This window comes from Perca flavescens, chromosome 13 (assembly GCF_004354835.1).
Source record: "Perca flavescens isolate YP-PL-M2 chromosome 13, PFLA_1.0, whole genome shotgun sequence".
NCBI classification, from domain to species: Eukaryota; Metazoa; Chordata; class Actinopteri; order Perciformes; family Percidae; genus Perca; species Perca flavescens.
The window spans coordinates 24,930,511-25,218,868 of NC_041343.1; the positions used below are offsets into that span (position 1 = coordinate 24,930,511).

The 288,358-nt window shown below is 40.4% G+C and overlaps 8 protein-coding genes across 15 annotated transcripts in view; 5 read left to right on the forward strand and 3 right to left on the reverse strand.

Moving 5' to 3' along the window:
• klf5l (Kruppel like factor 5 like) overlaps positions 1-3,022 on the forward strand; it is a 29,794-nt gene extending 26,772 nt beyond the window's left edge. The window contains exon 4 of the mRNA XM_028596097.1: positions 2,305-3,022. Coding sequence (XP_028451898.1) covers positions 2,305-2,483 — 179 coding nt within the window. The 3' untranslated portion in view covers positions 2,484-3,022. The remainder of the gene's footprint in view (positions 1-2,304) is intronic.
• A 22,284-nt stretch (positions 3,023-25,306) lies between these two features.
• klf8 (Kruppel like factor 8) lies at positions 25,307-87,449 on the reverse strand. 2 transcript variants are annotated; one of them, XM_028595611.1, is made up of 7 exons: positions 87,068-87,449; positions 54,110-54,457; positions 35,824-36,090; positions 35,481-35,715; positions 29,399-29,510; positions 26,089-26,228; positions 25,307-25,534 (listed from the first exon to the last, which is right to left on the reverse strand). In XM_028595611.1, exons 1-7 carry the CDS (start codon positions 87,092-87,094, stop codon positions 25,353-25,355), a joined length of 1,311 nt encoding a protein of 436 aa, XP_028451412.1. In that variant the 5' UTR covers positions 87,095-87,449; the 3' UTR covers positions 25,307-25,352. The 2 variants fall into 2 exon arrangements, with proteins under 2 accessions (XP_028451412.1, XP_028451411.1); XM_028595610.1 differs by having other exon boundaries at positions 25,309-25,534; positions 35,824-36,093.
• An 819-nt stretch (positions 87,450-88,268) lies between these two features.
• Positions 88,269-99,143, forward strand: rbm41 (RNA binding motif protein 41). The gene is made up of 7 exons (XM_028595462.1): positions 88,269-88,355; positions 90,026-90,142; positions 91,334-91,535; positions 94,383-94,587; positions 95,411-95,931; positions 98,466-98,613; positions 98,841-99,143. The coding sequence occupies exons 1-7, from the start codon at positions 88,348-88,350 to the stop codon at positions 98,972-98,974; spliced, it is 1,335 nt and encodes a 444-aa protein (XP_028451263.1). The 5' UTR covers positions 88,269-88,347; the 3' UTR covers positions 98,975-99,143.
• Positions 99,144-107,089: 7,946 nt separating this feature from the next.
• cldn2 (claudin 2) lies at positions 107,090-108,516 on the reverse strand. Its single transcript, XM_028596356.1, has 2 exons — positions 108,241-108,516; positions 107,090-107,919 (listed from the first exon to the last, which is right to left on the reverse strand). The coding sequence occupies exon 2, from the start codon at positions 107,909-107,911 to the stop codon at positions 107,090-107,092; it is 822 nt and encodes a 273-aa protein (XP_028452157.1). The 5' UTR covers positions 107,912-107,919; positions 108,241-108,516.
• A 9,079-nt stretch (positions 108,517-117,595) lies between these two features.
• Positions 117,596-159,676, forward strand: clip2 (CAP-GLY domain containing linker protein 2). Of its 4 annotated transcripts, none has more exons than XM_028595303.1 (18): positions 117,596-118,770; positions 120,862-121,086; positions 130,008-130,519; positions 136,395-136,519; positions 136,855-137,068; positions 139,405-139,602; positions 139,729-139,832; positions 140,262-140,322; positions 141,871-141,975; positions 145,764-146,147; positions 147,306-147,881; positions 147,997-148,054; positions 148,958-149,041; positions 151,314-151,470; positions 153,941-154,100; positions 155,579-155,767; positions 157,040-157,103; positions 157,203-159,676. In XM_028595303.1, exons 2-18 carry the CDS (start codon positions 120,972-120,974, stop codon positions 157,217-157,219), a joined length of 3,123 nt encoding a protein of 1,040 aa, XP_028451104.1. In that variant the 5' UTR covers positions 117,596-118,770; positions 120,862-120,971; the 3' UTR covers positions 157,220-159,676. The 4 variants fall into 4 exon arrangements, with proteins under 4 accessions (XP_028451104.1, XP_028451101.1, XP_028451102.1 ...); XM_028595300.1 differs by lacking the exon at positions 141,871-141,975 and adding an exon at positions 144,343-144,393; XM_028595301.1 differs by lacking the exon at positions 141,871-141,975 and adding an exon at positions 144,343-144,393 and having other exon boundaries at positions 157,040-157,099.
• Positions 159,677-160,927: 1,251 nt separating this feature from the next.
• On the forward strand, positions 160,928-209,775 carry gtf2ird1 (GTF2I repeat domain containing 1). Of its 3 annotated transcripts, none has more exons than XM_028595009.1 (27): positions 160,928-161,167; positions 168,472-168,601; positions 173,775-173,916; positions 175,182-175,358; positions 175,649-175,832; positions 177,903-178,225; positions 179,744-179,839; positions 185,222-185,305; positions 186,030-186,213; positions 190,287-190,312; positions 192,583-192,709; positions 193,358-193,401; positions 193,684-193,764; positions 195,197-195,349; positions 198,525-198,578; positions 199,153-199,233; positions 200,411-200,594; positions 200,835-200,896; positions 202,641-202,712; positions 202,904-203,171; positions 204,993-205,021; positions 205,137-205,184; positions 205,286-205,363; positions 206,173-206,365; positions 206,707-206,744; positions 206,846-206,955; positions 208,735-209,775. In XM_028595009.1, the coding sequence occupies exons 2-27, from the start codon at positions 168,476-168,478 to the stop codon at positions 208,801-208,803; spliced, it is 3,033 nt and encodes a 1,010-aa protein (XP_028450810.1). In that variant the 5' UTR covers positions 160,928-161,167; positions 168,472-168,475; the 3' UTR covers positions 208,804-209,775. The 3 variants fall into 3 exon arrangements, with proteins under 3 accessions (XP_028450810.1, XP_028450811.1, XP_028450812.1); XM_028595010.1 differs by having other exon boundaries at positions 206,849-206,955; XM_028595011.1 differs by having other exon boundaries at positions 175,182-175,265.
• A 6,843-nt stretch (positions 209,776-216,618) lies between these two features.
• On the reverse strand, positions 216,619-235,358 carry dtx2 (deltex 2, E3 ubiquitin ligase). 2 transcript variants are annotated; one of them, XM_028596337.1, is made up of 9 exons: positions 234,742-235,358; positions 233,446-234,034; positions 229,950-230,008; positions 226,271-226,477; positions 224,773-224,840; positions 224,484-224,651; positions 222,131-222,292; positions 218,746-218,835; positions 216,619-217,041 (listed from the first exon to the last, which is right to left on the reverse strand). In XM_028596337.1, exons 1-9 carry the CDS (start codon positions 235,058-235,060, stop codon positions 216,796-216,798), a joined length of 1,908 nt encoding a protein of 635 aa, XP_028452138.1. In that variant the 5' UTR covers positions 235,061-235,358; the 3' UTR covers positions 216,619-216,795. The 2 variants fall into 2 exon arrangements, with proteins under 2 accessions (XP_028452138.1, XP_028452139.1); XM_028596338.1 differs by lacking the exon at positions 226,271-226,477.
• A 28,913-nt stretch (positions 235,359-264,271) lies between these two features.
• The window catches only part of tmem132e (transmembrane protein 132E), a 381,952-nt gene continuing 357,865 nt past the window's right edge, over positions 264,272-288,358 (forward strand). Inside the window, exon 1 of the mRNA XM_028595737.1 lies at positions 264,272-265,635. Coding sequence (XP_028451538.1) covers positions 265,575-265,635 — 61 coding nt within the window. The 5' untranslated portion in view covers positions 264,272-265,574. The remainder of the gene's footprint in view (positions 265,636-288,358) is intronic.

Sequence of the window (288,358 nt, forward strand, 5' to 3'; positions counted from 1 at the left end):
GTTTGGCAATAGCACGTTGTGGCACAGCAGAAAAATGTCAGTGTTTGGGTGGAGTAGGATAAGTGTTGTTTTAAGATTTACGTGGCTCGTTATTCTCTAGGGCTTTGAATTTCCATTTAAAGGTTCACTCTTTTCATACCTTCTCATCCAGGACTACCTTATACTTATGAAACAATAGTATATGCTTTTATTTATGAATGCATTTCCTTCCTCATTCAACATTTGGTTGAGTATTTTAAACTGTAGCATTGTTTCTTTCTATGCTTGCAAGCGTGAGATCTAAATAAAATAGGCACACATTCATCAAACATTGCTCCATAGTTCGACTACTGGTCAAAAACTCCACAAGGCACCTCTAGCAAAGCCTGCTGCCAAAACCGGAAGCAATTACTGTTGGCGTGTCTTTGTCTTACCAGTGTGGCTGCCAGATTAAAACTCACACAGCCTGTCTTTGTAAACGACCAATGTTGTCATTTAGCTATGAGGGACAATCCAGCTCCAGGTCCTGTATTTTCCTAAGCACATCCTGATTTTTACATCCTGAAGTTTCCACTGGGCAGCATTTTCTCACATACAGGACATTTTTCAGTAGGTACAGAAGAAACCCTTCGAGCATATTGGCATTTACTCCGGTGTGAAATAAATTCAAAGAATACATTAGTTGGTCAGATATCTGCTTCTTGTGAAGAATGCAAATTGCCTCAGTCATAAATGAATAACTTTACAAACGAAAGTTGTATCAGAGAGTAAGAATGTTTTTATTCCTTCTTTTTCGGGTATAAAAAAACTCAAGGCAGTCATGACCCATGAGCTCTCTCTCCCTCTCCCTCTACACACACACACACACACACACACACTTGGTCTGACAGTGACACATGTAACTGTAAAAAAGGTGTGTCCATTACTACAGTACACTCTATTACAGAGTGGGGTGGGATGGCACACACAGCAGTTACTGCTGTCAGCTCCTCACAAACTGCACTCCTCAGGAATTTGATAATTAAGCATGATTATTATTTTCATTTCATTAAGCATAATCTCGTGGTTGCAACGGTGCATTTGTTTTTTCATTCTGCAATGGTTTTGTGAATGAAGCAACCAAGTCCTCTATTGAGTCAAGTGAAGACATGAAAATCACTTAAATTAGACTTTTTATTTTTGGAGATCCCCTATTGTCTCTCTTTCTGACTCTCTAATCTAATGAGGAATACCACATAAATATTATTGTACGTGTTAACAGAGCAAAACAACCACAACATTTTGTTACATGCTCTTATGGGTGAGCCCATTGTCTCAAATGTAGCCCATTGTGATTTTATCTCGCCGTTCAGCTTAATGGAAATAAGCAAAGTGTTTACAAGAGGGAGCTGTGAACACTACAAGCACACACTGTCTCACCCACACTGCTAACTGCCATTTTAAAAATACCTAAAAACTGATTACCCCCCTTTAGAAATACAGCTACACACATTGTGTAGGCAGACACAGACTCAGGTTTTATTATGAAAGGACATTTTTGTCACCAATGTCATTGATGTGTTGACATCACTGTATTTGTCCAATAGGGCAGGTATAGACAAGTTGAGAACAAACCACCAAACAACAGCAACTACTGGTTATTTGGTAATTTTTCTTTCATTGTTCAACAGCCAATTCTCAAATTTAAGATATCAAAATGCATTTAACACCTCAACATGTAGAGTTTATAAAAAAGCTCCTGTTCGACTGCGTTGCCATACACACTATATATGATGATATGTTTGACAAAAAGAAGAATAAAGGTCACACATTGTTAACTGGGATAATTTATCAATTTTTAGCAAGTTTCAAGTCTTAGAAATAGATTTTCATAGCAAATCGATACAAACGGAAAACCAATCCCTGCCTGGAAGGAAGGAAATACTACATAATTCATAATTTTTTGCTATTTTACTACATAATTCATATTTTTTATGTAAAGCAATACAGGCATTTTGTAGTTACTTAGCTATATCATGCAAACCCATTTCATCTTTTCAAATATGCCATGGTATTAGCTCTGTCCCTGAGAAAATGTGGGTGAACAGTTTATAAGGTAACACACACACTGCTGAGGTGTCGTTGAGCAAGGCACTTACTGCAATGTGGCTTTTCAGTGACCAGCAGCACAACTGGATGCTGTCTGAATGAATCAGGGTGTTGCTGGAAATTAACATTGTAAAACAGACTAAATATACAAAAAGACACAACATGTTTGTTTTTCAAGTCTGAGAAAATGTTCTGTAAATTTCTAATCCCTCCATTCTGTCCTCCTCTCTCTTGCAGGTGAGAAGCCGTACCGTTGTACGTGGGAAAATTGTGACTGGCGTTTCGCCCGATCGGATGAGCTCACCAGACATTACCGCAAACACACCGGAGCCAAACCATTCAAGTGCGTCGCCTGCAGCCGCTGCTTCTCGCGCTCTGACCACCTGGCTCTGCACATGAAGCGTCACCAGAACTAACTTAGACATACCTGTATGTACAAACCATTGCGTAATCCCACGCAAATATAGCACTATCCATACATTACAGCCACCTGAACTTAACAGGCACAGTACCAAAATCATCCCTGTGCACCCATGTTTATTCTGGTGCTCCATGCTACCATACATTGAGCAATAACCGGCATCTAGCAGTATCCAAAGTAGGACAACAACAAACACAGATAGTCGTGTTTGCAGGTGGTGAACCAGTGATCATCATGTCTTTGTCGCTGCACCTACCAGTTTGTCAGGGTTTCCTGTTCAGTGAAGGGGTCTGAGGGAGATAGACTGAAACTCCTCTCTGTCATGTAAAAAGAGGCAGACTCCAGGGGCATCATTAATCCACCGTGCATACGCACAGATGTGTGCGTATGTAATGCGTAATAACATTGCCACGCAAAGTGTGGAATTTACCAACTTGTACTTACACTTAGGAATGTGTGTAAATATATAAGCACAGGTCTGGCCATGCTTACCAACAGAATCTAATGGTAGAATGGCGATACTACAAATAAAAAGCATTTAAAAGTGTCACAGTATACGTACCGCAATCAACATCCACATATGTCCTGTGTTTCTTTTATTAGAAAACACCCAGTTAGTCATTTGTCTTATTTTAAACAGACAAGTTGCCTAGTTGGTGTCAAACCCTATAAAAGACAGCTGTGACAAATGTTTGAAATATAGTGCAATGGCTTATCTTGGGTTATGGAGAGACTTGGCAAACAATGCGCTCAAAGATGGCGATCTGCTTGGCAAGGGCACAGATTGGCTTCTAAGTAGGTGCCGCTTCCCCAAAAATGTACTGCTGGATTTGTGACCCTCTCCCATGCAGCATTTTTTTCTTTTCTTTGTAATTCCTCCTGCATGGAGTGAACCAAACAATATTGTTGGTGGGATCCAACCTCATCTACCAGTACCTCCTTCTCTGTGTTTGAGAAGTTCCTCTGCTTGGCTCTCTTTGCTACTATTGCAGTGAGGGGAAAAAAGATATATATATTTTTAATTAGGTCTGCATGATTCGGGGAAAAATATGAATCACAAATTTAGCTTAGAATTGATATCACGATTCTCTGCCATGATTTTTTTTTCTCTCAGGCTCGATCTGAACTCCTTGAACATGTCTTTACATAATTAAAACATGTTAATGTCAATGTCAAATGCTAAAATTAATTGAAGGAGAAAAAAAAATCGGAGTCATTTAAAAATTAAATCGCGAACTGGGGTGAATCGAGATTGCAATTTTATAACAATTTATCATGCAGGTCTATTCTGAATGCAAATGGCCTAATCGTGAACGAGCATGGTCGTTAAGAATAGGTGGGATTTATTAAGATATATTCCTTAATGATGTGCATATGATTGACATGCGCAGGTTTGATAAATGCCGATTTATTTTTTATTTTTTGACAGAATTTAGAACATTTTCTACTCACTGTTCATAAATGAGGCCCCAGGAGTATCAGAGGAGTCGCTTGGTGGTTTACACCTTCCACAGATCAACAGGGGGTTGGACGGAAAAAATTCAAGAAAAAGAAGTTGAAGACAAGTTTTTCAGGGATCTAAAGATTAAAATATCTGTTGTAGACATTTCATGCAAATTGGAATTGGCATCATTAGTTGCAGTTTCACTTTCTTATGGAAACAGGGAAAGTAGTTCCAGGCAGTTGTGAACAGAGCTGTCATGGCTAGCTCTATAGCATGCAGTATTTGTGAGATAATACTGGTCGTCTCCTATCAGTCAACACTGTGTTTGCTGAAGTCTTAACACTGCAGCTAATGATCTACCAGGGACTCAGAGATGATTTTGGTGTCTGCTCTCATCTCTGAACATATGTTGATTCAAAACATGCACTGGTCTAACTCATATAAACATACACATTCACGCATTATTACTTACGTCATCAAAACTGTGTTGTCAGGCTCCTTGAAGCATTTGGGACTCCTTCTGATTACATCCTGGAAACAGCTTCTAAACAACAACAGCAACGTGAAATTTTTTTTTGCCTACAAATCCGCCACCAACTCCATCATCATCATAATCATCATCATCACCTTGTCTTATCATTTTGAGGTATGAACTTTGAAGGAGAGCTGCAGATTTATGTCCCTCCATCCTGCCTTTGTAAATACTTGTTTATATGTGTGTGATGTGTGTCTGAGAATACAATGAATGTATTGAGATTTATACTTTTTTTATTTACATCAGATGTTAATATGAGTAATATTCCATGTTGAAACTTCCTTGCGATATAATCTTCCTTTTAAGGACCTAAAAAAAAAAAAAAAAAAACACAATCAGGGAACTCTCCATGGAAAACTTAATAATCGCCTAGTTATGCTTGTTTCAGCACAGGTAATACCTGTCGAGCTCAGAGAGCAGAGCGATTTGCCAATGTTTGTATCCATGACATTACCCGTTGCCACGGCAACCAAGCTCCTCTGACGACAATTTGCGGTTTGCTTTGCAGTCTCTATTCAGAGCTGTTTCCAACCTGTTTCCCTTTTTTTCTCCTGTAATTGTTCAACACTTCAACTCAAAAGAAGATAGAGGTGGGCGGATAGACTTGTTATGTAATCATTCCTGATTGTTTTTTATGAACAGTGAGGCTGGTGCATACACTCTGACGGATTGCAGAGTCAGTCCTGATGAACGGGAGGTTAACGTTCACTTGATTGCACAACATTAATTGTCAGTAGTGGCTCCTGCAGTCTTTAAAAAAAAAAGAGCTCTGGATGCCCACAGATTTTACAGCAGGGGCGTAGCTTGAACGCTTGCCATATAACATATCAATGTCACCATCATTCTCCATGAGAATCCTCAGCCACCTTTTCTCTTTTAGACAAAATTAAATTAAAAGTAAAAATAAGAGAAACCGTAACATCGGTACAGACAGTTTGAAGACTTGTTGCTTTGTAAACCTAAACCTTCCCGGTATGAGAGTACTCATTATACTCAGGGAGCTACTTCATTATTAACTCTTGCAGAAAAACCATGCAAACATAACAATTTTCCAGTTTGTCGGCGTAATGACATGACATAACATGCCATAACATTATTACTTCAGTATCAGTTCGCCCACACCTGATCTGTTGCCACAGTAACGCGTACAGAGATACATGTTAGGGAACAAAAATGTGTGTTAGTTATGTCATGTCTAGAAATTTCAAATAATAGACTTTAAGAGCAGAAAATATTCCATTGATTTTTAACGTCATGGAACTGTCTTGTCACTCACAGTTCTACCTGTTAACCAGCGCCTCCTATGGGAAAGGATCCTAACAGCAGCACTTAACACCTGCAGATGTTGACATTTTAATATCTCCCCCTACAGGCAAAGAAAGTAATAGCTCGTGCAATTGCACTGCCTGCAGGCAATGATTGTTAAATATCAATATTATTTAGAGTTGCTGTTTGTTTGTTTTTATCCATAAATGCCATTTAAAGTGAAGTTTTTACAGGCACTAAGACAGTTTGCACTTAGGCAATTCCAACAATAAACTGATGTAGATCATGTCAATAACACTATCCACAATCACAGTTCAAGACAGAACTTGTTCATTTTCTTATTAGCAAAGGTTTCAAATGTAAAATCAAAAAACCTCCAAAACTAGTTATTAAAAAAGAAAAGTTGTAACACTCTTTGCCTGCAGGTGGCCATGTCTACATTTGTAGTTTTAAACTGCTGCTGCTGTTAGTTGTATTGCCTGTAGGTGACCCAGGATGATACTGGCTGGATTGTTCAAATCCCAGACTTTACAAGCAAATACTTTGACTTGCTTTAACTGTAACAAATTGGTAATGACAGAACATGAAGACAGTCACAGGAACTTTTTGTAAGTCATTATTGTGGATTATGTTGACATTGCAACCTGTTTATATTGTGCTGAGGCTGTCGGCTCCACCTGGTAATCCATGAAAACAAGCATTGATGAAGCATTGATTGACCCAGGTCTGTCCAACGTGTTCATTTGCGGGAAACATCCTGTTATTTCAACACTATGATTGTTTTAAAGTTCTCCTGTCTCTCTCATGGAGGGAGCGCTGACCACCCACTGTGTACATAACTGTAGTTTTAGTTTCAACAGAAGACTTTGTAAATATTTGTTTGGTTTTATTTCCTATTATAATATTAATATTTTTTTTTGCCTTTTTTAACTAATGGGATTTTAGAATGGTTGTATATGAATGTTTGTTTAATTTAGTTTTGATACTTGTGTGTAAGAGAATGTATCAGTTTGTGTACAAATTGATAAGAACAACAATGTAGTATTTTTGTTTTCTGTTTGTGCAGATTCTGCGATGAAATAATAAAAGGAGTCAAAAAATGATAGATTGTTTTGTTGTTTCTTTGGTTTTCGAGCACATTTTGTTCACCTCGGCTTTGAATACTTTATGTAAAGAAATGTGAGTTTTTCGTGAAAAGTAAAGCCTGAGAGAAAGTCATTGACAAAGTAATTAACTGAGAACAATTTTAAACAAACAAACCAAAACGTTTGCCACTCATGAAATACTTAAATACTGTAAAAACTATTAGCTAATGTCAATCACCCGTTAAAACAAAAGAAAACTGATGATATTTTTTGTTGAATGAAAGGGTTTGGAAGTTATCAAAGCTCTCCTTAGTTAATGTCCTCAGAGTTCACTACCCACAAGCCTTTGCTAAATATTGTTTGGTTAACGTGAGCGGGAAGGTAAACGTGTATTTGGTGGGGCGTGTATTTGGCGGGACGTGTATACACAAATATTCAGAAAACATACAAATGTCCGCAGCTGGTTGACATTGGCTTTAACCAAAAAGGCCAATATGAACAAAATATCACTACAAAAATAATTCCATTACATAAGTCCTTTACGTCCACCCACGTTGATGCCCACGTAGTCGGCAGGGATACAAAGCTTTAGCAGCATAACAGTAACTTCCTTTTGGCCCGCCAAGTTCATCTATTTTTTTGGCTCTACCATCACATTTTTGACTATCACAACACAATGCCTGAAAATACTTTAAAAGATTGAACAGTGAAAATTAGTGCTGTCAGTTAAACGCGTTATTAACGGCGTTAACACAAACCCATTTTAACGGCGTAAATTTTTTTATTGTGAGATTAACGTTCTTTTTGGCCTAGCAAACTTAGTTTTTTTCACATGCTGTTGCAACAACTAGTAACGTTAGAAAAACTACAACACCACACCTGATCTAGCTAGACCGGAAACAAAACAACAGGCACGCCGCACACACTTGTTTGGGCTTGCGAGCCGGCCAAAGAGTAGTAGGCTAACGTTACGTTTTGGGTGGATGGCGATCGCGAGATGCCAAAATGGATGCCAATAAAATTCTGAATAGAAAGTTTACTTTTAAAAAGTTGCCACATGGTTCCATTGACAAGACCAAAGTGATCTGTGTGTTTTGTCGTTGTGAACTGAGCTATCATTGCAGCACGTCCAGTCTGAAATACCACTTGATGGCCAAGCACACAGCTGATGCCAATTCTCCGCCCCCTCGTCAAAGCCAGGCGACAAAAGCACAAAACAACCGATCCACTTTTCCATGTTGATAAGAGCATTAAAATGAGAAAAAATAATGGGACAAAAAGAAATCAAGGGACATTTAGAATAGATAAAAATGTGCGATTAATTGCAAATTAACTATGACATTAATGTGATTAATCGCGATTAAATATTTTAATCGTTTGACAGCACTAGTGAAAATGCAACATTAAAGCTAACAGAATACGGAATCCGTCTCAGCTTAATAGAATGACTTTGAAAATCCCAAATGACTTACGCTAATGAATTTCGTTTGTTTTTTTACACATTAAAAAAATTGTTTAGAAACTCTTCCATGAGGCTGTTCTCAGCAGCCAGATCACAGGCAATGAACTTTGCATTTCATATTCCTTGCAGCCAGCCAGGTTCAAGCTAAGTTCATGCAAAGTTTATATTACGTGCATTCTAATGTTGATTAACATAAATGAGGTTCTTTTGTCTTAATAATTATTAATACCACCAAATAATATGCATATTTCTCCTTGTTGCATTTAGTGCTTGAAATATGACCAATGCATTTTGACTGAAGTTATACCTTAAAAACAAGTCAGTTTCAGACAGAAAAATAATAATCCCTATGGTTTGGAGGCTATGAGTTTGGTTTGGCTTGTATTTGGGCGGTGTGCATTAAAATGAACCCAATACAACAATACATGTAAAATGATTGTTATGGTTCAGACTAGAGAAAACATACTGTCAGTGTCAGTTGTACATTACACTTTTTGGCATTGCTTTTCTTTAGTTGAGAATTGTGTGATATGAGTCACACATTTGCTCTTCTCTTTCAAAGATTTGATTTCTTTGCATGACCGTGATAGCTTCCTATCTGTGAGGACATTGGGTCAAACATTAAAAAGAGGATACTGACAGCTTCTTGACAAAAACATAGAGGAAGCAGAGTTAATCATTCCCCTGCATCGACTCCTCTGATCCGTTACGGCTCAGCAGGTTGGAGATAGGTATAGGTGAGGCAGGTGAAAGGTAACCCCGCTGGCAGGCAGCTCTGCTGGGGCTGCATGACACAAAATAACATGCTGGTTTGACAGGGCAAGAAAGTCAACAACTTAGCAAGTAAGAAAATAAAGGTATAAAGGCAGAGAGGGTGGAGTCCATCGCTGTATGTTTCTGGCAGGGAAAGTAGCCTAATCATTAGGTTTGTGCCAAGATGCTTTCAGCAGGGAGCCTCAGAGATTTGCCTCATCATCTGAGACAACGCCCTTAATGTTAACACGTAATGCACTCTGCACATGTGTGCAAGGGTGTTAGTCTAACGTGTTTGATGTAAATCCCTGTAAATCTAAAGTTTGCTTATTTTCTGCTGTGAACTTTGTTAGATTTAACTTGTGACTTATCATAGCCATTGGTACTTAAATGTTACCTCTGTCTATTCTCCATACTATTTAACATCCTTAACCCTGCTAAACCCTGCAATCGGTCCATCATTGCAATTTACTTAAGATCCCAGAGTTATCAAAGATACAGAATACTTATGTAAAGGCATGATGTAAAGGAAATGTGTATAAAATCATGCATAAGACATCCAGCATCTTTTCTTTTGATGTTATGGTGCAGCCATCACAACATGGTGTTCAGTCAACAAGCAGATACAGAATCTATATTTTATAATATTTCACATATTTAAATAAATAAATACAATAAGAACATTTTGTAATATTAGCATTTTGTAGTCGGCCAGTCCACCACTTTGGTCCAGATTTAAATATATCAACAACTGTTGGATGGATTCCTTTAAACTTTTGGTTCAAACATTCACCATCACTTATCCCGTGAAATATCACTTAACATGATCGCTGAATATCTAGATGGATTGGCAAAGAATGTAGTACAGACATCCATGGTTCCCAGGCAATAAATACTAATGACTTTGATTCCTTGAAGAAAAACTTAACAGATCAGAGATTTGCATATTGGCAACCTGTTTTGTTTATAGATGTCAAAAGGCACTGAAGTTGGCACCAGCAGTGCTACATGCTGTTTCCTGCGGGCACCCAGGTGACTCACTTGTCTATCTACAATCAGTTGCTTTGCCATTTGCTTTTGGGTTAATTTCTTTGGCCTTATACGTTCACCTGAGGGCCAGCTCATTCCACAGTCGCAGCACTAAAACTCCTGTTAAAACTTGTCTGACTGATTCTGCAGAACTACCCTCTCTGAGGAGTCAAATATCTCTCTGGGAAACAGGCACTGCAAAATACTGGTGTAAATGAGTAATTCATACAAAGGTTGTAATAAACAAAACAAAAACTGTTGAAGTTGTCCAGAGTTGTTTAAATCATGACACTACAGTGTAAAATATGGTCCTCTATCTGTGTTTTCTTCTCAAGAGTTGTTGATGCATGTACCTGCTCTGACAACATTTCATTAAAAGAGAAACAGTACATCAGTAGCTACGTACATACAGTGTGTGTTTCACTATGGGGCCATTGTTGTAGCAAACCTATTTGCAAATGTTTGTGGAGAGTTGTGCAACTGTATCTCAATCCATGTGTGTGTAATCCGATTTGTAAATGTGTAAAAGAATCTCTAAATGTCTACTGAGATTTGTGAATTAAATTGTTATTCTGCAAATTGTGTATTCAGATTTGCAAGTGTATTGAGATTTGAAAATGTGTAGACAAATCTGTAAATGTGTACATAAATCTGTAAATGTGTACATAGATATCAAAGGCTGAATAGAAAGTAAGAACTTCCATAAACTGGGAATACAGACAATTCTTCAGTTACAGCTCAGCAGGCCTCTCAATTGGCTCTCTTTTTACATGTGACTTTCGCTACACACTTCTGCCGTGATATCTGCAAATGTGTGTGGAGATTTGTCTGCTTGCACTGTGCCTTCTTAATGAGTTATATTGGGGATATTGGGCTGGGGTACATGGGACCCCTGGGAACATACGCTCAAGCAAGTACATCTCCAACCTCCTTTTATTTCTTTTTTTTTTTAGCTTTCCGGTGGACTGGCGTCCTGTGACTGTGAGTGGCGGGGTGGCAGGAATGCTTTGGTTACAACAGAATAAACAGGCAACATCGAGATGTATTCAAATCTGTTTTCTGAGCCTTTATTGCATCTTTTATTTTTCACAGCCCAAGAGTAAAAACACTCATGGTCCATACAGGTGTTTTCACTTATTTTGCCTTCTTAATTAACATCACTGTCCTGTTCATTTTGTTGCACTGGTTGGGACGAATCAACCTCCTCTTTTACTGTCCTTCAGTGATCTCATGTAATTCCCACCATAATTCTATGCAACTTTAACTTGAGCAGAGGTCTAATCAGCTGGAATAAGTGAAAACACCTGCATGGGTGTGCACAGGTTCATGAGCTTATGAACCAATCAAATGATGTGAAATGATTGATGACTTGAACAAGCCTCCCCGAAAGAGCCTGGAAACAGAGTCAAGGGCTGTTAGAGAGAATTCAGATCAACTGAGACACTAACAGTGTCCTTTTTTCTCCCCTCCACACGTTTGGTTAAAAGTTGTTTGGTACTCGTGTGTGCTCGCCCCTGTTTGTCATTCTTTGAGAAAAAAAAAACATTGGCAACATTTTAAAATAAGTTCAGTCATTTCACAACCCTGCTCAAACGGTTTAAACGTCTGAAAAATGCCATTTTTATTTTCACGTTCTGGTCTATTGGACCTATCTATGTGACGTCTTTACGGGTCTGTAATTCCAGAATTATCATTTGAAGAAGTTTCCTAAAAAAAAGTGCAGTTTTTTTAATGACAACTTCAACCAATAGATTGACTTGACATGACAAAATATTCAGGAAGTACTGTAATGAATGACAAGTTTCAACAGCCAAAGAACATTGTTTTGAATTAAATTCCATGTTATTTCTTCATCAGTCATCTACAAGAAACCTGTTATCATTTTTGTTTTCTTAGGACATTTGCCCAGAGACAACAACAAAAGTAGCAGTAGAAATAGAGCTGGCTCAGTCAAAGTGCGTTTAAGGTCGGGATCCTTTTGTCAACTTCGCTAGACCGGTATTGCAGTGTTTAGGCGTTGTTTTAACCGTTACATTTATGGCATAGTGCTGCAGACAAAAGCTGCCTGCACATCATACCATGCCCAGATGACATGAGAAAATGGAAAAAGAAAAGCAGCCAACATAGCTGTCAAAACAACTCACCCGCACACTGTGCCTTGTCACTCAGACATGCAGGGATCAACTGTATTGTTTCTCCTGGCTCCTTGGCAAAGAGCTGCTCGGACAAGACCCACTAAACCCACAAGGTATATATTGTATTATGATGTCAAAACAACCGGTCTATAGCGGTTATATTGCACAGGCAGCCCAAAAAAGTCATGTCAGTCCTGTCCGTCTACACTGGCTGTGTCAAACACGTTCATGATCAAGTGTGCACAGAACCCAAGAAACCCTACTCTACGATTTATGAGGACGATGGTTAACTGCTCCTCAGATCTCTGCAGGGTAAATCCAGACAGCTAGCTAGACTATCTGTCCAATCTGAGTTTTCTGTTGAACGTACACATGTTCCATCAAAACAAGTTCCTTCCCCAGGCTATTTCGCAGCAGCACCGGGGCTCCGTGTACGTGTGCGTGATTGGTTAAAAGAAATGCCAATAAACCACAGCATGTTTTTCTCCCATCTCGGAATGCTGTGTGGACTAGCCAGACCCTCCTCCGCAGCGCTGTGGAGGAAGGTCTGGCAAAAGCGAGTCTACTCCTTCTCTATACCAGTTGAGTAGCAGAAGCAAAATATCAGCAGCAGTTGCAGTCCTCAGTCTGCATCCACATTGGATCTGTCCAAGTAGTGTACTGCTGTGTGCTAGGAGCGAGCGGATACTGATGCTCTGACGTAGATACACCCTGACCATCCGGTGAAATTAACATCTCCATGTCATGCCATGTTTAATTCACCTTACTGATTTGCCTGTGGGTGGTTTGACACTGGTCTGAAGCACTGTGGGGCACAAATTACAAAGTTCACTGAGTAACGGTGAGCGGGTTGTAAAGTTAGAGAGAGTTGTCGTTAGCGATTGCACAAGCACAGTTGTCGCAATAAACCTAGGTTTGGTAACTCATAGCCAATACAATACGTTAACTAAACCTGGCCAGTTATTCAGTCTGACCGTAAGCATTTTAATGTACCGTGAAATCATGTGAAACCTGCTCTTTAACTCTGCACAAACATCTAAAGTTCAAATTCAGATTTAGCTTTATCGTCTGTGTGAGAGGCAAAAGCTTTCTCCACTAATCTCTCCGGACAGGTTTTGTGGCCAGGCTTGTTAGGAAGGCAGCAAACTGGTATGATTCATTACAGTGATCTGACAGTGTTGTGCAGGCCGGCAAATCACAAAGCAGCAAAGTTTTGTTCTTTATTGCATTTATATGGTGTGTGTCTGTCTCCATCTCCATCTGTTTGAATGCAACGACTGACGCTGTTTGCGTTAATGATTGGCCTGATCATGACTGCAGGAGGCTAATAAACCCATGAAGAGCAAACGGCATAGAGAGTTTCATTCAAAGCCAATACACACACACACACACACACAAACACACACACACAAAAGGTTTATTTATGACATTTATTTCATGAACTTTATTCTGTAATTTTTTCATTCATGATCTTAGATTGATCACAGTGTTCTCCTTCAGTTTGAATTGCAAACGAGTTATGCTTTTTGCTTACATGAAAGAGAATTTGAATTTTAAATCAGCCAGTTATTATAATAACTCTGACTCAAGCTGATAAGCTGTTTACCTCTGCTGACACTTCCTCTTCTACCTGAGTTGGACGTTTTTGGCTCGTATAGTCCCCACTGGTGGGGATTCCTACAGTTGTTGCCCCATTCTCTGTTCCAGTGCTCCCTCTTGTGGAGGACATCGCAACTTGCAAGTGTGTCTACACTACGCTGACTTTACTCTCCCGTGTGGTCCACTGGAACAAACCTTCAGCCCAGAACCACAATGTGGTATTAATATCATTGTCATAAAAAGTAAAATATTAATGTGATATCCTAGGACAGTCGCCATCATACAATGAATACATTTGACTTTCTAGTGCTTTTTAACTTTCCTGTTAAAAATTTCTCCTCTAGTTTCAAAGTTAAAACGTTTTTGTTGAATATTTGTTTTTGTTTTTATACCATATTCTATCTGCTTCATTAAAGCATTAGTGCGTAACTTTTTGATATTAATGAACGTCCGTTACATTGAAGCCATTGTCAAATGCTACAGAGCTAACTAAGACTTATTAATTTATTTATTTTTTAAGATTATTTGTTGGGGCTTTTCCCTTTATTTGAGAGTGACAGAGGATAGACAGGAAAGGGGGAAAGAAAGAGAGGGGATGACACGTGGCAAAGGGCCACAGGTTGGATTTGAAGGACTCAACCTACAGGGGGAGCACACTCTTACTGGGTGAGCTAGAGGCCACCCCGCTAACTAAACTTTCAGCTCCACAAAACTCTCTCTGTATTTCTCAGTATGGCTATGTTCAGAAGATTGTCAATTGTCAAACTGTCAATCTTCACTCAAGTGGAGATAATTACCTTTTCTGAAGGGTCCATCATGTTTTTTTAATCCTCCGTGTCCTCCTTGGCTACTAGCAACTGCGTGGAGGAGGGGTGGGGGAGAAAATTCACAAATTGTGTGTTTAAATTTTGCTTGACCCATTTTCATTTATATACAGTATTTGAATACAGTGTTACAATGTTACACAGCTCTGTTTACATTTTATTCTTGTAGATCTTTAAATTTATGACTTTTTTGACTTTTGACCTGATTTACTGATTTTTTTCAACATACTATACTATGACTTTTTTTATCATATTTTTTGTACTTTTCCTTTTTTCAACTGGCTATACTAAGACATAACATCCTATAACTTTTTTCTTCATACTATACTATGACTTTTTTGAATATACTATACTGACTCTTTTCTCATACTATACTATGACTTTTTTATCACTTTTTTCAACATATACTATACTATGACTTTTTTATAAATTTTTTTGACATTCCATACTATGACCTTTTTTCGACATGTTATACTATGAATTTTTTTTAAACTTTTTGACATACTTTACTATCACTTTTTATCACTTTTTTCGACATGCTTTACTAGGACTTTTTTATCACTTTTTTACATGCTATACTTTGATTTTTTTATCACTTTTTTTGACACCCTATACTATGGCTTTTTGACATACTATACTATGACTTTTTTATCATTTTTTTTGACGTGCTATACTATGGCTTTTTGACATACTATACTATGACTTTTTTATCATTTTTTTTGACGTGCTATACTATGACTTTTATTACTTTTTTCCACATACAATAATTACTTTTTATCAGTTGTTTCTGCGTACTACACTATGACTATTTTCAAGATACTATACTATGACTTTATGACTTTTTTTTCGACATACTATACTATGACTTAGTTTTCACTTTGACTTTTTTCAACATACATACTGTACTTTGACTTTTTTCGACTGGCTATACTATGACTTTTTTCAACATGCTATACTTTGACTTTTTATCACTTTTTTTACATGCTATACTATGACTATTTTATCACTTTTTCGACATACGATACTATGACTTTTTTCAAGATACTGTACTTTGATTTTTTAAACACTTTTTTTGACACCCTATACTATGACTTTTTTGACATACTATACTATGACTTTTTATCACTTTTTTCAACATACTATACTATGACTTTTTTATAATTGTTTTTGACGTGCTATACTATGACTTTTATTACTTTTTTCCACATACTATAATTACTTTTTATCACTTGTTTCTGTGTACTACACTATGACTATTTTGAAGATATTATAATAATAATATAATAATGACTTTATTCAGGACACAAAAAGGAAGGTCCATAGTACAAGTAAAAAAAAAACAATAATTACAACACAGCCATAAATATACAGTGCATACAAATAAATTAATAAAAAGTCAATAACTTTCACTTGAAATATACAAACAGGAGCGCCAATGTCTCCACAGTCTAGACGTATACCTGACAGAGCTAAAACCATTGTGGGCAAAAGCTTGTATAATTCTATTTTCAGAGACAGACATTCTACACATGTATCAAAAAATAAGATTCCTTATTACAGTTTTTCTCAATTGCTTAAACACTATAACCAGGCTTTTGAACTAAAAGTTCAAAACCATAACGCCATTTTTCAAAAAGCCCACCCATTTCACTAAACTATAAACACTATTCCCTGGTTTTGACACATGAGTCAGATTTGTTGAACTGTTACTGCAAAACTCTACACACAAATCCCTTAATTTGTCATTGCCTACACCGTGTTGAAATTTAGAAAGCACAGCATTCAATTTTGCTCACTCAAGTCAGCACAGCTGAAGCTCAATTAGCACACAATTAGGAGGGAGAGGAGGAAGACATGGTGAAGGAGAAGGAGGAGGACGAGGACGTGGTGAAGGAGGAAGGCGAGGAGGGAGAGGAGGAAGACGTGGTGAAGGACGAGGTAGAAGAGGAGGACGTGGTGAAAGACGAGGTGGAGGAGTAAGGGCAAGGAGACAAGCAGTCTCGGATGAAATTCGAGCCACTTTAGTGGACCATGTTCTTGTCCATGGCATGACCATGAGGGAGGCTGGGCAACGAGTCCAGCCTAATTTGAGTCGCTTCACTGTCTCCTCCATCATCAGAACCTTCAGGGATGAAAACAGGTAGGTTTACTTAGAGTACGACTGCTCTGTACAGTAACTTTTGAGTGCTGTACTCTGTGCTTTGACATCACATGCACTGTTGTACTATGCTTCTGTAATACTAAATAAATCCATAAAATTTAAGTAATGTGTGCTTCTCTTTTTGTAGGATACAGAGACGACCATCTGGTGGTGGGAGGCTAAGGCTTTTGTCAAAGGAGCAAGAGAGGGATCTTGTAAACATGGTCATTGCCAATAATGTAATCCGCCTGCAAGAGATTCAAAGGAGAGTGATTGAGGATAATAATCATTTTCAAGGAATAAATTCCATCAGCCTTTCCACAATTGATCGCATCCTCCGAAAGCATCGGTTCCGGATGAAACGGGTGTACCGCGTCCCTTTTGAACGAAACTCTGACAGGGTAAAAGACCAACGAGTGGAATATGTTCAGGTATGACTTTTGATATTGTATGAAGTATTGTGCACCATCACAGTATAGCAGTCTATGCTGCCATTTGTGCCCTCTTGAACTGTGCTTCAGGGTAGTGATATACTCTATTGTGTTTTTGATGTGTTTTGCAGAGAATCTTTGAGATTGAAGACTGGCCTGTTCCACCTGAAATTATCTTTGTGGATGAGGCTGGTTTCAACCTCACCAAAAGAAGGAGAAGGGGGAGGAATATAATCGGCCATCGGGCTATTGTAAATGTCCCTGGTCAGCGTGGAGAGAATGTCACGATGTGCACAGAAATCAGCCAACGAGGGGTACTCCACCGAGATGCCAGTCTAGGACCCTATAATACTATGCTCCAGCACAACCAGAGCACCCTCACTATGTTGTTGTTTGGGATAACGTCAGCTTCCATCCCGCTGCTCTGGTTCGTGACTGGTTTACCAATAACCCAATATTTTCCAACCTCTTTCTGCCTGCATACTTTCCATTTCTTAACCCAATAGAGGAGTTTTTTTCGGCATGGCGGTGGAAAGTGTATGACCGAGAACCTTATATGCGTGTTCACCTCCTTCAGGCCATGGAAGAAGCCTGCCTAGACATATCCGTAGATGCGTGCCAGGGGTGGATCAGGCATGCAAGAGGATTTTACCCCCGCTGCCTGGCTAGGGCCAATATAGCCTGTGATGTGGACGAGATTCTCTGGCCTGACCCAGAGCAAAGACTGGATGCTGATGCAGAATAATGCAGAATTTGTTGTTTTTTTTTACTGTGTAGTACTGTAATACAGTAATGAATAAAATGTGCCAATGTAACCATTGGTTGTGTCTTGTTTTCACCTGAAAAGGTTTGTGGCAACATAACTTAACAGTTTTGGAAATGTTGTTTTGAATTTATTACACCAGTGTGTAAAACTAAGTTTTAGTGTGTATGTTGTGACGGCTTGTGTGTCCCGTCTGAGGTCAAAGTTTGGTTTTTCAGTAAGAGTTAATGGTTTTGATATAGTGCTTCATTTTGACCTGAAAATAGGATGTTTGGTGAATTGGGTGAGACGTTATGGATTTGTGTTTACTGTTTTGAGAATACGAGGCATAGTTTCAAGAAATGTGTTTAAGCAATCGAGAAAAACTGTAATGCCGAACAGGTAGGCACACAAACATTAACAAACATTTGACTAGCACTACACCATCTTGGTTGTTTTAAAAGCAGTCTCATGCCATCATTATACGCTACATTCAGTCTCTACATATTCTTTTTGCTATAAAACCGCCACAAGTAGGCAGTATAAAGTGGTGTACAGAATGCTCTGAATAAGGCTACCTTGACCTTAACACACATGGCAAATTTACGTACAAGCACATTAGCCTGAGCATATATCTTGCGGCACTGTCTATTGATATCCTTATCATCCGATAAATCATTTACAATATGATGGCCAAGATATTTAATCTCATCACACACTTTAAGGGCGGTACTAGATAAAAAGAAATCAGGGAATACTAATTTCCTGTCTTCTTTACTTCTGACAATCATGATATTGCTCTTACTTGCATTATATTTGATATCAAAATCTGCACCGTACTGAGAGCAAACCTTCAACAGTTGTTGCACCCCAGCACTATATGGGCAAATGATTACCAAATCATCTGCATACATAAGGTGGTTAGTGAGAGTATTGCCTATCATACATCCTGTATTGCAGTTATTTAATTGTTGTGACAAATCATCCATATAGACATTAAAAAGGAATACTATGACTTTATGACTTTTTTTCGACATACTATACTATGACTTAGTTTTCACTTTTTTTTTTACATGATTTATTGACTTTTTTCAACATACATACTGTACTTTGACTTTTTTCGACTGGCTATACTGACTTTTTTAGACATAACATCCTATAACTTTTTTATCACTTTTTTCGACATACTATACTATGACTTTTTTTGTCATACTATAATATGACTTTTAATTACTTTTTTTCTCGACATACTATACTATGACTTAGTTATCATTTCATTCAAGATACTATACTATGAATTTTTTGGACTGGCTATACTGACTTTTTTAAGACATACCATTCTACGACTTTTTAGATGAACTATACTATGACTTCTTGGATTTTTTCAACATTCTACACTGTGACTTTAATCAACATACTATACTATGTCTTTTTCATTAATTAAAAAAGCAAATTATGTCAGCATTCCTGTTTAGCTTTAGCAATTCAGCTTTTCAGCATTCACAGGAAATGCATCTTCTAGTTAAATAATCATTTTACTTTTGACTTCTTCCATAACACTGCTGAACCACTGGATTCTGGATAACAGCATCACCAAAATATAATAAACAACACAGAGACATCAGGCATTAAATTGCACCAAAAACATTTTTTATTCTATAAAAGAAGAAGTTGGGAAGGGGAAATAATCACAACTGTACAGGGAGAAACTGACTTTTAAACACTATGAGTCACAGTATCAAAAAGCTCACGTTTTCCTCACTGATCTTTACACATTTGTTCTGTACAAATACAAAAAAAGAAAACAATATTATTAATAATTGAATTATTATAAGGATAACTGCATTGCACTGAGTAAATATAGTACTGGCCCATAAGTTACTGCATTCAATAGAAAATACTTAAAATGTCTGATTTGCAGAAGAAGTGAGTCGAGGCACTCGCACACAGACGGACACAGTCATTGACGTCACCTTCAGACGTGAACTCTATCCCGTCTAGGTCTCAATGGGGATACAATTCTTTAAATGTTTCACTGCCTGTTGACAGATGAACATTCCTGCTTTATACATAAACAGAATATTTAGAACAATACCGAAGGAAAACAAGTTTGCACAAACCGCAAAAAAAACGAACAGGAAGCAGGAAAAACACGAACACATGCATCAGTCTCCCTGCAACAACTCCAACATCAGCGAAAAGACTTTGTCTGGGTCATCGTCAACAGGCTCTGAGGTGTAATAACTGACTATCCTCAGTGTGACAGTGGAGGTTTCAGTGTGTGTTTGTCTCTGTATATCAAATATCAATGTTCCTGCTATAATGGTCACCAGAGCTGATCAGTGTGCTTGTAAAGCGATGGGTCATTATCATTTTCATGTACATAATGACACATACATGTGCTAAGTGGGGAAAATGTTCCTAGAAATAAAGGAGTGAGGGATCCATCTGATGAAATACATTTTGTGTCAAAACTTGCTTTCTTCAATGTCTGAATGTCAAATGGGAGAAAATTCATTAGCATATTTTGACTGTGGAAACTGGTTGTTTCCTCTTTCTTGTAACACAACAAGTTGTATACCAGGTTGGATATGTTACTACTTGTGTTACTTGTCAACATAATTGAGCTGCTATGAGTCTGGAGAGTGTAAAACTGAAAATCTAATCCAAAATGACCAAAAACATTGATATTTTTTAGCCCCGTCTGACCTTAACTTTTTCTTAAGTTTGAGACACAAAACAACTAAATCTCACACTTCACTGACTGTTTTTAGTGATATTTTATATGAGTTCCAGTGCAGAAATATCAAGCTGTGTTATAATAATAAATGGATCCTTAATTAATAATTGTCAATGTGGGGTTTTTGTTTTCCTCAGGTGATCAATGTTAAGGGAACCCCACAGTCTCACACACACTGACATGCTTACCAACGTCACTATAAGAAAACAAGAAGGCTACTCTCCATGCAACAAGTGTGCACAACACAAGTGGGACCAATTCTTTTTTTTTAAAGAAACTACGAAATAAATGTCTTATTAGATTTGAAAAGAAACAACATGTCATCAAACCAACAGAAGAAGAAAGAAAAAGATTTTTTTCACATTATCTAGTCAGTGTTAAAAATAGATATTCACCCGTTACATTTACTCTGCACTTTTTGATTATATACATTTATGTACATGGATTTATCTTTATTATTTGTCATTGTCCTTAATGTCTTTATCAACAGTTTACAAAAGAAAGAAATTTGCAATCAAATGCATATACTCTTCTAGAAAGATGTGCTTAGTAACTATGTTGGATTCTTTTAGTTGAAGCAGAGGAGGATGTTAAGAGAAATTGGAACTTTGTATTGCTCTGAACTGCAAAAAAAAGCACAATATCCCTCTAAACAAGTGACTGAATTAAGTTTAGATTCTTAATAATAGAGAAAAAAAAGTGAAATTATTTTTTTCTTTTCAAAATCAAAACCAGATTCAGTGACTTTGCAAGACAATTTTTTTTTTGCAGTGTACAGACCAAACAACAATTGTCCCTGTTTATGGCATGCACTCAGCTCACAGGCAGCCTGCACGTCCATCTCAGTTATCAGTTATACTGTGAAAGATCAGGTGAATAACCTTTTGCTCTTGCTTACTAGCTTTTGAAATGACAACAACAACAACAGTAACTCCGAATGGCTGACAAGAACAACGTCAAATGTGTTTTTGCCTTTTTGTTTGTAAAGGGACACATTGGGATTGTGAACAGCGTGTTCCATTGATCACGTTCACACTCAGCCCCTTGATGGCTACACGAGTTTGAGTTCCTGTATGTGTTTATCAGTCCACTGTCACAACTCTTGCCGTATATTCTAAAAGTGATTTCAGAGGCGGCTTTGTTCAGTGATCAACGGCACAGGCTTCTACGCATCCGGACCTTCTTTTTAAGGTTCTTGTTACAACCCATGTGAGCTGCATATCAGCAGTACAACAACCAGCTAGTGCTGTACAGGGGCATATCTATGTTCCCAGGGTGCTATGCTCTCAGAAATGCTTTTTTCCGTAGGTCAAATGTTCAATGTATGTTTCCCTGGGTCAGTTATGGTGAAATCGCTTACAGCTTATAGCCTACTGACTCCTTGAAACCTACGCCCTTAAATGAGCATTTTCTTGACTTTGGACAATGATATCTCCACAGTGGCTGAATACATTTTTATCATTCAAACTGCATTTCAAACATCGCCCTATATTCTTTTGCAATTTGAGTTGTGGAGATATCCCTTACCAACTTCTTACAATGAGGACACTGGGAACATAGGGATTACCCCATGCTCTACTACTGAGTTCAGAAGAGTGCTTGGAGCGAGGTCTTCGTTATGTTGCATAATCAAGTTCAGCCCAGAATAGGAGCTGGAAAACAGCCCACTTAAGACATGGACACCGTGGGTTATAGGGAAGGGTAAGGGGTTCAATTCTGTTCCAACTGTCTGAATCTGTTAAAGAATAAACACTTTGAAAATGTGCTGATTGGATATGGAGAGGACTCCCGGCAAGCTAGATATTAGGGGAGTTATGTCAGGGAAATTTTAGGAAAAAGGCATAAAAAAACAAATGATCTGTTATTTATAGTGGGTTTGTATTTTGAGGCATTAAATTAAGTTCTTTCAAAATGCAATACAAACTCAGTTGAAAGAGAATTGACCCCCCTGGTAGAAATGCTAGTGAGCAGAGCGCTTAATTTCCCCGTGGTTTAAATCGCAGGCACTACAGACCCTGACAGCCCGACACAGTGCCTGGTTTCTCACAGAACCACTGACAGACGGCCGGGCCACTGTGACTTTCAGTGTGTTGTAAGGTCATAAAACCAGTGCAAAGGGGTTTTACATTGTTGAGTGTTTGTGGTGCTTTCTGCTGTTGCAAAGCCAGAAAAGTATAGTTTTTGTGGTGTACACAAATGAGCCTGTCACTGTGACAATTTCTGAATAATAAGAGCAGATTTTCAATTGTCAGCTAAATGTCAATCCTTAATTATCCCTTAACTTTATTTTTCTCCTCTGCTATCATCAAACATTCAAAAAGATTTAAATCTGCTTGCTCTGGAGCACCCGCTTCATGTTGTGCCAAAGTAATCCAGCAGATTTCCTGCCTAACTGTTGTACACAATGTAAAATAGTGAGTAGAAGCCTGCAAACCTTGACAGGCTTCCCAGCAACAGTCTGTTTACAAGGCAATTTGTCTCCAAATTAAAAATGTGAATTTCATATGTCTCACATGTAGCACTCTTAACTTCTTGGTTTCAAAACACAAAAAAAGCAAGCTAAGGAAGGGAAAGTCCTTTCTAAGATCAGGTACTCATGAACAGAGTCTTCATGAATAGAGACACACAGTTTATCTTTGGCCAAACGTCCTCTGTCAGTGGTTCTGGTTTTGCCCTTACAGATTGACTTCAGTTATTAAGGCTCAACGGGCAAGAGGTAAAAGAAAAGTGCCCGGAACACACACTCGTAAAAATCTTAAATTCTGATTACGTGTTTGTCTCAAAACATGCACGCACAGGCGCACACACACACACACACACGAACAATACACGCAAAACATACACACACACACACAGAGAAAAGCTCCCCTATTCCCTGCACTAGTTTTACTTGTAATCTCAAACTATTTGTGTCTCCTCTGTCTTTTTCACAGCCTCAGAAAACAATAAAAGAATCAGATTTCTTTTTTTTTTTTTTTTAAAGGATGCCATTCTGTTAAGAGTGCCATTCCTGGCAAAGAAGAAAAAGACAGAACTGAAGGCATATTTCATAAGACAACTGCAACAACAACACATAAAAAGCAAATACTGTTATCGAAGAACAATCAGGAAGGTGTGTGCGGGGGGAGAACACGCAAGTAACAATAACGTGATTGATACAATGAAAACAAATTAATCTTTATAAAGTTCACAGTCTTGTAGCTCCCTGTACCAGGGGATGTGGGTGGGGTAGAGGGTGCGGGGTAATGGGGGTGGGGAGTCTGGACAAGATAGAGAATCTACTTTTATGTCCTAGCCTCAGATAGATTGTTTGCCAAAGAGGAAATGTCTGTTTGACGTCACTTCAGCTGCTGTCAAAAAGCTCACTACATGCACATACGCTAACTCATACACTGATATGCACATGGATGGGAAGCCTTTACTTTCAAGATCCATTCAATTATAGTAAATCATTTATCCAAAAGTTGTGATGACAAATTTATATAATCAAATCAAAAAAGGTTGTTTTAGACCCCTTTTTTTAAAAAACAGTACCAGGAACTAAGAGTATCTTTTGTACATTTCCAATGCATCTGCAAATAAGTCCAATTATGTATTTGTTCGAGACACGTTTGCATGTGAGGAAACAAACCCAGAATCATTGTGTTTGTTGCGGGTCTGTGATGTTATTTATTACTGTTACACCCAGATAGTTTTGGCCCAAGAGCAGGACCGAGGATTAGAGCTGGGAATATCATATTTTATTACACTTTTTTGGTACCAACCGAAATTTGTCCACAGCACCGACCAAGTGTCACACTTTTGTAGTCTTATTTACCTATTCTTTGATTCGATAGCTCCTTATTTAGATCAATAATTGTGTTAGTTCCTCAACTCAAAATGGTTAGAAAGACAGGTAAAGTTTTTGACATCCTAAAAGGTTCCTGCGGTGAGAAGGGGCTATTTGAGGCATTTTTTTGGGAGTTACCTTTACATCCAAAAAATGTTTGCTTGGAGTCACATAACTTCCCAACTCTGGATATGTACAGAATGAATATTGACAAGGCAGCTGAAGTGACATCCCGCTTAAAATGTCCCCTTCTGGTTTTAGATCAAAACACAACACAGGCATGTCACTGCTCCTCTTGCCCCCTCCTCTTCCTCCTCTCTTTTGGATGGATGCGTGTGATGGATGGATGGATGAATGGATGGCTGGATGAACGCCCCTACTGTTAGATGACTTTCAGTCCATCCTTCTCTGTCTGAGGAGGTGACAACTTGTGTGAACTTCGAGTGAAGTTGAGTTGGAGGATGGTAGAGAGGGGACCGTTATGGGATGCGAGGGCTGTTGGGTGGACGGTGATGATGATGATGATGATGATGATGATGATGATGATGTGTTGAAACACACAGCAAAAATCCCCTAACCTCCACTTTGCACACACACAAATGCACAGACACATTCCTGATGTTCCTGTGTTTTCAAAATAACGAGGAGGAGGAGAAATGAGGTACAGTGTCTTTTTTAATCTGCTGATTAAAATCCTGATGTGGGGGGCGAGGGGGTAGCAGAGGTGAGGTTTATGTGGGGTGGGCGGGGGGCTCTGGTACAAGATGTGCTGTGAGGGACTTTGTCAAGGGGTAAGAGGTTGGTATGTAGGGGAGTTTGATGGGGAGCTGTGGGTGGGGGGGGTCAGAGTTCACATCATGACGTGGCGGCGGCGGTGAAGGGACAGGTGGTCGGACCGGGAAAAGGAGCGGTCGCACTCGGTGCAGCGGAATGGTTTGATTCCGGTGTGCTTGCGGAAATGTCGAGTCAGCTCGTCGGAGCGGGCGAAGCGCCAGGTGCAGCCCTCCCAGGTACAGTGGTAGGGCTTCTCTCCTGGAGGAAGCAGGACACAAGTAGAAGAGTTAGGAGAGAGGAAAGGAAGGGAGGAAGCAACATAGGGATGGGAGGGAAGAGGGAAGCTGGGATGAACCACTCACATCTGCTTATGTCCTCCTGAGACCCAACTTTTTGTTTGGTATGTATTTTTAATTTCTCCTAGCTATTTGGGATTAGTAGGACCTGCTAAGTATAAAAATGAAGCATTGTCTTTAAAAAAAAATGATGTACAGGTTTGGAAAAAAACGTATATGTATGGTACAGCTAGAACAGTCTGGTAAGTTCAGAAAATGACATAACTTTACTGTAATGCAGGCTGTAAAATCAGGAAAAGACAACACTTATGCCATATTACAATATCCAAAATCTAAGACGATATCTAGTCTCATATCACAATATCGATATAAGATCGATATATTGCCCAGCCCTAACTATACACACTCTGTGATTGGTGGTCAGTAGATAATAATGTTTTCATTTTGGGGTGAACTGCTCCTTAAACCTGGATAGACGTTGTCGTGTTATTGGTGCTTGTTTTGCTCAGGTCTCACCTGTGTGTATCCTCCTGTGGGCTTTGAGGTGGGAACTCTTGGTGTAAACTTTTTTACAGCCTTCATAGTCACACATGTGGATCCGCCTCCTCTTGATGTCTGGCGAATCTGGATCGACAGGCTCTAAGTCCATAACCGACCTGAGAAAGGAAAATTAAGAAAATAAGAAAGGAATTGTCTGATTTGATTTGCCTGAAGTCCTGAAATGTTTAAATCCTGGTTCAACCATGTAAAGCACTTTGTAACTTTGTTTTGAAAAGTGGTTTATAAATACAGTTTTTATTAGCATAATTATTATGGTATGTGTTTATCGGCCAAGATTTTGTTGTCAGATTTCAAATTGTGATACTGTTATTGGTCTTACAAATCTCTAACCAGTCTGGCTCTAGTAAGAAAATAACATATGTGCAAATTACTATCCAAACTCTTTATCTATGTTCAAGTAAATTTTTTTTTTTTTTTACCTTTGTTTAATTAATTTACAGTGCACTTCTTACCTGCCATGGCCATCATTGTGTCATTGTAGTTCATACTATGTTGATATGGCCTTGACATAATACAACTTTTACACTGTATGACCTGACAACATTCATACATACATCAAAATTCAACAATCATGAAAGACATTCCAGGTTTATTGTATGTAACAACTTCACATGACTATACTGTGCAATGATGTGTTTCTTCATTACACACCAGAAAAGCCTGTGTCATCCGGTTCAGGTTCATTTATAAAGAGACATTAAGGCCACTGGGGGCATCAGAGGGTCATACTGCGTTTAACACAGCTGCAGAACAGCTTCCACTTCAGCATTTCTCTCTCTCTCTCTCTCTCTCTCTCTCTCTCTCTCTCTCTCTCTCTCTCTCTCTCTCTCTCTCTCTCTCTCTCTCTCTCTCTCTCTCTCTCTCTCTCTCTCTCTCTCTCTCTCTCTCTCTCTCTCTCTCTCGTTTATTTCTTTCAAATCTTCTAAACTTTTCATTTTTTATTCAGTTCTTTTCTCATATCTACAAAAAAACTAAATCCATCCACTTTTTTCTCTTTATTTCATTCTCCTTCTGCCTCTCTCCCTCGTACATTTATATTCTGATGTCAATGATGGAGTTGTTTGTATTGTGATATTCTGAGTTAACTATGTTTTTGATGTTCATTTGATAATCATGATGTCAATAAAGTTGGTTTGAAAAAATACAAAGCCTCTCTGTCTCTCTCCCTAGGAGGTTTGACGGCTAACAGCATTACGAAACCTTGTTTACACCCCAGCTCTGGGACAGCCCTGCCCAGCAACAAGCAAACACACACACACACACACACAAACGCACGCACACACACACACACACACACACACAAACAAACGCACGCACATACGTAAACACAGACACACTTCATCACAAAAACAAAAACACAAATACCAACAAACGCCCTTGTTCACTTTGACAGACTGACATATAGACAGAGACACACACACACACACACACAAACAGCAGATTACAGCACTAAGCTAACCGTTGACATCCACACCCTTAATTTCAGTTACAGTGAGATGGCCTCGCCTTTGGGTGTGGAAGTAGCTCTATCCTGACTTACTAATAAACACACACACACACACACACACACACACACACACACACACACACACACACACACACACACACACACACACAGTTTTACTGTACTTGTAAGAACCTTCGCTGGCACACTAACATTCACTCTGCAGCCTTGATCATTAGATTACAAGTAACCTACAAGTAACAAGTCACAGTCTCCCTGTGATACAGCCAGGCCGTCTGCAGTGTGTTCTCCTGTATAGAGGGTTATATAAGGTTATACAAGTGTCCAGTCATGGCAGCGCTGCAGTAATGTAATTAGTCAGGAGACTGCATGGGAGGGAGGTGATCCACACAAAGACCGCATTTCCCATAAACCCTGCTGCGCATTAGTGCCTCTCTCGCTGACCCTGTCGACTCCTATCATGGACTTTACTCTGAGATGACATCACGCATGGTTAATGGTATTAATGTCCTGTCAACAGTTTTACAGACGTCTGATTTATTATGGACCATAGCTGTACCACTGACAGTACACGCCGTATCCAGCTCCAACTGTAGTGTTTTCTTCCAAGCAAGCAACATTTTTGGAATAGTTCAAATTTTTGGGAAATTTGCTTATCTGCTTGAGAAGAGAAATGTGATACCACTCTCATGTCTTTGCCTTGCTTACACAGCTGGAGTCGGGAAGTGTTGGCTTAGCTTAGCATGAAGACTGGAAACAGGTGGAAGTAGCTGACTTGGCTCCAAATTACATCTACTAGAAGCTTACTACTTAACATTAAATCCGTGCAGAAACAGAAATGTAACATTATGCACTGGAACTATCTCTTGGCAAACAACAGCCGGGCTGTGAGCAGCATCCTGAAGTAAGAAGAAGGCAACCGCTGCTAGAGATGCTGCACAAAAGTGCTGGGCGAATAGATAAACTGTGTTGCTTAATGAAATCAATCCAACACATTACTTCTTCTAAAAACCACAAACTGTCATTTTGAAATTTCTGTTTTTGCACGCGTTAAACAAAGAAAATTTGTTGTGTTAATTAGTCAACTTTAGAGGTGTTGTTAGATGATTTAAAACAAATCTTATTTCCTTCTTGGAATGAAGGCAATTAAGCATATTTCCCAAAATGCTGAATGTTTAATGCGTACCCTGCAAGGCTGCTTTTTTTTGTCAAACCCTGTTTCGGTTACAACAACTGGCAGTCTTCTTTTTCTGTTCTTTTAAGGATCTACTGCTACTGTATACATCATGTTACTGCCACTTTCTGCCCATGTGTGGAACTGCATTAAAGTGATGGATACAGCTGTAAATTCACAAATCTGTGTAACTCTACTAAGATCAATGTAGGTCTACAACCAGCTACACATTTGCATTTCCATCCTTTGCATTTGCAGCAATCTGGATTGCATATTGCCTACATGTTCATGCACATGCTGGTAGAGAACAAGAGCTAACAAAACAGAGACCTGCTCATCAAAACAGTGCTCCACAGCACCGCTAGTGGTCAATAACACAGTGTGCCTTTATCTCATCACTGCTCTACCCCCACCATCACTCTGAGCAGAACAGTCACACAGATGCCCAGGTCTGAGACACATTTTTACCACAAATATGTGCATATGTGATTCCATTCCATTTTTTTCCAGAATGTACCTCTTTCTGTCTTGATATTTAATTATTGTGCATGAAATGACACAGGTGTGGGGAAATTTGAAAGTGTGCCGGAATGTAGTCTGCTGTGTCCATCTGTGGCTGGACTCACCCGGCGTCGAGGCTCTGGGCACTGAGGGAGGCCGATCCAGACTCTGTACCGCTCTCCGCATCGCTGTCACTCTGATACTCCACTGGTGATGTCGAACCTGGCTTAATACGAACTGCAGGAAGGACACGATGGGATAATAAAGACAGAAGGATGAACCGAAAGAGGGAAACAATGGTTTGAATCGCATGAGAGGCCCAGAGAAAGAGATAAATCAGTGAATGATATTAGGAAATGGAAGAAGCAGAAGTAGAGAATAGAGAAAGAAGAGGAGGGAGGGAAACAGAGAGAAAAGAACAGCAAGGAGTTAATCACTTCTTAACAGAAATGCTTGGATTCCAGCAATTTAGCAAGACGAAGCTGTGTGTGTGTGTGTGTGTGTGTGTGTGTGTGTGTGTGTGTGTGTGTGTGTGTGTGTGTGTGTGTGTGTGTGTGTGTGTGTGTGTGTGTGTGTGTGTGTGTGTGTGTAGGTGTGTGTAGGTGTGGTCTGCAAGGCTGCAGAATTGATGGCTCACAATTGTGGCCCCATGCTGTAATTCTCTGCATGTCTTTCTCAGAAATTCTTAACATGATTTTTTGTTCACTTTCGGTTAACAGAAAAAGTATTGCGAGTCCGACTAGTCTTTCTTTCTTTCTCTCCCATTATTTCAACAACCTTTTTACAATATCAAAGCAGGAGGAAGACAAGGCGAACAGATGTTAATGAAAATATTCTGCAGAATTTATAGACAAATGCTAATTAGCAATTAAGTGAAAGACAAATCTCTCGAGGCTATCAGAAGCCTGGTTTTCCTCTAGTTTTGTTAGAAATACTAACACATTCTGGGTTGCACCGAGGAAGATTTTAGGTTGTGGTCTTTCTGTTGAATGCTGTCCACTTCAGCTATTATGGCCTGTTGTTTCTGGAAAGTCAGCTCTCTTAGTGTGAGATTACCCTATTTAGAAGACCAATCTCTGCCGTAGTGTTTTTAAGTGCTTTAATTGTTGTACTGTAATATTACTTATGAGGTGAAACTTCCTGCTCTGGGTGTACAACCCATTTTTGTTCTACATCATGCTGTGTCACTATGTACTGTATAATATCGAACTTATATTGTGTTGTTTTTCATTTACATTCCTGACATAGCGTCTGTTTCTGGATTCTGGATGTGTATTGATCTACGTATATAATAATACGATGATTAATTATTACCGTTTTCATTTCAACTTTCCGACATGCATTGCAACCCTGAACATATCTAGACGTTACCTGGAGGAGCTGTATGTGAGAATGCAAATGTCTCAATCAGTTGGACCGGACATTAAACAGACTTTACCCTGCCAGCTCCCGTGAACAATGTCTGTGAAATGTCTGATAAAGCCTGTGTGTGAATAGAGCAGCTCATTGTCCGGAGAATTAACAGTGAGCAAGTGGGCCTGTTCATGACATTTCTATCATGTGGCTGGCGCGAAACTGGAAGAATGCAAACATCCGAGGGTGGAGAAGAAGAACAGTGATTTACACTAAGACGCAAACGAAAATGTCTAACTGGAGAGAGGACGAGATCCGGGATCTTCTGCCTGTATGGGCTAACGCAGAAATTGTCAGACAAATTAAAGGAACACCAAGAGACTCGGTTATTTATGACTAAATGTCTATCTGTTTACAATTTAATGTAGGCCTAACAACATTTCTGTTTACATATTCTGTTATGTTTTGCGCATTCAGGAAGTGCCATGTGCTCAGTGCTGTAGTTTTATGTATCCAATTTATTTAGTATTAGAGCACTGCAGAATGTTTTGTTTTTGAAGCTTGAAAAGCTGTGAATTATATGAAATATCGTACATGGCTTTAATAGAAAAATGTATTTGACACATCGTGATGCATCGAGATATCGAATCGAATTGAATCGCTGACATGATGATCATAATCGAAATCGGGAGATCAGTGAAGATTCACACCTCTACTGCACGCTCTACCCAGCACCACCCCTCTGAGAACGTGTCTGACATGGACAATATCCTGTTGTGTGCTACATGTGAGAAAGGACATGTCTGCAGAATAAAGTCAGCCTATTGGTACATTACCTCTCTCTCTCTCTCTCTCTCTCTCTCTCTCTCTCTCTCTCTCTCTCTCTCTCTGTGTGTGTGTGTGTGTCAGCCAGTGTCTCTCTCTCCTTAATCATTCCCTCTTTTCTTTTCCCTGAATTCAAAATTTGACAACTTCACAGGCTGCTGCTTATCAGAAACAACATTACCAAAGCGGAAAACTCGACATAAGCAAACAAAGAATAATTTATGCATTAAATTCGGACTGTGATGGTTAATTATTTGGTCAGAAAACATAATGAATGAAAACAAAAGTACGCCTCCTCCTCCCCTCCCATCTATCTGCAGGAATGTGGCAGAGCTATACCGTTTAAAGTCCAGCGAGCCTGGAGAGAGCTGGGGGGGGGTGACACAAGGAATTTGGGTGGAGTAACTGTGTGTGTGTGTGTGTGTGTGTGTGTGTGTGTGTGTGTGTGTGTGTGTGTGTGTGTTGGTATGGAGAGGGTCACACACCAAAAGAAGGGTTCTTTGTCTGGCAACAATTAAGCCACCCCCACCCCTTCACCATTGCAGCTTTCCTTTTTCATAGGCAAAACAGCCCATCTCCTCTCCTCTCGACCCCTGCGCCCTCTCCTCCTCATCCTTCCTCACCCCCACCTCGACCTCACCCACCCAGTCTCACTCCCTTCTACCATCGGTGTCTACCTATCCACCCCAACGTCCTCCTTTTCCTCCCACACAACACATCATGAACAGTAAATGTCAGCTGCTTCCTGCTTTTTCGCTTATCAGGTACAGGAACAAACAGAGAATATCAAAGTTCCTGTCTCCTTCTCCCCCTCACTTACTACCCTCATCATGCTCTTTGTTTCTGTTTCTCTTTTCAGTGTTGCACAACACTCCTGGGCTATGAAATGCACCAACAAAGCAGAATTGCAATATGGGCTCAAGAAAAGACGGCAACTGAACGTTTAGAATCCACTTAGCCCTAGATGATATTTGATTTTAGTATAGGGGACAATTGAATGATCCCGCTGAGGAAACGGAGTCAACAATAATTGTGCTAACTGTTAGCTACTGTATGTGTGAGATCATATTCTTGTCCCACATGCACTGCAAGCCTTATCTAGACATTACCTGGCGGAGCTGTATGTGAGAACACAAATGGCCGCATAGGTTGGATTGGACATCAAACGGAATTTACCCTGCCAGCTCCCCAGTACAGTCCAAGTAATGTCCCATTGAAAGTTCACAGCAAGTGAGTGGGCGTGTTGATGGCGTTTCTAGCGGCTTGTGCGAAGCATCCGAGGGTGATTAACACAACGACGGTCTAACTGGAGAGACAACTAGATTCGGGAACTACTTTCGTTAAGGTCAGATGCCAAAATCGTCAAACAAAAACGAAGCAACGGCTAGAGACTTGATTATTTATTACCAAATTACAAATCAGCTACATGACCGTGGTGTAATCCACCTCATGTCCTGCAAGCTCTACCCAGGCACCACCCCTCACCTAAACCAAACGGAGTATCTCCAGTAAGTAAGAACACGTCTAAAATGGACAATCTCCTGTTGTGTGCTACATGTGAGAAAGGGCAACTTTGGACGATGTCCGGACCTTATTCTGCGGACATTGTCCGGACTTTATATGTAAAAAACGGCTTCTGAGATCTGGGAGCACAACAACATGACCAAAAAGAATTCAAAAGTAAAAAGTCAAATTATTACCCAAACTGTCCATTGTAAACATCCATCAGTTTACAACCAACTTACTCACTTTTATTACCCCTAAATAAAGTGCTTTCGTTAGTCTATAAAAAGAAAGCCAAAGTTGTAAACTGGAATATCCTTTCAAAGAGCAACTCAACAGTAGTTGACAATCTTATTTTTGTTGACCTAAAACAGTGACGTGGAAGTCCAGGGTGTGTTAGCACACCGCGGCATCACTGTTAGGTGTGGTTACAGGTGTAACACGGTGAAACCATAGCCTGCTATTTAGTCACTCTTCAGTACCAGGGATTATTGTTACCACTTGCTGACATTTACAGCCACTGAAACGAGCGTGTCTCCAAACACAGCTTTAAAATAATGAAATGGTATAAATATACTCTATTAATGTGATGTAGTTGCTGGGGGGGGAGAGAAGGAGAAGGGGAGAGCACTTTATTTTGTCAAATAAAGAAATTGCTCTTTTACTGTCTCTATAGTCGCGCATTGCCAGATCTTCCTCCAAAGCGCTGTGGAGGAGGGTCTGGCTAGTCCACACACTAGTTTATTGGCATTTCTTTAAACCAATCACAATCATCTTGGGCGGTACTAATGGTAATTGAAAGCAATTCCATACAATAAACCTGTAACATACAGGATCTTTGGTAAGATTTTATAGATTCTTGTGCCACTCTACAGTATATATATATATATATTTTATCCTCCCACAGACCTAGTGGGGAACATGCTGATGAAGTAAAACGGTGTGAGAGCATCTTCAGGCCAGCGTGTGTGCGTTGGAGATTCTTCTAGACATTTCTGAGTCACTGTCTCCCTCGTTTACATTCCTGAGTTGAGGCCGAGGCACTCGTTTGGATTAGAAATCCAAGGAGAACTAAAGTGACCTTACAGACTGCAGTTTGTCAAAGGGGTGGCGGCCAGTTTTGCCAGCTTGCCTGAGTAAATGTCGAGCTTGCCCTCGTGTTTACTCAGGGATGGATTACACCGCCTTAACCTCTCCGTTGGTCGTTGCTTAACGCAAATCGCCTGCATTGGAGTGTTTAAGACGCTCCTGATTGAGCGGCTGACATGATGACAGCATGACACCCCTTCTTTATCACTGGTTCTTCAGTATTGATCACCTTTTCACACACTGGTTTATGTGTCAGAGAAAGGTCAGGACATTTGAGAAGCAGAACTTGTCAGAGTAAAAACTTGGGTACAAGTTAGAAAATGACAATGATGATTATTAGATAGTCAGGAAAATTTTTCTACAACATATGTAAGATGTCCACTTGTTACCTCATTTAAGTGGGAATAGGAATAATCTGGCACATATGTGGAGCTTCCAGAATGACAAAGAGAGACAGATGGCAAGTCTAACATATCGCAAACCACAAATACACACCATCTCCCTTGAGAGACGCACTGTACTCCTCTGAGAGCGAGAGCTCCCAGTTAATGACACAACCATAGATAGACGAAAAAATGAAATGAAAGAGAGGGGAGGTGTAGTAATCTAACAACTATCTCAAATTGCCTCCTTTTCCTTGCTGATATTGCTTTGCAGAATGCTAAACGACTCCCTGTGCAATGTTCCTTCACAACATCCTGTTTCAATACACTGTAAATACGAGTGACATTAAAGGAAAAAATCTTTCATTAGGACTTTAAACACTTTCCTACCCAGTGTCTGATGCTATGGTTTTCAGTGGTCATATTTGCCTAAATGGTAAACTGAGGCAGCAACACAGAAGTACTTAAGGAATCATCAGTTTTTAATTAGTAGCACTGGCAGTAATTGTAGTAGTAGTAGCATCAATAGTAGCAGTGGAAGTAGTACTGGAAGCCAATCACTTGATGTAATAATGGAGGCACCAACATGCAGCACATCAAGGACACAACATATATAACCTATAAAGGAAGGCTGAAGGTATGTCCTGGATGCACAACTCGTTTACATTGTTTCTGATGATTGTTTACCTGAAGAGTTAACCTCTCCAGCTCTGCCTCACTGAAAGATGTATTTTCTATTAACCATCTTTAAATAGCTGGAACTGCGGGTCGCAGAGGAAGATGTGTCATCACTCGACAAGAAAAGATGTTAAGGTAAAGTGGCCAGTCGTGGGAGAAAGTTTGAAGACAGTGGCCTTTTTCGTCACAGTACATGACTCTCTGCTTGTGTTATTTATATAGAAAATAATGGAGGAGGCTGTTTTGACGGACCGCACACTGTCAGCATTGTTTGGATTAGGTAATATAAGTAAAATCCTCTGTCACAGTGCGGTAGTATAAGTAATACCACTGTCCAGTATGGTATCTTACTAGATGTTTTCATTGTACCACTCACCAGATCCTTCTGAGCGCCCATCGCTGCCTATGAGCGGCACTGTAATGGCTGCTGTGGCGACGCCGTCAGTAGACATGGTGGTGTAGACAACAGGCAGCGACTGCACCACCACAGGGATGGTCTGGAGCTGGCCCACTTTGCTGGGCATGGTGACCGAGGGGATTGTATGGATGACGTGGAGGATCTGCTGGCCCCCGGCGCCCTGAGTGGCCAAGATGGAGCCTGGAGAGAGGACCTAGAAGGGCAAGAGGAGCGGGGAATATGATCGGTCACTCTAACAGTCCTGTGTACACTGTTCAAGAGCTTCAATGTAGCAGTGGATGAGGTGGGAAGTTGTAGTTACCATGGAGCCTATCGACTGTACTGAAGTGGAGACGGGTGTAGCTGAGAGGTGGGTTTGGGTCATGGCACCGCTGGGTGCAGGGTTGACTGTGATGCTTGTCGTAGAAGCAGGGAGCGTAGAGGAGCGGGGCTTGTTGAGCGACAGGTCAACGGGTTCGGTCTGGTCCTCGGCGCGGCACGGCTGAGGCGAAGAGGGCTCTGTCTTGCAAACTGGCTCCATCTTCACCTTCAGGTCTGTTGGCTGGGAGCAGTCGTCACCTACATCTGCCTGCTAGAGTAAGTAGAGGAGAATTAGAGACGTTTAGAAAGCTGATTGTACTTGGGATGGCATTTGAATGTTTGTCATTTTCTTTCCGGTCAAGAAAATGGTCATTGAAATACACAAAATATCAGTTTCATCAACCTAAGAAATATATATTTCAGGATAGAAAATTTACATCATTATAATAACCCCTGCTGATCAATCAACTGGTTGGTAACTCCTTATTCCAACGTTTTACATACTGACTCCTAAACTTCGCTGAGTCAACACACATCCTCACCAACTCAATCAGACTTTCTCTTTCTAAATGAAAACATAGGACTAATTTCATTGGTAAACTGATATATTAATTGGACCGATTTAGGCCTATTAATTAGACTGATGTAATCACAGCTAAGTGAAGCATGCCAAAAAATGCTGACACATGCTGCTTTATTGTTTGAAAAGCCAGCAGCCCACACAATTCAACAAAACAGAATTTTTTTTTATTACTTTTATCTAATTTAGATGGAGACACACCGACAAGGGAAACACGGCAGCGAAGGTTTTTGAAAACACCTGCCTCTGCCTGATACCCAGTCACAATGGACGTAATGCTAACACATTCATATAAATGATATAATAGGAGAACGTTATTTCAGATGCCCAGGGTTCCAGAAGTAAAGTCACATTCATTTTCTACACAGACAGTGTTGACCCCTGGATTGACTAGAAACCATCAGTACCATCAGCTTTAGGAAATATCTGGTTCTTTAGATAGAAAGTCAAAAGGTACAATTAAAACGTTCAGAGAGCATCCACCTCTGCGTCATGTGCTGCTAACGGCCAGGGAAAGGATATCATTAAAAGAAAACTTTGAGAATGTCCTGTGAGGAAAAATACTTTTGAGACCAGCTAAACCACACGCTGTATATCTTTGAACTGAAGATCTCTGAACTCATTTCTCAATCTGTTAACACTGACTAGGTTTGCTCGCAGAGTTTGCTTTGAGGAACTGCTCTATCCTCGATCAGGGTGGTGGGTGGTGATGGCGCAGTGGATATGACACATGCCTTTGGTGTGGGAGATCCAGGTTCAATTCCCACTGCAATACATCAACCAATGTGTCCCTGAGCAAGACACTTAACCCCTAGTTGCTCCAGAGGCGTGCAACCTCTGACATATATAGCAATTGTAAGTCGCTTTGGATAAAAGCGTCAGCTAAATGACATGTAACGTAATGATCGATACATTTATGTAACTTGCATCGGGCTTTCTCATATCACGCCCTAGTTTTTCTCGGCCTCCTGGGAGGAAGGGAGCACCCCACTCGCCTCTACAGCCACCCAGGGCCCTGCTGCCATTTAGCTCGAGAGCGCAGGAAACAATGGCTGCTGTGTGGGACTGTGGGGGGGAGGTGGAGGAGAAAGTGAGAGTTACAGAGAGAGAAGGGCTGGACGGGTATAGAGAGAGACTGGTACTGATTAAGAGAGAGAGTAAAAAAAGGGGACAAGTGAAAAGTGAGACAGGCGAAATGGAGTGAGTGAGGGAGCAGCATCGAGCCTCCAGTCCAGGAGTTGGCCTCCTTCCAGTTCAGCTGAGCATAGCTCGGCTCTGGGTGAGGACGAGAGGGTGGGGTCTCCGCTACGCCCTTTATCGGGTCACACAGTTCGGCTGGAGGCAGGGCTGTGTGACGGTGGACCAAGGCGCAAATACTATTAGGTTGGTAAACACCATCCTGCAGTCAACTATCTCAACTAACGTCAACTAACAGAACACGTTACATATGCAAATAACCACCATTAAAGGAGCATAACGGAGGTTTGGCTTCTCTTTTTTTTTTTGCATAACAGGTCGCTACAGGTCAAATGCATTATGTTTATTGGCATTCCAGACAACCATTTGGTGTCTTTTCAAATTTTCTAGGAGTGAAGGAAAAAAGAGACTTGCGTATATATGTCGGTGAACAACTGACCCCTCTTTTTTTAGTCAAGGTTTCATTATTCTGACATACAGTATAATGCGCACAAGGAGGAACCACTTACGAAATTCTCCTTGATCGTGTTTCCAAGAACACTCGGAATTGTGCTTCTAACCGCTGTTTTAAACTTATCTTTGACAACACCTAACAAAATACAAGGAGAGATGCAACCTGCACCAAACTTGGCTGAGGTAAGGAAGAATTTCAGGAGCTCGATAATCGGCAAATCGGAAAGAAAAGGAAAGTTCGTGAGAGGAGATGAGGGAGGACAGAAAAAAGGAGGATTAGCAAGCCAAAGGAAGCGGGGCCGTAACGTGATTATAGAGACAGTCACACACACAAAAAGAAAATGAAGTGTGAAAGAAGTGAGGGAATGGATGAGGCAGAGAAAAGAGAAGGAGACGAGAGTGAGAGAGAGAGTGGGTGGGAAAGGCCTAGCGTTGTCATGGAAACTGGGAGCTATCAGCTGACTCCATGTTTTCCACTCGTTCCCCACCCACCACCAACTCCCTTCCCTTTCCCTCCCAGTCGGTTCATCTTTCCATCACTTCACCCCCACCTCCTTCTTCTCCTCTCTATATATTTTTTTCTCTCACTCTCTCTCGCACTCTCACGACCACACCCCCTTCACCTTTCTCTCCCACACCCCCGCCTCCCCCTCCATCATCTCTCCAGTCGTTGCAGCAACCACACCCTATGTTCTTCCCACCTCAGCCTCTCATCCCTCGTTGGCTTCATTTCCACCCACTCCCTCTCGTATTTCTCCATTCTCTTCTGGTTTTTTTTTTTCCCCCTCTCCTCGTTTCCTCTTTTCACGGTTGCTCAGATTAAACCCACAACTCTTTGCAAAATCCCCAAAAGAAGAGGCTGAGAGGAGAAAAAAAAAGAAAAACCTCACTGGACTCTGGAGCTCTGTGATCTGAGAGAAAGAATAAGGAAGAAAAAAATTATGGAAAGGGAGACACTTTCTGATACAAGTATACTGTGCCCTTTCTCTATAAAAAAAAGACCCACCAATCCTCACCAATCTCAACACAAAGACCCTCTGTCTCTGTGTTGTCTCCGTTTCCACACAAAGGCAAGAAACTGAACTTCACTTGAAAGCATATCCTTACCTTTCACTTGCCCTAGTAAAGTCAAATTTGCATTGTTTGTGGTTCAGACAAAAGGGCCATAAAATAACTGTCTCTGAAACAATCACAACAATCTGCCAGGGCACCCTAAAACAATAAACTCAACGTGTCTGAATGCAACATGGAGAAAAAGAACTCCCTGAGCTAGACGTGTTGCAGTGGAGCTCCGTTCTCCCGCCTGCACTTCTCAGTCTTCGCCTTGCAATTAATTCATGTGATCTCTAACATGAATGGAAGCGGGTAGCAGCTGTGACTGCAGTGGTGAGAAAGCCGGGCAGAGAAAAAGATGGATATGTAATATGTCCAGAGGACTTTTATCGTGTTGTACTCACACTCCGATAGGTCCGGCAATGCAAGTCTACGAATAGATTATTGAGTGATTTATGGAAGCAAAGCAGCTCTGTTATCAGTAACCTTATGTGGCCCCCAGAGGGCTATTTACATTGTACAGTGTGTATTATTATGGCACAATATCCAGAGCATGTGAGTGCCAGTGGAGCTGGAGCATTCATAATGTCATAAAAGAGAAGAGCAGCTTTTATTTTATCCGTTTTCTCCAAATTTAGTCGTATCAGAATAACAGCAGACACAAACTGACTGAATGAGTCACTGCGTCACCGAGCGTTTGGGTTCTTTGTTGTGTGCCTGTGCCAGTTTAACACAGGGTTAACAGGTAATGCTAAATATGGCAGCTTTGAAGGACCAATCAACACACCTTTGACAGACAGGTTACACGTGGGGTCAACAGCAACAGCTTCTGTAAATAAATTGCCATTAAGAAATGACATTTTAAAGATACAAATTTCCCATATAGCATTGCAGTCTGTTTCCTATGAGACTGCCCTCTTTTCCATCCCAGAAACGTTTCCACAAACAGTTGATACAATAGATTACTCATTCCTTTATCTGTACAAACCACAACAACCAAATTCAGTTTCAGTGCATGGGCTGTAGTCCCTCCTCCTGAGGTTGGACTTTCTAATGGCCCAGCAACTATTAGGTGGAGTCTGCAGTGCTGCACTTCAATTGCAGCTTTGATCACTGCTACATACACAGCATCAGTCAGAATGCAAAGAATGTATCACAAGTATCAAGATCACAAAACTCACTCAGCGGATTCTCTCTACAACTCGTAGCCTTTCTACCTTTGCATGTCTCCTTCCCATTCATTCAAACATCACACAGTCAAAGAAAGAATTCCCCTTTTAATCCATCCATCAGTCAAATACTCCTAACCTTCACAGTTCTTCAGATACCATGGAAATGCAAACAGGTACATGCAAAACAACTTTTAGTTCCTAATTATTTGGTTGAAAAGGGCCAAAGGTTACTGCCCAGATGGTGCCAGTAACAGATTTGGTAACACTGCCCTTGCTGCACCTACACTGACCTTTGGTGGAGAATACCATCTTCACACAGAAACACTGCATTCCACTGAAGCCTAATAGGCAGTTTTTTTCTACAAAAAGGAATCAATAGGTCAACAGGTGACACAAACAATACTGTGACTGAATCGGTTATATGGGGAAGGGTGGATGGGAAAAGAGAGGGATACAGTGGGAGGTAAAGAGAAGAAAAGGATCAGGAGATTTTAGAGAGCTGAAGAGAGAGGCACCTTGGGTATTATTTGAGTGTTAAATGTGTCAATGTCATCTGTGATCAACACTACTTGTGTGTCCATGTGTGTCTGTGCCTGATCTTGTGTGTGTGTGTGTGTGTGTGTGTGTGTGTGTGTGTGTGTGTGTGTGTGTGTGTGTGTATATATGTTTGTTTGTGTGTGTGTGTGTGTGTGTGTGTGTGTGTGTGTGTGTGTGTGTGTGTGTGTGTGTGTGTGTGCCTGAGGAGCAGGAGTGTGAAGGCAGATAATGGACGATATAATAAAGACCGAGAGCAAAAACAACAGCTGGGGGAGATATTAACCAAGAAGCATGCAGCCCCGCCCCACGCACACAGCTCCACCCCTTACAGCCTGACCCCCCAATGCAACCCCACCTGCCCCCATCCTGCAGTCTTTCCTCTCTATCTCTCTCTCTCTCTCTCTGATTAACCCACCTGTTAGCAGGCTGATCCCAGCACAGCTCGCTGACTCTCGTAGGCAGTGAGTTGCCAGTGTTGATTTCCTGGGTGCTTAGTAACTTTGTAACCTTAAAACAAACTCTACTTGAGTTTTAATTACAGCTGCGTAGCTCATGGCACATACATTAGTTCACTGCAACTTCAGTTTCCCCCAGACATGTCAGCGTTGTGGTTAAGAGTTTATGCACCTTGTTTTATGCTACCGTAATAAGTAGGCCTTTATTAAACCGTTGTTTTTAATAAAGATAAAAATCAATTAGGAGTGCCATTAGTATTACATGAGCTTGTCTAGGTGCTTTATGCAGTCATATTGCAAAAGAATGTACAAAAGAATGCCAAATATCCTTCCTGTTGACACTGTTAAGAACCCTGATCTATAGTCTGACCTGGGTGTAAGACAAACACATTGTCAGTTACAAAGGCCTAAGAAGAAAGACCAGGATGTAGACCCTTTCTAGTTAGAGCTGGAGCTAAGTAAGAAAAGAAAAAGAAAGTCACAAATATTCCATATATCACTTGTCCCTCTTACATTTTCTGATTTTAAAATGCTGTAAAATGACCACTTTGCTTCAGGACAAACTAAAAAGTCTGTCAACAACCTGGGCGAGACAACTCTGCAACAATCAAATGTGGATGTTATTACTGTTCACCTTTGTTTTCACTTCTAAATAAGTAGTTTAGTAACTTGGCTAAACCTGTCTGTGGTGCAACGCCCCATAAACTCATACACTTGTCAAAGCCTGTGTAGCAGCATCTCCACTCATTGTGTCTCTTCAATGAAGATATTTAATAAAATGTCACCGTAACTGACGTGGTGGAAGACTATAACCTCAATTCAGCGCACAGGTCAATCAGGTTGACAAAGCTCACGACCCGTCATTCCTGATATCAGTTGACGCCTCAGAATCCCTCATCAACAATGTAGCAATTCCTGAAGAACCTCTCTTCAAAGTCTCCAGTAATTGAAGCGTGCGCTCCTTTCAGGACGCTAACAAAGTGCTACAAACCGTTTCCTTTCCTCCCTTTTCAGATTTAATGTCACACACTAAAGGCAGGCTCTCAGTGCTCTGTGGATAAAACATTATCACTGACAAGAGGCACATTCAACGTCCAAAAAAAACAAGCTTTTCAGCGAGCAAAGCCTTGGGTTGATAACCAAGCAATTCACTGGTGTTCTAATAAAGATTAGAAGGCAAAACATCTAATTACAGCTGTTGTGCTTCTGAAAGGAAACTCCCTCCTGGTGGATAGCGTTGAGGGTGAAGAAACAAAACCCACCGTTGAGAAGAGTCTGTTGACCCATCCATTATCTCAAAATCATCACTTTTATAACACCTTGGCTCAGTCATCCTGGCGGTGAAACTTTCAACACCAGCAATGGTTGTTCCAGACAACGTCGGCACCCGTGGCACCTCAGCCTAACTCAGGAAACAGTCTGTTTGTGTTGGAGCCAGGTGAACTGATCTCACCACACTGGCCGATTTTTCACTTGGTTTATTAACATCCTAATATTAGAGCTGAATAGGCTAATTGACTTGTTAACAGGAAGCCGTTCACAAAAACAGACAATGCTCCCATCTTGCATGCATTTAACAATTGTTTTCATACAATCATAATAATTGGGATTCATGTGGATAAATATGAGTGGATGCAAGTGTGAGCAACCATTCTTAATGCGACTAGTTCCTTTCACTTCTGTGACTGGTAGCCTACCGTATATTCCTTTTTTTTTTTATTATTTCAATTTCAACCTCGGTAATGAAGTAATATTGTATATAGCCTGAATGAAACAACACGCTGAGAATGCACAAGGCAAAGTATCTAAAATGCTTTTAGTAAAGCATCTTTAGAACATTTTAGCGTCACCACAGCAGACCCGCGTCAATATCCGCCGCCATGATACGTACATAATTACATAGCCGAGTGTAAAGGCCATTTTACAGTTGTGCGGAGGCTCCACGCAGAGCTCTCGCCGTAGCCTATGTAAGTGGCCTGATGTTTATACTTGTGCGCTGGTGTGTGCGTCGAGCCGCATGTATGTGTGTGGGGGGAGTGTGTGGTAGAGCGAGGGAGAAGTTAGAGAGTGCCGGCGATTAGCTTTGGAGCGAGTACCAACTCTAGTCATAGTGAGAGGAACAAAGTGTCTCCCCTGTTCTTTCTGACCACGGTGGGAAATCTGCAACAGGAAAAGTGAACCCTCTCCTTGATTTCATGTTGTTTATGGAGAAGGAGAACCAGGAAATGAGTCGGGGGAAATGCCAACGCTACCAAGCCACGGCCGAGCGGCGTGCGTCGCTGCGACGTGTAGTTACATTTTTCGAGAGGTGCACGTCAGGCTACGGCGTAGGGTCCGGCGTAGACGCAGAGGGGTCTGCTTTAACGCCGGACCCTGCGCTGTCGATTCGACACACAACTATAAAAAGGCCTTAAGAGCAGTTGGATTCTCTGAGCACTGCGGTGGTCTTTTCCTAAGTCCTTATGAATTCTCCTTCACATCTTTCCTTGACGTTGTGGCATTTTCCATGGAGGTCAAGGAAATAGTGCTTAGGACGCCAATGCCTCTTTTTCTGCCATGATGTCATCGCCTCATTGAGTGTCGCGCCAATGGTTATGTTGTGCACAGGGAAGAAGTTTAAACCTTCGCTTGCCTGGCCAATCACAGCGTGAAGGGAGTGTGAATGATGGATTGTCGTGGATGGGTGTCGGAAGCTATGCGACCAGCCGACGAACACTTCTGATGAAGCATGCTCGCGGCTTTAAGCTACAGCACTCTCTCAACAAGCAGGAGAAGCTTCTGCATTCACTGTATCAATAAACAGACCTGTCCTAATCAGAGCAGCTGTTTTTACTTCCTGGAAGCGCAACTCTTTTTTAATTTATTTTTTTTACTTTATTTGCATACTTTTATGGAAGCTCAACTCTGGGTGGAAGTGGGCTGCCAACAATGACATCATTATCCTGCACCAGCAGAGGGAGCTGCATCAGTCCAATATCTGCACTGCCCCCCCACCACCACACACACAATCTCTCTCTCTCTCTCTCTCTCTCTCTCTCTCTCCATCCCAAAATTGTGAATGTGTGTCTTTAGAATGGATTTAATGCTCAACCATAAACACACAATTCCACGCACAAGTAAAGGCATGCACGCACGCATGCACGCACACACACACACACACACACACACACACACACACACACACACACACACACACACACACACACACACACACACACACACGCTAGCAAAGCCCTCCTGGCAAAAGCACAGCATATAGGCCTCTAACCTCTCATGTCTCATGCTCTCTCACTCGCACACACAAACACACGGAGAGTAATAGAGTGTGTGTACATATATGTGACTGTGTATGTGTGTGTATGTGTTGTGGCCTGTCTTTGTGCATGAGTGCTCCTGTTTGCTGGAGGACAACTGACTTGTTTACGTGCATTCATCAGTGTGACACACACACACACACACACACAAACACACACATGCACAGAGGGCCTCATTGTGTGTTTGTTTGTGTGTATTTGTGTGTATATAAGAGAGAGAGAGAGAGAGTGTGAGTGAGTGAGTGAGTGTGTGTGTGTGTGTGTGTGTGTGTGTGTGTGTGAGAGAGAGAGAGAGAGAGAGAGAAAAAGAGAGAAAAAGAGAGAGAGAGAGATTACAGGGCTATTCACTGTGGTATAGGTATTCAGTGTTTGTGTGTGTGTGTGTGTGTGTGTGTGTGTGTGTGTGTGTGTGTGTGTGTTTGCCTTTGGCTGAAGCAGCGTGTTAGAAAGAGAGAGACAGAGAAGGGGGCAGGGAGAGAGTAGAGAAAGAGAGAGAGAGAGAGAGAGGGAGAGAGGGAGAGAGGCAGGCTGGTTTGGAAAGGTGGAGGAGGAAGAGGAGGAGTGAAGAGGGAGAGGGGAGGGGTCAGGCTACACAGCTTTTTCGGCAACTCCCGCCAGAGCCGCGGTTGCCATGGTGACGGGGCGAGCGGAAGCAGAGACTCCCCTGACATATCCTATTAGGGTGAGAGAGAGAGAGAGAGGCAGAGAGAGAGAGAGAGAGAGAGAGAGAGAGAGAGAGAGGAGAGTTGGAAAAAGAAAATAGAAGAAGAACAATGATGGGAGAAAGAGACAAGGTGTGTGTGTGTGTGTGTGTGTGTGTGTGTGTGTGTGTGTGTGTGTGTAAATCAAGACTAAACTAAACTCACTATCTATGCGTCCAGAGGGAAACCACCCTGCTTAATGCTACACTGTGATCAACAAATCTATGTTGAAATCATAGAAATAGACAAAAGAAACTTCAAAACCGCAAATGAAACATTCCTCCTCGACAACACACACACACACAAACACACACACACACACACACACAAACATCCACGAGAAGTAACAAAAACTTGCACATACACACACCAACACACATGAATGCTAGACCCGACACGCTCTCTGTCTCCCGCCTACAGCTTCTGTCCAACCAGAGCACCGTGTTGGTGAGCAGCACCAGTCTGAGTGTCCAGTCTGAAATCCTCACACAGCCTGCGATCTACAGAAGGTAAATGCACGTGTGTGCATTTTTAACACTGTATCATTTTTTTTATGAAGTTTCTAGAAGTCGTGATGCTAATCGCGTTAGCGTGTTAACGTCCAGAGTTGCTGCGTTCATCTATTTCAGGATGTCTCTGAAATTCTTTTTAAGACCATTGCACAATCAAAAATGATGATTCAATATTATATATCAAGGTTGCAGGGAAATATTAATTATTGCTCCAGCCATGCAGTTCCTCCAGCCTTTAGAGGTTGAGGGAATAAGGGATAAACTGTGTATTAACGTGTTTTAGTGTTGTCAAATTAGCTAAGAAAGTTAAAGCGTCTTCATGATGGTGAAACAGCAAATGAGATTTGGGTTTATGTAAGTGACTAAGTGAGGGACAGTTGTGTTCTTCATCTTCATTTCCTTTTGTCATTGTGTGTTAACAGTGGCGATACAAACGAATCAGAAAATAAAAGTCATAATAATGAATTGCAGTTAAAACAAAAGACGTCACATTAAGTAGGATGTGAGTGTTTTTTTGGCTCCCAATGGAGGACCCGCTTCCTGGAGACTTTTATCTTTGAACAGGAAACTCCACTCCCCTCTGTACGAGGCAGACACAGAGGTGTGGTCAACACACACACGCACACACACACCCACCCACCCTCTGCTTAATGATTCCTTACGCAATAGTACTCCACCCAGCCTCCACCCTTTTAACCCAAACCACACCACACCATGCCACTACACAACACACACACATATATGGGGCTCTACCAGACCCTCCCCCATCTCCCCAACCCCTCACAGCCTCATGAGCACACATTGACATAAATCTGCTTTTTCTCTGAAATAGTTTTAAATTCAGCCAATGAGGAGTTCAGCAGCCGGTGTTGGGCTCCTGTGTGGTTCGAGTTATAGGTCAGTCTCTTGCACCCACCACTTCCTTCACACTCTGCAGTTCTTCTACTGAGCAGAATAAATGATCAACTGAGATGATGTAACATGAAAAATAACCTTCAAAGCAGCATATGAATCTGTTTCTTTGTGCAATGTTTCTTTCAACTCAAATTGTTGGAATTCAAAGGGCTTTTTAGATACAGTATTTTAATGAAATGACCAACTAAATAAGTATATTCAGAACAGTTTAGAGACACAAAATGGTGCATATCAAGTGTGTAAATGTGTAGCCTTCTTGGGTCTGAGGGTATTTTCAGACACATAGATGAGTTTGGCATGCTCTGATATTGTTGTCAATTTGAACAAATGTAGTTTTAGCAGTATTTTCAAATTATTTTTTTTGTATTTAGAACAGGTTCAGCTACAATAATATCTAAGTTTATTACATGGCTTGCTTGAATTCTAATGTAGAATGCGGTCTGTTATTTCTTGATAACAGACCGCTGCTAAGGATAACACACCGTTGTCATGCAAAAGCAGAGCGTTGCCATGGACTCAGTTCTCTTCACTCTGGAGGACAGCTATCAATCAATCCACTGAAAGAAGTCCGGATAATTTAGCCTATCAGCTGTGGCAAAAAGTGGGGAAACGTGGAGCAACTTCTGTCCTCCAAGCAATGACAGCAGATCTGATGAGCGTCTATCGCTAGTATATTTCTATACCGTCTACGATCGCTAGCTACGCAGTAACAGCCGTAGGGACAACAACGCTAATTAGTTAGCTTACATTGCAACTTGTTTAACGTTAACTTACAGGTGTGTCAACATGCAGCGGTTCTGCAAAAAGGAAACGAGATGAATGAGGACATAAACGTCCACATAAATATTCCCAAAGAAGCCATTCACCGTGTCTCACTTCACCGTCAACAGAAATGTTTAGTTTAATGTAAATTAGAGCAGCCGTTAGCCCGCTAGCTCACTACAACGCGTCAGCTAATGTTGTATCAATTCCTGCAGTGATTAAAACAGCAGCTGGGTCATTTGTCCACCACGGCAGCACCCCATAAAATATACGGCTACTACCACAGCCCGTAAGGTGGTGTTGAGTAGCTAATAGACGGATTGCATTACAGAGTTTTTACGTTGCTATGGACGTAGGATTCCAACCGTAGAGACGGAACGGACTATTTTCTCTAGTGGAAGCAATACAATTGTATTTAAATCAATAAACTCCGATTTAAATCACTATTTTGTCAAGTTATTAGTCAAATTATTGATTTATTTAGTAAGTAGCCATGTAATAAGTGGGATAATGTAGAGCGAGGCGGTTGTTCAACAGGCTGATTCAAGACTCCTGATCACCCTGTCGGGGTTGTATTCGCTATAACACAACCGCCTCGCTCTACATTATCCCTTACAGAATGTATTTCACGATTGTACTTTTTTTTTTTTTTTTAAATAACTGGTAAATAAATAACTTGTAAAAAGAAGTTTTAGAAGTGTGCTGGAATTTGTGGGAAAAAAAAACATTTTTGTATCTAGCCGTTTTGGTCACTTGGGGTGATTGTGTGAAGTCTTATGTATGTAACTATCAGACACACTTCCATCTGCTCTATTGTTTTATACAACTAATTTGCAATCCAAAAAAAAAAAATGCCTGTTGTTATGTGACCAAGAGTTGGCGGTGGAGGAGTTATGGCTCTTTACACTGAATATGCAAAAAGGGCTTGTTCACAGCTAAGCCCAGGTAAATATGACTGCACAAAACATACAGCAGGGCTATACAACTATATTGTTCAGTTGGACACGGAAAGAATGAAGAACGCAGACATCATCAAGGTCCGATGACATCATTGACGTCCATTAATAATTAGCCAGGGGGATTTACTGCTTGTATGGAGAAGAGGCTTTGTTTCTGTCAGCGGAAGAGGATGTAAAGAAATGTTCTGCTCAGGTGAATAAATATACCTAAAGTATTCACCTAAAATAGTTCCAGACTTGGTTGAATATTTGGGATGAATTACTGTATATATTATGAATCCACACTTGCAATGAATCACTTGCAATTTAAATATACAAATAAAAAAAAACTATTTCAAATATGTCCCTCTAAGCGTAAGCATGGAGCAGAGGAGGAATTAATCTAATGCTTCGGATGTGTGTGTTCTCAATGCCAAGCCAAAACTCCCAAAAAAAAACTTTTCAATTGATCGTGTGGCCACAGACAAAAACACTCCACTTGCCTTTCAGTTTCACTGAGAAGACCTGTTTGCACAGTTAGCTTTCCTAATGAAAACCAATGGTAGTCTCAGTTTGGTATCTGCTCACAGCTGGCTGTACAGAGCCAACTAGGACAACATTATGATGAAAAAACAACATTGAAAGCAAAATGAATAGCAGTCATAATCCTGCGGCGCAGCCTTTTTCTTATCTGACTGTCCACGCCCTCTCCACCTCTTTCTCCACCTTCCCTCTAAACTCTCCTCTCTCCATCTGCGCTCTTTCCTCATCTATCTCCTCACCGCCAAATTGTTTATTTTTCTCTTTATCCTCTCTTTCCTCTCTTTTTCTCTCTATCCTCTCTGCTTTTATGCTTCCTCTCTTTATACCTCTCTCATCCTCCACCCATTCCAGCTGACAACACCCTTCCCTCCTTCCTCAGTATGTAGGCTGGGTTAATGGCTGCTATAGCGTGCCTGTAACTCTTACAGAAATCACCTTATGATTACAGCTCACGCCCTTTACTCTATACCCGATGAAAACACGGTGCAGCTAGAGTTAGACATAGGTGCACCAGCATGTCTGCGCTGCCAGCTCATCCAGGGCCCCCAAAAGTTTTTATTACTCATGATTATATTTAATCAGCATTCAGAAAGTCTAGCCACCATTAATCATTATATCCCTAATCACACTTAAAACCAGCAACCAGCCAGCAGACAAACACTACAAATAATCCAGTACAAGTAAGTTTGTCTTTTCTAACAGCCATGAGGCTGGCCAGGTAACCATGCATCACTACATATATTTTGAAGAACATAATGTGGCTCTTTGGAAGACAAGAGGGGGACCAAATAATGGTTACACCTAATGATAAATAATTTAAATTCCAAAAGGTATAGTTAAAATGTAGACAAAAGACTTATAAGGTTGAGAACAAAACTCAACAGACTGGAACTACCTATCATTATCAAAATGATTGGCAGGGCTATTAATTTAGGACAAACCCAAACAACAACTACATTGTGACGAATGCTGTCTGCTGCTGTTTAATGTTTGTTTACATCAGTCATTATTGTAAACCCTAGAGGATAAAGGTCTAGATTTTCAACTATGATCAGTTAACAACAACAACAACAACAACATGCAGATCTTTTAATAATTAAGACAAAATCTTCAATTATGTATTTATGTGGTAAAGTGCACTTTATGTAAGTCGCTGTGGAAAAAAGTGTCTGCCAAATAAATGTAATGTAATTTAATGAAAGAGATCTGGGAATTGTTGGGCACTCTGAGATTTTAGTTATCAAAGTAACATGAGACAACTAAAACAGCGTCCAAAATGCAGCTGCAAATGCAGAAAAATGTCTATGTCAAATCACAACAACATCTGCAAAACACAGACTGAAACTAACCAACAAAGATATGACAAACATATACAGCAGAGGCAATAGGTAGATGTAGCACTGGGGACTTAATAACTTCTTTTGCTATGAAGTGGTTATGTTATTTTGCCTCCTCTAAATCAGATTGTCTGCCTATGATTTAAAAACGTGGACTGCTCAATTTGTCATGTTTATATACACCATTCGAACCTTCTGAAGAAAAATAAAGAGGAGTCGATTTATACTCCCCCGCTTTAGCGTAAATCATGAGGTAAAAGATGCAGCTCTGCGCTCCAAATTAGCTGAATTTATTAGCGGACAGTCGGGCTGAAAAAGTTTGATCCTGAGGAATGAAACCGCTGGGGCATTAAGGGGACATGACCCTCGCAGGGGTTTCTTTTTGGGTTTTCTCCTTAGAAATGATTCACACAGTCTGTTGTCAGGGCACTCTGCGGCTGCTGTGACCGCTGACCTCTGACCTCCTCACTATTCCTTTAATGGAGCTCGTTCTACTGATGCTCTCCCTGAAAGTCACTCAGGATTAAAACAAACAAGAGGTCAACTTTGCTGCTCGAAATGCAGAACCGCAAATGTCAACATGCCGCGAGAGCAATTAAGTGTCTGTTTGTTCTGTGTGTTTCACGACTTTCTACGTCTTTTTTCAACCATCCATCAATTGTTCCCGGCCACCATCGGGACAACCTGCCCTTCCCACTCCCTCACTTTCCAGACGTCACGTCGACAGAGCAGGAACGCTCATCATGATCTTTATTTTTAAGCTTTTTTCTCAGAGCTGCCTGTCTTCACGTTTACACAGTTCCGTTCATATAGTCACTGCTACTGGAGGTCCTGAGTTATACGGGGTTTGATGCTTTGCTCAAAGGCTCTCCAGCAGCAGCAGTTACTGGAGGACAATGCAGGTGTTTCTCATTCACTTTCCCTTTCCAGAGATTTCCTCCTGCTCTGGGAACTACTGAACCTACTGTCAAAGGCCTGCTGCATGATCCCTTATGCTACAATTGTGCAATCATGAAAATCATTTATCAAGCAGAGATTCCAAACATTGTCTTGCTTTAGCTTCTCAAATGGGTTACATTTGCGCTTTTCCTCTAACATACTAACAAAGCTATTTGAAGACATCATCCTGGGCTTTGGAAAAGGCTTTTTTTAAATTATTTTCTGACATTTATATAATTATATAAACCATTGATTAGTTAATGAGAAAAAAGAATTGACCAATTAAATGAAAGCTTTTCTTTCCGATATGAAATCTCGACGCAAAGTCATCCTTTCCTGGGGAAAAAATCTCAGCACAGGAAGTGATGCGTTTTATGATTCTGGTTTGTTAGGAACAGGTAGCCGCAGCAGAAGGAGAAGAAAAGTTGCGTAATTGGCATGTGTCGTGATATCACTGCTTTGTCAATGGGAGGAATTATTACAAATCGCCCGGCTTTGAGGGCATCTTTTCTTTTTAGAATATGACAGTATGACAGAAAGACTCAAGTAATGTTCATGAAGAACAGTTAAGAAACTGTTTAGAGTTGATATCACTCATATGTAGTGTCCAATTTCACAAAATGACAGGTAGAGGCATCTTTACAATTTCCAGTAGCGCTGCAAAAATTCAATGTTTGCAATATTTTGGAGCAGGCTGTCAAATCAACATCTATTCAAAGTCAAAATGCCGACGCTCCTTGGCTGATTTTAATGCAGTTTTGAAGAGCGCCTTTGCGCTATTTGTCACTCTGTCAGCAGGATTTGCAAAAATCAATTTCCATTAAATTTGGAGAACAGAAAAGGTGTAAAACAACTGATTACATTTCAGTTTGTTTGATCATCTGAATCTGGGGTTCTGCCAAAAAAAACATGAACCCCAGTGCAACTTTTGCCACAATGCAAAGCAACATCACCCAGCATAATTTCAAATAAATACACATTGCTTGTAGATTATTTTGTAACGTGAACGCTGTTTTTTTACCATTTACCTGAAACAACACATGACCACCGAGACTGCTCCATGCATATTATTTAACAAAGGGCTGTCTTTGGTCTAAATTCCAACTTAAACCCTGGTCAGATAAAAACATCTTGATTAGTGCTGTCAGTTAAACACGTTATTAACGACGTTAACGCAAAACCCATTTTAACGGCGTACATTTTTTTACCGCAAGATTAACGTTCTTTTTGGCCTAGCAAACTTTGTAGTTTTTTCACATGCTGTTGCAACAACTAGTAACATTAGAAAAACTACAACACCACACCGGATGTAGCTAGATCAGAGACAAAACAACAGGCACGGCGCACACACTTGTTTGGGCTTGCGAGCCGGCCAAAGAGTAGTAGGTTAACGTTATGAGTGAATGGCGAGCGCGAGACGCCGAAATGGTTGCCAATAAGATTCTGAATGGAAAGTTTACTTTTAAAAAGTTGCCAAATGGTTCCATTGACAAGACCAAAGTGATCTGTGTGTTTTGTCGTTGTGAACTGAGCTATCATCGCAGCACGTCCAGTCTGAAATACCACTTGATGGCCAAGCACACAGCTGATGCCAATTCTCCGCCCCCTCGTCAAAGCCAGGCGACAATGGATGACTTCAGACGGAAGCACATGGATACTACAACTAAGAACAAACTTACTGCTGCCATAGCTGAATGGGTGGCTACTGCATGAAAATTAGATTAAAAAAAATAAAATGAGAAAAAAAAAGAAATCAAGGGACATTTAGAATAGATAAAAATGTGCGATTAATTGCGAGTTAACTATGACATTAATGCGATTAATCGCAATTAAATATTTTAATCGTTTGACAGCACTAATCTTGATCTATTCACACCAACCTCTAAAATGAGTATATCTCAGCTCAGTGCATTTGATTTTAAATTAGAATCCAGTGCTTAGTGATCAAAAAATTGATACACCTTGTTGTTGTAGTTTTGTCCATCGTATCAGTTATGATAACACAAGAAACAAGCAATCAGATGATCAGACAGGTTGTAAACAAGCCAATAGCCACAATATCTAAACCACTTAATTTGGAGTTAAAACTGAAATTGAGGTGTTGGTAATAATCCCTCCGTGCACATCAAACCTGTGCGTGCACATCTACAACGAGTACAGTGGGTCAACGCTGAGCAGGAAGTCAGGATGTCAACTGTGACGGAAGATTTTGGACAGTTAGACAATTTTACTTCCCGCATTTGTTTTCTCTTGCAAATACGTTGAGCCTGGAGGTTTGTTTACAGTCTGTCTGATCGTCTGACCAGTCGGTGTGAAAAGGAGGCCATTGCTCTGATTTACAATCAAGATCAAATCTGGACTCCCTTAAAGGGGAACTATGCAGGGGTTTTTTTAGCTTAATTTACCTTAACTGAACAGCTTCTGAGTCATTGGAATGGTTATATGGACTTTTTACGGGTTGAATGGTGGTCGTCTTGCTTCCCCCTAGCGCCTTGCAACTGACTCAGCGTCAGGAAGTATCGCGTGATATCAGGTCTCGCGATGTAACGAATTGCTTTACGGCACTGCACACATCCATCCAGGAACCAGCTGGTAGCGATGGAGTTTTTCACACTATCGTCATGGCTGAGCCGGCAAAAAAGACGCAGAAAGCTAGGAAAGCATTGTCGGGTATAAACATAATGAAATCCTGCTCTTATAATCCGGAGTGTTAACTCTGCGTCATCAAACACGCCTGAACCTGAGCGACACGGGGCGGCGGCCACACCTACCCATGCCCACCAGACTCTCATCTCATCTATCCGTTCATCCACAGACCCTCCACCCTCTTCTAACCAATCAACCAATCACCTCCATCCACCCTGTCTCCCCCTCCTCACCGTGCACTCCATCTCCTCCGGCTCTGGTTTGATCTGTACAGAGGGCATGACTGTCTCGCCCTCCTCTTCCTCCTCCTCCTCCTCCTTCTCCTTCACAGACTGTGTCGCCACTTCCTCTCGCTCCTCTTTGCCTGCTTCCTCCTCGTCCTCCTCCTGAGGCGGCCGAGGCCTGGTCACCGGCTCCTCCTCCTCCTCCTTCTCTTCCTCTTCCCGGTCTGCCGGCTGCGGTGGCGATGATGACGATGGCGGCGGTTGATGCTGTTGGGTCAGGGCGCTCTGCTTGGCCGGGCTCCTCTGCTTCTTCAGGGCGCCGACAGCACTCTTCTTCTGCTTAGGAGTCGACTGGCACTGAGGAGGAGGAGAAGAAGAGACAGAAGGTGAGAGGGATCTGTGACAAATGGAGGAAGAAGGGTAGAAGGTAGGGGAAGACAGGAAGGGGCTGAGGAAGGGGAAGAGAGGAGGTGATAAGGGGGTGGGGAGAATGGCAGAGAAAACAGGGGAAGGAAGGGTGAGAACAATGTAAAAAAAAATTTAATAAAAAAGCCCAAACTTTCAGGCCAGTAGGAGAGGGTGAAAAGAGGGGATTTGCTAAAGGATTTGAGGAAGGAATGAGGAGTAAAGTAGGCAGGGGGAGAAAAAGAAGGAAGCAAGAAATTTGAAAAAGGAGGAGACCAGATAAGAGGCCAGGAGGGGAGGAAGAGGGGGAGGAAGACAGGTAGGAGAGGAAGTAAGACAGGAAATGGCATGCTCGAGTTTGGAGGGGGAAAAAAAAGCATGATTACAAGCATTACCTCTGCTCTAAAAGCTGGCTAAAGAAAACCCCTTCTCAAAAATCTGCCAGAAGAGGGGGGTAAAAACACACACACACAGAGAACCACATTCTGTTTAAAAAAGATAGAAAATGAAAGGCAAAGAGAGAGACAGAGGAGGCAGAGAGACAAAGACCTAATCCTGAGGCTGCCAGTGAGGGAATGAGAACGAAAGAGAAATAACAGAGACACAGACTGAGCAGGGAGGAGTAGCAGTGAACTGACCCCTCCCTCCCTTTCAGCTCAGGCAGGCGGACACACCCTTTTCTGGAAGCCGAGCGAGAGACACACACACACACACACACACACACACAGAAAAGGAGAGAGAGAGGTGTGGGGAGTGCTGAGGCAGAGGGACTCAACACACACACAGACACTAGTAATGCACACACCTCTTCTCTTCTTTTCTGTCTCCATTTTCTCTCTATGTCCACTTCCTTTCTCTGACATCTAAATATACTATGATTCTATCTGAGAATTACTAGCACCAAACAAATGTTGGAATTTTTCTAAAGATGTAAATCATCTACTTGAAGGTTTCCAAAGAATGGCAGCATAATATGACTTAAAAATAAAGTGAGGTGTAGCATCAGTTATCATTTGAAATATGTTGTTATCCTCAACTGTCTATCAACGTGAATAAAGCTGCAGAATTACTTTCATTGTGTTGTAATTTTAGTCTACAAACCATATCCTCTTCAAAAGCAGTAAGTAAGCAAGTGTGCAATATGAAATATAATCTACATTTCGATATCCTCTATATTTCTCTGTCGATGCTGATTGATTCTGCTGACCCACCACTTTGAACACTGCAGATCTACACAAGTAGTAAAAGAGATGACTTCCCTTCTGATTTTTTTCTGTCTCTTTAAACTCGGCTGTTGCTGATGCGACTGCGGTTACAGACAACATTTCAGGGGAATTTCTTAGAGTTGTGGTTATGAAAAGAAATCTGACTTTGTGAGATCTGCACGTCCACATTTGAGCTGAAATGACATGTAAAGAGCTGTATTTCTTTACGTCTATTTGCCTGGAATGTGAGCCTAACACGATTAAGCAAAAGCGGAAACATATTGTTGGGTCGCCCGATGAACGTAGTTGTGTGATTAAACCTGTACACGCTAAAGGAATGTCACACAGGCCGATCCAGCACGGCTTGGGCTACATCTACTACGTTTTCATTTTCAAGCGGCGTTTTGAGACAAAAATAATTATGAACAACAATGGCGAAAAAGTAAGATCAGGGATTTATTAGCTTGGACAGACGAGGTGGAAATGTTACTGAAAGGTAAAAGTGATAAGACCGACTGACTCGTGAATCGTCGTTTCCAAAGGGACCGTCCATCCAGACTTCAAAGCAACTCCAGAGTTTTCAAACCAAAACGGGAACAGCAGTGTTTCCTAATGTGTCCGTTTTAGGGGCTCGGGAACGCCAGAGTAGCGCAGACGTGAGGCATAAACATAGCAAAAGATACCCGTTTTTGAACCAAAACTTAATAGTGAAAATTAAGCCTTAGTACTGATCATGTCATCCTTTGCGAGCAAGCTTCACACAGGAAGTCATGGTGAAATGACTTCACGGCATCTTTCTCACAGTGCAAGAGGCGCTCAAATACACACCCTTGTTCTATACTTCCTCTCTGCAGTAGCGACCCTGCTGTACAACCCACTGCTTATCAGGGGAAATAGTGTTATGTACAGTATCTCCCATATACTGTAAGGATGAGGGTTAGGGTGTTAGCTAAGCACATGCTTATAACATTAAATGTTATATTAAGGAACAGTAACTTGTAAAAATAGCAATACAATCATTTGAAAATAAATGTTCAGCATTCAGTAATAACTTTTGTAAAAGATAACATTTTAACAGTAAAAGAATAGACATGTCAATGTTTGATAGTTTTTTAGACATTGAAGATTTAGTTAATGTATTCAGTGGAGTTCTAGAGTAAATGTACTTACTGTGCTGTATACTTCAAAAAATTGGAAATAAACATTGCTACAGAGCCGATTTTCTTTCTTTCTTCATCCTGAATCCAGTGCCGAGAGAAGCCATAATAAACAGTCCATGCCAGCCTAAAAACAACAGAATCCCTGGACTTTCCTACAGTAATACTAACAAGTGTTTTTAATCCATTTATTTTGTGTACTGTGTTGTGCCTGGTACTGCAGACAGAGACTGTTGCAATGCAAGCTGGCATGTCACCCAGCTCCAGGGGATTCCACAGCGAGGTGTGGCCTCAGCCAATCAGTCTGGGTGTGGCCACAAGCACCACCCCTCTCACACACACACACACACACACACACACACACACACACACACACACACACACACACACACACACACACACACACACACACACACACACACACACACACACAGGACACACACTGGTCTCTCAGTCCCAATCACCATTGTGATGGGACAGAGCCCCCTCTGTGTCTCTAGACAAAGGTAAACGCAGCTCGATGCCACACCTTCCCCCCAACCAACAACCCACACACAGCCAGGCTCTGAAATTACACCAAACAACCTCCCTAAAACATATGAAGTATCATGTACTTTCTATCTCTTGGTCTTTAAATCTCTTTATTACGGCGGTAAGGCCAAACAGACCATGTAACACCGCTACCATTGAGTTTGAGCATTTTTTTTCAGCCAGCTAAAAACTGAGGGCAAGTGAGTTTGATGGGGGGGTTTGATGTTTTCAAACTGTTCCCCTCTGCTGGCCTCGTTAACATCTGTTCTCTTCTGTGATTGGCCACTTCTTCTCTGCCTTTCATGTTGGACCTGCCCATTCAGTTCTGTGGAGGTATCATAAATACAAATGTCTCTCCTTCAACAATCAAACAGATCCTGAATGATATCAGACACCCTCATCACCTTCTTCTAATCGTCTCGTCAAGTTGTACATTTACCCAACGGAAAAACAAACAATGTAAATGTAATGTAATGTAAATGTTATCAATGATTGGCTGTCACAGGATGGAACCTCAGGAGGTGCTTTATCTCACAGCCAAATCGCATTCTGGATCCTATGTTTTCTCATCCCAAAGCTGTTGGGGGAATTTTTGCTAATTAATAATAGAATTAAAACACATTTGATGCTCGACAGTTAGATGATACGAATCACCCTTTTTAGTTGTGAAAGCTTCATTGTTGACATTTTTAGGTCTTGAGGAGGGAGGATTTGTTTCTGTCTGCAAACGGCACAGCTGAAGAGCAAAACACCTTTAAGGAAACTACCAACTTTTTAAAGCCACCTTTCAAATCTACAGAGGTTTGAGCATCTGATATGTGGAAAAAAAGATTTTTGAACAATTAAAAAAAACATTTCATAGACTTTTTCATGTTTTAAGTCATATACAAATTATCTTATCTCACACTATTCTTAGCTTTCATATGCAGCAATGATTTCAAAGTTGAAAACAGATGTGTGTGATATTTAGCTACAGCGAAAGGCCTTACATTCTGCATACTTGTCTTAGCACTATTATGACTTGTGAATTCTTGTTTACAGAGTCCAAAATAAATCTGCTCAAAAGGTTTCGGATTGGAGGAGTAAAGTGCTGTAGCCAGACCTGGATTGAATAGGATTTGCAAATAATTCCTTAGTGCTTGTTTAAACCTAATCTGGAGCTCCAGCTAGGTGGAGTTCAGACGGAGCCACATAAGCAGTAAATTACAGAAAAAAAAAAAAAAAACACACTGAATTAAAATGTTAAGTCGTTTGAACTTTCTGTAGCTGTGCTTCAGCATACAAACCACACCCATTCTACCGCCCCGAACAGAATTAAGGAAACACTGAGAATCTTTTGCAAATCCGACTTGAAGGGGAAGGAGCACAGTGAGGGGGCCAGGAGTGTGTGTGTGTGTGTGTGTGTGTGTGTGTGTGTGTGTGTGTGTGTGTGTGTGTGTGTGTGTGTGTGTGTGTGTGTGTGATAGACCGAGTGAACATATATGCGCATGTTGCATGTGTGTGTGGAGGAGGGGTCCCACTGTGGAGTTCCAGGAATAAGAAGGGTGGGGTGGGGTGGGTGTGACCCTGTCAGCCTCTGATCCTACCACAGGAAGTCATGATGGGGGAAGAGAGGGACAAGTACGACTGACTGACAGACAGACAGACAGACAGACAGACAGACAGACAGACAGAGATGGGACCTTTTCACTGTCACTGCAGAGTGGAGGAAAGAGCAAACCTTTCTATAATCTGATTCGAGAGTCAAACGACAGACAGCGCTGCGGAGGAGGGTCTGGCGAGTCCACACAGCATTCTGGGATGGGAGAAAAACATGCCCTGGTTTATTGGTATTTCTTTAAACCAATCACAATTGTCTTGGGCGGCGGCGCCATACGGAGCAACAGCACCTCTGCAAAATAGCCTCGGGAAGGAACTTGTTTCGGTGGAACATGTGTCCGTTCAAAAGTTGTTTTAGTCGTGCAACAGAAAATTCAGATTGGACAGATAGTCTAGCTAGCTGTCTGGATTTACCCTGCAGAGTTCTGAGCAAAGATTAACCATAGTCATCATAAATCAACCAGAGAGACTGCAAAGCATGTTTTAGAACTGGCTTGAATGCATAAAGTCAATGCAAAGACCCGAGTGGATACAAGCAAACTCAAATCTGCTCAGCAGTGTGCAGATTGAAGCAAGTTAACAAGTTTCTAGCCTCTTTTCTGTGAGCAGCTGCGCCTTCTCTCTCTTTTATGCCATTGTTATTTGAATATCTTTGGGTTTTAGACTGTTGTGATGATACATTTTCACAATGATTGACATTTTATAGACTAAAGGATTTACTTATGATAAATCAGTGACAAAAATAATTATTTGTTGGAGACCCTAAAAATCACCATAAGGGAACACCAGCTAATTAGGCCAAAACTCACTGACTAATAGTTGTTCTGCAGCCGTCCACTAGATCTGTCTCTGGGCTTCAAACAGGCCAATCTCAACATTTTTTACATCTATTTTTAATCGGTAAAGGCAGATTGAGGGTGAACTGAAAATTCTGCTTCATCCTCATACGGTCCCACACATTCACACCCGCTCTGAACAAACAGTCTGTCACTGCTGAGCTGTAGGGAGCTGAGGAGAGGAGTCTTGTCAGGTTTCTGAGGACGGTTTGGACATTGAAAGTAGATGGCAGTAAGAAGGCACATATGATGGAGAGCTGACTGGTGGGGTGCTGGATGGACTTGTCATGAATGCTTCCCAAACATTTCTACTTCGGATTCAGACATAAAGGAATACCCTTATAAAAAAAAAAAGGTTAACAGAAACCTCAGGATTTGAGTAATTGTCTCTTCCTCTCACCCATAGCTCAGTCTGTCTGTAAAGGCCTGCTTTGTGTTTTATAGTTCTTACACTCATGCAGTCATCTGACAACAGAGACAGAATGGCAGCATGTGTATTGTGCGATTAGATATATTAAAACACAGTGTAACCCAGATTTTCCACTGGGCGCATCTGTGCTGCGTTCTGGCTGAGCCACGGTTTTGTCTTCAGTCAGGTGATGAAGAACATGAGAGTACATGAGACACAGCCATCTTCTAACCGTAAACAAACCGGGAACTATATTCTCAGACAGGCTTGCTGCAAAGAAAATCACTCCGCCCAAGTAGCAGAACTTCGCCTTCTGAGAATATAGTTCCCGGTTTGTTTACGGTTAGAAGATGGCTGTGTCTCATGTTACGTTGTTTTTTGTACACGCTGTGATTCTACAAATCACAACTTGTAAATAGGAAAATGTTGGCGTTATTTTGTTTATTATTATTATTCGGAGCAGTAGGATTGCTGGAACCTTTCACCTGCATGTTATGTGCTGGCCTGCTGCCACTGGAGCCGTCAGACAGCCTGATGAGAAGGGTATGTATGTATGGACTTGTCTAACTCTGGGAGTTACAGTGAATAAGCAAAATTCCCAATAAGTCGCCGTGTTCCTTTAACTACAAGCGGAGCTAACTGGGAAATTAAACTGTGGTCATCTGTTTAACTCGCCTATATCAGATACACCGATGTGATTGGTGCAGCACGGCTACAAGGGCATAGTTAATGAGCATCATTACTCAATGCCAGAGTGACTCGCTGAGCAAATTCAAATTGTGCTCTCATGAGAACTCTGGATTTCCAGGGTACTGCACCTCCGGAAAGCAGCGGAGATGCGCCCGGTGGAAAATAGGGGTTGGTGCAGACAATTGTTGCTTCACTGCAATGTGTTTTCAAAGCTCTGTTCTCAGTGGGTGAAGGTCAAAACAGAAAAAAAAAGTCCACGTAAGTTTATCTGGACCAAAGCAAGAACATTAAATTACAAAGAATGGCATGCTGTTCCCTCCTGCTCTCTGTGATCACCTATACTATGTGTTAATATAGACAATTTCTATATTGTGTTGTTCTCATTTACATATTCTTCTGTTTCTGTTGTCAGACAACGAAGCCGGTATGAAATAGTAATTTAATAGCAGCTCATAAGTGACTGCTGTGCTGTGTGATCGCCTATACTGACAATTACAATGAGACATTAAAATAAGTTACAGGTGACTTTTGTGTTTTGTAAAATCTCCATTTTCCTAAAATACCAAGCCGGCAATCTAAGATCTATCTACTCTGAATGTTGCAGGATTGAAACTGAAAGAAAAATAAATATATTTTTTTAATTAAACAGGTTTGCTGCAGACATACTGCAGACATACTCTTAGACTCTGGGATGTTGTTAATAATATGTTTTACTATTTTCTGACAGACATATCTAAAATAATCAAAACATAACCAGCGGGTTTAAATCTATTATTACAGAATCTCTGGAAAATAAAAACTCTTGCTGAGCTTATTTTTTTTACAGTGCGCGTGAGAGAGAGAGGGTGGGACAGAGACACTATCTGGGTCAGTGCTCTCCTCTCTGTCACTGCTGCCTCTCTCCAACACCCCCGGCCCTCTGCGCGTGTTTTGTGTGTGTGTGTGTGTGTGTGTGTGTGTGTGTGTGTGTGTGTGTGTTGAGCGGGGGGAGGGGTTTTGCCCCAGTCAGCCGCACTCTGTTCATGCCCATATGTACACGTACACGCTTTACGTATGCCCACACCCATGAACGCACACGCAGCACTTTTCCAAAGCATTTCCAAAAAAAAACCTATTAAAGGAACACACACACATATACACACACATGGACACACACACGGACACACACACACACACACACCAATCAGTCCTTTTCATCAGAAGTGCAAATAAAGATAACTTGGCTCCATTTGGCTAAAATTTTTAGTTTCGGTCCATATTCTGTTAGACTCAGTTTCCTTCAATTGTATTGTTATTAAACTATACAGCAGCAGCTTCGCTGTGAGTACAATCAGCATGAGAAGAGGAAGAGAAATAATTGAAAATAAAAGACAGGCGGAAAGTTTTTTCTCTTCCCATAACGGCTGCCTGCTCATGCCGCTGTGGGTTCATTCTCAGTTCATAGTGGCGTCTAACATCCTCCCAACACGCTGTCTATAGCAATCAGATATAAAATTATCATTTATCAGTGAAGCGAACGCAAAAGCAGTCAAAGTTCAGGTTCCGTCCTAGTGGGAGGTTATGCATCTTTATAGATTTAATGGCACTTTGAGGGTTATTTGGACACGTTTCAGTAGAGAAGGAAGTAAAGGGACAAAGACAAGGTGCTACAGGAGGTCCAGACTGGTTACAGATTGACCAATAATGGCAGTGTTAGCATTAAAAAGGTTTCCCAGTCACTCCTTCACCAAACCAAGTCTGTCACGTGGCTTTAGAAAATGTAATTATTCGCTGTTCCTGAGGATGTTGAGACCTTGGTGGTGATGTCCATTTACAGACAAGACTAGTTCAAGTGCAGGTCAGAAGCTCGGTGCCCTGATATTTCCGAAGAGCCGCAACTACGATTTACGTAAGTGAGACATGCCTGCATCAAATATGGTTGATATTTGTGATTCTTTGCTGATTGGTCAAACAAACTAATTCAGTGTAATCAGTGTCTATCATCTGTACTCTACCTGAGAGTTCCTGATAGTTTGACCTTTAACTAATCTGAATTGTATAAGAACATGCAATGACATGGACCAAATTAAATTGCAGAGAGAAGAGAAGAGAAGAGAAGAGAAGAGAAGAGAAGAGAAGAGAAGAGAAGAGAAGAGAAGAGAAGAGAAGAGAAGAGAAAAGAAGAGAAATTGGGAGAGGGCAGGGAGGTCAGTTCCCATTGGTTTCCAGTTGAGGGTCCAAACATTGCACAACTCCTGTAACTAGAGTCCCTAACACACACACACACACACACACACACACACACACACACACACACACACACACACACACACACACACACACACCTCCCCTTACAGCCTCAACCCTGAGAAGCAAGAAGACCCCCTCATAGGGAAGGAGGCTTCGAAGCAAAATGAAGGAAAAGTCTATGTGTGTGTGTGTGTGTGTGTGTGTGTGTGTGTGTGTGTGTGTGTGTGTGTGTGTGTGTGTGTGTGTGTGTGTGTGTGTGTGTGTGTGTGCGTGCTCATACATATGGTGTTTCAGCGATTAGGGTCAGAAGCTTTTGGCCTGCATTTCCTTTATATAGATAACGAACACACACGAACACACACACCCCTCCCTCTTTCATTTTTCTTCCCCCTTTTGACCTCCCTCACTTTATGTTTCTGTGTGAGTGCGTGCGTGTGGAAGGGTGGGGCCTGGTTAATAAGTTGCTGAGATGAGACGAGCAGTTGGGTGTTTGGTGGAGGCTGGTTAGGTTCTAAAGGGCTAGGCCCCCAAAAAATCTGTTGTGTAACAGGACATTCTGTGCTTACTATCCTGGCAGTTTTTTTTTTAGCACTTGAGATAACTCAGCGGGCAATCAGACGGAAAACATTAAAACTACTAGAGGGGCTGTGTTGGTTGGGGGGTGAGGCTTCAGGTACCGGAGAGACAATTATGGTTTGATTTTTCAAATTTCATGAAAATATCAGAGGCTGAGTTATTTTGCTCAACAGATGTACAGTGTAGATACAGTCAGATGATAAATCATTCCTCCCATAACACTGGGATTTCCATTAATTATTCTCAGCCTCTCATGCTTCTCCATTTATATGGGTATGTTGCATGCAACTGCCCGCCATGTTGCTGTGGCCTGAGGCTCGCTGTATCAAGCAGTGCCATCTCTATATTGTCCTCCAAGGACGGAGCAAAACACCGACTGGGAGAGAGAGGAGGAGGAAGAACCAGTACGAGGGCACTGAGTCAGAAAAGAGAGTTAAAAGGAGCCTAGGAGTGGAGATTAAAGAGGGGTGGACGAGGACGAGGTGAAGATGCGGGGTAGAGAAAACTAAAAATCGTAGTCAAGTCAGTGTAAAATGAAAAACAACACTGCGAGGGAAGAGGAGTAAAAGGAGGGAAACCTTTGTCACCCTCTCTTGCACAGCTGTGACCTTACAAGCATATGTCTTCCTCCTCCTTTAACTCATTCCACTTTCTCTCCTCTTCACAACCCTCTCACAATCCTGCACTGTCCTCTCAGTTAACACACACACACACACACACAGACAGCACCGAAGCTCCACGTCTACTTCTTCTTCGCAGTGCTGACAGAGCAGACAAACTTATCTCCAGTCCCCAACCACTCCCTGACAGTTTCGCTCACTCCACCCCTCCTTCAGCTGGTGGGGCGACCACCGCCTCTTAAAGGGCCAGGGTCCTCCTTAGAGCGGCCTCCCCTGCAGCTGTACGCAGGGTTCAGGACAGGAGGTTGCTGCAGGAAGTTCAGAGCTGGAGCTGCTCTGACGCTCATGGAGAAACGCCGAAAGATAAGATGTGCTGAGTGTCCGTGAGCCCTGGTCACCATGGATACTCGGTGATCTTGAAAAGCCTGTCATCGTGCCAAGATCAGGAGTACAGAGTGCAGAAGAGCTGAGTGACTCGGATGTTTTCACTCGCACTAAATAGGTTAAATATTAAATAAATGTTAAATGTAATTAAAATCATTTTCAAAACAATGAACTGTATTCCACCATTATGAATGGCATGATCCCAAAAATGTCACATAAGTAAAACAAAAATTCTAATTTTGTTTGTTTTTTAAATGAAGCTTTCTCTGAATCCCTACTTTGGATGTCAGAAGCGTAGCCTGTACTGTAACTGTTTCAGCATGAATACCAACCAGACCCTCTGAAAAGACATTATTTGCATGACCATTATTTGTTTGTCAGACTGCCTCATTTGTTTGTCAGACGAAGGAAGAGAGTCTTAAATACATAAATTAGGGATGCGCCGAGATATCGGCCGATCATTGGTTCCAGCCGATATTCCCCTTGTTGACTGCCATCGGCCTGCCTACAAATAAGATGGAATTCACGGATTAAAGTGGCCTATGTTGATATGCTGTGTGGCATCAATTTTGTGCTTGCTAAACAATAAATAAATAAAGCAACAGTAGCTGACATATGCTGCTCCTGCTGCAGCTGCTGACGACTACTAAGGCTGCAGAAAGGCCAATGGCTGGACACGACTGTGGTGTGACAGACGAGGGCAACGTGTGGGTTGTTTACAAATGAAAGTGAAAGAAAATGTCTCCTGTGTGGGAGTATTACACTGACTACGTTTACATGTACATAATATTCCGTTTTTGGCCATTATTTTCCGAAAAAGGCAGTACTCCGACAAAGCTGTTAACATGGCTAATGAAGGTGAATATTCCACTAAGATTCCCGTTTACATGCAGCTGTGCAAAATATGATAAACATTTTTTTTTTAAGTTTTCCAACGTTGGCGGACACAGCCTCCCTCTTTCATTCCTTCAACCAGCTACTTGAAAAGGTCGGTGTTGCGATGTTTGCGCATATTCAAAAACCTGTTGATAGCCAAGTCTTCATAAGGTTTAAAAGTGAATGTATCTTCTTTTCGTATAAGCATGCATTTTTAGTGCACTGTTGGCTAGTTGGTTTGTGTACAGCAACCATAGCAACGCATACAGCTGATCGTAAGACGTAAACAGGCAAGAGGCCATGAACTGTGGTAATAACCCCGATGGGTCGCATATTCCGAATACGCTGTATACATGTCCAAAGAATGTCCAACGGTTTAGTCTCCCAGAATTAAGAAAAGCATGGTTTTCTGCTTTTTATTTCTAAATGTGTTTCCACTTAACTGAAATATTAAAAATCACCATAACTGCAGTAACTCATGTTTTTACATGACAACAGCATAGGAAACACAAAGCACGGTTGGGGTTTGGGGTCCAATTTGAACGTGCACCATACCATCGATGTCACAAGTGTTTCACAAATTTCCTGAAATTCAAGGATTACGATAAAACGGTTCTCTCTGTCTCTGTAACACACACACAAACACACACACACACCTTAGCTAACCTCAGAGTTGAATCGAAGTGCAAAGAAAGTCAAGACAACAGCTCTGACGACTTCCTGACAACAACAGGAGAGACGAGTCAACAATTCATTGGTCACGGGCTCAAAAGTCACTGCTGTTGCAGAATATTCTCGCAGAGAACATGAAAACATGACATGCAAAGAGAGATAGAGAGAAAGAGAGAGGGGGGGGAAGCAGAAGAAAAGTTGGAGCAGTTGGAGTAGTGAGATGGAGAGAAAGATGAGAGATGGAGGAATTGGAAGGAAGTTTGTCTCTGTGAGTAGATAATAAATTTGATTCACTCATGTTGCCAAAAACAAACACAGACTGCTTCAACCCACAAAAAACATTTTGTGTTAGTGTAATTTGGATTTTCTTTTTCTTCCTTTTTCATTTTGTATGGAAATGCTTTAAGCACTTTCCTGTTTTTTGTTTTCTTTGCCATCATTACAACAATAGATTGGCTGCTTTCATTGCCTGGTTGAGTGTTTTTTCGCACTTTCAAATTCTGCATTTTGGTGCGGTCGTGCCAGATGCAAAATCGACACAATAAATTATTTTATGAATTAATTAAAAATGCACTAAAATGCCGGCAATGGTATCTTTTCATTTAACAAAATTCTCCAATCAACATTGGATGTCGTCCTACCAGCCAACTTTGGGTTAGTAGTAAAAAAGTATTGAGGTCCTAAAATTAAATGTACAACTCTGCATTTACAAACACAATGAATATATCACTGTCTTTTATCAAAGTATACCGAATTGCCTTAAGAACCTGTATTTGTACGAAAACTACAGTATATTGATCATCATTGTATGACATTATATTACCACTGACTTTATTAATCCACCGCCTTCCATTATGATAACATCAATAAACTGCTCCTTTGCTGCAGCCACCCAAACAAACCATTAGATGCCTATCTGAGAACAGCTGCGTAACTAACCAATCACCCGGCAACATCCACCAAGCCGACTGCCAACTTTCCTGCACCAAACCTCTATATCTATAGATAGATAGATAGATTTTTATTATGGCATTTCTCTGACGTCCACAAGAAAAAACACTGCAGGGAGTCAAGCACTGCAAGCTATATTTTATGTGTAAACTATATAAATAATAAAAAATAAATTAATCACATTAATGACACACCAGGAACACATTATTTATTATCACGATATTTGAAGCTTTGTAAAGTTGTGTTGGCGAACATGATACCACAGCATTGCCTCTTTGCACATCCAGCAGACACAGAGCTAAATTAGCATTCAGATGGAGTCGTGTTTCCGTCCACCTGATGAGTCCAAGTCAAATATTCATGAGGGAAAATATCCGGTTCTTTAGCTGCTAGACGTTCCATTGTGTTCACCAGCGAGTCGCTAACTAAGTCTGTCTGCTGTTAGGTTCTGGGCAGTGGAAAGTGAGGCTGTCAGAGCCTTTGCTCTTAAAACAACTGGAAACAAGGCTGATGAGAGCACGAGACAAAACCAAAACAATGAGCCAAAAGTGGGCGAAGAGTCTGTAATTCAATTCAATTAAATTCTATTTATAGTATCAAATCATAACAAGAGTTATCTCAAGACACTTTACAGATAGAGTAGGTCTAGACCACACTCTATAATTTACAAACTAAATATTCAGATACAGTAATTCCCCCAAAAGCAAGCATTTAGGCCGGTTACTGCGTGGCGTGGCGTGGCGTGAGCGTGGATTTTTCTGTCTTTACACACCAGAAACGTGTCTGACGCGGTGCTGCTGCTGCTAGCCTGGTCTGGATACATGTATGTTTCCCATTGATAAAATGAAATACCATGTTAGACATAAATATATACGGATTTGATTACAGCAAAGACAGGTGCAATATTAGAAAATCGATTTTTTTTTTTTAAATTACATTTATATCTGCATTTATATCAAAAACTAGAGACTTTCAAACATCAACATGTCATTTATTAATATGTATTTGTGTCTAAACGACTTATAAACATCTTTTTCCTATTCTATTTAGCCTGGAAATGCTTCCAACACGCTTGCGTGTTGCGTGAAAAATAGGCGTCGGTTCTATTTCTAGGAGGCACGCGTTTTCGGCGTGTCACGCAGTCAGCGTGTAAGCTCTAACCTGTTAACATGGAAGCCGAAATAAAAACGGATAGGCCACGCAGCTGACACGCTCGCGCGACGCATCCAGTGTGTAACCGGCCTTAGCGCGACAGTAGCGAGAAAAAACTTCCTTTCAGGCAGAAACCTCGAGTGGTGAGGAAAACTTCCTTTGGTGGGCGGTTGTTTGACAGTGCCGGTTGGGGGTGCGATCAACAGTGGGAATTAAAGTAACAATAAAGATAACGGAACTATGACTAGAGATAGTAGTTGTAGAAGTTGATGGCGTAGCAGGGCACTGCAGGGCATAGCAGGACATAGTAGGGCGTAGCAGGACATAGTAGGACATAGTAGGGCGTAGCAGGACATAGTAGGGCGTAGCAGGGTGGAGCAGGGCGTAGCAGGACATAGTAGGGCGTAGCAGGGCACCGCAGGGCACCGCAGGGCGTAGCAGAGCGTAAAGCTGCAGACTGGTGATTATTCTTTGTACACATCTCACTATAAGTGACCCTTTTAATATTACACATGGCCACTTAGGCCTTTAATTAAAGTGTATTAATGCATTTTTCTTTTTTGCCCCTGTTGTTTAGTTGCAGCTTGTAACCACTGCTGCTCTTTGTTGATGCAGTTTGTCTGTGTTTGCCAGATGTTACCGTGATTTTCCAGGTTGTCTCCATGTTGACACCTTGGATTTTTTGCTTTTGTTGCTCAGGCTCGGATTATTTGGCCTCTTCTGGGGCTCTGTTAGTTGACTCATGTTGCTGCTGATTGGCTCTTTTATGGCCAACAGATGCTGCTTGTTGGCAACCAGCCAAATGTGACCCATCTCTGTAGTTGGTCTCTGGAGTGTTTGTAACAGAAATTTAGTTACTTCAGACCTTTTCTAGGATATGTTTATAAGTTAAAAAGCACTGACATACTACTGTCTTTAGATTCCTTAAAATGTTAGTCCAAAAACAAAAACACAAAGACTGTATACTATATGCAGAGAAGTGCAGAGAAGAACTGGGTGTGTCTCCATTTGGCCGACAGAGAGCTAGAAAGCTAGTGAGAGAGCTAGAAAGAGAGAAGGAGAAGCTGCCTGGCTGTTATCAAACCACACCCTATTGACGCAAAGCACTACTTCCCTATACACCCTCTAATCCACACAAACACACACACACTAGAACTTGTTAGTGTACGCTGCACTAAGTTAAATACATATTACCCTTACATACACGTAAATTCACAAACACACATGCCCAAACCACAAAGTTGTGGTCAGAGCACTTCTCTAAAGCTCAGACTGAATTCAAAGCGCTTGTAGACCAGAATTAACCTCAATCATGAGTGAGTCTGACACACACACTTTACAGGATTTACTTTATTGTCTGTCAGGCCTGTCACTACCAAAAAGGAAACCGAAACAGGAACAACATTCAACAAACATCATGGTTCACGTCCCAGAACAACCAGGGGTCACAGTAAAGGTCTTCGCGGTTCCCCTGGGTTCTGGATTATCTGAGACGCAATCTGGAATTGGAGTCAAGCTGGGTCTAAATTACACCGGGTCTATTCTGTCTAATATAATTGGGTAAAGCCTCAGTATGCTTCAGCTGTACAATATGTTGTCCAACGTCTAAAGACTAGTGTTCATATTCAAAGAAGTGTTCATACCTGTTCCTTATGGCGGGGCAAAGAAGAACTTAGCAAAAACCTATCTTTATAGTCTCGACTCTATGAATCATGGGAATAACAGCGCACACTTTTGGACAATAGATAGGCTCTGTAGATCACTCATATCACGTTCAACTTATGAAAACACAAGAAAGCATTTTATTGGACACAAATGTCACACAAATACACATCCAGGAATTCAACAACACTCAGGCGGAGGTCACTGCCTGCCTTGCAGATACAGTACCTAAGAGTAGATGTAAATGCACCACCTTAAGATCAACTTGGATAAGACCGAGCTTGTGAGGATTCCCACGCCAAAGCTGCCTGCACATGATCCACGGCAAAGCCGGCCAGCAAGGAAACCTGAGTGTGACCCAGGAGCTCCTATAGATTCCTCATGTACAAAATGAGGAGGACTCACCTCTTCCTTGCTAGGAGGAGGCCCGTCTGCACTACTGCAACTCCCCCTGCCACCCTCTGCAGCTAGCTGCTCCGTTTGTGCTCGCATCCAGTTCAAGACTATGGTGGTAGACTACTGAGCAGTGAAGAGAATTAATCCTACAGTAAGACGGTCTCTCGTGCAATTCAGGTCCAAGATGGAAGAAGTTACTTGATTGTCTTAGAAAAGCAGTGAATAGGGAAGTACTTGTGTGTTCTCCTGCAGATATAGAAATTCTGATTATTGGCTTGAAAACAAACAAAAAAATTTAACTTTCACTTTTCTCATTCTTAACAGCTGTTGTCATGAGTGAGTCACAGAATAAAACGTACCACCCAGAGTTCTTGTTTGCCTTTCTGTCTTGGGAATCTTTTGTTGACAGTAAAGTTGGAGAGGAAGATTCCTGGAGTTTTGCTCGGTCAAAAATACTACATCACCACATTAACACGGTAAAAAGACTGACTGCCATTGACGTGATCCAACATACAAAATTGCCCAAATAGTTCCCAATGAAGTAACATGTATTTAGTAGAATAACAGTACTACGCATTTTTAAAGTCGCTCTGTTTTTGCCTGTGCCATTCTCCCTCCATTTTCTATGACCTCCATCACCTTTGACCCCGTTTACACTTCCAGTTCAAAAATCCAAATTGGCTTCACTAAGAAATGCTGCCTGTGTGTGTGTGTGTGTGTGTGTGTGTGTGTGTGTGTGTGTGTGTGTGTGTGTGTGTGTGTGTGTGTGCGTGCGTGTGTGTCTGACCTGCTTATCTGATCATCTCCCTCTCTCACTTTCATCATCACTATTCTCTATGTCTGTCTCTCTAAACATTCCAATAACCTATATCTGTCACAATACACACATCATTTCAGAAACACCCTCCCCACGTCAGCCACCACCCAACCCCCTTCCCCACCTTCCTCCTCCTCCTCCTCTTCCTCCTCCCCCCCCCCCTCTCTTTCCCCCTCCCACATCCCCTTTTCTTTTCACTGTGGCCGGTTTTGGCAGCGCAGCCGCGGTTGCCATGGTGACAGGATTCTTTCTCCCCGTTAATGACTGTGGCGTGGTTGTTAGGGGGTCACCCTCTACCGGCACCACGACTGCATCAGGGCCTAATCTGAGGTGACACGGCCAATATCCTCACACAAGCACACACACACACACACACACACACACACACACACAAGCATTAACACGGGCATGCACACTGGCATGCAGCAAACATTCACAGGAGCCCACTGAGAAGAATGTCTGTGTATAATTGCATGCACACACACACACACACACACGCTCGACAGACCCCACCCCTCACCACCCTTCCACAACACTCATTCATATAATTCACAGTCACACATTCTCACCAGAAGCACACATTCAGCTACACTCAACCCTCCAATAATGAATGCTCACACACACACACACACACACACACACACACACACACACTTTTCCTTCATTTTGCTTCGAAGCCTCCTTCCCTATGAGGGGGTCTTGCTTCTCAGGGTTGAGGTTGTAAGGGGAAGTGTGTGTGTGTGTGTGTGTGTGTGTGTGTGTGTGTGTGTGTGTGTGTGTGTGTGTGTGTGTGTGTGTGTTAGGGACTCTAGTTACAGGAGTTGTGCAATGTTTGGACCCACACACACTTCCTCTCCATTGAACATCCAGTACCAAAGCTTCTCCTTTCCTTTTCCCTTTGCTACCAAGAGTAAAGACCTCTAAATTCTGGCTGTTGAGTTATTACTTCTTACATAAACATAAATCTCCTATTTCTTTTTTTTATTCCAGACTTACAATTCTGATCCCTAAATCTATTCTACATTCAACTTTTCAAGAGCGTGGTCCAAAAACTCAAAGCACCACAAACATAGACAAGACGCTTAGAATTAAAAGTCGGTCAGCAGGTGTCTGAACATGATTAAATATCTGTGTTATTGGTTGATGTAGCAGCAGCTATGTGTGATAATGATTGTACATGTGGGTTGCATGGGAACGTGCGTTGTTCTTTACAGCATGTCGTAACAGCTGGAGCAATAAGCTTCAGGTAATTAAAGTAATCTTACGAGGTGCTCAGACTGAAAACCACCCTAAGTACAAAGAAGAAAAAAAAAGAACAACAGCATGAGTCTTTTCTGCACGTGCCCCAAAATGACATATAGCCCCTTTCACACACGCACTGCAACCCTAAAATTATAGACAATACCCGGAGCTGTATGAGAGAACACAAATGACCAAATCAGTTGGACCAGACATTAAACAGACTTAACACTCCCGGCTCCATAGTACAAAGGAGGTGTAATGTCTGATTGCCCATTTATGAATAGAGCAGCTCATTGTCGTTGGGTGCTTTCAAACTACCACAGTGGAATTCACGCTCAATGATACAGATATTATCTACGCATTTTTTAGCTATCGCGTGTCATTACACGCATTAAGTCGTATGTGATTTCACGCCATTTAGTCTCTACTGACTTATTTTATGACAAAGTAAAAAAATTCCCATGTGAGCGGTTGCTGGTTAGCTCACCTGGTTGAGCGTGTGCCCCTTGTACAGAGGCTCAGTCCTTGTCGCAGCGGCTGCAGGTTTGGTTCCGACCTGCAGCCCTTTGCTGCTTGTCATTCCTCCTCTCCCTCCCATTTTCCTGTCTTAATCTGTCCTATAAATAAAGGCAATAAAAGCCAAAAATTGTGCTTAATTTTTTATAAGATATCATATAAACCGTTGTATGAGGATATGTTGATGCTATGAGGTTTTGACATTGACTCCTAAACTTACACACGTCACAAACATACTTATTTTAACCCCAACCTTGATCTTAGTCCTTTCCTAAAGGGTTTTTGGTCGAATGTACAACTTTAACCACGTGTTTATAACTGACGAGTTGGATATGAAAATGGGCGACATTATATGACACGTGAAAAGCTTAAAATGTGTACACATGACACGCAAAATGTCCTTAAAAGTAGCAAGTTTATACACTTTGAGATCACGTTGAGGTTTCTTTCCTTCGTGTGTTTCAATTGGCAGAATTACCACTGTTGCTAAAACTGCAAGCCTCCAACAGAACCTGTTGGAATAATACTTAACAGCAACATTTGGGCACAGTGGCCATCATCATGTTGTGGAGGTTCTGTGGATGAAACGCCTCCAAAAGAAAAATTAACTCACAGACGTAGGTCTGGGTATCGAATTCAATACTTTTTAGGCACCGACCAAATTGCCTCTAAAGTATCAAGTATCGAAAAATGCCTCGTCATTCAATAACCAATTTCAATACATCAGGAGTTAATATCATCAGCATCAGGGAGCCAATAAGCATGCAGCATGCTTCTGCCAAGATCTGATAATGTTTGTGATTGGCTGTCTAACGTTACACGTCGTAGAGCCACGCAGCAACATGGCATCATGACTTTGCGTAAACATACACGCCACTTTCCTAAAGCCAAGTGGCGTGTTATCTGTAGCATTTTCAGCTATCCACGTGTATGTCTACGCTGTATACAGCTGATGTAAACATACCTACCACGTGGCGTTGCCACGTTGCGTGTTATCGCGAGAACGTGACGTACTATCGCGAGATCAACGTCACACGTGAAAAAAAAAAAAAAAAAAGATTGGGTTTAGGAAAAGAACACATGGGAAAGGCTTTAGTAACACAAAAAAAACACAAAAATATGAAAAATAACAACAAAAACACGCTTAGGAAAAATAAACGGTTGGGTTTAGGAAAGAAACATTGGGGAAGGCTTAAAAAAAAATTTAAAAACGGCTGATAATCGGCACACACGGAACACGATCCCAGGTCTCCTGGTTGAAAGTCCTGTGTTTTACCCATCCGCCACTCCGACCAACCGCGTACCTACGTCCCTTCATACTACTCGCTACGGTGAAAATTCACTCGTAATGTAGGTCAATGGCGGGCGAAGTGCGTTGCTAAACACGCTAAAAAGCGATTATGCGTCTTGATAACACGCCAAAAGGGCATACGAATTGGCGTGCCATACATACGCCACTTCATGAGATCAGTCTGCACGCAGGGAAAACTCTACGTTACACAGAGACGGGCTCACGTAGTAGGAGCTGAAAAATCAATAAAAAGATTGGTGCCGTAATGTTGTAATTTATTTTTGTTTTATAAAATTGGTGTCAAAAAAGTATTGTTTAGGAACCGGTATCAAAGTCACAGTATTGGTATCGGTACCTAGACATACTTAGCTCGGAGCTCATGAACAGGGCTGGATGCATATGGCTGTGTGGCTTTCACATTCTGTATTTGGTGTAGCAGAGAAACCATTGTCATGACTGAAATCTATATTTATCTCATACTGTGAATGGACATCAAGCAGGGGACTGATGAAGGGGAAGCCAGGAGAAGAAGAAATGCCAGAGAACATGGACGGGACAGAAAGGGAAGAGACATGAGCTATTATAAACCACAGTCGTAACAAAGCTGTGCTTTCTGAAGCAGCAGCAGCTCACATGACAAACTGCCCGCAGCTTTATGACCTTCAGATAAACTTTGTTCCTAGTTTTAGAGCTGCTATTGTTTCATCCACAAGACTCAGGGCGTCAGCTCCACAAACCGCAGCCATACCGCCGGGCTCCATTAAGGCCACCACCCTGCAAACCAGCTCGCGAACATAATGATAAACACTTACAGGGTGTCTCAATCTAGATACTTCAAGGAGTACACTTACATAGCAGTGCACTGTGTACACTATGTACTCATTTGTGTAGTGCCTAGATTTCGACAGGGTAGTGTTGTCTCAAATCTCACAGCTGTTATGCACTAACCCAAAATGACTCTTCTTTTTCTTCTACTGTTTAAATCATAAATTGCAGCCGGGCTTGTTTTCTCACTAACAGACAGCAGTATTGTGGTACATTTGTATAGTCGTGTTTCACCATTTCAATAGTTAACGCTGCAGCTTCCTCGCCCGCCACATTCACAAGTTTGAAAATACGTTGGTGGCCCCGTGGATTCCACTCCGTAGCAAAGATGACAACCGTTGAGAGCGATTAGTGTCCAGTGTTCCACATTCAACATTTTGACAGCTTTGAGCGCAGCATCCGGGTAGTCGTAGTGCACTGCAGTGTGAACGCACTGTGTACTCAAAATAGCAAGCGTAATGCCGCGTTCTATTTACCTCGGAACTCAGAAGCCAGAACTGGTAATGACATCATACCCGAGTTGAATGCGTTCTATTTAAAAGTTGGATTTTCATTGTTTTCATTAGCTGTAGCCCGGTTAGCTATTGTTAGCAATACCAGTTGATAACAACGCATTACGCTGCTTTTTGTGCATGCAAACAGCATAACAACATGTCCACAGATAGAAGTTGGACATGCCTGTGTGAACGACTGATTTAGTGACACAAATAAGACAGAAGTGCTTATAACTTTATGTTACTGCAGCTTTCACAACTGTTGATACAGGGGGCAGCCATGTTGGATTTTGAACTCGGGCTACTGCGAGGTTGTCCGAGTTCCGAGCTCGGAAATCCGAGGTCAGGGGGCGTGTTTCCGACTTTGACCTCGGAAAATCAGAGTTCCGAGGTAAATAGAGAGCGGCATAAGTACAGAAGTGCGCGATTTGAGACACAGCATTAAGCCTGTCAGCTAGCTGTGGAGCAGTCAGTAAGCTAGCAAACAGGCTCACCATCAATCAACTTATAAAACTTTCATAAACAAGCATACCAGTTTGACACTGTAAAAATAATCCTTATGAAAAGAGTTGACTGTGTCCACAGAAAGAAAAACTAACATTTTTCATTATTTTGAGCAGCATGGACATCACCTCCCTTCAGGTCAAAAATCTCAATCTCAAAGCCCGTAGCAAATAAAAATAGAAAGAAATCCACTTCGATGAATCTTCAGTGTAAAGACACAACCACAGTTGTGGGCCGTGGGTCTTGTGTAAGCTCACTGTCAGTCACAGGTTGGTCTATATCGACGACGTTCCACTTCCGGGAAACGGATTAAAGAAATGCCAATAAGCCAGAGCATGTTTTTCTCCCAACCCGGAATGCTGTGTGGACAATGCGAGACTAGTCACAGGTAAATACTGTGCAGTGTTTCCCACACATAGACTAATGTGTGGTGGTGCGCCGCACTATCAACACCGGCCGCCGCACATTGCGTTTCATTATTCTTTTTTTTATTTCTTTTTTTAAACGCTATTTAAAACACGTTCAGCTGCATTTCCTTTCCCTGCTCTCCTCCGTCTCTCTGTCACTTACGTCTTGCTCACACACAAACACACACACACACACACACACACAAACACACAGTCCCTCCCACCGTGCACACAGTGTCTGTGAGAGAAGACGGCTGGCGAAATCCACAAGTTCACAAAAGGTTGGTATCTATCTCGTGAACACCTTTACACAATCACACATTAAAAAGTGCTATACAAATATTTTATATTCTGAATACAATGTTGTCAGTGTATTAATGTTGGAGTCCCGACCCGACTCTTAGCAAAGAAGCGATTGCGGCTGCTTTAGAAAGTTAATGCGTCGCACATTTGCGGTAAAATGCAGTTGGGTTGTCGAGGTCAAAACACTATATGTAGCAGCTGTCAATCAAATAAACTTATTATAAATAATGTTATGTCATTTTTTACTCTTACACTGAATGTTTGCTGCTTCAATCCAGATGAGTATTGAAAAGTATTTTCCGCGACTGAAAAAGGCCCGTGTTGAGGATAAGGACCATCCTGAACCGGAGGTATCAGTCTGAACAGTCCGACCAGTGTAATTGGTTATGTTATTCATTTTTTTACAATATTTTCAGGCTTCAACCAGTGAAAGACAGGGTCAGGGAGAGAGAGAGAGAGAGAGATAGATTTGTTAGGCATTAAAGTAGGAGAGGACAGCATCCAACAGCGTGTTGTTACGAAAAATACGTCGTTGTCGTCGTTGTCCCCCGCCCCGCGTCACAAATTGCTTTCTAATCTGTGGGAAACACTGCTGTGACCAACAGTCTGGTATGAAGGATCAAACACATGCTGAATATGTGCTCCTTATCCCTCGTCATGCATGGAATGCATGGAAAAAGTGCACTTTCACGCAGTCGGCCAGTAAACTAGGAACTCAGTCACTCACTGTACTAGTAAACAGGCCAAAGAGCTAACTGATAGTCATTTAATAAGTCTGCTAATCAAACGGCTGAACAAGGCAGTCAGTCGATGACAGCCAACAAGTCAATAAAATTGCCAGAAAACTGGTCAATGATTGAACGAGCAGGTCAATTTAATCTATTCTCTCCCTCCATGAAGAGCCAGTTAACAGTAATGATGCTGACGCTGGGATGGAGCAACGAGGACCCGACAATGAGAAATCATGACCCAAACTTACATACAGTCTATGGACCCAACAGAGAGGAGGAGGAGGATGGGGAACAAGAACAAGAGTAAAGAAACGGACAAGACTTTCCACAACAAAAATTAAGCCTTTAAAGTTGTATTAGACAGTCAGAAAAACACTAGTCTATATCCACGACGTTCCACTTCCGGATAGAAATTGTTCCAAATGACATCGTTCATCCCTTTTTGTTTTGCTGAATTTTTTGTTACCCCCGCCAATCAGGTAATGTTTTGGCTCCGTTTGTTTGTTTTTCTGTCCGTCAGCACGATTACAACAATGACAATAAATTCTACCTTGAAAAACTTGTTGTCTGGTAGCTCCCTCATATGAAAACTGTAGGAAATGATGTGTTCCAGGTTTCCAGTTTGTTTGGAATAAACAGGACAACCGGACAGCTAAGATGTTGCCAGAATCACCAGGAAACATACAAGTATGACAGATTAGCACATTAAGACAGACAGAGTTAAACTGTCACTTCGATCTATAGTCAACACAGATGGCTACTGGGCCGGCCAAGCTGTTCCAAGGAACTCTGTGTGTTTGGACCGGTGTGTGTGTATCTGTGTGTAGCCTTTTTCTCCATCTCTACAACTACCTTCTTCAGTCTCTCTTCTCGATCTTGATAATTCAACCGACCTTCTGCTTTTCTTGTCAGGTTGGTGATTGACGGACCAGTTAAAGAGACAGATAGTCTGGGTGTGTATTATTCACAATCAGCTGCCACTTACATCAACACATTTAGGGTTTCCATGGGCAAAATGGCAAAACCACAACCAAAACACACACTGCATTTGGATTTTCCTGCTACAGTGTCACAAGCTGGCAGCTTGAGTTTTGCCACACCTTCAGTTTCCCAACAGTCTCATGTGTCAGTACCTTTCCAGACTTTCCCCATCTCAGACCTTTTCAACAATTAAAATAGTCATTAACCCTATCAACAACAAAACGCTAACCATTCTGTTATTTGTCAAGCTCAAATTCCAAACATTTGCTGGTTCCAGATTTTCAAATATGAAGATATGCTGCTTGTCTCTTTTTCTCTTTGTAAATTGAATGTCTTTGTGTTATGGATATTTAATCTGACGAAAATTTCAATTTGCAATTTAAAGACAACACCTTGAAATCATAATGCGCTATTTTTACAATTTGTTGACCGTTTATAGTCTAAACGATTAATCAATAAATAGTAAAACAAAGTGACAGATTCATCGATATGTCCAGTACGTATTTATTATATGCATATCATTGGACTTTGTACATCCATTCATTGTTTTTTTATCTTTGTGATTGTGGCACAGGAATTATCTATGTGGGATTATCTATCTTATTTTATTGAAATGGATAAAAACATGAAGTCGGTTTTGTGTGGAGTTCATATCTGTCAGTTAGTAAGACTATAAATGATTTTTACATAATATTACAAACACAGTATTTTCATGAGGCAGACATTTTATTATTTTCAATGTCACCTCCAGATGGTGTCAATGGTAGACTGTAGTAGTGAAAAATAAGTAGGAGGAGGCCTGTAATAGACAGCGCTGCAGCAGTCTGCCTCTTATTCATGTACCGCAGCAGTGCATCTTGTAACAGATAGTCCATCACGACTTGAACTGGATCCCAGTTCCACCTAAACTGGTTGATAAAACCTGTGCCAGGAGTCAAACAGGGAATTATTTTGTGTACAGATATGACAAATACTGAACCACTCCGCTCCTGTTTATCTCATATAACTTCAAAAATAAGGCAAACAAGTCCAGCAGACTAATTGTACTAATAGAATCCAACCCACATTTCCGTGAGGCTAGCTGTGATTTGTTTCTCCATCACCTTCATTGCATTCACTGTACACACTGGTGACAAGATGACACGTTTTAGTTTTTTCTTTTTTTTCTTTTTTTTTGCATACAGTCCAGGTCTGAATCCTTTATAAAAAGGTGGTGAAGAAGATGGGACTCTTTATAGGGAAATCAAGGTCAGATCAACAGCTTGTGACGACATATCCTCATTCTCAACACTCTTTCTTAGGCTGGCTCTACACACATTGCTTGATGCTTACTCTTGTTCACTGCGATATGATATTTGTAGTAGGCAATTTTAAAATGTTAGTAGTAATGGTGTCCAGGGTCAAATTTTGGTATTGTAAAAAAAGAGAATCAGCCAGCTCTGCTCTGCTCTGCCTTCACCATGTAAATGGTGCTGCGTCTCTATAAATAGCGCTAAAGCCCGGGGGCAGGCCAGCCTGAGCAAGGCCGCCCAGCAAACAGAGAAGAAGAAAAAAAAAGACACCGTGACACCACCAACAACTCCACCCCCTCCACCCTGCTCTGCTGAATCCAGGGCAACAAAGTCTCTTAACCCTCCTCCAGACCCTGCAAGCAACAGTGCAGAGCATTGGCAACAAGTTAAAATGTTGTCTTACCTGAATAATGCAGATACTGTGGGCACCAATCTGTATCAAGATGTATCATGCCCCAGATTTGAGCAAAATCAGAACCAATTCTTAATGCAACACATTTCTAGTTGAAACAGGAAGTTCGGCCCCCTTACACTAAATGTAAAAAAAAGTACATGAACACCCAAACATTACACCCATATGTGACCAAACCATGGGTATTAATCTGTTGCTATAGCAGCCTCCACTCCTCTGGTTTCAGGTTCTGCCCAAGTCGTTTAAACCTAGCTGCAGGGATTTTCCCATTCAGCCACACTGATTGTGGCAATAAGGTCTGCATGGCTCCCAGTCGGTTCCACTTCATCCCAAAGGTGTTGGATGGGGTTGAGCTCATGGCTCTGTGCATGCCAGTCAAAGTTCTTCCACACCAAACAGGGACTATTTAACTATTTCTTTATGGAGCTGGCATTGGGTACGGGGACATTGTCACGTTGAAAGAGTTTCCTTTCCAGGTTGTATCTTCCTTAGATTCTTTTTAAATATATTGCTAGATAATTGTATATTATGACATGACATATTATTTAACAATGTAATATTTTTATTACATTGTGTCTTTAACATACATTGAGTCCCTAAGAAGATATGAAAAATTGCATTTCTATGCAGCTCTGTACAGCTCTATAGCGGTATTCAGACTAATGAAAAGCACAGATCTGACATTTACCTCCCCTCTGCTCTCCAGACTTCCTGCTTCCCATTAATTCTCAGTGATTCAGCTGACTGAATGACCCGACCAAAGCGCCACCCGTCAGCAATGACCCTTGCGATGGCCCTAACGCACCCAGTCCATTCCTCACACAATGTCTACCTCGCTCTCATTTATCTCTTCCATGGTACATGCGCTCAGAGACACACACACCCCCCTCTTCCCCCACACACACACACACACACACACACACACACACACAGTCAAGAAACCAGCTGGCCAACTAACCAGTCACCCACTCAGCTGGGTTGGTTCCCCACTTGATACACAAACAAATATACTCAGTTGTGGTTAATACAAGCGTCTGCGTGGCAACATGTCAATGTCTTTGCATGAGGATGCAGAGAAGTGACAAAAACTCTCCATCTCATCTGGTGGCCACAGAAACATTTCTGTCAGCACACCTGTCATCTGTCATTCTGGCATCCAACCCTTTGCACTAGTCCCTGCCACTAGCCTTTAATGTTGGCGATCAAGGAACTGAAACTTATTGTACTGCTGCACACGTTGTAAATTGCTCTGAATAAGAGCATCACATTAAATGGAAAATGGAAAAGGGCAGTGAGCCAGTTAGCTCCTCGCCACCTGGAAAACACTTACAGTTCACTTATTAGAGCGCCCTTAGCTCAGCCAGTGAAGCATGAGACTCCTGATCTCCAGGTCACAAGTGCCTCGAAATTACAAATGCACCCCTGGATACTTCTAAATCATTAAAAGAATCAATTTTTGACACATGCCAAGTTCTTCTTCGTGATCAGGTGTTGTAATGTGGTTTTCAGTGCACCTACTTTCCCTCAAACTACCTCACCTACTTCTACAGTACTTCATTTAGGGTCTTCCTACATTTCCCTAAATCCTGTCACACACTTATGGAAACTTATTCAACCAGAGAGACGTTGTAAACCAGTGCCAAACCATATATATATGGGGTTGGACTTTTTCCAGTGAAGAAACATGCATGCTGCAAAACTCACTGTTTTGCATCATGCATCTGTTTGTGTCTCTTCTGACAGATTTCTTGCTTTATTTTTATAAAGAAAGACATTTGAGAAAGATGCCCCTGATTCTACTGTACTGACACTAAAACATTACATATACTGTACATTGATATTTTAGATCCCTAAAAATAAAATGTCTGGTATGAAACTCCATGTACTCCCACAAATTCAATTCATTTAAAAGGAATAATTTAATCATGAAGGCGAAGTAAGCCTGCAAAACTTTCACAACACGATTCAAATGCAGGGAGCTAGCATTGTAGCTAAATCATTATTCAATTTGAAAACTTTCCTTGGAGGCACATTCAAGGATGCTCCAACATTTGAGAACTGTAACTTGTTCTCTAAAAAGCACTAATTTGATGAGTTGCGTAGTTAAAAAATAAAACCCGGAGGCCAGGACAAATAAGCAAATATGAATGTTGAGGCTAATTGGAGTTGAGTTAATTCTTGCACTTAGAATGTTTCAATTTTAACTTCCCTGCATTGCCATGCAAAAATAACAACAATAGACAAATGGTGACTAATGGTTCATGATAATGGATTGTCTATGCATAGCAGTTTCTACAAGTCTCATCAAGTTGGTTTTTGATGTGCTGAAATGTATTGAAACCAACGGCTGTATTGAAGCTACAAAATCACTCAGCAAACATACGGTACTAAATGAGAAAGACATGCTGCAGTCAGCAGCGCTGTAAAGTATGCAAAACAAAGTGTACATAATGAGCTGAAATATGCAAAATCAACGGCACAGCTGTGTCATTAATCATACAATTTGAAAATAAAGTTCACAGCTGTTAAATAAATGTTCCAGATGTTGATGGCAAATTATTATTTTCCCACCATTTCATGCAACTGAGATAACCAGGAGAGTAAATCTGGGTCAATCAGGGAACTGCTGCCCGGTTAACTGATTGGGGTGACAATGCTGGCAACAAGTTTGTGTGTGTGTGTGTGTGTGTGTGTTTGATACACTTATACACAATATCCACTATTTCAGTAGTTTGATCAAACTTTGTTCAGCATAGTTAATCATTGGCATCATCTCTCTCTCTCCCTCTCTCTCTGGCACACACTCTCACGCACACACGTACGCATTAACACACACACACACACACACACACACACACACACACTTTGTATTCAAGGGCCCTTTCCTGCTGATGCCCTGCTCCGGAATGTACAGCTGACCCTGCTCTCACTCTACAGCCCAGCTGATCCTGGACACACACACACACACACACACACACACACACACACACACACACACACACACACACACACACACACACACACACACACACACACAGAAACTATGGAGCATGCTCAGTTGTGCCTCTGTTATGCAGAAGCAGAGCACTGCAATCAGTTAACTACACTTCCAATAATGCACAGCCTTAACTGTGACGGGAGGAAATGGATTTCCACTCTCACAGTGTCAAAATCAGTTATCTGGGTCAAAGGTTAAAGTCAAAACAGAAAGCACAGAAATAAATTAAGAGCTTCATGAGTGTTTCTGCACAGTCAACTAGAGCAAGCAATAAGAAAACAAATAAACACTTATCTTATGACACTAATGTCTACAGTTACTGTGTGGTCTATTATATTCATCTTACTTGCTATCATTTGTACAATATTACACAGATTTATTGTGTCTAAACAAGTGATGGTGCGCCACATCATTTAAAGTAATAACCCAAAATATTTAGAGTGTGTAAATAAATGTCTGGTTTGCCACTATCGACTGACTGATCACTGGTCTCATTATAGTGCATTAAAGCTCTTAGAGTCATTGTTGTACCTGTTGAGTCATTTTTTATGAGGGAAACATTCTCCAGCCTACAGGAAGTGATGTATTTTATGTTTCTTGTTTGTTTGGAGGATACAATTATAGAAACTCAAACTCTTTCAACTTAAAAAAAAGACAATGCAGCAGTTTAAGTCTGGGGACAGACCTGAGGATAATTATACCCAATAAGACCCAAATAAAGAAAGAACACCAACAAAAACAAACACCACATGATCACAGCTAATAAGGAGTCAGCTCGGATCCACTCGGGTTTTATGACACATATCCAAAAACCCAAACAATAAAAGGAGACACCAGCTGCCTTGATTAGACAGAAAATAGCAATTTTGGTCCAGTATTGGATCTCTGATAACAGGAATCCACAGTACCAGTGAAGACCTCTATCTTACAATCCCACCTGATGAAGATGCAGTCAGTGCAGAAAAACGATAGCAATGACCTCATAGCATCAACGTATCCTCATACAAAGTTTTACATATCTTACAAAAGGCTATGCACAATTTTTCGTGCTTTTGATTTCACACAAGACATGAACAACGGTCTCCTGGGTGAAAAGTCCTGTTCGTTTGACCCATCTAACTGACGTCTATTTAAAAGACTTATGTACAACTTTCACCCGCGAGGCTCAGCCTCTTCAAGTTTAAATCTTTTTTCCCAATGCTGTTGCTTTGACTTTTGGTCTGAAATGGGTTTCAGCTTTAAATGTCTGCACATAGCATTATAAGCAAAGACAGCCATCAAAAAAGCGCCATCATGTAAATACAAGTATGCCAGTGCTCTGCTTGCACCCTTTTCACCTTATTTGAAACCGGAGGATACATGTTGCCCTTCTAGTGCAATGCTGGCTTCAAATTCCTGCAGATCTACTGTATTTGGCAAATAAAGTGCTTGTGACTCCTATGCTGTTGTTCATGCGCATTTCCTGGGTTGCTGACATGCTGCAGTGGATTTATTAGGCCTAATGATAAATGCACAGGGGGAGTCGTGACAACACCTTACTAAGTTTATTGCAGAGTGAAAGCTACTTACTGTGGTTACTACTACTAAAATGGAAGTGGTAAAACCAGTCTTCAGTCACAAGGCCACAGACAATCTATTAATTTCCACTTTCACTTAAAAGCCCTTCATTGAGTTAAGCAGTCACATATTTGCCCTGGAGCCCAAAGTGTTTTGACCTTTCATACAGATTTTACACAAGACACACTCAAACACGGTACTGCTAACTAGCTAGCTTTGCTAATCTACCTTTACCTGGAGGCGGAGCGGCTCTACTGAAGCTCAGTGAAAAAAGGTGATGGCTAGAGAGGAGAAAATGCAATGCTATGAAGACTAGCATTCTTGTTATTAACTGAAGAAATGCTTCTTATCAATGTATATGTTAGGATAGAGGAGCTAACTAAGTTCAAAACCAGCACTAATAGCCTGTAATATTAGCTATCAAGATGCCGGTGTGGTTTTCGCACCAATTAGATTATTTCAACTAGTGTGTGGTAGAGCGAGGGAGAAGTGAGAGAGTGACGGTGATTAGCTTCGGAGCGAGTACCGACTCTAGAGTCATAGTGAGAGTTACAAAGTGTCTCCCCTGTTCTTTCTGACCACGGTGGGAAATCTGTAACAGGAAAAGTTAACCCTCTCCTTGATTTCATGTTGTTTATGGAGAAGGAGAACCAGGAAATGAGTCGGGGGAAATGCAACGCTACCAAGCCACGGCCGAGCAACGTGCGTCTCTGCGACGTGTAGTTACATTTTTCGAGAGGTGCACGTCAGGCTACGGCGTAGGGTCTGGCGTAGACGCAGAGGGGTCTGCGGGGGTACGCTGTTGATTTGACGCAGAAGCATAAAACAGCCTTTAGCTGTACAATTGACGAAGTGAAGACGTTCCTCTAAGTTTGGTTGCTGATGAAAGGATTCAGCAAGTGTCACGTTGAACATTATGTCCCGGCAGTTTTCATGCGCAGTTGCTAAGGCGATCAGCTGAGAATCAGGCCTACACTGAGGGGGTACTATGCACAGTGGTAACAAAGTAGAGAAAAGTGCTGCTACCAAAAAATGTAGTCGAGTTCAGCAGAGCCAAACCATACAATACTTTTCTAACAGTCTACATAACACTCATCAACTTTACGTGTGTACATTTCAACATTGGCTACTCTAAAAAGGATAGAGATTGGCTAGTGAAAAGTGTTGCTCATAGGGGTGAAATACAGCACTGGCAGTGCTTCATCAAAAAATAAATCAACCGACTATGACTATAATTAATTAAAAAATAAATAATCGATAGAGAAAATAATTGTTAGTTGTATCCCTAGTAGAGTTAAGATGTGTCATCAGTCAAGTCTCCAATGCTGGTAATTATAAAATATTGAACAGAGCAAAAATGAAGTCAAAATTAAAATAAAATAAAAACAACAGAGCAAGAGTGATAGTGCCACAGTCCATAAAACAAGCCATGTTCAAACACAACACACATCAATTGGTCAGCCATGCAAATTTTCAAGGTCGAAGTTCACTTCTTTATTGAAGAACTTGAAAGTTGGGTCCCAAACTGTAACTTGTCTTCTGCATCTTTCTCACAAACCATCAACATCCAATAACCATCGTAAACATCTGGAGCTGCAGTGAAGAAACTGGTGTTTTGCTCTCAGCTCTGTGTCCCATAACAGTGTAAGATTTAATTTGCTTTTGAGTATTACCGCCAGCCCAACTGACACATATACAGTACATACTATGCTAAAGCAAGACTCATTTAAAGACACAAGGGCCCATGCAGTGCAGCTGGAGGCAGTGCACCTGGCTGCTTCCCCGGGTTTCGCGTTTCTGTCGAGGCTGCTGGCCCTTTAAAAGCTAAGATGGTGTCCTACAAGCTGCAGTTTCTGCCTTCCGTTTCCTTCCTGCCTCTCAGAGATCACAGAGCATTTAAAATTGAACCTGAACTAACCTCGCGCAGACAGAGACGGAGAGGTTTTCGTATTAACCGTGCAAATGACAGTGCATTGAACATGCTCTAAACATAATGTTCTACAATGCAAAGAGGTCGCTGGCAAGAAAAAAACTCCTCCACTAATTGCAAAATAAACTGCCCTGCCTGCAAGGATGTACTTGTAATTAACTGTTATAAGACATGAGCCTAGTCACTGACGTTCCTATTTGGCACATGTACAGCTGACAATGTCAACTCTGCTTGTGTACAGGCAGATCATCTAGACAGATAGATGTTCCTTTCTTCTTTTCTTATTGACCAGGGCAAAGTCAATAACGTACACTTACTTTCTTGTTACGGGTCTCCGTGTGCATCTCGGTTGCCGGAGCGGTGCAGCGGCGGAGGGGTGGAGCAGCAGGAGCAGGAGGGGGTTCGGTCGGGGCTTTGGGTAGCTCTATCTGAATAAGAACGGGTAGAGAGATAGGGGGGTTTGGGGGGGGGGGGCTAGTTTTTCACCTTTACAGTGAATATTCGGGATATAGGAGCACGAACCCTGCCTCTTCCAGTGTTTGTTTTTTTCAGTTCATATCCGCAGCGTCGAAGGCTCCCTTTGCTCCCCCAAAATACAGCGAGTCTCTCTGTGTGTCTCTCCCTCTCTCTGTGACGGCGTGTTGTTGCCGTGTATTCAAGGGCTGGGCTCTCTCTCTGCCTTTTCCTCCTCCGCCTCTCCCTGCTTGTGACCCCACCCTGCGTCCCCACCCCTCATCTCTCTGTCAGTCAGGAGCTGCGCAGCCCTGCAGCCCTGCAGAGGAGCGGAGCGGAGCGAAGCTGAGCTGCCGGCGACCCGACACCGGCAGCAGGCAGGCGGGCAGGAGGAGAGGAGCTGCAGCAGAACCGCGCAGTAATGCATTGGGAAATTTGAATTAGCATGCAACCAGCTGCGGTGTACAAGTATCTATTAATGCCATCTATGTTGCAGCAGCCAGCTGCTATATTGCTCAGAGATGGTGAAGTTAAACACCCATGTCCCCTTACTGACGTCAGCCAGCAGGCTAATTGAGGACACTTCTACTAGGTAGGGAGGGTATGAGTGGTTTAGACTAGAGTATATATCTAGCAAGGCTTTGCAGCATTACATTGATAAATGTAATGCTGATAAATAATATAAATTTGATAAATATGACACCATGCACTGTAGAGAAATTAAGGGAAGGCAGTCAAGTCGGATGATTGGCATGGGGTAAATAACCACACCCTTTCTGATGAAGTAGGGTGTGGTAGCCCACATGCAAATATTTGCATGTGCTTTTTTCTTTATAAGATATTTCACAACATTAAAAATGCATGGGAAATGTTGGGTCTGTTGCGGATATCCAAACCGTCAGCCAAACAGCTGAAAAAAACACATCATACGTCATATAGACTTTTTCTTTCGTTTGTTATATTTTTCTACTAAATGCACGTGGCTCTCTTTTCAACCCAAAACGCCATAAAATATATGTTGTGATATTAGTTTCATCAAAGTTTAACCATGAAACATATCTTATAGTTCATTATTGTTCATGTGGGGATTTTACTACATTTCCCATGATTCCAAAGGCCGGAACAGGAAGCACAAGCCGGAAGCATGCGAAGGTAAACACAACTTTCGGTTATCAGTGTCATTATTACAATCATTTTAAAAGAATTGTGGCATTTTAATCAGAAGTATTTGGTTCGACACATAGTTGACAGAAAATACCAGTTTAAAGCTCTTACGTAGCTCTTACTTGTAGCTTTTACGTCGACCATTCGCCATACTTTAGGCTGGAGGTCTCAAATTATCACATAACGTTACAAGCTTGTACTTATTAAAATAAGGAAATTACAGATACTTTAAACGGAAACGTTTGATATAATAGAAGTAGGTTACGTTAGCAATCTTTCTTCTTTCTCAAAAGCCAGTTAAGGCGGTTTGTAAACCTCCACGAGGGGAAGGCACAGTCAATATCAGAGTGCCTGGAAAAACACATGTAACGTTAGCTAATAGCCTAAAGTTAGCTTTAACGTTAACTATGTATTTTCGCTGCCCGCTTTTTATTTGACACCATAAAGTTCAACGTTAGGGCCGGGATAAATCGATACCGTTTTCCATTACGTAGCATGTAATTTGATGATATCTATACATGTTTTGTTATTAAGTGAATTATCTGAAAATTCAATGGAGAAAATGTTTATAAATGAAACAAAAGATGGAAATGTATGCCTTTGACAGAATATTGATGAACACATTAAAAAATCCTGTGAATCCAATGTTTTTATCAACCAATCCTGCTTGATCATTTGATAACGGTATATATATATATATATATATATATATATATATATATATATATATATATATATATATATATTATACCTTTTTAGAATATTACTTGAGTAAAAGTCTTAAAGTATCTGATATTTGCTGTACTTAATTTTAATTTTATACTTTTTATTGATCCCCAGTGGAGAAAGTATCAAAAGTAATTTTCTGATATTAAATGTACTTCATTAATACAAGTAAAAGTAAAACTAAACTTGGATTCTGAACTTTATTGTGGCTTCCTCGTAGTAAAGCTTAATATTCTGGGTTTCCACATGCTTCTTTAACATCAAATTCAAACAACAGAATTTTTAAAAGAATCTTTCACTCCAAGGTGCGAGAACATTTCTTGCAAGTAACGAGTAACGAAGATGCTTAGGGAAATGTAGTGGAGTAAAATTATGCACTTTATTTAGGAAATGTAGTGGAGTAAAGTACAGATACGTGAAAGTACAGTAACAAAGTATTTGTACTTTCCAATTTCAACACTGAATGTGACAATTAGCTGTTTTTCTTTGTTCTATGTTAGTCGGACAAGACAAGCTATCTGAAGACAACACAGAGGGCTTTATGAAATTGGGATGGCCATTTTTCACAATTTCTCTATTTTATAAACCAAACAATTTGATTTATCGAGAAAATTATCAGCAGATTAATCAATAATGAAAATAATTGTTAGTTGCAGCCCTGATTCTATGGTCCATCCTTAAACAAAACGTATTCATTCAAAAGTCCTTTCTCTCATGTGTTATATTTTTGTGAGTTAAGACGCATGAACAGTTTAGTTGTGGTACTGTAAGCCTGTACTGTGAGTGTCCTTTAAGTGTCCACCAAATGGCAGAATACTGTCATACTGTTACCTGAAAGTAAGACTTAGTGGTGACGGTGGATGTGTCCTTTATCTACTGCTGTATAAGCATCCACTGAGTTTTTGAACTCATGTGTCTGTTGTGTTGTTCAGAGTGAGCCGGCAATCCTGTGAGGACGGCCCGCTGCTTGAGGAGCAGGAGACGGAGGGCCAGCGGCAGCTGCACAGCCTCCTGCTGCAGCAGCTCCACACTGAAGTTGACATTGACCGGTCAGAAACTCTCTGTTTGTATCATTAAAAATATGGCATTGTACTGTGTAAAGAAAGTTCAATCCAAACATCCACGGACATTACTTGATAATAAACTTTGGAAACATTTTGTTTCCATATGGATTTACAGTCCATTTAATGGTTTCTTACAGTGCTGCAGACACCTACCCTGGAAATCCAGAGTTCTCGCAAGAGCACAATTTGAATTTGCTCAGCGAGTCACTCTGGCATTGAGTAATGATGCTCATTAACTATGCCCTTGTAGCCGAGCTGCACCAATCACATCGGTGTATTTGATACAGGCGGCCAGAGGCGAGGTAAACAGATGACAACAGTTTAATCTACCTGTTAGCTCCGCTGGTATCTAAGCATACGGGGCTCTGGATACGTCACCCCATGTATTGTTGTGATTGGTCGTAGTGTTATCCAATTGCATGCAGTGAGATTTTCAAATGTATGCTTGGTGCTGCCCCTCGAGTTGGGCCATTTTCATTACTCAGTGCCAGACCCTTAATCTTACGGCTTTGGGTCTGGATTTCCAGGCTAGCAGACACCCACTGGGCTTGGGACAAATTTGAGATACAAAAATATACCACAATTCAATCCCTTGCCTAATGTTATCAGTACAATGGCACCAATGTAGCAAAACATTCTGCAACACATCCCCTACTACTAACAAGCAAAATATCCTGTAGTGATATATGCAGGAATCTGCCTCTTGATAGGAGATCTTGACAGTGCAAATTACGGTTAACCTCTCTCTAGATGAATTTACTGTCACACAGTGACCGTAAAAAAAAAAAGACAATGAATTGTGTCAATAAAGCCTTTCTGTGTAGAATTGGGTTAATAAAACTTGCCTGTGTAGCTCAGTGGGAAAAATAAGCAGTGTCTGCAGTTTTATTCTCACCGGAGCTCTCTGTGCTCCCACGCTCTTGTTACTGTGACATGCTTTGGATAAAAGCATTCATCAAATGCTCTGTTATGTTTCCTCCACAGTGGCCCACGGAGCATCCTGGAGGATGTTCTTTTATACAACCCCCGGGGCTACATATTCTTACTCACTCAGCCATGTTTTTATCAGTAAATACGTTTAGGATATGTGACTTTGTATGATATGTGTCTGCAGCTGCTTCTGCTGGAGCACAAGAAGTCTTTGTGAAACTTTTTGAAATAACTTCTGTCCTACAGATGTGTAGCCAAGAGGCAGTGCTTCGCCCCAGCGGCGCTCTATCTGCCGTTTGGGGAACAGGCAGCTGGAGTGAGAAGCCTCCCCCAGTTCCAGGCCCTACAGGATGGGGAGAAGGAGCTGGCCAGCTTGCGGGAGCTGGGCCTAACCGACACGGAGATCCAGCAGTGGCAGAGCAGAGACGTACCGGAGGCAGCAGAGAAGGTGAAACCTGCCAGAGGGACAGAAGGAGCTGGGTTTGATTCCCGGCCCTACATATGTGGACTTTGCATGTTCTCCTCATATTTTCTCTGGTTTTCTTAATACAAACACATTCAGGTCGCACAGGTTAGAAACTCTAAATCTGCCTGTAGGTTTAAATTATGAGTTTCCTTTTTTCCCATCTTCTACTAGATTGCATGCTTGGAAGTATAAGGCCCCAAAAAAGGTTTAATACCTTTTTGTTTTAGAAAAATGTACACCACACACATACATATATAAATATTCCAAATTGCTTTCCATTTGGGGAAAAGTGTCAGCTGATTTTTATGCTTAAAGGACAATTCCGGCGCAAAATGAACCTAGGGGTTAATAACATATGTGTACCGAGTCGACATGTTTTCCGGCTAATCGAATGTGTCTCTAGCTTGAAACAAGCTAGTGCAAACCGGTGATTAGCTTCTAACACTAGCCTTCAGGGAAGAGGGTAAATCACTATTTCTACACCACTAACAAGGCTCAAAATAGCACCACACTTCCACAGTAGCATAATGAGGCTCCCTACATGTAAAGCGAAGCATTGAGAACTTTGTAAGTGTATAGACAGTTTATTAAAAAGAGACTGTACCGTTCACTATACAGCCAGGCGCCATCTTGGGAAAACAGTCACGATCAGTTGAACCACGAACGCCGTGCGTGAGCTACGTTAGTGGTTACTGGTTGCACGGCGTTTGTGGTTCGACTGGTCATGACTGTTTTCCCAAGATGGCGCCTGGCTGTATAGTGAACGGTACAGTCTTTATAATCTATATTTTTAATAAACTGTCTGTACACTTACACAGTTCTCAGTGCTTCGCTTTACATGTAGGGAGCCTCATTATGCTACTGTGGAAGTGTGGTGCTATTTTGAGCCTTGTTAGTGGTGTAGAAATAGCGATTTACCCTCTGCCCCGAAGGCTAGCATTAGAAGCTAATCACCGGTTTGCGCTAGCTTCTTTCAAGCTAGAGACACATTTGATTAGCCGGAAAACAGATCCCGGCAAACGGTTGACTCGGTACACATATGTTATTAACCCCTAGGTTCATTTTGCGTCGGAATTGTCCTTTTAATATTTAAACAACAAATAAAACATCCAAATGTATAACTATTTATGTAAATCAGATTAAGCATTAAATATAATTGTATAATTGGGTAATATATATATATATACAGTGGGGGAAATAAGTATTTGACCCCTTGCTGATTTTGCAGGTTTGCCCACTTACAAAGAATGCAAAAATCTACAATTTTAATCATATGTACATTCTAACAGTGAAAGACAGAATCCCAAAGAAAATTCCAGAAAATCACATCATATGAATTTATTAAAATTGATAACCATCTGATGAGGAAAAACAAGTATTTGACCCCCTGGACAAACAGCATGTTAATATTTTGTACAAAAGCCATTATTGGCCAGCACAGATGTCAAACGGTTTTTATAGTTGGTGACAAGGTTTGTGCACATTTCGGCAGGGATGTTGGCCCACTCCTCCCTGCAGACAGCCTCCAAATCATTCAGGTTCCGAGGTTGTCTCCTGGCAACTCGCATTTTAAGCTCCCTCCAAAGATTTTCAATCGGATTCAGGTCTGGAGACTGGCTAGGCCACTCCAGAACCTTGATGTGCTTCTTCTTCAGCCACTCTTTTGTTGCTTTGGCGGTGTGCTTAGGGTCGTTGTCGTGCTGAAACACCCATCCTCAACCCATCTTCAGCTCTCTCACTGAGGGAAGGAGATGTCGGTCCAGAATTCCACGATACATGGCCCCGTCCATCCTCCCCTCAATACGATGGAGTTGTCCCGTCCCCTTGGCTGAAAAGCACCCCCAAAGCATGATGTTGCCACCACCATGCTTGACGGTGGGGATGGTGTTCTTTGGGTTGTACTCGGTGTTCTTTGCCCTCCAAACACGACGAGTTGAGTTGAGGCCAAAAATTTCTATTTTGGTCTCATCTGACCACATCACCTTCTTCCAGGCCTCTTCTGAGTCGTCCAGGTGGTGAATGGCAAACTTCATGCGGGCCTGTACATGTTTCTTCTTGAGCAGGGGGACCTTGCGTGCGCTGCAGGATTTCAATCCATGACGGGCGTAGTGTGTTACCAACCGTTTCTTTTGTAACTGTGGTCCCAGCTGCCTTCAGTTGATTCATCAGTTCCCCCCTTGTGGTTTTGGGATGATTCCTCACCGTTCGCATGATCAGGGATGCCCCACGAGGCAAGATCTTGTGTGGAGGCCCAGACCGAGGGAGGTTGGCGGTGGTGTGGTGCTTCTTCCATTTCCTGATAACTGCACCGACAGTTGATCTTTTCTCTCAAGTTGCTTTCCGATTCTCTTGTAGCCCATCCCAGCCTTGTGCAGATCAACAATCTTGTCTCTGATGTCCGTAGAAAGCTCTTTGGTCTTGCCCATGGTGATGATGTTGGATGCTGGTTGTTTGGGTGTTGACAGGTGTCTTTTATACAGGTAACGAGGTGAGGCAGGTGTATTTAATGTAGATAATTGGTTCGGATTGGGGCTGTGTCTTAAAGAAAGACTAACTGGCTTGTAGGAGCCAGAATACTTGCTGTTTGTCCAGGGGGTCAAATACTTGTTTTTCCTCATCAGATGGTTATCAATTTTAATAAATTCATATGATGTGATTTTCTGGAATTTTCTTTGGGATTCTGTCTTTCACTGTTAGAATGTACATATGATTAAAATTGTAGATTTTTGCATTCTTTGTAAGTGGGCAAACCTGCAAAATCAGCAAGGGGTCAAATACTTATTTCCCCCACTGTATATATATATATATTTATATTTTGTGCCCACACAGTCCCATGGTGTGTGCGCAGCTCCAGGTGCGAAGCAGCAGCGCCTGCAGGTGATCAGAGACAAGATTGAAGCCAGGGCAGAGCTCCTGTCCCGCCCACAGCGCTTTGCCGCCAGCCGGCCGCTGTCACGCCGGGAGATGGAGATCGAACGAGCGCTTTTCCAGGGAACTGACCGCCTGGGTTTCCTCACTGCACTCTACCATAGAGGTACGGAGTGCCAGAGCGCCGTCAACTAAACAGTGTTATAAGTCTTCCGAACAGTATGAGGGACACGCTGAACTTGTTTTTGAAATGACAAAACCGAAAGGTGAAAATGAAATGATAAGATTGGGTAATCCCAAGAATTGTTCAAAAACATCTCACCTCCAAACAGGAGACACATTGACAGAGACTAAATTACTGTACTAACACATTTTTGTGGCTTAATAGATTGTCTAACCCAGAGCATCTTAGAAACTCTTAAAGGGATAGTTCACACCAAAATCAAAAATACATATTTTTCCTCTTACCTGTAGTGCTATTTATCAATCAAGATTGTTTTGGTGTGAGTTGTACAGTGTGTGTGTGTGTGTGTGTGTGTGTGTGTGTGTGTGTGTGTGTGTGTGTGTGTGTGTGTGTGTGTGTGTGTGTGTGTGTGTGTGTGTGTGTGTGTGTGTGTGTGTGTGTGTGTGTGTGTGTGTGTGTGTGTGTGTGTGTAAAATCTATAATGTCAACAAGTTTTCTATTGGCCTATATTTTGATTGGCAACAGTGCTTTCATTTTCCAACTTCTGCAATGATGTTATTGATCAAAGTTTTCAGCAGAAATCCATCCTGCGATCTAGGAATTTTTTTTTTTTTTTTTTTTTTTCAAAAGAAATTAGAATGAGTAAAGTAGGAAAATGTAAAAACAGGACGATAAATAAAACTGTTCAGAACAACAGAGCAGAGAGATGGTAGTTAAACAGTCACTGTCACGTCCCATAAGTCCATGTCATAAGATCTCACCTGTGTTGTTGTTGTTTGGGTTGTTGTGGTATTTTCCCTCACAGATGAAGATAACCCAAAGGGCCAGGAAAGGGCGTCGTCCTCTGACCCAATGGATTCTCTCTACAGAGACGTTCTCAGCAAGGAGAGGAAACCGGTTTCACTACAGGAGAGAGAAACAACCGAAGCGTCGCACCTGTCTACACACAGAAACATACCTGACCAATTACAGGACTCACAGAGAGACAACAGACAATCAGAAGAAGCCTCTGACCATCAGTCAGAACTGCAGGGTGAAAAAAGTAGCTCGTCAGTACAGTCGGAGTCAAGTTCAGACCCTGCAGAGCAGCAGCCCGTTCCGGACAGACCGGGGCCCCCACCAACGACTGCTCCACCACAGATAAATATAAGCCAGCCAATCGGCAGTCTCTGTGGAGCGGCGAAGTCCAGGTCAGGGGGACCACTGACTGTCAGAGGGCAGATTGAGACAATCTCAGATGAAGAAATCCTGAAAAACCGTGAATCTGAAGAAGGGATCCAGAGCATCCCGAGGTTCCGAAGCTACCAGCCGGGAATACCCTCCAAGGTATCAACAGCTGCATCTACAAGCCACAAAGTGTTTATTGTTACTGCGTAAACCAGATGATCCCGATGGATAGCTCAGACATTTGTTTTAGGCTAGCTACAATGCTAATGGTTTCCAACACATCTAAAAAATGTATCATCGGAGAAATCATTTTTACCGGTGAAAACCAGTCCAGAGATTTAAAAAAAAAAATCTGATTAGTTAGTTTACAAAGTATGTCTTAAATATATGTAGTATGTCTGGTGCCCATATGAACATTGAAACAAGCTTTGATTGCTGTAGTCATTACTTTTATTCATACTGGCCATTAAAGTATTATTTTCTAAATCTGCTTCCAATGTAAGTGATGGGGGACAAAATCCACCATCGTGGAAGTTTACCTGAGGCTAGTCTCGCTTTGCCGGACCTTCCTCCACACGCTGCGGAGCGTGGGAGGGTCTGGCTACTCCACACAGCATTCTGGGATGGGAGAAAAGCATGCTCTGGTTTAAAGGCATTTCTTTAAAGGAACACGCCGACTTATTGGGACTTTAGCTTATTCACCGTATCCCCCAGAGTTAGATAAGTCCATACATACCCTTCTCATTTCCGTGCGTGTCGTAACTCTGTCTGACGTGCACTCCGCTAGCATAGCTTAGCACAGATCCTGGAGGTAACTGGCTCCAACTAGCCTACTGCTCCCAACAAGTGGCAAAATAACGCCAACATTTTCCTATTTACATGTTGTGATTTGTATAGTCACAGCGTGTACAAATAACAAGGTCACATGAGACAAAGCCGTCTTCTAACCGTATACTAGGAACTATATTCTCAGAAAGGCGAAGCAATGCTGCTCTCTGTTCCTCACCACGGGGTTTATCAGGTGCTGCAAGCAAATCACTCCGCCCAAGTAGCAGAGCTTTGCCTTTCTGAGAATATAGTTCCCAGTTTGTATATGGAGCCACTGTAAAATAGTCGTGCGAAAGAAAACTCAGATTGGACAGATAGTCTAACTAGCTGTCTCAATTTACCCTGCAGAGATCTGAGGAGTGGTCAACAATAGTCCTCATAAATCCACCGGAGTTTAACATTTCAACACAAAGAAAGTGGAAGGAAACGGACATGCATGCATCCAGTGGAATTTCCTGCGACACCGGAGCAATCCCGGAAGTGGAACATCAAGGATATACTATAGACTAACCTGAGGCTAATATGACACTTTAGCAGTCTAACCTAAAAATAAGTGAATAACCTCTGAAGTCTTTTTAGTACAAAATTCACTCATTGTGTTGGTGTCCCTCCTATGCAGCACAACAAGGAAACACTGTCATAGGATACACAAAGAGAGAATGTTGTGCTAAAAACACTAACTTTGTAATATATATATATATATATATATATATATATATATATATATATATATATATATATATATATATATATATATATATATATATATATATGAAGCCTCATGTTATTCCTACTATGACAAGTCAAAATGTCTGCTGTGAAAAAGTGATTGTCCCCCATCACTTGAAATTGCTTTTGGGAATAGATCTCTTGGTGGCCAGTATGAGCAGGAGAAGTGATCACAGCAAGCAAAAACTGTTTCAATGTTTATAGGGACACTTAAAGCAACACTATGTAACTGCGCAACTCGTGTGTGAGATCCAGACAGAGCTCCAGCTCAGCGGGTCTGTGAAGGGGGAGAGGCCGACCGGGAAGGCAGCAAACCCGGCCGGCAGCCACCACCTGTCCCGGCAGATTGTGGAGCTCCTAAAGTCCGACACTGTCTTACCAAATTTGCAATTAGCCATCAATTTTCATAAAATGGCCCATATTTGAGTTTTACATAGTTGATTTCTCGCATAAAAAAGTCTCCGAAGTGAATTTTGTAATGGAATAGCAGAGATCAGCACAACCTAGATTTAGAAGACTAACTGACCTCAGATCAGTTAGTGGCCTATGTAAATTTTGGGGCGTTACAAAGATAGAAGCTAGTGCCAAATGAGAAGGAATTGAGAAGTTGACGTCAACTTTTAGCTTTGTTGAGATTTGCCCGTTTTCAGCAGCAGTTTCAAATTGTGAGATTTGCAGGGGAAAGGGGTGTCAATGGGATTTTGAGGTTCTATGCATGTCCTATTTACCCTCCAAACTGTCATTTTTCAACAATGACAGGGTAAAATCGGTTTTGCATTATATCACCCCTTTAACACTCCTAAAATGAATCATTAAAGTGAAATAAATCATCTCACAGTCATTTAAAACCTCCGCGATCCGCAGGTTGAGGAAGTTCGACTTGTTTCCGACTGTCAAAAGAAAAAGATGATTGTTGTCAACTTGAATTGTATTTCCCTACGCCACATCAAAAAGCTGCAGTTTTAAACAGAACGCTACACCACGTGCACACTGAACACAGTAGGACAGTGGTATGACAGGTATAAGTGCCGTGGATCTGATATGCATACAGCTGTCAAAATGCAGCAACTATATATAGATGCATAACCAATTCCACTAATGAGGATATTTTTTTTTTTTTTTGCGTCTCAATGTAGGTGTTGTGTGTAAAGAACCTGAGTGTGCAGGCCTCAGTGGCCCAGCTGGTGGCGCTGTTCTCCAGGTTCGAACAGGAGAACGGGCCGCCAGTACTTTACCGCCTGCTGACTGGAAGGATGAAGGGTCAGGCCTTCATCACTCTGCCAGGTGACAAAGTGTTTCTCTCCTAAAGGTGGTGGATGTGGTGCAGTGTGCAGCCTCTGTCACCAGGGAATTGTTGGTCATGATGGTTTTTTCAACCAGAATTGACAACAATCCATTTCACTCTGGACCAAAGTGGCAGACACACTGACCAACCATAAATACACTGTGTACTTTCCATTATACATTACACATTAGATCTGTTAGTAGCTGTATTTGTTTTCTTTTGGCAGATGCTGAAACAGCCAAGAAAGCCTTGCAGTTGGTCCATGGATACCGGTTGCTAGGGAAACCTTTGGTGGTTGAGTTTGGCCGTGAGCGACAGGAAGAAGAGAAACAGAAGGAGAAGCAGAAGGAGACAAAATAACAAAAAAAAAAAAAAAAATGTATTCCTGACATCAACATGGATGCTCCAGAGTTCTGAATAACAGGCTGAGATGGAGGGGATTGTAAATATTGTGTATATGTATATTATTTTTTCTAGATAAATTAAGTGGTCATCTTTGCATTTTAATAAATGTCTGTTTTGCATCAAACTGCAGTTTGTCATGAGAGTTTCAGAAACTGTTGTTAACCTTTTCATCATTATCTTGATGATAAAGTATTTATGACAAGGTCAGCAAGCAGGCTTAAAAATTACATTATATTAGGGGCATTATATTAAGAAAACTAACAAATGGAGACAAAACTAAAGAGGATGAACAAGACTGCAAAAGTGCATTAATACAAATCACTTCATGGGACATGCTATACTGTTCCTACCTATTAAACAAGTTCACAACAATGCCTTCTCTGGTTGAATTTTGCCTATAATCCCATTTTGATTGAATGAATGGCATTTCTGTAACCATTATGCAGTTATAAGCCTCAGGCCTTAGAGCCATATCATTTCCAGTAAATAGTTTTCATTTTAAAAGGAGATTTTTACCAACTAATAATAGTCATATATCAAAATAAAAAGGTATAACGTTTTTTTTTTTTTTTCTTTGATTATTAAATTTCTTCATAATTATGTCTACAATTAGGCCAGATTTTTACCACTTTGTCTCCAAGACACTGACAAAGATTTTCACTCTAAAATTGACTGACCAGGCAGTTCAGACAAACACTAAACCCTCTGACATTAATAAATCCAGACATCTAATTGTTCAGTCAGAGGGAAGTACTTACAGCATGTGGTTTCATGAACGAATGCGGTAATATGTTATTTATTTGATTCTATAAAGATATATACACACTACAAACAAGACACAATGTTCAGTTTTCATTTGGGTTGATACACAATGACTTACAGGACCAACTGCTGCTCATGAGTATAGGTACCCATGCTAAAGTTGAATAAAAAGGAATAAAAAAATCATCTTTTGGAAATTGATCATAATGCCTTAATTGAAAAAAAAGGAAAGATTTAACCTTTGAGAACACCAATTTTCTTTGTGAATGAATAATGTATTGTAAATAAATGAATGTTCTTCCTTAAAATACAGGGGGCATAAGTATAGACACCCCTATGTTAAATTCCCATAGAAGCAGGCAGATTTTTATTTTTAAATGCCAGTTATTTCATGGATCCCGGATACTATGCATCCTGATAAAGTTCCCTTGGCCTTTGGAATTAAAATAGCCCCACATCATCACATACCCATCACCATACCAAGAGATTGGCATGGGGTACTTTCAGTTAGCCTAATAGCTGGTTTGATTTGCATTGAGAGATGATTTTATGGAAAGTACCCCATGCCAATCTCTTGGTATGGTGATGGGTATGTGATGATGTGGGGCTATTTTAATTCCAAAGGCCAAGGGAACTTTATCAGGATGCATAGTATCCTGGATCCATGAAATAACTGGCATTTAAAAGTAACGATATGCCTGCTTCTATGGGAATTTAACATAGGGGTGTAGTTACTTATGCCCCCTGTATTTTAAGGAAGAACATTTATTTATTTACGATACATTATTCACAAAAAAAGTTGGTGTCCTTAAAGGTTGGATTTTTCCTCATTTTTTTAATAAAGGCATTAAGATCAATTTCCAAAAGATGATTTTTTTATTCCTCTTTTTAGTCAACTTTAGCATGGGTTCCTATACTCATGAGCAGCACTGTACAATCAGTCTACATGTTAACCAATCCAACTGCAGTGAAACATGAATGTCAATTGAAATGCTATTTATGTATTTAGGTGACTCCTGTTTAAACTCAATGTTATTCTTCTTTTGGACACTAGGTGGAGCCATTCAGCCATTACAGGTTATTCTGCTTTGAGTAATGGCCAAAAAACTTCATCCATAGAGGTTAGTTTGTTTAAAAGACATAACACACATAATCCCTGCAGTGTCTCTTCTTATCTCCTTTCCTATCCTCACACTGATATCATTGATGTACTGCAGCACTGACCACTGTGTTGTAAGCTTGAATGCACTTTGTGTCTCTCATGCATTGAAACGTTGATGTCAAAAGTTGAACTCTTAAAGACCAAGCTGGTCTTGTTTTTGAGGAAACTAAAATCTTCACTGAAATAAAAACTCTTGGTTGTATTAGTTTTGACATATACATGTACAATGAGATTTTATTTAGGTCATGTTGACTTTTTCTAACAGCCTAATATAATTTGTCATGCAATGTTATGTTTCATATTTCTTTAAAACCTCAGATATCAAAGAGCCATTGTTTATTTACAGACGACAAATGCTGAAAAGTGGTATACAACCTAACATCATGATTGTAACAAATGACTGCAGAGTTGTCATTTGGTGTTTACCTTATTTGTCTAACCCCTGTATGTTGGTTTCACAGACTGTATCTGTGATAAAAGGTGCTCAGGATCATCTACTGTATGTTTAGGGGATTGTGTGTCTTTCCCACATGCTCTGTGTGTGTGTGTGTGTGTGTGTGTGTGTGTGTGTGTGTGTGTGTGTGTGTGTGTCCAGTCCACTTATCTCTAACGTTCTCTCGGTCAAATGTGTGTGTGTGTGTGTGTTGGTTGAACCAGTTCAGTTCCTGGCAGGATTCCAGTTGCCCTTTGGGTTTGACCACCAGGGATCGTGGTTTGCAGGATTTTATGTTTGAATTGAGGTCTTCACTGGTCTAAAGAACTGCACCCTTACCTATCACCCCACAGTAGGCTTGTTCACTGAGAAGAACACTGTATATACGCAGACTTCAAGAGGCCCAACAGTTATTAAATAGATGCGGTGCCTCTAATTTATCATAAGCTCACACAGACTGCATTGCATTTTTGCAATGCAATTGCAGTTGGGAAAATCACACAATGAAATTAAACTTGGAGTTAACTGGTACCCTACATTCAAAACCTCCATTTCTGTATGAAAGAAAAGTAACCACACTCTCATTTGTTGTGGTTTTTCTGTGACAGCAATGCACATACAAACTTCAATGCTGAACTCTGATATGATGGAGCCTTAAGACAATGCATAATCTACTGCTCATTTAATAGACTGTTGGCAAGTCCTCTCAGAACCAATAAAAGGTTAGCACAGACCCAAGACCTGCACTATTTCAAGTGGAACCTGTGCCACAGATAGCTAGTTGAAATAGAAATCATCAACAGCCTTTCAAGCCACAAATCTCAAACGTGTTACACAGTTTTGTGACTGTACTGTAAGCTGAACCAGTAAACATGAGGATTTGGTCTCACGGTCCACCGGTTAGTCAAACAGGAGCTGCGTATCGATCGGACTAAACTAGTGGCTATGTTTGTTTTGGTTTGTTTGTGTCGATATTCTGTTTGCCTTCAGTTCAGGGCTGTGACCTTTTCCCCATTCTAGATTGTAAAAACACTAGCAGAATCTCACCTCTAACAACAACAACACTCTTTAATTATTACCAGCTGCTCTATAAAAAATCCTTCATGTGCCAGTTATTGTATGTACATACTTTAAAGTTGTGTTTTCAAGATACTAAGAGCAGTACTTTTATATAATACAAACCGACATGTCTGATGTTCCTGTAGCTATCTCACCAACATCTGCAATTTATGTAACTGTTTGTGAGCAGCTTTTCTGTTGCCTTTCTATATTGCATTTTGAGACAATTAGTGCCTATCGATATCACACTAAAAACACATCTTGTCACTTTTTTTTGTGTGAATGCACAACAAACTCAAAACCTGCAAATGGTGCAGAAACACACCTAGATTTTTCTGTTCTATTCTTAATTATGGGGCTCTCTTTTTAATGCAGCTGTCTATATTATACCGTATTGGTCCGAATATAAGAAAGGGTTTTTTTTCCTAGAAAAAAATCTAAAAGAAAGTGGGGTCGTCTTAAATAATCGGGGTCTAGACTTTCAGCTGTTCAAGTCGCAGAACGTAAGGGACGTCACCTGTTTCAACAGCCAATAGATGTTGTGGATCAGTGTCTGTTTCCCTGTCCCTGCCTGTTTTCCTGTTCCCCTTTCCCTTGTGTGTGTGTTGTCTGTGTCTGTCTCCACCGGCTTCCATGTCACTCAAGAGGATCTAGGTCAAGGGGCGTGGCCACTCTCACCTGCTCGGCTCCAGCCAGCTGCAGCTCATTCCAGTACTCAACCAACAGTTATCAACCCGGGCTGTTCACCTCTTCAGCGCCAGTTCGTTGCAACCATTCTCGTGGTAACGTGGCTCTACTCTGTGCTTGAGAGACTTATCCCTGTTTTCTCTGTTTCCATTTTGGTTGTTGCCTCATTTATGCTCTGGCTCACGCATTCCTTCTCTGCCTCTGGACCCGCTGCTCACCAGCTTTCATCTGCCCCCTCGCTGCCTACTCACCTCGCCACTCCGCTCTCAACCAGCCATTCCACCCAGCCGTCATCTTCGCTGCCTGGCCTTCTGATCTCCGGCTTCGACCCTGCCTGGAGCAGCTATCCTGGCCATCTCCCTCCTCCACTATCAAACATTGTTTCTAATAAACACTGTAAACTGCTCATCTGTGTTTGTGTGCCTGTTTCTCAGTTCCGGGTCTGACCGGAGCCTAACAATAGAGAAGTCAGCTATAAACTATAGAAATACAATTATCCATTTTATTTTAATGTTACAAACAGCTAGTCGAAAAAGCAGCGTTTTAGACGGAGCCTCAACGAGTGCCCCAAAGCACGGTAACGTTATATGATGGAGAGAGACAGAGAGCCCAGCGGCGTTAGAACAAAGCCGTGACTGGGCGATTCTAGGATCAGACCTTTAGGTGGGCTCAGCCCCTAATGAGAATGTGACACGGATACAGTGCCTTGCCAAAGTGTTAACCCCCTGCTAAATCAGAAATTTCCCCGGATAACAATGAATATATTTGTTTATTATAACAGATGATAAACGCAAAATATTGAGCATATGAAAAAACTACAAAAGTCCCTTAATGGACTACCAGAATCAAATGAAATAATGAGGTGTAAACAAATAAATAAAACTTTCCTTGACTGGGTTACAGGTGCATAACATCGGCAACAGACACACAGGATATTAAACCTGTTTCTTTGAGCCTGTAATTGCCCTCTGTTACTAACAGACAAGTTCACAAACTCTAACTTGAAGCACTAAAATGTATTAAATAATTTGTTTTTTATAGTGCTGTCAAACGATTAAAATATTTAATCGCATTAATGTCATAGTTAACTCGCAATTAATCGCACATTTTTATCTATTCTAAATGTCCCTTGATTTCTTTTTGTCCCATTATTTTTTTCTCATTGTAATGCTCTTATCAACATGGAAAAGTGGATTGGTTTCTTTGTGTTTTTGTCGCCTGGCTTTGACGAGGGGGCGGAGAATTGGCATCAGCTGTGTGCTTGGCCATCAAATGGTATTTCAGACTGGACGTGCTGCAATGATAGCTCAGTTCACAACGACAAAACACACAGATCTCTTTGGTCTTGTCAATGGAACCATGTGGCAACTTTTTAAAAGTAAACTTTCCATTCAGAATCTTATTGGCAACCATTTCGGCGTCTTGCACTCGCCATCCACTCAAAACGTAACGTTAGCCTACTACTCTTTGGCCGGCTCGCGAGCCCAAACAAGTGTATGCAGCGTGCCTGTTGTTTTGTTTCCGTTCTAGCTAGATCTGGTGTGGTGTTGTAGTTTTTCTAACGTTACTAGTTGTTGCAACAGCATGTGAAAAAACTACAAAGTTTGCTAGGCCAAAAAGAACATTAATTGACGCCGTTAAAATGGGTTTGCGTTAATAATAATAACGCATTTAACTGACAGCACTAGTTTTTTTATTATTATAATTTTTAGGGGGGGCTGAGATGAAATTTAGGGGGGTTTGAGCCCCCGTAAAAAGGGTCTAAAATTGCCACCGGCCGTGACTCAGAGAAATAAAATGTGTTTTTGCCGATTCATCACTACAAGTGTAACTGTAGCTAGTATCTCACTATCACTAATGTTTTCCACATTCATATTTAGACGCAACAAATTATATATCCAGCTACAGAAAGCCTGGAAGTCAGAAGAAGAACGGAAGTACGACGGGGCATTGTCATGGAGATGTTACACCTTCTAAAAATGCAAACAGCCAGAACAAATCTTACCGTGGTCCTCAAAGCAACCACTTCTAAGAGATTGACAGGAGAAAACGTAATGACGTAATGATGGGATGTCCATTACCAGAGCAGTCATTCAGCTGAAGGCCTTGGAAATATTGAATAATATTTTATTTAAAAGATGTTAAAAACAACAGCCAACCTTGTTTTATTCAATGTGTTTTTATTATAAACTACTTTTCCAAAAAAATTTCTTGAAAAAAGGGAGGTGGGTGTCATATAGGGTCGTCTTTTCGGACCAATACGGTATATAAAATAGTGTTTGGGCTGGCAAAAATTCAACAAATTACTAAGTTTTTTGGTGCTTTGTTTGAATCAGTTGAAAAAAAGTTGTTTTATGTTCTGTAAACATCAGCTATCATGAACTATCAACCATCCATCCCATCCATCGCGGGGGCAGCAGCTCCAGCAGGGGACCCCAAACTTCCCTTTCCCAAGCCACATTAACCAGCTCCGACTGGTTGAACAATCAACTGAGGGAAAATGAAACTAAGAGACCATAACAGGCTTCATCTTGTTTGTCCCTCAAACATATATGAAGACAAGGATATAAAGAATTATCCAACATATCCATGTCGTGAAACATTGTGCATCACTCAGGAAGCAAAACAAGTGATCTTCGCACAACTGACAATATGTATAAATATACCTCCAAGATGTGCCAAGTGCAGGCCTGCCCCCACCCGCTGAGGAAATCCTGCCAACACCCAGCAAACATTTTTCGGTTACACTTTACTTGAAGGTATCTACATAAGAGTGACATGACACTGTCATGAATATGTCATAAACATTATAAACAAGTCATAAACGTTTATGACATAACGCTTCTTTTAGTAAGTGTCATTCGGTTTTTGTAATGACAAGTTACGGTTAGGGTTAGGGTTCATGTGTCATGACTATGTCATGACAGTGTCATGTGTTCATGACAGTGTCATGTCACTCTTATGTAGATACCTTCAAGTAAATTGTTACCCATTTTTCTTATTTCAGCCTGAAAATACGAAACTGAATTTCAGACCAAATACACATGACATTTTTACACTATAATAGTGATAATAAGGCACAATATTTATTAATATGGAAACAGCATTATAAAAATTTCTTTCTGAATTGTACTTAACAAGACAATTACATTTTGATTTAATAACACTTCCAGTGTCCTGTAACTAATTAACAATGAATGGACTGTAATGTGTCAATAACATGTTTGAGCTTTAGATGATACAGTACTGTTAGAAGTGTATATAAATATCAGGGTTGGGTTCAGGTGTTACATTGAAAACAGGGGTGAATATTTAAACACATGCAGCAAATAGTTCTCAACACTGAACTGTCCAAATAATAAAGTCACCAAAAATCAAGTGAAACTCAAAATGTTCCCTGGATATCACTTACATGTTCAAACAGTCCAAGATACTAAATCAATGTATGTATGTTTCCATAACCCATTCAATTTTACAAAGTACATTTGCCTTTTTATTTCACACAAACAATCAATGCATTTGTTGGCTCTATATATAGAAAGAACAGGTTTATGTATATGGCAAATTTCTGCAATGTAACAGTGACCTTTGGAAATGTATTTGTGATATGTAAAAGTGTAGACCTGTGTCCCTCCGATACAATTCGTCAATGGGCACCAAACCATTAGGCACCGATGTTTTCATAAAAAGCATTTTAAAATGGGAATAATATGAGCGGAAGGACTCTCACCTGTGTTTACTGTTGTGGCAGTTGAGGCAGTGAAGACTCTCAAATGTGTTGCCAACTAACTTTTGAACAAGCAAGATTCTTGTGATACAGTTGACTCGTTTGTATTTCAATTGTCCTCTTGCTCCGTCAAGCATATATAGTGAAAACATTTGATTAAATACATTACATAAATACATGTAATTGAAAGTTAAGTTGTCAGGGGACCGGATTTAACGGTGTGATGGAGTTACAGTAACCTCAGACGTATCCTGTGATGTCATATCCTGCCGCAGTGGGCTTCTTGGCTCCCTGGATTCCATGTGCACTCGACTCGGAGCTGTGACTGTTACCGCGGAGCAGCGTCTGCCCCCTGCTGGCTGCATTGATGCCACCCACCTGCAGGGTGGGGTTGTGGTAGGTCTGTGAGGTTGTCCGTACCCCTGTGCCATGCATGCCGCCTCCCACTGGATATGGATACCCTCCGCCGTGCCGTCTCCCACGGCCGCCATCCTGCTCCTCAAAGCATGACACAGACAGCATCCCCCCTCCCAGCATGGAGATAAGCGCAGAGGCCAGACCAATAAACAGACACTCCCCCAGCTCAAACTTCATACTGGAATGCAAGTTGGGTTGGTAGAAGGTCTGGACCACTTCGTGTGTGGTCCATGCCACCGGAATGAGTGAAAGGAAGCCGGAAGCAAGGAATAAGCCCCCGCTGGCGCCTGCCACACGACCCTTAACTGCACCTGCGCCCTCCAAACAGAGAGTGCACTGCATCCCCAGGGCCGCCATGGCAATGGCGAGTATAGATAGCACGATGGAGATGACCATGAGGGCGCGAGAGGCCTGCAGGTTGGAGGGCAGGGACAGCATGGAGTTGTAGGTCTCGCACTGAAAGGCCCCTGTGCTCTGGTAGACGCACTCCATCCACAGGCCCCTCATGTTGGCCACGGCCGTGACAATGTTGGAGCCGATGTGGGCGGAAATCTGCCAGTACGGTAGCACTGTGGCGACCATGGTGCCCAGCATCCCCAGCAGGCCCAGGAAGAATCCCATCAGCTCCAGAGCTGCTGACGCCATGGCAACAGCTGTGATGGAGGAGACCGAAAAGCAAACACGGAGAAGAGATGAATAAACGGACCCAGAAACTACAGTAGTTAGCTTGCTGACAAACATTTTCTTCTTTTATATTCTCAATGATTTCAGCCATTCCATTCATGAGATCATTGATTCATTCCATTTTGATAATATGGTATGGTCCTCCATACTGGAGTTCATGCTGCATTCACCCACTGCAGAACAGAAAACCTTCCTTCACACACCTTCTCCCACTCCAGACATGTTTTTAAGTATGTAAAATACTCTTTCCACTGGAAGCACATCTACTCTTTCTCCCTTATTGCCCTTACTGATAAATGATGTATCTGGCCTCGTTCTCCTCGCTCTCCATCTACTCGGGTGAAAGGGCGGTGTGCATTAAGATGGCTAGAAACATCGGAGAGATTCGGCCATACAAGTTTGAGCCACAGTCAGAATCAGACTCAAATGAGGAGGTCTGTTGTGCACCAAAAGTTGACGTATCAAAATGGTAAGTGTAATTAGCATCGTATCTTTGTTAATGTTGTTTGTTAGCTTGTTAGCTTGTAAGTGGCGGTGGATGACAGCTACAATGACGAGTGTGTTTCCACTCTCTGGTCGCTCTGTGCTCGAGGTTTCACGTTTCTTTTCCGGCTTTTGCCTATAAGACAGCGATTGGCTTTTGAATCTGTGACGTACCAAATCTAGCTGCCGCAATTTGAATCTCAGATTCAGAAGTCAGTATTGTAAGGGTCGGACATTTTATGGGGCATAAACATTACAGAAACACATTTTGAGTGGAGGGGATCTTTAGGTCATTTATCTTTATTGGTTAAACAAACCAATACCGTTATTAGCACTCAGTGACATTACTTTTAGTACATTTTACTTATAACTAGCAGTTTGTCAACATGTGAAATCACATACACACAGTAGAACAGGTACTGTAGCTCCTTTTTAAGACTGTATTAGTGTTGATATACAATTGTATTGAGGTCTAACTGCCAGCAAAGGTGTTCTTCAGCCATTTTGCCACTGCTTTGTTAATATTTCTGTTAAGTATTTTCACCAAGAGAGTGATATTGCAGCTGTCCGAATTTTGTATTATCTCTCACTCAAAATTACTATTTACAACTGGGAGGCTGACGTAAGAGGTCTTTACTTGACTGCTCCTAATTACAGTCTGTAAGATAACAACATTAAGGTGGCATTACCTGTGTCTGGGAAACTGTCTCGTTCTATGTGGCAAAGTCCAGCCAGCTGGCACAGCCCGAGTTGACATTAAGCTAAAACACCCCCGACAAACAGTGATACAACTAACACGTTTCAAGTCAAACCACATACTACTTATAAAGAAGATAGGGTGGACACACTAATGAAACAAAAAAACATAACATCAACACCTTATGACAAATGTTAGTTAACAGCATTTATGTACTGTCTAGATACTGTATTATGTTTGTCATGTCACTTATTGGTTACCTTAAATTAGTTCTTATTTGGTGCAGGTTGTGTTTTTTTCAGATAGTTCTCCAAATTATGCATTGTTTTTGACCAGTTTAGCTGCAGCCGATGATTTGGCTCTTTTGAAACTCCGCTGGTAGTCTCGTGTTGATTTGCAAACTCAAGTGCTGATTGCTAGACATCATTTAAATGCTGACTAATACATCCATATTTTAATGGTGTAACTGTATTCATTCAAATGTAAAACCCTTGTGTCCACTTGCTTGTACCTTTATACAGTCAAAACATCTTGCCACCTTAAAATACAGTAATATGTACCACACACACAAACACGCAGTCCACTTCCATGCATTACCTGAGACTGCTGCAGATTGTGGAAGAGCCAGACGCTGGACTAGTTGAGGATTTGATTATGTTGGTTTGCTGCAGGAGCAGCTGGAGCAGAAGATGAGGAGGTAGAAGATGAAGAAACAGTAGAGCCCGCAGCCTGGTACAGATTGTATTCACCTCTGGTATTTTCTGTTGAACCTACTCCTGCTTCTACTTGCTGTATCAGACTCTGACTGCTTCCTCAGACCTTGACATAGTCACAGCTATTGTGCCTCTGCTGTACTTTTAATAAGCACTTACTCCGCTGGCTGCATTGGACCAAGGGAGCCAAAAAACACTTGTTGGGCTCTTGAAGATGAAATACAATCCTTTGAGTTCAATATACTGCCTGTTGCGAAAAACTTTTCACTTAAAACACCAATAATGCAGGACAATTAGGCACAGTTACTGTCTGCACTCCTGCACATTGTCTCTCTGTCACTGTCTCTCGTCTCGGTCAGATGCTCTGCTGTCTTTGTTAAAGTCTGTGATCTCTGTCCCTCATCCAGACCTTCACCTACTGTCATGTATACACACCCTGACAGTGACACACACACACACACACACATGCATCATCATTGCCAGCCAGGTTAATCATTCTCTCATCGGTCAAAACCGGTGGTACACTATCGGCAGCAGCTCGCTCCAAACATTAAATGTTCAGCAGACTCCTGTAAGAATATGAATATTTCAGGATATTAGTTCTCTGTGTAGTTGGGTGAAAATGTTTAATTCAGCAAAAGATTTAAGTGTCATATTACTTTAATGAAAAGAGCTAAAAAAAAGAAATAAAAAAAAAGTTATCCTTTCATGTTACAGGGAAAGAACTTTATGAAGAGCTTGTGAATTCTTTTTTGTATTTTTAATTAAAATCAGCTATGGAATAAACTAGCCTAAAGCAAGAAAAATGAGGAGTGATCATAACTGAATAACTTGAAATAATTCATTTGTTTTTTTTTGTTTTATTTTGCATCTTTTGGGGGGTTCTCAAAAGAGACGTTTCCCTCTGTGTGACACGTAATGGTGAAGAAAGGCTAAACGTAAACAATGTGTTAGTCTGGGCCTTACTTTTATTTTCATTTGATGTTCCCTTTATTGCTTCTTCCTTCCTTCCTATATTGCTTCCTTCTCTCTTATTCCTTTGTTCGCTCAGTCAGTGAATTCATGACTTTGTTCATTGATCAGTCCACATTCATCTGTCCATTCACTCATTGTTGTTCTATTTCAAATGATAGAGTGAACCCTAACCATTGGAGTTTTTTTATCCATTTCCAATGACTCAACAATACATTTTTGGCATTTCTGGCAATATTCAGCAGGAATTACAAACTGATTTCTTTTGATATAATCAGTGTATTTTAAATTAATCCGTTTTTTTTTTTTTTTTTACCGTAATTGATTCTAATTAAACACCATACATGTCTACAATTATTTTTGATGGCACTTTCCAGACTCCATACAAAAACCTGCCGTAACATATTGTGAATTTACTGCTCATTTAAGCTGACACCAAACTTGGCTGCCTGCTTTACGTCATCATCCATCAACTGTTTGCTGGGTTGTCCATTTGACTGCTGATACTGAGAGCTACAAAAACAGCAATGCAGAACAATAAATAATACATACCATGCCAGTGTATCTTCATGAATATGCCCTTTACTTGTTCGGTCAGTGGCAGTGTCATCTAAACTGTTTACATGTGCCATTAGTGTCTTTATCAATGTTAGTAGCTACAGTCACCCAGTTTGCTGCTGATCCCGTCCTGAAGCTCGAGCCTTTAGTTTCTAATCCCTCCAACCGGCCCTCACATTGCGGCAGCATCATAATGGGATTAACGCATAATCCGGTCACTTCCCCTACGAAGCAGAATGAGAGGGCAACGTCCACACACTCAGAAACACTGAGCCATTATTATAAATCACAGAGGGGCATTATCTGGACACACTGAATACTAATGAGGCAGCTCAGGTCGGCCTGTGACCATTTGTCATATTGTTGTGACTGGCTGGTGGTCAGTTACTGTGGATGGACGAGAGGAACATAGAATATAATGGTGCGTAATGCTAATTTAACATCACAACCATTCAATTAGACACACTTTTGGTGGGGTAACTTTGCAAAGTAGTATAAAACATGCACGATATGGCCGGAAATATGTAAACATCTGAACATTACACCCCTATTTCATTGTTAAAAATGTCATTCCAATGCCATGGGCATTCATCTGCTGCTTTAACAGCCCCAACTCTTCTGGGAAGGCTTACTACAAGATTTTGGAACCTGGCTGCAGGGATTTTCGGGAACATTTTTTACTAATGGTACATGAATTATTATGAATTCATGCATGAAAAAACATAAATTCATTCATGTAGTACTTCGTGAACTATCAGTAATATACAAGAATGAATAGTTTCTCATGCAGGATCAATTTGTTAATGAATGCATCAATTAAGGTGTTTGAATCATCATGATTTCTGATTTATTAATGATGTTCATGTCTTCTTAAAAAAAACTGACCAGTCACAGCAGTGTACATATATTCTGAAGAATTGTAGTGTTGTAATCATAGTGTTGTAATCATTGTTAACAAAACATTTCTTCTTCATTACTTGAAGAAGTGACGAACGCCTCTCAAAATCTGACGAAAATCTTTCAAACTGACCTTTGTAGATAAAAAAAAACAGACAGATTCAGCAACTGTATGGCCTATTTCTCGCTTAAAATGTTTTCAGAAATACGTTTCGGTGAACTATTTTCGTAAAATACGAGATTGTATTCCAAACGAGCCTCCATTATGGTCTGGCTTTGAAATTCGGGAGAAGCCAGACCCATTTGAAAACGTTCTTCATTTCCGGTTTTCATTTTTTGGGCGACAATACAGATTAGTGCCGCCTGCTTTTATGGAGACGTATTACATCTCACGCACGTGCAGAATGTACGCTCAAGTCGGCGTTGCTTCGGTGTGTTCTGAGGCACTTTATTGACCTCGGGGAGCCGACTGATCAGTCCGACTGCCTTTTCTGCCGACGGTCGGTCATCGGGTTGGTGTGTCAGAGCCTTAAGATCTACTGTATACCTTCCTAAACATTGGTTTCTGTTCTGTCCTGAGTGTCCAGTATTTTGTTTTTTATGTGCTACAATCTATTTATTTGTACTGAGACACTTTTATACTTATAATAGGATTCCCCTTCATTAGAACCATAGACTGTTAATATTAATGGACAAAGCATCCAATTCGGTGAAGTGCTGCAAATACAGTACATAGTGCCTTAAACCGGCATTCTATCTGAATTCCAGCAGGGGGCGACATGTGCGGTTGCAAAAGGAGGTTGGTTTCTGTAGAAGTCTATGAGAAAGTGACCCACTTCTCACTTCATTTTTGTCTTCTGCAATACAGAATGATGTTAATTTTTTGAATTATGGTCTCGTTGATTTTAAAATTGGCGATAAAGCAGGGGGGGTTTTAGGGCGTGGCTATGATGTGATTGCCAGTGAAAGTGTATAGCTTAACGTAGAGTGTAAGCAGCAGTCTATGGCTCATCCCTCACTCCTCCCTCTCATCTAAAATTGTCACATCCGCAAGTAAGATGACTGCGCTCGCAACGGCAAACTCGACAACTCATATCAGATCTCCACAAACCAATGGGTGACGTCACACATGCTCTGTCCATTAATATTAACAGTCTATGATTAGAACTAAAGGTACTAGCCCATGACTAAACCATGAAAAACCACCGTCAGACCAAAGCTCCACCAACGTATGTGGGCAGGAGCCTCCACGTACTTTTGGTTATTGTACTAACTACTAACAGGCCACCAGAGGGCCCTAAACTTACACATTAGTCATCAATGTTTTCACTTTTTGGGAAGTAAAAAAAAATCCTTTATTACTATAGTAAGCATTTGAGAGGGGTTAAAGACCATTAAAAACCTCAAACCAAAGAAAAGCATGTAATACTTTAAATTAACTGAAAACATTCAAATGATCAACACCAGGAAAACAATCATGTAAAAACTGTGTTTTATTATGTTTAAGCAAAGGAGTAAGCTAGTTTAAGAGGGATGAATATGAAAGAAAAACAACAACAATGAACAATTTGAACAGCTCTGAGGCTTTCTGAGGAGGATGTAGTTTATGAGTTTATGGCTCCTGTCACTAGACGGTGATAATGAGCCAGTTTTATGCTTTATGTACAGTTTGATTTGAATGTGATGATGTTAAAGTGCTCATATTATGCTCATTTTCAGGTTCATAATTGTTTTTAGAGGTTATATCAGAAAAGGTTTACATGGTTTAATTTTCAAAAAACACCATATTTTTGTTTTACTGCACATTGCTGCAGCTCCTCTTTTCACCCTGTGTTGAGCTCTCTGTTTTAGCTACAGAGTGAGACATCTCACTTCTATTCCATCTTTGTGTGGAGTCGCATATGCGCAGTAGCTAGGTAAGGACTACTACCCAAGGGGGTAAGCCAGCCTCCACAAAGCGTACCTCCTATGGAGCCATTTTGTTGCTAACAAGCCATCACCCGCTGTTAGCATCCCATTGACTGCCATTCATTTTGGCGCCACTTTGACAGCGAATAACTTTACATCTGATGCGTTTAAAGACTCTATTTGTCTATTGTTTATTTCTAAAGAAACATGACAATGTATAAAAGGCTCCATTACCTTGCACCTCACGTTATGGTTCCGTAGCAGGCATTTTTGTAAAATTAGGCTAACGATTGTGTCATAACCATGCAACTTAGTATAGTAGAGGAATAACCGTACAGTACAGGAAAAGCTCGCATGCAGTTTTTACTTAAATTAGCTATTTAAGTTTAATTACTAATGTTAACTAGCATTTTAGTTAGCAATAATTAGCCTGTGCCTATGTTATCTCCTTACATATACCTACGCTCTCCGTCTCTGCAAGATTGGGAATGATTGAGATTTCTCTTGGCACAGCTACCAGAAGACTTGCTCACGTCACATCTACGTCGTCAAGCTCAGTTGGAGGCTGCACAGTAACGCTCAGCCCTTACCGGAAAAGTGCTTCTAATATCCTTCACTGGTCTCTGTAGAAATCTACGGTGTCACGTTGTCCATTTATTTAACTGTCTATGCTACTACCTAGTCAGAAGCAAAGTATGAGGGCGTGCCATGTTCGTCACGGAAGTAAAGTCTGGACTACAATAGAGCTGTTTGGAGCAGTTTTTGATCAGTGTTTTCTGTTGGAGATGGTATGGATGCCTTTGGGGTGGACTTTGGGCTTTTTCACTTCGTAAACCTATAACGTGCACGTAAAAAGAGATACATAACACAATAAAGGAAAGGGAAAAAGCCAAAAAGCATAATATGAGCACTTTAAGAGAGCGAAGCAGAGTGCTGGGTGGTGGGTTAAGGCACTTTCTGGACTTAAATGATGATGATATCTGTTGATAAAGAACAGGACAAAACTAAAAGGGCCCAGAAATATACAATTGATCAACAACACTGTGTTTTATTCTGAGATATTTACTACTTTATTTTGTTTTCTTGTAATATTACAGTGTAAATCTCCTCCACTTAGAAAAACAGCTTGCTGAAAAATATTTTGACACACAAACAACAAATTTCACTTTATAGCCGGTGACTTTACAGGACTCCTCTGATGTTGGAGTCACACATCCCAACACACACACACACACACACACACACACACACACACACACTGGATACAATTATTTGAATAGAAAGAATTGCAGCCAGGTAAGTTCACATTTCTTTTATATGGGCTATTTGTTAGTCTTAATCCTGTGACATTGTTTTGGATGATGATGTCATTTGAAAAGTTAGAAAATAATTAACAATTAGGCTAGTGACATCTTGTTGTTTTCATGCTATCAGCGAAAACATTCAACACTCAGCAAATACGCCCAGCAAAATGGAAATATATTAAAGCTTTAGTGCGAAACTGTTTAATAATGAACGTCCGTTACATTCAAGCCATTGCCAAAGGAGTTGTAACAAAGCTAATTAAGACTATCAGCTCCACACAACTCTCTCTGTATTTCTCAGTGTGGCTATGTTCAGAAGATTGTGTCGTCCAGTTTTGTTGTCATTCCTTAGAATTCCTCATGGGGGAGACAGAAACTACGCACTATAACTTTAATATGAAAATATCTGAGATTTGTTGAATCAATTTACTAAAATGTTTAAACATGTAACACATACTGTAGACTTAATGTGTAGCATTAAAGCCTGCTGTGTTGTGTAACAGTAGCATAGCAATGAGGAAACAATGTTTTCTGGAAGTATAAGGCTTAGTTGGTTTGTATTGTAAATGGGTTCATTTTTTCCCATGTTTAATCATCCACATTAGCATCAGATGTGCACTGCGGACTCCAAGCTACAACCATTTCATCTAACTACTCACATTAACTTCAGGTGTGCCAAAACACACATTCTGCTGTAGTTTAGTGCAGAAATCCTGTCCATAGATAAGGCTCACACAGTAGACTTAATATAGAACTGGAGAGACCTCTAGTGGCCAATAGAGAAAACTGCAACATTTCAACAATTAACAGCTGCTTGAGAGTTATTTTGTAACAACCTACATACACATTTATATACATTTGGTTAACAAGTTCCTTCACTCTCATTGACCTTCCTACAAATCTGTTCTTTTATTTGTCCAGAAGTGTATTGTTTCCAAGTACCAAGATTGCAACTGTAGTCATCCCTGCTACATTTGAGAGTGGGGTATAATATAGGCTATATTGTCGCCACCTGAGAGGATGTATGAGATTGTGGTGGGACATTGTTAGAAGGCCTCTGTGTTCCCTCCTCCGGCAGCCAAATGGACTTTATGGATATGACCAGCAATAAGTGCCAAGTTGTACCAGCTGTACTGTAATGTACTTCACTGTACACTATTAAATATGTTTAGTACTGGATACCATATCTAGGAGACATGAAGCAACATTAACATTCATGTTATTGTGTCTCTGAATGTAGGCATACAGTTATAGTTGCTAAGTTTTTTTTGCTGAAAATAGCAACATCCTGTGGCTGGAAATAGGGTTTATAAGAGAAGTGAGACTTAACCAAATGAGCTGAAAAATGCTTAATTCCTCTGTAGAGCTGAGGGGAACTGCATAGTTAGATTATCTGTGGGTTCACCTTTAACACATCATAGACCTACACTTTGGTTTTCGTAGGAGTTAAATAAACAACATAGACAATGTATTTTAATAAGCTTAAGATGTGCTGGTAGGTGGATTTTGTCCCTTTTGGAGAGATCCATTCTAGCTGTTTCAAGTTTGTACCATATGCTCAATCATAGCTAAGCTAAGCTAAGCTAACTGGCTGCTGGCTAAAACTTCATTTTCAACTGCCAGTGAGAGAGTAGTAGGCTAGCTATCTTTTATCTAACTCTCAGCAAGAAACCAAATCCATATTTCTCAAACATTTGGAAATGTTCCTTTACTTAAAATAAGTAGATGAATATCAACATAGGCTACAAAGCTAGAACAAATGTGCAAAGCATATTGTAAGGCAAATAACCCAAGAATAAAATTTTTACGTTTTTACATCAAAACAGTGAAGAATATGGACTAGATCACTGTGTGTGCAGTGAAGCAGTAGAGGTCTCTATTTCGCGGTACAGCTGTCAAACTGGGGCAGTGGCACTCCCAGTAGAAGACAAGCTGACCAATCGCAGTGTTTCTCAGTGTGGACGTTTTCATTCCACTGACCAATCCGAACGTTTTAAAATGAGCCGGAAAAGGCGATATGATCCATACATCCATTTTAAGGTTTTGACCCCACCCACCACAGACACATCAGAGAAATATGAGAATGAATCGCCCACGCGTTTAAATGGATTCACGTGTTGACAGTGGACATTGAGTTTAAACCGCTAAATTAGCTCTATCATTCTTCCATGCATTCATTATGTTTCAGATATCTTCTCAAATCTGCCTGTTATAGCTGTCAGTTTGCCTGTGCTCGAGCTCAAAGAGAACCCTACACCAAACTTGAATTAGAAGTTTCGCTATTTAATGTTTCATTACTTATTAACGAATGTACGAGCACTTTTTGTGAATCAAGACCTTGTAAGGAAACATTAGTAACCAGTTTTCAGTTCGGCATACGCAAGGTGTTTCAAACAGCACTGCATTCGTGTAAAATGTTGACTTTAATTACTGGCACGACAGATGTTTTCCATTTGAAGATGCATTGTCAAAGGCGGATAAAGAACACTGGGAGCCGTGTCATAAATGTGGTATATTATGTCGAAAACCGTTATTTTGTAGATTGTATTGATGCCGAACAACAACCGTAGTACCAATGTTTGGAAATGGCATTGAGTCATGCGTTTTGAGTCATGTATATGGAACCGATAAAGACGGGCCAGTTTAAATCCCCTTCCTTTTAAACGGAGAACGTCACGGAGATGAGCTAGACTTTAGTTTACTCTCATCTTTCCCCCAGGAGGCTCTGCTTCCCAGCCCCTTTGTTCAGTCTAGCCGGTGGGTTGAGTCAGAGGGAGGCTGTGCTAACCCAACATATCCATACCACTGTGGGAACACCGACAAGAGTGAGAACGGGCCGGAAAAAAATAGCCGATTATCAGGGAGACCAGACTGAGACTGTTAGCTTGTTTAATCAGAGCCAGACAAGAGAAAAGTTGATTTTGAGTGTTGCTGATGCTGCGTTTCTTTTCGGGAACCGTAAGGACCTGTGTGCCAGTGTTCGGCTACACTTAAACAGCGGTATACATGTCGATTATCTTTGCTCTTTGGTAGCCGCTTCAGCTATCTTCCTGAAAAAAAAATGAACCGGCAGGCTAACTGCTAAGCCATCACCGGGTCTATTGCTGACACCGTGCAGTTGTTGCCATCATCCACTGATCCACGCTGACTCTCCCTTTCAGTTTCTGCTCAGCATCCATATTTGCATCCCAGGGAGTGGCAACCACTAGTCCCTCTCTTCTGGCAAGAAAATTGAAAGTTGGCCGGTTGTCGGACACCCCTTCGGACGCTCCAATTTCGCATAGAAATGTGAGTATTTTCCTGTATTGATGTGCTTTAATGTCATTTTTGCTGCTATGAACTCGGGGTTTAATAAGTGAAGGGCAGTCTGGACCACGTTGCCGCAGTAGCTACAACAATGGATCAAACTGGCGTTGTGTTACATTTTGTTGAGGTGCGCATTATCATCCCAAAGCTTTCATCCTGTTTCCCTTCAAATCAGGTGTCGATTGGAAAATTAATTCAGGCCCATATGAAGAAAAGCCTCGGATAAGATATGAAAATCCCAGCAGTCGACACTCAAGGGCCTTATTTTTGACTTCACTTACAGGAAAACCATCATTCTCGACAGGTTTATTGGATTGATTGCTCTACAATGAAAATGCCTTTTTTTATCATCTGGATGAGCCGAGTGTAAATATTAGGCCTATGTAGGATTTAACTATAGCTATGCCTGGAGTCTGCTTGTTTTTCCCCTGTGTAGTTTAAAACCTCAACCAGATGTGTGTTGTTTATTGTAGCTATAACAGCATTATATCTTCTTAATGGCCCTTGGATTTGTAGGCTATGCTGCACCTGGGCACCGGCCTACATTAACTATCAGGCATATTATTAAATTGATAAGTTGACCATGAACGAATGTATGAAGCAATGGGGTGTTATTATTAATGCTGAGTTTACTGTGACATAGGTAACGATTATCACAATACTAATAGGCTTATTGTAAATACTACAATGCTACTTTTAAATGTTACTGTTAGATTGCCAGGTGTTAAATAGATAACCGGCGGTTCAGTGGTTAGCACTTTTTCCTCACAGCAAGAAGGTTCTGGGTTCGAGTCCAGGTCGTTCCGGGCCTTTCTGTGTGGAGTTTGTATGTTCTCGTGTTTGCGTGGGTTTCCTCCGGGTGCTCCGGTTTCTTCCCACCATAAAGACATGCATACTAGGACTACAGGTCGTTGTTGCAAATGAGAATTTGTTCTCAATCAATTTACCTGGATAAATAAAGGTTTATTATTAACCTGGATAAAACCTATGTTAAAAATTGTCAAAAACAGACATTGACAGAGGTAAATATAACTGGAACAAAGAACAACTGAACTTAAAACATGTCAGCTTTCAACTGTCAGCTTCTTGAGCTGTAAGTGTTTCGCTGTGCCACTACAGTGTTTGGTTGTTCATTAAGGAAGTTGGCTCCTTGCCTTGCTCAGGGGCACTACAGCAGCAGTGTAGTAGTGGGATTACAATTTGGGATTAGTGCCTACTTCTCATTTATTTCTACATATACATAGGTTTGTCATAATGAGCAGCCGACAACACAAATGTGAACATACTTGTAGCCAGAAATAAGGCCAAAGTGCTTGGATATTTTTCTGTCACCGTTACCAGTGAAGCTTCTGACATTATCGGTGCCACTTAAGCATGGTATATTGGAACATTTCAGACTCCTGAATGTAAACAAATCCCAATATGATTATTTCTTACTTTTTGTCAGTATATTTGAGTGTAAAGTAGGATGAAGACCAGAAATATAAATGAAAGCTGCATACTGTAAACAAAACAAAAAAATCACAATCGTTTCTTCTGTCTGCGGCTCCCAATATTTTCCTATGACTGGCAACCCCTTGTCACGGTTTATGGCCTATATTATGACATGAGAAGCCTGAAAAGGAAGAAGTACCAAGAATTCCACAAGAAAAAAATTAGAATACAAGTCAGAAGAAATGCACTTTTTCTTTCTTTTTTATCGATAATGACCCCTCAGATTTATCTAGTGACTCCTCAGTGGGTCCTGACCCCCATGTTGCTGCACTAAACTATGAATCCCTGCACAGATCTAAAGTATGCATAACATATTCAAGTCATGGTAAGATAAGACATTTCAACAAATGTTTGACCACCTTTGGAAAAATAACTTGTTCTGCTGTACAAACAGCTACACATTTCCTGCTCCCTGTCATCTCGTAAACTCCTGTTCCTGTGAAAACCAGTTGTGAGTTGTTCTACTTCAACAGTCTGGTCCATTCATACAGATTTGGAGGCTGGGCGAGACACATAAGCATGCCCTTGTGCTTATTTACCTATTATTTCTCTTAACTGTTCCTATATTTATCCCAACAGCTAAACATGGAGAGCGACAGCCACCACTGCCACATCTAGTGACTGATCCACAAGCCTTCATCACCCAGGGAGGAGCTCTCAGGTCCTGGCCGTCTCCTTGTTTCCTTAGAATGAATATGCTCAAGTCCAGTGGACTGAAAATCCCTGGCCGGGGACCCAAGCATTCCAGCCCAGTGGGAAGGACCTCAGCGGGAGGAACCTCCAGCCCTCTTGTCCCTAGAGACAGTAAGTAACTTCCTCCTTCTGACCCCTTGAAAAAATATAGGCAATTTTTTTTCTTCCAGCTATTTCTTCTCATCACCGGAAGTGGCTTAGACCATTTATTTGTGTTAATGACTCAGTAGAGCACATCTGCATTAGATTACACGCACACACAAGCTGGGAAGTGTTGTCTTAAGCTTAATCTTCCAGCGTATTTATTGGAAGATCTCCAATGCAACTTTTTTTCTTTTTAGCTTTTGGCAGTTTGAATGGGTGCCACACTCTCTCCATTTAAAATAATGTATATTTATATAGATGTATATGCATTTATATATTGAGCCAGAGAGACTTTAGACTCAAACTTCATCCAACTTGGCCAGTGTTTCAAATATGCCCCTATTGCTCCCCACTGGGTGGGTGAATATAACACCTTACTTGAGGTGGCCAGAAACACTACTCCAAATAAATGCTAATGTTGCTCTGTCTATTGGATGTGTAAATAAGCATGTTTCCTAACATGTTGCGTGGCATATTAACTTAAGATGATAATATATCAGAGTTGTGTCTAAAGCTTGTTGCAGCTTTAAAGGGGACATATTAAAAACTCACTTTTTCAGTGCTAGTGCACATACATTTGAGTAGCTGGAGTGCTCACTAACCCACAAACTGAAATAAGACAACCCAGTCAGTTTTTTTTGTGGGCTGCCTGGATCAGAAAACATGGGATTCAACAAGCAATTCAAATTTGGCTTCCTATGTCACATGCAGGCTCATTAGAATATACCCCCCCCCCCCCCCCCCAATCTCCCCCCACAGCTTGAGAACAACCTTTGCAAAGGTGCGTCATATTTTTCTCGCAAGCCAATCGGAGCATAATGGGCTTTTTCAGGAGGGGAGCTTAAAGAGACAGGCGCTAAAACGGAACGTTTCAGACCGAGGGTGAATACAGGTATATTCAGACAGACAGTATGGGGGAAAATAACGTGTACAAACGTGTAAACATGTTCTAGTAGAAACCCAAAATACAGGTATGAACCTGAAAATGATCATGATACGTCTCCTTTAACAAATTTAGAATGTATTTGCTAAAAAGCTGATTAATTATATTCAGATAGCACTTTTGGGGGGAAATGGAAGAAGACATACCGAAAAATACCTTTACAATAAGGATTTTTCATAACATTTAGGGAAATATGTTTTCATGAACCACAGCACCAAAACACAGCATTTGATTTTATGTGGAGCCAGGTTTTGATATATCTTGTTATATACTGTATGTGAGAGCTCCATCATTGTCCAAACACTATTAAAAACACATCAATGAGCCCCACTGTTACACTGGCTGACATCTTCCTTTATTAGGAAAGCCGTAAAGTATTGGGAGACGAACTAACGCCCAGGCATTTGTCTCTTAATAGTATTTATTGCCAATAACAAAAATATAGAATATCGCTAGCCTTATCCTTGATCAGAAATCTAAAAATGAAAAGGTGAAATGTGGACATGTGACTTTTACAACTTTGACATTGCAGCTACTGAAAACTGACTACTCACGAAGTCTGAAAAACACTCATCCAAATGACAACCCCTGCCTGCAAAAAGTAATCACAGCTGTTCTCACTCTTAAATGCAGCCACACTGTTTATCCTCCCCGGCTTTAGCTCACACGACAGCCCGATCCCACCAGCTTCACATGCATACAGTATGTTAAAGCTGGGAGTGAAGCTGTAATTTAGCAGAAACCAAACTAAGTGAACACAACAGAAGATTAGCCAGCCCTCTTTGGCTGATAGTACGCTTGTTTCTCATTAGCATCAGAGTGTACGGGAGGCAGCTACAAGTGTGTCATGGTTCATGGTAACTGTGGAATGTTATGGGAGCGAGGGAAGAAGTTGCTATGTAAGTTGTTCCAACACAGGAAGGGTTTCATTTACTGAAACGTACACTGTTTATAATTACTCCAGTGCACTGTCAGCATTTTATTTAATATTATGTTAATATAGTTCTCTTAGTTTTTACTATCAAAGTGGCCAACCTAAGCTAGATAGAATAGCATTAAACTCATTGACTTCTATCCTACTCCAGTTCATAATTGTTCATGCATAGATAGAAAGTTCTTAAATAAGAAGGAGCTTTAACTTCTTAAAAAAAAAAAAAAAAAATACTATTTATTACAAGCTATATTATTACTTTGACAATTGAATAGGTTTGGATCTAGTAAAATAATAAGATACAAATACCAGTCCAAAATAGTATTTTACGCTGAAAAGCAGTTAGAATGTTCAAAATGCACCCCTGTCTCCTACAAATTATGTTCACGTACAATTAAACTGAATTCTCAATTACGTTTTGAGGGAAACGTATTTTCTCCCAGAGTACGTTTGTTTCGACACATCTTCAGACCAGCAACAGGCGCACGTTGTGAAACGGTCGCAGTTTTAAACACGTGGTTAAGAACAGAATGTTGTGAACTGAAATAAAACGACTTGGTTAGGTTTAGGCAAAGACTGTGGTTTGGGTTAAAATAAGTTTGTTACAAGTTAAGTATGTTTCATATGTGATGTAAGTTTAGTTTATTTAAGGATACCCATTAGAAGCACACGTGTGACTCTACTCTTCCTGGGGTCCTTGTTAAGTATGTATGTTAAATAAATAGTCAACGTTTTGGTATCACATAGGACAGCATAGGAAAGCCTTCTCCTCGACAAAAGTCCTGTTTGTTTGACCCATTTATCCAAACCGACATTCCTCACTTTAATCAGAAAAGTAAAAAACAAACGTAACCCAAGAGAAAATATGTTTCCCTCGAAACGTAATTAAAAAAATACATTCTGTTGTGTAGGAACGTAATTTGTAGGTGACAGGGACATCTAAAACACATCTCTATAGCATAATAAGCAAATTCTTTTCCCTGGTTTGTTAAAGCCATTTATTAGCATTGTGAAAGAGAGTAACAAAAATGGCATTTATTTATCTATCCAAGTTTGTGTTTGGCCTGGAGGTCATTTTTGTTTCTCTCTCTGTGAAAGGCAGAACAACTCAAACTGTATCTTAAATTATCCTGAACTCAGCCATTACCAGCTAATCCCTTAATGCTGTCTGTCAGCTGTTAGGTACCTGTCCTAATTTGAAGTGCTCGTCTAAATTCCTGCCTCTGGTTTAAACAGTTTGTTTCTACCACACACAAACTCATTAGTTTGCTCACATCCTGTTTATCCCAAACACAAAAAATGCATACAATCATGATGCATGTAGCATTTTTTCCTTTTCTAATGTTGTGCTTTCTGCATGTCATTTCAATTTTTGAGAAATCTACAATGATATCATATACATCATCACACTGTTGTATCATTTACTGCATTAGACTAATGAGATTGACCTTTCAGATATTCACAATTCACTTATTACTAATGGCAATGTATTTGTAGATGGCCAAAATATATATATATTTTTTTTTAAATCATATCCAAATATCTTTCTAGATATTTTAAAAGAAATTAGGACTGTTATTAACGTCAAGATCAAAATTAAATTCAAGATAAGTCCAACGCCATTTTCAGATATCTTTTCAGAGTAGACTTTTAGATGTCCAAAAATATAATTAAGATATCTTCTATCTAAATGTGCTGAATGAAAGTTATCTAATATAAATTTTGTCTAGTCAGAACTACATTGAACATATCTTGACTCTTTAAAGAATTGAGTCAAGTCTGAATTACAGGTTCATTGTTACTAGTCAAAATATAATTAGAAACAGTGTAAAATCTGCTTATTCGCTTTCTTGCGAATTAGATAAGAAGATTGATATCACTCTCATGTATGCACTTTAAATATAACGCTGGAGCCAGCAGCCAGTTAGCATAGCATAAAGACCAGGTTGAAAACATCCTCCTACCAGTACCTCTAAAGCTTAATTAACATGTCAATCTTTTTAAATTAAAGGTTTTACTATTCATGGACGCATTGCAGATATATTTATTGTAAATTATGTTAATCTTTAATATGTTCACTTGCCATACATTTAAATCAAACCTTACAATTTGTGGCAGTCCATCAATCTGCACTTCAGAAATCATGTAGGGTAGCTGAGAACAGGTCTGTCCAATACTCAAAGAGCACCTAGATCACACAGGAGCCTTTTTTGAACACTAGTTAATTTCATAGGTGACAATTCTGGTGTCTCTGTCAGCTGGTCAGTTAGTCAACCTTCCTGTTTTTAATAGGAGGATGCCTTGTACCCCTCATTATCATGCTTGGTGTATTCTGTTCAGTTATATCCCTCTTGTTAACTCAAGGTGGCTATTAACACTAATAAGATGTCTGTGGGACAATACTGAGGCCTCAGATAGTAGATGGAGGGATTAGTTTCCTGCCCCAGATAGTCTAAACACTGACCTGGCTTCGTACTCCACATCTCAACCCCCTGTTTGTTGGTTTTATCTGGGAAGATTGTGAGAAGGGGCCACTGTGTCGCAATTTGGCAGAGTTTACTTTGCTGAATTTAAAGAACTGTTTCACCCTTTGGAAGAAGCCGTTGTCAATGAGCGAATAGAGGAACGTATCTGAGCCTTCCTTCTAACTGCTTTTCATGTGAAAATAACAGAGCTGTGCCACCGCTCCTGATGCCACGTCTCCTATGACCACGGAAGCAGGTTTCACCCAGTACCCAGTCCTCAGACAGTATACACTTACTGCACCTCAAATGCCATCAGTCTGTAATTCCACTAGTTTTTGTGTGTGTTTGTCATTTGTGCTTTAAACCTGCATTAATTAAAAAAAATAAAATAAAAATGTAATGGCAGCGCAACAAGCATCATTAGGACATGAACACCCTATATAGATGTAATGTGTTAGCAAAGAGTTGCCCATTTACACATCCAGTAGACATTGAGCAATATTAGCATGTATTTTGGGTCGTGTTTCCAGCCACAGGATGAATGTCCAACATTCACCCTCTTTTCAGCTCTGTTTTGTTTTCCACTAACTCCTGAGAAAAACATCTGGCTCTTTAGCGGCTAAATGCTAAACTATGCTTAATAGCTAGCTTAACTTTTTCAGTGAAAACAGCTGCCTGCTTGTAGCAGGGGCGATGAGGGCGGTGAGATCGAACTAAGACAGTAAAGTTGCAGCTGTAAAACCAAAACAATGAAAGATGTTAAAACTCTCCGTAGTGATGACGGGAACAGTAGCGTTGGCTTTTATTTCTCTGTATAAGAATATTGATTAGTGAAGCTTTACTATGAACTTTAACAACATAAAAAAGATCAACACGTTTGCCGTACTGTACTTAAAGGGATACTTATATTTCAATCCAGCTCTGTGTCATCTTTGTGTGGGCATTTCCCGGCATCTGGCGGATTTCAGCAGACCTCGGCTGTTTCAAGCTCCGTGCATTGGCACCATGGAGGAAAGGCGCACACCGTTAATCTAAACACACTGGCAACACTGCCATGACACAGAGCTGGATTAAAATCAGCAAATTATCTCTTTGATGAGGGGTTATATGTATTGATTAGAGCAGCTTTAGATGAACGCTTGCAGGGAAATAACAGAAAGAGCCTGGAAAGATGGCAGAGAGGTAGATGCATATAGTCATGGATAAAACCTATCATGTTATTTTGAATTGTATTTCAAGATTTAAATTTGAATATTCTGAATTTTCGGGCATAAAAAAATCAAAATAAGGAAATATCTATATATTAAATACCTACTAAATCATGGGACTCTATCACAGTGATGCAACAGTCCTGTAAATGCGATATGGACATTGCATTATTCAGTTCTGCTCCTTTATTTGCAGCATCGCTCACAATGGTCTGACACACCCAGTGATATTAAAGGGAGAGCAAGCACATAAGACACACCCAAATACACAATTGATTTTCACATCTGATGTTTTCAGTCCTTTGGGTGGATCCCAAAATAGTTATTTTTTCAGTTGTTAAACAGTGGATTACCAGGTACAGTACAGTCCTTCTAAATAATGTTACTAATGGCAAATTCACTCACGGAATAGTGGAGCTATTTATCTGAAGCACCAAACTACTGAAAACACTGGTTTCTGTCCTCTTTAAAGACAGCGATGGCATGCTTTGTTAGAAAACACCATGAGCAAGGTTAAATGGTTATAGAGTAACTAACCCCTTAACTGAATGTCAAAGAAGGTAAATAATGACACAGAGCTCATGCCTATAAAGTGACAAATCTCCTCCTGTAACTTGGCAGCATTAAGCTAAATCAACCAAATACTGAAGGTTTGCCCTCAATATGATAAATTGGTCATTTAAAGAGATAATAACACCACATATAAAACATTTTAAAGGTTTGTATTTTTCTCTTAAATGTAGGACATGGCACTTTGGTCAAAAACAGTGACCAACAGTCAAAATCCTTCAAGCTCAACCCCCTCCATCTGTTAGTGTCTGTGCTGCTTGGCCTCGCACAGCTGCCACGAGCACTGCTGCAGACAGCAACACAATATCAGTCTTGATAAGTCCAATTTAAAACAAAAAGAACAAGATGATAGCCACTGTGTGAAATGATCATAAATATGCAGAGTTAAAGAGGCCAGAGAAAGAGGTGTGTGTATGTGTGTAACCAAAGTAGGGAGAGATGGGGGGATAATTGGGGGGTGGAGGAGGAGGGCCGAGAGGAAGCTGTGGAGGTTTCATTGTGCAGAGCTGATGAATAGTTGGATTCAGATGGTGGTGGGAGGTGGCCAAGCACAATGGTGAAAGTAAGGGCTGTGTTTCCAGTCTTCCTTCTGCCGAGGATCCTTTTGCCCTCACTCTGCTGTTGCCTCAGCAACCCAAAATCATGGGTTAGCTCAGGTTTGAAACGTTGGCCAGGATAACATGTGTTTTAAAAAAGAACAAAAAAAGAAAAAGTATTGTTGTATATCACTGTGCATGTAGACCTGTGTACAGCTGTGCAGTAAGAGAAAACACACTTCACACAAATGTTGAAGATGACAGATTTCCTTTGCGCAGCAGGCCCATATACAGAGGCTTAGTCCTTGCCGCAGCGGCTGCGGGTTCGGTTCCAACCTGCGGCCCTTTACTGTATGTCCTTCCCCCTCTCTCTCCCCTTTCATGTCTAACTTGTCCTATCAAATAAAAGGCCTGAACATGCCAAAAATTTTAAATGAAAACCGAATTGGACAAGAAATGAAATTTATATTTAGTAAAAACAAGAAAGCAATGAGATTCTATGAACAAGAGTTAGACCAACAATTATTGTAAAACATTAACTAGTACAGTAACAAGAAAACTGGATTCCAAAAAGTTATAGGCTAACTGTCAAATTGGTTACATTGTGCGTCATGTCGGAGAGAAACAAGGTATTGTCAGTAAGAGATCTACATAAAGTCCTCATAGAAGTACAGCATTGAAATAATCTGGTAAACATTCACGTAGTCCATGAGAATAAAGGTAAAAAGAGGAAATACAGTCAGTACTCCTCCCTGCTTCTCCAAACTGGGGGGTGCCCACCGCCATCTACTGTAGGTGATACACTGACTATGGAGAAGTACCTCATATAACCCCACTTCAAAAGATCAGAACTCTACCTTTTTAATTTCAAATGTGTTTGATATTTGTGTGGATCTGAACCTAGGAGGAGGAAAGACGGCGATCTAAAGACTGATTTACAGTATTCCAATATATTCTCCATATTTGCTGTTTAACGGTATTTTTTAATAAAATCCCCCCCCAAAAAAATCAAACTGAATCTTGGCCAAAAATGTTTTTGACCATTACCTTGTTTGCAGAAAAGGTTTTGTATGTACATTTCCAAACCATCTCTGGTGCTTTAGATGGAGTGCATAATCCAGCTGTCAATCCAGCTGCAGATATGGGTCAAACACAAAGTGACTTATGGCTGATATTAATGCTGTATGTCAGTCTGCTCTGTGCGATATTCACTTTGACACATTACAGATCAATGAGGGACCTGAGTACTCTTATGCTCTGATTGTCAATATCTTTTGGTCAGTTGGTATGTATGATGTTCAACAGTACAAGAACAGCAGCAAAGAACAAACATTTCACCTGATTCAGACAAAAGCAATTGGACTACCTTTTCAAATGTCTCTCCTAAAAGCCTGCAGCATACTGTAGTTGTCTTTAAGATAATCGCTTGGGACCAAGCAAAATTGTCAGCAACAGTTTTCCCCTACTCTTTCTACTGGACGCAGCACATTCCTAAAAACTTTCAAACTGTATCATCAAGTCAAAACCCCTTTGAAGTTGTTCCCATTTGCATTTGTGCCGAATGTGTCTCACATCACAACATATGGCAGCAATTGAGGCATAAAGCACAAACCACTGGGGCCCACAAAGCCCCAGGCCCTCTCTCAGGGTGTCGGGGAGACAGCCCTGGCACCAACTATTCCTGCACACACACACAGATAAACACAGACTTTTACTGGCAGTGCGGTGCAGTAGACCGCGTGCTAATAGTGCCGTGCTCAGTTTACAGGCTGCTGTGGAAAGAAACAGAGAACCAGCTCATCTATGTGTCAAACAGGCGATATCACAGTTTCTCTGACCCACTTTTCAGGAGGAATTAGAGAAACGCCTAATCTTGCAAAAATTGCACCGTTGTGCTGGATGCTGCCACACAAGCAGTTTTCTTTTTGCCGGCATGTCGCGATCATACGGGATGAATGCTGTAAAGGCAATTCTGCTGGACTTTAAATGAGGAGGATCTCACAATGTTTGTAGTGTTTACTACTTGACCTTCCAATAAGAAAGGTTTTAGTGAAGAGAATGTGATTACAATAAGACATACTGCTCATTTCCATGCACGTTTTACTACATTAGTTTGATTTCAGTAATGTACATGTTTTTTGCTACACTTACCTGCTTTTGTTGCTTTTGTTATATGAAACCTTTTCCTGCTCTACAACATTTAATATAATATGTCATGTTTTTCCTTTTCTCTAGATGCTCCACTCAAGCCCACCACACCAACTAAAATCTCTGAAGAGGGCGACGAGGTTTTGGGGGATTACACAGTGGGTGAACAGGTCTGGGTCAACGGTGTCAAACTAGGAGTTATTGCCTACCTAGGGGAGACCCAGTTTGCCCCGGGACAGTGGGCAGGCGTGATACTGAATGACCTAGTTGGCAAAAATGACGGCTCAGTGGGCGGCGTGCGCTACTTTGAGTGCCAGCCCCTCCAGGGCATCTTCACGCGACCCTCGAAGCTCACCCCACAGCCGGTCGGAGAGGGAAGTGACAGCCACTCCACTGACTCGCTCTCTGCCCAGAATCTGACTCAGCAGGGCGGCAATGGCGCCCCCCATGGCCAGCGGGTGGTGGTGCCACTGAGAGAGGGCCTGGCCCTGCTCAACAGCGCAGTGAAAACGGGCAACGAGTCGGGGTCCAACATGTCTGACAGCGGTTCGGTTAAGAAAGGTGGGGATAAGGATCTTCGAGTTGGAGATCGAGTTTTGGTGAGTAATTTTGTTGGTTTGTTAGACAGTGTTTCCTCTACTGATCCAATATCATTGTTGAATTAAAAAAAAATGTAATTCCCAACACAAAAATCTGACAAGTTAAAATAAAACATTTCTCACAACTGACGTTTGTGGGAAAGTCATGGAAATGTACGCATGTGCCATGATGGAAACCTTGAGTATCATCAGTCTGTCATTGTCTATATGTGCTGATCCTGTGCAGGTATGCTGTTTCCCGCTGTTTCCTAGTCTTTATGCTAAGCTAAGCTAACCGGCCACTGGCTTTACCTTCATATTTCACAAACATTGGAGTGGTATTGATCTTCTCAACAAGTCTGCGACAGAAAGTGAATGATTAAATATCAATAATTTCACTATTCGTGCCAATCTGACAAATACAATTTAATATGTTGAAAGTGGCCCTATTATGCTCATTTTCAGGTTTATTTTCGTATTTTGTGTTTCTACTAGAACATGTTTACATGCTTTAATGTTGAAAAAAAATATTATTATTATTATTATTATTATTATTATATTTTTCTCATACTACACATGGCTGCGGCACCTGTATTCACCCTCTGTCTGAGACACTCTGTCAGAGTCTTTAAACCCGCCTCCCGAAAAAGCTCAGAAATCGGGCATGGGTTGACATCAGCTTGAGCTGAGAGTAGAAAAGTTGAAAGCGGAGTGTTCAGAATGGTCTGAAATCTGAGGTTTTGCTGACAGGGATTTCTTTAACATGTGTTTACCTCATTATTTTAAGCTTTGGCCAGGTTTAATATGAACATCTGACATTGTAACATTATATACAGATATGACAGAAAATAAGGAATGGCATAATAGGTCCTCTTTAACTTGATTTTCTGTAAATATTTGAGACTAACAAAATCCATAGGAACTAAAAGTAATTAGGTGAGAGTCCCAGTGGATGGCTAATTACAGTGTTATGAAGCCCTCAGTAAAGATGGATTAATGCAGTGTAATGTGAAACGTTGTTGATCCCCACAGGAACGTTCTGCTTTTCCTTATTCTGTTTATGACTAGAATGCAGCCTTCATTCATTGTACCTTTTTATGCTTTAGTCTACCCTTACCCAACAAAAGAAATAAATGTCTATAATGATTATATAAAATGTCAAAGTAAACCTCTGCAGGAAAAACATTTCTATATGCATTTTGCTTATTTTCTTATTGACCCCTATTAGTGTACAGTGTTCACTTCATGGAATTATTGGCCCTGGGTCACATTGCTTTCCATTTACTGATGGGCACAGGGGATAGTTACATCAGAGGCCGTGCAGTTTGAAACTGGGAGCTCAAGATGCCTTCCTCCTGGTCAATATCGTAAATCACTCCAGATTACTTTCAGCACTTAAGAGAGGAGAGACCACTGCTGACACATTGATCAGTGAATCCATCTATTTCCTAAGCCTCTCCCGTGTAATCTATCTCACTGCGATGGCTTGCATGCGCTGCCATCCAGTCGTGTCACGCCCCTCCTCTGCTGTTGGAAATAGAACTGATCCTCCCAAAATTTTGTGAAACGAGCACAAAATGTGAAACTCAAATTACGCATTGTGGACATAAAGCAAAGACTATTTTCCTTCACTTGGTATTAAATTATGTGATAGTAGCAAGCGTAGGATACACAGTTTTCACACACATTTAGTTGAACTGGAGGCATCTTTGGCCCCACAGTCCTGCTTTCTTGCAGAGGAGTTATGTTGAACTAAGGTCAAACTTTGGCAATGATTGTGTGTCGGTGACTAAATAGCAGCCATCTAGAGATTGCCTAAAGAGGTACTCAGAATATTTTTAACTGCAGAAATGTTTTCCCACAGAGGGACAACCTCAGAGGCTAAACACATGATGACTGACTCTATTTGCCTTGGCACCTTTGATGTCAGAGTACCCACAGGAAGCACAGAAATGCCTCTCCTATGCTGGCTTTAGTATTTCACCAGAGGCCGTCTCTCTCTCTGCTACTATAGAGTTTGGTAAAGGTTAAATGAGAGTTTCCTTTCAGAGTGGCTGCACGCAATGTGACTGGTGTTTATTTGGATAGTTTGAAAGCCACTCCAATGGCCGCTAGTCGATGAAATTGTCACATAACATTTGGGTGTACTTGGAGTCTAAATGACTTTTTAAACAGAATAAAAGAATAAATGTTCCCTTCCCAAATCTGATATCATGTGGTATGAGCCGTGTAAACAACCATGTTAACAACCAACCAGGATTTTACAGGCTTATCCTGTTTCATTATATGCTCATTCACTTACAATAACATGCTTTTTTATACTGATATAACAAGACCAAGAGTCTACATTGATGCTACTGGCTCTGTGAGGATGTATTGAGACACAGCGGTGCTTTGAGCTACATGCTAACATGCTCACAAAGACAGTGCTAACATGCTAATGTTAAGCACGTATAATGTTCTTAGGATAGCAGGAGCCAAGATGGGGCTTGTGCTGACTGGCTGTCTTAGCACTGCTGGCACTTTGACACTGAGTCACTGAGACATCACACAGTCATGCTGATGGCCAACCATCTCAGTTTAATGTCTTTTGACACCACACTGCTTCTTGGCCTCAGTGGTTTAGGAGATGGACAAAGTCATAGGAGTGGAATATTAATTTGACAATAGAAAGATGAAGAGTGACTCACCATGCCCTTTTTTGTCCTTGTGGTCAGTTCCATCTGCTACTAAATCCAGTAGTGAGGAGTATGTATTTATATATGGGGCCTTTTTTATGCCTCTGTTCTGGCGACAGCCGTGGCCAGAGGCATTATGTTTTCAGATTGCCCGTCTCTCTGTTCGTCCTAGTTCATGAACGCAATATCTCAAGAATGCCTTGAGGGAATTTCTTTACATCTGGCAACAACGTCCACTTGGACTTAAAGCTTTAGTGCATAACTTTTTGATATTAATGAACGTCCGTTACATTCAAGCCATTGCCAAAGGAGTTGCTACAAAGCTAATTAAGACTATCCGCTCCACACAACTCTTTCTGTATTTCTCAGTATGGCTACGTTCAGAAAATTGTGGCATCCGGTGACTTAGAGATAATTTGATAGTTAAAGATAACTAACTCTTCTGAAGAGTCCATCATGTTTTTTTAAATTTTCCGTGTCCTCCTTGGCTACTAGCAACTGCAACGGTCTAGTAGGATAAGATGTTGAATTTACATTTTATACCCACAAGGTCAAAGGTCAACTTCATTGTGATCATAATGTCCTGCAAAAACACTTTTCTGGCTATTATACAACGCCATAACTCAGGAACAGAATGGGAGACATTTGACATATATATATATATATATATATATATATATATATATATATATATATATACATACATACATATATATATATATATATATATATATATATATATATATATATATATATATATATATATATATATACATACATACATACATACATACATACATACATACATACATACATACATACATACATACATACATACATACAGTACAGGCCAAAAGTTTGGACACACCTTCTCATTCAATGCGTTTCCTTTTTATTTCCATGACTATTTACATTGTAGATTCTCACTGAAGGCATCAAAACTATGAATGAACACATATGGAATTATGTACTTAAAAAAAAAGTGTGAAATAACTGAAAACATGTCTTATATTTTACATTCTTCAAAGTAGCCACCCTTTGCTTTTTTATTAATAAGGGAAAAAATTCCACTAATTAACCCTGACAAAGCACACCTGTGAGGTGAAAACCATTTCAGGTGACTACGTCATGAAGCTCATTGAGAGAACACCAAAGGTTTGCAGGGCTATCAAAAAAGCAATATGTTAAATGGATGTTTAGAATGATTAAATTTATTATTTATAGAATTATTTATTTAATGAAAAAAATGCTCTATGGACTTTCCACATTGTGTACATTCTGTGCGTATTAATTTGAGTGCTACCAGGGAATGGGATTACAGTCATGTAATTAAAGAATACCATGTTAAAGGTAGAGATGCTGGTGATAAAAGTAGAGCTTTAATGATAAGTCAGCAAATATTTTGAAGAAATAAAATAAAGTGGCCCCGGATTTTCAAGTGTGAAGTTTTGCGGCTTTTCTTATTGTTATGTCATTGTAAATTTAATATTTGTGTTGGTTTTGGAATATTGATTGGATGAAACAAGACAAACAAAATGAATCAAAAAGGACACAATGTTCTTTGGAGTAAAACACAATTTTAATAAATGATCAGTAGTCAAATGTAATTAAAGCTTATGTGTTCTGGCTATAGTGTGTTGTCCTTGGATTGGTATTGTGTTTCTGTTATACTAGATTTTTCTCTTAGACATTTAAGAATATTGTGACCAGTGGGATGTTTGTACATGTTGATGAGCTTTTGTGTCTCATACATGTGGTCACCATGTGTGAAAGACATTCATACTAGTCAGTTTTGCATGTTGGCTGACCCCAGGGGCAGTGGGCGTGGATTTCAGACCATCTTCCTAGGAAACCAGTGTTCCTGACTGGGAAGCACAATGCTGTAAGATATGGCACCCTAGATATGTCGCCAAGGGTTAATGATTTCCCCTTCCGTCATAGTTCACATTTCTTAAAGGTCCCATGACATGGTGCTCTTTGGATGCTTTTATATAGACCTTAGTGGTCCCCTAATACTGTATTTAAACCCTAAAAAGTTAAGGCATTACAACTTAAACTTTTTATCTGTAGTTACTGCTCTCTGCCTTTGTAGGGCAGTACAGTCTGAAATGTCATTTATTGCGTCTGTATACTGAGTATGTATTATACTGGGAGAAATGAACGAGGTAGTGATTTCATACACAGCCCTGGAGAAATAGTATGCTATGCTATGACATTTTGGGGGGAGAGTTAGATGAGAGGATCATTATCATTCTCATATCTCTCTGTTAAATATAAGGCTACAGGCACTAGCTGGTCAGGCGTTTCTAACTATCTTAGCTTAGCACAAATACTGAAAACAGGGAGACGACAAGCTTGCCTTTGTCGAACGTTAACAAATACCAACGCAAAAACTAATGTGCAAAAATGAGTTTTTATGGGGGGTTGTGTGCTGGACTATATCTTAGATGGGAGCACTAACAGGCTAGCTGTTACCCCCTGTTTCCAATATTTGTGCTAAGCTAAGACAAGCTAAGCTAACCAGCTGCTAGCAGTAGTTTCATGTTTACTCTACAGATAGTCTCGCATTGCCACACCTTCCTCCACAGCCCTGCGGAGGAGGGTCTGGCTAGTCCACACAGCATTCCGGGATGGGAGAAAAGCGTGCTCTGGTTTATTGGCATGGCTTTAAACCAATCACAATCGTCATGGGCAGCGCTCTATGCTGCACGGAGCCCCGGTGCCGCTGCAAAATAGCCTCGGGAAAGAACTTGTTTTGGTGGAACATGTGTCAAAGTTGTTTTAGTCGTGCGAGAGAAAACTCAGATTGGACAGATAGTCTAGCTAGCTGTCTGGATTTACCCTGCAGAGATCAAAATCGAAATTCCAGCACAAACCAAAGGGAAGGTAACAGATATCGGGCCGAAAAGAAGGACATACGGTGGAATTTCCGGCGGCAACGGAGCAATCCCAAAAGTGGAACGTCGTGGATATAGACTACCATACAGATATTAAAGTGGTGTTGATGTTCTCCTCTCTTCTCCAGAAAGCGAAGAAGCGCATTTAACAAAATGACGAACTATTTGTTTAACCATGTTTATTCCAACGAAATAAACTATATAAAGGTTTATTAAGACAAGTAATAACCAGCAATGGTTATTCTTCCACAACTACTTCCTGAACTGTCTTTCTTTCTGCATGTTGTTTTTATAATTGAAAGACCTTTTACTCTGTTGTAGGTGGGAGGCTCTAAGATGGGAGTCATACGCTATATGGGAGAGACCGACTTCGCCAAGGGTGAATGGTGTGGGGTGGAGCTGGATGAGCCCCTGGGGAAGAATGATGGTGCAGTGGCTGGTACAAGGTAGACACACACACGCACGCACGCACGCACGCACGCACACACACTTTATGTCTGTTAAGGGAAAGACTCAATTTCAAGACTGTTCTTTGTTCTATCATCTGTTTGTCCATGAAATTACATTGTCTGACCATTAGCCCAGAGCTGGTCTGCACTGTTGGTCTGGCATCTTTTATGCTTCATATTTATCACATTTATTAAATTTAGGGTTTGGATTTGCTCACCTCCAATAATGGAACATGTTTTAAATAGGTGGAATTTGGGTACAGACATTTTGGAGTATTGCTTGAAAACAACTTGTAAACAAAATCCCTAACCTCATGCCTCTCTCCCTGCAGATACTTTCAGTGTCTTCACAAGTTTGGCCTGTTTGCGCCAATCCACAAGGTGATCCGCATCGGCTTCCCTTCCACCAGCCCGGCCAAGGCTAAGAAGAGCAAGCGGATGGCCATGGGGGTTTCCTCTCTGGCCCACAGCCCCAGCAGCTCCTCCATCAGTTCAGTCAGCTCGGTGGCCTCCTCCGTGGGTGGACGACCGAGCCGAACTGGGCTGGTAAGATGACGGCAGTGTGCCTCAAATACATACTGAGAGAAAAGGGGCTGTTCATACAGTGTAACGTTGCTGCTTAAAGGAATTGTTCGACAGTTTGGGAATTACACTTAACTCGCTTTCTTGCAGAGAGTTAGATGAGGAGACTGATACCACTGTCAGACATTAGAGTGGTGTCAGTCTTCTCATCTAACTCCCTCCAATAAAGCAGATGAGCATTTATCCCTAAAGTATTCTTTTAAAGTAAATAGGTGAGTAAGTAAACTATAGTTTACAATATTTCAATACAGAGTTACAAGGCACAATACCACAGAATTTCAGGGAAATTGAGGTAGATGTCAGGTATGGTAAGGAGAGAGACACCTTTCCGCAGTTTCCACTAATTTCTGCAGTGACCTGCAATTGGAGACTTTCTGTACCAGACAGAGATGGTTTCTTTTTGTCTTATTTGTGCAGGTTTAGTGGCCGCAAAAGCCACGCAATCCTTTTGTAAAATCACCTGTCAGTGTCTTTTAAGACTAATAACCTCAGGAATGGTTGGCAACAAACTAAAATGAATGGGACATCAGGGTATCTCACATTGATTTTAGCTTCTGGTTGCAAGCCAGGTCTTGGATGGAGAACCCTTGCTTTTACTTACTTAATTGTTGGCACCAGTGTCAGACGGCGCTGCAAGCAGCCATTCTGAATTGTCAAGCTGATCACCCTGCACAAACTATTCACTGTTATTTATAAAGATCTTTGGTGTACCACGTTCAATTATACGTTGTTAAATGTTAGGAAAGTATGCTCTGTCCCTGCAGAAACGTCTTATACCACACATGAACGCAGTGTTAAAACATCAGTCAGTCGCTGCATTATTGGCAGTGAAATATTCATGACATCCATAAAAGTATAAATCATTGGGGCGGCCTCTAGCTCACCCAGTGGATGCGTTCGCGTTGGTTGAAGCCCTTTGCTGTGTGTCATCCCCCGTCTCTCTCCCCCTTTCCTGTCTATACACTGTCACTTTAATAAAGAGAAAAAAGCCCAAAAAAATTCTCTTTATAAAAAAATGTTTTTTAAAAAGTATAAATTATTTTTTCTGCAGTCCTTGCTGTAGTACATAATAGATGTGTCCACACAAAAGCAAGAATTATTGACCTTTGCAACATCCATTAAGCGTGTATTTGACATTATGTTGAAGCTGACTGAGCTTCTGAGCATTTCAGCTGTTCAATGTTTCTGTATCAGAAATGCTGCAGGCAAAGGAATTCAGGGTTATTTGTGACATGTTAATGATTTTATGTACAATATAGTATCACCAACAACTAGAATGTCCTTGTTGAAGACAACTCCATTATCAGTATTATTCTGTTCTATACAAAAGGCTACTGAATTGAACTGATCTCAGGCAGGAATCCTTTCAAAGAGCACACTCTAGTGGTCAAAGGAAATGTTGCATCTTTCAGGACTTAATAGTTTAGAAAATAGCTTAAAAAGTTTAAAATGGTGGGGCGCCCGGATAGCTCAGTTGGTAGAGTGGGCGCCCATATGTAGAGGTTTACTCCTCGACGCAGCGGGCTCAGGTTCAACTCCGACCTGCGGCATTTACTGCATGTCATTCCCCCTCTCTCTCCCCTTTCATGTCTTCAGCCGTTCTGTTAAATAAAGGCCTAAAAATGCCCAAAAACTAATCTTAAAAAAATCAACTTTACAGTGTTTATGTCTAAGTTCATTTCAGTTTTACACAAGATCTTACCCTTGTCAGGATGAGAAGGCTACATATACAGAAGGCTGGCTATTTGTAATTTTTGTTTTCCTTAGGGATAACAAGCTTTGCCTTTTCATATTTGTGAAATAATTAACCTGTGATTACATGAAAGCAGACGTTATGTCAGATTTACTAAGTCATTTTATTCCATGATCATGTTGTAAATCATGAAACTGGTTTCGACTAGCTGTTTTCACGTAATAATGAAATATTACATAGAGATCCCAAGAAAGCAGAGCATATTACGTCGAGATCACAGAGTAGCTGCTTTGCCGTGATCATTAAATAACTACATTATATTATCTCAGTGAAAAAAAGAGAGGTTGATGTACTTTAAGAGAAATAGATATTTCGATCTCAACCAGATATGTTCTGAGGGAATCCGTTCTCATTCCTACCTCATTGTTTTCTCTCCTAGCACTTTGATTGCCCCTGTCTCTCCACACTTCCCTACATGTTTAAACCTTTCGTCCAACCTCTCTTCCCACTTCCTCCCTGTTCCCTCGCATTCTTTTCTTTCCCTCGCACCCTTCATCCTTTCTTCTGCTCAACTTTCTTAATGTTTTATGTCCTTGTTGTTTTTCAGCTGACCGAGACATCTTCGCGCTACGCCCGTAAGATCTCGGGCACCACCGCGCTCCAGGAAGCCCTGAAGGAGAAGCAGCAGCACATCGAGCAGCTGCTGGCCGAGAGGGACCAGGAGCGAGCCGACATGGCCAAGGCCACCAGCCACATCTGTGAGGTGGAGAAGGAGCTGAGCGTCCTCAAGGTGCAGCACGTGCAGGTACCAAATATTATGCATTTCTGCATTTCTGTTGTTGTGTTCGGCATACGCCAGTCCACCCAATAACTCATGTAACAATAAATCTGTTGTAGGTCTCATAAATGCCTTCCTTCTTACTATCCACAGTATGTAACAGAGAATGACAACACCCTCCAGCAAATCAAAGCCATGTTGGCTAGCACACAGAAAGATAAACTGGAACTGTCCAATCAGCTTGAAGAAGAGAAAAGGTAATGACTACTTTCATTCTCTCATGCAACAGTGCTGGTACATAGATAGATAGATTTATTTATTTGATTAGGACAATGCACATTAATCAACATTTCTGTAAATGCACCAGTGTTAGCCAGTCGGCTAATTTTCAACTGTAGTCCTAGTTGCATGCATGTCTTCATCTAAATCTAAATGCGAGTCATTGTTCTGTGTTATATAACGCCGATAGTTAAGTTTTCTCTCATGACTGTTGGGACAAAAGTTGTGATTTCTACAAAACCAGACGGATCACGAGACCGTGTGAAATGTGGGGTTTAGAAATATATGTATGTGACCGTGTTTACACACAGTCTTATTATTCTTAGTGATTTAACAGCTGCATGTCCATGATGCTTTGATGTTTTCATCCTCTGTGCCACATCTCGCACAACTTTTGTGTTTAACAGGAAAGTGGAGGACCTCCAGTTCAGAGTAGAGGAGGAATCCATCACCAAGGGAGACCTGGAGGTATTCATCAGCTTTATTTATACCTATAAACTGTATCAATAATGGAATACTTTGTGCTTCCACATGCTAAAATACAGTGTATCCTTTAATATCGTGGACTCTGAGAAGGAAAAAGAAAGACGTATAAGGGGTTCAAACATCCAGTAAAGATGATAATGTCTTTGGGAGAATGGCTTGAATGCACAAAAGCAAATGTGTGTACCTCAACGTTTTTCTGTAGACCACATAAAAAAAAAAAAAAATTTTGAAAGGATGATCTGGACTTGAACTCCTCTCGACTGTTGATTGACAGCTTCCCCAGTCACTACGCTGCCTGCTAACCCCAGCAATACAGAGATTTTCATGAAAGGAGAGCAGCGGCTTTCAGTGGCAGCATGTTTTGAGGGCAAAAGTCAAGCCAAAAAATGCGAGGATTTAAAAACCATGAATAAATGGCTGACTTCACCGAAGGTGTTACTTGCACTTCAATTTAAGCAATGAAGTCTGAAGTTTGAAATCCATTAGATAAGGTACAGCTATCTGTCCTCTCTCCTGTATGTCCCTTGAGAAAGAACCTGAATGTCAGGTAAATGGAATTTGTTTACTTCAAATATGCTCTTGGCTTTCCCTGCATTTAGCCTCCAGATATATAATATAAACACCAAGAAACACATTTTTCATTATTATAGAAAAAAAGGCTAAAGACTACTATTTGAGAATACAGATTATTTTTATTTTTTTAACTTTACTACATCTACAGTGTTTTTCCTTCTTTATAATAGAGCATAATGTTCCAACATGGCATGGAAGTCCTCTTTAAACAAGGATGTGGATAAAACACAGTAGGATGGACTGATAACGGATTAGGCTGGGGATGTTTTTATAATTTTATTTTTGTAAACAAGTAGCATGAAAAGACTATGCTTTCTGACTTCCCTACCTTGTCTGTAGCACTCAGCCTCAAGCTAGCAAGGTTCCTATCAAAGACTAAAATCTTTTAAAAAATTGTTACAAATATATACTTTAAATTAAAAAAGCATATATTATATTATAGAGAAGCAGAGCACTGTAGTTTTTTTTAGTAAACGTGACTCAAACAGGAGTAAATCGGGCATTTATTGGGGACTATATTTTCAGCCGTGGATTAATACACATTTTGTGCTGTAATGAGTATTTACACCAGCAGGATGGTGTATGTGGTTTTGGATCAATATAAACTACACTGCCCATGGTCATGCAATTGATAGAACAACAGTGTGGCTCATTGATGTGTTTTTTTGTTATTTGAGTTTTTATTGAGTTTTATTTTGTTTTTAAGGAACATTAACACAAATGACCAAGTAAAAAAAAATAAAAAATAACCTTATCTGCAAAATGAACTTCACCTCAGAGCCTAAAGTTTAACTGACCTCAATCCAGCCTCTCCTCGTCGACTCTCCTCATCATACAATCAACTCTTTTCAGAGTATCTATCATTCCCTTTGGATCTGTATGGGTCTCTTTCCCTTTGGAGTCTTTTCTTCTTTTTCTTCTTTTCCTCCCTGTCTTTCTCTTTGTTTCTTTCTGTAGACTCAGAGGAAAATGGAACGCGCCCATATCCGTCAGCTTGAGCAGAGCCTGCTCCTCGAAAAGTCGAGAGCAGAGGTGCTTCAGAAAGACTTAGAGAAGAGGAGGGTAAAAAAAAGCACGAGCCCTCTGCCTGTAGCCTGCGTGCTTCTGCACCTGTTTGTTTCTTTGTTGATAGTAACATAACTCATAAACTGCACAGGTCATACAAGTCATACTCCACCTGTCTTTGGTGTCCGAATTTACATCAAATCAAGCTACAGATGTATGAATAATAATTTAAAATCGATACACATACACATATATTGCAATCTCAGTTTGCACTTTTTAAAAAGATCACTACTGTTATTTTTTAACAACACTTGTTAGTATGATTTACTGAAATAATATAAAAATATAGATTATTTCCAGCCTTTTCTTTTAAAGTATGTCTGATATACTCATCGGCCACTTTATTATGTACACCGGTTGAACTTCTCCTTAACGCAACTATTTAATTAGCCAATCACGTGGCAGCAAGTCAATTAAGATTAAGATATACTTTAATGATCCCGCAAGGGGAAATTTATTTTTATTTTTTGGAATGCATTTAGGCATGTAGACTTAGTCATGACAAAGTTTAAAGCAAGCATCAGAAACTGCTGATCGACTGGGATTTACGCGCAACAATCTCTAGGGGTTTACAGAGAATGGTCCGAAAACGAGAAGATATCTAGGGAGCGGCAGGTCTCGGTTCAATATGCCTAGTTGATGGCAGAAGTCAGAGGAGAATGGCCAGACTGGTTCGAGCTGATAGAAAGGCAACGGTAATCAGTTGTTACAACCGCGGTATGCAGAAGAGAATCTCTGAACGCTGATCTTTTGAAGCCAATGGGTTACAGCCGCCGAAGACCACACCGGGTGAAACTCCTGTCAACAAAGAACAGGGAAACAGAGGCTACAATTGGCCCAGGCTCTCCAAAATTGGACAAGAAAAGATTGGAAAAACGTTGCCTGGTCAGATGAGTCTCGATTTCTGCTGCCACATTCAGATTTTGAAGTCAGAATTTGGTGTAAACATTTGGCGTAACAACATGAAAGCATGGACCCATCCTGCCTTTTATAAAAAATTCAGGGTGGTGGTGTTGTAATGGTGTTGGGGATAATTGGCACACTTTGGGCCCCTTAGTACCAATTGAGCATTGTTTTATCGCCACAACCTACCTGAGTTTTGCTGCTGACCATGCCCATCCCTTTATGACCACGGTGTACCCATCTTCTAATGGCTACTTCCAGCAGTATAAAGCAATGTGTCACAATGCTTGAATCCTCTCAAACTGGTTTCTTAAATATGGCGATGAGTTCACTGCACTCAAATGGCCTTCAGAGTCACCAGATATCAATCTAATAGAGCACCTTTGGGATGCGGTGGAACGGGAGATTCACATTGTGAATGGGCAGCCGACAAATCTGCAGCAACTGCGTGATGCTATCATGTCAACGTGGACCAAAATCTCTAAGGAATGTTTCCAGCATCTGGTTGAATCTATGACACCAAGAATAAAGGCAGCTCTGAAGGACAAAGGGGGGTCCGACCCGGTACTAGCAAAGTGTACCTGACAAAGTGGCCGGTGATTGTATGTTGGCATGTTTTTTTATATATATATATATATATATATATATATATATATATATATATATATATATATATATATATATATATATATATATATATATTCTTTTACAAAGTAATTAAACAAAGTCAGAAAAATGTCAGTAGTGAGTCCAGATATCCAACATGCCACTGATAGATTATGTTTTACCTTATATAATATTACATTATCACATAAACATATATGCAGACTGACTTCATCTGTCTTCTCCTTCATTCCTACACTATCATATCATGAATTGCATTGACCATGCTCCTCACTGTTGACCCAGAGCTTCCCCTGAGACATCCGTCAGCTGCTTCAGCTTCACACACACATCTTCTGTTGCAATAGCTGCTGTTCATTTATTTTATTTTATTTTTTTTTTAAATTGCGATTTATCTTTTTTATTTAAAGGGTGGCTTTCAGATCCGTTGCCAGCTTCATTTTTGAGATGTCGGGATGTAACATTTATGACATACTTCCATTTTAGCTCTGGGGAATTTAGTGGATGAAGCTCCATGCTAATGTTTTGAGTACTTATGTAATTAGCAACACATGAGAAATGGCTAAATTGTTAATGGGATTCTTCGCTGATTCTTGGATGAATGTTTCAAGACAAATCGTTTTGGCAATGCCCATTTACATCACTGGTTGAGTGTGTACACCACTTTCACATGCAGCGCTGAACTTCAGAGGGAAAGCCTCTTCAATAATAGACAACAACGGTATCACAAATGAAACCGTGCAAGCTTTTGCTTTCAATTTTCAGGCATCAAAAGATAACAAAACTCTTTCAAAACGCTACATCTCTATATGCAGTAAGGTCTGCTTCTGCCAACAGGGAAGATGCTCTCATGACGCAGTATCCTTGAGGTTGGGTAAGAGAACCAAGGTGAAAAAAAATAAATTTGATCTTGTTTTGGCTTTGATCCGCTGCTGAGCTCTCTCAATTCTTGACTTCAAATTGACTTCAGATGCTGACATCGACGTCAGATGCTATCAAGGACATTAACCTGGCATATTCTCTTTTTTACTCTTCTACTCCTGTGTGATGTGCCATAATCTGAATGCTATTCAGGCAACTTCTTTGATATGAATCAACTAGTAACTCTGATGTCTGGTAGACTTGTTTTTCCCAGATGGTTGAAATTAACATCCGTGCACTGTGCAGCAGGTCCTCTTTCTTAATCTCCTTTTTAGTTTTTATTTTACTTGGGTGGAAGTGTGCGGAGGATGTTTGCAGTTGTGTGTATGCGGTGTCACTGTGTGGAGGTTTGCTGCTGGCTTTATTGTATTTGCTTGGCTGCTTCTAGATGGTCAGAGAATGGCTGTGCTCTCCTCTCATCTTCCACTTCTTTGCATATACAGTGAGCTTGACAAATATTTGGACAGTGACACATTGACCCCTTGGCTCCTTGGTTTTATGTCTTTGGGTGAAAATGATACAACGAATGATCGGCTGCCAACTTTAATATGGGGACAGCAGTATCATAAAATGAGGATAATAGTTTGTTTGGACTTTTTAATCTGTTTGGGAAATGCAACCCCAACAAAAAAAACGGAACGTGGTAAGTGAACTGTCACAAAGATCATAGATAATATTGAGTGCTTCCGTTACATTCATGTTGCGAGAGTGGACAATCCCCATCATCCTGTGCATTATACAGCTGTCCGCTCCAATGCTCTCAGCGGGACAGCAACTTCTTTTTGTCTCTCACACCAGAAGCAGTCCTGTCCCAAACAATCTGTTTTCTGGGCACCTACCGGCTCCTCTAATGGTCACAAATTAACACCTACAAACCGAAAAAGTAAAAATGGACAGTTTGTAGTTTTAGGTGGGGGTTAAGTGTTTCTGATTTCTCATAAATATTTAAAACCCATTAAACACTGACGTGCACTCTGAAATCTGGGTACTACTTAGTACAGTCAGTCTTTTTATCATCTTGTATCTAAGGAATACACCAAGGAGCCAAAACGTTTGTCACTGTCCACATGCTTAATGTTATTTATTTGTACCTTTATATTCACTGGAATGCACTTGACTGTCTCTAATCCTTGCAAGGATCTTCAGGGATCTCCCTCCGATTTCTGCTCTCAAAGTCAGTGTCCCCTTTTCTTTGGAATGACATTGTTCAGTTGCAGAGTCACCTGTTACCTTCGTAATGTCATTCTTTTGAAAGGCTGACATCTTTCTGCTATGGTGATCACCAGAAAATAAATCTTTCAGTAGCAGCGATGGATGTTGTTTTATTTCTCTTTCAGCAAACCACAGTTGAAGAGCATAGTCGTATCATGCTGCTGGAGGAGGAGCTCCGCCTCAGGAGGGCTGAGATGGAGAACCTCCAGGCCAAACTCCGAGGATCTGACACAAGCTCGCAGCAAGCCACCGACAGTGACAACGCCCCGGGGTCTGACACCCAGCCGGAGGCCCTCGCCCTTCGCACGCAGCTGGTGATGGCAGGCCGCGAGCACCACAAGGAGAGCAGCGAGCTTAAAGAGAAGTACGAGGCGGCATTAGCAGCGAGCCAGCAGGAGATAGACTCACTGAAGGCAGTGGTGGAGGATAAGCGCCAGGAGGTCAGTAGGATGAAGCAGAAAGTCCAACAGGCCAACAAGGAAAACATGGAAATGATGGACACCTGGAAGGTATTCTGTTATATTTGTTTTGACCCAATGCAAAGTGTTCAAATAACCTTAGCAAGAGCAGTAGGGTATGCATGCTGAACTGGTAAGAGGCTTAAAGGCAGAGAGAATAGAATAGATCTTTATTGTCATTGTTTTCAACAACGAAACACAGTTTAGCAGCTCTCAATATGACCGTTAAATCACAGACAAATAGAAAATTGAAATGGTAAAATGGAAAATAACAACAACATGGAAAATGTAAATAGTAGAATATAACAATCAAGATAAATAAACACTAACCCTACACAAAAGGACATTATGGCTTTCACATCCTTACGAGCAAGACGCTCCTTATTGTTACATTGGAAGTCTGCTAAATATCCTTCTAGCTCCCAGTGGCTCAAAGATGTCATGTATTTTTTTTTAAACTTGAGAAAATTAAATACACATTGAGAGGATGTACAGTCAAATTTTTCCATAAATTGCAACCCTTTATTTCTTATTTCACTAATTTAGAGGTACTACCCAATTGAATGTGTGCCTGTTATTGTTGTACCTTTTGTTTTGCAAAAATAAACAGTAATATGTAATATGTATATATGTATATGTATATATGTGTATATATATATATATATATATATATATATATATATATATATATATATATATATATATATATATATATATATATATATATATATATATATATAACCAGTAATGTGTGTTGGTGAGCTGTGTGGGGGGTTGTTCATTGTTTATTACATGGTACTATTATTATTATCAGAGTGTTTTTTTATTTATTATTATTTTTGTTTTTATGTGTGTATATGTGTCCGTGTACATACTCATATGTTTAAAAAAAAAAAGAGGGTAAATTGTATCTGTGACTGGAAGTATTGTATTTTTCAAAAAAAAAAAAAAAAAAAGATAAACCCAATGAGGCGGCACTATATACGTAATGCTATTAGAGCAATACGTTTTGATGAAACTGTTCAAATTTGATCATTTCCATGCTGAAATATTCTGTGAAGCATTGTAAAGTTTCAGTGTTTCCAACAGAATTTGCGGAAAAGCATAGCAAACTTGAAAAGCAAGGACAACAATAATTAAATGAATTAATGGTTTCCCAAATACTACAACCAGTATAATCTAATAATTCTTCTCACTTCCCCTCTCCAGGTTAAATTTGACAGTTTAGTAATTGACCACCAGCGTTCCTTGGAGGAACTGAAGGCCTCATTGAGCGGTGATCGTCCTACTCCAGCAGGCACGGAGCAGGACGCCCAGGAGCTGAGAGCCGCTCTGGATAGCCTGAAGACGGAGCACCAGCTGGAGATGGAGAATCTCAAGGCCAAACATAAGATCGAAGCCGCCATTCTGACCATGGAACGCGAAGACCTCTGTGGTCGTCTTCAGGAGGCCAAAGACCAGCTGGCCGAGGGCAGCCAGACATGGAGGGCCGAGGCACACGCCAAAGGCGGCAAGCAGGCCCTGGAGGAGGCTACCGAGAAGCTACAGAAGGCAGAGCAGAGGCTGGCGGAAATGGAGAAGCTTCAGACGGAGCAGGGCCAAAGCACAGAGGAGCTGAGAGGGAGACTGGAGCTGTCAGAGAAGAAGATGACGGACTATCAGGCTCTGCAGAAGGCCCAGGCGGAGAGCCAAGAGGAGATCCAGAAGCTGGAGGAGAAGCTGAGGGTGACGGCGAACCAGCTCCAGGCCATCCAATCAGACCGCTACACATCCCATGATGCAAATGTGAGTGGCTGAGGAGAACTGATAAGTAACAAATCAGAAAGCCAGTACCAATTATTGATATGCTGTCATTGCTTTGATTTAAGTCCAACTCTTAACTTACTTTATCCTTTTTCAGGTGATAGAGGATAATGAAATTTCAGATGAGAAGATGAAGCTGAAACAGAATATCGAAGGTATCAATGTCCATCTATTTTAATACTAAGTACAATTTCATAAAAACAAACCATATAATTAAAAAAGTAAACTAATGGATACTATTTTGTGTGTTGTAGAAGAATTAAAACCACTTTACTTTTCAGTATAGATTTTACATATAGTTTCTTATGATAATGTTAATGCATGTGAAGAATGGAAAGAAATGCACTATTTGAACTGTTTGAGCCTGAACTATTTCTTGGATTTCCTTGAAGCAAAAGTTTGACATTTTAAGAAGTATTTTATTCACGTTCTTGCACATTTTGTGAAAATCTGTATCACTTTCATATCGGTCTGTTATAATATAAGGCTACAGGTTACCTTAGCTTAGAAACAAGACTGGAAGCAGGGGGGAAACCGCTAGCCTGACCCTGTTTTAATGTACCTGCACCTGTAAAGGACTACTTTTTGTCTCAGTTGTCAGGCAAACAGCTGTGATTCCAGGAAGTTACTGTGCTTGGCCAGGAAATAGTCTGGTACATAACCCCTTTTAAAACAGCAAATTTTCACAGTTTTATTTTGTATGGATTAAACAAACAAGATTCAACATGTTCATCACCAAGCTTTAGGATATAACCGCATTTGGAATAAAGACTCCACAAGCTTTAATCTCTATTTCATAAATCAAACATAATGTTGATGGACTAATGGCTGAAATCACCACAGAAATCAAAATCCCTCGGCCCAAAAGAAGTTCGGTCCACCACATATCATGTTTTCATAAGATTTTATGATATCCTGCAGTAACATTAGGAAAAAATATGTAACTTTAAACCTACAGCATGCCCCTTACCGACTTTGTTAAATTGCCCAAGAGCCTGTGGACTTGAACATTGCATTCTCCAAGCAAGACACTAACTGTTGTTTTTGTTTTTTATCAGAAACAATGGAGAAGTTGTTGAAAAGGGAAAAAGAGGTCTCGACTCTCACTTCCCAGGTTGAAGTCCTCAAGTTCCAGATGGGAGGTAAATATTACCTTCCAGAGCACGTCCAAGAGCAGTCAGCGGCATTTTCCAAAGTTTTTCATGACAAAAAATACATAAAAGAAAAAAAGAAACCTCATGTCTTTTCACGCGCAATAGCAGTGCAAATAAAAACTGTAATTTCTGTGAAGCCTGTAGAAAAATGGCATCGGTAAACAGGTCATGTTTGCTATGGGCTAAATCATTTCCTCATCAGCCAATTTGGGTTTTGGTTTTGGTACATATAAACTCGTTATCTGTGTCATATTTACATAATGGCCCTCATTAGTGTCATTCTATCATTGTTGCACGCTTCACTTCATTAGTTCACTGTGCAGTGGATTGTGTTCATCTTCACAGTTACGTTCTTTGATCATCGCTGAGAAATCTGTCAACCGGCTGTCTTTTGAAAAACATAAAGTTCCATCACATCAAAAGGGCCCAAAACACACTTCATGTAGTTCAGATAATCAAACTGACACACTTTGAAGAATAGATTGTGAATAATTTAAACAATATGAGACATAAAGTGAAGAATAGTTTTATTATTTGTGTGTGTGTGTGTGTGTGTGTGTGTGTGTGTGTGTGTGTGTGTGTGTGTGTGTGTGTGTGTGTGTGTTTTTTAAAACTAAAAATTAAAAGCACTATGTAGGCAATTACTATTTACTATGCAGTCCTGCTAAATGATATAACACATGTCCTTCTGCCCTCATGACATACGTTAGGCATGATCTTTTATAAATATTTGTTTGCCGCTATACTAATGTTCTTAATGTTGAGTACATCGTCTTTAATGAGATTCATTGTATTAGTAGTATGATGTTTGTAAATGCTACAAGTCACTAATAATATGTGCTTCTGGCTATAGCAGACTATTTTCATGTGCATTATCACTGCAGCAATTATGTTGTATGCCCATCGAGAAATTCAGTGAGACACAAAGTGAAGAATAGTTTTATTATTCTATTCTTTAAACCTCACATGCTTCCAGCGTCAGTTATGTGAAAGGTAACTCTTAATGGCCAGTATGGACAGGACAATGATTACATGCAAGCAAAACCTATTTCAATGTCCATGTAGGCACCTAAATGTTGTGATACTTTCAAGATACTAATTGGAAAAAGTGTTAGTGTATAAGTTTATTGGAGATACTGGCATGGTTACTCCTGCCCATGTCCCTACGAATTCCAGTATGTTACACCAAAATGGTTTGACCATAGAGCATTCCCAAATGAGATGCAAAAGGTGCCCATCTCTGTTTTTACATTTCCAACATGTGTTGGTACTTATTAGTCCTATTTTGAAAAGCCTATTTGGTGTCCAGTAGTACCGGTGCAATATTTTATACTGAATAAATTTCCCCACACACACTCATTTTTAACTCGAGACACTACTGGCAGAAACATCGCTTTTCGTGCAATTTTGAGATTTAAAATCTTTGGAATGTTACAATCTACAGTATATATTTTAAAGTTTTTGTTTTCATACTCTGAGCCAGAAATCTCCACTTCAGTAGCACGTACATACACCAAACGTTCCAGTATCATTCCTACCTATATTCTAAAGGTTATTACAGAGGGGTTTGTTCATAATGTATATCATTCACAGCCTGATTTATACAACATTTTATTCTGCACAGTGAAGGTCAACAATCCGGATGTTATTATTTCACGGTTTATTCAGATGTACAAATCATTCACAGGTGGGCTAAACACATAAAACGTGTTCAAAACTAATGAAGACATGATGAGCTTCAAAGTTTAATCTTGATCTCGGATAACACATTTTTAACTCTATAATATATTATAATAACTCACGGTCCTTACTAGATTCCTTCGGCACTCTAAGCCTTTAGCAGGGGATGGATTTGCTCATTTTTAATGGCAAGTGAAGTCTTGATCAATAGGTATAATTATCATCATCATTATTATCATATTATGTACAGCTTATTCTTGCATTTTTAAGTATTACATTTTTCCTTTATTGTGTTACTGTATTATTCTACATGCCTCTCCAAATTGCCCCCCAAGGACAATTGAAGTGTTTGAATTGGATAATAAGAGCTCCATTAATAATATAAGAATAAATAAAAACGAAATATTTCATATACGATTACAACTGTAGGAAGAGTTGCAGGAAGACACAAACATCTAAAAATGCGGTTACTACATTATACAGTATAATAATACACACATTATAAATGCTGAATAAAGTATTACAGACAATTCAAATCAAATTCACAGCAAAAATTTGGTTCTTATTTCTCTTCCACCAGCACTGGAGGGCAAAGTTCGCTCAGCAGAAAAGAAAGCCGAAGCCCTGGCCAAGGAGAAGATGCGTGTGGAGGTAGAGCTGGAGTCCATGACCAAGAAGTCCCACGATGCCTCGGGGCAGCTCGTCAATATCAGCCAGGAGCTGCTGAAGAAAGAGAGGTATGGAGACAAGGCTTTATTGATTTTATAATCTGTCTCAGCACTTACTGGGGAAAATGATATCTCTGCATGTGTAGGCCTGATGCACAAAAATACATCATATTTTTACAGGAAATGTATTGATTATTATTGGATTGGATTTTATTTAAATCATACTATTTCATTTTGTAATGTTTTATCTGGATAAAACCCAGTTGCCTTACTATCAACAGCATTTATCTTTTAGCATTTATCCAGGTGTGTGTGTGTGTGTGTGTTGTGTGTGTGGTGTGTGTGTGTGTGTGTGTGTGTGTGTGTGTGTGTGTGTGTGTGTGTGTGTGTGTGTGTGTGTGTGTGTGTGTGTGTGTGTGTGTGTGTGTGTGTGTGTGTGTGTGTGTGTGTGTGTGTGTGTAAATTAAAAGCACTATAAAAATGTAGGCAATTACTATTTACTATGCAGTCCTGCTAAATGATGTAACACATGTCCTTCTGCCCTCATGACATACGTTAGGCATAATCTTTTATAAATATTTGTTTGCCGCTATACTAATGTTCTTAATGTCGAGCACATAATCTTTAATGAGATTCATTGTATTAGTAGTATGATGTTTGTAAATGCTACAAGTCACTAATAATAAGTGCTTCTGGCTATAGCAGACTATTTTCATGTGCATTATCACTGCAGCAATTATGTTGTATGCAATAAAAAATATATACCATCCATCAAGAAATTCAGTGGGCAGTGGCCCCTTGAGTTAGTGTTATCGGATGATAGCATAATTCGCTTCCTTAATGTTCCTGCTGCTATTTCAGTCTGTGACATCCTTTTAGCAAAACAAACTAGCGCATTGCCTCAAGACAGTCAACTTTGAACATTGTTACACATTTTTATCTTTGGAAGTTGACAAGATTATTCAAGAAAGCCAATTACTAGTGTGGTAGAAGAAGTTGTGTGGTAGAAGAAATAATGATTTTCAGAAGCAAACAATAATACAGTCCAATGTAACTATGCATGTCACTGAAAATAATCTATTACTGAGCACACAGGCTGACTAAGTTTGGTAATGGTCAGAAGTGCGTCTTAGGCCCTGTAGGAAACAGAGACTGAAAAGGAGGAATACATGTTTAGTAAGGTGGAGGACATTTTTTTAAAATGAAAAAAAGAAATGTTGTCCACTTGAGGGCAGCAGAAACAAGCTGTGAACACGACTTTGGCATATTATCGCCTTATAAACTTAACATGTCAAACCTGTTAGCAAACAGCCCCTTTACTGTGTTGTGAAAGGGTTAGCGAAAAAAAATATTGAATAGAGCAGCTTGAAAAGGTGCTTTAACAATTTCAGCACAAAGAAAAAAATCTAGCCGTAAAGATCTTTTTATAAAAAAAAAAAGAAAATGATGCTCTCATGGGTGAGCTGCACAGCTGAATATGCAGCACCTAAGGGCAGATGTTAAAGGGGAATATGGGAATAGGGGCATCAAGCCACCAGCCAGTCTGACATGTACAGAGATAAGGCCGACTCCACAATCCCCACTGGCCAGACTGGCTAATATGTTATTCACATCAAGGGTTGGTAAGCTTTTAAGTTATAATGAACTTTGTGCAAGGTCTTAGCAGATGTACCACTCATATAATTCTTGACAGCTTCTTTATCATTATTGCTCTATGGAGTGGTCCAAGTTCATAGCAACACTTGAGTATTAGCAAAACTTTTTCTTTTTTTTTCTTTTTCCATGGGGCCATTATTGTAGCAAAACTATTTGCAAATGTGTGTGGAGAGTTGTGCAACTGTATTTCAATCCGTGTGTGCGTAATCAGATTTGTAAATGTGTAAAATGAATAAATGAAGAAATTTATTTCAGACATATAAAAAATAAACCAAACAAAACATCAAAGGAATGTACAAATAAGTAAATAAGCAAAACATTCAATAAACAATAAGAAACATTAACCAACATAGACATGTCTGAAAAGGACTAGGAAGAAGTATACACTTATTTAATCCTACCCCTTTTCCGTAGCTCAGTAAGTAAGTAAGTAATTAATTAATTATTATTATTATTATTTATTTATTTTAATTTTTTAAACTTCCCTTCCTGACACTTAGTACTGTGGAACACTCCCATGTAACTATATATAATTTGGTGTTTTGAATGTACAATCCCTATACAGATATATATCGACATTCATACATACAAAAGAATCTCTAAATGTGAGATATGTGAATGTGTACAGGAATCTGCAAATTGTGTATTCACAATCCCTGTGTGCGTAATCAGATTTGTAAATGTGTAGACAAATCTTTAAATGTGTACAAATTTAAGAGATTATTTTACACACGCACACAAAGATGAAAATACAGTTGCACAACTCTCCGCACACATTTGCAAATAGTTTTGCTACAATAATGGCTCTCTATAGGTTTCTTTGTTTGTTGTGTCAATCCTATATTTTGTCTTATTTTTTTTTATTTTTTTTTTTTTATTCCAGGAGTCTGAATGAACTGAGGGTGTTACTCCTGGAGTCACATCGCCATTCACGGGACATGGAGAAAGACCTGAACCGAGAAGTGCACAAGGCTGAGTGGAAGGTCAAGGAGCAGAAACTTCAGGATGACATCAAGACCCTGCGTGAAAAATTGCTTCTACTGGTGAGAAGAAAGGACTTTGCGATGATAAGATGATGCTGCTTTTGGACTGAATCAACCTAGCCTCGTGAGACCGTCCTGATCTCACGAGCTCCAGTTTTCTACTCGCAGTTCAGTCTGGCATCTTGAGATAGAGAAAATTTGGAGCCGTTCGCCAAACGACCGACCAATCAGCATTGGTTTTGAGGCGGGTTTAGGCGTGACGCAACAAGAAGCGACTGTTCAATCTAAACAACATGCCAGCTTCCACGGATGAGATGAGCAATTAGAAAGTATTCCTTCATTGAAAGAAGAGCAAAAAACGGCACTAGTTTGATTCAAAGAGTTTGATCTGATTGGTTGATTTGGCTCGTCTATCACCAACATAGGTGATAGACAGATGCTTTATCCAATCAGCTAACCAGTATTTTCACCCCTTCCCAGATGGATATGCCGAGCAAATGCGAAGCAATCCATCTGGCAGAGTCAGGTTAGAATCAACCCTAACCGTTAATCTTCATCAATTTTTGAGACATTTGCCCTTGTTCTTTCCCTGTTCTACAAACGTTGATGTTGCTAATTCCCCAGCAAGTATAATGTAACATCCATAAAAGGTTTGCGCTATATCCCCTAGAAATCTATTATTTGCTTACCAAGGGGTGATTGTAATCAAGAAATCCTACTGTATATCAATTGGGAAACAAGAAAATATGCAGGTCTTACTGGACACAGACAAAATTCAGCTGCCATCAAGCTTTGTGACTTTATCTGGCCACTCCATTCACTAGGAAATGAATAGAAATCTGGTGGCTTTTTGATTGGCTCCAGCTTTATATAATACTGACAAAGAGTGATATTGATCTTCTCATTTTGGAGAAAAGGAAAACCACCAAAATTGGTGGTTTTCCTTTTAAAAACGTACTGCCAAAACAATTTGTCTGTCAAATCATATTGTTTTCTGGACAACGATTAAGCCACTGCATTAGTTGAATACCTCATTCAGATTTGTTGGTAGTTGAAATGGGACCTTATCCAGGTTATAGATATAATTCTACTGCTAGTCAGTCTATGTTTAGACAGACTGCTAAAAGGGAGCTGTTTATTTATATATTCACCGCATAATCTGTGCCAACAGATGATGCCTGAGAGGAAATGTGTTATGTTTGAATATGAAAATGTGCTCTTTATGAAATAATCTTTTTTCCAGATGTTAATCACACAAATACTGTAGCATGAGGATTTAACAGCAGGCGTTGGCTGATATCTTGCTGCCGTGTGTGTGTGTGTGTGTGTGTGTGTGTGTGTGTGTGTGTGTGTGTGTGTGTGTGTGTGTGTGTGTGTGTGTGTGTGTGTGTGTGTGTGTGTGTGTGTGTGTGTGTGTGTGTGTGTGTGTGTGTGTGTGTGTGTGTGTGTGTGTGTGTGTGTGTGTGTGTGTGTGTGTGTGTGTGTGTGTGTGTGTGTGTGTGTGTGTGTGTGTGTGTGTGTGTGTGTGTGTGTTTTAGGGTCGGGAACATTCTTCACCTGACCACCGGCGGTACTCCATGCTGGACCCCTCTGTCCTGGACTCAGAGGTGATCCGCCTGCGCCAACGGCTGCTCAGCACTGAGGACGCCCTGAGGAACGCCATGGAACACAACCAGCAGGTCGACCAGCTGGTCCAGGCCATGCGCAGGCATCCAGATAAAAGCCCGGTAAAACAAATACTTTCACAGATTCAACTAGGAAAAGCATGAAAAATGATTTTGATGTGAGGCAGCTTGGGATGAAGAACCCATATCAGAATGGATGAAAGGGGGGCGTCTGGGTAGCTCACCTGGGTAGCCGTGGGTTCAATTCCGACCTGCAGCCCTTTGCTGCATGTCATCCCGCCTCTCTCTCCCCTTCCATGTCTAAGCTGTCCTATCAAATAAAGGTCTAACATGCCCAAAAAAATAATCTTTACAAAACAAAAACAAATGGATGACCGGATGAGTGGTTTTAATGTCAGCTTTAAATTCTTTAAACATTACAAAAGAAGTGATGTGTGCAGTAATGTGTGTTATCGTACAGAGAAAATGGATTTGAATGTTTACGGTATATCGGAGACAATTTTGAAAGAATAGAAGATATGCTTATTCGCTTTCTTGCGGAAAGTTACATGAGAAAATGTGTACCACTCTCATGTCTGTACCGTAAATATGAACCTAGTCTGACTCACGGGATGTAAACTGTGCGTGCAAGCCTGCCATGAGCTGCCTATTTCAGATGGAATTCTCCCCCCCCCTTCCGCTATCTGTGTGTTACCGTTTTTAACGCTACATGGAAAAAAAACCTAAAAAAACTCTGAATTACCAAACGGCAAGTTTTGTTGCTTGGGCTCGCGCTCCGGGTTGCGCAGTAAATGAGCAGTCAGGTGATGCGTTTTGATTAGCGCGAAAATGGATGCTGAGGAGGTGAAACGGAGGCTGGCCTCTGGAGGACTTATTTTATTTCTTTGTTCCAACTTCCAAGTGGCCTATTAGCCTATGTTAGCCATGAATAAATGGTGTTAAATAATTTATAAATGACTAATTTTTGACAAAAAGCTAAAGAGTTGTGTGCGTGCGCACATTTGAATAATGTCGGGCTGTAAACGGGTTCAGGTTGGCTCAGTTGGTAGAGCAGGTGGCCGCGGGTTCGACACTGACTTGTGGCCCTTTGCTGCATGTCATTCCCCTTCTCTTCCCCCTTTCATGTCTTCATCTGTCCTGTGGAATTAAAGGCCTAAAATGCCCAAAAAAATAATCTTAAAAAGCTGTCAATCAAAATGTACTTATCGGACTCGGGACTTGTCGGGCCTAACTTTTAAGGCCGATTACAGCTCTACTCTGTTTTAGCGCCTGTCTCTTTAAAATGTCGAAATAGTCCTTTAATTACCCTTAAAACACAGCTGAATCATGTCCAGAAGGGGGGCTACATTGACGATCGGTGACTGTGTTTTTTAGGTGCATGGTGCAAATTCAGCCAATGGAATTCATCATGAGGAGTCAGGAGGCACTCGAGATGTTGGTATTATTTCATTATATATTATTTAAACAATTAACATGGATGTGGTGATGTCATTAATGCCTTTCAGTGCTAAGACATCTTGTTTTTGGGGCTTTTCAGGAACAACACTGATATGAGCAGAAGGGATAAGACTGAACTGGGACATGCAGAAGTCCATCTTAAAGAAAAGCTCATCCAACGTTTCTCCTGATCCTGCGATGGACGCCTGAAGAAGATTTCAGTTTGCAGTTAATACCAAAACAGCGAATCTCTATCTTGAGTGAATTTATGTGTTGTTGCAGAAAGCAGCTATTAGCCAATCATGAAGACCGCTTAAAGTACTATAAAATATAAACAGGAAATGGCACATGGACATGAAGAGATATTATCGGTATAACTCCTGAGAACGTACAGTATGGCAACTTTTGATGCTTTACAGTAGTTAGAAAATTTCAATCTGCAAGTTGCCGGGAACTCTGTGACAATTCTTAATTTTGAACCAGAAGGAAAAAAACGGCTGATTGACAACGATGTGAAGAACTGAAGAATTGGGTCTCAGTCGCTTTGTTTGTTTAATTTATTACTTTTACTTTGCTCCTCAGCCACTTGGCCAGTGATACTCAGAGCAACTCTTCATGATGACTGACTATTTTATACTGAGTTTGGCTCATTTGTCACTTTACTTAATACCTGATGAGAGAATTGGTTGCAAACTCATTACAGTCAGCTCTGTCCAGTGTTTACACTCCTGCTTTAGTGTACAATATGATAACAATTGTGGGTGACTGGTGTTAATGGAAGTATTAAAAAGGACCTTTTTAAAGTAATACTCCACCCAAAATTATTTTGTCTTTTGATTAACAAAACACAAACACATTAGGCTTGCAAAATAGCTGTAAAAAGATTTGTATTATCCTTTGTTGTTATCAGGCTGGTTACATTTGTGTAACAATGGATTCCAATTTTTTTTTTTAACTGTCCACAAAACCTCCTTAACCACTTCCCCAGTCTCCATTAATGTGCTGAATCTGTTCCAAACTTTGTTTTTGTTTTTCCCGCCAGGACATCGCTAAATACTCTGCTTCTGTCTCAATCCTAATGCACCTTTTGATACTAAAAAAAAAGTACTTTTTAAGCAGTCCACATTAGTTTTTTGTCGGTTACGAAAAGTTTGCAAAACCCTGCGCTGTCTCGATAACATCAAGAGCAAGTTACAGTACTCTTGAAGTATCCTGAATGAATATTGTTTAACTCTGTGAAAACCGTTCCATGTTTAGATTTGGGTCTTTACGTAAAGTAATCAAGCATAACATGATGGAGAAGGTGGAGGCACAACATAAAGCAGAGTGGTGTTCCCTCTGGCATACTGTGAGTGCATTATCACACTTATATTATGGTCACTTATCAAAGAAAACAGGAAAATCTAATTTTGTTTCTTTTTAGCTAACATATGTAAAATAGTTGGTTTAACCCTTAGTTAACTTAACTATTAACATACTCTAAAGCAGCATTGCTGTTGCTACTGTACTGTATGATTACTATTATCAGAACCTGTTGAACTATGTTAGAGGTGTTGGAACCCAACAAATCACTATTATTTCTATGCCAATGACATAACGTGACTGGTCCAGCCTTATTAAAGCTGCCACAAGTTATTGTGAATCACCAACAACTGCTTATTGTGATGTATTCTAAATCATACATGTGAATACACTATAGGAGAGAGTTATCTGTTGCAGGACTGACAGACATGATTTCAACCACCAATCCTCTCTTCAGGAATTGGGTAAGGTGGCTATTGGGCCAATCTTCTTAAAAAGTAGTTCTTTTTTTTTTTTTTTTTTGTCATTGCACATCATTGGACCCCTCTGCTAGGACTTAATGAAACTGGGAGGCCTCCTGAATTCAGCTCTGAGTTATGTTACAGTATATTAATAGAATTAATAATAGTTAATTATTACAGACTTTTGCGTTCTCTTAAACTCTGTCCGACCCCGTACCAATACACCTTATCAGTAATTATCAGCTATTTTATTTACTGTGGACTATGTATCAGTGCAGACTCCATCCATATAATTTACTTATATATGGTACAGCATAGCAGTACTATTTGATGCCCCTTTTAATGCTGTATCTAAATGTCCCTGGATTACTTTACTGACCTTTTTCTTACGTAGGGCTACTGAAGGGCTGTCACAGGAGCTAAAAACCCAAACAATGGATGTAAAATGTTACACTCAACCTTCCCCAGGTTGTCAACATTTGGATTTCATTTGCAAAAATGTTATCGACACATATGGAACTTATACTGTAAGTCTTCAGCATATTGTTTTATCCATAACTAAACTATGAGATCCTGTTTGTAGTTGGTCATAGGTTATTGCTGCACAAGAGACATTACACAGAGGTGAGTGGTGTGTAAAGTTTGGAGAAGTGTCTGAGCAAAACATGTAAGGCAGGTGCTGGTCAGCAAAGATAAAACCTAAATTTTCCATTGGATATTGTACATGGCCTTTTCAGCTGGAGGGTTCATACCCTTTGGATTATTGCTGCAATGGTTTCGGAGATTGAGTCATTAAATATTAACAATGTGGGCAAGGGCTGGTGGTGTTTTATTTCACACTCTTTCATACTTGTGTCACTTCTGTATGTTTGTTTTTGAGGGCAAAGCACACAGAAAATAGGTATATTTTTCCAGAGTTGACTCAAAGTGGTGTCAAATTTCATACCACTAAGAGGGTGGTGGTTTGGGAAATTCTGCCAGTAACCATAACCATTTATCCATTACACACACACACACACACACACACACACACACACACACACACACACACACACACACACACACACACACACACACACACACACACACACACACACACACACACACACACACACACCTGTTGTAAATCTCTCATCTCAGGCAAATATTTGGTGTTAGAATGACTTGTTGAAAAGAGGAGGCAATAATTCATTCATATGGAAAAAGGGCCAAGCTCCTGACACCCAGACAAATGTTTATTTACAATCTCTGGATTTCTAACCTCCACACCTTTTACTTGTTAGCCTTGGCAAATGTCAGGTTTTATCCACACGTCCCAGTTTTTTTGCTAGAGGGCAGATTGATTATGCAGGTGACATTTGAATAAATAAATGATTACTTATTTGCAGAAGCAATCCAAAAGTACAGCATACTGTATGTGAACAGCACAAACCAAATTTTTGGTGTTGGTGAAAGAGTTCAACTTAATATTTTATAGTGGTTTAGGGATAAATGTATGCAAAATGAACTGAAACTAACCAGATTACAGTGATGTAGTGGATTATACATGTTTCTTATAAATGTTTTCTGACTAAATTTATTGTAAGAGAACGTATTCCTTTCCCCTAGGATATGAACTTTACCCTATATTAAACTGACAAGCTATTTTAGGCAATCACAAGAGCTATGGCATAACTGCCATGGCCAGAAGATCCATGTAGCTATACTAAATATCCACTTTGGACAAATCCTAAAAATAATTTGGATACTCAACATCAAACCATCTTCATGCAGTCTATGAGGGATTAAAAAAAAAAAAAAAAAAAAAGAAGCAGCAAATCTGACAGTGTGAAGTTTCAGCCAAGTGGCAGACAGTGATATACAAGTTACAGTCCTGATATAATAAGAATAAGAATAATAACAATAATATATTTTCCTTTCCATGTAAATTTTGTACCCTGAGGGTATTTCCAGAGGTTAATCCTGTATGTAAATTGCAGCCAATAGATGCTGTTGTTGAGTTGGGCTGGGATTAGCAGGAGGCGAATGAGTTTCAATTTTACTGGATTACAGAACAAAGAAAGGGGAAAGGGACACCCTGCTCTGTTAAGGGAAAAAGAGAAATAAACTAAGAAAAAAATACACAAATAATAGACTGTAATACGTGCGATCAACATTGCGATGTTCCGGATTACGATGTTTTAGCAGACGCTACGGCTACATTGTGGATGTGAATTGTGAGCGTTTCTGATGGATTAAAACGGGGGAATAAACCTATTCCGGGATTGACAGCAGCAACAAGGCTATTTAATCGCTAATTAAGGTGAGATTTCGCTGCCCCTTTTAATATTCATAAGCAGTTACGTAGTTTGCTTTCATGTAACGGGTTGCTTTTGGGAACTGTACATTTACAAAGTGCAGATTATAACCTAATTTCTGGACTGGGGAAGGAGATGAAAGGAAAGTGCTAGCGCTAGCTGCAGAGCTAACGAGTGTAAGCTAGCTTGTTAGCTAGCCCAACGTTATTATGATACCGTAATTAGCCAGTGTTGATTAGTTAGCTAGACATAACGTGACGGTAAGCAGCGAAGACAGGTTATTGTTGGTTAGCAGTTAAATCAGCCTAGGCGGACGTCTCCCTGTAACCTTGCGAGTACTAGCCCATATTTATGATAAGGATACAGCGTATGTCTGCTTGCTAAATTATCCCCCCATATATTGCTATCACTGATACGGTTACCGAGCTAGCGTTAGTACAACAAAGCCAGCTACTGTAGCTAACGTAGCAAGTGTAAACGAGAAAGGAAACAAGACATTTGAACTTCAGCAAAACAATATTAATATTGAAAGCTCAAAGCTGTTAGTTAAAGTTTAAGGTTAGTGACCGTATTGTTAAACTGCAGTAAATTTAAACAATGGCTTACTAATTGCCTTATCGTTAATTACAATCTGCACGGTTAGAGGAGCGTTTCTCAAAACTAGGAATTTCGATAAAGCCAACTCAAACTGTTGTGTGCGTTATTCTTAATCCAGACAACGTTAGTTAGAGTGCTGTTTTATTCTTATTTTTGCTCTCAGCTGACTGGTTGTAGTTGGTATAAGAAACGTCAAAGTTTATAAAAAGCTGACTGTGATAAAACTTTGTCAGCTGTAACTGTCTGGCGGATTGAAATCACAAGACGAGAAAGACATAAGATTTACACACACACACACACACACACACACACACACACACACACACACACACACACACACACACACACACACACACATTTCCTTTGGAAGAACAGACCTCGACTTTATTTATTGCACCCAGGTCTCATATCCTGTGGTGTAAAGCTATTTTCTCCTGGGTCCAGCTTTTCAAAGTAATTCCTCTCCTCTCATGCGATGTGAACTCAGTAGTCCTGCCAGCATTTTCCAGTACAAGAAGCTCTCACCACATCCTGGGTTAGGGTTGGATCCCATATTGTAAAAAGTGAGATTTACATGTCTTTTTTTAATTATAAAGCAGGTTAAGGTGTTATATAAATACTATGAAAGTATCAAAACACTCAATCCACAGGGAAATGCACACAACCCGTTTTCAGAATCTGTGCTTTTAAACGAGCCGTCATGACTTTGGTACAGTTGGGATGTCACTGTGTATAAATGTGCATACCATGTGTATATACTATATATTGGTAGACAGTGCTGCTACAGTCATTCCCTGGCTGCAATAACAGTTGAGAGACACTAAGAGCACAGATGTGGAAGACCCGGAAATTTTGGACTAATCAGAGCAGACTGGGCTTTTTCGGGAGCGGGGCTTAAAGAGACTGGTGCTAACACGGAGCATTTTAGACAGATGTGAATACAGGTATTATTCAGACAGACAATATGAGAAAATGATGTTTTTGAACATTAAACCATAAAAACATTCTACTAGAAACCCAAACTACAAGCATGAACCTGTAAAAAATTAGCATAATATAGGGACTAAAATATCTTGTATGAGTACACTATCACACACACTACCCTTTTGTAAATATACATAACGGTTACAATAAGTAATTTGACCAATTAGGTATCAGTTTTCCATATATCATAATATCCAATGATCCCAAGTACAACAAATTAACTGTTACTCCTAATATTTATTACTGATGAATGAATTGACCATTTTATGGTTATATTAACCATGTCATAAATCCACTGAATTGTTTATATGTTATAACACAATTACCTTATAAATATACCATGTTTACATCATTGTGAAATGTGTGGTCCTTATATCTTGCTTGCTCTTTTCCAGACAGTTAAAGGTTTAAGGCAGTGGTTCTCAACCTTTTTGGGACCAGCCCCCCCCTATCCATTATCCAGGTCCCTTACCGCCCTCCCCCTATCAAATAAGATGTAGGCTAATTGTCCTGAATATTGCTGATTAGGTCCTATTATTGTTATGATAATTATTATTGTTGTTATTAGTACTATTATTGTTGTTACTACTGTTATCAAAAAGTATCAAAAAAATCATATCATTGAATGAAAAATGTTTGACAGCTATGTTCATAGACTTATTAAAGATAAATAAATAAAACTTTTAATATAGACTATAAAGTTCACAACATGAGCGATTCATAACGCTGCAGTATGGAGTTTATATAAGATGATACTCTGACGTCCCGTTCCCATGAAGGCAGCACGGAGCTGCACCACACAAAGCCTAAAGAAACACTAAAGAGAAGAAGCGTTCCGATCCACCGTCTTGTGCAGTCTTAGTGGCGTAAACTGGCCGGTTTTAATGTTGCAGACCACTGTTTTTTGCAAGTAGTTTAAAGTGTAAACTCGTATTTTTGTGAACCTTTGGTGTAAACTCGCCTTAAAACAAATGCCACCCAAAGGCACCTCAACACTCACAACTTTCCACAATATTGCTTCCAGCGCCCCCCGTCATCCTCTGAACCGCCCCCCTGGGGGGCCTGTACCACCCCTGCTGAGAAACACCGGTTTAAGGCCTCAGGCACAGGGTGTAAACAAAGCGGGATTATGTTGTTTGCTGTATAATAAATTAGACAGTAACTGCCAAACTACAGCCTGACTTACTGTTTAAATTAATACAAAGTTAAGACTGATGCTCACTGTGATTTTTCCAGGTGGATGAAATTTAAGAGTCATTCAGCTATTCAGTTATTTTAGCCACCAACTAAAACAGGCCACAGACCTCTAAAAGGTGAGCAAGGTTTTTGTTCCAAACATTTGTCTTAAGGACCCTTTATATGGAATTCCCACACATAATCCCGCCTAATTAGATGTTCCCTGAGGACTGTGTGGGCATGTACAGACTACACTTCATTGACATCTCTTTGACCCTCCTATTAGTTTTCTTGCAGCTGTTAGTTTCACTACAGAACCCGAACGACACAGTGCCAGTTTGGGCCAGTTGGGCGTATTTTCCCGTCCACTTCAAAACAGCCTGCTGACCTGAATCTATCTAGCACTGTGCAAACGTGTACCAAGAGCATGATAAACAACAAAGACAATTAAAAACACAGTTCGTTCACATGGCTTGTAATAAAAAGGCTCCAAATAAAAAGTGTACTCTACAGTCTCTGCCATGCCAACGCAAAAAAAGATTAAATATGGAGTTATTTTGTCAAAGTTTCTAACATTCAGTGCTTCTCACCAAAATGGATTGTGTGTATCCTTGAGGCGTCACAAAAGGTGTTAAATGCATGTTCTTTCTCATGAATAATTAGCAGTGCCGTTTCTTGGCGTCTTACTGCCAACTGTACAGAGGAATAGTGCAAAACCATTGGCAGGAATGTGTATTGTGTCACCTGTTTGCATCCTCACTCCTCATTCACATGCACAAGATACAAACAATGCAGGGATCCACTCATAAAAGCCTCTAAAGCTTACCACAGTAGCTCCACTACCTGCTGCTGTTTGATTACCAGCTGATAGAGATTTAACATCACACAGCAGCACAGCCAAATGGAGTGCAGCTATTTATTTTGGGTCTTGAAGTTTGTGACTTCACCTGATTTTTAGCTTTGCCCTGCCCAACTGCAACCTGAGCAGATGTCTAATTAGCCAGACTAATTGAAAACACCTGTGCAGGTGTGCAAGGTGTTTTAAAGTCCCAATAATTGGAATCTTGGTATACTGTAACATCATGGGAAACCATGTACAGGCAATGGTGACCTTGTGTGTTACCACATTATCCCCGTTTTTAAAGATATACACACTTTTTAGCAGTGGGGGCAGGTCTGTCTGAACAACTGGACGGGCCTCTGAATAGTTCTACTTGTTGTTAAATTGCAATGTGAGCGGCAGCCAACGAGTGTTGCATTATGTCGGCAGGATCATTTGAAAGGCAACCGCAACAAAATTTTTTGTACAGCCCTATTTCTGATACCGTGGTGGCAGAAATTTTGCCATGATGGGCTGCCACTACAAAATCAACATAGAGGAAACACTGGATATACAGTTACATGTATACTACCAACACTTCTTGTCTGCAGCAGTCAGAAATGTTTGTCCATCCGAAACACAGAATTCAGAGATTGACAGATGACTCCCATTTTTGTAATTTGACTATGGAAGAAAGGTTAGAGCTTTTTTTTTTTTTTACTTATTTAAAGAAAATTACTAATATGTAAACTGTAAATGTTTGGTGGTGTAAATGTACCCTTTTTGAATCTATGTGGTCATGTTTTGCCCCGCTTCAGAACTCCAAAGACCCGGTCCCTAAATGTTTTTGTTGTTTTAAAAGACATCTGACATAAAGCTGTGCTAGCTACCTGTTTTATTTTTCTGTTTTATGATTTGGATTATTTGGATTTGTAGTCAGTTAAAAGCTTCATCTTATCACAAATCACAGTGCGTTAAAAGTATATATACTGTAGTATATTACCACTGTATGCATGTAATATGATTGCTTTATTTTATTATCTAGTTTGACAGTCATAACTGAAAAAGAATGTAAATAAATAAATCTAGAAATAAATAATTCCCCAAAAATAGCTACTCGTAACCATTGTGTTGTCTTCGGGTCAAATTTGACCCGTTTTCTAAATGTCTATATCAGAAATATGGGTTTCTTTTTAACGACCTCATTTTGTTTTGATTACCCAAAAATAACACGGACGGATGATTCCACACAATGCGTTTCACAAGTAAAACAGGAGATCGGATCTCTACTTTCATTGAATTTGGGGTGTTTTGTAAAAAAAGATTTAGCATTTGAAAAAGAAATTGAAATGTTTGGAAACAGTATCCTGACTGAACGTTGACCCTTCTGTGATTGTCCTTCCTTTATTAGTCTAAATAATTCATAATTCCAGCCTTTTTAACTCAAGGATTAGGTATCATTTCCTTAATAAATGAGGTTTATTGACCATGAAATCCAAAAAGTGTAAAACTAGTAATGAGATGGTGTTCGTGGTTTTTATACATGCTATAAAGTTACCAATCTGATTGTGTGTCGATATGATACTGAACAGTTTCTGAAAGACAGAATCTAAAGGAAATTCCAAAACCTGTAGCTCCCACTAAAATGCCTTGCTGGCTGGTTTTTGTGGGCTCATAGAATAAGCGAGCTTTTGTCAAAGTGATGGAATCACAGTGAATAGTGTTGGCATGTCCACAAAGTTTGCGTTAATCATCAGAGCAACTGCAGGATTTGCATCTAATAAGCTTTGGTTTTGTTTTCTTTTAGCTTCATAGTAGACTCATAATTACACTCTGTTGCTTTATTTATTAATGTCATTCCATGCTGAATGGTTCAAGATTCACAGAGAACCATAACAGGACCGCGATATTGGGCTTGTGCTTCCTCTTGCAAAGCGATTGACATTGCATTATTCTGAGCCTGTGCTTATCCCCACCTTTCTCGTCCTCGCTACTTCCCTTGCCTTTTAAATATGTGAGGGAAAGAGGCCATCTATTTTGAGGCAGTAATAATTTAGGAGGGGGCTAATGTTTGCTGTGGCCTCAGGGGAGGCAGATTTAGATGGCCAATAGACTCGGCATGTTCAGACTGGTGCAGCTAAACCCCACCACACCCACCCTCCTCTTTCTCTTCCTGTCTCTGTCTATCTCTCTCTGCCTTTATGTCCTCTCTCTATTGAGTCAGTGGTTTGGGCTTGCCAGAGGCTAGTATAATGGTTCCCAGTGTCTGGAGAGATTAAAGGCCAGAGCTGCATTGTTCAAATGCCCCGAGATTAGTTTCCAAGGAGACTAGTTTTAGTTGCCATGAGAACATAGTGTCTGGCGTTTGCTGGGCAGGGTTTTTTTTTTTTTTTTTTTTTTTTAAACAATTCCTATCTGTGTGCCTCTTTACTTTGATTTTCGAATGTCTATCTTGTCATTTGGAGTTTAGGGGAAGTCTCTGTTCAGATGTATTGTGCAGTTACACTATGGTACTCTACTTGCAGTGGTTGTGGAAACTTAAGGACTTATCTTAAATCAGTTTCTCTTTCTCCTGCGCCATCTGTCAAGGAGAGAAAATAAAAGTATAAAGAGGCTCACATGACATCATGCTGGTGCTCTAATTAGCCCCAAATGACAAACATAAGACCATTAAACCATAACTTGCTGAATTCAGATGGACTAGCCTTTTAACCACGCTAGCAGCGGACATCTAGGGATGTTTTTCGTTCGACCCCCTCCGTCCAGACTTGAATATCTCAGCAACAGTTTATTTTTCTGGAGCAGCACAGAGTTTTATATTGCCTTGAATTAGGGCTGGGCAATATATCAATATTATATCGATATCGTAATATAAGACTGGATATCGTCTTAGATTTTGGATATCTTAATATTGTGATATGACACAAGTGTTATCTGTCCCTGGTTTTGATGGATGCATTACAGTAAAGTGATGTAATCTTTCGAATTTACCAGACTGTTCTAGCTTTTCTATTATTTGCCTTTACCCACTTAGTTATATACACATTAATGATGATTATTTAAAAAAAATCTCATTGTGTAAATATTTTTTTGTAACCACCAATTGGCAACCCTACAATATCGCCGCAATATCGATATTGACGTATTTGGTCAACAATATCGCAATATTAGATTTTTTCCGTATCGCCCAGCTCTACCATGAATATGCATCAACCCCCTCCCCAGAATGATTTGTAACCAACTTTGATGAACCCTTTTTTTTTTTTTTTTTTTTTTTTTTTTTTTTTTTTCTCGCGCCACAATTAGGTCTTATTTGTCTAACACTTTGGTTTATGACCAAGTACCTGCAAAACTAACGATAATTCCCATCAACCACAGCTGTGCTTTGAGTTTAGTGCTAAGTAGTAAATGTTAGCATTGGGAATATTACCTGCTAAACATCACCATGTTAACAAACCTCACAGAGCCGTTAGTATATGAAATATGCATCTTTGAGGTAAGAAAAAGCTTGTACACTGTCTTACTTCATTCCTCTCCCAGCCTCCAGTATCACAACGATGCCCTGGCCACACGCTTGTATTTGCTTAAAGTCAAACCAAATGATGTCAGCAGAAACTGCTTTGAATGTCAGTAACTGCTGCAATGTGTACATGACTGCATGCTTCATGTACGGATTTTGTCTACGTCGCACTGTGGCTTCCTGCATAAACTGTGTTCGTCTGGTCCCTGCAGAGGCATGGCTCAGATGAGGAAGCTGGCATGTGATGGCATCAGGACGAACTCCCGGGGGGACTCACAGGCCCCGCTGGTGTCTGCCAGACAGGAGATCCTCACCAGCCTGGTGTCCGCCCTCGACTCAGTGGTATGTCCCAGATCAAGCCTCGTCTTATTCTGTGGTGTCAAGATTTTTGACTGCTCTTGGCAAATGTTTGAAAATCCACCCTCAAACATGTTCCTAAACAGCTACATTGCATTTATGAATCAGTTTTGTGGTGAAATGTTCTTGTTAATGTGAATATACATCAGGGCTGCACGATATGACCTCAAATCAAAATCACGATGATTTTTACCTCGATAACGATAAATTAACGATAATTAATTTTTTTGTGATTCGACGACGGATACTACGTTTTTAAATCTTTTTGTATAAAGTTTTAAAAGACGTCTTTTGCATGATAAAAATGTAAATAGCCTATACAATCTATTTCTTAACCGCTAATTAACTTGTTAGACCCTAACTTTGAACCAGCAAGTTGCGTTTTAAGATCCTCTTTTTTTCTGCTTGTGGAGAGCTACGTGACACGTATCAATGAGGACCGGCGAGTTAAATCGTCCGTCCCAGAGTACACCAGGCAGACACACAGCTGACAACCTGCAGGTGGAGGCGCTGGAGACAGGCTCGGACATACCCGCCGCGGGCCGCTGTGGACTTGTGTCAGTCCCGCAAGCGGTTTCAGGAAAGTGGCTGCATGTGCCCGACAATGCCCAGAACATCACCACCGGTACAAGCCTACAGCTGTCTGCGGACACGGGGAACTGAGACTCCGTTTCCTGCTTGTCGGTCAACGGTTAATGATCGGTAAACATTTAATTTCATTGCGCTTTCTTTCGGAAGGCTGGCTGCCAAAAATCGCCACTTATTAGCTAATTAATTAGCCTGAGTTAAACGCTAGTTATCAGTAAACAGAAGTGACGTGGTGGCTGGCGTCTGGCGTGTGTGTGTGCGCATGTGGGTCCGCCCCCGCTAATCTCTGACATGCAGACAGCAGAGGAACAGAAGAAAGTAGCTGCACCATCACCACAATGAAGACTGAAAAACAGAACTATTTTGGTAGAAACATTTACTCGCCACGTGGCGGACAGCCCTCTGAGATTTACTCGCCAAACTGAAAATGTACCCAATTTCGGACCCTGCACACACGGTACAATGTTTTTAAGGAGAAAGTAGGCCTAAAAAAGGGTTTGTGCGCCGGGCGCATGGTTCAAAGGGATGTACTTAGTATTTTCATTAATTCATAGGTGTGTTTTGGGCATAACATGCAATAAACCAATCAGAGTGTCATCTCCCATTCCCTTTAAAGGTGCAATATGTAATATTGTATGTAATACTGGCAGCTAGCGGTTAAAGTAGTTACTGCACTACCAATTCAAAATACTGGAGAGTCGTTTCCCCCGCCCCCTCCTGCCCAGACTCGAAGTTCACGGGGGTTGCCAGGCTGAGACCGCAGCATTCACAACAATGTTGCTAGACGCTTTTCTCACATAGCCAGACGTTACTCCACAGCACAGCAGAGTAGCTAACGGTAGATGCTAGTCTCACATAGCCAGACGTTACTCCACAGCACAGCGGAGTAGCTAACGTTAGATGCTAGTCTCACATAACCAGACATTACTCCACAGCACAGAGGAGTAGCTAACAGTAGATGCTAGTCTCACATAGCCAGACATTACTCCACAGCACAGCGGAGTAGCTAACGTTAGATGCTAGTCTCACATAGCCAGACGTTACTCCACAGCACAGCGGAGTAGCTAACGTTAGATGCTAGTCTCACATAACCAGACATTACTCCACAGCACAGCGGAGTAGCTAACAGTAGATGCTAGTCTCACATAGCCATACATTACTCCACAGCACAGCGGAGTAGCTAACGTTAGATGCTAGTCTCACATAGCCAGACATTACTCCACAGCACAGCGGAGTAGCTACAGTGGGGGAAATAAGTATTTGACCCCTTGCTGATTTTGCAGGTTTGCCCACTTACAAAGAATGCAAAAATCTACAATTTTAATCATATGTACATTCTAACAGTGACAGACAGAATCCCAAAGAAAATTCCAGAAAATCACATCATATGAATTTATTAAAATTGATAACCATCTGATGAGGAAAAACAAGTATTTGACCCCCTGGACAAACAGCATGTTAATATTTTGTAGAAAAGCCATTATTGGCCAGCACAGATGTCAAACGGTTTTTATAGTTGGTGACAAGGTTTGTGCACATTTCGGCAGGGATGTTGGCCCGCTCCTCCCTGCAGACAGCCTCCAAATCATTCAGGTTCCGAGGTTGTTGCCTGGCAACTCGAATTTTAAGCTCCCTCCAAAGATTTTCAATCGGATTCAGGTCTGGAGACTGGCTAGGCCACTCCAGAACCTTTCTGTGCTTCTTCTTCAGCCACTCTTTTGTTGCTTTGGCGGTGTACTTAGGGTCGTTGAAACACCCATCCTCGACCCATATTCAGCTCTCTCACTGAGGGAAGGAGATGTCGGTCCAGAATTCCACGATACATGGCCCCGTCCATCCTCCCCTCAATACGATGGAGTTGTCCCGTCCCCTTGGCTGAAAAATACCCCCAAAGCATGATGTTGCCACCACCATGCTTGACGGTGGGGATGGTGTTCTTTGGGTTGTACTCGGTGTTCTTTGCCCTCCAAACACGACGAGTTGAGTTGAGGCCAAAAAGTTCTATTTTGGTCTCATCTGACCACATCACCTTCTTCTAGGCCTCTTCTGAGTCGTCCAGGTGGTGAATGGCGAACTTCATGCGGGCCTGTACATGTCTCTTCTTGAGCAGGGGGACCTTGCGTGCGCTGCAGGATTTCAGTCCATGATGGCGTAGTGTGTTACCAACCGTTTCTTTTGTAACTGTGGTCCCAGCTGCCTTCAGTTGATTCATCAGTTCCCCCCTTGTGGTTTTGGGATGATTCCTCACCGTTCGCATGATCAGGGACACCCCACGAGGCAAGATCTTGTGTGGAGGCCCAGACCGAGGGAGGTTGGCGGTGGTGTGGTGCTTCTTCCATTTCCTGATAACTGCACCGACAGTTGATCTTTTCTCTCCAAGTTGCTTTCCGATTCTCTTGTAGCCCATCCCAGCCTTGTGCAGATCAACAATCTTGTCCCTGATGTCCGTAGAAAGCTCTTTAGTCTTGCCCATGGTGGTGATGTTGGATGCTGGTTGTTTGGGTGTTGACAGGTGTCTTTTATACAGGTAACGAGGTGAGGCAGGTGTATTTGATGTAGATAATTGGTTCGGATTGGGGCTGTGTCTTAAAGAAAGACTAACTGGCTTGTAGGAGCCAGAATACTTGCTGTTTGTCCAGGGGGTCAAATACTTGTTTTTCCTCATCAGATGGTTATCAATTTTAATAAATTCATATGATGTGATTTTCTGGAATTTTCTTTGGGATTCTGTCTTTCACTGTTAGAATGTACATATGATTAAAATTGTAGATTTTTGCATTCTTTGTAAGTGGGCAAACCTGCAAAATCAGCAAGGGGTCAAATACTTATTTCCCCCACTGTAACGGTAGATGCTGGCTATATTGACAGTCATAAAAGCCCGTGCTCACGCGGAGCTCTGTAACCAACTGACAGATGCACTTTTTCGGTTTAAAATTACAGTATGAACCGCTAAAAACAAAACAACCTCACTGTCCTCTCCACACGCCAGTCAGGCACACTTCCTCGGCTTAGAATTACAATACAAAACGCTAAAAATACCACTACCTTGCCGACGGAACACACTTCATTGGCTTAGAATTACGGCAACAATCGCTAAACACACTGCAAACTCACAGTCCTCTCTTTCCGATTTACAGCCCCCCTCTCGTGGTTTAAAATAACCCACCGTTGTCGGCTCCAGCCACTGTAGAGGCTACACGCTGTAAACAGCCATGGGCTGCTTGCCTGGTCCTCCCGGTAACGTTAACAGTTAGCAGGGTTAGCATGGCGGCGTTAGCCAGGACCAGTCGGGATCACTTTACTGGCTGTGTCTCAATTGTTTTTGCGAGTAACCAACTCTGGTACCCAGCTATATAATTCAATGTGAGTACACAAATGTTGAAATGACAAAAAATGCCCATCCCTAGTAGCTTACCGGTTCAGGAGAAAATAAGCCAACTCTGCGTCCTTTTGGGATCCAAGCTGTCTCCATCTTTCAAATACATCTCCAATATTTACCAGGGGGTTGTTACGTCTCTGGTCACGCAACTGTTAGAAACATGTTTTTTTTTTTTTATGTCATGTAGAATCTATCTCCGTTGATCCTGTTCGTTTGTTTGCTGCTTTCATGGCTGTACTACCGTTACAGCTGTAGCGTGCTGGGTTTACGTTTTTACAGGTATATCTGGCAACCCGGCCTGCCTGTCAAACTGGGCCGTTGATAACAACACACACATCAAAACATAAACATAAATTCCGTCACGGAATGTAAATTTCAAAAAGAAAAAATACTGACATTAGCATTGTTGTCAGAAAAGATAGTATTTCAGTTTAACATGTTTCCTTAATATCTGATCAAGCATTGGTGTCATTTTTGGATTTATTACAGTACAAATATTACATATTGGACCTTTAAAAGCCAGGTGCGTTTGTACCTTGGCACATTGCTATTATGATGGCGGATTTGCACCGTAATATTTTTATTTGTAATCTTCTGCATGTTTGTGTGCTGCTGCGCTTCACTGTGTGTGTAACAAGCATAGTGTTAGGCCTAGTGCCTAGGCGCATTTTACTAATGCGCTGTTAAAATAACAATAAAATGCTGCACTATTGACTTTAGACCAGGTTTTTGTTGGTCAATGGCGCGATCACTTCCCGCTGCCTCAAGATAGCAACACGCCAAGAATGCACTTGAACACACCTCCCTGTAAGACCAGCATGCCCATGGGCGCACAGATGGGCGCAGGTGCATTTGCTATTTAAACGACGTGGGCACTGGACTGGAAACTGACAACTGCGTCGGTCTTAAACTAGCAAAGACAGGCTTTGCTTTGCTTTGCGCCGCGCTGCGCCCGGTGCAAGATAGGGCCCTCAGTCTTGTTTGCTGTTGTTGGTCATTTATGATCATCAGATGAAAAATTGCACAGTTTCAGAAACATTTAAAAGTTACAAATAGTAACTTTAAGTATCTTGTTTTATCAGAAGAGAATCAGCACGCAGCTCTTCTGGTTCCTCGGTTTTCTCAACAAACTCTTTGAGTTGCACATGTCTTCCATGGAGTTCATGCTAATAACTTTGTATTGTTTTGCAGTGCATGGCAATGTCTAAGCTCAACGCTGAGGTGGCGTGTGTCACCGTACACGAGGACAGCGTGATTGCTGTCGGCACAGAGAAGGGCAGAGTGTTCCTCAACTCCAGGAGGGAAATCCAAACAGACTTCTACAAGTATTGCCGTAAGTTCTGCTCTCCTGCGCAGTTGTGAATGTTTGCTTTCCACTATTCATTCTTGATAGAGCATTGATCAGTCTCATTATAGCTACAGCTATGAGGCAGTTACATAAAATGACACTTAAGTGAGGCTTGTCCCTGTAGGATTTTGCAGTTTTGTGATCGAACAAATGCAGATTCAGCCAAAAGCTTCAGTAACTGCAGCAGCTTGCAGTTTTTCCTCAATGTCGGGTTACTTCGTAGTTGCAGTTTCACACATTTTATCACACTCTGTTAGATAGAACGATATATCAACAAACTGTCTTGTCACATCTCATTTGGCAAAAACATTTGATGTGCTACGTTTGCAAACTAACAGACATCAAAATTAACAGACATCACTCCTTACAACCCTTGTTCTTTTCTGAACAGTAACAGTAACAGTGAGAGGCTTCTTTAGGAGCTTAGGTTAGGTTTAAGGTAATGGTGCAATTCCTACTTGTCACTGATAGAGGTTAAAATCAAGGTAAATGGACTGCACTTCTATGGCGATTTTCTTCCTTCAACGTACAAAGCTCTTTACAATTTGCCTCTCATTCAGCCATTAACACACACCGATGGTGACGGAGCTGCCTTGGGAAAAATGATTTCAGTATACCTCTTACCCAAATTGTAAGTCTTCATTTCCTATAAACAAACTAGTATGGAGGTTTGTAAGCTGAGTCATATTTCAGAAATAAGCATTGGGACATTAAGCTCCATCTGTTGACCTTGAGCGCTGAAGTAGAACAGCAAATATTATTCTCAGACTCAACAATGTTCCCCTACTAATAACACCAATTTGAGGGCTTGGGACCTCCCATCACAGAGTTTAATTTTATCAGGCGTATTATTCAAACTGAAATTAGTTTTTCCTGCCAGTTACAGGGAACAGTAGCTCCAGTTTGCTTTGTTTAGTAAAGAAATAGAATAGAAATGAACCATTTTTAGGTTTCAGGTAGTTGCATAGCCTAGTAGCAGTAATACATTTGAAGCGTTACCTTTTTTTTCTCAGTGTCCATACACTTTGGTCATTTCTTAGTTGTTAACAGGAATAAAGGTGCAGATAAATGTACTCTTAAAGTCAAGATACTGACTCTGTTAAGAAAACAAAGTAGTAAGGAAAGCTAAATTGACTTTCTCCAAACTCATATTGCAGGTCACTTGGACATACGAACATCTGAAATGTTTTTTGCACTTTTTTTAATGTTTCCGGAATTTGCGAGATGTGACTTTTGTCATTTGGCTTTAGGGGGGCCGTGTCTGCAGAATTTGACCACAGCAAATGCTCATACCAAAGACCAGGAAGGCGATCTCAGTAAACTGAGTAAGGATGGTGAGCATGGGAAACCGAGAGCGCCATCAGATGCTCAATCTAACATCTTTGTTCTGAGGAAGATGGTGGAGGAAGTCTTCACTGTACTTTACAGTAAGGAGTCACCAAGGCAACATGTTTTCCTCAGCATTCCTTTTTATGTCATGAAACTCTTACCCTAATTCATGAACCCTATTCATGACTTGGATCATCCTAAACACTACCTATACATGGGAAAAAGAATCATTAATCTAACTGATCAAAGCAAAGATTTCTCTTAGCCAATTCTAATTATTATTATTAATTATCCAAGAGCAGAGCAGACGATTTAAAATTTTAGGTTTTATTTTATTTAGTTGTTAGATACATTGCACAGTACTCACACTGCTTCATGCAATACACAGGTGAGGCTGTGGGGAAAAGCAGCCTGGTCCCTGTGCCTTATGAGTGGATCCAGAAGGACCCCGGCTGTGTGGTGGCCCACGGTTTGCCTGAGGGAGCTACCCTGAAGAAGCCCTCTGAGTATGACACCAAGACACTGATGAAGATTCTGGAGCAGAGCCACCGCATCCAGTTCATAGTAAAAAGGTGAGTCTGCGAAGTGTCTGTTGTCTGATATTCTTGAATACACTACTGTTTGAACGCTTGTATGAGATTGTGAAAACCAGCTTTTTAACATCTGATTACTCTAGAACACGTGCCAAACTCAAGGCCCGCAGGCCAAATCCGCCCCGTCGCAAGTTTTGATCCGGCCCGCATATCAATTTAGGTTCACAATAGATTTTGGCCCGCCTAGTTGTGTGCAGAAACCGAACACACGGGAAACTCTTTTCACACTCTAATTAGTCGACACTCAAAGCAGAATTTGGCAGAGTTGCCGACTTTGAGACTCAGGAATTCACACAGAAGCAGAGTTATCATATTTAGGCTGTGAAAAAAATGTAATTATTGTTTTGCTTGATTTGCAAAACTCTCTGATGGCTAAGGAACTTTTTTTTTTAGGGCTTTATGTTGACATAACTAAGTGAGAAAGGTATATGAGACATGCAATAATACAGTCAAATATATTTGACTTAGATTAAATAAAAGCATGTCAAACTCTACATGTCTGGCCCCTGATGGGATTCTTATTTCCAAGTGTGGCCCTTAGTGAAGTTGAGTTTGACACCCCTGCTCTAGAATGTGGAAAATAATGAAGTTTGGCATTTCAGCTTAGCCTCTAATGCTTTGCAGAAATAGATACCAGTGTATAACGGATAGCACTTAGCTGTCCTGGCTTATTTTTGTAGCTCGTTATTGGTAGCAGACATGCTGTCGTGTATTAGTGATGAATAGACGGTTTCAATTCAGCTGTGGCAAAAACACTGGGGTTACATGTTAGTCTCTGCAGAACATTTTTGGAGTAAGATTCATGTTGACGTGAGGGTGGCAACGCAGAGTGATCCAGCGACAAAGTTGAACCTGGCTGGACTTTCAAGTGAACAAGCTGTGATGTCTTTATGAACAAAGCCTAAGCCTGGCTAGTGGTACTTGTCTTCAGGTTATGTCAGAAACCATAAGCTTATATACAGAACATAATACACAGGTGACAGCAAGGACAGTTGGAATGCCATGCTGGGATAGTTGGTGTGGACTTTGAGTCTACTGACAGCCAGAATGCTCCGATTATATGTAGTTTATGGCGAGAGTGTTGGTATGATTGAAATATAAGTCATAAGGCACGCTATAAAATTAAGTCAGGCTGGTCATCATATTGTGCCTCAAGACCGAGCACAATATTTTTGAACTGATACGAAGTGAACACCTCATAAAAGCAACATTGCGTAACATTTGTATTTTTTTGCAATTTGAGGCCCCAACTGTTTCAGAGCGCAATTCACCGTCGCCAATATGGACAGCTGTACAGTTAGCGGTTACGTTAACAACAAGTAAAGTTTTGTGTCCATCAGGAAACATTGTAATAAATCACCAAGAGTTGAGGCGGAGCAGAAAACATTTCTCCTTAAAATATGAACCAGTTTCACCAAAATCAGTGACCTAGTGCCGTAAAGTGTTGCGCACTTCTCCCTATATAGTGCAAGAACACGCGACCGGTGCACAGAGGGGGAATGACAGAGGCACCATTGATTTGAACAGTTATTGACTTCCTTTCAGTTTTGCCTACTCCGTTTAAAAACACTCTTCTCTGTATTTGCTCCATTAACAACAACTTTGACATGCCTTTGCAAGTGATTGAGGGTTTCCTGTGTCTACAACTTTATAATGAAAGTTGAATATGAGCAGTCTGAAAATACATGCGACACTGTGTAAATGACAGAGACTCAAATTTGTGTTTGGTCTGTTTGCCACTTTTTCTTGGAAAAGCACATAACTAGAGGTAGGGAGAACAAAACAGTAGAAGTGAAGAGAAACGTAAAGAGTTAAAATACCAAATAAACCACGTCATCTCATTGCATTTATCTTTTAATCACTTAGACAGGGGATGTTGGAACTGATAAATTGGTCTTCCTCAAAATGAGTTGTTGCTGCAGCAAATGTTGATATAAGCCAAGAGGCACTTGGCAAGTGATGCAGTTTGAAAACAAAAAGCTCGATGTCATGGTGTGATGTATGGAGCCCTCTTAATGACTTTCTCCTTGATTTTGTGTCTGTGTGCAGGCCATCAGAAGATTTGTCTCGAGAAGCCAAGTCCAGCACTGATGTCAATCACAACTCTTCCACCGCCGCCATGACAACGAGCAGCCACGGCCCAGGGAAGACTGCTGGCCAGGTAGTCACGTCATCAAGTCCCGCCTCTTCCAGCAACTCTGTTCTGTCAAACTTCCTGTACGGCATGCCCATGTCCTCCAAACCTCACCCGGATGGCAAGCTCGATTTCAAACCCATGTCCCTCCTCAACCTGGGCAAGGACAGACTGGCCAACTGGACGCCAACAGGGACGGACAAGATAAGCACGTCTGTCAAGGACTGTGCAAACAATGGTAAGATGGGGGTTTAACAGTGGAATAGGATTTTGGGTGGGTGTTCCACAATGAACAGTGAATAATAATACTAATATATTTTATTTATATAGCGCTTTACATGGTACCACCAGCACATATAGCACATTCAAAACAGATAAGCAATAAAGCCAACACATAAAACAAGCATAATAAAAGCAATCAAAAACAAGAAAACCAGTAACTATCAGGTGAGAAATGTAAGACTATTGTATGTGGAAAGCTAATCGGAAGAGGTGTGTTTTGATTAGTGTTTTGAATGTGTCCAGGTCAGTACAGTCACGGATGTGTATGGGTAGGGAGTTCCAGAGGGAGGGGGCTGCAAAGGTGAAAGCTCTGTCACCCCAGGTACGGTGTGTGGTCCTGAGTGGTGGGGAGAGGATGTTTGCATCAGAGGAGTTCTGCAGGTCTGTGAGGTAGGAAGGAGCCTGGTTATGGAGGGCTTTGTGGGTGAGGTGGAGGACTTTAAACTGGATGCGTTGGGAAACAGGGAGCCAGTGGAGGTTCTGAAGGACGGGAGTGATGTGATCACGGGAACGGGTGTGGGTGAGGAGAAGGGGGAGCAGAGTTTTGGATGTACTGGAGTTTATTTAAGGCTTTTGCAGGTGAACCATAGAGGATGCTGTTGCAGTAGTAAATTCTGGAAGTGATGAAGGCGTGAATCAAAGTTTCGGCAGCAGAGAAGGTGAGTGATGGGCGGAGACGGGCAATGGTTTTGAGGTGAAAGAAGGTAGTTCTGGTTATTTGGTTGATGTGTGAAGATGAGGTTGCTGTCGAAGATGACTCCCAGGTTACAGATGTGTGGGGATGGAGACAGGGTGGACTCGTTGACAGTGAGACCGAAGTTATGGGTGTTCTTTGTGAGGGATTTCGGGCCAATGAGCATCAAGTCGGATTTATTGTAGTTGAGTTGGAGGAAGGTGGTTTTGTAAAGCAGCCAGAGCTCGACTGCAAGCGGAACACTTGCTCTTTCTCAGGTAATAGTGGGTGCATTTGAAAAGATTCCTTTTATGAATACAGGCAACATTCAAGATTGACATAACATTCACAACTATGATCATATTGATAATGAAAAGTAAAATCTTTATATGAAAAATTTAATTTAGAGTAAGTGCTTCATGCTATGCCCCCAGTGTGCCTAGAAAAGCGGTAAATTTGCAGTGTGCTTTTAAGTCTGATTATTATACCGCTCATTATTTCATTCAAAGCAGCACTTTACTTTTATAGCACATTTTACTGTTATACTCATATTTTTAAATGACTCACTTAACTCACAGCCAGCAGTAGTCAGGTGGACGTCCTCATCTATATTTGAAAATGTAGAAAACACTGCAAACAAGAGCCCACACAGAATGATTTCATTCTTTATCCTTGTGCCTTTGCAATTTGGCAGTTGTTTAGATCATCTAGCCTAGTATCTATCTGGGTACTAATTGAACATCTCTGACTGAAATGAAAGTGAATTGAACTGAATAGATCTAATTTGTCTTGCACTTTTAGACGAGACAACAAGACTACCTGGTGAGCAGGGTCAGAGCCCTCCTGGCATCCACATCTCCAAGAGGCTACTCTTCTCCATAGTGCATGAAAAATCAGGTAAGGATGAACATATTACCCAGAACACGTGTCAAACTCAAGGCCCGGGGGCCAAATCCGGCCCCTTGCAGATTTAGATCCGGCCCGTATATAAATTTGGGTTCACAATAAATGTTGGCCCACCTAGTTGTGCGCCAAACCACAAACACAGGAAAGTGTTTTTTAAAACTGTAATTATATGACATTCAAAAGCAGAATATGGCAGATTTGCCGACTCTGAGACTCAGAAATCCCCCCAGAAGCAGAGAGAGTTTTCATATTCAGGCTGTGAAACAGGTTGTTGTTAAAAATAAAATTGTCAACAACAATGCGACAAAAAGCATACAAAAATTTCGGGAAAAGCAACAAATTTACAAAAAGGTGACAAATGTCTGAGAAAGCCACAAAAAAGTCAGAACAAAAACAACACAAAATGAGAAAAAAGCTAACAAAATGTTTTTAAAAAAAAGTGACACGCAGTAACAAAAGCATGTCAATAAACTAAATGTCTTGTGTGATTCTCTTTTTCCAGTGTGGCCCTTAGTGAAAATGAGTTTGACACCCCTGACCTAAAAGATAAACTGTAGGCAGTAATGGCCTCATTTCGAATGTATTATTTAGAGACAAGTTAGACAGAATGAGCAAGTTCACCCCCATCAGCCAACAATTGTATATTTAGATGTATAACTAAGTGAGATAAATGGATTGACAGATTATTTTGTCCTTGCTAAGAAAGTCATCACTAAAGAGCAGCATTTCAATCAAATTTAAAGATGTCAAAGATTTTAACTGCACAATCCATAGTTCCCAATATTTCCCTTAGCTTTCCTCTTAATAAGCTTCAAAGTTAAATGTCAGTGCTTCACGTGCTTGCAACCATTAACATGTTATATATTGTAATTTTATTCTGTACAAAAACTAAAGTGTAACATTTGTGGAATTTGGCTGGTAGGAGGATTTTGTGCCCTTTGGACAACTGTATAGTTAGTTATATTTTATTTCTGTGTCATGCCAAACATCTTGGCCCATCCCTGGGATTACAAGACTCCACAAATTCACTTATTCAACAAACATCTTCCCGTTGCATATACAAATCCTTCGAACAAATACATGAATACAAATATATAGACATACACATACATACATGTATATACACGTACACACATACCACACACAAACAACTAGTTCTCATCTACACTCGATAAAGAGCTTTTTTCCTCTTCTCCCAGTCTTTATCTAAATAATTAGCCAATTTATATGTTTCATATGTGAACAGCCATCTCAATCTTTGAGCATCATCCATATTTACCAAATCAATCTCTGCTTTTATCCTACAAAACAAAAAATCACGCTGCTCACGATAAAAAGGACAATAGAAAACAAAATGGAACTAATTTTCTACATCATTCAAACAGCACATAGGACAAATACGTTTTTCCTCTTCTACATTAACATATCGTCCTGTTTCAGTAGTCAAAGGCAAAACACCAGATCTCACTTGGGCGCATAAGGATCTTTGCCTTTTTGACAAATTATATACAACATAATTCTCAGTGCCATATTCTGGTTTTATCATCATCAGCAATTTTGGCTTAGCCCATATATCATCAGCCCACTGCTTTTTGTCTTTAGCAAACACAGATTCTTTAAACAAACCGATATTCAGCTTTTCATTATTAAGAAACAAATCCCCAAAACCATAATTACAAAACAAATTGAATATGTTTATCCCAGAGAAATATTTTCCTTGTCAACCTATTTGCGTCCATATCTAATAGACGATTCCATAACTGGGCCATACATATCTTCCAGCGAGCCTCACATGATTCCCATCCCATGTCTCCCACTATCGCCAATGTAGGGGTATACTTATGCACACCCAGAAAATATCTTATAGCACTATTTTGCACTAATTCACAATTAGATATATTCCTAAGTCCTCTAACACACACAATATAATCAAGTATAGGGCACACACAGGCTTGAAACAATTTAGAATACGTTTGAAAACTTATGTCTTTCAGATTCCTGCTTTTACCAATAATTCCTCCCAAAGCTCTACGTGCTGAATCAGCAAGAACCTTAACACCATTTCTAAAATTCATATGTTCATCAATATAAAAACCTAGATATTTATATGAGTCTACAAAGTTCAGCTTGTGTGACCCAATTTTAAACTCATAAATGCTGCGAGTAGTTAAAGGTTCTCTAAAGTGAATTATTTCTGTTTTCTTTCTATTGATGAACAATCTCCATTTATTACACCAATCATCAATATAAGAGAGCATGCGCTGCAGATTATCTTCAGATGGAGACAGTAGTACTATATCATCCGCTGCATAAAAAGAATACTTATCATTTCATTTCCACATCTTATCCCACAATTCAATGCTTTAATTTCCTTTGCCAAATCATTTATATAAATTGCAAATAATGTGGGAGACAAAGCATTGCCCTGTTTTACCCCTGATGATGTTGGAAACCAGTTGGTATGGAGTTCATTCAATCTTACACATGCTATGGGCTTGTGATAAACAGACTTCGGTGCCATATAAAAATTTCCATTTACCCCATACTCTATAAGCTTATATGCCAACAGATCCCTATTGATCATATCAAAAGCTTTGTGAAAATCGATAAAGCACGAATATTTTGGCTCATTTTCACTTATTCTATTAGTTATAATTGTAGACAATACAAAAATGTGATCTAAGCATGATCTTGATTTACAGAATCCATTTTGTTCTTCCACAAGAAGCTCTTCTTTCTCTAAATACAACATGAGCCTCTCATTAAGTATTGTAGAATACAGTTTATAAACTGTGCTCATTAGACTAATCCCTTTATAATTTAAGGGCACCCTTGGATTTTCATTTTGGGATTTTGGTATCGGATTAATAATTGATTTAAGCCACATAGATGGTATTTTGCCACATTCAAAACATCCTTTAAATAAATCACACAAAATATCAAATAGTTTGGGTGATTTCAGTATTTCATTTGGGATATTTTCAATTTGTCGCTTTTCCCAATTTAGCCTTATTAATAGCCATTTGAACTTCTCCTTTTGTAAGACTGTTATTAAGATCCTTATTTATCCAATACTCCCCTTTTAAAATGTAGCTCTCTATTACATTTTTCCTCTGACATAAATCCTCGTAATACCCTCCATCAAAATCAAACATCTCACAATAGAAAAGATCTTTAAAATCTTTCTCCCACCTATTAATTACATCAAACAGCCCAGTCGCTAAACTACCGTCATTCCCCAGCACTTCCATGGGTATTTTACAACTACGCCTTGGCCCTAGTTTATTAATTTCTGACCAAAATCTCTTAGGGTCAGACGTTTGGATTCTCTTCAGGTTTAATACATATCCTCTTTGATAACGTCTTTTATAGGATCTGTATCTTTTATTAAACCTATTCTGACTTTTCTTAAATGTTTCTAATAGTTTACTCCTTTCTATATTATTATTTAAACACTTCAAAATTTTTGTTTCTATTTTACACATAGATTGCCACAATTCATTCAACTCTTTGTTCCAATAAGGTTTTGTATTGAATGGCTTTTTTGTAACCTTATAGTTGTCTCCATATTTAAAATCAAACTCTATATCTTCTTTAATCAATTTACAAAGGCCGACATACCAATTATCTAATTTTTCTTGTTCTCTAAAACATAATTGTATGTCATTCTTCATTTTCGACAGGATTGATTGTTGTAAACTCGAAGATAAGAAGTTAACTGGTAAAGTCCTGCTAACTTTCCTTTTTTTGAATGCATTTTGTAAACTCTCCCGGTAAGCTACATGACAATGAGCCTCCGTCTTTATAAGAAATTTTAACCTCAGTAAAGAATGATCTGGGACTCTGCTTCTTTACCCAATCAAATCCATACAATTTGCCATTTTAATTAATTGATTTAAAACTAAAACTTCAAAAGAGTCACATTTGTAAGCAGTCATATGGTACAAGTATATAATCAACCACTGCTTTACCCTTGATAGATACCGATGTGAAGTTATCACTTAGAGGACATATCCTCCCATTAACAATACATAAGATTACTTAGATTCCTTTAAGAATTCAATCATTGATTCTCCATGTTTATTTACAGAACCATCCAAGAAAGCTCTAGGTGGCATCGCATCCACTTCTTTTAGATAGTCATCAAAAGCACCTATCCTACTATTGAAATCTCCACACACTAGAATTGCTTCAACTTCTGAGCATAGATAAATCTGACTCAAAACATGATTAAAGAAAAAAGAGGCATCCTTTCCCCATACTGACGTTTCAGGTGGCAGGTAACAAGTAAAAACAACAAAACTATAACCTGATTTCAGATGCACAAATCTTACACCTAGAATACCATCCACCTGTTTGTCTACAACATCAATTTTGTACAATTCCACCAAGTTATTTTTAACAAAAATCCCAACCCCACCTGTATATGTACAGACCTAAGAGGGGTATCAATCTTCTCATCTATCCCTCAGTAAGAAAGCCAAAATGTGGAGCTATTCCTTTCAAAAGTGTGCCATGAGATTTGAGATCCAGATAGTCTAAAATGTGACAGATTTTCAGTGCTATGTGGTGTTAGGTCTTTAACTATATGTACATGTAGAGCATTATTATAATTTTTGGTATTAACTTATCACAGACATATTGGTATCAGTGTTTATGTCGGCTGTTAAGTATTAACAAATTGCTGCACAGAAAGATAGATATATATATATATATATATATATATATATATATATATATATATATATATATATATATATATATATAGAAAATAGTTGGTCCATCACCAAGTTTATTTTTCAACTGTAAAGTTCAGCCCACAGTGTCTTGATCACAATTCTTAAAAACCAAATTTAAGGAATCTTCATCAAAAAAGAATGTAGGATTTCTTATTTATTTACTCTCAAATATTGATAGCAGAATCAGCCTCAAGAATTCCGCATCAGTCGGGCTATAATATATTGTCAGAAGAAAATATTCTAAATAATGATAGGAGTTGAAATCTCCTATCCCAGAGGAGGTTTTTGTGCAATTAGTTTTCCCTCTTTCCCTATGTTCTCCTGTCCCCTGCTTGGATTTGCAGGCTCATACAGTAGCCAAGCATTGTTTACTGAACAAACGCTAAATTATACTAAACCTGAACCATTAAGAGCTAAACTACTAAGATGTCAAGAGTAATCCTATAAGAAGATTGCACTTATTTCCCAAGTTGACATTGAGTAGATGGAGAAGATTAATTTTAGGTCTTTGACACATGAAAACCGCTCACTTGAATGTTAAAGCTCCGATAAACTTTAATAAAAGAAGCGGGTTTCTGTTTCATTTTACATAAAGCATTGACAGGAGTTGTTTCTTTTACTTCTTCTCTTGCAGAAAAATGGGATTCTTTCATTCGGGAAACTGAAGACATCAACACGTTGAGAGAGTGTGTTCAGATCTTGTTCAACAGCAGATACGGTAAGGAAATGCTCTCTCTTTGCATTTTGATTTTGTATGGGCCTCAGTATCACATATAGGCAGCCATTTTCAAAGGTATCCCTGCCTCCTCAAGCAATTGTTCATGCACAGCGATGATTCCGTGTGTGTCTATGGATGTTGATGGATTGGGGTCAGTGTTTTGGTTTGATCGTCTTTTCCTCAATGATACACTAGACATGTATTTGTAGCCAGAGTACATTGTTAATACCTACAAAAAATGTGTGAAGCTTGAGCCAGAGGAAAAATACAGCTGATTACAAGATCACTTCTTGATATTTGCATTGTTTTGTCACTTATTTGAAAGTATTCGAAAGATGCTTGCAAGCAATCCGACTGCAGTGTACTTTTTTTTTTTCAGTGGTTACTTTGCGTCTACAAGCAGTCTCTACAAATTAAGGGAACATTACAGCTCATGGGATCTGTTTCCAGAATTTTCCAAGCCAGCAGCAGCGATTATCATTCCCTTTAAAGTTTAATTTGTCATTTAGCTGGAATTATCTCCACTTCTGTAAACCTTCACATGGGGTGTGTGTTCTACTGGAGGCTGATTTTTCTTAATGTTTGTAGATTAGCAAATGAATCAAAATGAATAAACCACTATGACTTCTAGTTAAAGTGTATCTTAAAATATCTAAATGATATTCCTAGTAGCATCACATTGCTTTTCTAGAAATCCTGGTTGCTTATTGTGTTCTACCTCCAGCTGAGGCCCTGGGTCTAGATCACATGGTGCCTGTCCCCTACCGCAAAATAGCCTGCGACCCAGGGGCCGTGGAGATCATTGGCATTCCTGACCAGATCCCCTTCAAGAGACCCTGCACCTATGGAGTTCCCAAGCTCAAACGCATCTTGGACGAGCGCCATGGAATCCGCTTCATTGTCAAACGGTAACCAATGCCTCAAAGGGATACACCACCTAAATTAAGAATTCCAGTAGGTCATTCCCATGACCTAGGACATCATTATTATTATTTCTTAACTTGAGCTACTCTCTCTTAAAGCCAAACATCTGTGATATCATTAAGTACAAAGTCTGTCAAGATAATCCACAGACCTGGTTGTAAGCAGTTTCCCTCTAGTTTCCTAACTACAGAACTACATCCGGCAACCGTATCACTGTACAGAAGGGAGCGTACTCATGGACGAGAGGCTCCTGCTCTGTTTATTTTTTTTTTAAGATAATTTTTTGGGCTTTTCCGCCTTTAATTTGACAGGACAGCTAGGTGAGAAAGGGGTGGAAAACATGCAGGAAATTGTCACAGGTCGGACTCGAACCCTGGACCTCTGCGTCGAGGCATAAACCTCTCAGTATATGTGCGCCTGCTCTACCCACTGAGCCAACCCGGCCACAAGAGGATCCTGCTCTTCGGCTGAGCTGGTAACTGTAGCTGACGGAGACTGCTAACTCACCTGAGGCTACAGCTCAGCTGAAGGGGACACCACTAATGTTTACATCTGAGCACAAGCCTCTCATTAGTACTTCCTTCTGTGCGGTGATACGGTTGCCGGGTGTAGTTCAGAGAAAGAAATGATTTCTGTTAAGAGACGTTGCTCTTGAATTTTTCAAATGTTTTTTTTTTGCTTTGAGCTTTGATTGATAAATGTCACTACAGGTAGGAAGTAAAATATGTATTTTTGATTTTGGGGTGAACTGTCCCTTTACGATCAGATGTACTATTTTCTGAATGTTTATTAGCATGCTGTACCTTTTTTGGGCATACATAAATAGAAATTCAAAGTTTTAGGCTGATTTTCAAGGGAACACTTGCTTCCGTGTCTAATTAAGTCTTAATTAGTCACTGAGTGCCAATCATAGTTTACCCACTTGGCACTTAATTATCGTCCACAAAAGCACAGTATGGAACTGCCTCTGAAACTTTTATTTTGAAGAGATTTTTAATAAGCAGCCACCAAGGAAGCCAGCCTATACCATCTGTCTGTGAAATGTCTGTTTCTTCAGCACACTACGTCCCGCTGACTGGTAAACCATTTCCGTTCATGTCCCAGATGACTTTCCCTTTCCAGCATATTGTGCTTACGGTTGCTCTTCCATCCATTTGTTTAAGCTAATTTAAATGAGCCACCATGCCTTGTTTGAGATAACACATCTTTTTACCAATCGTGCAGGCAGCTCATTAGTGTTAATAGAATTAGGAAAGATTGAAAATGTGATTGATTCAGAATTACATCACATTCCCATTGTCAGAGAGAAATGTTCCAGATGCAGGCCCTGATGCTTTTTTTTTTTTTTTTTTTTTGGCAGGCTCTTTGTTGACAGACTGTCTATTTTTAAACTAAATGATCGTTAATCAAAATGGTCGTCTGCTCTAACTGGAACCAAAACTTTATTCTCATTTAAAGCTGCAGCCTCATATTAATTATGCCCAGATAATATCACATGTAATAACAACCTAATTTTAAATCCATGTTATGAACAGTTCAATTTCAAAATGATAGGCCAATAGATCAACACTCGCTGGCTTTTGTTAATAATGAAAATCTCATTGAGAAAAAAAAAAAAAAACATACTAGAGGTGTGGCTCGAGGGAAAGTGATGTGGTTGGTGAGTTTGTCTTTTGGCCCAATGCATTAACACTCTTTGTCCTGAGTGAAATATCTTGACAGCAAATGGATGGATTACATTTGGCCCAGTATGAATTTTTATCAAGTGACAGCAACTTCAGAATTGCCACTTTTCTAACACTTTATGTCATCACAAGACATCCTATTAGCCTCAGCCATACTTTGAGGTAAATGCTAGCATACTGTAGAACACTAACATGCTAAATTTAACAGGCTAACAAGGTAACAATGCTAAAGAATAAGAGCGACGGTATTGTATATTTTTCTTTTTGTCAACAACTCCCATGAAAAGGCTAAAATTAGCTATTTGTTACTCCGTCTCTGTATTTTCCTACTCCCCTATCGTGACTGTGTCACTCAGCCCCAAGCCCATTCATTCCTACTGAAGATGTAAATCTTCAAAAGCAAGTCAAAAAGATATTTGTAGTTTCCACTTAAAACAGGCTCAGTAATTTCCTAAAACCGCTGAACATTGTTGTTTTTAGCTCCAAGAGTAAACAGTAAATTTGTCTGGGACAATTTTAAGCTGCACATTACTCCACATTTTGTGCTCTATATTCTTCTGCTACATGTAGCTATGTGCTGATGCCAGAGACAGCTGTAATCAATAACATGTAACATGGTAACTGTAAGCATTAGTTTAGTCTGCAATGTAGAGCTAACTACCTAAGTCTGACATGTCCTAACATGGCCATCGCACAGAACATAAACCCTTTCGATTTTGGTAACAGCATTGCCTTTTCTCTAGTGCAGGGATCTTCAACAGGGGGTCAGGGACCCTTAGGTGGTCCTCGGGGGGCGCCTCCAAATAATTATTTTTTCTTAACATGTCTTAACATGAATCCAACATATTATCAGCAAATATAAATCCCCACTGCTTACTGGCATATAGGTAAGGTAGTCACTAAGGCCATCCACAGATACAGTATAGATTCACTTTGCCACAAAAATTTTATAAAATCATGCCAACAATTAGGGGTGTGCAAAAAAATTGATTCACATTCAAATCATGATTCAAGCTCTACCGATTCAAAATCAATTCATAGAATTCCAAAAATCTATTCATATTCTTTAATTTAAAAAAACTATTAATTTTTTTTTTATTGTATGTCTAGTGCAATCATATGGGAAAAGTAACTGTATTTCCATACTGTGACTCGCTTTTTAATCGAGAATCATTTTTGAATCGAAAATCGATATTGAATCGAATTGTGACATTTTCTGAATCGTGCACCCCTACCAACAATTATTATTATTATTGCTTAGTATTCTACGCACTAACAAGGTATCTATAAAGGCGTTAGGCCGCCCACACGTTATTGTAGGCCCAGTTTAATGCCACCCTGAGACCAAAACTATTTACCCCACTAGTAGTCTCGTTTTGCCAGAACCTCCTCCACAGTGCGCTGAAGGAGGGTCTGGCTACTCCACACAGCATTTGGGGATGGGAGGAAAACGTGTGCTGGTTTAATGGCATTTCTTTTAACCAATCAGAATCGTCATGGGCGGTGCTAAACTCCGCACAGAGCCGCTGCAAAATAGTCATGCAAGAGAGAACTCCGATTGGACAGATAGTCTAACTAGCTGTCTCAATTTACCCTGCAGAGATCTGAGAAGCGGTCAACAATAGTCCTCATAAATCCACCAGGTTTAAAATTCCAACACAAAGAAAGCGGAAGGAAACGGGAAATACATGCATCCGGCGGAATTTCCTGCAGCACCGGAGCAATCCCGGAAGTGGAATGCAAAGGATATATAGACTACCCCACTAGTGACAAGGAACTGACAACAGCAATGTTGTTTCTCAGTGTGTTGTCCTGTGGTGTTAGGAGCTTTGCGTAATGGCTGTAGACAATTGGTCTTGTTCAGCAGTGCCCCAATATGAAATTAGGTCATCTGGCTTTAATAAATCAGGTAGTTTATTAATTATAGAGGAAAGTAGTACCCATAAACAGTACTCTTCTTCACCAGTTTGCTTCAGTTTCCGAAGTTTAATCTTAATCTCAAACAGTTTTACAAATAGATGTGAATTAAACACAATTTAAAGAAATAGTTGTGTCTAAAGATGAATTATGATCACAGCAGGAGATGGTTGTCTCGGTGGCAGACAGAACGGTATCATGTGGCAGGAGGAGGGGGAAGCACTCCAGAAGCATAGTTCACATCCACAGCGTTATTTTCAGTCCGAGGGAGTCAGTGATAACAAAGGAATGACTCATTTACTTGATTGTTTAATGAGCAGTTAATATGTTTAAAAAGCAGTTAATGATGTGTTCCTTCACATGTGCTGCACAGTGTTTGCATCATGAGTTTTGCCCCGAGAGCAGCTGACAACACTCTGTGACTAACGGCCCATTTTTTCTTTTTTATATTCCAGAATGTTTGATGAAAGGATTTTCACTGGTAAGAGTGTGATTTAATACTGTTTTTGTTTTCCATTTTCTCACGCATATGAGCTGTGATTTGGTTATGGATTTATTAATAAACCACTGCTGATCTTTCTCTTAATGACTTCTCATGTCACTGTCTCTAATTATAATTGAAAATTTGCCAGTCTTTCTAGACATGCAAGTTTTCTGTTTGGTACAATCGTGGCAGCAAGCTGGGAGGAGAGATGTCGTTATAGTTTACCAACCTTTTCTAGACTAAATGTTATGCCTTTATATAAAGTGTGTATATGTATATATATATATATACATACATACATACATACATACATACATACATACATACATACATACAGGCCAAAAGTTTGGACACACCTTCTCATTCAATGCGTTTCCTTTTTATTTCCATGACTATTTACATTGTAGATTCTCACTGAAGGCATCAAAACTATGAATGAACACATATGGAATTATGTACTTAACAAAAAAGTGTGAAATAACTGAAAACATGTCTTATATTTTAGATTCTTCAAAGTAGCCACCCTTTGCTTTTTTATTAGCTTTTTTGTAACGTCCGTTACATTCAAGCCATTGCCAAAGGAGTTGCTACAAAGCTAATTAAGACTATCCGCTCCACACAACTCTTTCTGTATTTCTCAGTATGGCTACGTTCAGAAGATTGTGGCATCCGGTGACTTAGAGATAATTTGATAGTTAAAGATAACTAATTCTTCTGAAGAGTCCATCATGTTTTTTTAAATTTTCCGTGTCCTCCTTGGCTACTAGCAACTGCAACGGTCTAGTAGGATAAGATGTTGAATTTACATTTTATACCCACAAGGTCAAAGGTCAACTTCACAGTGACCTTAATGTCACTGTGATCATAATGTCCTGCAAAAACACTTTTCTGGCTATTATACAACGCCATAACTCAGGAACAGAATGGGAGACATTTGACATATATATATATATTGTATTATATATATATATATATAAATATATATAATACATACATACATACATACATACATACATACATACAGTACAGGCCAAAAGTTTGCACACACCTTCTCATTCAATGAGTTTCCTTTTTATTTTCATGACTATTTACATTGTAGATTATCACTGAAGGCATCAAAACTATGAATGAACACATATGGAATTATGTACTTAACAAAAAAGTGTGAAATAACTGAAAACATGTCTTATATTTTAGATTTTTCAAAGTAGCCACCCTTTGCTTTTTTATTAATAAGGGAAACAATTCCACTAATTAACCCTGACAAAGCACACCTGTGAGGTGAAAACCATTTCAGGTGACTACCTCATGAAGCTCATTGAGAGAACACCAAAGGTTTGCAGTGCTATCAAAAAAGCAAAGGGTGGCTACTTTGAGGAATCTAAAATATAAGACTTGTTTTCAGTTATTTCACACTTTTTTGTTAAGTACATAATTCCATATGTGTTCATTCATAGTTTTGATGCCTTCAGTGATAATCTACAATGTAAATAGTCATGAAAATAAAGAAAAAAATTGAATGAGAAGGTGTGTCCAAACTTTTGGCCTGTACTGTGTGTGTGTGTGTGTGTGTGTGTGTATATATATATATATATATATATATATATATATATATATATATATATATATATATATATATATATATATATATATATATATATATATATATATATTATATCTCGCAAAAGTGAGTACACCCTCACATTTTAGTAAATATTTCATTATATCTTTTTTAACACTGAAGAAATGACACTTTGCTAGTATTAAGTTTACAGCTTGTATAACAGTGTAAATGTGCAGTCCCCTCAAGATAACTCAACATACAGCCATTAATGTCTAAACCGCTGGCAAAATTCATCATATAAGTAGCATACACTTGTGTCTATATTGCAGGATATATCCCTCAGTTTCCAGTTAATTATGTATCTGAAAGAAGTGCATTCTTTTGAGACAAAATCAGAGCTAATTTGGCTCATTGCCCAAGTGTAGCCTGCATTCTCATTCAAATGAAAAATTATCTACTTCTTTACAAAGGGAACTTTGGGTAAAATGTAATTATTTTTGGTAGGATTCTATGTGTGCTTTGGTTGGAACTTGAGCCAGGTATTTAGCTGAACAAAATTGGTCAGAATCTTTACAATTAATTACAGTAACTGGCTGGCAGAAAATGGCTCTGTCACGTCTTTATTTATATATTTACACCCCACAGATGTTCTTCGCTAATGGGACGCAGTGTTTGTTTATCTTCTGTGTCTTGTTTGTTGAAGCTGCTGGCAAGATTGCAAGAGAGGAGGGCAAGCATGACCTGGGCTCCATGCCTGAAGACGGCTTCCTTGACAATCTGAGCATCCCGCCCACCACAGCCGAGCTGGTCAGCAATCCTCACAGCAGCAGGTCAGAGCACAGCCCCCACACACATTTAGCATTACCTTGCAGACTTTTGTTTATAATGTGGAAATATGAGATAGTGGCATGGGCCAAATTATATTGCATTTAATACCAACATTATTCATAGTGTGGACTGAATTAAACAGTTTAAATACTGTTTTATGGAATTAATCATTGACAATTCTACTGTGACACTAGCTATAAAAAAGCGACAGCCCTTAATTCATATATATATATATATACACACACACACACACACACACACACATACATACATACATACACACATACACACATATATATATATATATATATATATATATATATATATATATATATATATATATATATAAATCAACTGAGGGATGCATTTTTAGAAACTTAGTGCAGGTTACCTCAAATCTAATCTGAGTAGTCATCATATAGCCTTTGGTGCTTAGTTTACTTGGTTTTTCAGATGAAAATTGAAGCCAAATCTGCACAATTTCAGATCTCTCATTAATCGTAAGTGTCTTTATACAGTAAGTAGCCGTAAGTAGCCAGTGTTGGGCCCATGAGCAATTCTGTGTCCCACCACAAAATTGCTTATGTATTTTTAATGAATCAGTTTTGTAATTTGGTAGTCACCTGAGTGTGTTTTATTTAATCTCACAGATCAGCAAGTGCATGCGTGAGTCCCTTGGCTGACTGTGAAGCAGGTATGTGCAAATAATAGCATTTCTGCATTATTAAAAAGTTTTCATAAGATTTCTTTGCCGTCTGAAGTAACAAAAGATTCAAGCCCCAAGTATCAAATTAAAAGTTTTAAAGCAATGTTAACGGTCCTTGGAAGTCTCTCAAGAAAATTTCCCATCATGTTTTACAGTCCAGTCAGTTCAAACACATTCTATTACCTACTTAAATCTGTTTAACACAGCCATAAAACACAGTGCCAAACACTGATAGGAACTCATGCAGAATAAACTGTTCAATCCCTGCAGGTCCTTCAGGAGATTGCATTCCTTTGAAAAGGATTAAAACAGAGCCTCCAGATGGGGAAATCATTCAAGTAACAGTGCCAGGTAGGTGTGCACATGCTTTGCAGCTATTAGTTTGGAAAATTGTTCACTTAAATTATAAACACAGCATCCAGAGATGTAGTTTACATAGATTATCACGAACATATCACAGGTGTGTGATACAATGCCACTAGTCCAAAATGTAAACATATAATGTCCTCTGCAAGACTTTAATATGGTGTATTAGACTTCTGCTGAGAGCCACAGTTGCAGTGGATACCCCCTCGGTGGCAGCTTGGCGTATAAGAAAGCAGGACAGAAGACGACACACTCAAAAGCATACTTGGACAGGCCACACAAATAGTTCTTTTACACTGCAGGAACCTAATGTCTCCCTTTTAGAGGCGAGTTCCTGAACCTACATTTCGGCACTGCTCAGGAGGTGGTACAAAAATTCAAGGTCCAGGTAGTCTCAGTATTTAAATGTTAATAATTATGTCTTATAATGTTAATGTTATGTCTTTCATACGTAACGTTTTAATTCTCCTGGACTTGGCGTTACAACAGTCTGAACTCTTCAGGCCTCCGCTCTAACTAGCTTGGTTTGAGGGCGTGCCACACTAGCAGCTAGACGAGCATTCTTACGTGAGTTACAAAGTGACGCAAAATGACGCACGTTTGTCACGGAAGTAAAGGCTGGACTACAATAGAGCTGTTTGGAGCAGTTTGTGATCAGTGTTTTCTGTTGGAGATGGTAACACCCTTCGGGGTGGACTTTGGCCTTTTCACTTTGTAAACCTATTACGTGCACAAAATATATATAACACAATACAGGAAAGGGCAAAAGCCAAAAAGCATAATATGAGCATGTTAACCATTTTACTACTGCGTCTGCTGCAACCAGAACCAAAACGTTTTAAAAGAACGATCAATCCTACTTGTTGGCCCAACGATGATGTCCAAGCGCTCATCGGTGTTTGAGGAGAGGCTGACGATCAGTTGAGCTCTCTGTTTTTTTAAGTTGATGGCGTATATCTTAAAACATAGTGGATACGCAAGCAGAACCCAGAACCAAAAGCCTTACCGGTTCTTACAAAGTTCAGGTTATGGGTAAGCTCCAGCTTACGGGTCGTTAAGTTCCCATGCTGTTGGAGCTTGGTGCCAGGTTTATGGTTACGGAACATTATGTTATTGCTTTTACAAGATTAAAAACTTCAAAGGTGAGGACTAACTGATTGTTTTGGCAAATGTCCGTCAGGTAAACTTCCCCAATATCCTTCCTGAAATTTTACAATGGGATACGTTGTACTTCTTTTATGTTTTATCCTTCATGTAGTCGACGAAACAGGCCAACACGGGACTGGTTCTGGGTTTGTGTAAAACCTGTGTCGTAATTGCAAGCTAAAACCAGCAATACAGGAAATATCAAAATGTCACTGGAAATATCAGCAACCAGATATTTCCTGTTTATAGTGAAAAAGTTTGTTTTCCCCAGATGCTGGTACAAGTGGGGAGGAGCCCAGCGAGTCTGTGGCCGAGCCGGTTGCTGCTGCAGCGTGTCCAGCCACAGCCTCGCCCTCTGCTCCCTCTGCTCCGTCTGCTCCTTCTGCTCCTTCTGCTCCCCATCACCAAATGGAAAACCACGCAGGTAACCTCAGCCCCGTCAGCCCCCACCTCCATTTCATCTACCTCCTTCTCACCGCAGCCCCTGGAATGACAGCTCCACCCACAGCCCTTACAGCCACCGTGGTGCCACCTGGCACCCACCACTGCCACCCCACACTCTTGGCTGTTTTTTTTTAGGGAGCTAAAAAAAAAGAAGCTGCCACACGTATGAAAACACTTTTCTCAGATACCTTTTTCTTCCACTCTCCCACTTCCCCATGACCAAACCTCTCCAGCCACTAGTAGTTACAACCCCAACCTTAAGAATCCCTACTCCCCGACTCTTGGCCTACTGTAGCTTGTCTCTTCTCCCAGTCTTACAAATACTAGCTCTCATCTGTGAAAGGCACCATGTATCAGCTGCAGCTGTTTGACTCACTCTGACTTAAACTTTGAGTCTCTGAGTCACCTTTGTCATTATGTCAGTTTTGTAAACTGAAACTTTTACCTTTTGGTCATTTCTGCCCTTTAAGTTAAGACACATTGTGCATATTTCCAGATTTTGAGTTACATTATCCTGTAGTCCTTCTGCCCAGTATAATTAGAGATAGTTAATGTATTTCTATTAGAGAAACAAAACTGCTCCTTAAAGATCCTTTCTATTCTCCCTGCCCTACCTCTATCTAACATGGAACTGTTCGTCTTTAAAACAAAAGTCACTAGAGTAAGGTCAACAAGACATTTGAGTAGACTACTCGCTTTTTCTCAACCGCACCGGCCTCATTTATCAAGCGTTATTAAACATGGTTTGCAGTGATTTATTTTTTCATTTTTCACCGTAAAGGATTGGTTCACCCAAATTACAAACATATTGTCTTTGCTATTTCTACTGGTATCTAGCCAAGCAGATACTTTGGGTTTTATTTGTCTTAAGTTTTGAGATACAGCGTCTGTCACTGAGATTACTGTCAATGCTGTAGAATTTTGGTTGCACCACAACCAAAATTCTATTCAACTTCATTATATTGGGGTGGCTGCAGAAATCTTTGCTCTGATGTTTGGTGAACTGCCCCTTTTAAGGTGTAATTTGCAAAACATGCATTCAATAACGGTGAAAGGATGGCAGCGTATAAGTCATTGGGTCGATATTTCACAAGTATGTGTATAAAACTCCTAAATAGAAAATGAGTTCAGCACAAAAATCCCTGCACTATCAATGAAAATGCAAATGTCAAAAGTGACTTTTATGTGTTTTTTTGTATAAACCTAAATTAACATATAAATGAGGCAGTTTGATTGCAGTGCTATAACAATGCTACAGAGAATGAATAGTCTACTCAATGTGATCTTGAGCCTTAGGCATTCAATGCTTTCAGGAGGCGTTTTGTTTTCTTTTGTTGATTTGATTGTGCTTTGTTTAAGTTTTCTTTTCTTTCACAAATGACCACTAAAGGAGAGAAAACGAAGGTAAGTGCAGCAAATGTCACATTTAGAATGATTTGCTGTTATATGCGCCTTTTATTTAAGTATTCATTTGTTGCTGTTTTGCATTATGTAGTCAAGTAAAATAGATGTGGGATTTTTTCCTAGATTTGCATACAGTACTAGAGGTTTCACACAGAAGAACTCCTTCCGTCATACTTCTGCAGTGTTGTTGTTGTCGCTGTGGACTGACCAACTATCTAAAGCCCCTTTTCCGCCGCAGGAACTTTACCCAGGAATTTACATGCAAGCTTTTGCGTTGCATTTTGACCCCAGGGACCAGGGTCTAGATTAAGTTCCAGGGACATTTTCCAGGGACATTTTACACCCCAAAAAGTACCTTTACACGTACATGGTTATTTTGAAAAACGGGAGACATTTCCCTGAGTTTGCGCCCTTCGTTTACACGCAAACGGAAAATTCGCCTCTGAAAACAATTCTTTCTAAAAAAAACTTCGGCCAGAGTGGAGATTTAGAAAAACTTTGTTTGCACGTTTGCGTGTAAACTGAGACAAACGGAGGTTTAGGCAGCCGAGGAAGTGAGGAAGTGAAGAGAGAGGAAGTGATTTGTTGCTGTTGTTGCTATTTTCGGGATTCTGATTGGCTAACGTGGGCTTGAGCTTCTCGTTACACTACCACCTACAGGTTTGGCGTGCTCTTGACAGCATATATACACGGGTACGTGTAAACGAACACTTTGCTGAAAACTGACAGCTGTGCACGATGTTATTTTTGAAAACGGAGAGGTTGAAATGTCCGTTTATGAAAATAGCCGGCCACGTGTAAACGTAGCATCTGAAAGTACAAGGACTTTCGGGGTGGGGTTTGCAGGGATGACCGTCACTGATTGGTCAAACACACACAAGTGCATCAACTCATGTAGGCTTCATTCATAAACAAGGAAATGTACTCTCATATTGATTTAGGACATACATTTCTCTTTGTTTGATAACATTAAAAGTAAGTAGTAAGTAGTAGGCTTTGCTGTCGGATTCCCAAATTATTTTAAATTCTACTTAATATAATGGATAAAATGTTAGGATGTGTGCAACAATAAACCGTTTAAATAAACTTTATAGTATTACAAATAATTGGGTAAACATGAATCATCATTTCCTATTTTGTTAACAGTAAAATAACTAACTATATACAAATAGACATAAACTTTTAATAAACAGTTTTCACAAATGTAATCATTAAGGCGCTTACACGTGATCCGCAGTAAAACTGCTCTGCTCTGGCCGTTCCATTGTTTTCCTTTGGGGAGAGCGGTGCCGCACAATTAGTGCAACGCTGCCTCTGGCGCCGTGCACCGCTCAGAATTGCCGCCAAGGATTGTGCTTAAAGTTTACATTATTTCAATTTTGACCTTGTTGTCGTTGACCTTTTTCAAGGCACAACCAATTCCAGAACGTATACCTGCGCTGGGCTTCGCCTCTCTGCTCTGTGCCCTACCTCGCGGTTTTGCCGCGGATCATGTGTAGGCGGCTTTACTGCAAAAAAAACGCTTGGGAATGCTTTAGTCAAAGTATGACCAAACTCCACTTGCTACACTGTTGATTCACACTGAATCTTGTGCAGTAAAGTCAATTAAAATGTTTTTTTTTTTTTTGAGCTCAGTTAACAGTGAACCATTAAGATATTAAAACCTTTAGTTTTGTCTTTAACCTGGATAATACATCATATATTTGATTTCTTCTTTCTTGTCCTCCTCATGTTTTTCTTTCATCTTGCAGCTGAAGCTGTGTCACCCAGCACGGCCTCCCAGAGCATCAGAAGATCCTCTGAAGGTACTCAAATATTATCTTGTTGGAGAAGCAGACTGGAATTAAATAAAAAAGCTACAGACCTTTCAAAATATGTTCCCGCAGCTCTGGACCTTTGACCCTGAAAGGCCCCTTCACAACTCCCCCCTACAGATACTCCAAAGATAGCACTAACTAACTAAACAATATGAATGCTATGTTCATAATTTTTGTAATTTTTTTTTTCCTTCAACATTCTTGCTTGGACTGCAATTTTGAACTTGTATTCATGGCAAAACTTATATTATATGCATTTACTTTAGGTGCAGCAAAGGCTTTTAGTCACAGTCACCTCAAAAAATATTTTGTTTTTTTAGCCCCATTTTTGCACCTTTACCATTCTTCTTTCCATTGTCCATTTGTTATGGTCTCCGGTGATTAATACACCACACAGTCTGTTTTTAATTACCAGGTCAGTGTAGGGCAGGTGGAATTTATCAAAGTTGTCAAGGGGAGAAGTAGTAATGTTCACAGGTGGCACTAACCGAGCTGGCCTCATGTAATAATTCTCTTTTAATGCTGTTGGTGTAAATGTTTTTCATATTTTTGACTCATTTAGCAGGGAGTTTGGTGGAGGACATTGGTGAAATGATTCTTCAGCTTCGGAGACAAGTGGAGAGCCTTTTCGACATTAAGTACGGTAAGCTACATGTAGTGGCGGAACTTAACCCTCATTCATACAAGGGTAGGAAGTTATGTCAGGCCATTTAATTTTGCAGTAAGGCTTTAATCTCCTCCTTCATGTACACACCCTTTACCCGTGTACAGCAAGTGAAAAGTCAAGCTTTTATAGTCTATTCAAATATTAATATTGTAACATTTTAGTTCTTTAAATTATTTAACACATCAGAATTAGTCTAGTCAAATTAGAGGGGATGAAAAAGATGAATCGCAATTTCATGTCAGAGGAGTTTAAGCAAAGGGGTACCAACCGAGCATTGGTATTATGGAGCAGTTTGTAGTGTTTTAGTTACTGTATGTAGGAAACAGTTGATCAACAACATCATACTACTGTAACTGTGAGCAGGAGAGCCTCAAAACTATAGCCTTTCCAACCAAGTAGTTAGAGGAATGTAGTTATAGGAAAAGTCCACTTCTAAGCAGTTCTACTAACTAGCCTACTCTCCCCCAAAACCGTTTTTTCCATTTGCATTTGCACTGGCCAAGTGGCCATAGGAACTGGTAGGAGGGGTAAGGGAGTGACGCAAGCACGGCAACGGTCTTTATAGCGTTAAAATCAAAAAACAAATACACCAAAAAAAGTATTAACTAAATACTAAATCTAATGTATATAGCATATTTTTCATAATTTAATAATTGTCATAAAGTCTCCTGAAGCAGACTGATCTCATGAATTGGCGTATGTATGTCAAGCCAATTTGTATTCCGTTTTTGCGTGTTATCAAGACGCATAATCGCATTTTTGCGTGTATATCTACGCAAATTGGCCACCATTGACCTACATTGCGAGTCAGTTTCCGCCGTAGCGAGTAGTATAAAGGAATGGCTGGGGTGGCGGATGGGTAAAACACAGGACTTTCACCTGGGAGAGCCGGGTTCGTGTCCCGCAGGCGGTGATTTTTCAGCTGGTTTTTTTTTTTTTTTTTTTCCCCATACTTTGTTTAATCCCAAATTGGTCCAGTCGGAACACGAGAAAAAAAGGGTTCTAGGAATTTTATGTTCTAGGAACTGCAAAAATCACTCCGGTCGGAAAGCGGCTTATGTGACAGCCAAATAGCTCAAAAATAATTTGCTTGTTAAGACAGTACTTGTGTAGCAAACTAGCAACCAGTGAGCTTTTATCTCCTCTTCCTCAGCTGACGCTCTGGGCCTGCCTGAACCAGCCAAGGTGCCCTACTCCAAGTTCCAGATGTACCCAGATGATCTGTACGTCACTGGGCTGCCAGAGGGAATCTCCCTCCGAAGACCCAACTGTTTTGGAGCGGCCAAGCTGCGCAAGATCTTAGCTGCTAGCAGTCAGATTCAGTTTGTCATCAAAAGGTGAGCGCAGTTGCGCCCGGATAGCTCAGTTGGTGGAGTGGCTGACCAGTTTTGTAGTATACTGTATATCACTTCAGGTGCAAATGACATCCTTTATCCTTTATTAACACTACTTTATTATTATCCACTACCTTCGTATTAATCGTCAAACAAGGTTTTAGACAAGGAATTGACAATTTAATTTAGGGATTCGCTCGCTACTTTGTAACTATTGTAAATAATCTTTTTGTTTGTCTCCAGGCCTGAGCTGTTAACTGAGCAAGTAAAACAAGAGATGCCTTCCATGCCCATCTGTGATTCAGGTATGTCCGCCTTATACTTGCGTTATGTTTGACTTGTATAAATTATGTATTTAAAGGTGCTGTTGGGTGACGTCACTTCTTGTTGACGTTCAAAGTATTGTCAAACTAAACGGAGGCTATCTTGCCCCTCCCTCCTCCTCATCCCGCCCCCTCCCTTCCGCGCACTAACCCCCAACCCCCACCCCCAAATCCTTCTTGTCGGTTATTGGCTGGAACACTGTTATGTTTGGTGGTGCAGGTTGGCACAGTTTGTTTTTGTTGCCGTTTGTGGAGCCTGGGCTGTCTTCAGAGACCGCGTTTTTTTACAGTGTGTTCAGGGGACAGGCAGCTAGCAGATAGTGAGGAGATGTTTGCTTTATGTGACAAAAAATGTTGTAGCCTAAAGAACGCGTGACATCGCTTAAAGGTGCCCTGCCATACAAAACCATTTCTACTTGCATTTTTTTGAAATATGTTAGGTCCATATGTGTTTGTGTTATGTTGTGAATGTGAAAATGAACTGCTACCTCCTCTGTCAGCTCTAGCCACTGAAAAGAAATAAGCGGAGAAATCAGGCCAATGACAAAAGCTGGTCAGTCTGGCATCATATTGCCTGAGCTCATTACTATTCATTGGCTCGCCCAGTTGGGCTGAGTAAAGGATTCTGACAGCCAGGCTCTCATTGGCTAACTGTTAGCCAATCAGATTCAAACAGCTTAGCTTGTTGAATATTAATGAGAACTGGCAGAAATCGAGCTGAGTCTTACTGTAGGCTTTCTATACCACGCTAGAATGGCTTGAAACAAGCTGACCAAGGCATTTCTTCCACAAAAAATGGTACAGAGTCCATGGTAGAACTTTACCACAAAGTAATGAAATACGTGTGGCAGGGCACCTTTAAATGTAAATAACTGAAAAATAATCATCATCCTTTTTTGCCCATTTTCGGCAAGTTAGAAAGGCTTTGTTAAGTTGTTTAGTTTAAATTCAGGCCGAGATACACTCAGGTTTTGTTCAGAGGATAGTGCACAAATATACCACAACAACAAATCCAGGGTATTCCTTCACCCTGTGCAATAATGAGTAATTAACTTTAAAGCCCCGGTGAAAAAATAAAGCCACTTTGTATGTATATGTAGTTATTTATTTACGTTTATTATATTGCCTTCATTCATCATTTAGATCATGCAAATTTTTGCAGTAGCAGCCACACTGAAGTGTTTTTTTCTGCATGCAAGATTGCACAATGCTTGCAGTTGCTTGCTCTTTTTGAATTTTTTTGGAGAGGTCAAAAAGCTGTGCATTTCTTCTTAATCCATAACATTTACCCCTTCTGCAAACAAGCAGTCATTTTTAATTTTTCTACTGTACATGCAGTATACATTTTAAAAAGATGTTGCCATTCCACATATTATAATATTGAAAGCGCTGAAGATAAAGTAGTATCTTAGCAGACAGCAGCTGTGTGCAGAATATTCCACCATCTGGAAAGCTCATAATGCACATTTAAGATGCTGTTTGCTCTGTCCTCTGCATGCGTGAAATTATGAGGTTAAATCCAGTTCATGCGCTATTTTTAAAACAGCTCTTCTAAAGGAAAAAAGAAAGTTGTTGCAAGGATTTCCTGCAGCTATCTCTACCTTTTTATTTGTGACAAAGCTCAGCTTCTGGAACAAGGAACAGCTCTTAATGTTTGTTGTTTTCAGTAAATCTTAAGAGGCGACAAAAACAAAAGTTTAACCTTTTTAAATGTTTTTTTCCAAAGAGCTGGACGCCAAGGATGCAACACCAGTAACAGAGGATACTGCAGCTATATCTAAGAGACCTGGATTCTCAGGTACGTTCGGGTTAGATTTGATGTTGTATATTAATTAAACATTGGCCGATGGGTTCTGATGTTTATGATCCCCACTTTAAAAACTCAACAGTGTGAAAGATTGAATAACTACAGCAGACTCTAAAGAAATGCAGCTTGTTGGAATGGAAATTTGAAAAAGATTACATTTCAAAAGTGTCTTCTGTCTCCAGAGTGCCTGGAGTCCAAACTGTCCAGGATCGACCTGGCCAACACGCTGCGAGAGCAGGTCCAAGATCTGTTCAACAGGAAGTATGGGGAGGCATTGGGCATCAAGTACCCCGTCCAAGTGCCTTACAAGAGGATTAAGAACAACCCGGACTCGGTCATCATCGAGGGCCTTCCCCCCGGCATCCCCTTCAGGAAGCCCTGCACCTTCGGCTCCCAGAACCTGGAGAGAATCCTGGCGGTCGCTGACAAAATCAGTTTTACCATCACCAGGTGGGAATCCGCTAGGGCTGTGTATTGGCAAGAATCAGGCGATACGATACATGGATCACGATTCAATATATTGCAATATATTTCGATACTGTGCGTAAGGCGATATCTTGGGATTTTTTTTTAAGTGTAATTTTAGAAAAACTAATATTTAAAAAAAGACATGATGTTCATAAAAGTCAAAGAAGTTTACTTTACAGTCCCTCCAGGAAAACACAATTATGCGATCGCATAATTCAATGCATAATCAGCCAAAGTCCGCATATTTACGCGGGGGCCGCATTTTTTCAAATACGCTGCACTTTCGCCGCATAAATTGCCTCGTCGCAAAATATGCGGGGCTTGCATGATTTCATAATACCCACATTTTCGTTGCAAAAAAATCACATATATCTTAGCAGAAAGTTGAAAAATGTTGCATTTACTTCACACAAGAGCAGCCATTTTACCCTGTTGCCATGGGAACGTTATGAAGTGACGTAATTACGCGACGTGAACATCATCGAAAAGCAGGGTGTTGGGGGAATCACTTTTTTTTCTCTTCTTCATCAAACCGCAATTTTTGCAAGTTCCCGCAGTTCTTGCAAGTTCCCGCAATTTCATTGCATAAAATTGCATAAAAATCCCGCATATTCCATCGCGTTTTTTTAAGAAAACATGCCGCATAATCAAGGATTTTTGTCCACAACAATCACAAAAAAACTCATTTTTCTGGAAGGACTGACTTTAGGTAAACAACTGAGTACACAGAAAATCAAACACCAGTTTGGGATTGTGGTTCACAGGTTCGTAGTGAGCAAATATTTATATGCTAAAATAGGCTAAAGTTCAGCCATACTGTAGCTACATTTTTAGCTTCTAGCAAAAAGTCAGGCACTGTTAGGCAAGGACACTAGTGGTGCGTCTCAGCATAGCCATCTAGCAGTAGAGGGTTTGAACACAACATAAACGTGAACATTTTTGCACGTAAAAAAAAACAAAAACAATATTGCCTTTTTGAAAATCGATACAGTATTGCAAAATAAAATATTGCAATACTCAAGTGTATCGAATTTTTCTTATACCCCTAGAATCCGCTCATCACTTAAACACCAGTTACTCATGCTCTGTCTCTCCCAGTAAACCTGTGTTTAATTGGTCCAAATAATACCCCTCGGCTGTGATATTGTGGCCCGTCATGATAATACTATTGCTTGATGAACACATAATTAAATGACATATTACACAGTCTTCTTTGTTAGTTACAAAAGGCTTTTGATACTGTTCAACACACCTTTCATGAGTTGAAATTGATTATGAATCCTGACAAAGCAAAAAAAAAAAGGCCTCAGAACCTTTCATCTATTATTACATTTTAGGGCATCGTGGTCAAGTCTGTATCTTCATATAAATACCTTAAAAGGGCTTTTAGGGACTCTTAAAGTGTTTTCTAAAATAGATTGAATGAGTTGGAGGCTGTAGATGCTTTGACTGAGCTATATTTTCCCCTATGTGATGTAGGATATGAGGACCAGTGTCTTATTTTTGGTATACTCATGCTGCGATCTGAAATGTTATTGCCTGTAACTGTTATATGTTGTATGTCTGAAACTTAGTTTAATGTGCTGCTGCTGTATTGGCCAGGACACTCTTGTAGAGGAGATTTTTAATCTCAATGAGGCTTTTCCTGGTTAAATACAATACATTTTAAAATTTAAAATCAAATAAATACTACTACTCCAGGAGAGCCTTCAAGTTTAAATTATAACAAAATATTTGAAAGCATCTGTTCAACCTTTAACATGACTCCAGGATGACCTGCTCATATCACTTTGTTCTTTGCAGACCTTTTCAAGGACTCATTCCTAAACCAGGTAAGAGCAGAATTTGGTTTTTACCACATACAGTATAATCAAATAACCCTGATGTAGCACATAAAACTGTGTCATGTGATATTTATAATAAAATTGAATTCACCATTTTTATCAGCACCTCGACGCGTCACTTTACTAAAGAAGGCCTACGCCTCAATAAGTGGTGAGTAAACTTTTCTTTCTTTTTATGGCAGACACTTTCCTGTTGCTCAGGAACTTTATTTTAAAAAGTTGTCAGTAACTTAAGTTCTTTTCACCTGACAGATGATGACGATATTAACCGCATGGGGGAGAAAGTAGTCCTTCGAGAGCAAGTCAAGGAACTGTTTAACAAAAAATACGGTAACTAGACTTCTTGTGTGACATATCAACTTGAGTTTTTGTTTGAGTTGAATTTGAGCAGCTTCCATTACGTTTTTAAAGACCAGGAACAATGGGCCTTATGCAAGAAGCACTTGTACAAACAGTGGCACAATATATGGGCTGTCAATGAGTATTATGAATTCAAATATATTTGAATTGTATAAACAAAACAAAAAAGACATTTAAATATAAAAATTAATTTTTGATTATGGGTGGGGGGGGAGGGAATTATTTTGTAATGTGTAGTCATATAGATATTTTAAAAATGTGTTTTTGTGAAGGAATATTTGGGAATCAATTTTGACAGCCCTACCTGATATGTGTGAATGTTGCTGTATGTTTGCATTCGAGTAGTAGTGTCATTGTCCTTCTGGATTCATTTACATGTGATTAATAGCTCCTGTTAGCTTCCCTGAATCACTTAAATGAACAATAATTTGCTCCAGACTAAATATGTGTATCACATTATAAAAAAAAAAAAAAAAAAAAAAAAAAACAGGCCTGGTATCAGAACCAAAATGCACATTGTTTTTAAAGCTGCACAGATTGTCATTAGAATAATTACCTTATATATTCACCTCATTATTTTTCCTCAGGCTGTTCTCTTTCCCACAATAATAAGTAAAAGTAAAAAGAAACATGTATAGTTCATATTTATTTTTTAGTACAACTGTCAGGAAAAACAACCACCTTTTTGTCCTTGTGTTAGCAGCTCTTTGCAGGTGATCAAAAAGCTTAATATCTGTCTCGCTGTGTGTTTTTGATCATATGGCGTGTTGTGTGTTCAGGTGAGGCTCTGGGCTTAGACCGCTCCGTCGTGGTCCCGTACAAGCTAATCCGTGGCAGTCCAGAGTCTGTCGAAGTTAGTGGCCTTCCAGACGATATCCCCTTCCGAAACCCCAACACCTACGACATTGTGTGCCTGGAGAAAATCCTTCAAGCCACAGATAGAATAACATTCAACATCAAGAGCCAGCTACAGTGAGTGTTGAGACACCTGAATATTCAGCAGCCTGTTCGCTGTCACCACGTTGTATATTTCAGTGGGAATTTAGGGCTTTTGCTTCTTGGTAGTTAAGCTTATTATGGTTTATTTATGCTTTGGATTTAAATCCAGCCTCTGCGATGTCAAAGAATAAATCTTCCGCAGCAGCAAATGTAAATAATAATATCAAATAGTGAACAGTATGTTGACGTTGAAGCAGTTAAGCCATGATGAAAGAATGGAGGCAAAGACCGTTATCATGCACACTTTCAGGTATGAAATAAGTTTTTATTTTTGCTCTGTCATGAAATTGCCTGGCTTTTTCTCTCTCACACAGACCGTTTGCAGAAATCTGTAGCCAAGCTTGTAACACAGGTAGGTGTTTCAGTTCCTTGTGTTACTAAGTAAGTAGTAGTAGTAGTAAGTAATCTCTGTGCTTAAAAGCCACATGGAAGTAAACGCCACTGTGTCTCCAGTAGGGACAGACGCCTCCACCAATCGACGAAAGCGCAAAAGAGTCCAGGAGAGCAACCGAGTGCCTGCCTCGTCCGACCTGGGCATATCAACCAATCAGATTCCAGTGATGGTAAGTTTGAAAAGCAGGAGGGCATCTGTTACTTACCAAGAGAAACGAGAAACTAATCATCGATAGAACATAGGAGTGTGACGAGATCTCGTTGTACGAGATCTCGCGAGATTAAAACGTGACGAGATTTTTCGTCGAGGTGAAAAGTTGTCTCGTGAGGCGATGTGATGTCAGTGTGATGGAGCGTGAAATTACTATTGAAGATCCCCCTGCCATTTTTAAATCATTTGTGTGGCAACATTTTGGTTTTCCTGTGGAAATAATAAACGGCGAAAGAGTGACAGACAAGACGAACGCAATATGTAAACATTGTAAGAAAAAAATGCGGTATACCGCGGCTAACACGAGCACTATGCAAAAACACTTACAACACCACCACAGCTCTCTACTAACTAGTAGCATTTTTTTCTTACAATGTTTACATATTGTGTTCGTCTTGCCCGTCACTCTTTCGCCATTTATTATTTCCGCAGGAAAACCAAAATGTTGCCACACAAATGATTTAAAAGTGGCAGGGGGATCTTCAATAGTAATTCCACGCTCCATCGACGAGAAATCTCGTCTCGTTCTTGTGAACCAAATCTCGTGATGTGTCTCGTCTCGTGGAGTAAGCGTCTCGTCACACCCCTAATAGAACATGATGATTGATAGGTGTTTTATATGGTAAATCTATTCTGCTAAATTTTACCTGTTGGCTTAAAACATAGCATGCAGTGTTTAGGCGAACAATCCTGACATGGTCTTGTTTGTTTAAGGATAAGTCTGGTGACATTCTATATTTGTATTATTGTCAACATAACAATGATTGCGATATATATAGCATTTCACAAATAAAGGCTTCTAAACCAAATACAACACAACCGGACATGTTCCAACTGTAATGTGACAATTGGGGAGAAATTAACAACATAGGCAGCCAAGATTACACCTTTCCATGGCGTTAGCAAGCAGCTACTTGTAGTTAGCAGGGATTGTAATGGAATATAGCAGCTCTTTCTAAGTCAAAAATCACAAATTAAGTCTTTTAAACGAAATACTACACAACCAGACATGTTTTAGTCGTAATGTGACCCGGAATTGGGGAGAAATTAACAACATTGACAGCCAAGATTACAGGTTTGGCTGACTGAGCATGTAGCTACATGTGAGAATGTAAACACTGCAGTAACGAAATGTAAAAACGCTGCAGTAGCGGTAGCCTGCCTGGAGCAGATGGCCAATCCGCCGGCTCGGTGTGATGTGACACGTAAGCCAAGAGTAGAAAAAAAAAACATCGATAGGTCCCATTTAAGATGTGTACCTTCAGTAGGAACCAATGGGCCTGGGGCTGAGTGCTACAGACAGGGTAGGGAAGTCAGACAGCGATGCCAGACGGACTAACACATTGTTGGTTTTGGTCTGTTCAGGGCATTTGTTGAAAAAAAGGAAACTATGTAATAACTCCTGGCTTATCCTCTAACAGTTGACTGATGCTGTCCTCAAAATGTGGAATAAAATCCTGCTTGAAACGGATATTTAATTTCACTCCTTAGTGCCAAATCTCTGTAGCAACACATGCCATGTGTTGAACTGTAACTACTGAAACCGCACATTAAAACTGTGTTTTGTGGCAAGGTGAACTACCTCTTTGTACTCATGAAAGCATTTTCTACACCATTACGACTGACTTTCCTCTATCATTGTGTGTGTGTGTGTGTGTGTGTGTGTGTGTGTGTGTGTGTGTGTGTGTGTGTGTGTGTGTGTGTGTGTGTGTGTGTGTGTGTGTGTGTGTGCCTGCAGCAGTGGCCCATGTACATGGTGGACTACAGCGGAGTGAATGTGCAGGTTCCCGGGAAAGTCAATTACTGAAGGACAAACCTGGACTGCAGCAAAGGGATAAAAGGAGGAGCGTGTCAAAGTGATATTCATGACTCTTCCACATGCGACACTAACACTTTGTCAGAGTGCTCAGACTAAACAATCTCTCCAGACTGACTACAGAGAGTTGAAGATTTGACTTTGTGAATGGCGTCCTGAGTGTTGAGGAACAACAGAATGTATGTGCATCAAAATGTTGCAGGGCAAAAGCTTGGCTTGTTTTCTGTCTCCCGCCTCCACACTGTGCCGGCAGTCAGTTTTTGTTTTTCCTTCTAAAGCTGATCATAAAGTATCATCAAGTAATATAGTTTTTTTTTTTTTTTTTTTTACATAGCTAAAGACATTATGAAAGTCATATTTGCCCTTGCATATACAAAGTGTCCATCCACTGAGTCATGTTGTATCCAGCATTTGGTTTGCAAAAAAATGTCTTTGATAACGGATCTGGTTCCATAATATTCAGATATTTGTACTTTTTATTTATTATATTTATTGAAATATAACATTATGTGCAGGGATGTAAAATACATTATTCTGTTATACAGTTTCTTGAGGAACTATCACAGTAATACAGATGCTACTAGTAACTACAGGTAACCGCTGAAATCAAGTTAAACGGCAGCAATGAAGTGTCTTAATTGGGTGTTGTGGCGACCACAAGCCATCAGAAATTAAAGGAGATAAAATGGACTTAAAGTTTGCCCGATAGGTAGAACCTCTGCTCGCACAGCAGCAGGAAGCACCTGCAGTAAATACAAGACCTTCAGTACAAAGCCTTTTTGTGTTTGCACCACATTAACAATATGTAAAATATCTCATTAAAAGTCAGCTTGAATGTATCATGTAAAGGAAAGAATGGTATGTTATTCTGCGATGACCGTCTCTGGACTAACGATATTTAATATGCTGTACCTTAACGCCAATTAGGCCTTTGAAATAAAATGTGTTGCCTTGCACTTTCAATTTGTTGGAGTTTATTTTTGATGTGCAGTAACTGTACAGTCTGATCTACAGAAGGCCATCTTCACCTCCAAGTGTAATGTTCGGGAATATCCAAGTTTTTTGGGTTTTTTTTGTGGGTTTTTTCGAAAATATGAAGAATAAGCTCTGTAACAAAGACAAAGGTAATATTACTGATCAGTCACACTGAAAGATGTATGTATATATTTACTGAACTAATTAATTCTGGGCAAATTATTGTTCTGTACTTTTAAAAGTGTGTCACATTTCCTTCACATCATACCTTTTTAGTGAAGAAATGACTAATTGGGTGCTCTGTTGAGGTATTTTCGGTGACACTCATGTCAAAGGTCCATCATTTTCCCAATAATTTACAAGGACGTTTTCTAGAAATATGTTATAAATATTGTTATACATATTAGAATTACGTCATTGTGTACCTCGGCATTGTTGAAAAGAAGAAGAAGAAGGTTGCAGCTACCTTAATTAATCACTGATTTAATGCACCACCTGGCCAGCAGCTATAGTGCCCCTAATCAAACACAGGTGCATATGCCGGATGTGGCTAACATGCTAAATGCTAAAATGCTCACAGGGTTAGCTCCTCCAGCTGTGACTTCTACCCTTTACTCAGGAACGGTTACCTTCAGGCAGGTGTGTGAGGACTTTTCCTCCGTTTGAGACCGTTAATCTCTCTAACAGTTGTGACTGCGGAGCCTCATTCAGCTCCGAGTGTATGAAAACGTCGAGGGGCGCAGCGACAGAGAGGTTGAGGTTGAGTGGACAGCAGGTTATATCCTAAAAAAAAAACAGGTTATATCCTAGACCTAATCTCTATGGGTTATATGATGCACGGGGAAATAAAGTAGCAGAAGTTAAACCTTTTGGAGGACTTTGCGGTGCACAAGACTCCGAATATCATTTACACAGGTACGTACCGCAACAAACTATTTAGTCGATGTTTGTGCACAACAGGTTGTGCTAAAACAGCATTATTTTTTTTTGTTATTTTGTGGCTGCAGCCGCTGTGGAGTTTATATTGTTCATACGCGTTTGTGTTGTCTGCTTTGGTGATGTTTTATTCAGAGAGAGAGAGAGAGAGAGAGATTTGTATTGCAACTGCTACAACAATGTAGAGTACATTTTAACCGACTTACTTTTATCTAAGGACATTTTTTAAAGCGGGCTAATTTTACTTTTAAAGCTATAGTATGTAGTTTCTGTCGCCCCCATGAGGAATTCTAAGTAATGACAACACTGCCCGGGTCCACATGATACCATTGACATATGACACAAGCCTTCCGTGATCGCGCCCCCACCCCTCCTCGATGCAGTTGCTAGTAGCCAAGGAGGACACGGAGGATTAGAAACCCATGATGGACTCTTCAGAAGAGGTAATTCTCTTCAGTCACCAACGCCACAATCTTGTGAACGTAGCCATACTGAGAAATCCAGAGTTTTGTGGAGCTGATAGTCTTAATTAGCTTTGTAGCAACTCATTTGGCAATGGCTGGAATGTTACGTACGTTTGTCAATATCAAAAAGTTACGCACTAAAGCTTAAACTTGAGTAAAAAGTTAAAACTTTTAAATTTGTTTAAAAGTATAATATTTAGAGCCGGGACTTTAACGCGTTAATTAACATTAATTAATTACAGACTTTAATGCGTTAATTAATTACACAAAAAATAACACGTTAAACATTTTTTACGCATTTTAATCACACTTATTTTTGCACCGCGGGACGTTTCTCACTGGATGAGTTTCGGCGGACCGATTATACTGGAGCACCAACTAGCGTTCATGACTTCAGACCTTTTATATATGTCAATGATTCAGACCACAACAAACCACAGTGAACATGAGCGAAGAAGCTGACGAGAATGCTTTGGTTGGCCCCGTGGATGGGACATTTTGTTATAAAAAACGAACGGATGGAAGCGTCGATTAGAGCATGGTTGTGTGCAAGCTATGCAACAAGGAATTCGCATATCACCGCAGCACATCGAGCCTCAAGTATCACCTCCACGCAAAACATTTAGCAGCTAGCGTGGACGTTAGCCCGACTCCGAGTTCAAGGACCCACACCCAACCCACACTCCACCAGATGACTGGTTTAAGGACCAGGGTAACTAAGTCTGAATGTACTTGAAAGTATTGTGTTTTACTTACAAAAACATAGTTTACAGAAGGTCTACCTACCTATAGGCTACCTGAATTTCTGAAATGTACTATATTTCTAAATATGCTATTGCTACACTTAATGGCAAAAATTGCACTAGTCTGCTGGACTTGGTTGAACAAAAATAAACAATATTGTGTTGCTTAAGCTTATGTATTCAGTCATTATTCAATGGTATACTAAAAATCCATGTGAAAAAAATTACTTCTCACTGTTCTCAGGTCAAATATTTATGGTATTAAAATGCGATTAATTTCGATTAATTAATTACAAAGCCTGTAATTAATTAGATTAATTTTTTTAATCGAGTCCCGGCCCTAATAATATTCTAATCAATATGCTTTCCATCCCCTTGCATTTAGTAAATTGATAAAATCAAATCATTTATATTTTTGAAAGCATTCTTAGTTTGCAGCACTTTTTCACACCTGCCTAAGACTTATGCACAGTGCTGTATATGTATACAATACAGCTCAGATCATACTGTATGCTTACTGATGACTGGAGCAGTTTACAAATGCCACAAATGCATACATATGCACTTAATTTAAAAACAATGCTCTACCTTTTTTATTTCTTTCAATTTAACTTTTCTATTTTTGAGATATTAAACTTTCTCAACTTTTTGGGGGTTCAGCGCAAGTCTGCAGGTAATGCAAACATCATGACTTCTAGGCAATCTGATATGCACTGAGGCGCTAGCTTTCCGCTAAAGCGAGCCCATTCAAATGTATCCTAATACTGTGACTTGTTTTATTTACTGCATATTTTCTCAGGATTTTCTGAAACGTGCAATTGTCTTAACATTCAATTTATTTCTTTGGAGGTCAGGACACAATTACTGTAGGTACCTCTCAACAAGATGATGGTTAATATAAATCTATAATGCCACAGGCAGCCATCTACTTAGAGCCATTAGCTCTGATCACTCTGAATGGTCATACAGCAGCAACTAATACGAGGCCATTTAAGAGGACCAGCTCCGTGGGGTTTTAACACTACAATATTCCCCTCCATGTTCAAGGCTCATAAGCCCCACGTGAGGCATTAATTCACTTTTTTTTTTTTTTCATGATCCAGATCAAAACATCACTGCAGCATTGTTGGAAGTGGATTGTCAACTGTAGGCCTTCATAAAGAGAACTTAAATGTAAATTTAAAAACTGAAAAAAAACCAACTGCATCCCTCAGACAAAACTCAAGTCAGAGGCCAAATCAGGATTCATTTAGCCTTTTTTGTTTATTGCAGACTTTTTTTTTAATTTTTTTTCTCTCTCAGTTTTGCTTGTATACATGTCAAGACTCAGTCCAGCAACTGTACTGAGGTACTGTGAGCAGAATAATGCATGTGAATACAGAAGGTGAGTTTGCAGCCGGCGGGAACATAACGTGCTCGCTGCGGCTTTGTGTGTCTTGTTTAATCAAGACGAGTTTGACCTTGATTGTCACACCGTGAAAATTTCCTTAACCAGAGCATTTTCTATCTCCGCGTTCCTTCCCATCCGTTTAGACAAAAGGATCGAGGTCGTCGAGCTATATACGATGCAACCTTGTCCCTTCACACAAACCGTTACATACTACGTGACGAAAACCATTCCAGCAGAATGCTCCATGGGCGCATTTCCTGCATATTCAAAACATGAAAAATCACTACGTGAGTGCATTAGACATCTGCTTATCAAATTAGGGTTAGTGAGTAAAATATAACAGATGGTCAAATCAGGTGTAGTGTAAAATGTAGGGTTGTACTGAATGTTGCCTTTTTTTTTTTTTTTTTTTTTTTTTTACAAACATTCAAAGCTTCGATTGAGGTTTTCGTTGTCTGTCGTCATATTCGGAGGTCATCACCCTAAAAAACAATCATCAATTTAGGCAGCAGGCCAAGCCAATAAGGGCCTAAAATAACAAAATAATAGCGCCCTTAGGCATGTAGCAATGCTATGCTACGACAGAAACGAGGCTCTGAGGCATTTTTGGAAATGTGTGGATAACTCCTATCTGAAACAATACTACACAGCTGGAATCTAATTCTACAAATGGTATAAAATTAATATTAGGGCTAGGGGGCGGCGTTTGAAAATATGTCATACAAACAGTTCTCCAGATTGGATGTCGACACTAGAAAATGGAGACGGTACTTGAGCTTTCTGTAGGGCTCAAGCTGGGGAGAGATGTTTATGATGGACTTATGGTGTTGTCCTATACATACTGTATGTTCTTTTGGTTTGTCTATTTTGTTTTGTACAGTCTTCAATATTTAGATTTTTGTCTGGGTGGATGTTGATGACTAGGGGGGGTTTATGTTCATGTTTTGTTGGGGCGCCTGGTTAGCTCCCCTTGTAGAGCGGGCGCACCATGTACAAAGGCTCAGTCCTTTTTGCAGCGGCCGCAGGTTCAATTCCAACCTGCAGCCCTTTGCTGCACATAATTCTCTCTCTCCCTTCACATCTTCAGCTGTCCTGCATAATAAAAGCCTAAATAATGCCCACACATCTTACAAAGAATTGTTAATCCTAAAAAAAAAAAAGAAGTGTAGCCTAATCTTTATCTGCAACTGTGCAGAAATCCAGTGTTCAAACAAAATGAAAACACATGCTAAAGAAACTTGAAGGTCAACGTTATGAATAAAGCTTTGAACTATTCGGTACAACCCTAGTTACATGTTAAGAAATGCACATTATTCTCCTCGACTGGCATTTGTGGACACAACCGCTTTATTTTTTTTACCTTTTTTTTTTTTATTTTTTTTTATTTACATCAGTTAAGTATTGCCTCTTTTCATCAAATAGGCTAATATATACTCACTTTGCTACTAGAAGTTTCAGTGTGTCTTTGTGCAAGACACTTTAATGCATAACTTCCCAATTTTAAAACAAGTTCATTGCCCTTTACCGGGAAATCACACATCTTGTCAGCTAAATGCACCGTCCGAACTAAAGTGCTTAATGAGAGATTTTTATCCCCAGTGTGAGCTGCTATTCTCATGGTAACTGGACAAGGGGATACACGTGAGGCTCTTGAACAAAACAAAGAAAAAAACAATCTCTAGTTTGTGAAGGTTTGATTAAAAAGAGGCTCGAGTACGAGGAGCTCTGTTTTTCTGAGTTCAGTCTCCGGGAACATGTGATGAGCAGGAATGTAGTGGAGCAGTAACCATTGTTCCACAGAGCCTTCAAGACTAGGGATGTTAATGATTAACCGTTTAACCGACAATCATTTTGACCGATTTTAATACTAAGTTAAAAAACAATTATTAAAATAAAGTAAATAAAACTTTTTGTATGGTAAAATAGGCTATAAAATCTATCATGCTTACTGCGCATAGCTACGGGACACCTGCCCCTATATGGAGGACAGTCGGGTTGAATCGGCCGTCCTACACGCAGTCTGGTGGGCAGGCAGACACCCAGCTGACAACCTCACCGGTGGAGACGGGCTTGGACAGCTGCGGACTTGTGGGTCGCGTGCAGGCTTGGGCATCGTTTGGATTTTAACCATTTTGATTCTGCTTATCGATTCCGGTTCTTAAAGATTCTTGATCCCGAGGCGCCTGGGTAGCTCACCTGGTAGAGCGTGCGCCAGAGTATGTAGAGATGTACAGAGGCTGAGTCGTTGCTGCAGCGGTTGCAAGTTAAATTCTAACCTGCGGCTCTTTGCTGCATGTATTTCCACTCTCCATCTCTCCCCTTTCACGTCTATGCTGTCCTATCAAATAAAGGCCTAAAATGCCAAAATCTTGGGGTGGCCACAAGCTCACCCAGTAAGAGCGTGCGCGCCCCATGTAGGCTGAGGCCTTTGCAGCAGCCCGGGTTCGAATCCAACCTGCAGCCCTTTGCTGCGTGTCATCCCCTCTCTCTCTCCCTCTTTCCTGTCTATCCACTGTCACTATCTAAATAAAGGGAAAAGCCCCAAACTTTTGATTCTTGATTCCGATTCTCTGAGGGGCGGGGTAAAAATGGATCACATGCTCACAGAAAAACGCTCTTCTCTCTGAGACTTTGCCCCACTCTGCCTGTGTCTGTCTCCGTGCCGCATGCTGAGACACGGCAGGCTTGTTTACTTTATACATGAACTGGCGGTCAATATAAACATATGTTAAAAAGCAAAGGAACATTCAATGCTTTTCATCTTGGAAAAATCATAGTGGGTTGAGAGTGACGTGCGCGCAATTGAGAGCGGCAGCCGCTGACAGCAAAGCGCTGTTGGCGATCAGAGCGGAGCAGAAGACCTGCGGTCCGTGGCGCACGGCTGACTCGTGTGCTTGCAACTCTCTCAAATCTTGGCCATACTGCCTAAACAAAACAAGTTGTATTGCTTTGCGCAGCGTCATCCAGTCCAGAAAAGGGCGCCAGGTGTAGGTGGAACCGATAAGCAGAACCAAAACTTTTTTTTTTGGAACCGGGTTTCGGTTCCCCAACCTAGTCGCACTGATGAATGCGCAAGCAGTTCCAGGAAAGTGGCCGCATGTGTCCACGACAGTACACCCAACATCCTGGTTGCACGGCCAGTACAAGTCCGCAGAGCGTGGGAAACGTGTCCGAGCATCCTGGATGGGTGAACTGGGACTCGGTTGCCTGCTTGTCGGTAAACGAGGGTCGCCTATCGTTCAGAGAAAAATTTAACTAGCATCCCTATTCAAGACCTTTTTTTTTTTTTTTTTTTTTTTTTTTTTTTTTTTTATTTAGCGCACTTCTCCCTCTTTTCTCACTCAATGAGGTTCGGGCAGATGCTGAATAAATTTAAGAACAGAGAGAGGTTGCAGAGGGTCCACCTGGCCACAGAGGGGGATTTGAACTCTGTGGTCAGCAGTGAGTGGAAGTGAGTGGAGCTCAGAGCTGTGACCTAGCTGCTGCTGCTGCTGCCTGGAGGTTTGAAGCAGTCCTCTGTCACGCCCTGAGAGGCCAGCTCAGACAGAACATTGTCCAAATAGTTGGGGTCGGGGTAGCCGTGGCCCGACAAGTTGGACATCATCTCGGTTTTGTGGTGGATGCCGTTCCACACCACTGTGTCGGGCTCGCCGGTGGTGCTGGACGTTCCCACGATGAAGATGAGGCGTCTCATCCACGCCACCTTCAGCAGCTCCAGCACCTTTCAGAGAGAGAGACGAGGAGCGAACATTAGGACGCTCTAATCGAAAACCCACAAAGCATTTATGCATAAACGTTTGAGTGGAAACAAATCCATGGCAAAGAATTAGACAGCAACTATTTTTTGATCATTGATTTTTATCATTTAAGTTCTTTTTTCAAGCAAAAACATTCTTCTAAACATTTTCTGGTTCTGGCTTCCCACATGTGAGAATTTTGTATTTTTTTTTTTTTTTTTAGAAATTTTTTTTTGAGGTTTTTCCTTTTTTTTTTTTTTTTTTTTTTTTTTTTTTTTTATTATAGAGTGACCGTGGATAGACAGGAAAGGGGGGAGAGAGATGGGGGATGACATGCAGCAAAGGACAACAGGTCGGATTCGAACCCGTGCCGCTGCAGGACTCAGCCAAAATGGGGCGAACGCTCTTACTGGGTGAGCTAGAGGCCGCCCCGAGAATTTGCTTCTTTGTCTTATACTCCTCTGGGTTCTAAAACACAACCCTGACCGGCTCGCTCTACATTATTCCTTACATAATGCATGAAGTTGGCTGTTTGGTCGTGTTTGGGTGGTTGATTAACCCTTGTGTTGTCCTTCAGGTCACCGGGACCCGTCCAGTTTATTTGACGTTTTGTATTGGCCAGGCGTTGGGCGTTGAGCATTGGGGGGGGGGGTCTGAAGCACAAACTACAGCTGGAAAGTAATCCAATTTTCCATTACTGAATTACATTAAAGATTATTTATAGAAACTACAGTGTACATCCCCAGTTGCCAGCCAGCAGGAAATGAGCTACTAATTCATCATGGAAACAACACACATTTGTAATGAGCACAAAATGTTCCTAATTTAATCACAGTGAAACACTACAATCCTGATGGAGCGTTAGGCAGAGTCTTGTGTTAATGGTATTGAGCTTTATGCACCTGGTGTGTCACTTTGGCTCCACTCTGATGCTCTAGTAACGATGCGACTGAACTTATTGATTGATTGTACCTGTGGTAGAGTATAGGTGCCAATAACCTCTCAGTGCTGTTCCATACGCTGATGGTAAACCGAGGCCTGGATTTAATTCCCTTTCAGCCATTAAACGTGTATTGCGTGGACCTATTTTTTTTTTAATAAATTAGTCTTGATTGAGCTTGACTGTGGTTCGATACATGGACACAGACGCAGGTGGAGCCATAATAATCTCTGTATATGCAGGTTTTTTTTTTTTTTTTTTTCCTGGTTCAGATTGGGCCTTTGGGGGGGGGCAACTACACTTCAGAGTAAGCATAACTGGTTTGCGTACTAAAAGCAACAAGTCAGTGTTACTTTAGTTGACAAATCATTTTTCATGTAATATTTGAAACTGTATTATGCTTGAGAAAATAAAAACCCAATTAACAAAACTGGTACCGCTACAGCCCGGTTTTGGAGATAAAACTGAGATTAACGCTCATATATTAAAGTTTTATGTTCTGCTTGTTTAATGGTTAGGTAAATTGCTCTGAAAATTGAATAGCTTTTTTTTTTTTTTTTTTTAAATCTTAAAATGTTGGTGCTTGTGATTTTCCTTGGTGGGGGCGGCAACAATTTCTCTATGTAGAAAAAAAAAACAAATGTCCTGAGGTCTGTAATCTCTGTATATGTCTGACCACAGTATACAAGAACTTGTAATATAGTCAGTCCCAGATGTGATAGGTTTTGTTTTTGTGTTGTTTTTTTACCTTCCTGCCCTTGTCGTTGTCTGGTAGAAAACAGAAGCGAGGGAAGCCTCTACAGGTGTACGGCTGTCCTGGGTTGGGATGTTCCGGGCCCTGGTGGAGGACAAAAACTGACTGATAAATGGAAAGAGATTTAAGTTTTAATACCAGAGATCAGTTGGAACAATACAATAATCTAATAACGACGGTGGACAAACGGCTCAATACAAATCTGATTCCAGTTCTCGTAACTTTAGATCCGCGATACATATGCTGCAATCTATCTGCACGCAATGTTCCAGCAGGACACGAAAATAAATTAGTTTTCCCAAAAGACTAGAACAAATGAGGGTGTCACTGTGAATCACACACAATGGGACAGAGAAGAATGCTCTTCTATAGTCAAGCCTGAACATCAATCTGTATCACTGAATGAGCTTCAGTCCAGACTGCAGTTTGTCCTCCAGTCATTTCATATGTTCAGCCCCCACCTCTCAAATTTGTGTTTCGGATGTACCAGATTGGCTCACACAGTTTTTTGTTTCTGTGCTCGACTTTCTGCCCCGCACTATCTGCCGTGTGCTGACTTGCTGCAGAGCTCTCCGGCATCCGTCAAAAACAGAAGCTCTGTGTATCTGCGCTGGAGGGCTGCGGATCGCCGGAGCTGGGACGGAGTCGGAACACAGTCGTTTCGCAGTCAGTGGAAATACACACAGTGGCCCTCATTTATGAAACGTGCGTACGACCAAAAACAGGCGTACGACGGGTGTACGCCGATTCCTACGCGAAGCTCGGCATTTATCAATTTGGACGTGAGCGTAGGCTGCGATCAAATCTCATGTCTGGTCTGAACTCGTGTACGCAAGTTTCTGAGTCAGTGTGGCCTTGCAGTGCAGCATATAATCAGTTTAACAGGAGAAGGAGAAGTCATCAGTTGATCACGTATCAGCAATGGCAGATCTGGCTCTTTTAGAAGACCTCTATGAGCCGGTACAATAGTGCACACGTACGCACACGTGCCACGGTGGAGCGCTCCATCGGATTGTTTAAGGGCAGATGGCTCGCATCAGTGGGGGGGGGGACCCTATACACGGCAGAAAAAGTCTGCAACATTGTTTTAGCCTGTGGGGTTCTGCACAATATCTCGCAGGGAAACTGGGTGCCATAAATGTAGCGATGGAGCCAGATGACCCGATGCCCAGAGAGCAGTGTCCAGAACAGCCCCAACTGAAGGAGACAGGATATTATTATTCCTCGCTTTTAAAAGGTAGCCTATAGTGTTATGTTTGGCAATGATATTCATAGGCTACAGGAACAATTTTTATTTATTATTCAGGTTTTCATTTCTATGTCGTGAACAATTTATTTCTGCCATTGACAGTTATTTCGGCTTGTTTTCCCAGCCCCTCTGCTGTCAGGAGACAGGGTCGTGGTGGTGGTCCAGCACGGGGGGGCGGAGGATACGCCCTCTCCCTCAGCTGTTGTCTTGTTCTGACTCATGAAAAAAAAACACGAGTAAAATAAAAGACACTGCATAAACTCCGCTGTTTATTTAAATATAGGTACACCTACATGTAGGCCTAAGAGATTGCAATAAGCCTGTATATTACTATTAGGACTATAGAAAATGTGTCAAGGATGTATAAATGAAATAGGCTAAACTTCAGCTGGAGTCCGATTTACTACGGCAACACTGTTGACCGCATCAGTGATCTCTTTCATCCCGCATTCTTTCTACAGCCTTTTAATACCAGTTTTCAGGCTGCCAAAAAGTACACACGTTAGTGCAAATGAACCTGAGATATCAGGGTTTCAATCTCCACCTCTGAAAAGTTCCACTTCTCAGCCGGATTACGTCTCGCCACGTCGTAAATTGTAGGGGCGAGGCCTCAAAACCCAGAATATATTGGGGCGTGATATTTAAATTACGATCGTTTCCAGCCGCTGCATTTATCAACGTACGACCATTCATACGCTCTGATACGAACGTTTCATAAATCCCACGTGAAGCTTGTCGTAAGACGATTTCTGCGCTCATATCTGCGCTGGTTTCTACGTTAGGTTGATAAATGAGGGCCATTGACTTTAATGGAAACCTATTGACTACGCCGCCGGTCCAGAGCAGATCCACAGCCATTCTGCAGTTGGTGGAAATTGGGGGTAATATACTACTAGCCCAAGGAGAAGAGAGTCTTAATCCCTGAAGCCGTTTCTCTCGTAAAAGTAAAACCTGAAATACTTCGCTTGAAGCATAATAGTTTCTCTATCGGTCACATACTCTCACTCTTCTGTCAGGCTTATTATTTTCTTTGGCTGTTAGTGTTTCTCAGACTCCCTTTATTTTTTTTATTCCTTATCATGACATTCCGTAAGACTGTTAATTCTTGATAAGCTTGATAAATGATTTGCTTCCCGGTCCATTTTGTCAGAGAAGACACCTGGAGACACTTTCGACTCGTTTGAACTCCTGTGGGTTCAACTGGGCTAACTCAATACTTTTTAGGGCTAAGCAACTCTAAAAGAAGCAATATAAATGGACTTGAAGAAACTTTCCAGCCTTGCAATGAATTACATTTATTTTAATGAGTGCTAGCTTTTCTTCTTTCTTCTCTAATGGGCCTGTTTCACTTGATGCAAATGTTCATTTTTGTGATTAAAATAAATTTAAAATATTAACCTAACAGAAACACGTGCATATCCGGCAGGCTGCATGCCGTAGCGCAAAACCACCGAAAAATATAGGCAAGTCTACTGTGTGTAAGTATTTCCACATAGTTGTCTAGGCATATGTTCATTTTATTTCAATTATATGATTGGGCCTCTTGTGTGCACCTAACGTGTGCTTGTTGCCCCGTGTGCACACTCACTGTGCTGATGCGCTCATCTATTGACATTTCTGCGTGCCTTCCTTACAGTTGCTTAATAAAAGCTTTACACACAAAAACACGTAGTCTACATGTGTCATTAGGATGAGAAAAAATGAGATTTTAACTGTGTCGGGCCGGGTCAGGCTCTGACAGAAATCTCTTGATGCCTGTCGGGCTCGGGCCGGGTTCGGTCACGGCTCTGTCGGACGCGGGCCGGGCCGGACAGAAAAATTCGGCCTGATCCCACCCCTACTACAAACAACCCATAATGCAACACACTCTGTAGGTGCTAGTACTCTCTCCATTCAAACAGATTATCTACTAATGTCAATCTGTAATTGTAGAGTCCTTGACTCTAATGTGACCCCGCATGTTTTCACTTTTGGTTCAGGAGGAGAAATTGTATCTGGTGTGCTAAAAACCCCAAATTTTTTTCATGCTCTGATTTTGCAGCCCTTGAAGAAAATTAAGGATTACTGTAAAATAAGACACCTGGATTTACACTTTACATACTTGGCAGAGAGCTCAGCGTGCAGACGTACCTGTATGCCAGGTGGTATGCTGTAGATGATCTGGATGGTGCCACAGTCTGGGTGGCCTGGCAACGACTGGGCAATGCTGTAAATTTCCATCTTGCCTTTGGGCTGGGTGCCGGTCTTCTCTCCATAGATTGTCTTGCACGAGGGGCACTGCAGACTGCCGTCCTGAGGAGAAAACCCAAGCAGATAGCCTTTAGAACAATCAATGTAAACCTGGTTAAGTGCTGATCAAATATTCATCGATCCAACGATGAGACTTTTGTTTTGTGTTCTTCACCCTCACAAAGTCACTATCAACCAGTACCTTTAGTGATTCTTGTATGATATATGGTTATTTGGTAGTCAGTTTTTATACTACACCTTTTAAATAAATCCCTGACAATAAAAAGCAATAAACACTAGGACACATAACGTGGGCAGGAAAAGCACAATACAACTGTTACATGTTTCAGCTCATTTACTACAACAGACACAATCCTCCTGCTGGGGACGGAGGTAAAATTTGGCTCACTGGCAACTTTGGTAAACTATGTAAAAAAATAGGGACATTTTTGTATTACACTAAACACTTTCCCAAAAGGCAACAGGTCACAATAGGCTATAAAACTAAAAGGCATCTCTTATGCTGGGAAATTGAAAATACTAAATAAATAGAATGATACAAAATAAAGCTTGTGCATGAGAAGTGTTACAATTAGTTCCACCGGGGCTATAATTTAACTTTCATTCAAAGCACCCAAACATTAAAGGTCCCATGACATGGTGCTCTTTGGATGCTTTTCTATAGACCTTAGTGGTCCCCTAATACTGTATCTCTGAAGTCTCTTTCCCAAAATTCAGCCTTGGTGCAGAATTACAGCCACTAGAACCAGTCCCACAATGAGCTTTCCTTAGGATGTGCCATTTCTGTGTCTGTAGCTATTGAGGGAGGGGGGTTGTGGCCTTGACCAACTGCCACTTTGCTCGTTTGAAAGCCATGATGTCTCTCTCTCATGGGTGGGCCAAATTCTCTCGGCGGGCAAAGCAGAGAAAGGGGAGGTAACCTTGCTCCTTATGACCTCATAAGGAGAAGATTCCAAATCGGCCCATCTGAGCTTTCATTTTCTCAAAGGCAGAGCAGGATACCCAGGGCTCGGTTTACACCATCACCATTTCTAGCCACTGGGGGACCATAGGCAGGCTGGGGGAACGCATATTAATGTTAAAAAAAACTCCAAGCATGTTTGATGTGTTTTCATTCACATTCTCTACAACGGTGACACACCGTCCTTGTCTTATACACAGCTCTCTCTCCCTTTACCTCTCCATTGCTGTTGTAGCTGTTCCAGCCCATAGTGTGACTGACTCACACGGCAATCCGACTGTTGTGCTAACCTCAGCATATGTCGTGAACGGCGTACAGCAAAGTGTCCGGGCAGAACTCATGCTTGTGAACTTTGGTTTCACATGTCCACATGTAGCTACTGGCTTGTGTGATTGGTACAAGATTTAAATTAGATGTGAGGTAGTTTGAAAGCTATAACAGTAGAGCTTTACAGACAAATATCATATGATGATGATGGATACCACACTCACGGTGTCGGTTATGTAATTCACTAATTAACAGGTATGTTTAATCTGTTAAAAAAAAAAAAAAAAAAAAAAAAAAAACGACAAGTACGGAGTTACATGCTGGAAATATTACTTGGCGACCAGCAGTCGCCGCAGTGACTTTCTGGAGTCTTGTCATTACTGTGAGGTTGCCAGGCAACCATAATGGGGCTGTGCAATTAATTGAATTTTGATTTTGGCTCCCAACGATCACTAAAATAGTATAATCAAGAAAAAACAATTATTTTGCCATGTTCTGTTTTGCAAGAACACTCTTATTTTGTCTGGTGTTCTGAATTGCATGCGCACATCCGCCAGTCAGGGAGGCAAGTCATGTGCATATCAGCCGCTGGAATTTAAAAACTCAGCGTGAGTGAAGATGGCAGCAGCATTTGGTGAGCAAAAAAAAGATATTTTGGCACAATGTTTAGTAATGACAGTAGTAGTGAGTGAACATGTGATGTGAGATGCACATTGCGTTATGTCTGTGGAACTGTTCATTAGCTGTGTAAAGTTGTGTGATATCTGTAAAGCTGAACCGACTCACAGTAGTAAAACAGATTTTATTCTGATCCAAAGACTTTCTGTGAGATAAAGGACACTAACCGATTATACCCTGGACACTATCCATTATATCCAAATGTTAATGAGTAATCGTTAAATAATCGTGATTATTATTTTTCCATAATCGAGCAGCCCTACCACATAATAATAATAATAATAATAATAATAAAAAATAGTTTCCATGCAGTCAACGATTCTGTACCTTTGTCCCGTTGTTGTACATGGCCAGCATGCAGAGCATGTGCAGGGTGTGTCCACATTTGATGAATTTCCCCACAGTGTCTGGCAGGATGCTCTGGCCTCCCTCCTCTGTGGACGGTGTCTCATAGCCGGATGGATTAGACAGTTGATCCATGCAGATAATGCAATCCTGAGGGAAACCCAGAAAATGTGTTCAATGTCACAATAACTGAAATGGCCCAGTTTAGGGCCAGGAAAGGCCGACAGCCATATCATTTTGCCTGTAGAAAAGACTACGAATAAACGTTTACCTCATCTGGTACTCCGGCAACTACCTCCATGTAGCGCTGAATCACCTCCTCAGGTCTCTGAGCTGAGGCTAAAAGAGAAAGCACAAAGTGATGAATGAGCTCTAACAGGTCAGACACTAAAATGGTGAACTGCCATAGAATAAGCTATGACTCTGGTGAGTTTTTTACAATATCAAGTAATTCACAATTTAATTTTAGAATTTTAGCCAAATAAGCAATGGATTTCTACGCTTGCTGCCTCTGCTACAGTATATACAAATACATGAGTCCAGGTTGCTAATTGAACATCCTAAAATCAATAAATGGCCAATGTGCATCTGACTGCAAAGGATGCAGAACATGCAAACACGTTAAGCCACAGAGACAACTTGAATGCATGATGACAGAATGAACCATACAGTGTTCACCATGAGCGATGGATACAAACAATTTAGTGCATGCAGCTACAATACACACACACACACACACACACACACACACACACACACACACACACACACACACACACACACACACACACACACACACACACACACACACACACACACACACACACACACACACACACACACACACACACCCCAAGTCTGTTTAGGAAACCAATATCTGAAATTTCTGAAAGCTAACTAAACGTTCAAATGTCTTTTTGAGTTTATAACACAAGGCGGCTCCATTTAATTACAGATTTTGAAAGGTTAGGAGGTTAGCTATTTTCTCCCAGCTGAGAACAAATACAATATATATTCACTGATAAGTTTCTGATGTGTCCCCTGTTGATTTTAAGAGCAGGAATACAAGTTAAAAGCGGCAGACAATCAGCGTGGAGGTGTAATTTATGGTTGGAGAGATGGGGAAAAAAAAAATGGCAGCAATGAAGCAAAGCTTGATATTTCAAATCCAATACATTGCCGAGTTGTACAACACATACTGCTACTTGTTTTGGTTATTTTTTTGATGGCTAACAGTATTAACTTATCAATAAGCAAACCTCCTTTTAATAAACAGGTTTGACAATTAAGGATACATTTTGTCCAAAGGTTGATTTAAGCTGGGTTGATGCTTGATGCAGGAGTGCTGCAACTGCTGTATTATTATTTTCATTTTCCCATTTCAGATACAAGCTGGAACCAGAAAAGTTTTGGCATTTTTGCTTGAAAAATGTAACTACTAATCCACTATCAAAATATATTAAGCAGCAGAGAGGTCAGCGATAGCTGAAACAGACATGTCGTCTTAAAAAGTCAGTTAAGCACATTAATCACACTTATCTTCCTTATTTGACAGTTGTACAAAAAGCAGTTGCAGCAGCACTTTTCTCAACTAACACAAAAGTGGTTTAGTGCAAGTAGTGGGAGCACGCCCAATAAACAATGAAGACAAATGAAAGTGAATTGATGCAGCAGAATGAAATGTTCATCAAGCCTGTGTGATAACTGGACCAAAATAGAACGGTGGAGGAAAAAGAGATGGAGGAAGGGCCTTGTGGCGTGGTAGCTACCTCTCCTGTGCTGCCTCTTTGCTCTCCTAACTGAACTGCTGCTGCTGTGGGGCTTGCTGGGCCTGCTGGCTGGGGGGAGGAGAGGAGGAGGAGGAGGAAGAGAGAAAGGAGCAGGTTGCTGCTGTTGCTGCTGCTGCTGTTGAGGGAGGGGGGCAGTGGTGAAGTGCACGCCGAGTCCCACTGCTGACATCAAAATGGAGGCCATGCCTGGAGCGGGGGGGTTGGGTTGAGGTGGGATGGGGCGGGGCAGAGTGGGGCAGGTGAGGGTTGAGAGCAAGTGGAGATAGGAGTAGTAGTAGAAAGGAACAAATCAAATGTATGAGAAATGTAGCAGCAACTGATGTTTCCAGTGTCTCTCAAACAAACACACAAACACACACACACACACAAACACGCACACACGAGTTAGACACAGCATGAACACAGCAAGTACTTTCATGTTTAACATGTGGCCTTGGTTCATTTGTTGACCATGAACTAGTGTTCTGTACAATATCTCCACTTTGATTCACGAGTAAAGCTGTTTTTGCAATCAGGATTTCTGTTGCAGGCTAAAACTAGATTCATCTCATTAACAAAGTAAAAACTGCAAGTTATCTTGGGAGTCTAGAAAAAGATCCACTGAGAATTGATGGTGCCCAGGAGCTGGAAGCGAGACCAATCAATCAGCAAACTAGAAGGAATGATGAAAACCACATTCCTTGTGAACAGCTTGGCAATGCAGACTATAGCTCCTTCCCCACATGCACTGCAAACCTGAAATTATCTACACCTGCAGAGCTGTATGTGAGAACGCAAAGGTCTGAATCAATCCAACTGGACATTAAACAGGCTTTACCCTGCCAGATCAAGTGTACAAATTCTGCGTAATGTCCAATTTGAGCTCATGTGTGCCTGGTCAACAGAGCAGGTCATTTTCCAGAGAATTTACAGCAAGCAGGTTGATGACGTTTATATCGACGCGGCTAGCACAAAACCGGAAGAAAACAAACACCTGAGGGCGAAGAAGAACTGTGGTTCACAAAGGCTCCAATAAAAATGTCTCAACTGGAGAGACAACAAGATTCAGGAACCTCTGTCAGTAAGGGACGACCTAGAAATTGTCAGACAAATTTAAGGAACAGCAAGAGACTGCTTATGACCAAATTACAAACCGGCTACGTGACCATAATCTGCGTCATGTCCTGTCTGCTGCACGCTCTACCCAGGTGCCACCCCTCGCTTAAACCAAAGTATTTTTAGTAAGTGAGAATGCGTCCCACACGGACTATCTCCTGTTGCGTGCTACATTTGTGGAAGGGAAACTCCAGACAATGTCCAGACCTCATTCTGCGGACATTGTCTGGAGTTCATGAGAAAATGGATTTGGTGTGGCAGATCTAAGACTTAGCACGACCATCTAAAGCAACACTATGTACCCTCTTACAAAAAATAAGTAGATCATCAATTGTTTTACAAATGAAAAGTTGAACATGAAGTGAAGTTACATAGGATCACTATGGCCTACTTCTCACCTCAAATCGATGGTGAGAATTGAAGTGTACTTTTAGTGGACAGTTTAGTTGAAACCTGACAATGTTTCCAGAATAGCTGCACTCTTTCTTTCACTTGTAAGAGGCTGATTCCCCTAGAAAGTTACGTTGGTCTAAACCTGTGTATTTAAATTCTACATCAAACAGTAGTGGATGCAGTAGTATTTCTTGTATGCGTTTAACATTGAAAAGGCTGAATAAAGTGTTTAAATATAGTTCTAAATACCACTATTGTTCATTTTTTACTTATGATCATTAAAACGGTACATTTGGAAAAAACTGTGCATGATTGACCTTCCATTTTAAATGATTCACCAAAGTCATGGTACGGTGCTTTTCACTAATGAGGTTCTGGTCCACAAGTTTCCTACAGGCTGATTGTATTGATTCAGTCAGCTTATCACAGACGACAAACCGAGGCATAATTTGAGAAGTGTGCAGCAGAAGAAAAAAAAAAAAAAAAAGACTCAGTGAGCGCTCACTTTGCATGTCAATTTTGCCATTTTATGACAATTACAACTTGCCTGCCTGCTGGTGTGAAATTCTAAAAGACAATCATAATGGCCCCGTATGCAATCATTTCACATTTAAAAATTAAATCGAAGTACACCTGCTGCATCTTACAGGTTATAGGTTAAACAGAGAACAAGCTTAGCTTCACACGTGTTAATAAGCCCCAGACTGTAACTAGATGCACAGAGAATACAACATCCAACCTCATGGCACCAAATTAAGTCAATGGTATTAAAATGATTTGCTCAAATGCATAAATCAACATAATTTTTTACTGTTGAATACATCTACAGTATTAAGATTCCTTTTTAATTTCTACCACCTTCTTCTTTTTGTTCAGTTGCCCATCTTGAGCTAATATTATATTCTGCTTCACAAAAAATACTCCATGAAACGAACTACTGATATACCGTGGACGCATCTGATAAATATGCATACTTGGAATTACTGTGTTAGCTCTTCAAACTTATTAGCACAGAGTGGGGCTCAAATTCTCCTGAATTAGACTGAACTTCTTTGTCAGAGCTGATATTTAAACCTGATGAAATGACAGAGTGATTTTGCTTCATGCTGACACTAGTGAGCTGGGCGCAATGAACAGGCAAAGCATTATAAATGGTTTGTATGGAAGTTGAGACACGTCTGTGCCAATTTAATTTCAAGACAGATTTGATTTTGAAAGAATCTCCATGATGCTACGAACAAGCACGTGTGAGGATAAAAGAAGGCTTTCTATAAAAGCAATGCAGAGCATTCATCTATAAGTCACAGGAACCATGCAAAGAAATGTGGCGAGAGGAAAATTCCAAAACACACATTGAAGCATTTGTCAGGTATCTTAGGATTTGAAAATATCTATAACGGCAATTATGGATATTCAATTTACATGTAAAACATGATATCACTCAAATTCACATACAACACATTCAACTTTCCATTAGTCATGATGACTACGGTTAGTGCCAAGAACCTGCTGGCTTATTTTTGCCATCATAAGATGTTTAGTAGTTAATATCACTGATATACTTTTTTTTTTTTTTTTTTTACATTAACAGTCCAAGCTATTTGAAATGCAAATCACCTAAATGAATGTATTCCCACTTATGGAGGTGTGATGTATTTGTTAGTAGTAGAAGTCTCATCCATCATGTTGTTTTAGGGTTGAGCTTTCATACAAAAATCAGTGCCGGGGTGGAGCTGTGGGACAACAGCTGTCTTACAGGATAAAGACTGGAAAAACTGAAGTTAATCAAGCTTTTGCATCCAGGGCCAAATGCTTTGCACAGCATGATGGAACTTCTGTTGGCTCTCAATAAAAACTAGTCTGTGTGCAGGCGGTTTTATGTATTGTGTTGTAACAAACAAGATGTTGCTTTTGTTTAGTTTAAAGGACCTAATTTCCCCCACTCTTTTCAAGTTTACATTAGGGGTGTGTTCTGTTTTTTTATTTTAAACCCCATCTTCCAATTTTTTTTTTGTGACAGGCTGTTCCCAAACAGACTGACACTCACAAGACCAATGCAGAGAGGCACATAAACCGCAAATATTATTGAAACCTGCAACCAACTCAAGTGTGGTGCAGAATAGAGCAGAGGTAACAGTCAAATTGGATGCATGGTTAGTGAGCCGTTTACCTGCCAGGGCAGAGCTTACACTGGTCGATCCATTCAGCTGCACAGAGATGGAAGGAACACTGCAGGACAGGAAACAAGGACAGTGGCATTCAGTCAGTAAAAACAGCAACAATGAACCAAGCAGGAACAACAAAACAAAGACTACAAACGATTTCAGTTTCAAATCCACTTCACAGAATTGGAACATTAAAGTACATTAGGAATAGCTTTGGCACCAGATCAAGACAAGAAAATACAACTTGCCTGTGAATTAAATGCAAAAGGTTTTATTTACCTTTTTTACTTCAGGAGCTCAAACAGTGACCACATTCAAACTGGCCAGTAAATAACTAAGAGGTTCTGAGATTGATTAACAACAATCTAATATTGACTGAATGTTCATAATGCAACTAGGGGAGCGTGACTCAACGCCCGATATATTGATGAACATGCAACCAAAAAAAAAAATCTGCTTACCGTGCAAAACGGCCTTCACAGAAATGAAATGAGTAATTGTTAGTATAATGGAGTTCTAAACCAAATCCAGTTTAGGGCTGAAACTAACAATTATTTTCTGTTCTGTTATTTATTACATTTTTGTCCAACAACTAATCAACTGTTCGACTTAGTGTTTTAGCACTAATCCGGTTTGTCTTCATTTTTGTAGTCGGGGAATCCTATGCTCTAACCACCAACACACAAGCACACAAAATGACAAAAATGAAGACAACTTTCAAATAACATAAAAATCACTGTGTGGATGTTTTACCCTCATAGATCGACTATCAGCCAACTAAGAGGATGTGGTCACACAATAGGCGGAAATGTGTGACTGATAATGAGGCCATTTCAACACCTGCTAGCCTACGATCAAAATGGCCCTGAAATAGCATTAGTCCGGCTACACACGTTCGTTCTGTATTGACAGGTGCAATATTTGAATTATTTTTTAAATTACATTTATATCTGCATTTATGTCAACACCTAGAGACTTTTATACATCAAAATGTCATTTATTAATATGTATTTGTGTCAAAATGACACATGAACATCTTTTCCTATTCTATTTTGCCTGGAAACGCTTCCAGCATGCTTGCGTGTTGCGTGAAAAATAGGCGCCGGTTCTATTTCTAGCATGCCCGCGTTTTCGGTACGGCTCAAGCAGGCAGTGTGCAAGCTCTAACCTGTTAACATGGGAGCCGAAATAAAAATCGAAATCGAAAATCATATGTATCGTGATTTTTGTTGTTGAAATTTAAAAACTTTTTTTTTTTAACCAATGATTCACCTAAATATTGTTGATACGGTACCGCCAACTACATCATATCCGTTTCCAGCAAAACAGACTGAAAGCAGAAAATCCACATTATGTACTTGTTTACAAATGAAATAAATGTCAGGCTGACATGTGATGTGCATACTTTTTGAGAAAACCATTAGCTTTTAGAAATGTCTCATGATATATTGGCCCTCATTTATCAACCTAACTTAGAAACCAGCGCAGATATGAGCGCAGAAATCGTCTTACGACAGGCTTCACGTGGGATTCATGAAACGTTCGTATCACACCAATCAGAGCGTAAGAATGGTCGTACATTGATAAATGCAGCGGCTGGAAACGATCGTAATTTAAATATCACGCCCCAATATATTCTCAGTTTTGAGGCCTCGCCCCTACAATTTACGACATGGCGAGACGTAATCCGGCTGAGAAGCAGCACTTCTCAGAGGTGGAGATTGAAACCCTGATATCTCGGTTTCATTTGCACTAACGTGTACTTTTTGGCAGCCTGAAAACTGGTATTAAAGGCTGTAGAAAGAATGCGTACTGAGAGAGATAACTGATGCGGTGAACGGTGTTGCCGTAGTAAATCGGACTCCAGCTGAAGTTTAGCCTATTTCATTTATACATCCTTGACACATTTTCTATAGTCCTAATAGTAATATACAGGCTTATATTGTAATCTCTTAGGCCTACATGTAGGTGTAGCCTACATGTAGGCTACACCTACACCTACTCTTGTTTTTTTCATGAGTCAGAACGAGACAACAGCTGAGGGAGAGTGCGTGTCCTCCGCCCCCCAGTGCTGGACCATGTCTCCTGACAGCAGAGGGGCGGGGAAAATAACTCCGTCAATGGCAGAAATAAATCGTTCACTTGAAAGAGAAACAAAAACCTGAATAATAAATAAAAATGTTGGGCATCGTCATGTTTCCTGTATTGAATATCATTGCCAAACATAACATAGGCTATACCTTTTAAAAGCGAGGAATAATAATATCCTGTCTCCTTCGTATAGCCCCCACCTGGGGCCGTTCTGGACACTGCTCTCTGGGCATCGGGTCATCTGGCTTCATCGCTACATTTATGGCACCGTGTCTTCCTGTGCGATGTTGTACAGAACCCCCCAGGCTAAAACAATGTTGCAGACCGGCTCATAGAGGTCTTCTAAAAGAGCCAGATCTGCCATTGCTGATACGTGATCAACTGATGACTTCTCCTTCTCCTGTTAAACTGATTATATGCTGCACCGCAAGGCCACACTGACTCGAAAACTTGCGTACACGAGTTCAGACCAGACGTGAGATTTGATCGCAGCCTACGCTCACGTCCAAATTGATAAATGCCGAGCTTTGCGTAGGAATCGGCGTACGCCCGTCATACGCCTGTTTTTGGTCTTACGCACGTTTCATAAATGAGGGCCATTGTCTCTAGAAGTGTGTTAATCAACTTGTCGCAATACCCATTACTATTGAATTGCAATACTTCTAGAACCGCAATAAATGAAAATCGCAATACAAATCAAATCGGCACCCATGTATCGTGAAATAATCAAAACGGGATAAAAGCATATTGTCCCAGCCCTACTACCTAGCCTTCCAGAGTAAGAAGTGTGAGCAATCACTGCAAAAATGAAGAGTACGAGTTCATAACACAGATCACAGTGTGAGCTAAGTAGAGAACATCCAGCATTTTACACCCTATTAATAATTTCCCAGTTGCTGAGACTACACAAAATGAAACCTATTAGAGCCCTAGGAAACTAAGTTAACTGTATATTTATTATACCACTTCAGTAAGCAATTTTTCTTTCAAAGCAGAGTTTTATGTTAGGAACAGAAAAAAGGAAGGTTAGAGATGAGACAGAGTCACAGGAACTGAGCCAAAATAAACATACCACTGCAGGGCTGGAGGTACAGATTTTTTTGTTATTCCTGTTTTACACAATAGGTCAAAGTGGAGATAGACAGGAAAGGCAAAGGAGAAGGGTAGGAAAGGGTGGAGAGGGGCCCATGACATGCATCCCGGGTCTGCTACTGTAACTGAGCCACAGGGACATCTTTACATTACATGTAATTACATGACATCTCACTGCTGTTGTTTCACTCTAACCCGACTGCATTACGCTGCAACCCAAATCACAATCTCACACACACACACACACACACACACACCACACACACACACACACACACACACACACACACACACACACACACACACACACACACAAACCTTAAACCATTGGCACTGGTAGAGCTGGTCATAAGCGGTGCCGACAGTTGACTACCAGAGGGGGGTGGAGGCCAGGGGCTGCCCCAGGACATTGCCCCGACAGAAAGGGGTCTCCTAGGGTACGGCGAGTAGACAGAAGTGGGATGTGCCGCTGTAGCCCTCCCTGTTGCTTGAAGACTGGGCCGGTTCAGACTGCCTGATGAAAAGGAATGTCGTGAACGGCTGGGCATGGGTCCTGTGCTGCTGTGGCTCAAACACTGCTGGCAGGAGCATGCAAGGCCCGAGGGGATAGCTGGGGGGCCAGAGGAGGCCAGTGGGTAGGGGAGGTTACACTGCCGTCGGACCTGCCGTCTGAAACCCGTTGCTTTGTTAACTTGGGCCAGAGATGTAAGATCCACTATGTAATTGTATCCATGCGGGCCCAAGTCTGCCGTGCCTTGGCGGGCCTGATAGCTGTGCTCTAAGAGGATAGAGGTTCGAGTCTCATATGGAGTCCATCCTCCTTCATCGTTGAGCCATTCCCAGTACACACCACTGCCGAGGCCTGAGGACTGGGCAAACAGGGACCGACGTACTGACCGTGTCTTTCCTGAAAATAAAAAGATGACTATCATTTAATATACTAAATTAAAGCTACATTATGCAAGCCTTGTTTGTAAAAATAAATCCACATTTTCAGCCAAAGTCCCAAAGTGGGGCCATTACAGAGAAAAGTGCCAAGCAGTTGAAGTAAATAATGTAAACGTCTTTTAAAAAAAAAAAAAAATAAAAATAAAAAACAGAGAGCAGAGAACTAAACTGTTGGGCCAAACAATAGCAAGACAACATTTGGGTAAATAAACACAAGACAAGTAGCAAAACATAGTAGAGAGACAAAATAAACAATAAAAAAAAAAAAAAAAGGTAAAAGCAATAAAATCAATAAGTAAAATAAAAAGACATCACATGAAAGTCTATAAAAATGTTTTTATGATACTTAAAAGCGTCAGCAATGTGACGACTTACAGAAAGGTTATGTGGAAAAGTTAGCTAACGTTAGATGACACAAAAGCGTCGTCTAAGACCATATTGTCTACATTTTATAACTTCACCCTGGGTACTTGGCTGATCTCGGCTTGAAGATATGTAAACACTCATCAAAACAAGAGCCCCTGTATGCTAACGAAGTAGCTAGCTAGCGTTAGCCTGGCCTGATAACTGTAGCTAGCTAGGTTTCCAGACAACATTTGAAAAAAAGATTACGAATGTTACGTTAACGTGGTGGTATTACATGTCATATTGTGTGACATGGCTCACCTGTGTCCTGCCGAAACTGTTTCAAGCTTGGTATGTCAATGAGATAAGGCGACAGGCTTGGGTCTGATTGTCCGAGGCAGATGCTCGTTGAGCCGGGTCCTCCTCCTCCTCCTCCTCTCTGGCCCCGCGATGCCAAACACCGCTCGATGTAGGCGCTCACTTGGCCGCTGTAAGGCCGCCAATAGCCCAAGTCATCCTGCCATTCCCATACCGCTATCATGGGCTGAGATTGTCCAACAGATCCAGAGGGTGTAGCTGACACAGACGGCCCATTTCTAGACCCGTTTACCCTGGCACAGGAGCCAGACACAATCGCCATATTCACCAAGCCAGTTTAAGCTAACAACAACTCGTTCTGGTTAGCTGGTCGAGTGATTTGGCTACGACGAAGAAAAGGTCTGCTAGCTTGGCTCGTTAAAAAATGCCATAGTAAATCTGTTATTACGCTTTAGAGGAAGCTACGAAGTAAAGATCAAATGGTAGAGAGCCTTGGTAAACATTTAAGTGCATGTTGTTGACAAAGCTGATGCATTCAGAGGGCTTAGCAGTGCGCGGATAACGTTAGCTTTGTGACAGGCTGCGTTGCCACGGTTCCTTCCTCCTCTCCTGTGGCTGCCTTCAGGGACCACCAGGAAATTCGAAATTCAAGGCACGTTTGTGGCAACCACGAAAACGTGGAACAGGAAGTCCCTCCCCTTCCTGTTCCAAATCACATACTTTTTACTTTTAGTATGTACTACAGCTGCCCATACAAAGTATTCACTGTTGCATGTAGTATACAATTGGGGCATACTACAGTGGTATGTTGCCTAGTTCACGGAGCAGTTTCACACAAAACTAAATGGTACTACAACAAACCTTCGACAAACTGTCTTTCTGAACTTGCAAAATTATGTTTTTAAAGCTATAGTGCGTAGTTTCTGTCTCTGCCATGAGGAATTCTAAGTAATGACAACAATTCTGTCGGTGCATCCACATGATACAAGCCTTCCCTGATCGCGCTTCACCCCCACCCCTCCTCCACACAGTTGCTAGTAGCCAAGGAGGACACGGAGGATTAAAAAAACATGAACTCTTCAGAGAGGTAATTATCTTTACTCCAGTTTCTGCGCAGTAGCACAGCCATGCTGAGAAATGTAGAGATAGTTTTGTGGAGCCTATAGTGTTAGCTTTGTATCAACTCGTTTGGCAATGGCGGTAACGGACGTTCATTATTACAAAAAAGTTACACACTAAAGCGTTAAATTGACATGACTCATATGTGTAATTCATGGCTCAATTCAAACAGGATAAAAAAATTGTCTCTTCCCATTCACTGCCGTAGATTACAAATTTCTTTTAACAAAAAGGTCCCATGGGGTACACTGGAAGGTGAGGAGCTTTACCTCGCTATGGGAACTTTTTAAAGCTGTCAAACGTATTAAATGCCTCAAAGCATCTTATAAACAGGATGATATTATGGTGAGTTGGGTGATAGTGTAAGAATTTGTCTGTTTACACAGTATGAGGACATTTCTTTAACTTTGATATTTAATGCTCTGTTTCACACACAAACAGGAAGTGAGTAAAGACTTTTTAAAACTGGAATCTTTTTTTTTCTGGGGAAATCCTGGAGCCTTCAAGATTTTTAGAATAATATCTCTGTAAGTAACACATGGGCATTCTTCATTCCCAGTTTATGAGAAACTCCCCTGTGGCAGACCTAACTAATTATAGGCCTATATCTGCACACTTATTTCCTTACATACAGCAAAAATGTATTTAATGATATAACAGACAAAAGAAAGAATATATATAAATTAGTAGCTTAATTAGTAGGTTCACCTGAAGGTTCCATTCTTCTTCTTCTTTTACAACAAACTTCTTCATTGTCCATCCTCCACTTCTTTTTCTGCTTCTTTGTTTGAAAGAGATTATATCCCTTTTAATAGTATTGCCGCCCTCAACTGGAGATTAATGAGTATGACACAAATAACACACAAAATGCTTAAAGTGCTCATATTATGCTTTTTGGCTTTTTCCCTTTCATTTATTTTGTTATCTTTTTTGTGCATGTAATAGGCTTCCAAAGTGAAAAAGCCCAAAGTCCACCCCAAAGGGACTTACCATCTCCAACAGAAAACACTGTTCACAAACTGCTCCAAACAGCTCTATTGTAGTCCAGCCTTAACTTCCGTGACGAACGTGCGTCATTTTGTAACACACGTTATAATGCTCGCCTAGCTGCTAGCGTAGCACGCCCTCATACCCTCATACATATGTCCAAAGATAGAATAGAAGTGTGATGCCTCACTCTGTAGCTAAAACAGAGAGCTCAATCACAGTTCTGATATAACCTCTAAATACAATTATGAACCTGAAAATGAGCATAATATGAGCACTTTAATATATCAGTCGAAAACTTCAGAATGGTTGTTAATTTTTAAACCCCACCTTCAAATATTCAAACAAAAAACAAAAAATACATACTTCAATGTAAAAAGCTGGAAGATTTACTTTTCATGGCCACAGTTTTCAACTAAGCTGGCTTAAGATACAATATGTTTCAATTCATACTTATCAAAACCAAAGTCTGTGACCTAAATATATATAAAGCAGGCTAAACTAAATTGCATTCTGTCCACAATACCCAGCACAACTGATGCAACATGGATTATATAAAATACTAAAGATTAAAATGAAGTGCTTTCCAATCTTTTTTTCCATAGCCTGGGAGAATATTAAACTTTATCTTGAGGGTGTTCATTAAGTTCACATAAAAGACAATCGAACTTGGCAGTTGAACATTGTTTAAACAAGAGCCCAAGTGGGATTTGCGGCTGAACCCATAAACTGACACATATTCAATGGCCAAGCCCACACCAAGTTGTCTCAAAATGACAAATGTAATAATGTGAGCTCATTTAAAAGTAGTATATGATGTTGCAACATAAAACTAACACAGTCATCAGTACTGCTTTTACAGTATAACCAGGGCATGCTATTTTCACACATAATAAACAATAAAAATGAGAAATTCATGCAGCCAATAGGGAATTTCAAGCCAGTGAGTCAAAGAATTTAACTTTGAGAGCATGGCTTTAATTTATCGTTTTCATCTCCAAGGTAGAACATTTGCAAGTCCTGCTGTGTAAAATGGTGTCTGACAAATTGACCCCTGTAAACAGGAGAGAATAGGATAAATTATAAAGTTCTTGGAAAATAGAAAAAAGATTTGCCTCACTCTCTTAACCGTGACACCATCAACTGTTTGTATGCGTCACAGGCAAAGAGAGTGTTTTTGTCGAACAAGACTACCCAACCGAAATAGTTATAAAAAAAAAAGGCTTACTCCACCATCAGAAAGGCGCTTAAAGAACAGGGGCTCCGTTTTGAGACTCTTCACCCAGCAAAACTCAGCGCATCAGAGGCGATGGATGACCTGAAGAAAATGGGATTGATGCCGAACGGCGGAGCCAGGACTCTGGCCGAAGACCGTGCTACACCCGTGGCGAGATGGAGACAACCTCCCTGGGAAATGGCAGGTGCTACATCACGTCGTCACCGGGATGCACGCATGAAACACATCCAGGAGAAACTAAAGGGATTTCGACGCAATGACGGCGCTATGAGTGACTGAGTAGCTTTTGAAAAGGCCGGTAAGAGTGTAGCCTACCATATATCTACGTCGGACTGTATTTATAGGAGGTAATATGAGACCAGGCAAATTTTCCTATTGTAAGCTTGAGCAATTGAAACTGACCACATCTGGGAATTTATGTCTGTTCTTTCTATGTGGACTGTTCTGATTTCATGTAGTCAGAGATTTTGGTCCACACTTAGAGGGGCTCCTTCCAGATGTAGGGCTTCCCCTCCTGTTTTGGGAGTAGAATTCATACTTTAGAGATGGAAGTCACTAATGTTAAGCGTTTGTATTTATGTGTTAAGTTTCATTTCGATTCACAGACAGAAGTTCATTTGTTCAGGCCTTCCAGGGATGCTGAAACGTCTTGGTAAACATTGTTTTTCTATTGACTGAAATGCCTCATCAAAAATACAGAATAATCACCCTTAATGTAAACGGATTACATAATCCTATAAAAAGAAGTAAAGTAATCGCCAAAATGAAAAGGGAAAAACAAGACATAATCTTCTGGCAAGAAACACATCCTTCAAATATTGAACATGAAAAGTTGCGGAAAATGGGTTTCAAAAACTCATATTACTCCTCCTTCGAAAGAGGAAGTGCGAGGGGGATAGCTATACTAATTTCAAATAATGTAAATTGTATTGTCCTTGTACAACACAAGGGTTAAACAAAATGTCTATGAGAATGGCCCTAAGTCTAAGAAACTACTTGCATGGAGAATACAGAAACAACAGGCTGAGAGATTTATACATAGAGTGAAGGACCACAGGACCAATGAGATGTATCATAATTCGGAAGACATACAAAATGCCTTTGAAACGTATTACACAAAATGATATGCTCAACCTCGGACAACTGAGTCAGCTGTCATATCATCCTTTCTAACGTCTTTGGATTTACCATCTGTAGGGACAGAGCAGAACAAAATAAGAACCCAGGAGATAACCCACGAAATATAAAGATTGAAAGCACATAAAATGCCAGGTGCCGATGGGTACCCATCAGAATGGTATAAAACCCTCAGGGAAACAATAACACCAATGCTCAAGGATTGTTTTAACTATGTTCTGGGAGGTGGCGAGACGCCGTTGTCCTGGAGACAAGCAGTAATTTCAGTAATTCCTAAAATGGGTAAAAACAAAACAGACTGTAGCTCTTATAGACCTATATCAGTTTTAAACATAGATTATGGATTATATGCGTCAATACTCAGACAGATCTCATAAAGTGGCGTATGTATGACACACACCAATTCGTATGCCATTTTGGCGTGTTATCAAGACGCATAATCGCTTTTTAGCGTGTTTATCAACGCCATTCGGCCGCCATTGATCTACATTACATGTGAATTTTCACCGCAGCAAGTAGTATGAAAGGACGTAAGTCCGAGGATGGGTAAAATACAGGACTTTCACCCAGGAGAGCCGGGATAGCGTCCCGCGTGTGGCGTTTTTCAACCGTTTTTTAAAGTCATGATGCCATGTTGCAATACTTGCAAAACGAATGGAAAACATAATATCGGGTCTGATAGACACAGACCAGACAGACTTTGAAAAAAACAGGCAAACCCAGGACAATGTGAGACGGGCTCTCCACCTCATTGACCATATGAGAAACGGTGACATGGAATCTGTAGTTATAAGTCTTGATACCTTCTGATGGGAATATTTATATTTGGTCCTTAGGCGCTTTGGTTTTGATGACCAGGTGATTAGATGTTTGAACTCCCTATACTCCTCTCCTACAGCTAGAATTAAAATAAATGGGGATCTATTCAAAACAATATTTATAGAAAGGGGATGTTGACAGGGATGCCCCCTGAGTCCCACTCTTTTTGCCCTCTTCATAGAGCCTCTGGCGCAGGCAATTAGAGATAAGAGAAGATAAGGATATAATGGGGGGTATTAATAGGAGACACACAATATAACATGTGCATATGCGGACGACATACTTGTGACACTCACCAGTCCTAATGCAAGTTTGCCCAAGTTATTATCTCTTCTTAAAGAATTTGGTTCATATTCCGGCTATAAATTAAATCTGCATAAAACTCAAACACTTACCTTCAACTACAAACCACAAGAAAACATTTATAAAATCTGTCAATTTAAATGGAAAGTTGATACAATTAAATATTTAGGGGTACACATACCTAACGAGGTCTCTTCCATTCATGACTACAATTACATTTCTATAACAGCTGATATTACAGCAGACCTAAATCGTTGGTCATTATTACCAACGAACATATACAACCGAATAGATGCTATAAAGATGAATATACTACCCAGGCTGCTTTTTCTTTTTTAATCATTGCCTGTTGAAGTGTCTCCCATACAATTCAGTGAATGGAATAGAAACATCTCATCTTTTATTTTGGGAAAATAAAAACCAAGGATTAGATTTAAAACATTACAACTCCCCAAGGACAAAGGTGGTATGGCTCTGCTTGGAAGATTATTACAGAGCAGCACAGTTACATTCTCTGGTTTGTTGGTGTGACCCTGAGTGTGATGCAAAATGGAAGGTCGTAGAGCAAAGTCAAATAAGCATACCTCTCCAATCTATACTGGGAGAAAAAACTCTCCTGAAGAAACAGCTGAACCAATTAACTAATTGGATTGCAATCCCTCTTAACATCTGGCACAAACTACTTAAAAATAAAGAATTTGAAAGAAATGTACGAATATTACGTTGGGTGAAATATGATACAGAATTTGCACCAGCTGGACTGGACAGTAGATAGTACAAAAGACCATCTATCAGGATTGATTGTGGGTGCATGTCGGAGGCTAGCGCGGACACGCGCCTTACACCGCGAGCTGGCGCGCGCACCACACGGAGAAAAAAGTGAGAGAAAGAAAAAGGAGACTGTGTGCGTCCAGAGGATAATCAGTTGAGCTCGCGTGTGTGCATCTTTGAGAACTGTAAGTCCCATAACTTATGTTGTCAGTTCATTTAAGCCTGTTGTTGTATTGGTCTATAGTTCTTGCAAAAGTAAGTTAGCTGGACTAACTAATCCGCTAAGTAAGAAAATAAGCACTTAACTGGCAACTTAGCAAATTTAGCATCCATTCCTCGTCAGCAACAGCCTGTCCCAAAAAATTATTTTAACACACTAACGCTAGCCTTACTAAATGTCAGGTCTTTGGCAGGTAAATCATTTTTAATCAATGATTTTATTATTAAGCACAATCTTGATTTTATGTTTTTAACTGAAACCTGGTTAGACCATAATAACAGTGATGCTGTTCTTATAGAGTCAGCTCCCCCTAACTTCAGTTTTATGAGTGAGCACAGAGTGAATAAGAAAGGAGGTGGAGTCGCCATTTTGTTTAAGGACTCATTCCAATGTACTCAAATATCTTATGGAAACTTTGCTTCTTTTGAATATGTGGCTCTTCAGCTAAGGTCCTCCCCTTGACCTATATTTCTAAATATCTACAGGCCACCTAAATACTGTGCATCCTTCTTTGACGACTTTACTGAACTGCTGTCTATAATCTGTATTAACTTTGATTGTGTAGTTATTGCTGGTGATTTCAACATTCATGTTGATAACCCCCAGGAAAGCAGGACCACAGAAGTGTGTTGTATTTTTCAGAACTATGGACTGACTCAGCATGTGACAGAGCCCACACACACAACTTAATTATCTCAAAGGGTTTGAACATTTCCAAGGTTGTGGTGACTGATGTTGCTCTCTCTGATCATTCCTGTGTTTTCTTTAATGGCACTATCTCTATGCACAAAAGTGTCCAAACAAAGGTAATCAGAAAACGGTATATCACTGAAAACACCAGTGAATCATTCATTCAGCTTTTCTCCTTCACACCCACCCTCTCAGGGGTCTCAGTCACTGAGCTTGGAGACAATTTCAATTGTAAAATTACGAATGTTATTGATGCTATTGCTCCCACTAAAGTCAAAGCTGTCTCTGGTAAGAAAAGATCTCCATGGAGAAATGTCATAATGGTAAGAAAAAAGTGTTGAAAAGCAGAACCCAGGTGGCAAAAAACTAATCTCCAGGTCCACTACAACACTTATAAAGAGAGACTTCGCATTTATAATTTGGAACTGAGGAATGCAAGGCGGTCCTTCTTCTCGGACATTATTGCTAAAAACAATAATTCACGTGCTTTGTTTGCTACTGTCGATAGGTTAACAAACCCTCCAGTACCAGTAGCATCTGAACTTTTATCCACCAAGGCCTGCAATGATTTTGCCACTTTCGTCAAAAACAAAATTCAGAAAATTAGACAGTCAGTGCTTCCATATCGAGTACAGAGTATGTGTTGTCACAGTGTGCACGCAAAACAAATTCCAATATGACCCAATTCCATATGATTAATCGTAAAAACCTGGAGGACGTTATACAACATCTGAAAACCTCCTCCTGTTGCCTTGATATTCTACCAACAGGCCTTTTCAAAAATGTTTTGAATTGTTTGGCTACAGATCTTCTACAGATTGTAAACACGTCTCTTCTTTCAGGTATCTTCCCACAGGCCATGAAAACTGCAGTCATCAAGCCACTCTTAAAAAAGAACAATCTAGACACGTCACTAATGAGCAACTATTTTTAAGCAAAATCAATGAAAAAACGGTTTCTCAACAAGTCAACCTTTTCTTATCACTAAACAACAGTTTCGATGCCTTCCAGTCAGGTTTTCGACCACATCACAGCACTGAGACAGCTCTTGTTAAAGTCTTTAATGACATTCACTTAAACGCAGATGGTGGCAAAATTTCATTCTTAGTATTACTTGATCTCAGTGCTGCATTTGATACAGTCGACCATGACATATTACTAGACCAATTGGAAAACTGGGTTGGCATTTCTGGCTCAGTACTAAAGTGGTTTGAGTCTTATTTAAAGAATAGGGACTACTTTGTGTCTATAGAGAATCATACATCTGAGCATGCAAATATGACGTGCAGAGTTCCCCAAGGCTCAGTTCTGGGGCCTCTCCTGTTTAACATCTACATGCTTCCACTGGCTCAAATTATGGAAAACAATAAAATAAGTTACCATAGTTATGCAGATGACACACAAATTTATATAACCTTATCGCCAGGGGACTATAGTCCAATACAACAACTGACTAAGTGCATTGAAAAAATTAATGACTGGATGTGCCAGAATTTTCTTAAATTAAATGACGAAAAAACAGGTTTTTGTTTTTGGAGCAAAAGAGGAACGATTAAAAGTCAGCACTCAGCTTCAAACGACAATGTTAAAAACCGACAAAGCAAGAAATCTTGGTGTAGTCATGGACTCAGACCTGAATTTTAACAGCCACATTAAGACAATTACAAAGTCAGCCAATTACCACCTTAAAAATATATCAAGGGTTAAAGGACTTATGTCTCAGCAGGATTTGGAAAAACTTGTCCATGCTTTTATCTTCCGTAGACTTGACTACTGCAACGGTGTCTTTACAGGTCTCCCTAAAAAATCTATCAGACAGCTGCAACTGATTCAGAACGCTGCTGCTCGAGTCCTCACTAAAACCAAGAAAGTGGATCACATCACTCCAGTACTGAAGTCTCTACACTGGCTTCCAGTGCCTCAAAGAATTGATTTCAAAATACTTTTGCTGGTTTATAAATCACTAAACGGTTTAGGGCCAAAATACATTTCTGATCTGCTGCTACACTATGACCCACCCAGACCTCTCAGGTGGTCTGGGACAGGTCTACTTGTTGTCCCCAGAGTCAGAACTAAACAGGGGGAAGCAGCGTTCAGTTTTTATGCTCCACATATTTGGAACAAACTCCCAGAAAACTGCAGGTCTGCAGCAACTCTCAGTTCTTTTAAATCAAAGCTAAAGACCTTTCGCTAACCTGCCTTTCTTTAAATAACTGTTCATTTGTTATACTGAAGTTGCATTGATGACACTGTATGACACGCGATAACTGCTCTTTAATGTTTAATTTCTTATACTGCACTGTAACTTTTATTCACGTATTTTATCTCTGTTTTTTAAATTCTTATACTGCACTATCAATTTTATTCTTGTCTTTTAATGTTTTAATTTGTTTTAAATCGTTTTCTAACTGCTCTTTAATGTTTTATGTAAAGCACTTTGAATTGCCCTGTTGCTGAAATGTGCTATATAAATAAAGCTGCCATGCATTGCCTTGGTAATTTCGATGTTTGTGTTATTCACCTGTTATAGCTAGTTTGCACGTGGCTGTTGATTTATAATGCAGATTGTTGGAAGCCCTTGCTCACTTTTGTATTTAGCTACATTATTGTATTATTATTGTATTGTATTATGCTGCAGTACTTACATTGCATTGATATAGTGTGATTAATAGTGGGGTTGTTGTTGTTGTTTGCTAGCCTATATGTATACTTATAATGCATTGTGTATGGTAGCCTTCACAATGTTATTTATTTCTTTGCAGAACCACACACAAACACACAGCCATAGCATGTACCCACGCCCATGTTTGTACTGTTGCTTTATGTAATAAAGCATCAAAAGAGATAAGTTGTCTCCGTCCGTGTTTTAACAGACACACCTGGGGCGAAGTTGGAAACCAGAATCAGCTTAAATACAGTCCTAAACTAGTTTTTAGTAACAGTAGATTCAAACACTGGACGAATTCAGGTATCACTTCGTACTGTATAATATCCTCCACTGACTGTTTGATACCTTTTCAAAAACTCACTAGATATATACAATTTAGGGAAGGAAGATTTCTTCAGATACCTTCAACTAAGACACTACTTTGATAAACATATTATCTCTGGAGAGAAAGGCACGGACCTGATTAGAATATTCATCGACGCATATAAGGGTAATACTAACAGAAAACAGATTTTCAGGTTTTATTCATGTTTACAGTTGGACAGGGGACTTTCAACAATGTATGTAAAAATGAGGTGAGAGAAAGAAGCTAACATAAAGATAAGCGAAGATGACTGGTTGAATATTTGCAGGACACAATCTACCTAGTGATATCTATAGCCGTGCAAACATATTTGGTTTTTATTTATCCAGCTTGTAAAATATGTGCCTCTGAGATTTTTGCCTTAACTCCAATGCAATGAAGGTGGAGGAAATTTAGCTTTTTGTGGTCACAAGCATTGAGAAATTATCTAAAAAAGCAAACTGCAGCAGTTTCCCTGAAATAATCTTTAGACCTCACTGTGAGTAGGTTTCATAGGAACTTTTTCCTCTAATACTGGTTTAAACAATTTGGGTTATTCTGTAGGTCACACACTTGGCAGTGAGTGCTATAGGAAGCCAATATAATGGTATGACAGAAACACTTATGATACGCTAAATCAGGGTGAAAAAGTTAATGTGGGATATGGCAGAACAAATAAATAAAAAAAAATGCTTCCCACTCCAACATAGAAAGTATAAACAAATACGAACCACAAATCTCCACACACACACATTATCTGTATTAGTTTTTGGTACTAATTGGTACGTAAATCATGCTGCAGATACCAACATACTAACATTTCACCTAATAGCACAGTGACACATTGCACACAGTGGAGCATTTGAATAATGATGAGTCTCACACACAAACACCTGTATAAATGTGGGCATCTCTTCTTTAAGACAATCAGATGATGCAGATGCCCGCCACAATGGAAATCGTATGTACTTGAGTAGCTACCTTCAATGATAAAGCAGCAGTAGTCGTCCTTGGTGCAGCTGTTCAAAAGACAGGCTGCAGAGGATAGATTACTGCATTTACAGGTAAAACAGGTGCAGGTACGTGCATCTTCTGCCTGGTGTGTCTCTTGGGAACACATACAAGAGTTGCATTCAAAAATGTTGAATGAGGATGAATCTCTGGACATTGTTCAAAACTTGTTTGACTCGCACATCCCCAATCTCTTTCCTGAAGGCATGCCACCTCCATCGCGGTCAACACAGGCATGATTCAGTGTAGTTCAACAGTGAATGTAGTGATGGAAGTAGGAATGTGAGGAATGTGGAGAAAAGAAGTCGAGGATTGTTTGGAGCTCTGCCCATGTTTATGCCTATGCACATATGGCAGCTGCTGCAGTGTCAAGTTTGGAAAGTACAACGAATTTGGTGATACAGATCTCCTGTCTGTAAAGTCTGAATGCTCCTATCAGACAAACGGCATATTTGAAGGAGCATGCATCAGCCTAAAGGTAGTCCATATCCACGACATTTCACTTCTGGGATTGCTACGTTGCAGACGGAAATTTAGGCCGGATATCCGTTGTCTTGGACTTCCTTTGTGTTGACATTTTAACATTTTTTTTTTGTTTTCTGGTTTTCTGTTGCACAACTAAAACAACTTTTGAACATATACATGATCCACCATAAACAAGTTCCTTCCGGAGGCTATTTTGCGGCAACACTATGGCGCCGTGCAGAGATTAGCGCCGCCCATGACGATTGTGATTGGTTTAAAGAAATGCCAATAAACCAGAGCACGTTTTTCCCCATCCAGGAGTGCTGTGTGGACTAGCAAGACCCTCCTTCGCAGCGCTGTGGAAGAAGGTCTGGCAATGCGAGACTAGCCTAAAGGTCGGTTTATCTAGTTTAGAGCAGTATTATGATGGCAGTGGGGAATGGAGGCACCAAAAGGCTGTTCAGGTGAGAAACCTTTTATTATGTAATCAGAGAACGGAGACTGGGTATGTAACCATAAGCATTTTGTGTCTCACTATGGGCCAATAGTAGTCTTGCATTGCCAGACCTTCCTCCACAGCGCTGTGGAGAAGGGGTCTGGCTAGTTCACAGAGCCTTCCGGGATGGGAAAGAAACGTGGTGTGGTTTATTGTCATATCTTTAAACCAATCACAAAATCGTCATGGCCGGCGCTAGGTGCCGCACGGAACCCCGGTGCTGCTGCAAAATAGCCTCGGGTAATAAGAGTTTATGTACGCTCAAAATAGAAAACTCAGTTTGGACAGATAGTCTATCTAGCTGTCTGGATTTACCCTGCAGAGATCTGAGGAGCAGTTAACCATAGTCCTCATAAATCGACCATAGTTGAAAATTCCAACAAAGAAAGCGGAGGGTACCGGACATCCGGCCAAAAAGAGTGAAATCTGACGGAATTTCCGGCAGCAATGGAGCAATCCTGGAAGTGGAACGTTGTGGATATAAACTAGGTATATAGTGTACCAAAGGTGTGGATCACCGCATATTTGCAAGAACCCATATGACAGCCTGATATCTTTTACATATGGGGGACATGCATATGGCATGAATCTGTTGATGCACGTTCAATCCAAGATGAACCCACTCACACAAAACTGCTGTTACCTGTTCATCTCTGGCTGTCATCGTTAGCAGAGACTCTGCAGTGTAGCTCCATACTCTTCACTTCTAAACCATAGAATTGCGCAGGACTGCATTACAGAGTTGGTTAAATTAGTTTTACATGTCAAGATCAGCAAATCACACCATCCCTAGAGAGGCCTGATTAACACCAGTAGGCAGCGTCCAACCCACAGTTCAGTAGATGGGTCGTGAAGATGAGTGCCAACATGGGTTTGATCTGTGTGTCTAGGTCTGAAAGGTGAAAAAGACTTGTCCTCCTTATCCAACATACCCTGGAGAAAATGAGAATTGCTGTCATGGAGCAGTGAAATAACCTCACACTACAATTCAAAAACCTGCATGTGGTCATGGCCCTTGCACTTTGAATAGTGTCAGTGACATGAATGAGCCCCACTGCATTCAAATAAAACCTTTCATGGGCCAGGCTTATAAGGCGATGCATTTCAGTTGAGGATAAAATAATGAAATATCTCCCCTCGGGGAACCAGTTACCGGAGTAGCAGAAAGACCATGGCTGGCTCCAGAGGAGCAGAACAATCTCAATTAACCAATGGCTCCTTGCCCACATTGGGGTTATCAGTATCAATGAAAAGTCATCTGCCTCACGTGTAAAAGTGTAAAAGACTCATCAGTCATCTTTGAGAAAACATGTTGAGACCTGCAGCTGCCTAAAGTATGCCCAAATCTAGCAGAGGCTAAAGTGCAAGATGGTATATTTGTACATGTTGCCACGGTATGCAAACTTCAGAATTTTCAACACAGGTGTAATTGTAGTGTGGAAATATATCCTTCAGGTCTGTTGGTGTGACATGTTGTCAGGACGTTGTCTTTTTAATCAAAGAAATTCTGGGTGCCTACCGAGCATCTGACAGGCCAACTTGCCAACAGCTGTTGTCAGCATCATCAATCAAGAAAATATTGAATCCATCTCATCTCCTTAGCATAGCCAACTTGACGTCATAACTGAACAACTCCACTGGAGCCACATTCGGATCCTTGTTTGACAGACTCGGGTGTCACACTGTGACGGAGACTGTTAAATGTATAATGGGAGCGGTGTTCATATGAGCCTGGAATATCCATTCCTCAAATTTTGCACCACACTGACAAAATCTTTGTCCAGTATCGGTATGATTGCAGCTGCACAGCATGTGGCTTTTATCTTAGATAACATACCCATGGTATGACTACTGTGCATCCCATGTGAAAGCTGTTTGTCTATGAAAACACACATGAGGACCATGAAACAAGTAAGGGATAATCAAGAGCAAGCGGCTCATTATTGGGAATTGAACCCCGACAGGGTGATGCGGGACCCTGACTACTTATTACACTGCTACTTAGCCTAGCCTACTAAAGAAATACAACATTTGACACAAAATATTAATTTAAAATTGGTCCACCAGAGTCTATGATCAGAACTGTGTCCATAACAGTCTGTTATTCAGAAATAACAGACCAAATTATGTCCTAATTGACCAATCAGGATCAAGGATTCAACAAAACCATGTAATACTGTATAATGGAGTCTAGTCTTCAACAAAACTATTTAGGGATTTTATAGGACATGGGCGGATGACGACATTTAGGTCACAGGGACCCTCTCGGACACCCTCACTTCAACCCGAGTCTAGGAAGCTGCAATGCAAAACACAGCTGATTCAGGGTCACAGACTATTTTTGTTATCTTTTGGCACTGGGAATCTATTTCAGCAAGGATATTTTCTGTGCTGTTCATTTTGTGTTTTATTTAGACACTGGCTCTGTGCGTTCAACAGGAGGTAGCTCTACACACTCACGTGGACAAAAATCAGACATGCCAGAGCTCTGTGCCAGTGAGCATCGTCCCATCTTAAGCACTGGGCTGGCATGATGACTCAGAGGCTTCTGAGGATAACTCAGAAAGAGCATACCTTTTTAGTGAGATATGAAAACAAATTTCAAAAAGAGAACAGTTGGCTTTGAATAAAGTGTTCAGACGTAAAGTCTCATCAACCAAGCATGGGCATGGAAAGGCTGACAGCTTAATGGAATTGTTAGTTCAACTATGAGATGCATGAGTGTATTATTGGAAAAGCAATGAAAGAGATGCTTTGCTGACAAAAAATATGACACAACAATATGGCTGACACCTTGTTCACAGTTCAATCTGTCACAGTTGGATCTGTCACACAGAGATGACGTGTTTGCATGAGCTGCACGCAATATGTAAAAAAGTTCAATTATGGCAGTTTCTATTGTACATACTTAGTCCAAGCAAGTTAATATTGCCGTTATATATGTTTTTCAAAATTTAACTCTTAAATAGAATGTGTTTTCTACTGTGCTTTAAAACAGGGGTCTTCAATGTTTTTTTTTTAGGCCAAGGACCCCTAACCTGAAAGAGAGACGAGCAGGGACCCACTATTACATATTTTATATTGTATAAAATTGAGTTGCATAATAAACTGAGCCTACAATAACGTGTAGGGCAGCCAAAGACTTTACACATACCTTTTTAATGGTGCCTTACAATACTAAGCTATTATAATAATATTTTTTTACATATTCATATTCATTCATGTTTTAATGTCAAACATACTTTACATGTGGAAGGCACAGTGAATCCATAAGCTTAACTGTATCTGTGGCTACCATAGTGGCTACCATACAGGCCAGTAAGCGTATCATCAAGGTTATCAAAGTTGTTGTTTTTTCATGAATATGTCGATTTATCTTTACTATTAATATGTTGCATTCATGTTAATATTTTTGGACATATTTATATTTTTTGGTAAAAAACAATAATTTGGCGGCCCCCCTGCATTGACTCTGAGGACTCCCTAGGGGTCACGGACCCCCTGTTGAAGATCACTGCTTTAGAGTATTGCTTTCTTTATATATTCTTTTTTAAATATGCATTTCCAAGATGCTGGAAATCCATGGATATGTTTATACTTCTGTGGTGAATCATCAGTTTCTTTAAGAGATGCCACCACATTTTTGTAAATTAAAGATACATGGTGAATACAATCCCAAGGTGTACCACAGAGTTTCACTGTGCCAAAATCTTACAAAGGGACAACAAATGAATCACTTAGTGAGTTGAGTATCAAATATATATATGTTAAGCTGATAAATATTATAAATCTTTGTTTAATAACTGGCCCCTGGCCTCTTGTCATTTTGCAAAAGTGGCCCCCGGGCAATGCTATTTGAGTATCCCTGCCTTAACCCAATCCATACTTACGACTTTTAATAAAGACTTATTGTTACCAGATATTACAGCAGGAGCAAACTGAAGAGGAAGAGCAGTGAAGTGGCACAGTCTGTGGAAATACTGAATTAAAATGCTGTTTTTTCTCTATTCAAACATTTTATCATTTCAGGCAGATGGTAGACATCTGTTTGATCATGAGAATACCTTTGAAGATGCATCTCGCCGGAGGATAAAACGTAAAAGCTACCTTGTGACCGTGTGAGGTTTATGTGTGGGGCTGAATCATAGAGTAACTTACAGAGTGCTGAGATCACAAAGGTCAAGGTGAAAACCTGTACCTGTAAAAGCATGAGATCCCACTTGTAGAAGCTTGAGCATTTCTTATGTCACACCTTGACATATGGTTCACAGTAATATGTTGCATTGGGATACATTACTCATCTATTTGTGCCAGAAATGGGCTGACCCAGATTAAAGGTGTTTACTGCACTTAGTATAGTTAAGTAAGGCTTTCAGCAAATTAGGCTTCCTAATGGTGCTCCTCTTCCTTCCCTTACACTCCTAAAGTATACTTCACAGCCTTCATTACCTTATTAGCTATCGCATCCTGTTCAGATAGAAGCCTCATGCAGCCCAGTGCCGGTGTTTTTTTAGTTAATGGAGATATTTAGCAAAATTTGAGAAGATGAGATGTTACAGATGAGATGTTCAAAGACATTTCTAAAATAATAACTCCTTCACTTCCTGTTCGTGATGTATGGTACATTGTGTGCATACGTACCTTAGCATTCGTCTCTGTGGAGAAAATCAGGAACTTTTCATTTTGTTCCTGAGAGTGACCAAACATTGGATTCACCACTTGATAAGTGGCCTTTAATAAAGTTCTGCAGTTATTGCCACTCTCAGCAATAAAATTACTAACACATTTTCTCTGGCAGCCTGAAGAGCAACATTAAATCGTCAGTAATTCCTTAATGCGCAAATGAAAAAACAAGTTTATTCTTCTGGTTGCTGTAAAGTGCTATATAAATAAAAAATGTTGTTTTATGTTGTGCCCTTACCACAATCTCCTTTAATAGCACAAATCTGCTTATTAAACCACAGACAGCTGTTGACATGATGATTTTAGCTGGAGTAAAGAACCATAATATCATCTAGCGCCGCCAAGAAAAATATGGTAAATAGTAAAAGATAGTCAATTAAAATCTAAATTACTAGCGACTGAGAAGTTTTATTGCATGTCGGGGTAATAACGGTATCACATGCTGAATGTCATCAATGACAAAAGACTTAAGAGAAAAATCTGAGGGCCATTATCTTTGTCTTATTCCTTTTGGAATAAAATGCAGAGCAGATATAGATTTTTGCAATTCAGAAATAGAACAGAAAACCTTTATTGTCATTGTACAGAATACAATGAAACTATGAGCGCTACTGCTGATCAGTGCAATAAAACAGTAAAAATATTACAAAACAAACACATTGACAAAAATAACTTGAGCAAACAAACATCCACAGACAACAACACAGGTTCAAACATGATAAGTAAAAGTAGATTTTGCACTAAAATTTGTGTTTCTATTGCACTGGGATACATGTAACCATTTCACTGGTATGTAGTCTAGAATAAATTAAGTTATTGCACCACTATGAATGCAATTATTGCACAAGATCCAGTAGCTTGTCCCTTGAAAAGACAGTAAACAACATATTGCCCGTGTGGGGTCATTCAATTTTTGTAGGAGTTGAGCGTGCTTAAGGGTCAGGGAAAGAAATGACATGCTTCATGGTTGTGTGAAAAGCTTCTATCTTGAAATAATGAGCAAAATAATCCACTTATGAATCATGAAATAAACGTGTCAGCCTCTACACCTGCCAGGGTCTCATAGGTTGTTCTTATGACACAAGCAGCTCAGGGCAAGATCAATTTGTTTCACACAAATCACACTGTGGTACAAGTCCGTTCATCAATCCTACGGCAGACTACATGCTGTGTGCGGGCTCTACACTTTGAAACACTCTACTCTGTACAGTCTCCTATAGTGGAACTGTAGTAAGGTCGGGTTCTCAAACTGTGCCACAAACCCAGTGTGTGGGTGTAGCTGACAAGTAAAAGAAATGTGAAGCAGAACTAATGTTGTGTTTATCTGCTTCATGTGGTGCTTGGCAAGGCTACCAAGATTTAGACACAGAGAGACCTGTCACCCCAAAAATGTCAGAACCACTCAAGTATTTGAATAGAAAACACTGTTGCACGATGAAAGAAACCACTCACAGGTGTTACTGTAATACTCCCAACTGGTTTTGATATACTGTATGCTGCCAAAGATACTTTATGTTAACCCCCTTATTAGCAGTATATACATGGTTTATAACACACTAGAATGTAGGTGTACATGACATTTTAAAGTTTTATTAGAGTACAGTGTTTGTCAATACTTATATTGACATGAACCCTATTACTGCTGTCTTTCCTCCTGTATACATGATCTTTTTTTTTTTTTTCAGATGACATTTTCTGTGTACATCTTCATATTCTCTTAAGTTTGGGAAACTGAAGAGTCTTCCTTTCCAAGACTTTGGAATTTTTTGGTTTTAATCAAAGTCTCTGTAGCATGTATGTTTTTTTTTTTTTTTTTTACGGGTTGGGTTGCTGACCCCAAGCCCAACCTTCTACCATTTCTGATTTCTGGTGTGTTTTGGAGTTAGAATTGTCCCCTCTCCTAGCCTATTGTCCTCCATGTAATGGATAACAGTCTCATACCACATGGGACCAGACGGACTATGGTCTTGACACGTCAAGCCTAGTTTATTATATCCATGACGTTCCACTTCCAGGATTGCGCCGGTGAAATCCGCCCGGGAAATTCCGGCGGATTTCACTCTTTTCGGCTGGATCTCCGTTACCTTCCGCTTTCTTTGTGTTGGAATTTTATACTCCGGTTGATTTATGAGGACTATGATTAACGGCTCCTCAGATCTCTGCAGGGTAAATCCAGACAGCTAGCTAGACTATCTATCCGATCAGAGTTTTCTGTTGCACGACTAAAACTACTTTTGAACGTACATGTTCCACCAAAACAAGTTCCTTCCCGAGGCTATTTTGTAGCAGCGCCACGCATGACAATTGTTTAAAGAAATGCCAATAAACCAGAGCACGTTTTTCTCCCATCCCGGAATGCTGTGTGGACTAGCCGGACCCTTCTCTGCAGCGCTGTGTAGGAAGGTCTGGCAATACGAGACCACATTAAACTCAACCAACTCCTGCCGCTGCGTAGTGAAAGCTGCAACCAGTACAACAGTGTATCTATTGCAGTATTTCATACCAGCAGCGTGAGACAGAACACTACAATCACAGGACATACATTGAACACTTTGAATGACTTGGGAGAACAACTTAATAACAAACTAAAAGGCAAATGATTCACCTTACAAGTTGATAAGGCCATTGACAACAATAATTTGTAGTTTTAGGTGAAATGTTTCTCAACAACTATTGGTTGGATTGCCATAACATTTATGTCCTCCTTAGAATGAATAGTCATAACTTTGATGGTCTACCTGCATAAATAATGTCATTCCCATCAGCCTCAGCTGTACTTTACTACGTTTACTGCTAATTTAACAGTTGATAAAATCTGCAGCAGCAGAGCAAAGGCAGTCAATCTACTGATTGTTGATGTCTCAAGTGATTGCAATTTGTCTCCTAAACATATTTACATTTCCTTTTAGATTTATATTTTTCAAACAACATACAGACAGGTAGCCATGTTATGACAAGAGAAAAAATGTTGAAGCATAAAGGAAATTAATTCATGTAATTCATGTTCTTGATAAGAATATTAAAAGAAAAAACGTTACTGTTAAAGCACATTTAGTTTGTTTACCTTTTGGTTTATCTATTCTGTTTTCAAAGGAGTTAATGAGGAGTTAACTTTCAGAGGGTGATTTGGCAGCTCCTCTTGTTTTTCCAATCCATGCACAGCTTTGTTCAGTCTCAGTCAAGCATATGAAATAGGTTTCCATTGGCTATCTTCCTGTAGCATAAGAACAGCTCCTTGCCCCCAGTGGAATGAATCTGCTGAAACCTTAGTTTTAGCACTAGCCCTATACTGATCTCTTGGGGGCTCCATTTATGCTTTAATTGTCTTGAAAGATTCCTGCTGTGCATTTACACATGTCTACTCGTATAGGTCTCTCTGAAGGCTAAAGATGTCTGTGAAATATGAAAGGAGGAACCTGCAAATACTATATGAGGCAAATCAAAGGAGGCAGTGCACCTCCTCAATTGTGCCCTTTAAAAATAATCAATTAAATTAATATCCTATGGAGTTTTTGACCACTGATAGGCAGGTCCCTACAGTTTGTATTTCGTGTTATAGCAGAACCAGCGAAACAAACACACATTCATGGCACAAATACAAGAAGCGCTGTGATACACAATGCTGCTTACAACAGAGCAAGATTACGTTCATAATTATTTTGTGGCGATAACGCAGCCTAAATAAAAGGTAGCAATAGGGGATAAGAATACCACCATTTTTGGGGGGCAGTGCAACAATTGGAAATACAACATATTACCACTGTATTCAATTAATATGGCTTATGTGTTAGCAAACTGTTTTTCATTTGTTGTCTTCTTTTAGCTCTATTCTACTCTGGGTCTTCACCTGTTAAATGCTCCACTATATTCACCAGCTAGTTGCTAACTGTGTCTGTCTGCTGTTTGGTGCTGGGCAGGTAGTGTACAGTGGGTTTATCAGAACTTTTTCACTGAAAACAACTGTCTGCTGTAGCTTAAAACGACGCAGATGAGAGTTGTGTTAGTGAATCGAAACAGCTGTAAAATCAAACAGCTAGTTAAAAAAAAGAGCAGAGCTGGGAACGGCACAGTCAAGTGATATTTATCTGTAGGTTTATATGAGGGAACCCTTATCATACTACACAGTCATTTCATCTATTATTAATATATATTAAAGGTTTAGTGCGTAACAGAGACAGAAACAGAAACTCAAGTGAAGATAATGACCTCTTCTGAAGAGTCCATCATGTGTTTTTAATCCTCCGTGTCCTCCTTGGCTACTAGCAACTGTGTGGAGGAGGGGTGGAGGTGTGTGCGCGATCACGGAAGGCTTGGATCATGTGGACGCGCGGACAGTGTTGTCAGCATTACTTAGAATTCCTCATGGGGGCGATAGAAACTACACACTATAACTTTAAATATTCATGACAAAATGGATAAAATCTATATATTTTTTTTATTTTTGTATCTACTCTCTAGGGTGTAGGCCTAATAGGCTTGTGTGTTGTATGTATTGGCGCTTTTCCATTACATGGTACCTACTCGCCTCGCCTCGCCTCGACTCTACTCGCCTTTTTTGGTTTTCCATTACGAAAAAAAGTACCTGGTACCTGCTAACAGGTACTTTTTTTAGTACCTGCTCAGTCGAGGTTCCAAGCGAGCTGAGGCGAGCCGAGAAGGTGACGTGAAACCCTGCAGGCTGCTGATTGGTCGGAAAGAAGCGTCACTGATCACTGCATTGCTAGCGAGAGACTGCATTTTTAAATAGTTTAGGCAGCGGTGTTTTTTTGCTGCCGGAGGCTCCACGCAGAGCTTTCTCCGTAGCATACAAGTGGCCTGATGGTTATACTGGTGCGCTGGTGTGTGCATGTGTGATGTGTGTGTGTCGAGTTGCCGTATGTGTGTGTGTGGGGAGCTAGTGAGCGAGGGAGAAGTGAGAGAGTGACAGCGATTATCTCCGCAGCGAGTAGCGACTCTAGAGTTATATATATGTGAGAGAAACAACGCAAGTAGCGACTCTAGAGTCATATATATGTGACCACGGTGGGAAATCTGGAGCAGTAAACATTAACTATCTCTTTGATATCATGTTGTTTACGGAGACGGAGAACCAGGAAATGCGTCGGGGATATGTAAATGGGAAAAGCAAGCTACTAAGCCACGCCCACGGCAGTCGCTATGACGACCAGCCACGCTGAGGCGATACTAAAATCTGCAATGGAAAAGCAAGGCGAGTAGAGTCGAGGCGAGTTGAGCAGGTAACATGTAATGGAAAAACGCCATATGTGTGTGTTGTCTATAGCTGCTCTTAACTAACTGCCCCTTGCGGAATTAATAAAGTTGTTGACTGGGATGGCGGGTGCTATTTTCACCTACACCCATTTTATTCTCCACAATTCTACATCAGCTCTGAAATAATAATGATAATAATAATGATAATAATAATAATAATAATAATAATAATAATAATAATAATAATAATAATAATGATAATAAATAGAATTTGTATAGCGCTTTTCAAGGACTCAAAGTCACTTAAATAATAAATAGTTCAAAGCAAAGATGTATCATAGCTTGCATACTGGTAAAGACAGCAATCACATAATATATCACATGAATACAAGCAGAGCTTTTCCTACTAAAAGGTAATACATTCAGAAAAGTATTTAGTTCTCACATCATTAGGTTTTGGATTATACAGTTAAAGTGTGGTTGCAGGCAATTATTCTGCTGGAGCATCTGCAGCATTTAAAACTAAACACTACTTTATGTGCCTTAAAGCATGTAGCCTAGACTGCACATAAATTAAGTTGTGCGTTTTACACAGAAACCTCCCCTCAACATATTGCTGCTGTGACTGCAGCACACAGCCGTATCAAATGACCAGCGTTGTCCTGAAAAACACATTTAAAGATTTTGCAAAAGTAAAACTTGTGAAAACTTTCTTTTCAAATCGTAATCATTTATCTATAACATTAAAGCTCTAGTGTGTAACTTTTTTATTATTAATGAACGACACATTCAAGCCATTGCCAAATAAGTTGCTACAAAGCTAATTAAGACTATCAGCTCTACACAACTCTCTCTGTATTTCTCAGTGTGGCTGTGTTCAGAAGATTGTGTCGTCCAGTGACTTTCCTGCACAGAAATTTGAGTGAAGATAATTACCTCTTCTGAAGAGTTCATCGTGTGTTTTTAATCCTCCGTGTCCTCCTCGGCTACTAGCAACTGTGTGGAGGAGGGGTGGAGGTGCGTGCGGGATCACGGAAGGCTTGTATCATGTGGATGCGCCAACAGTGTTGTTGTCATTACTTAGAATTCCTCATGGGGGAGACAAAAACTACGCACTATAGCTTTAAATATTCATGACTAAATGGATAAAATCTATATATATATATATTATTTTTTTTTATTTACTCTCTAGGGTGTAGGCCTAATAGGCTTGTGTGTTGTATGTATGTGTGTGTTGTCTATAGCTGCTCTTAACTAATTGCCCCTTGTGGAATTAATAAAGTTGTTGAATGAATTAGCAACAATCAAAGTTAAAAACAAAATATCTACAGTCTACAGCCATGTTAGTGGCTCTGTGAGGCTGCACAGCGGTACTTTGAGCTAAATGCTAATGTCAGCATGCTAACATGTTGAAGTGAAGCAGGTATAATGTTCACCCTCTTAGTTTAGAATTTTAGCGTACAAACATTTTTGAATTTTAAAGTTTAGTTAATTAGTTTTGCAGGTATTTAGTCATGAACCAAAGTGTTGGAAAAATTGGAATTTGGACCTGATGATTGTGCTTTAGCCTATGTAAAGTGAAGGTATCTCCAATGTTATTCCAATTCCTCCCAAGGGGGCTATGTCATGTCAATCTATCCAGTAGATGTAAAGATATTTCACAGGATATGTGAAAAAAAATAAAGAATTGTGAAAGGTTTTTCTTCTGGGCACCATGAATGTATATACAAACTTTTACTACAATGTATTCTTCAGTTGTGGAGAAATTTTAATATATTGCTAAATACTGTGCATGGAAGTATGTGACATCACTACCAACCAGTTAGTCATTCCCCCTCTCTCTCTCTCTCTACTTTCATGTCTTCAGCTGTCCTATCAATAAAGGCCTAAAATGCCCAAAAACTAATCCAAAAAGAAGAGCACAAGTTATAATTTATTTTCATGGCACAAGTTTACCATAGTGGAAAAATGTGACAATGTTTGTCAAAATATTGCACAGGCTATTGACTGGCTTTTTAATATTTTCTTCAACAAAAGTGCCTTGGTTTTCATGCTGTTCTGGTACTATTGGATTACCCCTGCACCAAAGAGCACCTTGTTAGACTTTGTTCATCCACCACCAAAAAGAAGCGCTCCTTTTCTCTGTCTTCCCATATTGACTGGTATAGTTGCATCAATGTATGGTCCTTCTCAGACAGCATTGCCCCTTGCTTGCTAGGAAATAAGAACTCACTGGATTATGAGCAAATATGGTGGTAGTGTTGGCTTGTGTGTATGAAAAAATGTTTTTCAGCAATAATTACAACATCTTAACAACTATAGAGGGAACTGAGGAGAAATTATAGGCGTGTTGGAACAAATGTAATCTCTTTGTGTTGTGAGTGTACTTGACATATGTCTGTGTGTGTGGGAGCAGCTTTGGGGACAATATGATTTCATAGCACTTATAAAGCATATAACAGTGCTTTTAACATAAGAAATAATCATGTTCAAATCCAAAAACTCTAATCTAAAAAATTTGCGTGTTCTGGAAGAATAAGATACGGACAAATTGGGATAGAAACACTTTTGCAGGGAACATTTTCTTTTTGGCAAGATTCAGACCATCAAACGGAACCCCCGTTATGTTGTTGACAACAGAAAGACGAAGATGTGTCAAACAGCTGAATGAGCATAGACAATGTTGCCGAAATGACAATGCGAGAGCTAATGCGAGAGCTAACGCAGTAGCGTTGGCATCAAACAAATCGAAAATCCATTAGGCTGTCTCAAAAGGGACAAAATCTGATGTGCAAAACTGTAAGCAGAAGCATTTCTCACATGGGAATGTGGTCCACACTTGGCAGGAGAACTTGTTAGCACATTTGACTAAATGAATGTATTAAATTTGAGCCAAATATTCAGGTGTAATTCCAGGTGGTATTAAATTCCCAGACGAGGCACATCCTAATTCATCACCATTAGAGACTCTTATGTCTTCAGAGGCACAAGAGTTTGAAGAAATAAGTTCTCCATTTGACAATAAGTCTTTTCTAAATGTCAGAGGACAAAACGATAAATAACAAAGTCAAATGCATTAACCAACCGTTAACGGTCATCTCAGAGCTGCACCAGTGAAGCCTGCGGTAGCCCGTCTTCTCCGTGCTGCTGGCTGGTGCAGTGGGGAACCACAGTCTGCTCTCTCACCTGGCTGCCTGCTGCTGCTGCTGCTGCTGCGGCTCAGGTGTTCTAACTGGAAAATTGCAAGTGACTTGATTTGCATAAGTGGTCCTGATAGATTAGCTGCTAAAGCAGAGAAAGCTGCTCTTGTTAAGTTCTTGGGCACGATGGGACTTGCCTGTTAGCCCCTTACTGCAAGAGGTTATTAAAATAAGACAATGGATTCTGCAACTTTCTGCATTACAGACAGGCTACAGGGAAGAAATACATCACTTAAACCACTTAACATGGGAATGTCCACTTATTTAAATTTTTTCATTGCTTTGCTAGATTGATAACTAGCCAACCACAAAAAGCAGCAAAAGCAGTGAGTGAAATGGCCGGGTTGGTTCAGTGGGTAGAGCAGGTGCACATATACTGAGAGGTTTATGCCTCAACGCAGAGGTCCAGGGTTTGAATCCGACTTGTGACGATTTCCTGCACGTCTTCCACCTCTTTCTCACCTAGCTGTCCTGTCAAATAAAGGCAGAAAAGCCCCAAAAAAAATAAATAAAAGCTGCGAGTGAAAGGTTAAGAATGATCATGACTAGCTCTTTGTGCCCAACATCAGTTGGCCAGTCAGTCACCACAATAGAAACATCTCCTAAAGCTTTACTTGCTTTACTTATGACTTTGAAACATGCCAAATTTTAAAACAAAGAACCAAGCCCCTTTCAGACGTTCGTTTGTGCAATTTTACAAGTGAAAAAAAAGCATTAAAAGCATATTAAAAAGTTGAAATTGATATCTTTGATTTGAGTCAATTTCAAGCTAGCAAGCTAAAGCAATGTGGTAGCTAGCTTAAAATGTTTGTCAAGTGGCCAGTTGGGGATGGTTGTCTCACTGCTCTGGGGACTGGTTGTCACATACTGTATGTGGATATTCATTTATTTCAATCTCACTGCTTTATTTAACTTATATTCATGATGAATTATGAAACAATGGCTTTAATAAAGGCTAGATTTTTTTCAGCACTGTAAATTCCTTTATTTTACTTCTCATCACAGAGAATAATTGAAACAAAGAATCACCTGGTTCAAATGCCTGGTTTAAACACAAGGGGCATTGATGAGTATAATAGATGGGGTATCCATTTCAAAACCCTTTTGGTGTTCCTGTATTAAAAAACATTTTTTACTGAAACCCCATTCATAACAATAGTGACAACTAACCCCATACCTCGTGATGGGATTGGTTGTCACACTGTGTCAGAGCATCTTTGATGGTTAATTACTTCTTATTACAATAGGTTGTGAAAATAAATGGGATACTTATTTCACGGCAAGACATTAAGCTTTCATTTAATGTAGGAACAACGTTTTAATGATGAGCAATTAGCACAAGAGTAAAAAAGTGCGACAACCAACCCCGGTCTTCGTGATTTGTTTTTCTTCTTGTTAACAGAACAAAGAACTACGTAAAGTTCTGCGTATCATGCGTAACTGGAAGTTATGACGTAACAGATGATTTGATTCGAAGAATTTGTCCAAGTCACATTTAAGTCACTGCATGGTTCTTATGCTGGACTCCGCGATCTCTCGATGACACTCACAAACCTCAATAATTAAGTATTGAAGCTGACTCATGAAGCCAGCTCATGAACTTGAAATATTGCAGTTCACGGCTATGCTGACTGTGCGCCTCAGACCATTTTCACAGCAGACATTTTGACATAACATAGCGGGACAACCACAGTTGCGGTTTCAGGACCCTGTCACTGTGTATGCTGGCTCACTGTCATGGCTTACTGCTACACTTAAATGGAACAGAGACATCTCTAACAGTTTTAATTACACCTGTGCTTTTCTTGCTTTGACAAGTCAATATTTCTGCTGTGAAAAAAGGTCTACGCTTTGTTGACGTTTGGCTTCTTGGTCTACCCCTACCCCTGACCCAATCACCATGTCTTTCGTCAACTTCCAAAACACGTATGCAATCAGATAACCAATGTATTAATAGAGGCGAGAAGAATGAAGAAGCAGAGAGAAAACGACCTCAAACCTGGGAAGTTGTTTACAGTTGCCGTCTTAACCCTGAAGCTATGGGGGCTCTCTGCCGTTGTAAGAGTTTTAAAGTGCTCATATTATGCTCATTTTCAGGTTCAGAATTGTATTTAGAGGTGATATCAGAATAGGTTGACCTGTTTTAATTTTCAAAAAACACCATATTTTTGTTGTACTGCATATTGCTGCAGCTCCTCTTTTCACCCTGTGTGTTGAGCTCTCTGTTTTAGCTACAGATTGAGGCATCTCACTTCTGTTCCATCTTTGTTGGGAGTTGCATTCCCTAGTAACTAGTAACTAGTAGCTAGGTAAAGACTACTAGCCAGTCAGAAGCACAGTATGAGGGCGTGCCACGCTAGCAGCTAGGCGAGCATTATAACGTGTGTTACAAAGTGACGCACGTTCGTCACGGAAGTAAAGGCGGACTACAACAGAGCTGTTTGGAGCAGTTTGTGAACAGTGTTTGTAGATGGTAAGTGCCTTTGGGGTGGACTTTGGGCTTTTTCACTTTGTAAAACTATAACATGCACAAAAAAGAGATATAACACAATAAAGGAAAGGGAAAAGGCCAAAAAGCATAATATGAGCACTTTAATAAAGAAACGCCACATGCAGCTTTTCCTGCTGTCGTCTTCTACAGCGGCCTGGCTGAGACCTTTACAAACCGGACCTATAACATTTAACATGTTAAAATTGTTATTATGTCCGATCAGTCTTTTTTTGTATCACTCACTCCCTATATTTTCAACTTTCTTCCATGCCAACTGCAAAGTCTGACTATATGGCAACAACGTCAAAATACATTTTAAAACCCATCACTGATGCAACCTGTGAGACAGTTAAGAACACTCTTCTGCCTTGATGTTATTTTTTCGGGTCGGTTAGGCCTATGTTTTTAAAAAGCCATTATGGAACATTAACATAATGGACGCCTACATTTATGCCAGCAACATTATGTATTCCATGTCTGAAAAGAGCTTAATGGTAGATATTTAACCCATTAGATTCCTAATTTACCCTAATATACCTTTCTGATGGCACTAAACTTGACTTAACATAATAGAGAAAGCATAGGCATAACCAATAACAATTATGTTTAATGGGTGCACCAGTAAGCCAGCATGCAGAACACAAGGGAACTGACACACCTAAATGGGATACAACCAATGGTAATGTTATAAATTGCACCTGTGTTTATCAGATCAACATATGAGCTGTGAGAAATATATAATACCTAAACATGTGAAGTTTTTTTTTTACAATGCTTCATATGGATTAACCTACTCATGTAGGCTACCGGACTTGTAACTAAAGAACAGACAAGTGTATACAGTCTTATTACCTCCCAACCAGCACAAAAGTGAAGCCATGACTGTGCAGGAGTGAAGGCTCTTTCTTCGGGAGATTTGCCTCTCTGATGAGAAGGAGGCGGGTAAGCCACTCACGTGATTAATTTTTGTCTGTGATGCCCGGTTTGAGCTACAAAAAGTTCACAACACTTAATATGGACACGACCGGACGTTAGCTGTATTGCTTTTTAAAATAAAAGCATACAAACTGTATCATGTAAAAGTAGGATACGAGCCTAATATTTAGACTTTTAATTAGCCTAATTCCAGAGGTCTGGAGCCATGTTGATGCACGTACAGCAAGCTTAAGGAATATCAGCTGAGGACTAAAATAAAAAAAAAAAAAATACTTTCAAGTTTATTAAGTCTTTCCATAACGTGGATTCTATAAGTCACCATGCATTAGGGATCGTTTAGGATATATCCTGAACTAATTGACTGCTTAAACACATGCTTTGGTCTAATAATTTTAATATTTGTATTGCATCATCTCTGCTTGTAATCCTGTAGGCCTAGGCTATATATTAAGTTATTTGTTGAGCATTTATGGAAAACTGTGTGTAAATTTTCAAACAGCTCTATTTTTTTTTTACACGCCAATATTAATCCTAACCATAATTGTAATAAGGTATAATTACCTTGTATGAAATTACATTGTATTTTCATGGCTACTGAAAATAATATTTATTTCACTTGACATTACCCCAAATTAAATATATAGTATAGTATAGTATAGTTTTTTATTTTATTTTTTATTTTTATTTTGAAGATTATTACCGGATATGAGCTTTCACATTGTGGCTGTTAACGAGCGCGAGCTGCACATTTGAAGGTGCACGCGTTTAGTTTGGAGCGGAGTTAAAAAGCGGACCGAGAGAGCCGCGGAGAAGACAGCGTCTGAATAAACTCCGTCTCCCCCCTCAGAAACACCGCACACGGCTACAGTGAAGTCGACTAATTGGGATTAAAACCCACAACCGGAGAGTTCGTCGGACTTGGCTGTGTTTCAGACTCCCGGTAGGCAGCACCGACGATGCTCAGCTCCGGCTTTCTGGCTTAACATCACAAAGTAGGCTAAAAGCGGAACAACAAAGTAGCAGCTAGGACTTTTATTTATTTATTTTTTTTGGATATGCGTGCTCTTCTTATGTTCGCATAGTGATACCCAGCTCAGTGACTGAGTCAACACGCTGCGGTAAGTGAACTACTGGAGACCTCCAGAGAAAAGCGGCTATATAGCCCGGACATTTCTGGCTTGTTTAAGGGTGCACTTTCGCCGTTTACGGCTCCGAATGTATTCCCATCTTCTCCTCTCGGCTGCGGATGCCAAATGAACCCCGAGAAGTCAGTGAGAGCTGAACCAGAGCGGTGCGGATCCCGGTCGGATGCCTTTTCGCCCTTCTCTCTCTCTCTCTCTCTCTCTCTCTCTCTCTCCATCGGCTGTTTCCATGATTTGCGCAAGGAATTTCATTTTTGAATTCTTCATTGGAGACCGACTTATCACATTAGAGACCTTCTGCTGCTCTTTCTCGTCTGCTTTTTATTTACACTAGTCTAGCCTTTTTTTTTTCTTGCGGTAAGAACGCAGGATTCCTGTTTTTTTTTTTTTTTTTAAGCCTAAACCAGAGCGCGCGCGTCATCTCTCAACTGATGTCCATTGATTTATGGTTTTTGGGGACGGGTTTCGCGCAAGGACTTGGATCCGTTTCAGGAACACTGGGTTTCTCTCTTTCCCCAGTTGTCCAATTTGGAGCAGCATACTTGCAACTTTCTTCTCCCGTGTCCGTGTGGGGGGGAAAGAAAACGCTCTCTTTTTGCCTGGAGAAGACGCGGTTTGGCCGTGCCTTAGGTTTGCTGCTCGCCAAGACACCGTAAAGACTAGCTGGACAATCACATTTTCCAAGACCTCGACGGGCATCCTACACAGTGTTACGCACACACACTTGCTCAAATACTCGTGCTGAAACATTCATATAGCCTATCTGTTACCCATTATCCAACTTAAGACCCTCGGAAGAACTGCAACAGCATCGCGTGGAGGCTAACCCCTGCAGAGAGGTTTATTTATCCACCATCGGCTACTGGAACAACTGGGATTTAACATAACGCCTGCTGGGATTTCTACCATGTCAGGTGTACGGGATTGCAGATGGACTCTCCTCATCTGTGTGGCGGCGCTTTCATATGGTGAGTGACCCCCACCCCACCCTATCCTACTCCTCATTGAATTGAATTACCCTGTCCCCCCTCCACTAGGCTTTCAGGATCATAATTGTGTTGCATAGAAAAGTGATTGGCAATTTTCTGCAACATGCAACTGCAGAGGTAGCTGTTGTTCTGATTGGTCACAATCACACACACACACACAGAACTAATCCTGTTACACATGTATCTCAGAAAAAGTAAAAGCCCCTGAAGAAAATGAATTTGGTACTGTGTTTTTCCCTGTAAGGTTACTGTAAGTTCAATATTGACAGTTGCAGACACATTATAAGTTACAATATGCAGGAATCTACACAAACATAAGATACAGATATTAACCATAGGCGACATAAATACCACTCCCAGTCACGATCACACTATTGAGCACACAAGAAGCAAAAGTACACATAATATGGGAACTTTGCAGGGACAGATACGATCAGAGCTGAAACACCCTTTAGAACGTTTACAGTTGCTCACTCCTACGGACTCACAACATATTACACAACTGTCTACCATCTCCTTTTGATTTCTTCTTGTGCGTGCAAAGTCGAGGGCTCTTACATAGTCTGTCCTACATAGACTGACATTAGCACGGCAAAGTGTACAAAATCCAAATCGAACATCCGAAAGATGATTAATCCTCCTCAAATATCAAACAAGTTTTTTATTGATGCAGCAGCAACAACACAGCACTGTTTCCAGTAGTAAGCGGAGTAGGACATCAATCTAGCTTCCAAGTAAGCTGCGTTGCGGCAGAAGGCAATTCATTCCATATTTACTGCATAACCATCCCTTCCATCCTTTCAGGCATTTTGCACAATATATTTCCTCTCCGACTCATTTTAAATTCTTGCCTCAATTTCATTACCACAAAAGAGAAACGCCTACTTGTGCACTAAAGAATATACTCTCCTTGATGGCTTCACCGAGGCTGCGAAGCTAGCGTGCTGCATTACTCTGCCTATACAAACCCCGCTAACGCCCGTGGTCAGCGTTGCTCAACGCAGGGATACCCACCTTCCTGGACAATGAAGGCGCTGCTGTCAAAAGGAATTGCAGTAACAGTTCTGGCGCATGGCCGGCTGCCTCCGAGGATGGTTTCAGAGGTTCTTGGCCTCAGAGACCTCAAGACACACACACACACACACACACACACACACACACACACACACACACACACACACACACACACACACACACACACGGAGGCCTTGCTGCACTCACCCTAGCAGTTTAAACCACTCTGTCCTTGTCAAACTCATATGCTAAATAAACAAGTAGTAAGAATACCTGAAGAAAAATGCAATAGACTTGCTGGATGAAGCGCTAAGCACACAAATCCCCAGGTGTGAAAAAGCAATATCATGGACTTTAAGACCGCTCTGGGGAAAACATTGTACTGTAATGAATCTATTGTTCTTCGTGCCTGAAATTTCTATCGTCATACATATTGGCTCACGCATTAACATTGTAAACAAGCTAACTATTCAGTTTTTCTGCAGGGCTGATTTTTAAATTAAAGCCTCACGGGGATTTGTTATCAAGATGCCATTGTGATTGGTCACTAAGGCAGGGCTGTATAGCAACTACCTCGGCTTAAATGTGACGCTTCATTGACGCCTAAAGGGAAATCCACCTTATGGTTCTCGCCCATTCTCCTCCATGTGAAGAGGTCTGGTGCAGAGCAGCATTGGTGGAGCTGATAGGGATTAAGGTTTTAGCTCAAGGACACTTCAGTCAGGCATGTTTGCCGATAAGAGCGTTTGAAGCCGAGTTTTCCGGTTACTCATTATGCCATGATACGTCCGTGTTTTCTCTCAGTCAAAACAAATAAGACATCAGGATTTGGGTCCATGGTAGGGTTGCGTATGTTTTGAAATTCTTTTATAGTAGTGCTGAAACAATAACTGTTTTGCTTCAGATAGCCGAATACTTTTTTTGATACCTTTTTTGTACAAACCCCTTTCTTCTCATTTAACCAAAGAACCCAAACTTGTAAAATGTTGTCTAAGCAACTGTACAAGAACTTTGTCTAAATATAATTGGTAAAAATAGCAACATTTTTTTTTTACTTAAATTGGAACTATCAAGTTAAAGAATACCTAAACAGGATTAGGAATCTGATGCCAGCTTTTGGTACTTGACCATTTTCTATACTCGGTGCAACAGACAGACTTTGGTTGGTGCTGAGAAAGTATTAAGGTTTGTTACCCAGCCATTCTTCAGCCAATATAATATTACATACTTCATATGCTACTTTATCCACTTGCTTACTTAAAGCTTTAGTGCGTAACCTTTTGATATTAATGAACGTCCGTTACATTCAAGCCACTGACAAAGGAGTTTCTACAAAGCTAATTAGTACTATCCGCTCCACACAACTGTCTCTGTATTTCTCAGTATGGCTGGGTTTAGAAATTGGTGTTGTGTGTTCAGAAGATTGTGGCGTCCGGCGACTTTCAGACGCAGAAACTCGATTGAAGATAATTACCTCTTCTGAAGAGTCCATGTGTTTTTAATCCTCCGTGTCCTCCTTGGCTACTAGCAACTGTGTGGAGGAGGAGTGGGTGTGGTTCACGATCGCTGAAGATCGCTTGTCTTATGTGGATGCGCCGACAGTTTTGTTGTGATTTCTTAGAATTCATGGGGGAGACAGAAACTACACACTATAGCTTTAAAAGAAACATTGAGTTTCTCAATTGTTTGGTCTATAAAACCTCAGAAAACAGTGAAAAATGCCTCTAGAGCCCAAGGTAACCTCTTGAAATGTCTTGTATTGTCTGACAAAACAGGGTTCAGTCAAAAACCCAAATATATTCAGTTCACTAGAATGTAAGCCAACGGAAAAAAATGGATATTTTCACATTTGAGAAGCTTGAAAATGATTTAGTAGCTAATTAATGTTTTGTCGACGGTCCCGTCAATTAATCGAGTAATTGTTGCAGCTCTAAAAGCATTACCCTTAAGGAATAATAGCAGAGGCAGTATTTCACACAGTACATGTCATATTTAATAGGTGATTATCTACTTTTATAAATTGATCATGAGACCTGGGAGGTTTACCACCTTGGCTAAATGATTTCCTGAGGGAAAGCTTTGAACTGACATGTTGAAAGAAATCTATTGTAGTTAGCCCGGGTGAATGGGTTGAATAGATTATGGCTAACAGTGTTGCATGGAACTAGGTGTGTCAAATGTAGTGATTGAGTACCACTGATTGCTGGGAGCTGCGCCTGCAGTCAGCTGCGTAACATGGCCTGTGGAGCAGTGTTTGCCCAGTCATGGTTTGTGTATATAGTTGGCAGCCTTCCCAGCACCGGCCTATCTCGGAGAGTAGACACTGGACAGAGAGCAGACAAAGCAGCAGTGTGACACACCACGTCTCATGTTCCAGCCTAATTGATTTACACGTGGTGAAACCAAGCCTTTGCTATATCGCTGTGTTTGAAGAGCTTTCCTTTTCCCCCCCCCCGTTTATATTTGTATGGAAACGCTGCCCTGTACACAATAGAAACCTTGCTGTCTGTCCATACGCAGCAACACCTTGTGACTGCATTTGAGCAAGTGTAGCTATTCCTCCTTTTTTTTTTTTTTTTTTTTTTTTTCTTTTTTGTTCTGTTACTCCGGTGATGTCAGGTTGTTGGGACACCTGCCGTTGCCGTTTGTGTTCGCTTGCATGAAGCATATGGTTTTTATATTTAGCGAGCAGTTTTCTAGTCAATGCTTTGTGGCATTGTCTGTCTGCATCAGAAAATGGTAAACCCGTTTGCAGCATGGCACCCTTTTGCAAGTTGATTTTATTTTATTTTTTATTATTTTTTTTTAATTTTCAGTGACAGGGCTCAAGGCTAAAATCAATCTGTGCTCTCTGAAAGGCAGGGCATCCTCCTACCAGAAACGGTAAGAAAAAGAAGCTGTTACTGGAAAGACAGGTCCTTGATTTACTCGTGGCCTTTATCTGTAATTCTTTTTGTTTCACAGATCTTCAGGTAGGCCTGCCAATCTGTTTCAGTTGATTTTCTGTAACTGTTGGAAAAGGCCAACGCTGGATTTCTTTAACTGAAGAAGTGGTCGTTAAAATCTCTTTGAAGCCCAACTATGCTTGAATCCCTTCAGTGCTCTGAACTGTAATTCTGCTCGTGCCTGGCTGTTTTAGAGTGAATTTTAAGGATGTTGTCCTTTATCAGCGATTTGAAAAGAAGCTTTTGTGAAGCGCTGGTTCCCTCAGATGTAGCGTGATGTGCAAGACCTCTACCAAGGAGCTTCAGGGTTTGTTGCTGAAAGGACCCTTTTCTTGGCAGACCTTAATGTCAAAATCTTGAAATACTTGAATCATGAAAGCATGCATGGTTTTTTGTGTGCCAGTGAATGCCTCGATAAAAATCAATTTACCACGTTGAATATACCCCCGCTTGTTTTTTAATCAGCTAAAAAGCCCCATTTCTTAAGAGAGAAGATGAACATGCATTATAGGTTCATGGATCGGTTTGAATTCTGAGCGAGTCTGTGAAGACCTTTTTTGAGACAAAACCTTTCCTGACTTGTTTAAGGCTCCCAGCACCACGCCAAAACACTTGAGCTAGGAGTGTGTGTGTGTGTGTGTGTGTGTGTGTGTGTGTGTGTGTGTGTGTGTGTGTGTGTGTGTGTGTGTGTGTGTGTGTGTGTGTGTGTGTGTGTGTGTGTGTGTGTGTGTGTGTGTGTGTGTGTGTGTGTGTGTGTGTGTGTGTGTGTGTGTGTGTGTGTGTGTGTGTGTGTGTGTGTGTGTGTGTGTGTGTGTGTGTGTGTGTGTGTCAACTCTCTTCTCCTCTATCTATCCCCTCCCCCCCATCTGCTTATGGAATGAAGTAGTGTGATATCTTGCTCTTTGTTCCGCAGTATCCTTAACATTGTTATAGATGAGCATCCAATTAGCTTTTATTTAGGTAATTTTGAATGTGCTTTGCTGAATATATTAACAGGTTAAATAAAGACGCTGAATTGTGAGTTTGTGTCACTGAGTTTTTAAAGGTCAATACTGCTTAGAAATGAAAAGAAAACAACCAAATCCGAAAGGGCTTTAAAAGGAAGAATAAAAATAAAACTGAATTTGAATAAATAAAACAGATTTTTATAGGGCCCTATATGATACATTTACAGTAGACCTATGCCATCATCACTTAGTTTACAGGGATTTCTTTTTTTAAATATCTTTTCACAACACCAGCTGTTTCGGGGGAAAAATGGACATATGACAGAATATGTTCATAACTGCAAAGAATTTGCTGGATCGCTGAAGTAGAGAAGGAGATAGAAGCATTTTTGGTGTTTGCATGAAAGTCTCTAGAGCCCTCTCTAGAACTCTCTTACAAATCTATGGAGGACTGTAACCATGCTCAGCAGGAAAGCAGTCCGTCCTCCACATTAGGCGATCACATATCGGTTTGGTATGAAATCAGTTGTCATGCACAGCACCTCGCAAACAGATTCCACAGTGCCTTTGATTTGAAATAGCTTTCTCTACTGCCTGTGGTATTGTGAGTCAGACTTAGGAACATTTTTACCAGCTAGATTTCACATTTGCATTGTAGGAAAAACACCTGTAAAATAGATTGAGATGCACAATAAGGTATCCTTGCTAATGAGGGATGGCTACTTCTCGGACACCTTCTGGGAAGGTGGACTTTACTTAACACCTTATCAGGATTTATTACCTAGATGTGATGGCACCCACTGTGGCACACGGCTTTCTTTCTGTGGTGTTTTAAGGGTATAATCCGTTTCCTCTAATTTCATGAAATGGCAGTATATCTCTCGCTTAATAAGTTGTCTCTCCTGGCACTCTGAAAGAGAATGAGATTTCTGAATGAAGAAAAGGTTACACTAAAGGGGCCCCTTTTTCATTCTTCTAAGAAGAATAGAAATTTGAACAGAGGAAATGGTATGTGACATTTTGTCTACATATGGCAGATGACACATGTCCACGAGGGGGGGGCGCAAGACCTCCCCTGTTGTACAAAGTGCTTGGGGCCTTGCAGCAAAAATTGTATAACATCACATAAGGTCTAAAGAAGTGATAGCAGTGCTAACACCCACTTACATCTGGCTTTTGTCTTTAGTGGGAAAGGTTACAATCAACATTCATTCCTGGGACAAATGACTCGGCAGTAGGCTCGGGTATTTATCGGCTCCAGCTCCGTTCGGCAGTAATGGAAACATGACACCCAGGTGGACATGCTAATTTTCACCCCTGTTCTGGCACGATGCTGTGATGCGTGCGGTCTCTGGCGGTAACTTCTGTCGTCTCAGCCACAAATTCTGTCTCCACCCAAGCAGCGCATGGAACATCAAATTAATCTACACAGAGTTTGAAAGAGGTTAAATAAGTAACCGATATGAAAACGCATATACATGCTGATTTGGGTGGAAAAAGGGTAATATTGTATATTCAAACCCTTTTGATTTGTTTTTGCTATCCACTTTTTTTTTAAAAGAGAACTGCAGCGTTTACTCCTAGTTGAGCAGATACTGATGTGAATGGATAATTTAACCCAGTTCATTCATCAAACCGTGCATACTGAACTTGACTACTTGTTGTAGGATTCCCAGGACAGGGTAAATTGAAAGAATAGTTTGACGTTTTGGCAAATGCATAACTAAACATGACTCTGACAATGTAGAAGGCAAAATGTGAAAATGATTCTTTTAATAGCATTAGAGACGTGGGTGTTTACAGATTAGTTATACATACAGTACGTGACCTTTTTGTCTATTAAAGCGGGAGAAGTCAAAACAGATGAACCATAGTAATAGAGGTGTTGGCTATCCTGCTCTGCATATCATCAGCCATTCCCAGTAGACTGTTAGCCTCCATGTGAAGTTTGTAGAGATCAGTGCAGTGGAAACTGAAGAAATACAACCAGAGTTTTAGCTTTCAACATATCTTGGCAATATCTCTTCTTCCCACACTGATTTCCTGGTGCTACAAATCTGCTGAAGGACTCCGAAATGTATTCCCCAGTCTGGCCACCCCAGCTTCCTCGTCTACAATCGGCCAACACTTAAATCTTTCTCAGCGCAATATTGTTTTCAGCTGTGGAATTGGTTTTCCTGCTGCAGTTCAGCAAATCTGGCTAGGGCTCTAAAGGTTCATGACTGTTTCTTATTGTCAGCATGGCAGATGTGGATTTGTGCATTTGAAAAAGCTACCTCTTCCTTTTAGATTAGTCCTGGTGTTGGACTGCTGTCTATTATTTCTATGTAGGTAGTTTGTGATGACAGGACATTAGAAAATGTCATGCAAGATTTACTGTAAATACAAGCTGCAGACTGGAATCCCACTTTATACCACAAGTTGTAGAAGTGTCAACACATTCTGGAATGAATCCACTGACTCACTTATTTTGAGATATAACTGACTATTTGGAAAAAGTAAATACTTGCTGTATTGCATGTGGGCATTCCAACTTTCTTTCTTTTTTCTAAAGGGAACTACAGAGATTTTACATATCAAAATCTGTTTTCATGTCTTGGAGTGTACTATCACATCTGTGAAAAGTTGTATAAAGCCTTTTCTGGCTCCAGAGGAGAGAGAAAATCTGATAAATTCAGATTGGGTCAGTTGGGGCCAGGGCTTGAGAGTGCGACCAATTTGGTCGCAAATGCGGCTAAAATTTGTAAGGGTGCGACTAAGATTTTTCCCAGGTCGCACCGGTGCACCAAACGTCTTCGCATCTGCTGCCTCTCCACTAACAAAGCAATGTCGTTTCTATCGATATGGTTTAATGTTGCGGTACATGACCACTTCCTTCTGGATAGCCGTGCCTGTGTTTGGATCTCTCCTCCGCGAGGCCCCGCCCCCATTCACTCACACACGGCAACATGGAGAGACACAGCGCCGCCCGTCCAAACTCCCGACATTTGTCTACTTGTTATTAACACAGCTGTATATTAAGTATGAGAGGGAAACCTGTATTAGTACTAGTGTTTCCGCTGGTAACTCTCTGTTACTGCGGCCACCACGGCAAAACACACATTAGAAGTTATTAAATGCAACTAACTTCAGTTCATTGAGTAATAGCGTGTGAGACGGAGCCTGCTGGATCAGAGTTCATAAAAATGCAACGCAGTGACGATACAGACATTTCACACAAGACGGAGTAGCCTAGCATACGCTTCAGTCCATCGCACTCCCTCGGTCTTTCGTCGTTCTTTTTTTTTTTTTTTTTTTTTTTTCTAAAGATTTCGGCCTTTATTTTGATAGGAAAGCTGAAGACATGAAAGGGGAGAGAGAGAGAGGGAGGGGGGGGGATGACATGTAGAAAGGGCCGCAGGTCGGAGTCAAACCTCTATATTTACCAATTGAGCTATCCGGGAGTCCTCTTTCTCTTTTAATCAGTCTGTTATTGTTGTTGAAAGCTTATGAAGGAGCTTTCTCAGATATATATTTTTTGTATATATCCTAGGCTATTTATTTTAGATAACTTTCATTTACATGTGTTGCAGCTGTATATTTTCAAACTGGTAAAGGAAACCCTGTCTTTGATTTTTATTTTAATCACAATCTGTTTTAATAAAAGAGCTTGTGAAAAGTGTCTTTGACTTAAAACTGAACATTTAGCCCACTTTGTAAAAAAATACAGAGCAAATATTGTGTATTGCCATTCAGCGTTACGGCGATGCGAGGAAAAATTTGGGTGCACCTAAATAAAAAAAAGTTAGGCGCACCAGTAAAACCAAGGCAAAAAGTTAGTGTGGAGCCCTGGTTGGGGCTGAAGACTTAAAGTTTGAAAATGGAAAAAGTAGAAGGAAGTGAGCTTACCTTTTTGTCTTAATATGATTGTGAACAGACTATTTGCTGTGGGACTGTTGGTTGGACAAAAACAATTTGATATCTGCACCTTGGACTTTAGGAAATGATGGTCGGCATTTCTGTTACATATCCCGTCCAAGTCCTATTAAAAGATGTGCATGGACAGTGAGAATGTAATAACAAATTCTGCCATTGACATTTCTATTGTGATTTATGACTGTTATGACCCGTATACCTGCCTCCAGATGAGCTCCTTTTTGTTAATCCCCTGAACGTTACAGGATGTCGGCATTTTCATGTCTTCTTTGTCTGAGTGACAAATTTTCCACTTTGTGCAAAAACAATTTTTTGTGTTTAGCGAAAGCAAAAGTTGTGAATATGATTTAAAAGAAATGCGTAAAATGATTTATGTCAGTGTGTCCTTGGCATGTGTAGCAGCTTTGCCAAATACACATGAGAAACCGAGTAAATGAACCCATTTGTGAACTGAGCACATGCCTCTACTTATCGTGTTGTTTGTCCTCAAAATGACTCAGAAATCAATCAATAATGTCTAGACTTGTTGACTGTAGAGTGTAGCGTATATCTGCTAACATTACAGTTTGAATCTTAGTCATATTGATTTTAATGCAGGAAAACAAATGCTTTACAAATTAGGCCACCATAACATTGACTGCACTCGATTTGCCTCACTTCAGTGAACATGTGTACAAAAACAGGACTCTGTTGTTTTTGTCATTTAATTCATACGCACTTATTGTTGGTGACAATGGAGAACTCCTAAGCGTTCAAATCTAAAAAGAAAACTGCACTGAAAATTATCAAACATGAGTCAGAATTTGATAGAAAACAAAATATACAATTGCATTATGGGTTTTAGTGTTAATTAGTTTTTCTACTTCCACCTCCCGCCAGCAAGCCATTGATTTAGGCTGTAATCCAGACTGTCGAACGGAACTTCATCTTGACCCGTGAAATCATTACTAATTAAATTTCCAATTAAATGCTGGCAAAAAAAATAAATAAAATAAAAGTTACGTCATGCACATCTGTAAAATTTTAAGTCTCTGATCTATTTCAATTTTCTTCCATCCCGGGTAGAAATGAGATGTCTTAATTAATTTGTGAACCCCATACAATATCCCATTCAGCTTTGTCTAGATATGGCAGAACACATAGGAACCACTAACCCACTCAGAGCAAGTCCCTCACAGTGCAGTGTTTCCTCTATGTTGATTTGACTGTGGCGGCCCCCCACGGCTACATTTCTGCCCCCCATGGTATCAGAAATAAGGCTGCATTGTTAAGAGTGCATATCGCAGAACGTTTGTATTTTAGGTGCATTATTTACATGCTGAAGTAGTTAGACTGCGTTAAGATAATGTAATTTAATAGTGGGTTTATTGTTATTTGCTACAGAATGCTTAGCTTATATGTCAAGATCAAAGTTGGCCTATATCATAACTAATAAAAAATGTGTGTGTGTGTGTGTGTGTGTGTGTGTGTGTGTGTGTGTGTGTGTGTGTGTGTGTATAAATATTTGTGTTGCAGCAAAGTGTCAGTTCCGTTTCATGGCAGGGGGGTGTTCGGACCTGCCCCCACTGCTAAAAACAAATCCTAAAGGAAACCCTGCAGTGCCATCCATTTTAGAATAAACTCCAGTCACTGTTGGCGTTTTTGGGAACAATACTGATAGCCTATTTCATGAAAGCAGACTGAAAGCCATCTGTGCTTGTACAGATCAAGCTGAAATGAGTGTTGAACTGTAACACAATCTTGCTTTACATATGCAGTGTCGTTAAGGCCAGCTCAGAGTTCGGCATTGCAAACGTGCCTATGGGCCAGTTGGCAAAATATAACCGGTAGACTTATTTTGCTACAGTAGAATTAAAGGTTCTGCCCTGACTTGACTTGGGTGTATATTTTTACTGTGATAGGCCAACATTTTAAGATAGGCTGGAATTTTAATCATACTTTTTTAGTAAACATTTCTCACTCGCAGTCTTTGATGAATAAACAATAACTTGTAGCACTTAAACCCGTCCTTAAGCAATTATGTTAAATAAGTGATATCCCTTTCCCACCCTGTCTCTCAATTTCTACACCCGCCATGCTTACGAATTCTGCTTGAGGAATCACTTTGGTGAATTTGAATCTTTAAGGTCCACTCAGCTCTTAACCCGACATTGAAGTAGTTGACACTGTCCATGCAACATACATGCGATCCCCTGCTGGAACTCCTAATGGAGTAACGTGAAACGGGAGAACTTGCATCAAAATAAGCTGTGCAGTCCTCATACCTTTTTTTATTCTCGGTCTCCTCATGACATGTGGATGTGCGTTAAGAACCTTTTCAATTAGCGCTAGTTTAATCTTTTGGCTCTAAAAGTGGGGTATTAAAGGCGTGTCCCAGGGGGCCCCAAGCAAAAATGAGAAATTGATTAATTTCGCGGTCATTTAATTCACTAGAAAAGATACCAATTAGAGAGTAGGAACGTGAGCTCTACGTGCCACACTGCATGTAGCCAATACCAAATAGCAGAGTGCCTTTTACCAGAACAGTGAAGCTGGTTTGTTTTATGTTGTGTCAGTGTGCAAAACGTGCACATCTTTTTTGCAGGTGCTTAGTCCAAGAGTGTTTGGGGATTTCTGCTTCCCAAGGACTTGCAACACTGTCAAATTCATTCTTTTAAAATGTTACTTTGCTAGTGCAGTGCCCATTTGGAGCGCGTGCCTGTTGAACGGGCCGATTGCTTTTGTTATGAGGAGAGTGTGGCTGGTCGTCATAGTGATGCCGCAGGAAAATGCCGTGACCTAACACAACACACGCACACAGAACGTCGAAGGTGTGTTGTTTCTGATTCTCGGCATGTGGCTGTTTGCCAGAAGACAAATTTTGTTTCAAAAGAAGCTGGAGGCAGCAAAAAAGAAAAAAGAAAACACCGCTGGCTAAACTATTTAAAAATGGTGGGTTTGTTCAGGACACCCCTGTCTGTCACTAGCACTGATGACGCAGTGGTTAGTGATGATTCTCTCCAACCAATCAGTCGTCTGCAGGTTTTCACGTCACCTTTTGGTATCGCCTCAGCTCGCTTGGAACCTTGACGGAGGTGATACTAAAAAAAAAAAAAAAAGTACCTGTTGGCAGGTACCGGGGACTTTTTTTCTCATAATGGAAAACCAAAAAAGGCGAGCGGAGTCGAGCAGGTACCATGTAATGGAAAAACGCCATAACATGTAGGCAGTGATGTGGAACATGCGTGGAGAACGGAGAGCCTGGCTCAGCCTGTTGAGAAAGCCGCTACAGCGGGCCGAACGGCCAGAGAAATTTGCGCAACATCCGGCAAAAAAACAACATGCTGGAGAAACCAAGAGCCTGGGTGTTCACCGAACACGTTTGTGTACCAACCCGTTGTCATTCCCAAGTCGTTGAATACTGACTTGGTCAGTGGCTTTCAGCGTCAGATACCGACGCAAAAGGCACCCTTTTAGCGTCTGTATGGGACGCGCCAGGCATAGCAGCAGCTTGACCGCGGCGCTATAAGAATACGTAGTATAAAGAGCGACAACGGTAAAGAGAAGTATGAAAGGCCGAGAATCCACTTAAAGGGGCTGGTTGGGGTGGTGGACGGGTCAAACGACACAGGACTTTCACCCAGGAAACCGGGGTTCATAGCAAAGCCAGCAAACCTCAATCTATGAGCCGCCGTCTGGGATGTAGCAACTTCCTGCTGTACTGTGCATGCAGGGGGACACACTCTCAGAAATTCCTTGAATTTATAGATATCAATCATATAAAGTACAAGACTTTATGTTGTGTAGTACAACTTGCATGCACAGGCTTTTGGTGAATAAAGCCCCATATTGCTGGTTACATTCAACTACCAATGATTCAAATTGGGCTTATTTGCAGCATGTTTAGAACTTTGAATTCTGCTGAGGCAAGAATTCAATATAAAGGTATTTATTTGGTGAATTAAATCGGCCACAAAAATGTCCATCAGCCCAGGGCTCCACACTAACTTTTTGCCTTGGTTGCACTGGTGCGCCTAACTTTTTTTATTTAGGTGCACCATTAGGTGCACGCGCAAATTTTTCCTCGCATCGCCGTAACGCTGAATGCCGATACACGATATATAGCTCTGTATTTTTTTACAAAGTGGGCTAAATGTTCAGTTTTAAGTCAAAGCCACTTTTCACAAGCTCTTTTATTAAAACCGATTGCGATTTAAAATAAAAATCAAAGACAGGGTTTCCTTTACCAGTTTGAAAATATACAGCTGCAACACATGTAAATGAAAGTTATCTTAAATAAATAGCCTAGGATATATATAAAAAATATATATCTGAGAAAGCTCCTTCATAAGCTTTCAACAACAATAACAGACTGATTAAAAGAGAGAGGACGCCCGGATAGCTCAGTTGGTAAATATAGAGGTTTGACTCCAACTTGCGGCCCTTTCCTACATGTCATCCCCCCCCCCCCCTCTCTCTCCCCTTTCATGTTTTCAGCTTTCCTATCAAAATAAAGGCCGAAATCTTTAGAGAAAAAAAAAAAGGAATTGGTCATATAATGCAACACAGACGTTAGGTGCACCGGTGCGACCTAGGAAAAATCTTAGTCGCACCCTTACAAACTTTGGTCGCATTTGCGACCAAATTGGTCGCGCTCTCGAGCCCTGCATCAGCCTAATATTCAGCCAAGGTCATTGCTACCATTGAGGACGCTGAGGTCATGTCCTCTGCATTTATTGTTCAGGGAATGTGTGGGTTTTAGCGATCGCAGGGGTGGAGGGAGGATCTACAATTTAAAGGGGAACTCCACCAATTTTCTACATCAAATAATTTTCTAATTAAATAAAATATGGTCTAAAACATTAATTGGATCCAGAGGGAGAATGTTTCAAGTTTCGGTTAGAAAGAAGTGAGCATACCAGACCTCTGGAGCCAGCTTCTCATCTCTGCTTGAGGCTAGGGGCTCCAGGCAACAATAATTGCTACTAGAATAACAAACTCAAATCTCTAACTGAACTGTTGGCGTTGGAGTTGCATTGTGGGTAATGTAGGTGCCATGTTTGGACAGGTATGAAGTATGCACAGAATAAAAAATTAATTTTGCTCCCCTTTTTTTTCTTTTTTAAACTGGCCATTGTGAATTTAGCCTGTGCAGCTGATGTAAGTATATATGTATTAGAGATGCGGGATGAGCTCTGTCCGAATCCGCATGTGCGCAGAAATCAACCACCTGCCACCCACCTGAGAGGCATCTTCCCCAATTTAGAGACATGCATCAGCATGGAGACTCCACCTTTACTGGTCCCTGTGGGATATATAATCCTATACATACAGCACTTCATAGCTGTTGCATAGGACATGCCCAGCACTTCAATCGTCATGGTTAAGTACTTTACTAAATTGCTCCCACACTGAACTTTTCTGCCCTTCCTTTTTACCAATCTCAGCTGCTGGCAGAGTAATTGAGTCATTGGTATTAAAACCCTATCAACCTCCCCAGATAGATTTAAAAGTTTTTTTTGTGCCATGGGGCTGGGAAATCTTATTTCTTTTTTGGACTCTGTTTGATTTGTAATTAATTAGGAAGCGTAAAATAAACTACATACATTTGGTTATAATCGAGGTACATTTCTTCATGCAGTACACTCTTACAGAAGTGAAATATTTGTATTACACTTTTATTATGGACCTTTTTAAGCCTTGGATATGAGGAGAGGTGACGGAGTCTTGGCTGCTACCATCCCAGTCTTTGATAAAGATGAGGTGGAGGCTGAGAACGTTTAGGATGCAGTTTAGTGCTGCATTCACCTATATATTTAACAGTGCCAGTGTTTGTTTTTCACATTAAATTACACAATGGGGGGTGAAAAACAGATTGGTAAATTGGACTAAGAATGATAAAGTTCCACATTCTTTGTATCTGCTTTCACAGATCACACAGCTTTTGAGTGCCATCCTTAGAGGCTTAGAATAATGAATTAGTCATAGAGATCTCTGAGGAGGAGGGAATAGAGTTTGGCCTAAATGCACAAGTCTATCAGTAGCAGATAACAGTTCACACAATTAAAAGTTTTACATAGACTTCATTACTCTAATTCTGAAATACTTGAAATCCATTTTATTGGATGTTGGAGGTTTGCTTTGTATCAGACTGAATAGAAAAATAGTGTGTGTGTATATATAGGGCAACATCTAATGGCTTGGGTTAGAGCCTTTATACAATTGTATTTATACGTGTGTGTTTTCCCTATCCATTTAACAGGAAGAGCAGACTATTAGTAACCGCCTTATAATTAGTAAGGAGTTCTTCTGCAGTCTCTGGGCAGGTGGCTCAAAGACAGACTACATTATCTAAATAAAAAGCCAAAGTTAGGCCAGTATTGGTGTGATGTGAAATATTTACTGTTTTGCTTATGGCCAACCATTATCATGTTAGGCCAACACTGGCATCTTGCCTATGGACAAAGAATATATTGGCCCAATATATAGATGAATGTGATAATGAATGAGTCCAACAAAGACAGTTTTGATTTCTGAGTGTACAATATGTTAATTGGCAATATAAAGTAAGCCAAATGCTACCACTCATCCTCCCTTACTCATACATGAGTTCATCACTAATCATCATGCTCTTTATTAACCCAATCATTTGTTCATGCAGCTGCCTCAAAATGCTAATTCCAACCACCTTCAGAATCGGTGTGATGATTGCTAAACTGGGGGGTTATTTTGCTGACCAATTATGAGGATAATTCCGGTAATTGGGCATTAATGCCAGATGTCCAGACTGAAAATCGTATCTCTTGATTAATTGGTCTGATGCACACAGGGCAGGAAACAGTTACACTGTCTTTAGGCACACTGCACCTCAGGCCAGTCCACATTATGTCAGAGTAGGTGTGCTGCTAATGTCAGTGAATGACCAGGGTCTGGCTGCATTACATGTAAGACTGGTCTATAAAGTTAAGGCAGTCTTAATTGTACTCTCAGATTAGTCTAATGCAAGTTGGACAGCACTGATAGGTCAGCCCACCTCTTGACTTTGACATAACTAAGAGCTCTGTTTCCATGCTGGTGATTAATGGTGACTGATGACACAGCAAGAAAACCTATGATGTGCAGTTGCAATCAAGTCTACCTAAGGAAAGTTGAACGGCCCTTCTGCAAAGTGCTACCTTGCTGCTTTGACCTTATGTCTAAAGAGTGGGTATCCTGGTCAAATCTGACCGTATTCTACATGACCTGTTAAAAATGGAGAGAAAAGCTAATTCTAAAAAAAGGTATTGCATATAAGAAAACTTCAAACGGGAAAAAAAGTACTGGAACATACATTGTTCCCACATACGGATTAGCTATTAAAGACATTTTACCAAAATGCAAACTTAACTGGCTTGTTTATGTCACATTTTCAATGAATGCCTTCTCCAATTTGGATTTTATCATGAGCTGGCGGTTTATAACCATTGCATGGTATCCAATAAAGGAGCAGGCAGTGCAGGCATCCTTGGAAATACTTGATAGTGTAATAAACAAGGTGGTGGAGACCAGTGACTTGCTGTTCTCTTTTCATGTTTTAAATAGCTCAATTTCTTTGTCAAGATTCTGATGAGGTGACAGTGTGTCTTCAAAGTTCACTTGGGGTTTTAAATTATTTTCTGAGAAACGAGAATGTTTACCTACTTGATTTTCAATGACTGTCAGTGTGTTGGTTTGGAGCCGTGTTTTTTTTTTTTCAAAATTGTGGTTTGACAGTGTCTTGATAACAAGATACTAATGTGATTGAGCCACGTCACACCCCGGTGAGTCTGTATCCTTGACGTTTCACTTCCGGGATTGCTCCGGTGCCGCAGGAAATTCTGCTGGATATGTTTTTTTGCCGATGTCCGTTTCCTTCCTCTTTCTTTGTGTTGGAATGTTAAACTTTGGTGGATTTCTGAGGACTATGGTTAACTGCTCCTCAGATCTCGGCAGGGTAAATCCAGACAGCTAGCTAGACTATCTGTCCAATCTGAGTTTTCTCTCGCACAATTATTTTACAGTGGCTCTGCGTGGAGCTTAGTGCCGCCCATGACGATTGTCATTGGTTTAAAGAAATGCCAATAAACCAGAGCATGTTTTTCTCCCATCCCGGAATGCTATGTGGACTAGCCAGACCCTCCTCCGCTCCGCATCGCGTGGATGGTCTGGCAAAGTGAGAAAACACCCTAGTAAATCAAAGTTGTACCCCTTTCCACAAACTTATTTTTGTCTATTTGATTATGGTGCAAATATGCATGGCCTTTTACTCAAACTGATAACATGATAGCACTTTTGTTCACACCGTGAAACTGGGGGTTGGTATGAGCTGACCCCAATCTGTCCTGCTGTCGTCAGTCTATTTATTCATCTGGCTGTCCGTCTGTTACACGCAGTTGCATTTCCAAGTTGCGCTGATTGGCCTAAGGGGGGTGCCACAGCATATGTTTGTATGTCATGCATCTTTGACGCCACTGATTGCACTTCAAGGAAATGACATCCCTAAGACTTGCAAAAGGGATGTTACAATTTTTTTTTGACGCTGATCCAACATTTAGGGACACCATTTTCTACACACTCCACCAAACACATTGGTTATTTTGGGAGACATAATGCATTTGTAGTTTCTGCTCGCCTTTTTATAACTTCCTGTGTTTTTTTTTTTTTTTTTTTTGCTTTTTTTAAGATTATGTGTACTGCAAGTATTGATTCACACGAGTCCATTTTGGTAGTCCTTGTGTGGTTTTATCCTTCTGCCAGTGTGATGTTGAAACTGGCTTATTTTGCTGAGATAAGCAGTGATGGGAGTGAATAAAAAGTGTAGCTGTATCTGGAGTGGAGCTTTGAATCATTTTAGGGCGTTTTCACACTGACAGCCTTTAGTTCGGTTGAACTGAACTAGAGTTTATTTGCCCTGCTGGTGCGGTTCGTTTGGGCAGGTGAGAACGTGGCAATCAATCTCTGGTGCGCACCAAAAGCGGACCAAACAAGCGTACCGAGACCTGCTTGAAGAGGTGGTCTCGTTGCGCTTTCATTTGAACTATGGAGCGGTTTGTTTGTGGTGAGAGCGTGATCCGTACTCGAACGCTGAATTGAATGTCTCCTGTAGCCAGGTGTGTTTAGCAATCTGTGATGCAGCACAGCAGCAAACCGTAGCAGCTTGCAGTGTTTCTCTCACAGAACCAGACTGCGGTCAAGCTCGCCGTCCATCGCTCGTATCTCCGCTAAAGTTGGAGACAGACGCCGGCAGAGCAGAGCGAAGTCTCTGTGACCAGAGCAGATGTAGTAACGTCTCTTGCGAAAGTCTAATTTTAATGAAATGAGCTGGTTTGACCGCTAGACCAGAACACAGGACCTTCTTCCTGTATTTACTTTCTTGCTCCCGCCCCCAGACATATCCGACCAATAATAGGGCTGGACGTTCTTGCCTGATTTGTAATTACTCAATTTGGTACGCTTGGATTTTTCCAGGTGTGAAACCAAACCGACCGAGGGCAAATCACTCAAAGTTTACTAACTCACCAACTGATTCGGACCAAAGCAAACTAACTACAGGTGTGAAAACGCCCAAAGTTATCATTGGTGGTGGTGATGATGATGATGTAGTTTTCAGTGTGGCATATCACGACCTGCAACAAGGGCCTATAGCTGCAATGGATTCAAGGTTTGTACAAGGTTTTCAGCCTTTGTGACTTGGCAGAGAGGAGGTGTATAATATCATGAATGTTGTATTTACACCCTCAGAGTCGTGTATAAAGGGCTTTTATCCCACTGCGCTTTCTGGGGCTTGACGATTCCAAAGTGTGAAAGTCAGCAGTCTGTTCCCCACTGCCCTCGCTGTTGGAGAAGTTGTCAGTTGTCAGTGGTGCGTTTGGTTTTTATTCTTAAAGACTAAAGCCATTGAGACATCTAGATTCAAAGGAGTAGAGACTACATAAACACAAGCTACAAATATGTGAATCTACAAATGATCATCTTCATTTACTTCCATAGTTTTACAAACCTGAAAGACAAGTTTCAAAGCATTGTTCAGAACTACGAGTCTAATTAAATATAATCTATGGCATATGAATAAATTAGTCTGTTGAGTTGGTGTTTGCTTTGGAGTTTAATACTTTTAATTGTTATTTTTATACTTCAACTTCTCACAAAAGAATCTCTTATTTCTTTGACAGAATAGATTGATTTGCTTACCCAAACCATCTTCCTCCTCCGTGAGGAAAAGTTCCTAGTGTGCTATGGCTTTACCCATGTACGAGAAGATAGTAATACAACTTTTTGCTCCAAAATCCAACTGAGCAAGAACAAGTGACATTATGAGCCTTGTTCTCTTAAGAAGTGTGGGGATCTGACAGCCTTATGCTACAAGTGGAGGTAAGCATGATCCTTGATGAATGATGGGAGGTCCAACTCCCTGATGCAAGCACTCTGACCCCCTGGGAAATCAAACCAGGAGCAAAGCGCAAGGTTCAGCCGCCTCACAATTTCACTGTGACATTCTACACTGTTGAAGTCATTTTTCATGGCGGTACTCAAGTCCCTTTGTTTAAACACGCCAGAGGTGAGCCTGTTAACTGAACAAATTGTACGTTCTGGGTGATTGACTGCCCCAAACATTTATTGAGGATTGAAGGGGAGTGCGAGTGTTGCTCTATTTTTATGGATTTTCATGTCAGGGCCTCTGACCTCGTTCCATTTCAATCCTTACAACTGTAGGAATTTGGGGGAAAGGGACTTAACTTCTTAGATGTTTTTGTATTGTTACCCATTTTCTGTCCAATTACCAACATTTCTGTCATTGCCAGTGCCAATTTTCCCACAGTTTTATTATATGGATTTGTGCTGCCCCCACTTACGCCAGAGAAATTGATTACTTTTATGGAATGTAACATCAGCATAACCTTCAGCAACCAGAACAGCGCCTCAACTGTTCAGACCTTAATCTAGCAACGAAACTGACAACGAGTCAATAAGCTCACTAAGAGACAATCATTGATTGACCACAATGTAGATTTGGTTGACAAAAGAACTTTCTGAGGTTTTACCAGCCGGGAAAAGTAGAGACGAATCAGTTATAATCTGATGGGAATGTGTGACAAAAACACCCATGGACTGCTGTTGTGGCCAACAACTTTGTCTGTTCGTGTTCATCTGCTATTTCATCACTAAATTCCCTTTTGAGACTTTTTTTTTTTTAATGCGAGAAATCAACTATGTACCTTGCCAATTGGGCGACACTCCTGCAGAGAAGTAGACCTGACTCTCAGTGGTGGTGTTTTGGTTCTCTATACCATTCCAGATTATTCAAATGAATATGAACACCAGCACTTCTACTGAGTTTTCTGTTGCCTGAATCTGATCGGCTACAACCCGTGTATTTGGATGGTGTGTCAGGATAATAACCAATAAGTGGTTGGAGAATCAAAATCCCATTTTCGCAGCTGGCCACTTATCTTTTAGCTCATTTGGCCAGTGCATGAATAATAAAGCTTCGTAGAAAAGTTGTCTCCTGTCTCCAGCTTCAACTGCTGTTTGGCAAGGTCTCTGCAGTAGTCTGTTTGTGTTTTCAAGTGTATGCATTTGTGGGGTGATGTTTGCAGATGGGGCCACGTGCCAGGAGCAGTGTGAGCGTGATGTGACTTTGCTGTGAACCTTTTCCTCTAGGCTGGATGGTTGGTCTCACCAGCAGAGACACACAGCTCCTGCAGGATGAGTGATGGCAGGTTGTCGTGTATTCGGCCCTGTCAATTGGCGGCCCGCGGGCCACATCCGGCCCAGAAACAGCCTCTGAGTGGCCAAGCACAATTAGATACAGTAATGTATATCTTATAGCTATCATATAGGGCAGGCTATCCTTTTTATATATATTGTCGCGTGTGTCTTCTTGCCTGATCCGCTCGCGGCGCGCAGGGGAAATGGACCAGACACCAAAATTTCGCGGCAGATTGCAAGCCGACCGGGGAGCTCCATGCGCATCCTGTCTGTCTGAACAGTCAAATTGGTTAACGTGGGCACCAAAAGGGAGCAGACAGAAGCATCTGTGATGACATACGCTGCTCTCTAAAATGACATACATTTATTTGAGCCATGTGATTTAAAGTTTTTAGAGTGCCAAGTTGAAATTGGTGTTTATTGATTCAAACTTGAAATGGAATTAAAGAAAATGCAGTAGATCATTAATGGCAACATGCAATTTGAGGGACCTCCTTCATGCACACACTTGGAAATAAATGATCTTATGTTTATCAACTGCTAATTGGTGCACCTGGATTTATGACTGCCAGCTTTAATTATCTCCCATATGTCTCATCATTTTCTGTGAAATGCATGATGGGATTCATCAAGTGCCAGCTTTAAGGACTTTCCACGATGGTGTTATAGCCAAAACTCAGATCAAATTAAGGAATATAATGAGGTTGAGGCTTTTCCATCAACATTATCTTTTAGAAGGTACTTTGGCTTTCTGCTGATATGGCTGGCACATCAAACATATTGATGTCTTAGGAAAGTAACAATTTCCATTTTGTTGCACACGATAATTCCGGGGATTTTCAAAGAAAAAAAAACACATTTATTTATATTTAGGTAGCATTCTATAGAAAACTATTGGAAAAACGATTTGGAACAACAAAGTGTGAAAATACAGATATTGCACATAATGCCTAAAAGTACTCGGTGTATAGAACTTTCAATAATTTTTGAAACAACGTTAATTTATTCTATTTATAACCTGTGTGCCAAAATTGCACACAGGTTTTTAAAATAAACATTACTTACATTTTTTATCAAATAAAAAAAGTGAATAAATCCGGGGAGAGGGGTGCTGTAAAATGGCCGGAGCCGCCAGCCGGGTGTCTTGGTGGGAGAGGTCCCACCCTACACCGAGCTGACCCGCCACCAGTATATGTCAAGGTGTTCTCCTCAAAAGGTCAGATGAGTAGAGTAAAAGAGATGCAACAGAAGATAATCAGTAGTAAGTCTGAGTCATAAGATCAACACAGTGCGATACACAGTGGATATAAAAGGCAGGAGGTTGTTTGTCCCTGGGGAAACGGCATTGATTTTTTTTTTTTTTTTTTTTTTGAAAACTTTTCTCGGCTGAAGTCTGCCTGCAGAAATAAACTGAAGTGCTGAAGTGATAATCTGGGAGATCCTAGTATTCTTGATACAGCCAACATATGTTGTATCAGGTCATTACTGTAGTGTTTTACACTACTCTGGGTAGAAAGAATAAGGACCCGTTTCCACTAACTTTAATCCTGAGTTTATGTAAGAACAACTTTCTTTTAATGTCCCGTTACATTAAAAGTCATGTCTCGTTGTCATTACCTGCCAATTACTCTGTTGCACTTATTCAGTAGTCTGTAGGAAACAGGGCCGGCTCTCAAACTGCACAGCGAAAATTTGGATGGAAATTGCATCCCACAGGATGTTATCTTGCCAGAGGGACTTTTTACACACACACACACACACACACACACACACACACACACACACACACGTTTTGGTCCATATGGTTATGGTTTGTCGTGGAAGACAAATTAGCCTCTGCAGTTCTGGCCGCATTTCCACAAACCTTCAACCCATCTAGCTGTTCATCCGTCCCGCAGGCTACACAAGCTTTGCGGTCGCTATTTCCCAAACTCCGTCCCTTCCTTCCCCTCGTTGATTTGTCTCCGTTTTAAATGTATCTGGGAAGCCCTGATTGAGATCAGTAAACCACCTCCATTATCATATTCTGTGTTGTACATCAGTGCAAACCAAAAGCCAAGAGCACACTTGTATTCAGTCTGTGATTTATAAAGGGAACATTGCTTACAAGTGTGTGCGTAAACACGGTGTTATAAATCACTTTTTTTCGGCGTACGCCATTTTAGGCTTTTGGAC

Excerpts from the sequence above, each read along its gene's own strand:
- cldn2 (XM_028596356.1), bottom strand. The coding sequence starts at position 107,911 with ATGGCGTCAGCAGCTCTGGAGCTGATGGGATTCTTCCTGGGCCTGCTG.
- clip2 (XM_028595303.1), top strand. The coding sequence starts at position 120,972 with ATGAATATGCTCAAGTCCAGTGGACTGAAAATCCCTGGCCGGGGACCC. Across the intron at positions 139,833-140,261 it reads CAGCTTGAAGAAGAGAAAAG|GAAAGTGGAGGACCTCCAGT; the intron begins GTAATGACTACT and ends TGTGTTTAACAG. Across the intron at positions 140,323-141,870 it reads TCACCAAGGGAGACCTGGAG|ACTCAGAGGAAAATGGAACG; the intron begins GTATTCATCAGC and ends TTCTTTCTGTAG.
- rbm41 (XM_028595462.1), top strand. Across the intron at positions 91,536-94,382 it reads TACCGGAGGCAGCAGAGAAG|TCCCATGGTGTGTGCGCAGC; the intron begins GTGAAACCTGCC and ends GTGCCCACACAG. Across the intron at positions 98,614-98,840 it reads GGCCTTCATCACTCTGCCAG|ATGCTGAAACAGCCAAGAAA; the intron begins GTGACAAAGTGT and ends TTCTTTTGGCAG.
- dtx2 (XM_028596337.1), bottom strand. The coding sequence starts at position 235,060 with ATGGCGATTGTGTCTGGCTCCTGTGCCAGGGTAAACGGGTCTAGAAAT. Across the intron at positions 224,841-226,270 it reads AAAGAGGCAGCACAGGAGAG|CCTCAGCTCAGAGACCTGAG; the intron begins GTAGCTACCACG and ends TTTCTCTTTTAG. Across the intron at positions 218,836-222,130 it reads GCATACCACCTGGCATACAG|GGCCCGGAACATCCCAACCC; the intron begins GTACGTCTGCAC and ends GTCCTCCACCAG.
- klf8 (XM_028595610.1), bottom strand. The coding sequence starts at position 87,094 with ATGCACACGGAGACCCGTAACAAGAAA. Across the intron at positions 54,458-87,067 it reads CGGAGACCCGTAACAAGAAA|TGCCAGTCGACTCCTAAGCA; the intron begins GTAAGTGTACGT and ends CCTCCTCCTCAG. Across the intron at positions 26,229-29,398 it reads GCCCAGAGCCTCGACGCCGG|GTCGGTTATGGACTTAGAGC; the intron begins GTGAGTCCAGCC and ends TTCCTTTCTCAG.
- gtf2ird1 (XM_028595009.1), top strand. The coding sequence starts at position 168,476 with ATGGCTCAGATGAGGAAGCTGGCATGTGATGGCATCAGGACGAACTCC. Across the intron at positions 192,710-193,357 it reads AGCAATCCTCACAGCAGCAG|ATCAGCAAGTGCATGCGTGA; the intron begins GTCAGAGCACAG and ends TTAATCTCACAG. Across the intron at positions 200,897-202,640 it reads CATGCCCATCTGTGATTCAG|AGCTGGACGCCAAGGATGCA; the intron begins GTATGTCCGCCT and ends TTTTTTCCAAAG.